The sequence below is a fragment of the Dinoponera quadriceps genome, unplaced genomic scaffold (assembly GCF_001313825.1).
Source record: "Dinoponera quadriceps isolate SergipeBrazil2010 unplaced genomic scaffold, ASM131382v1 scaffold566, whole genome shotgun sequence".
Taxonomy (NCBI): domain Eukaryota; kingdom Metazoa; phylum Arthropoda; class Insecta; order Hymenoptera; family Formicidae; genus Dinoponera; species Dinoponera quadriceps.
In genome coordinates this window covers 4,985,626-5,235,539 of record NW_014555972.1, presented here as the reverse complement: position 1 = coordinate 5,235,539, position 249,914 = coordinate 4,985,626, and the positions used below count along the sequence as shown (strand labels likewise).

Sequence of the window (249,914 nt, the reverse complement as noted above, 5' to 3'; positions counted from 1 at the left end):
TATGCAAATATGTAAATAGAATATATGTTTATTCTATTAACTTTACACTATTTCTTAATTGTTAGTTCCGGTAAGTACATAGATACGATATTTAATAATATGCTTATTAGAGCCTATAGCCATATGCTTATTAGAGCTTATAACAAATTTGAAACAGCGAATACTATTTTTCTCAAATATATTTCTGAATATGTAGAAAATATATTTCTTTTCTTAGTATATATATGATATCTGAAAATATTACTCAACTCTCTCAGGTTAAAAATAACATGTAATCTAGTTGATCTACAAATTGTGACGTATGTTTACTTCTTAAGCTGATAAAATTTGCAATTTGATCGATTAAAATTCAACAATAAGAATAGAAATAGTAGCTAATTCCCCAACTATCTTTCTCCTGTATATTTTGGTGTCTCCAATACGTTGTAACGAATAACGAGCCTGAAATCAATAATTATCAATATGTTTTTGATAATATGTTTCCGCAATAAGCTCATGTGAAAATATCAAGAAAATTTTTACCAATACCTGCTAAAATTTTTTTATCTACATGTATCCCAGTAAGCAAAATGTTAACAATACGCCAACAGACTCGATCAGAATATTGTGGCAAATCCGACATCAATTGCGTCCGCATTAAGTTCGTGTTCTATCCGCAGAACCTGCCAACATAACCGAACAGCAGATTGACGACAGAAACCGAGCAGAGTCTACTATATATTTGTAATTTAAATACATTTAAATCAAACGGCAGATTCTGTTTGGTTTCTGCCATCAATCTGTCGTTCCATACTCTGTTAACAGATTCTGTTATATTTCTGCTGGAAAACTACCAACAAACTACTAACAAAATTTGTAGCAGACACTTTGCAAAATCTGTTTCCGATGAAATGAAATTGGGCTGTCGGCATACAATCACTAATAAAGTGTAAGATACCACTCATCGTGTATTTATATTTTTCTCAGTAAATTTCTCAGCGCTCAGTATTTTTCTCAGCGCTAATTATATCGACGTCATATATCAGTGTACCACAAACATATTTTGAATATTTTTTATATAACTAATAATGTAATATATCACAAAATACATTTTGCAATTATCATCAGAGAAGATAAAAGAGAAAAAGAAAGAAAATATGCAATGAATAAACTTAACGAATTGCGAAATATATTAATATTGAATCAATTAAAAGTAATAAAGTTATAAAAGTATAATTTTCATTTGTTATTATAACGAAAACAGAAATATACATAACTTATACTAGATAAGTATAAATAAGTGGTAAGTGTCCTCTAAATATATTAATACACTAAAAAAAAACATAAATAAAGATAAAAATAAAACGTAGTCCATTTTCAAGATTACATTTATTTATATCATATTTGCCGTATTAAGTAACTAATGATCACTGTGCACATATATCTGTATTTATCAATATTACGCATTGTGATACAATATCTTTATTAAACAAACTTGTTACTCAGATACGAAAGATGTGAAACAATTACTAGTGTAAATAAACTTATAATTTAAATAATATCATGTGTATAAACATCTCATTCAATAACAAGAATTTATATCACATAAATTGTTGGTCTTACTGCGATATTATTGTAACTATTGAATGCAGCTTTTTCATAGGCACGTTATAAGGCAAATAGTTTAATAAGAATGTCTCAGGCAATCTAGATTTTTCAAGAACTAATTTTATATATTTGGAGTTAAACATATTTCCTTTAATTCGAGACATAAGCACTAAAATTCCATATCGGTAAGTTGAACGAGAATGTATGAAAATTATTACTTGTTGAAAAATCACACAAAGTATCATACGTGGGTCTTTATATTTCTATTTAAAACTTGCTACATGTAAAAGCTGCATAAATGTAGTTCTGTTGATAAAGATATCAAAGATATATAAAGTTCTATATGATGATTTTCTCAGCTTTCAGTTTTATTGAGCTTTAGCTATTATAGTTTATGCTAATTTGACTTTATAGATTGCATGTACATAAAATAGTTTTCAAGGTGTACAGTCCCAGTTGTATATATTCCATTCTTTGTTCTTAACTGACATTAATAAATAGTTAGAAATATTCTCCTCATCAGAATATTTGCATGACAAATACTTGATCAGTAAATAAATAAATTAGGCGGTGCGTTATACTGCTCAATTTTCTCTATATTAAACAAAACGCGTTGTAAGTGTAAAGTTACTTCGAGTAACGTTTGTACCGTTCTAACTAAAGGTGTGCTAAGAAGAATATGTATATAATTATATAAATATCGATGTACAAATATATTCCATTAAAAATTATGTATTAAATGCAACAATCAAGAATGAATTGAAATTATTGTATCTTAAAAAAATATTGATATGAGGACCTTGGATTAACTTTTCTTTCATTTTATTACATATGTATAGTATTTTCCCCAGAAATGTGTGGTTATGCATAAATATAATTAATAAATTATAAATATTATATACGTTCGAAACTGTTATAATACGTTCTAAACTACACTTCGTATTATGACTATGTAGACACAGTAATTTCTCACATATAAATTATGCCTGTAAAATACATATACTACAAAAAATATGTAGACATCATTAACTGTACGCACCTGTAAAATGCCCAATTATTATGCATGTATTGTTAGAAATTCGACAATATATTTCATTACGTGACTTGAGATTCATTAATGGGTCTCGATTTTGTTATATGGAATTTATACGTTAATATTATGTATATTAATATAACGAAACGACAAGTCAGATCTGAATATAAAAAGATAAAAAGAAGAAAGTGATGTTATGAATAATTTGAAAATATTATGTATAATGTTCATTAAGCACATGCTGTAACTGATATAATCTTCCCACTATATATTTATATACAGATATAATACACATGCATATATACTGTGCATATGGAAAACCTGACATTACGTATGCACCATGATATTTAGAAGTATTTAGAGATTTAATGTCAGTTAAGATCCTTACACTTTTCAATAACATTTTCAACGATAAAATCTAATGAAATCATAAAATAAAAAAACAATTTTGAAAACGATTGTAATGTCAAGCTTTTAGATGTCGTTTATCTACCGAATTCTTCACTTTTCATTGGGACGGTGATTCCTATACGTATTTACGAGATGTGTGTATGTATATGTATTCAATGCCAGAATTGGTAGCCATTACCGCATTTGCTACTTTGCTTATCTTAGTTATATTTTATGCAAATACTTGATGTATCACACAGAATTCATTAATATATCTATAGTATCTATTGTAAACACAAGAAAATAATTAGCAAAATTTAGTGAAAAATTGTTGTTTACCAAATGATGCTATTGTGTAAAAATATCAATTATTTTGTCGATATTCCATCAGTTCTATATATAAGTACGATTAAAACAAATATATTACTTACAGTCTTATTATACACAGAGATAATCAAGAGAATGTTTACAGTTGGTAGTTTTAATAATTCAAGACAAATTCATAACTGAAGATTTTTATAGTTTAATTTATAAGAAAATATAAATCAAATCACTATAACAATATCTATAAATTCATTAAATTTACTTATATTACTACTTTATGTGTTTATTTATCGTCTATTATATAATATTTAAAAAATATTATGAAATATAATTAAGTACTTGAACGATTAAATACTTAAATAATTAGATTTCATATAATGAAATCTCTTTGAATATCTCTATCATATAAATAATTAAGATTCTATTGTTTTGTATTCATTGATTTCTTTTGTTAAATATAATAACTTTAAATATAAAACTTGCTTATATAATAATTTTTTGTAGCATGTAATCATTCTCTTCATTGATTTTCTCTTTATTTATTATGTTTTGCGTCTTAGAATATTATGCAGTAATGAAATATGATTAATAATAGATATATAATTAATCCGTACCAAAGTATTTCTGTCCAAAATGATTCGGTGCGACGGTATGGATCTCTGACGTTAAGATCTTCATCTGTAAAAAAAAAAAGGAGAACATTAAATATATTTAAATGTTAGAAATAATACACATTGTTAAATATCTTAAACGTAATATTTGATATCACACGTATATAAATACATGGCAAAAGTTACCTTAGGAAAGGCAGTGACTAGAGATTTGGCTGCAATTGGCGTACAAAACAAATTTGATAGGATAATATTTTCTTCGAGCACGTTATGTTCTTTTAATACAGCTATAGCTTTGATGACAGTGTTTCCAGTGCCTATGTGTATATATGATAAATATATATTTTTATCCTCTTATCTTCAATGTATAAACAGATAAAATTTACTTATTAGGATATATTTATCAATACTTACTCATTATTGGATACATCAACAAAACTTTCCTCTCCGATATATCATCAGGGAATTTAGCGTAAACTACTCTAGCCTCATGTGTATCTGCATTACTTTCAACTAAGATCTTACCAATTCTGATACTACGACAGCAGTCTCTAAGACCCTACAAAAATATTAATTACACATATATTTATATAAATAAATATTTTATATGAGTTTGGTATATTTAGCCTTAAAAAAAATTATCTCATACCTGTTCCATAGCTTCTCCGCTTCTAACTATGGATACACCACAATTTCCCTTCTGATACTTTAAACCTTTGTATTGAGCACCAGTTGGAGTTGTTACTACGCATTTTGAAAAAGGTAGTTGGTTCAAACTTTCTTCAATAACCAACCTGATCTAAAATATTTTAAAAAAAGAAATCCATGTATCACAGCTCTTATTCTTATATTTCATAGACAGTTAATAATTGTTGCACACACATGTGTGACAATTACTTGGATTCTTTTCAGACATCTGTCTAGATATCTTTATTCAAACAAATAATTTTATTACAATATATTCATACATATCATGATGTTAAACGTGTCTTACCAGACGATCAGCATAGAACTTGAAATCACTCCTTGTGGTATTCCTATAAAATATGGGTACATTGTGTCTATTAACAAATAATACATGCCAATCCTTTTGCTATCAATCTCTAGTACCTCATGATTTATACATGCTTGTATATAATTATTTCGATACATACATGCATGTAAATATGAATTAAACACGATGAGTATCTAGAACTTTTTCTTGCTAACGAGCAATTATGTGTAATTCAAGTGAAACCATGTGTGTGAAACGCATTTACTTCTGGCTACGAATTAACACTAACGTAGAAAATATTCCGTTCATTGAGGCAGACATTGTACTACTTACTTGTCTCTTAAAATGGTTTGTAACTCTTTCACTTGGTTGTTACAAGGCAGGATCTTGAGATTTGCTCCGTATTCGTCAACGAAGTCCTGGTTGTCGTTTAGCATGTTCTTCGTCGCGTTGTCCGTGCTTCCCATGATGGATGCACGGCACCACGTGTTTGGTAATTAGGAAACACCGGGAACGACTAGATACGACCGAGGGGAGAAATTGATTCAGGTTACTTTATCATTGTCCGCAAATCACTTGCACGCGACAGCAAGCGGTCGTACAGCACAGTCACGTGACAGTCTCAACCGCGGTGAATTTTTGAACGAGATCATCCGAATAATTTCAATACAATAATCAACACACGCGATTATCGGCCACCACTCGATGACATTTGTTCGTTCTGACATTGGGGCTATCTCGAACATTTTATGCGCTTTGAATTGCAAAGTTTTCTTGATAAATAAACTTGATTAATAAGCCACCGTCAAAGCGGCGAATCAGAGCGCAGGCGCGTCTCCCGTGCGCATCGATACATCGAACATCTCAGTCGCAGTGAATTCGGTCATTTATGAAGCGCAACACGACGTCGTATTCGAAATCCGTCTCGTATCTTCCGACTACCTAGACTTGTCCGTGATCTCACGCGCGATCTCCCTGTCGCTGGGAGTCTCGCGCGTGTGCTGCGAGAAAATATCGCCGGGCGACCGGTCGAAAGCGAGTATCTCGCGCTCGTCGGGAGCGTCGACCGTTAACCGCGTTACGACGACCGGTGGCTTGAGTCGTTCCAACCCACCGGGAGTCTCCGGAGCATCGTCGTCGGGAATGTCGCGTGTCCCGCGCGTTTCTCGCGGCGAAATATCACGAAATAGCCGTCGATAATGTCTAACACACACCTTCGCAAAGTGGGGTGGTCGGGAACGCCGACTGCATAATGGCGGTTAAAATCGCGAGATTCAAATCGCAGCCGCTTGCGTTGCCGAGTCGCCGCGAAGATGCGCGCGTGAAATTTCGCCGAGAGTGAGCTTAACGTGTGTTTCGCGGCGATATGTCGCCGGGGTAACGCGGAAAATGGATATCAGTGAAAGGAAAACAAAGCATCACGGGCATCGTGGCGATTAGGAGTACAAATGGCCGCGTAGTACGCCCTTCATACTGCCGGAAGGAAAATCTCCGAGTGAGTGACGGTAATATGTATATTGCATGTGCAACACCTGCGCGAATTCTGAGAGAAAAAGAAATGGAAAGCAAAATGAAAGTCGTTTGGGAGGACGATATATTACAAGGAATATATCGTTTCTTTTTGTAAAAAGTTTTTTTTTTCTTTTATTTCGTAATGATAATTCGTGTTGTATGTATAAAACTACTTTCTAATTGTGTTCGTGTGAATAGCTATCCTCCTCTACATCGGGAACGAAATATTCTCAGCAGTAACGTGTCACGGGCTTGTCTTTTTCTGTCGCGATTCAACTAGATCAGTAGTGTTCGAAGTAGCTTGATGCCGAATGCGTTTCTCACTGTTCACACATGTTCACAAGCAAAATCGTCTCTCGTCTGGCATGTGACGAATTATTCGTTCGTTACGTGAAGCGTAAATTATCATACGCCGAGCGAGAGCACGTTTATTCTAACAATATCGAGTCGTGCGATTTTCGCGGGACTGCCGAGCTAGTTGACGAGTAAGAACTCCGACGGTATCCTCTTTCGTTTCCCCCTGATAAAATTTCTCGCTCTGTATATTCAATAATATATCGATAAGAAATACTATACGTTGAGTATCCACAATATTATCTCTAGGATACGGTCTGTTTAATATTACACTGCTGTTTGGCCCTTACGTCCGGTGTTACCCTTGCCGTTTATACTTACAACCTTCTTTCTTACAACGTGTACATCTCTGTATATATATATATTTATATATATATATATATATATATATATATATTTATTTATATAATATAATTGTCATTGCAGTCTGTCGTATTTAAGCTCTTCGTATATCGTATATATTATCCGATTCGTTTTCGCACAGCTTCCTCCGAATATTGTCATGATTGGCAAAAAGATTTCTCGTCGAATCTTCGTAATTGTTATATAACAAACGCGGAGTATCGTCACTCGCGACGACATCGTGTTACACCGTAAACGGAAGACTATATCCATTGAGTAGTATCCTTTCTTGATGATAGTTGTTGGGAAAAAAAAAAACTGAATCGTCGCGATTAGAGTAGGAGTGTCTCTCTACGGGCTAGCTTTTCTCGCACACAACAAAATCAAGCAGGTTCTTTTATCGCGTGTCACCACACACAAATGAGGACAATTATATCACTGAGCTACAGCAGAAGTGTCTCGTTAAAAAGTATATAGAAATAGCTTTTGTCAAACATAAACATAGAATAGTCACTTTGTTTTTAACAGGCAAATATTTATCTTCTTGTAATTCTACTTCGCTTAAGTCGACTTTTATATGCTTTATTACAAGTGTATCATCATTCATCGCACGCTCTCGCTTTCTCTCGCTCTTTCTTTCCTCCGCTCTCGTTTCTGCCTCACACGCATTCCGCACACGCACTCGTCACAACAAAATATGATTCTTTCTCTTTATATTTACAGCGTTACTTTCGTTGCATCTATAAGTAAATATAATCAAACTAAGCATCTGCTTTGAAACATTTTAATACCAATCCGATAATGAGTCATCCAAAATACTGGCTAACGTTTTGTTTTTGTTACATTATCGCTATTATTGTGTATGATGAGATGTACAGGCTATTATCGGCGACCTCAGTATTTTACAAATGTTTCTAATGAGTTTTTGGAAAGGAAATTATATTCTTGGTAGTTTCGCGAATGATATGTGTGCGCATATACATCGAGGGGATGATAAGTTATTTTCTAATAAAATAGGTAGAAATTGTGGGAAGACGGTGTTCTTATAAGTTATCTTTATATTAAGTATTGCGAATCAGCAAGTATTTTTAAGTGCCTCAGGATATCCCTTAGATATTTTCCACAGGTCATTGTCAACAAACAAAAAGATACTAAGCGACTGTAGTAAAAAGAACAATGTGCTAATATATGACAGTCTCATTAAAGTACCAACGACAGAGATCAATGTGTTCGTTTCACGCGCAAGCTTATAGCTGCATCTTTCAAGTTACATTTATAATGCATTTCTTTCAAAATAAGCATTCTCATTTTCGTAATTGCAAATGTCTCATGATATATTCTCCACGCATACGATAAAAAAGAATCAATATTATATCGCGTATGCGAATTTAACAAAAATTCTATAGACAAATCGAGCTTTTTAAAATCACATTTTCTCTAATAACAGTATGTATTAATGGTCCATATTGTGTCCGAGAGAGATGTTTGAAAATAAAATAATAATTAACAGTAAAATTATAATTAAGGCTTTCGACTATTCGACTATTCGCGATTGTCTTTGTTTGATGACGTCAGAAGCGAGAAAACGCATACCGAGAATTTTTGCATCACACAAACAAATTATTGAAATAAAAAAGATATATCAATAAAATATCAACAATCAATAAATAGTCGTAAAATTAACATTGACGAAATCGTCGTAAAATTAACATTGACAAAATCATAAGAAAAGAGGTTAGCAAGAGAAGTTCCATATCAAGTTAATTTTACAACTATTTATTGATTGTATGAGTCAAAAATGTCATTTTGCGGCTATATTCTTTTCTTTGAACATATAAACGCAAGAATTTTGGACATACGTTTCTTCGCTTCTGACATTATCAAACAAAAACAGTTGTAGCGAATAGTCATGAGCTTTAATAGTTCATATTGTTCCAGAAAATGTCCGAAAATAAAATAATAATTAACAATAAAATTATAATTAATATTGACAAACTGGCTAATTTTAATAGCTTTAAGGTCATTACAGATAATAAATATGTTCTTATCGATATTAGCATAAAATTTAACAAAGTATAAAATTTAATAAAAGTTTCCCAGCAAATATATTGAAAGAAACGCAAACCAATATCTTCTCAAAATTATACTTTGATCGTATATAATATGCAAAAAATATATATTTTTAATATATTTATAAATGCGTAAACAATATATCCTCCTTAGTCCCTTTGTGCAGCCAGCTGAACAAAGTTTCGAGTTGCCATAATAGAAAAAATATCTACTTTGGTATTTATTTGTATCTCATGATTTTTTATAGTCAATTTTTGTTTCTTTTTTTTTTTATACAGTACAATACAAAATGCATCTGGAGATAGTACATTTTTCCCTCGAGACTGAGGAGGGTATAGGTCGATTTATTATTTAAAAATTTGCATATTCCTTCCTAAGAATAAAAATATATAAAATAATTTCTATTAAAAAAAAAAAACGGAAGAGCAATATCAGCCGATTCTTTCCTCTAGAAGACATATTTACAGAAAAGATAGCAGCTATACGTATTGCTGACATCACCTAGGAAATTTCTGCGATGTTCGTGCCAATTGAAACTTATAAAATTTTCGTTTCCATTGGCGAGCTGTTAAAACATATAAAGAGAATAAAAAATGTATTTTGTGTGATCGATAGAAACCACGTATTCTATGGACGATATTCTAACTAAGCATATTAACTAATTATTCCATGATTAACTGCTCTATAAGTAGATAATTGGTCGACTGATGTTTTAAGTTTTAAGTACACTTTCATAACCGGGATTATAAGGCATGGCTATGCTCTGTTCTTAAGTAAGCGCAGAACGATACGAAATACTGGTTGTTCTATTATAATCGTTATTAGAGGTCAACTCTGTCTAGATAGAATCGCGCCTGCTACTGTAAAGCTCGCGCTCGAATAGATTACATTCGCCTACTATTATAGAATTTTAGCATTTTGATACCGTTTGATACCATCTCCGTATTATACATCGCTTATCATTGTAAAAGTAAATGCTCTCGTGTCTCCGTCAATTATACTTTCAGTCTCATTTGCATTTACATGTACACTGAATTTACGGTTTCAGCATACCATACCGTATATAGGCCGCTTCGAAATTCGTTTGTTTAAAAAAAAAAAGAAAAAAAACAAAGAACAGGAATGCGACACGCACGACCTGTATGGAAGCGTATTCCGGTGTAAAAGGAAAGTTCTTTTTATTATTACCGGGCTGATACGCCCTAATTATGGCTGCGATCCGAAAGTGCTGACAGTATTGACAATGTTGATGGTGCCACTTACGTTCATAACTATAGCCTAGCCTACATATAGTAGTTATATAACATACATATGTAGTTAATGAACGTTTGCGATACATGTTCCGTCGGCAGAAGCAGTTGAAAGTACTGTCAGCACAGTCAATTTCGAAATACAGCCTACGAAGAATGCAGTCCCCTCACCAAGTGCTAATGTCATTATGGACCTTACATCTGCCGTTTTCTCTTCTCTAATCAGTTTACTCTGCGATTATCTATTATATCCGATTCCCTAAGCTTATGGACCCTATAAGCGTGGAATCTGGAAAGAGACAAGTCTAATTTCAATCTAATCCGTTTGTATACTCATATAGCATTTTTCACAACGGTTGTCTTGAAACTTTGACGGTCGTTGTCGCGTCATAACTTCATTTTGCTGGCGATTATAGCCTTATCAGAAAATATTTACTCATAATAACAGTCTATAATTGTAATAATGTAAAGGTTATATATAAAAATAGATTTATACATTTTTATACATATATAAGTAAGAAAGCTGTTTATGAAATTTGCTGACGACAAGCAGAAAATTGTACTCGATAAAGCCACATCATTTTGACATAATAACATGTTACTTAGCTTATTTGTTACTAAACTTACGGCATTGTTCATTTCGTTGATAATTTAGTGATCTCCCCTCAACAACTCCATTAGAAGGTTAAACGAGCTGCCTTCGCCCTCGGCGCGTTTTTCACTGAGCAATTCTTTCCCCACTTGGCATGTTCTTTGTAGATCTGGAATTCTCAATAGTAATTCGCCAAACTTAGCGGGCATCTCCGGATACCTCGCGATTGTATACTGCTGCAGTGCTTGAAGGGCTTTCTCCTGAGAAGCTCTGACCTTCTCAGGCTCTTTTAGCTCGCTTGTGTCGGAGGTTAACAGCACGATCACCTGTTAATTTGAGAGAAGAAGCATTAGATTAAGATACATTCGCCATCGATGATACTGTGATTATCACGAGACTCGCCTTCATTGCGACGTATTCGTACTGGTCTACTCTCAGCCTTCGCAGATTGTTGGTGAAAGCGAGCATCCTCTCGATGCAGGTCGCTAAACCAAGCTGCCTCGCTTGTTCTAGAGTAATCGACTTGCCGAGAGACACTCTTATCTCACCGGGAGTGCTCATGCTGCGAAAGCAGCATGAGAAAAGTAGCAATTCGCACCAGGAGTTGATCAACAGGCAAATTTGATCGTCGATCGAGATATTCTTGAAGAGCGGCAGACTCTTGCACCACTTGACTATCTTGTAGAGCCGATGATCCGCGATGTTGCACAGATTGGACACTTGCGAGTCCGAGTGTTGCGTCGAATTGCTGCTGCAGTTACTGCCGAGCTGAGGATTGCTATTGTTCGCGGTATTACTGTTCGTGGAGCGTTGATCGGGCGCCCCGGCGGAGGGCGAGACGCCGGTAGGACACGTAGTCGCCGAGTCTCCCCTTCTGTTGTTAGCGTCGACGTTGCCGAAATCGTTCGACGAGCATTCCACCGCGCCTCCGGCGCCGATACCAGTGGCGGCAGTGCCGGTCGACCCACTTCCAGGCCCACCGAGTAACATACCGTCACTACCAGCGGAGTTTCTCACGATGTTTCCAGCGGACACACCGCCACCGCTTATCCGGTCGTTGTCGTTGTAATGCCAGAGGTGCTCCACGTCCATGATATCTTGCAAGAGCTGCGGCACCACCTGCATCTTGTGAGAATGATTCGAATGATGTCGAACGGGATAATGGTGTTCGCTGCCAGCCGGCGCCGGACTGCAATTGCCGGCCGTAGTGAGCTTCTCGCCGGTCATACCGCCGGCAGGACTGCCAACGAGATTCGCCGGTAAGGTGTACGTGCATTGATAAGTGCTCCTACCACCTCTGGTACGATCCTCCCTGATCGCCTCGAGCTTCATACCCATGTTGAGGCACTTGTCGAAGCGGCAGGCTGGGCACTTCTTCCTTGTGGCCACGGTGACCGGGCAACCTGCGCCTCTAAGGCACACATAGTTCTTGCGATTCTGGACGGTGCGCTTGAAGAAGCCCTTACACGACTCGCACGAGAAGATGCCGTAGTGAAAACCGCTTATCTTGTCGCCGCAGATCGGGCAGGGGCTGTTGATCAGTTGCTGCCTGGTGGAGATGCCAGACGGCGCAGACGGTATCCTACAGTCCTCCTGATCCTCCGTGGCCGCATGTCCATCCGAGGACAGCTCGGACCCTGGTACAGAGGAGGACGAGTAATGATGACCCGTGACTGCGGATGACGCCGGCAGATGAAGCGGGCTACCTTGCGCCACCTGATGCTGATGATGCTGCGAGTGCGAGTGCGGATGTCGCGGCTGCTGGACGGGTGAATGAGTGGGCGGGCTGAGCGAGCCGTAGCTGTAGCAGCTGCTGGACGCGTCCGAGTTGTTTCTCGAGAGCGAGTGCGACAGCGAGAGGGACAGCGAGGAGGTCGAATTGTTGAAGCTGTGCCGGGAGAGCGACAACGACGAGGAGGGTATCGGGCTGCCCGCGCCTAAGGCGGAATGTCGCGCCGCGTGAGGACTCTGTGTCGGCGAGCTGAAGACGCTATAAGCGGAATGAATGGCGGAATCCGGCGACGGCACCTACCGACATTTTGGCAAGTTAGAACGTGCGAAACGTGATGAAATATCCCGACGAACTGGACGGATGAAATATCCCGACGGGCTTCGTACGGTCGACGTGTCGGCTTACCTGCGATCTGGTGTGACTGTGTTTCGTCAGATGATGCCGCGGATTCAGAACGGGACTGTGATTAGGCGTCGAACTGTTGTATCCGCCGAGGAGTTTACCTACGAGAAGTGGTAGATCGTTTTGCTGAGTCTGTTCGAGAGTCTCAATAGCCCGCTGTTGTTGCTGTTGTTGCTGCAATTGTTGATTGTGTGTCATGGGCAGCCCGGCGTCGTGAAAGGATCCTATTGTGAAACCCGTGCTGGATCGAAAATCCGGCTCCGATTTGATCTGAAACTTCTGCTCCATAGGCTCGGGACTCGTGCTGCACACTTGTACCCCTTCCATGGAGATTTCTTTATGATCGTCCTGAAATTGAATAGCAGTATCGATCAAGGCTCGAAAATACACGTAACGCCGTTATCTTTTTTTCACTAACAATTCGGCATTGTTGTTCTTTCATTAATAACGATAATGGTAACGCAATTATATTTCGTTGGATAATGAGTTATTCGACTTTTTTTTCTCAATGAGTAACGATGACGAGTTATTTTTACAAGAGTAAGCTTCGTAAGCTCAGTGTCATTAACTTTTTCCAATTCCGGTATCGATGCGACCGAAGATAAATCCTCCGCTTTCTAAGCGAGAATCCCTCGTCAGAGCACGCTCTCGTTTTCTCGAAATTTGTGTTTGTTCTCTCACAAGGCAGAAATCCTACCTGATCGGTAATCGTATTGGAAGACATTTCTTGGTCCGACAGTTCCCCCTCCCACGACATGGGTCTCTCAGGTTGCTGTTGTGAGTTGTCATTGCCGTCGCAGCATCCACCACCGTCACCGTTCACGTCCCCGTCACCAATCTTGTCGCCGTTCTGGTTACCGGACACGTCACGTTTCTTCTTTGAACGTAGATTGACGCCTCGGAAGTCGATTTTGCTGATCTCGCCGTCGCTATCCTCGGGATCGTCGATGTCCGCCGTGTTCGCGGCCAGAATGCCGATCCCGATGTTGTGCGGCCCAGCGTTCGCGCATAACCCGGATGTCGGGACGGCGTTTGTGTTTCCACATCCCAATACGGAAGTCGATACTACCGACACCGTCACACCATTCTGTCCTCCCAGATATTTACATACTCCTTTATCTGAAATTATAGGCGGATAAGTCATTTATTCTTCATCTCCTGGATTATGCGTGTGATTTATCAATATAAATAATAGGAATCAAATGGATAGCAAAATTATCATCTCTGATCAATTTCAAGTAGAAAGTAGATTTTACTTAAACAAAATTATAATTTAAGGCATAGCTCCAAAGATGTGTTATGTTAAAAATTAAAAAGTCTCTAAATAATAACCTTCCTCGACACTTTCGTTAAGGAAAAAATTACTTCTAGTATGAAGAATCTCCCTATACACTCTATATTTTAGGTTACTCCGTATATCATATCAGGGATTATCCGAAGAGAAATAAAGTGACGTTCGCCATGTTAAAGGAATCTCTCGCGGCCTCGGGGTCGGAATAATTACCATCGTGCATCTCTTGACTGGGGGGTACGTTAATAGTCGTGATGGATACGTTTTTCTCCGTCTCCGTCGAACGGGTCGGGCTCATCGTGCAGGATACACCGATGCAAGACGAGGGGCAACAGGTCGCGGACGAGATGGTCGAGGTGGAGGAGCTCGTCGCGGACGAGCTGGCGCAGGAAACAGAGACGGACGAGGAACCTGCCGCCGGAGTGGAGGTCGACGAGTTCGACGAAACGGCCGCCGTTGACTTCCAGGTCTGCGTGGACGGCCACCAGCCGCCGTCCGATCCGGGCCCTGGTCCTGGGCCCTCGCTGGGCCCGTTTTGCTCCGACATTCTCAGCTGGTCGCGCTGCTGCGCACTGCTCGTGATAGGACTCGCGGCCTCTTGATCTCCGCGAAAGCGTACAGCATCCTTACGGCGGACCCCTCCTGTTCACACGCCGCCGCGGATTATCGGGAACTGCGTGTTGTGCACGACCGATACCGATCTCTTCACGTTTCCCCCGAGTCGCTGAAAAATAAAGAAGAAGGAGACTCGTAGCATCTTCATTCCGTTTTCCCTTCATTATGTTGACGCGAAAAAAAGTATCGAGAAAAGCCAATGAAACGTATGACGGCCTCAATAAAGTAACATTCGGTGGTGAACAAACGCGAGCCAAAACTTATATGAATTCACGCGTTGTTCTTCGTTTCCGAAACGTCCCTCTCGAATTTCAGCGGAATGGTGAATTTGAACTTAGGAATGTAATAGTGCAATCAGAGTAAACTCAACGACACTGAAGATGTATCATTAAGATTTATTCATACGTTTCGCGGCCTTCATTTGGACTTTCCTCAAGGGAACTAAACATCGTATCAGGTATCAGAGTCGGGACGCAAAAGCAAAGTGACCACAAATAGAAGTCATCAGCATAAACAAGCAAAAACAAATCGACTGTCCAGGCACATCTGACGAGCTTAATAGAATATATATGATTCGATGGTCCCGCAACGACAACATTGTGCTAAATTAAAATTAAATTGCAGTCTATAATCAATGTCGATAAATGAGCGCTTTAGTTTGATTATCTGCTGTAAGGTGTTATTTCTCTTTTATAAATACATGCAAATAAGTACAAAATGCACACACCAAGCATGATAAAAATTCGAGCGTGCGCGCGAAGCAAACTCTGTCGGCGCAAAAAACCCGCGGGGCGCAAAGGGTTAGCTCGTGTATCGAGGAGCTTCTCGTGCGATCGTTCACCGAAAATCCAGCCGTGCGTTTAGACAGGCACGATCTCGCGAACGCTGACACACAGTCGAGTCTTTCCCGCAAGGTTACGCCGATGGTCGTGCCGCAAGGCCGGCCCACTTCCGGTCCCGCGGAACCGCCGAACGACCTTCGCGCGGAAACGCACACGTTCACTCACGCCCGCACATGGTGCGAACGCGTGCGAGACGAGTGCTCGGCAGTGGTTCGCGATTCCGCTTGGATTTTTCAGAATCAGTTCTATTTCTTGCTTCTCCTCTTCCTCTTCTTCCTTTTGCGGCCCCAATTACTCGATTCCAGGCTCAGCTTCTTCTTCCCGTATTGCGCGGAAGTTGAATTTTTGCAAGAGACAACATTTTCATACGATTGTCTCGACACCCTATTCTTCGAGGAATCGATGCTCTTTCGAGGAAAATCGGTACAATGGGTCTCAGTAAGCTTTTATTTGCGGAGTTTTGTGAAAATGAGGAGCAAATCTATGAAATCTCTTCCGTTTTATTTAGCGGAAATTGATTATAATATATTCTGTAAAGAAGTCTATGGTAATATGTGCCGTAAAATGTGCGAGAAAGATTACACCTCGAAATAAACCCAACTTTAACCGAGTGTATCGCGTACTTAATATTCAGTGATATATTCCAAGATATAATTATATCATGATAATCATATATAATAGAAACAGCAAAGCATCGGATAGAAAATAGTAGCGAGTGCAGCCGCTCGATTTCCGTTGCTGGATTTTCATATCGTGGAATCTCTGGTAGCTCACACTGTGCGCGCGCGAGCGCGTGCGTTCTCGCAACGGTAAAATAGCGGCCGGTATTTCATACTTTTTGGACATGTCGTTGCGGAAACTACGGGGATTTATCACTCCGATCTGCCGTACGCGCGAGTCTTTGCTAGCCGAGCGTGTTGCAAAATATGCGTTCATCTAGGTCACACGCTCTGAAGCGTAAACTGCTCGGATAATTAAAATCATTTACGTGCGGCGTACGGATAAGCCGGAGGCGCGTTATTCGCGAGAACCGCGGGCTCCATTAATGATTAACACCTCCCAGTTCCCGCGTCATGCTCGCGGAAGCAGGCAGGTAACGCTAAAAATAAACGAGAGAGCCGCTCTCTCTCTCTCGTCCGCTCGATATACATATATATATATTAATACGCCGACTTATTCACCAAAGGTAAATAATCGTGAGAGATCACGAGCTGCGCAAGACTGCACGGGGAATATACCGTAGCGTCGCTCGGCGTTATTTCACGCATCATAACGCAGCCGCTATCTCGCGGCCGGACGGCGCTCACGGACGTGCACCTCGTTCGCGGTGTGCACGGGAATGCACGTCTGTCAGCTCGTGCGCTCTCTGAGAATCCACCCGTCTCCGCTCCCAGACTCTCTCACTGGACTAGTTTACCGCCGGGCAACGAAATGCAGCCGCTCGCACGGTGCGCGTCTCGGTGCGAAGAGCGGCGTAACGACAGCGTTTTAGTTACGAGCGGAACGCGGAGCTCCGAGAGGGGTCGAGAGCATATCGGGACCGGTGTGTACGGTCTCGTCGCGGCGCGATACCGCGCGGAGTGTCGTCCTCTGGCACCCGTCTCGCCTCACCCACCTACCTGCGTACGTACGGCAGGTAGGTAGCTCTCCTCGCATACCGGCCCCGCTGCGGTCTACGTTTTCGAAAACGAGCGTACACACCGGGGGGAGAGCCCGGAACGACGCTCTCCTCTCCTTCCTGTCTCGCCCTCTCGGTGCCTCCCGGTGCGGAAGGTGAAGAGCGATTTGGGCAGGATAAAGGCCCGATGGTCTGCGGTCGCACACGTGACGAGCAGTCACGACGCTACGTCCCTCTCTCTCTCTCTTTCCGCTCGTTTCTCCGTCTCCCTCGCGCTCGGAGCAACTCTCGCGTGGAGACGAGCCGAGAACGCGAGCGCGATAGTTACGACGCCGGCGACGACGTCGGCGGTAAGTTCAAGGCCCTCCGCGACCGCCCTACCCGGCTCCTATGCACCTTCGGGGTCACGTGACGCGGCTCAAGGTCTTCTCTCCCCACCACGGGAGTGTCGAGTTGAGTCGGGCCAGACCGGGCCGGGGCAAGCCGGGCCACGCCATGGTTGCACCGGTGCAACGCTATCGCGCTCCTCTCCGACCGCCGCCGTTGCCGACGCGATCGCAACCGTCGTTTCACGTCGTCGGCACGGCGACCAGGCGGCTAGCCGTGGGTGACGACAAACGATGACTACGACGATGGAATCTCGGTGCCGTCTCCTCCTCCTCCTTCCCTCTTCTCTTTCTTCTTCTCCTTCTGCTCCCCTACCTCTCTCTCCCTCTGCTCCTCCTTATTCTTGTGCATCGAGATACGGACTCGGGTCAGTGACATCGCGTAAGGACGGTCGGAGGAAGCGTCGGCTCGCGGAGAGTCGAGAAAAACGCCGCGACGGGCTCCCTTGGCCCATCGCCGCCGCCACTTCGACAGGTAGGCGCACGAACGATCGCAGTGCGGAGGAGCCGCTTTGACGTCTTTTGTGCCCTTTACACGTTGCTTTGTTGCGGCGGGCTCGTTTGTAGCCGGCGGCCTCGACGAGGGGGGAGACGAGCGGTGCCATTAGCGAATCTCTTTAAATACGCGACATATAGCGGTACGCGATATCGCAGATGAAGCCGCGCTGCTTTCTTTTTGTTCCCACTTGTTCCCGTCGCTTTCCGCGAAGCCGAGTTCCTCACGCGAGCAGGTAACTGCGATAAGAGCGAGATTCGGATTTCCTCCTCACGGTCAGTCTCGTTAATGTCGCAAGAGAACAGAAAAGTGAGTCACAATGCGGGAGGAACAACACGGCCCGCAAAATGTAGGTAGTGAAATCCGGGCTTGGTCAACTCCCACACGCGCGCGTTCTTCCGTAAGCGGATTTTCTGCCCCGCGTGCTCTCTCTTGCACTTCGCGTCTTTTCTTTCTCTCTCTTTTTCACGGCGAATCAGCAGCAGACTCGTTATAAAACGTGCAAGTTGTCTGTGGGATCCCCTCGACTCGTACGATATCCGTTCCGTCTGACATAGCAGACGAACGCGGACAAAGCATCGTCCTCTGCGTCACGATAACGCGATCGGGCTTTATCAAACACAAAGTGATAGTCCACGTGTCATACCATCGAAGAATGTTGACGGGAACGTGCTGTTTCTAACCCTTCAATAATATCAAATAGAAGACAAAAAATATTAATTGGTTTAATATTTATAGCATAAATAACGTAGGGTGTAATTTATACCCTAAGCGTCCGTAAATGTTTCAAATTTTTACGCGCCACTGAAGGGTTAAAAACGGAGCACTTAACAACGAGATAATTTCTCCAATTTCCCAAACGTTACGTCGTATCAAGTATCCACAATCATCGAAACATATAGTTGTTGATAATAATTAATCATCAAATGCTGACACAAAGGAAGGAATTATATTTTTATAGTCTAAGGTTAATAATTTCTAAACAAGAAGCTTGTATAATAATTGTACATAATAATTCTTGTAAAATATCAGCCACGAATTAAATATGAGGAACGAACCGAGTTACAAATTTACGTATGAGGTGTTAACGAAAACACGTTTCTCCTATACAGAAAAAAATCGTCTTAAATCAATGATGGATATTACAGCAAGACTATTACAATACTCTTAGAAAATTTTTAGTCTTGGTTTGAGTGCAAGTAATATTTGCATCGATACAAATTCAATAAAATCAACATAAAAAATCTTCTGATATTCTTGCTCATATATGAGAATATCTATCATTGATTTAAGACAAATCTTTTTTTTCGTGTACATACGAGCAACAAGTAACACAGAGAGACCGCTTGGCGGATGTAAAAAAAAAATGGTGAAAAACGAGCTGCGACAGGCGGATCAGCGCATCTGAAACGTGTACAAAAGCGCGACGAGCCTTATTCGCATTTTATCGCGATGCAACGCGAACCTTCGGCAGCGCCGCGAGCCGTCGTTAACCCCTTTCCGCCGTGAAGTCTAACGACAGCCGTTTTCTTTTAGAACTCGCGAGACTCTCAAGCGCGTAAGGTTATTTACCGTCGAAAGCCTTTAGTCAATGACCGTTCGATCGGTGCCGTTTCTTGACATCGGCGCGACAGTGGTTGCACGCGCAGCCGCTGGGCTTCCTCGTATCTTGACACGAGCTGCAGGCAGGCGGCATGGCAGGTGACGCGGAAGAGGGATCGACGACCTACGGAGTATACGGCGGCTCTATTTTAAGCGGGTCGCGAACAGAGTCCCCGATCGGCAGCCCCGCGGAATGACCGTGAAAGACGCGACGCTCCGCGCCGCCGTTTGTCTCTCCCACCGGAGAACTCTGTTACGTTATAGACCGCTCCTCGTGGCCGTCGACGAGGAAACGCGCCGGCCAAGTGTAACATTCGCGTGCAACGAGCTGGCATGCCAGAATCGTGATTGCTCACGCGCCATAGTCCCTCGGACTATCGAGCAATTTTTGCGGCTGGTCATCGTACGGGTCTCGGATGTTACGAGCCTACCGCTCGTTTCACGCGATATTAACTCGAAGTTATTATTGATCTTAAAACCGGGAAATTCTCAATGAACATTAGGCAACGGTGGGAAATTTAGAGGAGAAACCCGACGAAATCCGCGTGTGTGCGAAGTGCTGGCGTCTCACTTCGTGGAAAGTCACGAAATGTTCCGGCTTCCTTTTTAATAGTTATAGAGTTCCTGATAGGTTAAACGAATAGTTTCTGCTCGTTAAAACAGAAAAAATGCGCCCGAACTGAGATGTCAGGTTCATGTCAAATATAAGGAATTCTAGCGATGTCGTATGATTTTTAAATAGATTAATAATACCCGAACGTCGGATATGGAATGCATCGACGAGACTTGGGACCTTCGTTCTCTTTTTCGTGTTTTGCAACGAAGTTGTTACATAAGAAGGGGGAGAAGACGATTAAAAAAGATGCAGCAATATATTAGGTCGATGCAAAAGTTTGTTCTGTTATTTAATTAAAATATGCATACATTTATTTATTTTAAAATACGATCAATCGATTAAGTGTGCGTCGATTTATTCGATCCCCCATTTCTCCGGTAGCTGTGTAATCCCGCGTTTGTAAATTCTGGAATTTTTGAGCGAAGAACCGATTAAAAGACGGAACGAACTTTCGCATCAACGTCCAATAATTCGGGCGAGTTTTAATAATCGTGTAGACGCAGATATGGACGTTTTTAAAAGAAGAAGCAATACGTCCGGATAAACTTTGATGCGGCGCGTTCAAGCGGTGATATCAAACCCCGAAGGTTCAGCATTATGAAAGTGGGCGTCAACCATATTTCACTGTCATCGTAAATGCGCGCGTATGTGCCACGTATACTATCGTCGACATTCTTAATGCATATTCCATTAGTGTATAGTTGCTTTTGAAAGTGCATTCGCGACTTTGCGGTTTATACGGAAACTGGAAATGTGTCACTTAAAAATATGTGCTGTCCCAATTCTTACAGTATTTTCCAACTACTTTCGAGTAGTTATCAGAGTAGAGTTCATTATTTTCAGAGAGAGAGAGAGAGAGAGAGAGAGAGAGAGACTCCATTGAAATATAAAGGAATTCGATAAACACTTGATTTATACGATTGAAATCACACAGATTTTTTATATGAATACATTTCGTGCATACAAGGCGATATCCTTCGCACCTTTAGGCAACGTTATTTCGCGACATTGACCGAACGGAAAACCCCCGAAGAGTTCATTCGATAAGGAACGCGGGGGACAGTCGATCGTGCGAACTCAGCACCAGTGCGTTGCGCACTAAATAAAACGGTATCTCGAACTGGAGTGGTTTTCCTCAGCAGTATACTCGCGTAGCGTTCCCGCGATCGTTCCATTTCTCGTAACCTTAACGCGATAGTCGACGTCTATATCGCGAGTGCGATTAATTCGTCGGTGATCCGCGCCTTCCGCGGATATTCCGTGATGTCGCATAAATCGCGAAATAAATCACTTCGAGCAAGCGTTACGTCGAAAACCGGATCTTCTGCATTTTTTTACATCGTCGGCTTCGAATGTATCAGGTTATTGCAAATGATCATTTTTCTATCAAATCTTCGTAGGAAGTTTGAGCGTTGAAAGCTGAAAAGGCACTCCCCGTTGGATGTCCATAAAGAATCGCGAGTAAATGTCGCTCATTAAAAATGATTAATCCTTCGAAATCGGATGATTTTAAAAATACTTGTGTTATTTCCCACTATTTGTCTATCTGCGAAATCACATTTTCCACAATATCAAAGCGCTATCTCGTTGACAAAAATTATTATTATTCTCCATTCGATAAACATGATAAACTTTCACACTAACCCGGAATAATATCGGGGATTTGTCAATTCTTAATTGAACACTGCTATAAAAACAATCCTTCTCGTATCTTGATTTCAATTTTACATAAATTCCAAGGAAGCCCGCACGCGATCGAGTCCCCCCTCCCCCCTCAAGCACACGATTTCGGCATTATCGCCGCAATTACTTGTCGCGAAAGTAACGACCTGACCCGACATGACCTTTCCGCCGGAGAGTAGGCCCACGGGTCGGAACGCTACTCGATCACTTTACATCATCGTTATTACATCGCTACCCGACTCTCCCTCGTCTGCGCTCGCTCGCTGGCGCGATGGATTCCGCGGAAAAAGCCCGCGTGTCTCTCTCGCGGTCGTGTACACCCGAGAGCGGCCGCAACGAACCGGGGGGCCCTCTCGTTCGCCGCGGAATCCTTCGCCTTCTGTCTCCGAGAAGCCGAAGGTAGTAGGCGCACATTCGCGTTTTCCTTTCACCCGGAGTGTGCGCCTTGTCAAGCGGGGCCCGGCCGCATATCTTCGACATCTCGCGAATGCACGCGCGAGCGTGAGAGCGTGGTACGCGAGAGGGACAGCGCGGAGCGGTCTGGCCTGGGTGTCGATTAAAATTATTATTGCCGGCGGAGGGGCATTTTTGAGCGGCGTCGGGAACCGGTTCAGTCGCGCGCGCGGCTACCGCCTCGTGCACGCGTTTCCTTTTCGCGTACAGCAGCAGCAACAACGGCATGGCGTTGCAACGCGACATCGACCGGCACACGCTCGCCGGAACCGCTGGTAATCGATCCGCCGGGTATCCGGGTGTTTGAGGGAAACTCCGGGGTCTCGCGAGGTCGAACGAGCGATTCGCGGGAAAAGCGTTCTCGAGATAGTCTAATTACATGAGGTACATACTGGGTTGGCCGGAAAATTCCAATAGGTGGAAAGAACCATGGTAAATTCTACTTATTACCGTCCCGGACTTTATCTATTGAAATAAACTCGTAAAAAATTATAACAAAGGATTAAATATAATATTAAAATATATATATTTATATAACTTTATACAGAAAGGTACTTTTGCTTTAATCGTGAAATACATTTTTAAAACAAAAACTTGGGAGACGTAAATGTGTTTAAATTTTATGTTAGTTTTCAATTTAATAAGAAAAACAATAGTAACAGAATTTAAATCGTTTTCACCAATACAAATCTGGTTCGCGTTTTATACTTTTAAAATGTTGTTTCAGTCACGAGGCTTTTGCGCCTACTAATGTTCCACAAGTAACACATTTTTGCTTAATGACGTTATCAATAAAACAGGATACAAAGTAAGCCCACACGGCGTTTTTGTATCTTCTTTATATATAATGTATTTCTCAAATTATTCGAAATCTCTCGAGATTCGTAGTGGCGGATTAAATATAACAGTGAAACGATGACGGCAGGATATAAACTCGCGGACCGATACACCGATATCGGGCTGAGTGATTCACGATACTGATTAATGTCGACACAATTCGAACGATACGTGGCAGATAAGAGATACCGAAAAAGACTGATTTAATAATAACAATAATTTGGGTAGTGCTCAGGCATCCGTGATTTGGCAATACGCCGAATTCCCACTGGGCCCCGGCGAGTGTAGCGTAATTAATCTCCGTTTAACGCGCGACGCAACGCTCGACCGTGCATACCGGTGTCGTTTTGAGAACGCATATTGCGGCAACGTGCGAGACCGCGAGGAATTGCCACGTCGCGTTAGACAGATCGAAGCGATGCAATTCCAAAACCGGTATTCGTCACTGCGCGACCGGCGGAGATACAGTTTCTCCCTTTTTCCTCGTGCAACGCGGAGGCGGAAAAATCCTACGGATTCTCGTGTCATGTCCCGTCGTTGCGTTCCACGACGTCTCGTCTCGCGCGTTTTGTAACCGGCGACCTTTGGAGAACAAGAAAAGCGTGTACCAAAAGAGAGAGAGAGAGAGAGACGTCGGTCTGTACACGGCCGCTAAGACGATTCCGGACGAGAGCCTTGGCTCCAAGTATTTTCCAGCGAGGTGTGAGCACGCGTGGGAAGACGTTCATTTCAGACGAGCGCGATTTACCAGCGGATTTGTCTCTCTTTCGCTTGAATACTGCCTCACTCGGACGACGTGAATAAGGTCGCTCGCGTTATTAACGCCACTGGTGGTGAGACGTAAATTCATTAAAACGTGAGACCACTGCGAGAGCTTGATTACATTGTACGAAACTTGGCGGGTCCCAGAGGTGATCGTACGCGGTGACGGAGCTCGAGACGACGTTCCAAGCCGCGAGCGAGAGAGCGATCCTATGCTTTATTCGGGATCCAAGAATGAGACAGCGGAATCTAATAAAGCCATTTCCTGCATAAACTACTCCTCCCGATATATTCTCACCTCTGAATAGTCAAACGGAGATAACTTCGACGTGACGTTTCTCTCCGCTTGGCATTTCGAAACTAGTATCGCGTGTCTACGCGAAAGAGTGAGAAAAAAGAGGAAAGAAAGAAACAAGTCAAACCGCAATATTGAAAAGAGGACAAATTTTAACTTGTTTTTGAATAACACCACGTCCAATTAAAGGACCGAATTCCCGGCGATCCGAAAAAGCCGGCAACCGGGGCGCGGTGACACGTGAGATGGGGGGCAAAAATTCAGCCGAAAATCGCGAGTAGTCACCGACGCTAGTGGTTCGGCGGATGAACGGGAGAAAGATGAAATCGTTCTCAAGCAGGAACAAACGAACGAATGAACGAACCAGCGAAGGAATGAACGAACGAATGAACGATCGAACGATCGAGGTGCGGTCCGACGGCCGGTGCGTCGAGAAAGGTTCATCAATATTCATAAGTTGCGCTAGACCTATCCGCGTTGTTTCAAGGATCCAGGTAGTTTCCAGCACATACTTCGTTCCTCTTCCCCTCACCGTCGCCCTTCACATATCCAAGAGGTTCTTTTTTTCTTCTCGCACGTGTACGTACCATACATGCGCGCACATGAACACATACGAACGCGTCGAGCACTCTCTTCTCCTCCCTTTCTCTCTCTCTCTCTCTCTCATGCTTGTACGTGTCTCTGGTACGCGTCGGTTACACCGGCTTCAGAAACGTGAACGTGTACGTGACGATTGTATGAATGCGTGCACGTACGTGCACGTGCAGTGTACACTGCCGCCGACACGATAAGATCGTGGCGAAGGAGCTTGCGCAATCTGGAGTAGCGATTACCCGGAGGGACACGCTCGCGAACGGATAGACCCGTTGTCGCCGTCGTCACCATCGTAAACTTTTGCTCGCGCGTCGGACGTTGAACGGAGGTGCGCGCTGAAACAGACGGTGCCACGGGCTGCACCGTCCAGGCCATCTCCGTGACTCTTGGGGTCAATAGGTAGCCAATGCCCGCGGTTATGAATTATCGAGTCATCATTCTTGATGAACGTAGTCAATCGGACTCTCAGGACTGGTTGTGTCAATGTGAATTCCAACGCTATTTCAAAATTAACATGCTCGCCAGAGTTATTCGGAGGGGAGGGGATTTTCTCTCTCTCTCTCTCTCTTTCTCTCTACATAGAACATCTCGTTTTTCTTACATAATTGTGTAAAATAGCTGGTTCTATAATGCGAATAATTATGCAGACGTTTAGAATTTGAGTGAAGATTACGTTTCTCTCCGTTTCACTTTCTACCATTCTTTCCTGCAAAATCCAATCTTCGTTTCGTTCGTGTACAATGGAGTTGTTCTTCTCTCCATGCACGTTAGTAATGTCTGTAAGGAGATCCTCGATCGTAAGTTTGCTTAATTTATACGTCAACGTCACGCTTAGCCGAGATCGCCGGTGAAATCGGCTTCGTTGTTGGAGAACAATGTTTCAGGAATTTTATCTGTTAAAAATAACGCCGGTCGGGGATACAGCTTAGATACGCGCTCACATTTACTGTACTAATGCTCGCACGCGGATAACATCGGGTATCTCCTGAAACAATGCCGCACAAAGTACCGAGGTGTTCCTAGCGGACGCGCAGTCACTTCCCGATTTATTAAGCTGGTAACGCGCGCGCGTGATTTTTCGTTACACGGACGCGAGCGTGCAGTTATGCGGGAGTATCCCCGATTTCTTTTCACGTCAGCTGTAACGAGTGATGTTGTTCCTTATGTAAGCCGGCTAGAGTTACAGCGCGACCGCCGCGCAAGCCACGTTTAAGTTTACTCACAAGAATACAACATCGCGGTATTGATGTGTTGGTTAACGATCGCAACGATTACCGATGCCGCGATGAGTCAACGCCTATTGGATTGACTTCCAATTTTTCCGAGAAACACGCCGCCAAAGTAATAATAGAGATCTCTCCAGGATATCGCCAAGTCATATCTCGTTGAAAGAAAGGGAAAAAAAGTTTTATCTTAGAGCGGATAAGCGAGCGAGTCGTATCGATTTTACGTGTGAATCGTATTTCGAAAAAAAAAAAGAGAGAAAAAAGAGAGAGAGAGAGGGGAGGGAGGGAGAACGCATTTTGCACGGCGTGTCGGCAAGGTAATTTTACTTGGCACGCGCGCGCGCGCGCGTACCAGTCTAACGACCACCAAACGCAGAGAAAGTTCTTCTAAGCGTTCCGTGACCTTTCGTATCATTCCGGCGGCACGGAAAAAACAGCGGTCAAACGAGGGTGCAACGCGGACTTTCGCCGTTTCACTCGCACCGGCGCGACGCTCGTTGTTTCGGAGCGGCGCGCAAATCCAACGTGGTACGCACTTACGTATTAACGCACGTACCGCACGTTAATACGTAGGACGCGCAATGATACGCACGTTGCAGCGGCTCTCTTAATCTAATCGACCGCGACGATATTTTTTCTTTTCGCTGAAGGACGTCGGCGATTCATCCTGTCGTCGTGCTATGCGAACGCTTCGTCGTCAACGACGTACGCGATAACCGAGAGAGTCGGCTCGCCTAGTCGTGGAAAAACCGGATCGAGGAGGATCGACGAGACGGATTAACTAAAGGTCGACGATATCCGATCCACCTATTACAGTAGAACGGTTGACATCTTCAGCGGTATCACAACAATGACGCATCGTCAAGTGCATCGTCGACGAACGTTCCGACGATCGTTTCACCGCGGAAAAAGCATCCCCGACGCGAATTAACATCGAGCGTTACCACCCGCCCTGGGCACCCTTCGGGTAACAATTCTGAGACACCCTGTATACCAGGATACGGCGAAGCGAAAGGCGCGAGTATGCCGAAGTACTTTGCCGCGCGCGCGCAACGTAGGTGGAGCCGTCAAGGTAGAGCGCTCGATCTCGGTCCATCCAAGAGACGAGAGGACGACGCTCGTCTCATTCGTCGTGGCCGTTGTACATCAGCCACGGTGGTACCGATACCATTGTCGCGATCACCGTGCGCGTTTGTATACCGCTACGGGCTAACGCCCCGCGTCCATTCGTTCGCGCGTTTCATTTTCTCCGTCGAGGAGCGAGCGAGCGAGCGAGCGATTTTCTCGACCGCCCTCCGCGCCTCATCTTCCTGCCTCTTGTCCTCCCTCTCCTTCCCTGCCCCTTCTTCTTCCGTGGCTCCTTCAATTGCCGCCGGACCCTAACGCGCTCACGATCTCTCGGTCACTTACTCTCCTACCTTGAGAAACGCCCGCTCGACGCGATTCGGCGGCGATTTCGCGTCCGCGCGCGCGGCCTGCGAGAGAAAGGAGAGGAGGGCCCCGAGAACGCTCCGAACGAGACGCGTCGCGATGAGACGAGATCGGGATCGGGAACCTGCGGGAAAGAGAGAGAGAGAGAACGAGAGGGAAAAGAGCGGGACTCGCGGCTCTTAAGAAGCAGCGGTGCTCCCGGCGAGGTCTCCGCGAGGTGAGACGCGTCTTCTCCAGCGGTGAATCGTGCTAGTATGCGCATCGCACTCGAAATTCAAGTAGCAAACACGCGTCCCGAATTCGACCGACAGGTTTGCCTTCGTTTTCCTTCGGAGATGGCTTCTCCTCGGCGAGGAAGGTTTCCAATGACGTCACTTTTTGCCGCAGCTTTACGAATCTTATCGTGTCTCGTATCAGGACAATCGGATCGGCAGTCTCTCCGCATTGTCTCGCCGCATACCGCAGTTGTCAAGACACGTACGTTCGTACACCGACCGTTCGGAATTTGAGTTTTACTCTCTTGTCGTCTATAAAAATTGTATTTCACGGGATAAATATAATCGTACGTCGGTATGACTTACAAAAATACATAACAGCTATAATCGTTCAGTGTAGAATTAATAATAACACGATTGAACGCAAATTATTGCTACATAGGTACACGGAAAAAAACCTTCGCCGAGCCAAAACTCAGACGTAGAGGAAAAACAATTCACGCAGTCGTGCACGCAAAAAGATATCGTACGTAAAGAAATCGTGCAAACTATCCTGCGAGTCGGACAGAGCGAGGAGTGCCGCCGCTTGTTGAGCGACACTGGTCCATAGAGTATCGTGCAGTGCGCTTGTAGTAGGGATACGGAGGAAGAGCGCGCGCGCAGAGGGAGGCGACACGTGGAAGGGGGGGCTCAAGGCCGGTCGCGCTGTCATGCCAGAAAGCCTGCGCGCCGAAATATCAACAAGCCTTTTCTACTTAGGAAAGCTAGCGTCGCCGATCGCCGTTCCTACGGCTCGAACACGCGCCTTTCTCGAAGGGAAATCATGCGTTAGCCTGATCCCCAACGCGAGAAGCTGTGAACGCTCACGGAGTCGCGCGGTTTAATGCCCGAGAGTCGCGTATGGGTAATAGAGAAAGGAACGGAGAAGCCGAGAGAGAGAGAGAGAGAGAGAGGGGAAAGATAGAGGAGGAACGAACGAAAGAGCGAGACAGAGAGAGGGAGGAAGAGAGAAAGAGCATGCACGCACGCGCACGCATTTGAGTTTTGGACAGGTGGCACGGCTATGGCGGCTGACAGCTGACAGTTCGTGAAACCCGGTATCGAGAGATTACGAAACCGACTGTGGCGAGAAAGGGCAGGACGCGCGAAAGAAATACGAGACGTGTACGTATGGACATGTGGAAGCGAGTTAGAAGTACGTCTCCGCCGAGTCGCGGACTCCGCGCGTTGCACACACTCTCGTGCGGCGCGATGGAGAAAAACGATGGGCGCGGAGGTAGGGAGAGAGAGAGAGAGAAAGAAAGAGAACGTAACCGAACGTCCAAGCAGTCGGAAGAAAATCGCTGCCAGGTGCGCGATTCGCGGGATACATACGGAACACCTCGGCCGGGAATCTCGAAACTCCGCGTTCGCGACGCGGTTTTCCTTCGACGTCCGCGAACGAAAAAGAACGCGAGAGAGAGAGAGAAAGAGAGGGGGAGGGAGGGAGCAAGAGGGAACGAGGTACGCGAGAGAGGAGAGCAGTGGCGAGGAGAGAAGGGAAGACAACGAGAAGGACGCCGAGAGAAAGACAGAGAGGAAGGAAGGGGGGACAAGTGGCGGGGAAACAGGAGAGGGTGAACGTGGGAAGGGGTAGAGAGGAGCAAGGAGGAGGCGCGAGGGGGGAGTCGCGGGGTCATCGGGAAACATAACCTCCGTACGTCCGTGCTCTCGTACTCGCACGGCGAACGGGATTTAATATATGTGATATCCTCGCTTTCGGGAGACGCGGGAAGCGGTGGGTGACCTTACCTCGTCGTCGTCGTCCAGTGCGCCGCGGCGCTCTTTCTCTCCTCTCCTCCGTCTCGGGATCCCGCCGTGACGGCGAATGTAATCGCGTCGTGCCTCGTACGAGCCAACCCGAGGAATCAAGTAGTATAAGGCACTCCTGACAGTCTTTTAACGATGACTCGCTCCGTAGTAGCGAGGCATCTACTATCCTATCGCGCGAGCATGGCGAAGGACGATCCGCGAGCGAGAACGTATCACGTCGCACTGGTCGCACTGTACCGATCACACTCGCGTGCACGAGAGGGAGAGAGACAGCGCGAGAAAAGGAACGAGAGAAAGAGAGGGTGGGAAAGAGAGAATAGGAGGAGAGGAGCGAGGAAGAGAGACGGCGGCGGCAGAGTACCTCGCGCGGCGCGCTGCTATGCTCCCGGTGGACGCGCGGTGTCGGCCGTGCTCTCGACAGAGAGGTAACGGGCGAACGAACCCCGGGACCCACACGCACCTCCGCGTCACGTTATAAGAGACGAGTAGTTACAGCGAGCCACGGGCGGTCACGGGTAGCCACAGGCACGGGCCACCTCCGACTCTCCGTCTCCGCTGGCTCTCCGGCTGGTGGGCACCTCTCCACACACCACGAGTTCGCGCTCGACTGTCTCTCTCTCTTCTCTCTCTCGCCCTCCTTCCCGCTCTCACCGTCCCACGGCCCCTCGATCGTTCCGTCTCTCTCTCTCTCTCCGCAAGCCTTCCGTGTGTGTGGCCATCATACCTGCGTCTCTGTGTGTCTCTCTCTCTCTTGCTCCCCTCTTATCGTCTTGCGCGGTGACCGTACGCCGCGGAGCCGATAGTACAGTACACCGTCGCACGATGCCGACACCGCCGACGCTCGCCTTTGACACGACACAGCGCGACGCAACGCTATATGTACACACACGCGTGCACTCGCTCACGTATTCACGCATGCACGTACGACGCACGCAGGCAGCGCGCGACGCGTGACGTCGCCTTCGCCGCTCTCACCGGCCGACATGGCGACCGGCTGATCGCTGCTCGGTTGGTCGAGGCGTCGTTACGTTGACACATACGTCGGAATGTCCGGTCACGAATCTCTGTGTGACAACGTCGGCGCACGAAAATGAAGATTTTTTCACGCCGTAACGCGTACCGTGCACGATAAACGGCGACGCGTTTGAAGGGAAATCATCGGACATCGTCGCGTGTTCTGGTCGCGTTCAACTTGAAGCGGATATTCCCTTCGGCGTTTACCGTGTTTTGAAATATCGCGTCGTGAATTTTTCATGTGTATACCTCGAAGAGATTTTCTCGACGTTCGCGGGAGAAGGAAGTTAATCGAATGTATTTCACACTCCAGTTAATCGAGAGATTATCTCGCCGCCGCGGTTTTTCCGGCTAAAAGAGCGAATCTCTGGTTGGATTTAATTGTATTTCACGGTGTAGCTGCAATTTGAGCTCCGACGGAACGTGCATCCGTCGCTGGCAATCTCGCAAAACGCATGTCGGACAAACGAAAATCGTCACGGTTCAATGCTCCAGTCTGACCGCGGTTGTCTGAAGCGGCTTGCTCCCCTCACGGTCGCGATTCACGTTGACCGACTGCGCGTTGAATTTGTCGATCGAGATACGAAAACTTTATCCGTCGCGTCGTAAAGTGCTTGACGCGATACGACGGAAATAAAAGCTCGGCGTGTGTTCGAGAGGATCTTTTGTGCGCGTTCCGTTTTCCGCGCGCGTTCTTTGTGAATTTTCATTATCGCGGGCTTCGATAACGTGTAAACGTAACGGAAAAATTTGCAATATAGAATACTCGACAGAGGTACAACGAGCTGATATATATTTTCCCGGTAATCTGTTGTATTTTATCGTTATCGAGACCGAGCGCATAACAACGAACTATTCTGGGAAAGTTATTTTCAGAGAAAAAGAGAGGGGCAGAGAGGTGTGAGATGATTCAGTCAACTGATATATACTATATTACACAGTAGCAACATACATCTGTAAAATATACATGAAAGAATCGAATGTGGAATCTGTCGCATGTGACTATTTCAAAATTACAGGTCGGGGTGCACGGTCGAAGATGGAAGAGAAGAAGGCGCGAGAAACGTCGAAGAAGAATACTGCCTTGTGTCGTCTTATTTCGGTGGAAATACAACGGTAACATATATTTTATTCGTTATTTTATATTATATATACATGACACATCGACACTCGAACAGGTCGGACGGTCCCGACACTCCCTCCCCCACTCTGCTCGCTCTGCCCTCTCACCCCACTCCGGCGCTGTGTTACAACATTCTTATTAAATAAAAATATATAAGTCCGGATGCGCGGCGCAGCCTGACTATCCTGATCCTCGGGATTCGATCGGCTCCGACAACATTCTCCGCGCGCCTCCGCTACGTTCGAAGAAACGCGTGATTCATCGAGCGAACGCGCATCTCGAAAATGCCCTTCCCGTGTATGTGTGTGTATGTGTTAAGGTACACGTGTTAAGTTTGATTCGCGATGCCGAATCGTGCGTCATAAATGTTTCTCGGCGTCGGCCATTACGGTCGCTCGCCCGGGTCCTACTTGCTCAAAGTCGGTCTCGAAACAATGAGGAACTGTGTGTGGACAATATACAGTATCACTTAGAAAAATCCAAAAGCGAAAACAGCTTAAAGTCGTGATCGCATTGTTAACCCCTTAATTACGGGTGACGCGAGATAAAATCGATCCAGACCGGTGGAGAGAGTCGACACCTCGCGGCATGTTTTCCCTAACTTTGAAGCTTACCATGTTGTATCGCGTCGGAAGAAAAAACTAATCACAGTTAAGAAGGGGAACGCAGAGCGTAATTTTTACGATCGAGACTATTCGTCTTCCTTCGAAATTTTAATTTCGACGCAGCCTTTTCGCGCACAAATTCGAATTTCTGGCCGGGGATTAGGAACAATGGGGGATTGAAATTAAAATTGATTAGAAAACAAATGTAATGTGCGGTGTCGTGATAAACAATTCACGGAATAAAACAATGATAACGAAATATCGAGACGAAAATGTCTCGAGGGGAGGGGGAAGGAACAGGAAGGAAAAATCACCAATCGCAGCACAGAGCTCCGTAATTAAGGCGTTGATGCGCCGTCTCAGTCGGAATCTATCCGAACAATAAGTTGCGTGCGATCGCACTTATATCGTATAACAGTGAGGTTTCTCGTATGTTCTCTCGTACGGGAACGAGTAATCAGGTACGTGCGGTCGGTTTTACTCGCGATCGATCTCGCGACGATCGAACACCTCTCGGAGGACTGTTCACGGTGGTCAGCCTGTCGGTAAATGATCGGCTCGTCCGCCTTGTAGAGGAGCGAGATGCGCGCCGTCTATTTCCTAGGCGACGGCATATTCGTGGTCGGTGTGGGCGTCGGGCTGCTGCTGCAGGATCTGCTCAGTATACGCTGAGGCTCGACGTTCAAGAAAGTCCTGTCGGTGGTGGGTGGTGCGGAGACGATTTCCGGCTCGACGGGACTCGGACACCTCTGACTGCAGTTGGACGCTGGGCTTCTCGACAGCGTCTGCAACGGTATCCGGTAAATCCTGATCGGCTTCCAATCGATTTGGCCGCCTGTGAATGAGACATTCATTCCGTTTGAAGAGGTCCTAACTCGCTGCGTTCTACACTTCTAAAGTTTCGGAAAAGAACTGTTTTTTCCCCAATTTTCTCACGGATTTTTTTCGTTTTTTATTTCTTACGGAAACATGTAAATGTTTGACAGGTTTTAACCAGACATAAGTGAATTTTTTTGAACGAATTTTTGTACCCTTAAGGATAAAAACCGCAGAAAATCCACATAAAAATGGAGAAAATGGCAGGTTTCTTTCCGAAACTTTAAACTATACTGCGTTCGTTAGATATTCTTGGAGGTGGCGATCGGATCTTCGGTCTTAGCGTGGGCAAGAAGAAGTGAAAGTACTTTGAACGGACGATCGTGAGGACGACGAAGACTGTCCAGAGGGCGGCGGGCTGCAAGGCATCTCGTCCTTCTCGGAAGGTTTCGAGTCCAAGCGAATCCGCTCGCACTTCCCCGGGAGGAACTCCGGCGCGGTGGTCGCGAAGAAAATGTCCCGCTTGGAGGTGATCAGGTTGAGGCTCGGCATGGCGATCGTGTGCACCAGGTTGCCGTTTATTATCAGACGGATCTCCATCGTGTCATCGGTGAAGGCGATCACGTATGGAAAGGCACAGGCTGCGGTGAATAGACAAATTATTCATCAACGAGAGCGTCGTAGTGACGTGTGTCGTTCAAGTAACGAATCAAATCGGCATGGTTTTATTTTCGTACAGTAAATTCTAGAATTTTAATCGTCGCACCTACGGCTGTCGGCACGGAATTCCAGTTGAAGTCAAACTCGGTCGGCGCAGCGTTCTCTTCCGCCAGTTTTTGGAAGTGACACGTATCTAAGGAAAAGAACGTTAGACATCGAGACATCCACGGAGCGTCGTCGTTAATTCTTAACCCGAAACATCCACATCACCCGAATCTGGATGACGTGTGTACTGGCAAGGGTCCTACCACCCGTTTGTGGATTTTGTGGCTGACAGTTTTACTCGCCTGATTAGAAGTGATTTTATTAAGCATTTAGGAGAATATCAAATAGAAAACCACGAAATAATATCGTTAACAAAACATCGATAATTTGAGTTTGTTGAACGTGACATTCAACATGTCAAAAATGCATCGTTTCTGAAACTCACGGAGTAAATTCGAGTTGTTGAAATAGCACGTTACGAGTTAATTTGAAACGCGGATGAATAAACGTCTCGTTTGTCACAAAAGTCGTGAAGAGATTTGTAGATTACAATTACAGTATCGGAGATCGATGTCTCGGATTGTGGATCGCGACTTACTGTTGTAACAGAGTAAGAGTTCCGGCTCTTCGTCCTCGCGTAGGTCCAACGCCGCCACCAGGTGCGGCTTGGCCGTCGAGTCCATGTGGACTATTTTCGAAGCTCCGGTGGCGGAGATCAGCTCGAAGTGATGGCGGGCGCCGCAGCACAGTGTCCACTCGTTCGAAGGATCGGTGCTCTCGATCATCGTCACCAACGAAGGTGTCTCGCTGGCCGTGAACTCCTTGATGAGCTGGAAGCCGTCGACGGTGTCGGTGTCCGCTGCCGAGCACCAGATGGTCCAGGCTGCGTTGTGCTTCCACTGAAGGACCGTCAGTCGGCGACCGACGACCACGCACTGTTTCACGCATCGTCACGATTATGCGTCGTTGCGCGTATTTCGCGTCGATGATAATTATCGAAAGAAAATTCGAGGGTGACGTATGGAGGAGGAAAAGAATTTTAACATGTCCACCACCACGCTGATTTCCATTGATTACTTCAATGCCAGATTAAAGCCTGAATTTGATATTTTAGGCATTCGTACGGAAAAGTACTTAACTTTGGCTTCCGAGTTAACGTCGTGTTCTTCATGGATTTGTTTCCAGAAAATAAATTCATGAAGTATGCGACGCTAACTCGGAAACCAAAATAAAGTCTGAATTAACCAAGATACGGTTTGCGATGCATATATTTGTTGGTTCGCTTCACTGGCTATGTATTTAATTTGTTAATTAGAAGCAGTGGGTTGTGTTTTATCTGTAAATTAATGAGACGCGGCAATATTACGGCACCGGGCACCTTCATGGCGGTGCACGTGTTAAATAATCGGCATTTCAGACCATCGATGCGCACGTAAAAATATTAATATTAATATAATATTATCACTAATATATGTTAATATATTTTTTTATACGTGACACGATAAATCGGACAGATTACGGGCACATTGTCCACGTGAATTATGATTTCTACCGCGTGCTATTTTAATTAGCGCAATAATCTCTTGACGTATCATATGGCGCGATATTTATGACAGTCGCAGATGAATGAGTCAAAAAGACGAGTCGAGTTTTTCGCTGAGGACTTGCCCGTCATTTCACACCGGGAAAGCGACCACTCTCGCTGCGGAGAAAACGGCGCGTCTTCGTCTCAAAACTCGCATCTGTCCCGAAGATGGAAGATCGCCGGTTAGGGATTAGAATTTGACGAGCCAATTAATTTCGATACCGCCTTGCCTTACTCCAAACAATTTGGCCAAGTTCCAATCTTCAACCCACAATTTCCAATACTTAATCCGATACCGTCTTAATGCCTGTCCGATTCATCCTCCAGCCTCAAGAAACGCAGAACTTTATTTTCAAGACGGTACGTTACCATGCGTAGATGCGAGCCTCCGGGCCGCGTGATGCTGTACAAGTGGCATCCCCGTGTGCGCCGTAGCTTCCTCTCCTTGATATGCGCTCGACTGCGAACAGCCGGAGCGCGGATGCGCAAACGTGCGCGCGGACGTCCCACCGGCTGGAATTTGGCGGTGGCGCGCGTGAAATTGTCGCACTCGTCGGCGTCGTCCTCGTCGCATTCGTCGTCGTTACGATCGTCCTCGTCGTCGGCGATGATGGTGTCCTCGTCGTCGTCCTCCTCCTCTTTCTCCCGATCGTCGTTCTCGCGATCGTGATTGAACAGCTCGGCGCATCGCGCGGACGCGTCGCTCTCGAATTCACGCAGCCGGAACACGTAGACGCTGCTCTCCTTGCCCTTGTCGCCGGCGCGAAACAGGAGTATACCGTGCTGTTCAACCACGTCCAGCTGCTTGATCTGCACCGACTCGTCGAAGATCAGTCTGTGCGAGACACCGTCTGGAGGCAGGGGAAACGATCGGCCGATCACGCCGTGTGTCATTCTCTCGAACATTTATTATCGTTAACTCGTTGACTGAGCGCGCTGAGTTCCACTGAGTATCTCAATGCTCAGCTTGAGCTGGAATCACTTAATGCACGGTGTATAGGCAAGGTGAATCCCAGGTAGAAATTAATCGGGGCGTGCCCCAAGTCTGTGGCCTTAGGTAGGCATGTCCCAAAATAAGCCTGCCTTCGTTGGGTCTAAATATGGCCTAGAAAGGTAAATCCTGAATGGAATTTCGTCAATAGGCTCTGAATGGGCACTGACGTGAACGCCTCTGAGAAGTCTGTGGCTCATAGAGCCCAGTTAAACGGACTTAGAGAACTGGCCCTAAATTGTACGAGCGTTATATTTTTGTGTTAGGGCTTAGATATGGGGAAATATCGTACAGGGTCTTTCCAGTCCCCGCTTCCAATTTCCACCCAGGATATATTCGTTAGCTCGTGTTTCATTTCGGCTCTCTATCGGCTGTACGTAGTTGAATATGTATTATACGTGAAACGCGACACTATCGTAGTTTCTCGAACAAACCGCAGCGAATGTGGTAACTCGCGACGTCGTATTCGATAATACAGATCCGCAATTCCGAAAACAATGGGCTTCGGCGAATTCGCGGCGGTGCGAAGTCGACGAGCAGCGCGGGCTCTTCGATCGCTAATCGCGATGTTTTTTTCATTTGCCACGTGTGTCTGCGCGCACAGATTCGTACGAACGACACCGTCGAAGCGCTTCAATTATTCGTCGCAGGTAGATGGTCGACGGTTACGTTACGATTACCTTCGATGAGGAACGTGCCGCTCTCGGTGGCGAGGATCAGCCTGTTCTCCAGCCAGACATCGCCGCAGACGACCTCGTGGGGAAAATCGGGATAGATGCATCTCGGCTCCCACGGCCGGGGCTTCAGAGGACCGACCGTGGCGAGGGAGGTGGGCGCGAGACCACGCATGATAGCTTCCAGCTTCAAGGCTTGTCCGACCCGCACCATCTCCACGGCGCGCGTCTCCTCGCGCCGTCGTCCCGGCGCCTCGACGACGTCCGAGAGCGCCCGGCGATTTAGCATGCTCTATCACGAAATTAGCTGCTTAAGCCGCGCCTGTGTTGATCTTTCAATTATATAGCGCGACTCTCGCGCGATCTCTTTCTTTCTATCTATCTATCTATTAATTTATCTATCCACCTATCTATCAGACTCTTTCTCGACGACTATATATCTGGCGAATGTTATCACGCTTTAGTATCGCGAACGAGTTTCGCAAGCTATCAGATTTTCTCGACACGTTCGCCATTCTCATGTCAACGTCATCACACACGTGAAAGACATTATGTAAAATTCTCGGTTTGCCTATTTAATACATTGTATGTATGTGCATAAATACAAACATGCGCGCTATATTAGGTGTGTAGCTACTAAAAATACAACGTGAGGCTATAGTGAGCGACTTTTTTCACTTAAGCGCGGTGGCAAAACGCGTTGGGGAATTTTTTCCCCTTTTATCTCGACGTCGTCGTTTCTGTGTTTCGTTTTTACACGAAGGGGTTGTAATTACGGCCGCCGTGGACGCTCGAGAGCGATAACCGAGTTATTTCGTTGTTTCCGCCGAGTGTTATGAATGAGGGAGATTGATCGAACGCGTAGGAAGGGGGAAACTACATGCGAGCAAATGGAAGGCCCGAAGGTCGCAAAGTAACTTACGTTGCTCTTGCTCTCCTGCGAGTGTTCCTGGTACATATCTCGCAACAGGGCGTCGAGAGTCCTCTCTCGTTTCCTGGAGAATGTCGGAGTGTCGAAGGTGGCTTTCTCGCCATTGATCAGTTTAACGAGGAGAAACTCTCGGAGATTATACGGGTCCTCGAAAATTGGCGGGCAGGGTAGGCTCGGCCCGAACAGGGGTACGGTCTCGTCGCAATAAATAGCAACCCGCCATCCTTTGCCGTCCGCCTCGGTCGTTATCACGGCGAACACGTCTAAGCAGGAGATAAATCGACGTTCAACTAATGATATCTCTGCGCTTTATTTCAGGCGATCTCTTTCTCTCTCTCTCTCTCTCTTTCTCTCACATTGAATTCCGCCCGATTAATGTTCAGCCGTTGATCACGCGGAAGATGATAAACGTTACGGATAAAGCACTTCTGATGTAAATAGTAATAATAATGATTTTATTGGTCGCTACACAAGAAAGAAAAGAAGCAACAATATAAAAAAATAATTGATAGAAACGCAGACTAGAAGGTGAGGCGATAGAGGGAAAAGCTGATATAACTGTTTAGCTCGAGCGGTAAAATCGTCAAAAAATATATCATTTCGAAAATCGGCCGTGAGAAGCTGTGAAAATTATGCTGTCGATCGTTTAGATTTACATAAATAGACATAGGTCAAGTGCGCGTGAGGTAACACATCGATTGAAGCTTACGAGAATACAAAGACGATCTGCAAGCGTAGGCAGAGGAAGGGAAAAAAACACACAAGAGAAATGAGGATCACTGCGCTATGTGATATTTCAGCGTCGATTGTGCGGCTCGTGTGATCTTTATGTAAACAACTATGGATAAGGTTCGCGACCTTATCCCACGTTATCGAGTGGTGTATTTTCCGATTGCCGTATACGCGCGATTTCAATCTGTGCAACTGATATTGCCGTGTCGACTCACGGGTAAATTGGCTTCTTATGCAGTTCGGATTGAATGTATCCACTGCCGCCGGGTCGTCCGTGTATATAATATTGACGATATCGTTGCCGATGTGTCTTTTCCTCTCCAGCTGCTGTGGATTGTCCTTCGAATACGGCAGCATTGTGCTAACGTGATACATAACTTCGTGGCCCGCGTAAACTGTGTAGTAACTCTCCTTACCCGTCATGTCTCCTGAAAAATGGCAAAACGCCCGGAGTAGAAGCGTGAAAATGTGAGAATACGTTCCTCCAAGGTCGCCGGAAATCTAAAATTCCGCATGTGTATCGTGGGAAATCAGGGGAAACTGGAAAAAAACTAAATTGCCGTAAATCTCCGTTAAATTTTATGTTTTTAACAAGCAAAGTCAAGCAATTTTTTTTCTTGATAGAAAATGCTTATGTTCTTATCTTTTAGAGTATGCTTATATTCTTATCTTTTTATCGTTCTTAGTGTCCGCTATTTTGCAGCGTCGTTGTTATAAGCAAAAGTTTGAAAGTTCACGGATATTCGGGTAAAGAAGAAAAATCTGTCGGTCGGAGTCGGGAAAAGACGGGTGATATTCGAACTCGTTTCGCGCAACCATCCTTCCGCCGCCTCTTCTGATTGTGGGCTTCAAGTTTGCGCCACCAATATCCATATTATTAACGTACCCTTCACGTCCAAACCACCCCTGTATTTGTCCCAACCTTTGAGCCGTATCCTCTCACCCAGGATCTCCAGAAAGCTCTCGAAGCCAGGGCTGCCCCTTTCTACGAGAGAAAACGAGGAGTGACCTCAGTGATCGATAGCGTTATCCGTTATCACTTAATTTCCCATTCCCCCGTTCCGATTATCTTTTGTTACCCTCGTGATACTCGTGATATCGTCTTACCGTTCGACAACATCTCGTCATCGGTGATCTGACCTTCTTTCGCGTAGATGACACCGAACTTGAAGTTCACCGAGCCCTCTTGCTCCTCGAGCAGTAACAAGTCCTGCGGAAAGGATCATCGAGTTAGTCCACTAAGCGCATCACAGTGACGTCATTCTCCCCAGTGTGAAATTGAACGGGAGGATGCATTTATGAACTCACCTTTTGCAGTTCAGGCGAGAAAACTTCGCGCGGCACCTTGTCGAGTTTCTCGAGACCGAAGAAGTTGCTGAAAAGTATAAATCTTTTATTCAATTCGAGCGTATTTTCTCCGACTCGGCGCGAAAGGGGGGACAATTACCTGAGGATCTGCCGGATGGTCATAGTTTTGTTCGCCGAGTACGGCAATGATATCTTCTGCGCACCCTGTGTAAAATAAGACATTTCTCGATTTATCGTGATTGATTTTGCATCCTCGTGACGGTCGAAGGTATTGTTTCTCGCGACATAATTTCAACCGCGAAATCGATATTAGATATCACGGTAAAGACGGAAAGATTGCAATATAAAATATCATATCCTGTATCCGCGTGACGCGGATACAAAGCAAATTGGATTGGGAGCGATACAGAGGATATCAGTTTATCTTAGCAAGGTAGTACCTTGGGACAGATCGATACATGTATATATATGTACATTAATCTTGTACGAAAAGAGAACTAAAGCCATGTTAAAGGTTTACGCTCAAATCGAAATTTTGCTTTTATATTAACTTTGCAAATTTCGTCTTATTTGAAAAACTGATGGAAAGTCTTGATATATAACACTATATAAACTATTGAATTATTTAATATTCGATTATCTCGATATCTTACATGCATTTAATCTTTATCTTCAATTCCGATGAGTAACATATTAATTAAATTAAATAAAAATGTAACTTACTTAACTACAGATATAAAATATGAAAGTAACTACAGATATAAAATATGAGTAAATATGAAATAATTAATACGTGTAAGAGATTAATAAGCAAACGAAACAACAAACTTTCCTTATAATATGTTTATCATTTTTTATTAACGCACGATAGAAATTTCGAGATTCAAAAAGAACGGAGAGAACGAAGTTATCAGGATAAACAGATAGCGATTGCATGTATACACAATATAACAATGCTGTGCATCGATAGAGACATTTAACCTAGATTCGATAGAAAAACAACGATGAATCTTCAAACAGAAACGAGAGAAGAAAGCGTTAGCAAATTCAAGTTCGGACTTGCAGTATATTTTTCGGGAATGTTTGTTGTTTTAATCTCGCGAAAGATCTCCGTAATCGACAAAGTTCAAGCGCGCGCAATCAACCATAGAAATAAAAAAATCTGCAGACGAACTCAGCATTCTGTGCAAATAAAGGATAGTACTTTTATATTTTACAGAATATCCCAGATTAGAAAAAAAATAGTTGGTTAATCATTAGAGCGGAAGCTCACCGTTCACTGCAAAACTGCGCGCGCTTGAAATTTGTCGATTATGGAGATCTTCTTCCATGCACTCGTTTTTAACAAACTTTTTTTTTCTAACATGTATCGTTCACGGAGTGTAAAACAACCGCCATTTGTTTGCACAAGCCGCGGGGTTTTCCGCAGGAATTTTAATTTGCGCGAATGTTTGCGTATGCGCAATTTCTTCCGTTTTTATTGTTTATTTAATATTGAGATATTATTTCATAATTTTATTTTTTTGCATATTTTTGTTTTTTTACTGAAGTTAAATTTGAAGAAAAGTTTTTTTAATTCTCGCTCGAAGATCGCTCCAAATTTTAACAACATTCTTTGTTTTTGTATTCTCGCTCGTCACGTGTTTTCACGCTCGGTTATTTCGTTTCGGGCCGTCGGGCGATGCGTAACGTAGCGCGACGCAGAGCACGCGTATCGACGAGTTAGTTTATCATTTCCGTCGGCCTTTAAAATATTCAATCAAATTTTCGTCGGCATTGTGTTTATGAACATGTGTTTTTTCGATCGATTCGTGTCTACGCATGTTTTAGTACTATGATGGGGTGTTTGGAGCAGCCGAAAGCAGATCGAGGTACGAACAAACGATGCATCATATATTTCCATGTGCGTCAAATTATTGTTACGCAAGATATTTCCGATTTTAATAGGCATTTGACGATCTCGCCGAGAATAAAGACACATACTTAGTCGAAATTTAGACCAGCGTTCGTAGTTGTTGAATAAATAATTATATTTTGGTGAACTTCCGATTGTTCGTCAACCCGTATTCGTCTGTTTACTTTATATAACAAGAAATATCTGCCGGAACAGCCAAACAACGCTCTTTGCAATTAATATAAATTTGTAATTAATTATATTCTCAAACAAAGATCGTAAATCACTTAGAACTGTGAATACCGACCCGTTAGAATTTAACACATGTCTGTTCTTTGCGTTTAACAACGTTCGTTGGTCACAAATTTGGTCTCGTTGACATCTGCCAGCCGTCTTCTTTTCGCTCCCGTTTATTATCATTATGAACCGAGCTTTTTTCCGTGTAAGAATAAAAATGACCTCATAAGTTCATCCCGAGAGGGGTCTGCTAAGTAATATGACAAGTACTCACAGTCCGTCTCCACAAAATCACTCGGTAATGTGGCACGCATTGATCACCGACCTCGCTCGTGACTACCGAGAGAAAGACGGGATTTCTCTCTTGATCGGAGGCGATGTAATTTTGATGCACTGCGCACAGATAATTAACAACTCAGTATTCGCGCGTTACCGGTCAATTACACTTATACACCGTCCATAAAAACATTAAAAAATTGCAATCATTGAAACAGTTGAATCGTCGGACGCGAGGTAATTTCCACCGAGGTGTGGTAAAGCGCGTCGATGCGTTAATTGCCGCGAGAGCGGGAGAGGGAAGGGTGTTACTTTATTTCGGGAAAAGCGGCGCTTTGTGCATAAATCTTCCCGTTGAATGGCACAGTGATTAATTCGGTCGAGCGGCTGAAGAACGTAAATCGATTTGCATAAATCATAATCGGATTTCTCATCCTGTTTCCGTGATATTACACAATTATACGATGGGAGAGAAGAAATCCGATTTGAATCGAGGAATAACTAACCGGGTGGAAACGCTTCGGATGAAAATCGAAAAATATGCTCAACTTACACTTGCCCAGGAAGTATTTGAAGTACCAACGCGTCTGGTACTCCGGGTTCTCTAGTATCGGCGTACTCGGCGAGCCGAACATCTGTTGACGTAAAATTCGTTCCTCGTTACCAACAAACGTCATTCGTGCGGTCGTCGCGGCGAAAAGGAAAAGCGGGGCGCGAGACGAAGTGGACTAAAGCGGCGAGCAATTAAGCTCGTCGCGAAACGAGACGGATCTTGGCAGGTGAAAGAAAGAAATCCCCGTGGACTCCGATCGTTTGATTGTTAGACGACGCTTGCTTACCTCCTCTTTTTCACCCAGCGAGTCGCCGTTCTCCACCCGAAATCTCCTGCCGTTGTCGACGCCATCCTGCTCGATCTGCGGCAACTGGAAGTACATTTTCGGGAGCCGCGATTAGCAAACTGGCACGTTGCAAGTCAACATGCTCCACTTTCGAGTTTGCGAATCGTGATTCCAAGGACTCTCGAAACGCGCGCGATTGAAAACGAAAGCGGAGAATCGGGGCCCTGAGGCTCTTTTTTCCATAAGTTTTCAGAAATAACCTCTGACACCGAAAATTTGAATTTCGGTATTCGCGTCCTTTCAAGGAAAAATTTATCCAATTTCTCGTTAAAATCTTTCTTATGAATATATTCTTGAACATGCGCAAGATTTTCTCTGTCCATTATTGCTTCGATGGATAAAGTAAGAAATTTATGAACTCGGACAACGAGAGAACGAAGAACGATTTTAATATAGAATAATTAGAAAATTAAATTAATTAAATTTTCGTCAATAAAAGATCCCGTAGAAAGGAGGCTGAGGGGAGGGGAAAGCAAAAACGAGTTCGATCGAAACAATCCTAATAATTCAAGGTATTCAAAGAAGTTGTCTCTTTCCTGCTTTCTGGCGAATATCGACCGCTACCGAATATATTGTAACGCCGTAGTTGGAGCATGAGTCAAGAACTACCTGAGTGCAACCTCGGCGAACTATGATAAGCAAATCAATAGATAAACAGAAAGGTGGTGGGAAACAATATAATCGGCTTACCGGATGCGCCGCGGATTATCGCTCGCGGTTCTTGTTCGGCGTTTTATCGCGGCGATTAACATTTATCGTGCACGAGTATGCTGTACATATGGCTCAGAGAGGCCCGTTGTGCGACAAACGCAGTAGAGCGGGACACTTTTTCCTCGTTTCCTTACCATTTCCACGCTGCCGTAGCATCGTCTCGATAGGACTCCTCGCCTCGATATCGCGTCCGCGGTGGATCTGAAACAGCGATTTTCCGCATTTGAGATATAACGTCAGTCACCGGAAAAATAAAGTATAATTCCCTCTTTCTACAGGGATTTTTCACAGGGCATTTGACATGTTGACCGCCACGTTGATTTTCATTGATCACTTTAATGCTCAAATACATAGTAGAAAAATATTTTCTTCTTAAAATCGACTATTAGTTCATTTCACTGACTCCTTATTGGCCATATATTTATTTATAAATTATATATCACATTTATCGACTGTATAGTTAGGTTTATTAATTTAATTCCGTTTGTTATATGTACAATTGGTTACGTTTTATACCTAAATTTATGAGGCGCGGCAATATTATAGCGCCGGCCACTGGTGACCCCCGTGGCAGTCAACGTGTTAAATGGACGTCCGTTCGCGTCGCCGTCAATGTCGCCGGTCGCCGTTCACGGACGCGTTTGATTCTCTCCTACGAGAATAATTCACGCTATTTGGAACGTGAACGACCTCGCCTTTGCGTGAACGCCTCGTGTCTTTTTTTTCGTTGGCGTGTGCGTTCTTATGGAATCGTTCACACTAGGAGAGACGGCGGCGCGCCTCGCTCGTCCGCCACGGTGAACGGCATTCTTGACCGGAGCACGTACCTTCTCTACCTTCCGCCGTGCCTTCCGCTGGCACTTCTAACATTCGAAAGCAAAACAGCGCGGTGGATTTGAAAAAGCCGCCGGCGAGCCGTCTGCGCCGCTCTGCGATCAAACCCGTCGGCGTTGCGGATTACCGGGATCTGCCAACGCCAGTTTTTGATTTCGGTGAATGTCCGTGAATCTTAATCAATCTTTTTCGCCAATTTCGACCCCATTTCCAGTTCTCAAATGAGATGTCAAAAGATTAATAGCTTTTGGACTAGAAGCGACCGGAAAGGCAGGATACCTCGCGAAAATTGAGCTTCCAGGATACAAGCGGGATAGAACGTTCTCGCTGTTCATAACCCGAAGAGGGGAGATTTTATTTTACCCTTTTAGCTCTCTTGATATCTATAACTTACGATCGAGTGGTCAAGATATCCGATAAATCTGTCACTGAAACTCTCAGACTGGCAGTTAAATAATAGGCCGTTGTCAAGACTTTCGACATTCTCCCTCGCGCGGAAGATTGAGCGGTAGAACGCTATCGGCGGGATAATTATTATTGACTCACTAAATGTACTCGGTGATCAAATACGATCATCTTCAACGAGCGAGCCGGGGGGGCACCCTCGTAGTGTGAACGTAGCGTGATACGACGGCACCCTCGGTTCGCCGACTCAACCCCTCTCGTGTCTCATTTTTCACGATGTGAATATCTGGGTTAACGAGAAGCTACGGGAAGGTCGAATTGGCCGGGTGGTAACCGGGGAGAGGTCGTTACACGAAAGACGCAAAGAGAAACGGTCACTTGTTCAAGTTTCGACGTTCCTATTGCTCGTGGTTTTCGCATTTAAACCGCCGATTTCGCGATCGAGTCATGTCGGGTTTGCACAGAAAAACAGAGAGAAAAAAAATATCAAGTAATAACGAGTCCGCACAAGTATCAAATGCGTCAGGCAGCGAGTTACTCGCACAACTGTTTCGATCAACGATGAGGAATGAGAAAACATTTTTTGTAGTTTCGCGGCGAATATGCGCAGCTAATAGCTCATCTAAATTTACCTCGCTCAATAACCTTGAGGAAAAAAGTGTTTAATGTTTGTGACTTTAATTGCACAGTAACATAATTACAGCAAACCATTTTCCTCGCGTGTGAGCGCATTATAAAGATAACGATAATATAAACGATAACGATAATAATAATGTACGTATTGCTATAATAACAGCAATATTATATCGCATAGCATATTTTATCGTTATCTGTACAGAAAATACCACTTGTACTGTAAAGAAAAGGGATCGCTCAATTTATTTTTCTTTTTTTAAGCAATGGTTGTCCCGAAGGAAGAATATTTTCTTGATAATCGTAAGTTTAGTTTTTAGTTTCCTTCAATAGATGATGTTAAATTAAAATACAAAAACTGAAAAACTTCGCTTTACTTATTCCAGTTAGCCGAATTTAATTTTCCCCCGATGAAGTTTATAATGACTCTTGAAAAAGGAACATACTCATCTTTCGAGTAAATAATGATGATCTTTTCTAATATTTGTGATGAGTATATTTGAATATCATTACCAAGGAAATATTCTTCGTTCGAGACAACCGTTGCTTAAAAGAAGAATAATAAACTGAATACTTGCTCTTAATTGCAGTACAAGTAATATCACAAGTATTTTTCTCTGTTCATAATATATCTTTAGCGCCAGCTACATTCTTTTTGTGTTGTCCTAACTCTTGTTAGGAGAACAAAAAGGAAACAATCCTGACGCCGAAGGAGGCTATATTTTTCCTCCGATTAATCATATCATCAGCCAATGGCCGATTGTTAACCACTTTTTTCTCCCGACGGAAGAGGCAACTGAACAAAAACAAGTGACTCGCCGCTTGATTCGCAATTTGCTCCGCGTAACCTCGCGGTGGCGACATACACATGATGACTGGCGCGCCGGTGCAATTGCCTGAGTTGCGAGGACGGCAAGATCGCCGCGACGCACACCGATCTGGATCGGTTCCTGCGGATCATCTCCTGGACGCTCGAATTGGGCCGCAACAGCTCCTCCTCGCTGTCGCTGGTCGTCGTTGAACCGACGTTCTCGCCGCTCTCGCGTCTCGCTTTGCGGGACTTGCTCGTGCTCGTCGTCGAGCCTGCGGTCGTCGTCGTCAGCGCCGGCGACGCGGACGACGAGGTGCTCCCGGAGGAGACGCCTCGCAGTCGCGCGACCAGCTTGATGTCCAAGCACAGCATTCTCGTTTTCTCTCCGTTTTCCTTAACGCGCGTGTCGACGTACACAACCGATGAATAGTTACAGTTCGCGGACGCGGTACGTAACTACGAAACTGTGCGACGCAGTTCTACTGCCACGTAGGACGCGTGTCACTAGTAAGCTTCTCTCTTGATGGCATCATCGTTACAATGTCGTCTAACAGCTCGGCTAACATCGGCGCCCGCATCATCGCGTAGAACAACTCGTGGGAACCAGGAGAGCAAGCTGCACGCTCGTCGCTCTCGCGACGCCGAGACCAGCTCGCCCGGCTAGAACGACGTACCACCACAGGTGTGAGATTGTTTGCTGAATCGCGGATTTACGCTGAGCCTCGCCGAGGGTCTCCCGAGTCCGTTATGCGCGTTATATCCGGCACGAGATGAAAGACGGACAAAGAGATAGAGAGAGAGAGAGAGAGAGAACATCAATTATAGCGAGCGCCTCATGCGCAGCGTATGGTAATCCGAATTCTCTTGACCCGGGTCGATCGACGAGAGACCTGGGTGTTGGGCGATGTCGAACGGGCGATCGCTGATATACGCGCGGAGAGACGATGACATATATATATATATATATATATATACACGTTTATACATAGAGAAGGGAACAAAGTGCGCGAAGCGCGCGCGTGGCCCGCGTTCGTTTGTTCGCGCCACTCCTAGCGCGATCCTTTTTTCGCGTATTATCGCTTCGCGATAACGCCGTGTGCACCTGTGCTTGGTGTCTCGCGGTCGGCCAACGTACGTCGCAACTTACAGTTCCGCTTTATGTCACACTTGTGGTATCGTTGCAGATAATTATATGTCATGTCGGATAATTTGTGTATCATGCTCGCCGCCACGAGATACCCGAGTCGGCCACGAGTCACCGGTGACAAATGGCAGGTATCATTTCATTCTTTTTTTCCTACGAAGAAGAACTACGGCAAACACACCTTGCATTACTGCCAACACCAGGCTCGCGTTGTTGGCAATTGCCGGCGATATAACGATCATTCTTAATTATCATCTCCCTCCCGTTACGTGTTTTCGTTACTTCTTCTCGCGACGCGACTTACGTGCTCGCGTATGCAGCGTCTTTCTTTTCGTCGCGTTTAAATCTAACTAGGACAACGGCATATTGGCGGAAGAGCGGCTACGTGTGCGCGATTGTACGGACACGTTTCCCCTCGCAAAGAGACTGGCCGATGGCAATGTAAACGCCTCGTTCGCGGCAGCGCGAATCCGGATGCCAAGAAACGAACGCGCGTATACGGAATATCCCGGATACGGTCAAGAATATTGATTCTCAAGAGACAATGATATTCTTACGGGCTATTCCTGGTTCGGAAATTCTCTAATGCAGACGCAGCGGAAAGTCTCTCTATGCCGTGTGAGCGACCGTTGCGACAGAATTCACGAGGCGAGGTTGAATCGCACCGTTTCGGATCTAATTGCGAGTCCGATTAAAAACCACGCCGCGACGGAGTCACGAGTAATAACATCAGCGCGCCCGGCGGTTTTTCAATAGAAAGAGGGAGGGGGGAGGAGCGGATGTCGTGTAATAAAACGATACAATCAAGCGAGCAAGAGGGGCTTTCGTTAAAGACGACGTAATTAGATAAAGTGAGCGCGGCCGGGAATATACCGCAAATAAATGGATTCGGAGAATGTATAAATAATTGAGCGGAATTCATGTATGGACAATCCGACGGGGTCATTCGTCTCGACGGTTTATTTTATCGAACAGGGCGAAGACATCGATACCAGCGGGTGGCGAGCGAGCGAGCGAGCGAACGAGCGAGCTTTCACCTTGCCGGAGCTTCCAATATCCGAGGAAGCAGAAGCCCTCGCGATAAGTGATGCGTCAAAGATACTGTCGGACGTATTCACGGGTCTTATGTTCTACCTTCGGCAAACAACAGGCATCGATCTCCCTTTTTGTCGGTCGCTCGTCCGTTCGTTCGTCCGTCCGTCCGGCCGGCCGTCCCTATATCCATCGAGTGGATAGCCCGTAACCGACATCTGACATTTGTGTCCGGGTGATTGGAAGCACCGATGCGATCGGTGATAATGACGGAAGAATGGCCATCGATGTCGTTGATTTTGCTTGCTCCGTCGATCCCGATTCTCGACGGAGAAACTCGGCCCGAAGGACAACGGATATGCCGGCGGACGGATACGGCGACTCGATAACCGAACGTGCGAAATATCTTCCGTTGTGAGTGTATAAGAACATATATATATATATATATATATATGTGTGTGTGCGTATGCGTGTAGAAATTACGTGATATGCGAGGGTCCTCGTAAATTCTACGGGCGTACGCGGGATCGTAGAATATTCGTCCGCAGAACGAAGATCCGAGATGTCGATACGCGTCGTTCCCACCCTCGAGTCGCGCGAATTTTTCACCGAGGATTCGCAAAACGGGGCGTTTTCCGCGCGGGAGAATCGACGACTCCGGACCGGAATCGCCGGTGAGGAAAATTAATTTCTCCCGGGGAAATATACGAGGGCAATATCTCGTCCCTTCGCCGTACGCAAAACCAATTCCCAATTCAATTTCAAATTTTACGAGACGAGCGGTAGCGGCCGCGTCGTTTCTGCGTCGCGGCGCGAAGGTGAAATACGCCAAGTTCGCCGCGTTGCGTTTGGACGGTACCGACCGGGACCGATTCGATCCGAGCGAGATACGAGGGAGGATCAAGTGGAGCGTTTCGCGAGTTCCAAAACAAATCAGAACTTTCCTCGAGAACAACCGCGCCATTCAGCCTTCGAGAGCTCCCCCGCTAACATCAGCCTCCTTTGATCGAATCCAACTTCCCTCCCCTTCATCAGACCAGCCACGCGGGTCGGTACTTCTCAAAACACTTATCTTAATTCTAACTTGATCTTCCCCGGGATGTCGCATCGGCGCAACGGACTCGCGTCGTTTCTAGCCTCGCTGCTAAAACGAGTTACTTTGAATATCTCGAGTTTCGCATTCTTTTCGCTCAAGTTCGCCCGATCGAATTTGCCGTGTAACGCATTTCTCAGCGAAAAAACTCGAGCACGAGACAGAAAGCTCCCGAGAATTCCTTTACTCCGCGAGCATCGATATATATATATATATATCGTCGAGAGATGTTCTCTTCCTGTATCAATCCCTTCGTTCACCCTCTCTGCTCAGAGTCCCTTCTTAAAAACACAACGAGCAATTAAATTGACCGGAACCATGCACGTCTAATCATCCGAGAGCTCCATCGTGAGCCCAAGAAAGACGAACCCAACGCGAGATCGCGACTATTCGCGGTCCGCACGAGACCCACGTGAGAATAGCGTCGCGCTCCGTCGAGTTACCGTCATACAGGTGAGACAAGGTGTGACACGTGTCTATCCGCTCGCAAATCGAATCCGGTCGATCAGAGAGAGCTCTCAGTCCCGTCACACATCTCGGACGATCTTCCTTGCAGGTGCTCGGGACCGGCCGGAATCTAAGCAGTTGCCGGGCCGCTCGAAGAACACCGCACGCGGAACTCGACTCGGCACTGACCGCGCTCCCTCGCGTCTTGGGTCCGCAACCCCTACTGGCCGGAGTCGCGACCTGCGGCGAACCTTCACGACCCGACGCGTACCCGACGGCGACGACGACGCAGCGCAGCAGCAGCCCCCGCGAGACGGAGGCAGGTTGCTCGCGGTGACATGGCGACTCGACGACTGGCGCCGCGTCGCCGAGTTCGTCGGTCCCCGCGTCCTCTCCTCCGTCTCTCGCCCTCTTCCTCCCTTTCAGCCGCTCTCTTTCTGTTTGTCGTTCTCCTCCACCTCCACCGCCTCCACCTCCTCTTCCTCCTCCTCCTCCACATTCTCCTCCTTCTCCTCTTTCTCCGTCGCCTCTCCTCCGCCGTTCATTTATCTATTTGTTCTTCCACGTACGGACGCACGTACGCGGGGTCCGGGCGCCCCGTCCGCGACCCACCGTGACGCGTGTCATCGTCGTCGTCGTGTCGCCGAGCGACACTCGCTCGTCCGCCTTATATAGAACCGTATCGACACCGCTTCGGTACACGATTCGGCGACGGACGTCGGTACGGTGACCCGTATTCCCCGCCGGCACCGGCACGGCGCGACGCGACGCTCCTTCAATCTCCGTCACTGTCTCGGCGGCACGCATACACACGCATCGGTGTATGTGCATATTTCACCCCCGTCGAATTTCCACCGTCCGTACGAGGGATTAGGGCGCGTATCAGACCGACGAATTAGCGCGGCGGCCGTTAATCAGACCCTCTTACAAGCGTCGGCGACGAGCAGCGCGTACACGAAAACGAAACGCGAATAGCGAGGGAATTAACCTGGATTTTAGCGTCGGATAACGCGCGTCGGACTTGCATGGGGTATTTTTTTTTTTTTCTCGCGGAAGGGATGGTACGCGATTCGCGGAAATCGACGTTGAACAGGAACAGCGCGCGGGAAGGAGGGAGAGGGGAAGAGGGGGGGGATAAACAGCGAGACTCTTTGTATTCTCGACTGATCTTGCCTTTTTTTTTTTAACACTTCGAGTCCTGGAGTGTCCTTAAAAATACGGCGTGTATCTCTAATATTGTTTGAACTGTTTTTATTGATCTGTCTATGTCATTTTATGCAGCACTTTTGGAATTATTTACTTATTTGAAATAAGTACTATTCGTCAAGAAAGCGTAAATAATAAACAACAACTTTATTCTAAAATCAATGTAAATGTTGCCATGATATGTAACAGAAATGCAAGAAAAAATTATATCCTTTAGAATAATAAATAATATTTACTGTGTCTACGTTGTTAATCGTGTATCGCGTAGTATCTTGAAATTCGGAGTACTAATTTCTAAATGGAATTCGGAGTACTAATTTCTAAATGGAAACGACAGTTCGAGTTACTCGTTGGTAGCAGATACTTTATATTATCACGATGTATGGGATACATGAGGTAAAAAGAAAAAAACACACGAAGCGATTGGAAGTGTTGTCTTTATGAACTCACTTTCTAGCCCTATTACTTATAATTATAATTTACTTATCTTAAAGAAAGAGCAACTGAATTTCCATTAATCTTCTAATTTTACATAACAAAATATTTTAATCTTTCCCAGTTGGAACCACTTTTCGAACAAAACCTTTAAAATGCTATTTACATCTATCTGATATTCCTTTATTAAAATAACACTACATTCCCAAGGTAAAAAACCGGGACTCGAAAGGTTAATTAGATACGGACGTCGCGCACGATTTTTGTGCGTCCGCGCATTGGAAGTTTTATTTAACGAAGCAGCGACCGTAAACCGCGGTCTTTAAGCTGCGAATATCCCGTGTAACTTTTATAGCACGGAGGGAGGGGTCGTGAAAATCCTCGTATAAATTCTCCTCCGGAGACCCTTTTCCATTGACAGCGTTAGCGACGGGCTCCCTCTGTGCGTGCAAGAACGTCCCCGAAATCTTGTATATAATTAATAATTCTGATTAATGCTCACCCTGAAGAAGTGGAGAGACTATTATCCGGCAACTAATTGCCAATTAAGACGTTGCGCAGGTCTCGAAGCTTGAAGGGAAATGCAGTTGACGGAAATAATAACACCAGAATGCACCTTCTCGGGCTCTTTTCTTCCTTTCTGCGCCACGGCGAAATCGCGTAGTCATACGTAATGGAATTACGTTGCCGCGATTGTCCGCCTCCGCGATTTGCGCTCGTCGTGATTTATTAACCGCGGTTTAGAACGGTCGAGAGAAAACCGAACCGGGTCGCAGCTTACAGAGACGGAGAGCGTTTTCACGATTCGTTGTGGGGAAACTCTCGAATCGCGAAACCACGCAGAACCGAATCGGCGACTAATGTGGACTAATTATCTGAATCCCCGGCGGACGACAGGCGTATCGGCGCACTTCGCATCTGGTCTCTCTCCAACGTAACTGCCGGACTAACTGTCAGCGTAATTTATTAGCGGAAACGCATGAAACTTTTCTCATGTACGTCTCTTTTTTTTTACAATTTTAGCGATCGTATAAATTTTCGCGCGCGACTCTCCTCATTCATCACGTTTACGTTCTTGAGGAAGAGAGTTACACGATCGCTATCGAGGACGGGAGTTTTCGGGGACGATGTGAGCGCATGCACGGAGCCTCCCGGTTCTGTTGGCGGTTTATCGACTCCCGATAAGCCGCCGGGTCGGTCCTCCGTCCGTCCAGCCGGCGGTTTCTTATCGACCACCGAAGGCGGTCAATCTCATCCCGGGCGACGGCGCGATAGCCGTCCACACACGCAAGATCCGCGACGAGGGCCACTTGCCGATGATGCGTCTGATGAAAGCGCGTATTAGCGACAGATGCGTACGCTCGGCGTATCTTAGCGCGGGAGGATTAAGAGCGGTAGATAAGCGGTATTATGGCTATCGCCTGGTGTCGCGTCGACAGACTGTCGACATCAAATGGAACGCACTGTTAACCCTTTACGCCCGTCTGCTTTCAGTTCGATTTATTTTCAGATCGTGTAATTAGAAGACGCATGGAAAAATCGCGACGATACGTCGTTGCGAAAGTTATGTCCCACTTCTCTCTTGTATTCCGCACATCGGGCTCGAAAAATTGATAACGAGCTGGTTACACCGGTTTCAAATAGTTACGAGTGCAAAGGATTAAAGTCGCGAAATCCAGACTGCGAACGGTAGAAACGGATATAGAACTCGCTCCCGTCGATCACGTGGATCAAGTACGTTCCAACGTGCGCGCATCATCCGCGAATGAGCAGTTGCTCGAACGAGAGGCCGATCCGCAGGTACACAAGGTGCTCGAGAAGTCGACATATTTATATATTGCATATGTAATTTTATGTCTATAGTTTATCTCAGAGTGAGACGGGGACACTAAGAGAAAGGGTTAATAAATCGATACAATCTTAATGGAAATATATACTAAAATCTCTTTTCAAATCAATATTAATGAAACTTGGATATTATGTAATCAAATTGAGACCAAGAAATGAAAATGAAAAAAAACTTTTTTTCCAAAAAACTTTCGCTTCATCTTACTCCGTAACTCGGGGTAAAATGGGATAGCGTTGAGGATAAGATGAAATAGTTGAAGACAAGATGATGTATCATCATTGACATATAAATTACAAATAAATGTTACGATTTTTTTTCCTCTTGTGTTAAATCCTGCACAAGATTCGCGTGCCTGATGAGTTTAACGAACCATTCGGTCTTCCACGGGCTATGAATACAGGTCTACGTAATGCATGCATTAAATGACTGTTAAAACGATAGCAAAAAAAAAGGTTTGGACACGAACAGGTATCCGCTCGCTCGTGCAAAAGCTTCGCTTCGGTTATAAATAGCCCTTTTGTACTTCGGACAATTCCAGCGGGAAGGGTGGACGCTCGATAGAAATTGCATTGCGACTGTGCGCGGCCTATTTTCGGAAGGTGTTTTTAAAAACTGCGACACGATCGTCAAAAACGCAAATCTCTTCTGGATCAAAGGCGAGGAAGCAAGGGCATTTTGCTCGTTACAGTGGAATGACCGTCGCTCATTAAAATAGCGGGAGTCGCGCTAAATCACGGCGTATCCTATTGCATGCAATTTTGACCTCGGAACGACGCTTTCTCACTTTTCCAGCGTGAGTTTCGAGAGAACGAAAGAGCCCGTGACTCGAAACGGTATAACTTTACATTTTAATTTAACAAGTTCCGGAAGTGGAATCGTTGTATCGTTTTCCCACGCGAACGAAAGAGAAAGTCGTGAAAAACTTGGAAAAACCTCGTCTCTGGCCGCGACTCCGCGATTTTTCCGCGACAGAATTCCTCCAACGTGTTCCGCAATACGTAACTCTGCTCCGTTATCGGCTTTATTCCGAGGCGCTTTTATCTTAATAGCGGACAGGGCAGCGTTTCGTAAACATGCGAAGGTGTACACGATAGGTTTTATCGTGCCCGACGTTCGCGAGGCACACATCCGGGTGGTAATCCGAAGAAACATTGATAGAATGAATAATTTTCTAACTCACCCACACGGTTGTTTGCTCGCGCGCGCTATGCTCGGGCCGCGCGTGGATATACGTGTGCCCTAAATTTCGATGTACATCTATCCCTCAGTCAAACTCGAAAAGTTCCCGGGGAATATCGTGTATCTTATCCAGATACGACGCGAATACTCGTAGAACTGGCGTTACCCGCCATGGCAAACGCGCGATCGAACGACCGACATTGAAGTTTCCCCTCAAATTTGCCGCAGCTATCGTGAAAGGTATACACGCACACACGCGTACGCATATACACCCTGGCATGTCAATGGATTTTCGCTCTACGAGGATGTTTCCATGAAAATGCCGATACCGCCAATAATCCCGAATGATTTCCAGGAAAATACTAACACGGCAGATAGATTTAAACGGTTTCCGTGAAAAAACGCTGGAGAGACATCACGCCCGTTTACGTATTGCGTAATCGTACATAAAAGGGTGTGACGCGCGCTATTAAATGATACACGAAATTTCATTAATATGAATGCAAGATACCGCGATATTCTTTTTGACGATAATAAAATTGGTACGTATAGTCAGTAGAGAGAAGATTGCAATATTTTTCCCTTGATCAGCTTCAAAACGCGCATCCGGCGACCAAAATAATAAAATTAATCCCGTGAGAATTATCGAACCACAAAAATTTCTTATTAGATACGATTGCAAAATTCGTCAAAAGAAAAATTTCTGCCACTGTACATATATATATATATACAATTTATAATCAATATAATTCTATAATATTGGTATAATTAGTATAATTAATATTAATATAATTTTTGAGTTTCGGAGAAAACTACTTTTCCAAATTTTTCCGTGGAAAATTTCTTGATATTCTATTTTCTTTACGGAAAAAATTAAATATCGTAGGTTTTAATCGAAGGTGCGTGAATCTTTTTACACGAATTTTTGTATCTTTAGGATCAAGAAATCAAAGTAATCCGCGAAAAATTGAGGAAAAACAGGTTTTTCCTAATTTAATAATCATAAGTATTAATATAATTTATAATATTTTATTACAGTAATTTATTAGTGTAATTGGTATTACTTACAAATTTTTAACCGATACAATCAGAATATATTAGATGCGCTACGTCAGAAAATGTGTACATCTCTCTCTCATTTTTTTCTATCGAGTCCGATGCTTATTCACCTGCTCTCCGCAGGAGTGAGTCAAGCATCAGGCCAACTACCTGCTTACGCACCTACGCACCTACGCGGACTCCACACGGCCGTGCCCGAGAGTGGGTCGTCGATTACGTAAATTGAAAACCGCGTATAATTACGAAGGATACGCGAAAAGAGGACGCGCCCGCGCGCGCGGTCGACTCACGGTGCGATAACGGCGTTGACCAATGTAGTCGCGCGGATAACGCGCGCAAAAATAGACGCGCGGCGAGGAGAGGCGAGCGCGACTACGAAACTTACTAGTCCTTCGCGTCGCGGTTCTTTTCTTCCCGGCGACGCAACGTCACCACCACAACCTCCTCCGTCACTCACTCGCTGAATATCGCGGCTGCTTTTGTGCGCCCGTCGTCGCTCGAAAGTCGTTTATCCCTTGCCAAATCATACGAAAGCCGGTATTTCATTCGTTCGGCCGAGACGGAGGAAAAACTCCGACGAACGTTAACGTTCAGAGCGACATCGCGACGGGAAGACCAAGCGGCGACAAAAGTATCCTCCCTTCCTATACACGTCTGTTTTAATCACGCTGACAAATGAAAAACATACGCAGCGAACTGTTGTCCTCCTTCTTCTCTTCCTTCCTAAAGAAGATGCGGCGCTGAGACCTTTGTACGTACCATCGCAGTTTGGTAGCTTTGTGCATACACACACGTGTACGCGTGCACGCCGTGGCGCGTTTTATTAGTATTTCCATGTTTTTCCTTTTCGCCGCAAAATCGAGGTAAAAACGCGCGCAGTATAGGTGGAAAAGTGCACCTTCCGACGGCAGCGGTGTAAGATAACACGACTGCGGTCGCGTTTTCTTTTTGCTCGCGAGGGTGATTAGCGATGCGCGCACGCATATATGTATGTATTACTCTGAATCCGCGGGAGCAGCGCAGGTGCACTGTGTATTACTGTATGTGTGTGCAGACACACACACATATACACACGTACACCCACGAAACACGTACGGATATTACGTATTACGCACGTATTCGCATCTCCGCTGCCGCCTCGGCCTTCACCGTTATCGCGAAAATGGAAATTTTTCATCCCATCGGCGACCGACGGCGTTGGAGAGGAGGGAGAGAAAGAGGAAAAACAGAAAAGGATGGGAATTACCGTGTCATCGGGAATTAACATTTTTATCGCGAGGATTAACCTTGATCTTCTTTCTGCCCGAAAGTTGACGTCAATGTAACGAAAATAAGCGAAAAGAGAACGCGTGGTATACTTGCGACCGGGATTCAATGCTGCGATGAAATATCGAGAAGCTGAACTTCTTGAATTGTCGACCACGAGCATCCGCCCGAGTCGAAATTTTGGCTTTATGTTAAACCTTTAATTCCACAACATAGTAAGAGCTAAAATAACAAAACAGGCTCAATTTCAATTCTACCGATATAACCTCTACTTTAATCTCAATGATGTCTTAAATTTCCGTTTTTGCTGCTATAGCGTCAGAATAGGTTGTTGAAGATAGTATAAAAATTCAATCTGTAAAATTAAAGATTCAGGAGAGAAGTTAAAAAATGTCAGTATCATCAAAGTGGATTTTTATTATTTTACAGGCTGTCTGTATTAAAAAAAGGATTTGGTAACAATTACTAAGATTTGGTTAAATAGTGTCAACTAAATTGTTTGATTGCTGCAAATCGTTTGATACCGAAAAACCCATTTAGTTAACTCAAACAAAGTTCTTATTTGGATATGGCCAAATAAATGTTTTGATTATGAAAAACAAAATTTGCTTCTCTGAATCAAGAATAACCAAACAATTTAGTTGAAACTATTTAATGCAATCTTGACAATAATTACCAAATTCCCTTTTTCAGTCTAAATAGACGCAAAATATACTTCAAAACGTCCAAGTATCATCGAAATTTCGGACCGGCGGACTCTTCTTAGCAAAATTTTACATTCATTCGTCGTCGTAAAAAAAAAAAAAAAAACAAAAGGGAAAGAAAAATCGACCGAGTTTCTCCCCTTTATTCGCGAAACCCGCTAAACACCCGGAACGTTTAGCGGAAGCGTGTGAAGTACTCTCACGTGAAACCTGTTCACGCTCCCGATTCTAACGTGTATAAATATTTCCTTCCTCCGCCGGACATCTGTCGGGGTGGTACGAGGTCGGCGACCCGTCGAAGCTACTGAAGCAGGTACTATCGAGGGTAGCGCGTTAACAACACGTTGCGCCCAGTATACACGTTCCGAGAGATACCGGTTGGTATCGCGCGCGCAGTCACAACGGCGCATCATCTCTGTGTATCTACAAAAGTCTCGTTATGCATCGACAAAATCGATATACGCCGCATCCGCGCGTGCTTTCGAATGCGGGCCACCGGTGACGCAACTCGACGATATACTCGCGGGACCAAGTCATCGAAAAAGTTTGCCTTCTTGCACAACCATCATACCGGCTAATCCTCTGACTCTTCTCTCTTTCTCTCTCTCTCTCCCCCTAATCTCTCTTTCCCTTTCTCTCTCTCTCTCTCTCTCTTTGTCTTACTCACTACACCTGGCTGACCGTGCAACATCGTTTTTCCTCGCGGATCTTTCCCCGTTCTTCTTTTCCTAGCCTCCTCGTCTCCTCCTCCTCCTCCTCCCTCTTCCCTCCGTCGTTCTCTGCTGCCCCTCATACGCTCTATATTTCTCCTTCGTCCCGGGTACCCCTCGGCTCGCCATCGACATGCCGCGGTCGAGCTTCCACTCGGCCGAGCGTGATCGAGATTGATCGGCTTGACACAAAAGAGAGCGGCAGCGGACGACACTCGGCCCAGTCCAATAGCAAAAGGGTTAATTATAAAGAGCGAGGCACCAAAATCCGATATCGCGGAGCCACTCACCGGCGGCGAGTATATTGTTGTTGTTATTGCAGCAACCCCTCTCGCATTAATATCGAGCAGCGCGGCGAATCCCACTTCTCTAGCGACGTTCCTTCTTAACCCGTAAGTGGGCGCGTGACTTTTTTTTTTACAAAACAACCGCTGTTTTATAGAGTGAGATTCTCGAGTGTTATCGACGCTATTTCGTTAAATGCAAAAGTAAGTGACGGAAGTAAGTTACTGAAAGTGCCAATGTCGCAGGCAGAAACGAAACAGAGAAACGTTCGTTTCATGCGTCCGTGGGTCGGTTTGACTCCCACGCGTCCATTTACGGATTAAAACGCGCGTGAAAAACACGCGTATGATTTTTCAGAAATAAATCAAAGAGAGAGAGAGAGAGAGAGAGACGGATATTTATATATATCTCTCTCTCTTTCTCTCTGATTTTCTAATCGTTCGAATTCTCAAGTCGCTTCCCGACGAATTCCGGTTGCGCTTCTCGAGATAACGCCATTCGGAAAATAAACACGCGCGTGTGTATGTTGATTGACCGCCCACCCGCGATATTTTTACCATGCCGAAGTATTCCGGCTCCCGCGGAAAGGTCGGAAAACATTCGTCCGCGTAAGAACCCGATGACGTCTCCGGGGGACGTTTCCGAAGATGTCGAAAGTATCGATCGAGGAGCGCCGGCGGGACTCCGGCTGTCCTCGAGATTCGTTTTCGACGCGTTACGATACTCGGATTATCAGAAACTCACGATTAACGAGCACGGGAGCGCGAGCTCTGGCAAGGGGACGGAAGCTTTCCGCTGGAATTATTACGGCGTTAGGAGGGGGCGCGTTTCACGGCGAAATGTATATGCTTTCGGTAGTAGTTTACGCGTCTTTGCGGGGTGGGCTTAATCTCATTATCCCGCAGGGGAACGAAGTGGATCGTAAAGAAGGCGGTGTTTTGCCTGAACGCTTCGTTGCCGGATAAAGCGATGAAATTTTGAACGATTCAAGTGAACGTTGCGATCGTGTGTCGTGCGAGCGTGTGTGCGCGCACACGTGCGTGTGACAGAATAGTCGAATGATAATAGAATCCGCAGCGCCGTATCACTCGCCGGAATAATATTGAATTATAATAACATATCCGCACGGCCGTGCTGCGCAATAAGCATGAGTCATAATTGCAAGTTATAACTAATTATCAACGATACCGTGATAACATCGAATTACGTGTCGCAGTTCAGCCTGTACGTCGGCATTTAATCAACGAAACTCGGTTACGATATTTCATTTCATGCGCTATTTCCGCGAATATGTTACTTTGTTACGCAAGGCGCGCGCACCCACGGCGGAGCCCTGCCGTTTTCGCAAATTGCCGTTTAATAGCCGCGTATTTACCTCCCCGGGAAAGTATGAAGCGCTCCTCGTTGTTCTCCTTCATTATTACTCTTCTTCGCTGTTTTTCTTTTCTCTCTCCCTCTCTGTCTCTCTTTTATCTTCTACGGCAAATATCTTCCGGCGACAATCGACGGATCGAGAATTAGCAGCGAGCTGTACACAGATTACGCGGCGCATTAAACAGCCAAAAGCGCCGCGCCGTTCGATTACATCACGGAAATGTTCCGACGCGGAATTAATTCTGACATGCTCCGGTCGTTAAGAAAAGCTAATTAATGCGCTGGTAGCTCGCGTATGAAAAATCGATCGTCTGCAATGCAAACGGAAGAGATAGTAAGAGAGAGAGTTAGAGAGAGAGAGAGAGAGAGAGAAAGCGAGAAGGGGGATAGAGGGAGAGCAAGAGAACGAGCGGGCGGGCGCGTTTGTGTCGGACGATAATGCGGCAGTCCTGCGTGTTAACTTTGCAAATTGATCAGAAATAATGGGGTGGATCCCGAGGGAAGGGATCGTCTGTCATTTCGGCATATCTTTACGATACCACCGTATCTGACACGTGCCCGCATGCGGCCACGTACGATACGCCGAGAATATCCGTGCGGCGCGTCGCGCATCGTTTTGCGCGCTCTGAAACGTAACTCCTTCAAATTACTTTCAACAGACCGCTCGTAAATCACGACTCGCGTTATAACGCGAGTGCTCGTTTAATACGGCTGTAATACGGACGGTCGAGCGGACAGAGAGCCACGCATACGTCCGAGATTGGAGGGTCCGGGTTTCGCGATTGTGCAATTCGCCCGCCGCATGTCGTTTATTTCGCTCTCGTCTTTTTACGATCGGCAACTTTATCGACAGCGGCATTTGCGAAGATCGGTTAACTCAGGTTCAATTAAAGCGAGAGGGGGAGAGAGAGAGAGAGAGAGAGAGAGTGCCGTTCGCGAGACGCCGGTGCACATCAATAGAGATTACGAAACTAATTGAGCCTTAAGTCACCGCACGCTCGAATGTCCGCCAATTAAAAGTTCCGCCAGTTCGCCGAGTCCGGGTTCTCCGCCGAGAATATTGTTTGTCGATCGTCGTTATTGTCGCCGGAGGTAGCAATCGGAGGTCTTTTTTCGGCGGATGCGATCGGTCGTAAGCCGCTCGTAAAAGTGCGAGAACGCGGCACAGCACGCTGCACGTCGTTGCTTAATAAGACCGGCGATTACGTAAAATTGCGCTCTGGTATCATTGTCGATCACAGAAAACTTTCGACGTGCATAACGCACGCCCATGTTATCGAAGGAAAAAGTCCGCAGAGAGGCACGTAGAATATTTGATCCAAGGTAATAGCTGTAAAGTCGAAACACTCCTAAACGCAGCGCACATCATTCGCGATAGACTGGAAGCTTTCGCTCGACATCGACGATTTAAGCGATTTAGTATAATTCTTACGGGGAGATTTGATAAAATTGACGAAAACGCCTTGTGGAATAGTTTAACTCTTTCGGTCCCATTTTCTGAATTTCCAATGTGTATATTGTTGTTTGGAAGGAAAGTACTCTCTAAAGTGCAATCAGTGTATTATCACTGAGCAGCGGTCGATACTCATTGGTGGTCATAGTTGTAAGTGTAGCATTGCAAATCAGTGAAATTCCACTGAGGAAGTGATTCAATCAGTAATATTTTCATTGATTCGACTTAAGAGAGTAAGTTAATCAATGTTAACATAAAATAAATTTTTGAATCTTTCTGTGCGGGACGCATATAATCCGACGGAATCGAAAGAGTCAAACGAGAATTTCACTTGGGAATAATTGCAAAGGTCGCGAGATTAATATTATCTTTTTAAGAGAAAGAGAGAGAGAGAGAGAGAGAGAGAGAGAGAGAGAGAGAGAGAGAGAGAGAGAGATAGTATCGTCATGAAGTTAAAAGGACGCACGCAACGTTTTGCGATTTTAGATATTCTTGAGAGAAAGTTTCGCGAGAGTTCGTAACTTCTCAAATCAAATAATGAATAAAGCGGCATTGAGAGCTCATTGCAACAGCCCCGAGCGCGAGATCGAAACCTCGTTTTTCATCAATCAATATCAGCAGCCGACAGCGTCAATCGCCGTAAACCAATTGCGAGGACCACGATGGTGTGGCTTTACATTCGATTGATCGGTCCCGCGGCTGCTGCCTCTAATGCCCTAATCTCGGAATCATTAAATTCCCGGGTCATGGCGGTATCTCTCGTTCGAGTGGAAGGAGGAACTCGATGTAGCACATACAAAATTGATTTCACCGCGGAGACTATTGCGCGATATACGGTTGGTACGGTGTCGAGTGTGTCGAGCGAATCATTTCTCGAGAAATCAAGACGGAAAATTGCAAGTTTCCGTCCGTCGTGATTTTCACGATGGAGGTTCTCCTTTAGTAAGAACATCCTCTCCTCCAAATACAACTCTGTGAATTCTCAATCTTTACGTACTCTTCTACAACAACTTTATAATTTTTTAACAATTTTATATAATATTTAATCACTGCGAAATTAGTATATCACTATTATTAATAAGTTCCTATTTTAATGATCAACTCATATAAATTATTAACATGTCTCTTCTCCGACTATGAATATTATTATCTACCGGGATAGAAATCAGAGCGTGTGCCAAGTCTGTACTAGCCCTAAACAGACACGCCCCAAAATAGGCCTGCCTTCGTTGGGCCTGGATGTGGCCTATAAAGGAATTCTAAGTGGAATTTCGTAAGTAGGCTCTGAACAGGCGCTGACGTGGATGCCCCTAACAAGACCTGTGACTCACCGAGCCCAGTCGGCCTAGTTAGACAGATTTACAAAACTGGCCCTAAGTTACATCTCTATACAGCATCCAGACAGAAACGGAGACAAATTACACAAGGCCTATTTTCAATTCCTACCCGGGTACTGTTCGATAGAAAACACTCCGCTTTTAACGGCAATTTGCAAACGCGATGAAGCACTAGCGGAGAAAATTAGCAGCTTCTTCGCGACATTCGCAGAGCCGCTAAGTGGAGACGGAAATTACGCTAATGGCACACAACGACCCTCACTGACGGAGCATGTCTCTATTAAGCGCGCGCGAAAAGAGGAAACCGCTCTCTCTTTCTCCTTTATCCCCGAGACAAAAAATCCGCTTACCTGGTGGTCCATGGTAGCACCTTGTTGCCCTCCAAACTGATGCTCCGCAGCTCGTACTTGGAGCGGTGTCGCAGCGGCGAGACCGGCGCCGCGTTCGCGTGCATCACGTTCTTCACGCTCTTCGTGGTGGGCCCCGAGAGCGCGTGTCGCCTCATGGACGTGCCCTCCCGCGCCGACTGATTGATCGTCCTCCGCAGGGAACTCATTTTCGCCTGTCACTCGACGTGTCCCACCGAGCCCGTCCTTTTACGACACGATCGCGCGAACGTTCCCCATAGCCCACGTGGACGCAGCGAGCGCCGACGGCGTTTTATTATGATAATTCGCGACGCGACCCTCGTCTCGCCGCGACTCCAGACACCGGCCGCCGTGTTTCAGCGTTGTTCCGCCGAGGAGGAGGAGCAACGAGCCTTTTCGCTACGCGACTCCCTATTCAGACCGGCGTAATCTCTTTCCGTCTGTCTCCCCGCGCGAGGAAGTTTATCCTCGTCAGACCCAGTTTCCCGCCGCGAGGGTCCTCGGCGCGCCACTCGGGGGCGGCGGTGGTGGCGGCGACGGCAGCATCCCGTGCTGCTCCAACTTCCCGAACGAACGTTTATGGGATAAACACGGATCCCACTCAATTACGAGCGTCTCGAGTTCCTCTCTCTCTCTCCTCTTTCTCCACGTTCTTCCGCCGTAACGGCCGGCCTTCCTCTCTCTCTCTCTCTCTCTCTCTTTTCCTCTCTTCCTCCCGCTTCCACTTCTCTTCCCGCTCTCCGCCTCTCGGAAGTAGTTACTCCGGAACTCGTCGAAAGACGACCGGTTCGTTAATCGAGTTCCCGCCTTCGTCCGTCGCGGAGGAAGCCTCGATTCGCCTCGGCTGCTCGTGTCCACGCAGCGTCGAACGTAGCTCCGCTTGTCGACCGGATCCTCGGGAGTGTCATCGTCATCATTATCATTATCCCGGGGGGCTTCTCCGCTCCTCCGGAACGACCGTGACGGTGGCCTCTTGCTCGCGTCGTAGTCGTCGTCGTCTTCGCGATCGTCTCCGTCGGCGACCACGCCGGTCTCGTCGCAGCTTCTTTCCGCGGCCTGCCGACTGGTCGCAGATGCACGAGCTTATCCCATACGAGCGTAAATGGCCGCGCCACCTTTCAACCCCACCATCCGGCGTCGTTCGCCACCATAACTCGCGCCGTCCGCCGCTTTGCTCGCCACCATCTAGCCCCACCATCGCTCGTCGTCACCCCACGTAGCCGTCGTCATCCCTCGTCGTGGAAACGCTCTTTCTCTATTCCCTCGGACACCCTCTCCTCTTTTATTCCCCCTTCTCGTCCCTCTCTCTCTCTCTCTCTCTTCTCGTTTCTTCTCGTCTCTTCTCGATATCGGCTGTTCGCGCGCGAGCGAGCGGCTGTTAAACCATCGTCCGCGCCTCGCCGAGCTTATCAACGGTCGCCGTTGCCGCCGCGATCGCCGGGGATGAACGCGTTGCGGATGTAGTCACCCCGTGTTGTGGTTACTGCGACTGCCAGGGAGAATCCCCGCTGCATCCCGTGTGTTGCTCTTTCCTTTTTTCTTTCCTTCCTTACTGACGTTGGACGGGTTGCTCCGTTCTCGTCGAGGCTGCTAAGGCCGCCAGAGTCACCCCGTCGCCGCACACTTCTTTTCTTTGACGATGGATATTAATAAGATTAAGTGAAGAATCAGTCTATGCGGATTACCGGCTCTCAAAGGGAGTAGCTCGCGGCGTGCGTTTCTCCGACGACGAAGACGCGGCGTCGCGTGATTCCTTTTGGAATTTGTTCGGCTCGTGTAAATGTCTTTGTCGCAGTGCCACGTTGAACAGGTAGTCAATCTATCGAGATTAAGTCTCCTTCGTATCGCGCTCGCAGGGCGAATATTAACGCAGGCTCGTGTGAAAACGAATCGAATTGGAGACTGACGAAGATCGAACGGTAAAATACTCTTCGAGTCTTTTCCGCGATCGAGCAAATCCTCTCTCTCTCTCTCTCCCTCTCTCTACATCGGGTAATTTCGGCAAATCGACTTCGCAATTCGCAATCACTCCGAGACCGATATCGGATTCGCGTAATCGGGTCGAGCGCGCGACGTGAATTCGCGAAACGTGTAACTGGGAGAATTATTCGCAAGCCCTTCCGTATTTCGACGCGAGCACGTAGTGCCTATGCGTCGCGGGCTTACCCGTGCGTGAACGATCGCCTTTAAACGCGTAATCGTGCACGACACCCTTACTGCGCATCGGCCATGCACGAGCTCTCGCGTCTAAGAATTCTCCCCGAGAGTTTTCACGCAGGTCTGTGTCTAGAAGCGTCTTTTATTTTTCATTACTTAGTCTCCCGTGGAAAGATAGGCTAATGCGCTCACGCATATTAGAGCGCCGGAGGAGGGCACGAGATGTCTCCGGGGTTCGCGAGTTCTTAACTTCTTCGCGACGACGAGGTCCGTGTTCCTTTATCACGTTAAGTTTCGCAAATTATCGTCGCGATATCAAGTATCGCGGCGATAAAAGCTCGAAATGAATTTTACACGTGAGTTTTAATCGCGTTACACCGGAGGGCAAACTGACTATTCGTAATAACTTCTGCGCACCGGTAGCCGGCAAATTGAAATTTTTTTAATTCAAATATGCATATTCATCAGAAAGTTTGCTCTCTATTACACTTCCCCCCCCCCCCACCCCCACCTCCGCGCCGTATCCTCGGCAGCGTGTGTTTGGCCGCTATTGATCGTGAAACTTAATTTTCGCACGCTTCGTGTGCGCTCCATAAAAATAATCATTAGCTTCATTGCGCGCTGCCCGACGCCCTTCGCTCTAGCCGCTCCTCTCCGTTGTAATCGCGCGGAAACAAATCCTAACGCAAAGAAATTTGTTCCGTCAAATTTCACAAGAGAGGTCGCGAGCCGTTTGGATGTCGCGTATTATATCAGACGACGTCGCGGGAATTGTTTCACGCACTCCGCGGAAATTTCAGTCGTTAATCACGAGGGAACTTCAAATGCAATTACACGTCGCTACGGAATTCCGTTGTTGAGATAAACAGAGAGAAAAAAGAGAGAGAGAGAGAGAGAGAGTTCCCACGTATGGAAGCTTAGGAGAATTCGCAATTAATACGCACACGCTTCAGGCGGCCATTTCATCCTTTTATTAAATAGTCGCAGAAGCGAGTGTCGGCGATGTCGCGCGTGTAACAATACTTCGCAACAATCACGCGTCTCAAACGAGACGTAACTAGTTTGCAACACTGTAAAACACGACGACTCTCGTGGACGAGCGAGGAGGAAGAGGAGGATGAGGCAATCTCAATCGTCGGACGTTAACAATTAATTTAGATACGAACGAGGCGAAGCGCGAAAATTTCGTGTAATCGGAGCGCACGTATACACACACACACGTACACACGCGTGTCTCGCGAAGAGGCGCTCGAATTTTTGACCGACTGCACCGGTATATCTACCCCGTTAATGTGCCGAAGCTCACTGCAACTTGCGAAGGGAAATGACGTTTAACCGCGCGTGCCTCACGTACGTCACAATTCTCGCTCACAGCCCCGAGCGGCACGTGTCCCCCACGCGTGCACCGCGCGCGCCAACCCCCTTGTTCCCGTATATACGTATTCGCAGCACACCACCACCACCACCGAGAATACACCACCGTGCGCGTCGTCGTCGGTATGAGCGCAGTCGTCGCGTGTCACCGCGCGCGTACGCGTATATATTGCGTAATCGCGTTCACCGTAAAGTAGAGGCGACTCATACAACGTGTAGCAAGTGAGTAATAATCATAAGATAGCGCCGTGCGAATTCGCCGGTCGCGTGCGCTCTCTCTCTCTCTGTCCTTCTTTCTTTCTCTCTCGCCTCTCTGCCGCTCGTCGAGCCGCCGGGCCGAGCAGCGGAGCAGCACCCCCGCAGGACCGCGAGCAAGCTCGGGAACGACCGTGGAAGACTGCTCGATTCACGGCCAAGATAATTCCGCGAAGGGTACGCGGGTGCGCGGGAAAAACGCATGCGTCGATCCGCCCCGCATGGTCGAAGAAGCGAGGCACGTAGCACATACGCGCGCGACACCCCGTCGGCCGCGACTTGTTTTCGGGGAAAACAAAAGCATATATCTATTCGCGAGCGAGGGGGAGGGGGGCGTCAGCCAACGCGCCTCGGCGCGTCTTTTTCCACTCGAGGGATCGATCTAGGAGGACTTCGCGAAGCAATTATACGAAGCTACCTCGCACGTCCCATCCTCCGCCCCTCCCCCCCCTCTCACTACCTCTCTCTCTCTCTCTCATTCTCGCTCGCTCACTCGCTTTGTCTTACCTCTATCTCGAGCTCCGATGCGACCTCGAGAGACCTCACTTCTCGTAATCTCGCTCGAGGCTGGCCGTCGATTTCAATGGATCAGCCGCGTGCGCTGTACGCTCTGCGGAATTCTTTCCCTCGCCGTAATTAATTTAGACGGCTTCGCCGATTGTTCCCATCGAGGAGCCGCGCCCGGATGAACTTGCCGGCTCCGACGATGCAATCTGGTTACCATCCGCGAGGAGGTAACCTTGGTATCTCGCCCTCTCTCTCTCTCTCTCTCTCTTTCCTTGCGAACGCTGTTCCGCGTTACCTCTTTTACTTCTTTCACACCCTACTTACCAACCTACTTACCCACCTCTCTCCCTCCGATACGAGCAGATAAATTGTTCGGCAGTATCAGGCTACTCGGGGGATCATGGCGGATTTTAACAGACTTCGCTTTAATCCCCATAATCCATACGTTCTATGCTGTTATATTATACTCGATATTATATTACATTCCCTTCCCGCCCATTCGTCCCCCGCACTCGGTGTGTTATTCGTGAAATCATGAATTATGACTCCCATAGAGAGATCCGGGGGTCTTGAAGTTGCTCCGTCATTTTCCGAACAGCATAGTTGCTCGAAATATTCGCATGTGATAAATAATGTCGTTGAATACCAGACGAGGGTATCCCTTCCCGGTATTCTTCCGAAATTTCGGCGATCTCTTTTTCCTCCTCCTCTTCTCTCTCTCTCTCTCTCTCTCTCTCTCTCTCTCTCTCTCATTCCTTTTATACCCCTTTTGGTCTGAAAAATTTATTATAAATATATTCTACATCCATATTTCTGTACTTGGCTCTTTTCATTTCCATGTAAACGTTTTTAGAGGGCTCGCTGTAGAATCTAAATAAAAACGTCGCTATCTCTCTCCACCTCGCGCACAAAGGGTGGGTCGGGTACGCCAGAATAAGATGTTTCCTAGTGCAGGCATCATCAAGTTTATTCGGCAATAAGTGAATAACAATACAAGCCGCATTGGATAACCAATTTTATTAATAGCCATATTCACCGAACTCGCGCCAAAGCTCGAAGTGTTACACATCCCCGTTTATTCGTATATCGTAATCACCGTCGAGCCGGGTTACCTCGTCGATGTTTCGACAACGCGAAGTCGGGCCGCGCCGTTTTCTGTTAATCTCTTGCAGAATAATACGAAGCGACGTGGGTTACGTGATTTGCAACGCGCTCGGACGCGCGGCTCGCTGCGGCTGCCGGCGCTTATTAGGAGTTACAATGTTTAGTTCCGAACTTAGGTGTCCGCCGCATTTCTCTCCAAGTAACAATCGCGAGGAGAACGAACGTTCTAACATTACCACCCAATTATTTTACTAGAGACGGTTATTTCTTTCTCTCTCTCTCTCTCTCTCTCTCTCTGTGTTTTCCTTTAATTTGATTCTTCCTTTTGTTATTTACATCCCCGATAGCACCCATTCGTAGCGCTCACGCCCGGATGAATAATATTGTTGTTGCGCGGGCACGCGTACGACTCTCAAAAGGGACAGTCGATTCAAACGCAATTCGCAATTTTTTCGTCGGAAAATTCGATATAAAAAATATATGTATACATAAGCATATATATATATATATATATATATATATCATATCTAAAGGTTATTCGTTACGTTAATTTCTAACGATATACAGCGCGGCTATTGCACCTGATATAAGTGGCGATCGCGTCTTCCCGTTGCTGTCTTGGTTCGTTCAATCGCGTCTCCGTGAGTTAAATACAGGCGTCTAATTAGTTTTTCTTCCTCTTATCGTAAGCGATATTTTCCCTCTCTTCGAATTTTCACTTCGCAATTTCGCAGCGATTTTTTCTCCTTTTCTTCTTCTTCTTCGCGTTCTTTTTTCTTCTTTCCGACCGGAGACACGTCCCGAGAGGTCGATGTAATTTATTGGCGAAAACTCGGACGTTGATAAGACTTGTTAAGTAATTTCTCAGTATGATTTATTACCTCGTTAATCGCGCTTGATATTCCTTTCATGCATCGCGCACTTTATGTTTTATTCATCGATCTGCGTGTGGGCTTAACGCCGATCGCGATATTCGTTTCGACGGTTAAAATATGCGTAACTTTATTGCGCTGATTTTGATTTACATTGTCGCATACGGGGAGAGAGTCAAATGGTCGTTCTCTCTCTCTCTCTCTCTCTCCCTCCCTTTCCCTCCCTCCCTCCCTTTCTCTCTCTCTCCCTTTCTCTGCATCGCGTCCTACAGAATTCGCAGAAAATCACGCGCTTAATACGATATCGTGTAACATTAATTCCAAATCCTTGGACGGATTTATCTCGCAAACAAACATTCAACTCGGAATCGGGCTATCGATCGTAACTCGTACATGCTCTATACTCGCGCATACTCGATTGCATTGTGAATTGCATATGAATAACGAGAAGGACAGTTGTTCCGTCATCGGTAGTATCGTTAAATATTATAATCAAACGTCACGGCGTATAAATTATGATACAACGCGCACTGACCGTCAATATAAATAGCAATTGCGCAGGAATAATTAAGATGGCGAACGTTCCGCAATTAGTCATAGTTATGCAAGAAGGGTCCATTCTACAATTATCATTTTTGAGATTTTGCTACCAACAGGTAGCCTATACGCGCATTCCATGTGGATTGGATCCTTGCGTTTATCCTTCTTGCATAATTTGGAATAACTCCAGGGACTAACAGCGATTTTATTTCGATACGATATCGTATATTACATTCCATCGCTCTTGCGACATTTCGCGTTATCGCGATGAAAACTCGCGCGAATTACATCAAGTTATTTCGTTCATTATCGTGTCCATTAATGTTAAAACGGTACGCGCACATAAAGGCGCCATCGTCGCTTAAATCCGCGGAATGCCGAGATTGCTGAAGAGACGCGAGATGGAGAGAAACTCCGTCGATTACGCGCGCGCAATCGCGAGGAATCACACGTCGTTAACGTGTCGTTGATCAACATGCGTCGACCGGGACTTCGCGAGCTCCGCATTGCCGTCTCGCGGTTCAAGATTCAAAGGAAGACTTCGTAAGCCTTAATAATTGCGCGTAAAGAGAGAGAGAGAAAGAGAGAGACAGATAGAGGGAGTTACGCAAAGATTCAACGCGCGTGAGAATATACATTAGCCCTAAATACGTAATTACACAAATACACCTATCTACGCGGGTACGTACCGTGTCGGTCGATAGACCGGCTATTTCTCGGTCGAGTCCGGGTACTCCGACGATAATACATTGTAAATCGGGGAAAGGGACCCGTGGACGGAGAGAGTGGGCACGGGAGGGGACAAGGGGGCCAGGGTGATTGATTGGGTATGTTTGTTCTTGAAGAGGGAGATTCTAGCTAACGTTTGAAGCGTATAACCCAGCACCAGTGTGTTTCGTTACCTACTTAAGTAAGACTATTATCGCAGTTGCACCGCCGACGAGGGGGCTTGGTAGGGCCACAGAGGGGGGAGGGGCGGAAAGGGTGGTTTCTCTCGAGTCGCATGTTGCTCACCCCCGCGCGAATCACCCCGGTGGGAGATCGCGGCGATCTATCGAACGTTAGGAAGCTGAGAGCTGCGCGTAGCGCGCTCGATCCCTCGGCGCGATTATTATATTCTATTACTATTATTATTTTTATCATCGTTATTATTATTATCGTTATTATTATTATTATTGTTGTCGTTTGTTGTTTCCCATCCTGCGATTGTCTACCTCTCGCATTGTCCCCGTGGATCGTGAAAAAGGGGTGTGAGTGGAGTTGGACGGATTTGCCGATTAATCCATCGAAGCCCGCGCGGGTGGCTGGGAAATTTTTCAAGGAACCTTCGTTTCTCTCCCTCTCTCTCTCTCTCTCTGTATCGATTCGCGAATTTTCCCCGGATTCGACGCGGCTGTCGTTTTTTACGAGAGCACACGAGTCGTCGAAGTGATCGTCCGCGGGGCGGGCTCTGCGATGGATTAATTCGCGCGATCGGGAATCGACCTCGGTGGTGGAAATCTCGCCAGAATCTGCAGACCCACTCGCGCCTGAGACCGCGTTGTAAAAACTCGCGTCTCACGAGTGACGGTGTGAAGAGAGTGGCGTTGGTCTCGGGACATCGGGAGAGATCTTGACGGAATCGCCCCGGAAAATTGGGGCGTGGGTGCGCGGGAGTCCTCGGGCAGTGAGCGGCCGTGAGGGTGGCCGGACGGAAAGTAGGACAGCGTGTATAATCGACGTAAGGACGAAAGGAAGAAACGGCTGACCACTCGGCGCGAATAAGTGGATTTTACGGCGAACGCCGTCGTTCTTGGCAAGATATCGATCATACATAGGAAAGTATTTCCTTGGGAGTGAGACAAACGCCGTATCCGCTCGTGTGTACAGCCGCGTAAATATATCGGGGGGAGGGGCGAAGACGGCCGTGGAGGGGGAAGGAGAAGAGAAAACGGATATACGAGTGGTGCTCGCGATACATCGCATCGCGATCCGTCGCGTCGTTGTAGTTGCATGCGAGCTCGACTTTCACGAACTTCTTTCGCGATATCCTTTAATCCCTCGAGCGGCGCGTACATACCTCACCTCGCTCCCGAGCGAAATACTTCGAATCCGCAAAGTGGCCCGCGCAACCTTCCGACGGTATCTTGAAGTTTCAATCTCGACTCATACTTACGACACCCTGCATCGTTCGATCTCTCTCTCCCTACCTCGGAAGATGACTTTTACGTCCATTACGACGGAGCTCTCCTCCCTTTTGAAAGAGCGGAAATCAATTCTCGTCCGAGGTGCAACGAAATCGGGAAATTTGGCCGAATACGCGAGCGATTGAAAAAAAATACACCGCCGTTTCGTTCGCCTCTTGACGAATGAAAACACGACGGCGAGGAGATTCGGTCGAGAGATCGCTTCTCGAGATCAAGGAGCGTCGCCGTCGCGCGTAAAAGAGGAGCTCGAGGTAAAACAGCGAGAATGTAGGAATCTCCGGTCCGCTCAGATCTGCATCTCCGGCTCGGAATTGTTGTCGTGGAACCAATCCGAGGCCCTCTGACTCTCGGACACGCGCACGTTGAGCTCCCTCTCGCTGTACCGGCTGGATCTGACGATGGACGGGCCGAGGCCGGCGCGTCCTCTGTGCTCGTCGAAGGAGGTGAGCACCTCCAGGCGATCGCCCCGTCGGATGACGCGCGGCGTCGTCTCCACCGAGCTGGCGCCGTCGTGCTCGGCCGCCCACTGCGGCAGATCCATGATCCCGGAGGGCATACCCCAGTGCTCGGTGAACTCGGAGCCCGACCTCGCCAGACTCGGCTGGCTGAGCGATCTGACCAGAGAGTCCGCGCCTTCGAAGGAGCTCAGGCTGGTCAGGTCGTCCCTGTCCACCCTGGCGAAGTCGCGCACCGTCATCTCGGACATCGATCTCAGGTCGGCCTCGCTGCCGGCACCTCCGGCACCGCGGGAGTGAATCGAGCCGGCGAATCGGCGCGAACGGCTCTGCGCGGCCACGGTCGTCGCGGACTGCGAGGTCTGCAGGTGGTGGCTCTGGTTGGTGCGAGCCGAGCTACCACCGTCGCTCTCGTACTCGTACAAGGTCGGCAGGGAGGACCGGCGGGACCTGGTGTCCCATTCGGACGACTTGGAGCGCTTGTACCGTTGCCCGTGATTCTTGCCGTGGCTGGAGGACGAGCCGTTGTGGCCCGACGGCGGGCCCAAGATCCGTATGATCACGTCCCACTTGGCCGGCGGGAACAGATTCACGTATCTCGCGTCCTTTCGTATCAGCTCGTAGTCTTCCTTGACCACCGCCTCGGTCAGCAAGGTCCTCAGCGTGCTCTCCGTCGTGATGATCTCGCGCCACTTGCCGCGCTCCTCCTCCGTCAGCTCGGAGGCGTAACGCGGCTCCAGCACGCGCGCCAACCTGGTGTACCAGTCGGCGTCGGAGTCGTCCAGGGAACGACGCGTCGCCGAGGGTGGCGGTCTGCAGGGTATCTCGGCGCGCGTCGTGTACGTCGGCTCGATGTTCACGTCCGGCTCGTCGTCCGTCAGGTGGTGATGCGTCGGTTCGTTCGTGATCGTCAGGTTGGAGGTCGAGCTCACGTCGGAGAAGTTCTCCCATTCGGGCGGCGGCGGCGGCAGGTCCTCCGTCGGGTAGTTCCTGATGGTGACGTCCCACTTGAGATCCGGCGGCGGCTGGGCTCGGGCGCGATACTCGGTCACCTGCCGGCAATGCCGCTCCACGTCCTCGATCGTCTTCTTCTCCGTGACGGTCCTCAGGAACACGTCGTCCACCTCGTGGGTCGTGATCTCCGGACGGCGGGGCGCGACCACCTGCGGCTCGACCAGCGGCTCGGTCATCTCGTCGCGCAGCAGACGGTGCTCGCGATGTTGAATGGCGGTGTGGGTCGCGGTGGTGGATGTGGTGGGCGCGATTGGCGGCGGCGGCGGCGGAGTGGGCGCGAGGATACTCGCCACCCTGTACTTAGCGTGGGAGGCGTCCGTCACCTCGGTGAGCGAGCGGCTCTCCGTGAGTTCGGTGTTCAGGGAGGTCAGGGATCTCGGCCGGCGAATCTCGTGATGCTGCAACGCCGGTTGCTCGGCCACAGGCGAAGATAGCTTGTCTTGGCTGGTCACGGTGGTCTCCCTCTCGGCCTGTTTACGCAGGATCCTCGAGTAGACCGGCGGCGTCTGCTGCCGGGAGATGGTGGAGACGGACGACGCGCCTCCCGGCGGTCCGTGGAGCTCGGGAACGTAGGAGAAGGTCGTCATACGGTAGGGCGAAGACTCGAGCGAACGAGTGATGCTGGACTCCTCTCTCTCCAGGATGGTCGTGAGGTTCCTCTCGAGGGCGACGCTCGCCACGTCCGATTCCGATGGCAGCGGACTCGGCGGCGGCGGCGGGGCTCTCTTCACTCGCATCTGCACGTCGAACTTGGGCTCGATCGGCACCGCCACCGGGTGTCGCGGCACCATCACCCGGGACGCGTTCGCAGCGGTCGTCGACGAGGTCTCCACCTCGGCGGCGACTGTCTCGGAGTATAGGGAGCTCGAGGTGCGCATCTCCACCTGTCGTTGCACCTCGTGGTGGTCCACGAACGCCTTGTTGTCGTAGGATCCGGCGGAGGACACGGGCAATGAGCGCTCTTCGTCGACCTGTACAACCCAGGGGCGATCGGTGCGATCAGTGCGCGGAATTATCCTTCCTTTCGAGAAGTTGGGGAAAATATTCTCGGAATTCTGAAGGAACTTCCGGTTGTAAGAACGAAATTTGATTCGTGAGAACTGAAAACTTTGTCAACCTTCGAACGAATCTGGTTGCTCATTGTCAGGTATATTGAGAAAATATTGTAGTAAAATTTACGACCAAAAAGTTCGTAACGCTGGATTATATCGGAATTATTATCGATATTGTTATGTAGGTTGTAATCTTTAATGATGTATACACGCGATATAAATCACTAAAGATTACGACGCGTATCATAATCTCAGTCATAATTCCAGCATTGTTAAATTTGGTGGTAATTTTCGCTACAATATTTTCTCCGTGTGGATCCAACCAGATTCATATTTTCACATAAACTTTGCTCTCAATATTTTTACGTAGAAGTTGATCGATATGCCGAGTTATCTTATTTTCTATCTAATGTCTCTGTAATTAAAAGAAGATGATGGAAAAGTATCCTCCCTCGGCAAGTAATTATCCGCTTAGTGTTTACCTTGAATATTTTCACGTACAAGTAAATCGTCTCGCTAAATTACTTTTCTCCGACGTCTCTCCGATTAAATGAAACATTGGAAAAATATTTTCGACAAATGCTAGTTGCTAGTTTCGCGTAAAGTCCGCTGTTGACACTTTCACAGAGAAATCGGATCAATACGTTCGGAACGCGGAGTTTCGTTACTTGAACGAGCTCGCGTAGACGATGATGACGCGGCGCGATTGAAAATCCCTCCTCTCCCGGGGGCTCCTTGCGACGCGTTACAATTTATTACGATTATCTGTAGACTAAATGAATTAAGATCCACGACGGAAGAGCTCTCTCGCGCGGCTCCTCACGCTAAAAGGATTAACGACTATGCGCGCGAGCGAGCGAGCGAGCGACGCTCTCTCCTTTCGCATGCGCCTCCGCGCAATCATCCGTCTTCCCGGGCAATTATCGGGACTCACCTCGGAGTGGCTTTCGCTCGGGTAGTCGCTCGGCAGCGTGTCCGAATGATCGATCACGAGATTCACCTCGCTACCGGAAGTGGACGCCGCGGCCGCGTGGAGGAGGGCGTGCGCGCGGGGTATCTTCAGGCCCTCGAACATGGTGATGTTGCTGAGGGACGAGCCCGAGAGTTTCGTTATCTCGGAGCCGGTGCCGCTCTCGAACGGGTGGCGGTGCACCACGCGAACGTTCCGCCGCTTCAGGCACATGTAGGAGCAGCCGAGGCCCAACAGCAGCAGCGACAGGAACAGGATCGCGCAGATAATCAGCAGGATCTGGAAACCCTTGAGCGGCGGTTCGGTCACCGGCGCGGGCGCCAACGTGGCCGATCTGGGCAGGTCGGGCGGAGTCAAATTAGAACGAGAGGAAGAGAAATCACGGGGACCACGTGGGACGTCTTCGTTCATAGGGAGCGCGGAGGGGATGAGGGAGGGTTGTTTTCTTTCTGACAGTTGTTGCTGCATTTTTCATCGTGACACAGCTGATGTGTCTCTTTGTGACGTCTATGGGAACTTATTTTACCAAGTTGTAAAGATTATAATTTTAAGTTAATTATCAAGTGAAAACCACGTCTGACCATCAAAAATGATTATTTCCTTACTATATTTGTGAAATTTTTTTAACAGTTGCATTTTATAAGAGAAAAAAAATCTTACTCGATATATTCTAATATGTGATTTTTCTTTCTAATGCATAGTTCTTGAGTTCTACGATACAAGTGTACTCTAACTTCGATGTTTAACCTAAAAGTTTTGGATAACCGTTTTAACGTAAGGAAGCGAGTTGGGACGTCCTAATCTTCCCTTGAGATATCTTTACGCTTCCATATATTTTTAATCTACTATATCAGTCTTAATATTATTGTCATTTTCCTACAATACACCTGTTTTCTGCCTTCTTTATAACAGCTTTAATAAATCATTTTTATTTAATACTTTAATAGATGTTACTTTAATAAATAATCTTACTAAATGTTACAATAAAAACTAAATACGTTAATAATTATAGTTACTTCCGTTTACTTTGCCACAATTCTCCTTAGTACGGAGAAGAGTCGGGACAAATATTCGACTTTACAATTTATCTAATTACGTTCTTAATTCTTAAAATGATTAAATTTAAATGACATTAAAACTTTGCATTAACTCCCTCGGTAAAGTAAAACAGATCAGTCTCAATGTTTGTTGTTGCGAAATCTTGAAAGACAAAAGGCTGGGAAAAACAACGTGTTAAGATGATTCCAACTCTCCTTCATCTCCCCCACAGTCTCGCGGGAGAAGCGCCGGGAAGTGCGCGATGTTAGGCGAGACGCGTTACAGTTACAGCGGTAAGTTCGCGATATCTCGCAGCTATCCCCGCGAGCGTAACTGGATTGCGGGAAACAAAGGCGTGTATCGTTGCGGGTACGTCGAGCACCGCACGGTTAGCCCTCATTCGCGATCCCTCCGACGCGATTACGGACGAAGGCGAGAAGGCGAGAGAGACGCCGATATTAGGCGCAACCTTCGTCCCGGAGAGTTGACGGTTTGCCGAGTAATGGAGACATGCGCGCGCTCCAGCTCCCCTCGTTTCCGTAAATTGTATTAATGGCATGCATTAGGTAGTGGATTTGGTTTCCCTCGATGACAGACGGACGGTAGTTTGCTGCGTTAACCTCGTGTAATTTACGCGACGCAACGACACCGTAATCGCCGGTTCTCGCAGAAACGGGGACGGTGTGTCCGCGAGAGCACGCGCAAGAACGGCGCGTCTTCGGGTTGTAACGGGTACTTTATCGAGTCGTGTCATTCGAGTCTACGATGAGACGCGAAAGGATAATTATCGTCGAGGTGATCACATTGAAGAAAGCACCGTCGGTCTTTGGAGAAGGAATATTGTTATGGGATTCACGGCGTATCGTACGAGGCTACTTAGCGAGAAATCGACGCTAACGTACTTTCGCGTAAGACTATACCCGACAATAGACTTTCCGCGGTGAGGATTTCAACAAAGGATTCTTACATGCTGGCCGGCGGCGCGGGAGGTGCCGGCGCCACGGGTGGAGGGTATCTGCAGACTATAGTGATAACCTCGTCTCCGTCCATCTCTAATCCGGGGTGGAAGCGAACGACCACATTGTTGGTGAACACGCGCAGCGGATCCTGCCTGGTGCCGCATCCTGAGGAATAGAGATTATTTTGCGCGTACAAAAATGAAAATTTCCTCCGGTCCCGTTGGAATTGCACGGCGCGCTTGAATATTTCAATCCTCCCACCTCCTCCTGGCGATCGTGGCTGAACCGAAGATAACGAAATCGCGGAATGAAGCGTCGATGAAATCATCGGTGATTTTTGCGTATCTATCCTGTATTTTTCAACTTACGCTTCGCTATACTTATACAGAGCGTCCCAGACTTCGCGATTTGAATTTTACCGAGAGTTTCTCTGAGCAATTTGGAAATAATTATCCCTCTTCGAAATAATAATAATAATAATAACAATCATAACAATCACTTTATTGGACGTGATAATTACGAAATTATACATGAAACAATGAATTATTAATGAAAATGTCGAAGCAGGTCATGTACTCATGTACGACTTTTCAACGTTCAACAAATAACATATCTTTGTAGCTAAATTCCAAAATAAAAATCTGCTAAACAAAGTCCGCTTAAAATCGGGAGAAAGAAACAATAATTTCGTTGTTGATTTGGTCGAAATTTAGCTTGCGAAAAGCCCCGCTTTTTCGATCGCTCGTACTTCGAGAACTATCGACGCCTCGACGTTTTTCACTGAGGAGAAGGTCACGCTCTCGGTAAAATGAAAGACGCGGGGCATCCTGCGTGTTACATTTCCCCAAGAGCGAATTTGAATTGAATATAAGGACGTGTGATATACCCTTGAGAGGTAGCTCCAATTTGGCGGTGGTCGCGCCCCGTCCTTTGAATATGCAGGCGCTGTTGCGATCAAAGTCGGCGTAAGCCACCCCGTAGAACGGCTCCTTGAACTTGAGCTCGACCTGCATGCTGCCCTGTCCGCAATTGAGAACGGCTTTCGTTCGATTCAGAAATATAATCGGCGAGATGTCGTCCAGCTTGGTGACTTTGCCGTCGAGGACGGTGCTCGGCGGCAGTCCCGGCTGATACTCGATGCTGTTGCCCTGCGACGCATAGTTGCTCTGGGACAGCGCAATCGGAATTGCCGCCCAGAGCAGCAGCGCGAGCAACTTCGGCAGCATCTGCGGCAAGAAGGGTCGACGATGATTCTTCGGGCGCAGGCGAAAGAGAAAGCCGAGCGAGGACGGATAACATGAAAAAGATCGTTATGAGATGTTAACGTTCTCTCGGAGAATAATGACGGCGGTGTAATTAGTCGCGGGTGCTCGTCCGATAAAAGATGGGGTCTCGTGCGTTGGAAAAATTCGTCGTGGAATTAATGAATTTGCGCTCGCGCACGGCCCCATTGTCGAGTATTCTCGTTAAAAGGCGGTGATATTTTCACGACGTGAAAAACTAGGGAAAGGGAAACGAGAATTTATTTCATAAAATATACATGTGCGGTTAATGCGTCGCGATTGTGACGGACAACGGTTACGCTATCGCGACATTATACGGTCGCAATTAGCGTAATGAACTTTAATAACAAATGCCCATGCGCAATACGAGACATCAAGATCGGAATCACTGTTTCCTCAGGTATCATCCACAAGGAAGCGACTTGGACACCCACATTCCCACGAGCGACTTTCAGAATGTGAGTTTTCCTTTGTATATTTCACAGCTACGTCATTGTTTGTACGCGTCCACCGGCACACGCGTGTACGCACTGTGCGTCATCGTGTTTCCTCCGCTGTACCAGAAATCGCTCGCGTTTCTTCCTCGAAATTCGAAACACGGGAGGCAAAATCCGACACATTTTGAGAACAGAGAAGTTGGGAAAAGTAGCGTTGGTAATCGGACGACCGGGTTAATATCGAGCTGATCGGAGAATCCGCGCGCTTGAGGAAAAGATCGCCAACGACTTTCAACATCTCGAGTAGACAGCGAGCCCTTCCCGTGCGGATCCCCTCTTCTATTCAACCGGAGCGGAGAAAGCCGTTATCCATCGTGATATTTCCTTTCCGAGACGTCAAACACGGGATAAGCGCGGATTGTAATCTCCAATCTCCCTCCCCTCTCGGCGCGCCGATATAATCTCGATCGCATTGGAATCCCGCTACTACACGATAAGATTAATCGTCCGAGGAGTTAGAGAGACGAGTAATTGCGCCGAACGGTAACTCTCGTAATAATTTGCATATTACACGAGACCGCATACTCTCTCTTTCTCCCGTGAATTACGAAAATAAAAACGACACGTCGTAATTATAATGATACACGAAATGATTATGTCCGGACGAGCCGCGACCTCCGGGGCTCGCTTAGATATACTGTTACGTTTACCGCCGGTAATTGCGCTAAGCAAACGTACAAATTATAGACCTTACTATTCGCTCATGAAAATATCACGTTGTGCCGCGCGTTGCGTTTCGTTCTTTCGTTTCTTCCTTCGTGCGCACGCTCACGTTTCGCATCCAACACGGGTCGCGCGCGCGCGCTCAGGACGGACGGCGCTACGTTGTCGTAAACACCAGACGACGATATTCCCGACGATAATGCGGAAACGCGTGAATCATTTCGCCGAGCGATGCCTTCGTCGTCGGCCGGGGGGATTCGCGGAGGAATCGCGCCGCGTATTACCGTACGCCGCGGAACTGGACGCGCGGCGAACTGTTCTCGCCGTTCGTTGCTCGCTGCTGTTTAGTAGCGCGTGAGAATAGTTTAACGTCCGGCAACTCCGTCCACCGACGCCCGATTTCGTCGAGAGAGCGCGGGAAAAGTGTCGGAAAAATCACCGCCGAAAATATTCACATTTTCTCCACCCTCGGATTCAATCTCCCCGCCCGTAAGAATTCGATTCGTCGTGAAAGATTCCAAGTTCAGTCTGCATATCTTGCTTGATGATAATTCTATCGTGTGAAAAAAAAAAACAACGATAATATTTTGCCCGTCGATGCCGGTTTCGTCGAGAGCGCAAGAGATATTTGAAAAATCACTGCCAAGAATATTCGCATTTTTGCATTCTCGGATCCGTCTTTCCGTAAGAATTCAAATTGCATATCACACGAGGCTGCATACTCTTTCTCTCCCCTTTACCTTCCCCTTCTCTCTCTTTCTCTTTCTCTCGTGAATTATGAAGATAAAAACGACACGTCGTAATTATAATGATACGAGAAACGATTACATACGGACGAGCCGCGACTTCCGGAGGCTCGCTTAGAAATACTGTTACGTTTACCGTCGGTAATTGCGCCGAGCAAACGTACAAATTATAAAAGATTTCAGGTGTAGCTCGGAACCTCTTGGTTGTTGGTTACTGCTAACAAATCTGTTACGCGAAAAGAAAGTGAGAGTCAGGTCGAGCGACTAAATTAATCGTCGAGAATGGCTAATCGATAATTTTGCGTGATTGGCGTTAAAAGCGCGCAAATAAAAGACGCAAAGTCCGGTTATGCACGTATGCGTATCGTGTTCAAACGAACGTTATCATTCTCCGCGATTACACGCGGACAACTTAAACGCGCCAGGAGACGGGCTATCAACCGTTAAAAGTAAAAATAGAGTCGGTCAACGGTCATTTACATAGCCGATGGCCGTGCCTAATTCGAAAAAATTGCCGCGCGCAATTTAGCGGCGCACGGTGGCTGCATTATTCACCGGTAATCGACTGGATTGACGGATAGGATGAGGTCGTTTGTTAGCGCCAAATATCGCACGTCGGGGATAGAAATAGTTATATTATCCAGTTAACTGCGCGTCGGGCTATATATAAGCCACGTCGGCGGCGATTAACAAAATTCCTCGGGACACGCGATGAGTGTTATAAATTATGGTAGAACAACNGATTCGCCCCCCCCCCCCCCCCCTCTCAACTTCTTCCTCCGCCGCTATTAAAGACGGACGAAGTGATTTATCGTTCGCGAAAATTTGGCGGTTTTCAATTACCCGATGCAAAATATAGAAAAAGGGAAGAGCAAGAAGTGATCCTCCTTTACGAGTGCACCCTCAACGCGTTCGCGTGAAAGGAATACTTTCCCGAGTCGAAACTTGGTTTCTACGTTAATCCTACAAATTTCGCTGACTTTGGAGGATCAATGAAAAATCTTGATACATAGTATCGTGCAAACCATCGTCCTACATTGATATCGCGAGCGGTTGTTTACTACAGTTTTCTCCACGCTGAGTCTGAAAAATTTTCACTTCGGAATTTTTCGATATTCAATTACGTCGATATTCTAGCAAGATTGAATCTTTATTTAAATCTCTAATGATTTGCATAAGGACTCCCCTTTTATTCAATCTTTCGAATAAAGATTGAACGTAGGTGGAGGCTGGTCGCGCACTCGCCCGAAAAAAACGCGGAACGCGCGAGAGTTACGAAACAATGAGCTACGCCGTTCAAGCAAAGGGCTACGTCATCCCCACCGTCAATCGCCAAGCGTCGTCGCCTACTGGTGGCAAAAAATTGACATCAATACACCCAAAACATACCGAAACTTCAAGGTGATTGAACTTACATGACGTGCGTTACGAGCTTTTTCATTGTGTTCGGAACGTCGAGCAACACGTACACTGTAGTGTCCGTGTGTCGGTACGGTTATTTATCGTTCCCGTCGGGCGATTAAAATATTTCGCCGTGAGTCGAGACATTTAATCGGGCTCTCGTCAACATCGCGTTAATTAACACGCGTTTCTTTGATCGAAACGTCGTATTCCCGGGAATGTCAGTGCCGCGAACGAGTATTCGGAAGGACAGGAGGTCGCCAGAAGCCAGGATGCTGGATCGAGTAGCCAAGACATCGAAGTGGAAGTGATTAACGATACGTCGTATACTTTCAAATATACAAAATCAATTGTTTATCATATAGGAAATTCCGATATATCGTTTGACAAGCTCGAGAAAGAAGGATATCCCGAGTCGAAATTTAAGTCCATATTTATAGTTGAATTTATTATTATTTGATGAATTATAACTTGACAATCGTACCTCAGCGAATCTTTCTTCACTCGTTAACTTGGATTTATTTTTTCATACGATAAGAAATATCGAACTAAATAGACGAAGAACGAATCGCGAATACGAGCCTGAAATGATGTTCTCGATCAAAGATGAAATTGAATGACGTTGCGAGATACTCCGTTTTGAATCTGTTAAAGCCGCATTTTCACTTTCCTTTCGCCTTAAACGTACCGAATTCGAGTGTTAATCTCTATCAGTACACAGCATTATCGGACGAGTGATAGTTACTTTTACTTTTCTCAATAATCCTCTTTAGGATCGACGTAGGGGCAAAATTTCGATTCGGGCTGATTTTTGCCGATATATTTAGCATCGAGGATTCAATCGACTTGACCGGCGAGTAACAACCGCCTCCTTCGCCGTCGATATTTTATCGTCCACGTGTACGAAAGCGCGACACTTTGTACGAAAGATCGCGCATCATCGCGTGAAATCGCGAACGGGCAGGCCGTCAGTAAGCGAGACGGGCGGTTCGTTAGAGCTCATTAAAGATTTTACAGCCTCTACCTCTTCAGCCTTCGGAGAGGAGGAGGGGAGGAGCCGAGCATCGCGTCCTCGATTGTGAGCGCGGAAAGTAACGCGCGAGAAATCACAGGAGAATCTCATGGCCAATTGTAGCGTTTCCTGCTTCCTGCGTTTCCTTTCTCCTCCCCCCTCATGCCGCTGCACGGTTACTTGCTTAATTATTTAATTGATGCACCGTGCACTGTGCACGGAGGAAAAAGGAAAGAACAGTTAATAGGAAATAACGAAGTACGATTTAATTGGCGATACTCCGTGCCGTGCGGAGGGGAGATATTACCCGGTCGTATCATCTTACCGTCGCATTAACATATCGCGCACGTGGAGTTAAAGTCGAAATAAAAATCCCCCTTCTCCCCCAAGCCCTCGCTCACCGCCCCCCTGACGCGACACCGCAGGCAGCACGGCAACGTGGCGCTAAATCATATTACGGTCCCTTCGGTAATATTACACTTCCCAGCCTCCCGCGGCTGCTGAGAAACGAGGTACTCGCGCGGTACTTTAAGACACCTATTACGCAAATCATTTTACGATCCTTAATTATTCTCGTCCCTCCCCTGCGTACGTACGTCCCGCCGTACGTTTGTCTTTCCGCCGGAGAGTCTCCGAAATTGAAAATAACAGCCCTATTACCGAAGTTTCGATAACGTCGTTAATTCTGCCGCGGCGGGGGATTGGGGAAGATCGAGAGGCGAGACGCGCGAATTTCTGCCGGACCTTCGCATCCTTCGGCAATGCGTAAGTAAAAAACTCACCTGCGCAAAGTAAAAACGCCTTTCGTCATCCGCGAAATGAGGGTTCGATTTATTTCGAGCGAGTGATGCTCGAGATTTCAAGGCCGGGCGGTTACGACTTTAACGCCGGTGCTTGGCCTTTCGTTTCATTACTTTAATCAATACTATCACTACGATAACATTTGTTGTTTCGTCAACGAAAGAGATTATTATTGATGATATAAATATATAAATATTAATATAATGATTTTAATTTTAATATGAATATTAATTAACATGTTAGTGTATTAAATGTTAATTAATTAATGTAATATAAATTGTATTAGTTATTGTTATCGTGAAAATTAAAGAAGTAAAACGAGGAGCGCGTTCAGCGCCTTCAGCGAGGAAAAGAGAAATAATTAACAACGGCTCCCGACGTAGGCGCGCCTTGTCTTAAGACAAGAGCGACTCGCAGCCTTTCCGGTCGTGGATCGCCGAGGCTACCCTAACGGTACAGTTCCCCTGATAGAACTTATTTTCGTAGAAAAGTCGAGTCATGCCCTTCCTCATCACACAGACGACCGACTCGCTTGCATTCAGACGCAACGGACTTTATTACGAAACTCTATTGTGCTTCCATCGTCCATCTCTCTCTCTCTCTCTTTCTTTTTCCTTTCCTTCTCTTTCTCCCAGCCCTCGCAATCGCTCGAAGATGTTGCGGAGATAGTTTTACTATAGCCATTATATCCGCGCACCGGCGAGACCATTAAAAAAGATGCGATTGATATCCGGTCTTCCGGCCTGGCGTAATCTTCGACTTCCTCGTGCGACCGACTACCGTGTCCAGCGAGAAGAGAGAAAAAAGAGGGCCGTAAGAAGCTTCCCGTCTTACCGGCGACTTCCGCGCGCGCGCGAGATATGCGAAATCCCCGGCTCAGCGGAACACGCGTGGAAATGATCGTCGTCCTTGTTCACAAGTCGTCGATTATCCGTAATTAAGCACACACTCTCCAATAAAGAAACGTGATAATAATCAGAAAAAAAAGGAAAAAATACCCAAGAGGAAAATTAATGACTCGACGGACCGATAATCACACTTATTCGCTTCTTCATCCTTTCGACAGCACTTTTTTATAAGGGATCTCAAATAAAAAATTTAATGAATAAAACAATGAAAAAGAAAATAAATTTTTCGAACTTATTACAGGGGATATTATTACACCTGGAATACGGAGAAAAATTATTTGCCGGCGTAGCAAATTTTATGTTGTCGCAGCAAAATCTGTCAGTCACTATGTGGATAGTAAAACGACTTGTTGAAGAGTATCGCCATTCGTTGAATTATTTTGTTGAATCTACAAATTATTTTGCTGTAAGAACAGTTTACAAGAACAAGTTAATAAATATGGGCAAACACTATTTGATTCTTACAGCAAATTAACATGCCCCAAAGATCAATTCACTCGCAAGTAGAAGTTTTCTATCCCGGCAACAAAACTGTTCCTGCTCTAATTACGAATAATTCGCTAATTTGATTATGCCAACTAAATTTTATCGCCGTCATAACGAATATTTCAAGTAGCAACCATGTGGTTCTGCTGCAATGACAAATTAATTTTTCTCCACGTACAACTCACACACACACACACACACACAATACGGATGGAAGATCGGCGATTTGAGTAGAATTCCCGAACGAGGTCTCTTCTCGCGGTAGAAATTACGTTCGCACGATTCGTCCGCGCGCGAATCAAGCCAATTCCTTCGACAAATTAGAGAAAGACGGATCGCGCCCGGTCAGCTCGGCGGTCATTTCGCGCAGCGTGCGTCCGCGGTGGAAACGAGCGAGGAAAACGCGGCGAGAAATCGTCGGGGAAACGTCCTCAGCGTCATCATCGTCTTTGTCGTTGTTCTCATCGGTGCCTTCTCTCGCTGCGTCTAACGATGACTCCTCGGCGAACCGTGATGCGGGACCGCGAACGAAGGAGAGTTCTCGTCGGCACGCTTCGATGCACTCGCGCCGGACCGGCTGCACCGTTAGACACCGCGGTAATACGCGCTCGCTCGCGGTAGTGCACGGTAACAAAATACCTGGTTATACTGACCGTTGCCGCCGAGGAGGTGTTGTTGATGCTCCGCGGCCGGGCGATCGCGATTTTTCCGCGCCGATTGAGAGATTGACGGTATTCCGTCAAACCCGGGAAAACGACGTCGATTGTTATTACAGATGCTCTTATTATTGATCGCAGCTTATCTTTTCGGGGATACTAACACAGATGTGCACGTTTAGATATGCTCGATTTTTTTTAATTCAACAAACATTTTGTCGACGATGATACAATGAACGTTATTGTGAAAAAAATATTCACCGGGAAATTCTACGACGAGAAGAAGAGAAAAATGTACGATGGGCAGATATTATGTTCGTGTCTCTGTGAGATAAGATTAATTTTTTCTGGCTTTAATAAATTCATTCCCCTGAAGAGAGGTTGACACGTTGACCGTCATGGGATCATTAGTGACCGGAGTTGTAAAGTCGCCCCGTTTCTCTTATTTACGCGTGAAATGGAGTCAATTGTACGCGGCGAATTAAATATACAGCAAACAGAGAGCCAACGAAACGGACCGACGAATATCGATGCATCGCGAATGGCGTTTATTTACCGTATCTTTGATGATTCGAGCTTCAGTTGAGCGTTAAAATAATCAATGAAAATCAGCGTGGCAGCCCACTGAATATTTCGCGTTCGTTCATATTGTAACACGTCCTTCCGAACGTACGCTATAGCGGGCGACGTCGTAATATAGCGGCGATAATGCGACTGAATTTATAAGAGCGACAATCCGCTCGTGGAAGTGAACGTCAGTGGAAAATCGCTCTTCGTTCCGCTTCCACCGAGAAATGTTGCTCTCTCGATCGGGAATTTGCTTTCGAGATTGGAGGTTATTTTCAGAGTGCAAAGTCCTCGAGATTGATTTTAATTGCTCCGAGGATCACTGGAGTGTGTCGGTCTCCGAGAGAAAGAGAGAAAGGGTGAAAGAGAGAAGGAGAGTGAAATTCTTGAATTACGAGCGTAGAAACTTTCATACGTCAATCATGTTGTTAGATACAGTCGGGAACACGGACGGAAAAACGGACAGTCGCCGGACAAGGTTTTTAATCAGGACCGTCGTTTCGACGTACCTTCGACGTTTTAGCCGCTTATTGATCGCAGATCCCGTCCCGCTCCTCGCCCCCGCGTGTCCCTAAGACTGTCGCATGGCGCGCTCTGTCCTGAAATACCAAAGTAACATGGCAGAGATTATTTAGTGAAAGTCATCTCGGCGGAGCGTGAAACATGCGGATATCTCGCGACAAGACGTGTGCGATCGACGGCCGAGGAAATACGGCTGAGAAACCCATTCGGTCGATTCGAATGAAGTTCTTGTTTGGATAGGTAGACGAATCAATGTTTTGGTTCTCATATTATCGAAATATTTGCTTTCCCATGTCCGAACAAGAATTCAGTTTGAATGAATGAGTTTTCAAATGAGTTCCTCAGCGTACAGCGCGTTGATAAATTTGCATCTCGTTGCCAACTTGCGAGATCGCGCGAATCTGTGGTGTTTCATATCGTTGGGGGGGGGGGGGGNGGGGGGGGGGGGGGACAAAATTTGGTGTCCCGTTAAGTACCACGGACGCGGTGCAGCGATCTGTTTGTTCCTTCAGTTCGCTTTCGGAGCGGTAACTCCGGCTTCACCGGTAACTCAGCCCGAATACCGTTAGTCTTGGTTGCGATTAGCCTCGCGTGGAGACGGTAGAAAATTCTATTATTTAATTGCAACGTGAATTGTTCGATCCAAGTGCGTTCTGCAACGTAGCGCGCAGGTAGATAGCGTGTGTGATTCGGTGGCTTTCTCACCGGGGGCAATTAAAGAAAGGCGCTCTTTCTCAGCCGAAACGTGTTATCATCGGAAACGCGTGGTTACCGGCCCGATCATTTTGTTGGATTCTGCGTTTCCAACGCATGCAGTCTTGCATTCTTCACGACCCCGGCGGAGTTACATTAGACTGCGCCTTGTAATTGCGTGTGAGAACGCGCTCGGCGATACGCGCAAATGCAAAGAGAGCTGGACGACTCGATAAACGCGTTAGAGAAGTGCGAGATCTGATAAAAGGATTTAGACACGGAGGAATCGCCGAGGATTTACGGGGATGTCTTTGCGAGAGCCCCGGCCGTTTTCCAATTTCACTTTCTTCCTCTCGTTCCGCTCGTTCTCTTTTCTCTCATTTTCCTCGGATTTATCCGGCTCCTCCGGGGATTTTCCCGAAAACCCGCGACTGTTCTCGCCATTCTCACGTGCATGAATTCTCAAAACGGCGCGAGAGAAAGGAAGAATGTAGGAATGAACGAATTCCTCCTCTTTTCCTTTCTTTCTCTTTTTTCCCTTTTTTAATATACATCATCATTACGTGTCATTTTTTCTTCTTTTTTTTCTTTTCTTTCAATTCTTGTATCTTCCGTTTTTCCTTGCCTCCTTTTGTTTTCTGCCCATCCTTCTTTGGAAACTGTTCCAAATGTAAACATTCTTAAAAGACCAGAATGTTCAATAAATGTCTTTATCTCTCTCCCTCTCTCTCTTTCTCGCTATTTTCGCGAGCATGAACTTTTAACATTTTGACGGCTGCTGTCACGTATACGTTCATTCTGCAAGCGGCTATTGTCTTCTAAAGAAACATATCTCGAGTTTACAATTATTACATTTCGCAGCTATATCAAGTTAGATGTAGGAATTTATGTACAAGGAGGATGTTTGTCTCTTTAGATACTACTTAAGCGAACTGTCGAAATCTATCGGCGGTGGTGAACAATTTTTCCGAGACACACGCGGCCGTTTAAAGTGTTAAAACAGTTCTGGAAGAAGGAAAGGAAAAAAAGAATCCTTTCCCTCTCCCTTCCTTTCTCTTCCTTCCATCCTCTCGCGCCCCGAGATCCCGAGGAATTGGCGAAAGTAGTCGCGGACTTTCGGTAAATCGTAGAAGCCGACGGAAAAAATTCGATAAAACTCCGCTCGCGCTGTGCGGCACACTTTCCTCCGACGAGGAGGTTACACACACTTTGATGTAATCGATTCCATGACACAGTACGATGATGTGCTGCCAACCTTGGCCGCTTCCTGTCGCACATACACACGCATAATACACACATATGCGCATCCATAAGCAAACACACGGGCGTACGCTGACAATCCTCGAGCAATTTTCTTAGACTGCATCGGGTGACTCTTTCTCGCACACCGACATTCTTTTGGGCGATGGCACGTGATCGTCGTGCCGATCACGACTTCGTCGCCGTGGATATGCGACCGGAATACGTTCGCTTACACGTGTATGTCCCGTGTAAGCCGCACGTACGTGTCGGTACTCCGCGACGTAATGAGGATCATCAGTGAGAGAGCTCACGGAGAAGGCCCTCGATGATGGTCAGGTCGGAAGATGTCCCACGCGATAATCCACCGACGCCAACGCGAGTCTGCATCGCGTCGTCGCGACGGTTAAAGGACGACAAAGCGCGACGCGAAGAGAACAGTATGCGCTACAAGCAGCGGCTTTCGCGAATCTTCCATGCCGGGGAACAGCAGCGATTTAGATATCTCGGAGAGACGGGGAATCTCGCGGTTGCAAATTACGCGCGATTTTGCAGAATTGAATTTCCCGCCGCGAATAGACGACGAGGAATTCATTCCTCGCTTGATTCCGGGTGAACCGGCCTCTCGCTCTCTCGCGTTTCACCTCTTCAGGAATGAATTATTAGAATCGTGAGAAGATCGATAATTTTTAAGTAAATATAAATATGTGACGAGATTTCCCCTTTTCTTGTGGAAATGCCGTAGTGAATGTTTATTCATCGCAACATTTGGCTCAGGTTGTTCTCGTTAGCTGAACTAGCGCCGCACTGGAAAGACTTCGTTCTTTTTCCCCCGCAACGTTGCGTTATTGTGCTTGTTTCGCTCCAACGGCAAAAAGTGCAACCTAGTTCAATTAAAAAGAACAGACCTTGTATCTTTCTCGACGATGTTTGAATTAAACGGGGGAAATTCAGCGTATCTAAACGTGTGGTCAGTCACGAAAAGCCGCACATTTTTTTTTTTTTTTAATAAATTTCGAAACGCACGTCAAGCAGGAGAATTTATTTTTAGTTATTCTCATGGGAGACGTTTTCTTACCGGGTACAAGATGCGTTGCGAAACTCGAATGAAAAAAGTGTTACAACTTTCTTGTGACTGACCATGCACGCATGTGTGTCAGTCATCTTGAAGAGACGCAGAGATTAATCGAATACGTGGAGTTAGCGGGAAAAACTGGAGTCTAATTAAGCTCCGTGATACCGAGGCGAGGGATTTTGAATTTCTCGTGATCTGTTATCGGAAGAAAGCGGGTCGCTCCGCGGACATTTAGTATCCGTCATCGGAAACTTTTGGCCGTCTTAAATTTAATTCGCCGCGACAGCAGCCGACGACGCGAGGAAAATAATGGATGACGTATGAGCCATAAATGTCGGGCGGTATTTACTCAAGGATAGAGATTGATTCGAGCAATCTTTCCGCAAGGGAGCAGAATTACTCTCATCGAGCGACTTTTATCGAGAGAAAATTTCCGGGGAAGATCGCTTCTCTCTGTGTAATCCACGCATACGCAAATCGAAGATAGAGAGACGAGGAAACCCGACGGCGGAATACACTCTGTCACGAAAATAGTTGATATTGTTGCAGAAGGAAAACACGTTTGTAGAGTATCGAGTTCGCCGTGTCGAGAATTTTCCAACGAGACAAAGACGGTCCCTCGCCATTTTATCGTTCAAATATAAAACGGTTATCCAGACGGAAAGTTCGAGCGAAGATAAAGCTTGAGAAACCGGGCTGCCGGGGCTGTACCGCGTAACAACTTAATAAACATTCGCTATGCATATTTTGCCTAGACAGACTTTCTCTATAGATGCGCGCGCATGTGTGCGTCTGTATGCGTGTACGTAGACGCGGAGAAACTTTCGCGGACCCCACCGGTCGGACGCACAAAGTGTCGTTATTAGAAAGAAACATGGCGCATCTTCGGGGGAAGAGAAACGAGAGACAAATTTCGTGACTTTTTCCACGAGAGAAGAACACGGGAGAATGTTTAATTAGAGACACGTATACCACACACACACACACATAAGCGCGACGGCAGCCCGAACCCCGCGACACGGCGAGAAAACGAAGACGCAACGTCATCCGATTGAAAGACGAAACGATTGAAACGCGAAACTGTCGGAGAGAGCGGATCGCGCGACCCGGCGATTCACAAGGCGCTAAATCACACGCTTGCGCGCGTTAATCATCGCGCGTTTCCCGCTGAAAATAATTCCCCCCCGGAGTCGTTTCGAATAATCGAAGCCTGACGTGTCGCCGAAGTTTATTTCTGCCGGGAAGCGATGACAATACTTTTCTCCGTGAGATGCTTGTAAACACGTCGCCGACGAGATTACTCACCGATGTCGTGACTACGGAGTGACTTATATTTTCCGCGGAACGCTATTACATAAAAGTATCACCGGCGGCGATAATTCCCCGTGCGAGCGCGCGAACGGGGAAAGGAGAGCCGCTGCTGTTTTCTCGCGGTTCACGCACATCGCCTCGGAAAACGGCAGCGCGTAAGAGGCGAGAGAGACGAGAGGACGATGACGGATTTATTGTTTTTTTTGGATAGGGCGGTTCATATATTACGCCAGACAAAGGATATAACAGAGGGGAAATATCGAGAGAGAGAGAGAGAGAGAGACGAGCGACGAATTTATCGTTTACGCCCTCCCGACGTGTACTCGCGATCTATTTTATAGAAACCGCCGACGTATTTCGAAAGATCTCGCCGTTCTGTCGTGCCACGATAACGCCGTCGATGACAACGGCCGACTACTAGTGGAGAATGCATGAAATTAAGAAAACGAATGGCTGTCACCGGGCGACCAACTCGAGGCCTGTAACAGCCCGGTAAATGTCTGTTCGCGTTTTACAAGTGGCTAGGGAGATCATAAATTTTGCATGCCGTTAGCCCGACGCGGCCGTATTCAAATGTACGGGAAGGTGAGACGGAAAATCGAAATAGAAAGAAAAAGGTTAACATTATAAGTCAAGGACGGTCCACTGAAATTTTTGCGCTGCTTCAACAAGGTGAATATGTTAATTCAACATAAATTTGTATAGTTTTTAAAGTTAAATAAAAATATTTCAGCGGACCATTTTTAACGCAAAATTTTGTTACTTTGGTCTAAGGAGGAAAATAATATAAATTCTGACATACTTAATTTGGCTTTCAAATTAGCACTGTGCCCTTCATAGATTAATATAAATTCTGTTCTTATAAAGTATAATATGAATTTATAACAATTCTAATATATATCAGTATTCTTTAGGCAAACGTAATTTTAAGCAGTAAACAAATGAAAGAATCCGAGTTGAAATGAAAGAATACCTCTCTGTAGAAATGTACATGAAAACACAACCTTAACCCCTTTTTCTCGAAACTACTTTCCAAGTTTCTTTTAGTCTCTAATCCTGCGAATTTTCTCTTCCATCAACCGCGTTTGCTTCGTTGTGTCACGCTCCTAAAAGATGATCACGTGAACGTCCAATGTGTCACGTCGAAAATGAAAAAAGCTAAAATAAGAAGAGAGAAAAATAATATAAATTCTGTTCTCTTTCTTCAAAAGACATGTTTTCCGTGATTACTTTTATCAATATCGATGCGAGTTTCGTTGTTTAATTCAATAGTTACCGCGAGAGGGTGTCTCGCGGGGGGTTGCGTATCTTGAAGGTTTGAATGTCACGGTGGGGATGAGTATTATAAAATAATATGAATAATGTTAATATCACAATATGGGGAATGTGGAATTATTGATTGATTAATCCTAACGGTTCTCTCGAGCATGTTTCGCCAATCGAGGTCACACGACCTCGGGATAAACAACATACGTATGTACGAAACTACCGAGCGGTCAAAACTCGTCCTTGACGAGTCGGTATTGGGAAACCGGATTGGGAAACGTCGTACGTGATTTCCGAGTTTTCCGGATCGGTCGAATCGCTCATAGCACGCGATACCTTACTTTGCATGCGTGACTATCATGCTAAGATTACTTTGAGCAATAACAGCATCTTAGAATTCCAAGGTAACTACCACCTTTTATCTTCGTTGTTCCAAAAGAAAAATATACACTTTCCAGCCTCTGTTCTTTATATATATTTATATTTTTTTATATGATTAACTTATTGCCTCTTGCTTCAGATCTTGCGATCTTTACGTCAACATGCTGAATGCAGTTTCGGTGAATGCTGTACCGGAGGATCCGGTTTCAGCCAAGCAGGATCGAAGATAGTTTTATAATTTCTTGTAGTATCGTATATTAATCTCTTTGCAATGGAAAACTGGGACATAATTCTTCAAGAAAAAATTCGTCGAGTCATAACGATTGCCGAGAGTTAACATGCTCGTATCTATTTCTATTTTTCTCGCGTATTTTTCTCCTCAATCTATTGATCATCGTATCTGATCGACTCGGTGCTATATTTTATGTTGCAGAACTGCAGCAGAACGTGGCCGATCCTGAGTTCCCGGTATTTCGGTGAGTCTAAAGCAAAGATTTTAAATGGTGGTGATTCTTCCGGCGGTTGGCTTTTTACGAAATCAATGCGATTTACCTAAATTTTTGCATGTACACTGAGACAAAAAAATGTTGGTATCTCTCTAGAAATTATAATCATTTCCGTCATCAGTCATATTTCTTTGTTATTTTAACCAAAAGTAATAAAAGCACTTTTTCGTTATAGTTAATCACTGTGCAATTACAGTCATAAATGCCGAACTTTTTTTCTCTCGGTGTAGAGTTTCTGTACGTATATGTGTTTGTTCGGTATATTTTAAAATACACTGCTCGAAACACAATCGGAGGATTACTTCTTTAGATAAACAAAAATACATAAACATGAAACATGCGTTTCAGAAAAGCGCTTCAAATTTGAATTTGAGAGGGCAAAATAATCGCGAATTCCGCGTGTGATAGCGGAATTCGCGATTATTTTGCCCTCTATAAATTTAATTAATCGTCGCGAAGTTCCAGAGAGAAAAAGCGCGAAACTTGCATATTTTCATATATCTCAGAAATAGTCGCGGAAATATTTGAAATTTTTCACGTGTAACGCGTTACAATATTTTGCTCGAAACGCAAAATCCAACGTGTACATTTATTGCTATCAATTAATAATAACAAGAGTTAAAATTCTCGTGAAATAAGAAGTTCGGTTTTCGCGAAGGTGCTTGAAATCGTCTATGAAACGTTATATTTTCGATTTATTTCTCAAATTTGTCGAACGGCGCGACACGGTTCTCGGTTCGCAGCTTCTCTACACGCGATTCGCAAAAATCTTTTCCAAAGTGTTGGAATAAATCGTACTTCCCGTCGAACGACTAAATATAATTAATAAAGCGATCATGGTCGCAAAGTGCAATCAACGTGGGACGACGAGTGGAACGCTACAGAGGTCAAATACTGAGGACCTGATGGACAGCTGGACGCCGTGGGACGTCGCGAAATGGTGAGCGTACAATCATGAACGCTTACACAGCGTGTATTATTATGCCCAGTATCACAATAGCGATTACCGATTGCGTCCACGCCTGTCTGCCCGAGTCTACGACTGTCTCTTGACCAATCGAAAGAAGCTGCTGGCAATTTCATTGGCCAATAAACGCACGTGCAATCGATAATCGCTAGTGTAAAACGAGTTTATTACGTGGTGCATGTTATAAATCGCATTGATTAGCTATTATCAATTCTCACATTATGAGTGCTCACAGAGAAAAGAAAAAATACTCGTCCACATATAGTTGTAAATATCTCGATTTCCAAACGGTCAATCTATTTATCGCTCCAATAATTGGGTCGCGTTTAAATCTACATACGGTGCAAGTTTCAACGAACTCTTGAACAATTTATTTCGCTGCAACTACTTGAATTTCAAGTAGGACACGCGCATAAAGACGCCGAGAAATACGGTATCCCGATCGCGCGGATTTTCCCTTCGATCTCGCGAGGCGTTCGCGCGCTTCCCTCGTTATGTCGCGCTCCTGGAAGGTATGACGTGAACGCCCAGTCACGCCGAATGTCCCGATGCCTTTCTGCGATCGAGCCTTTAAAGTCGAACCAGTATCCGAAGGAGACAACGGCGATCTCGTTGCGCAAAGGCGCGCGCGCGCAAAGCCGCGACTTTCACTGGCCGCGCACAGCGCGCGAGCGCGTGGGTACGATCGCACGTGCGTGTGCCCTTGCGCGGCATTCACACGCACACACAGAGGTAGACGCACCTATGTACGCGGGCGGTTGCAATGGTCGTGCATCGTTGGACGCACGAACAGCGGGAGATAAACGTAACCGGCGGATTAAAGGATCGAAAGGAAAAACGAGGATTACCGCAGCGTCCTATTTGCCGCGTGCGTGTACGGTGCGTGCGCGCGCGGATCCCCTTTGATTAGTCGCTCGGTATGACGCGGGCTTTCCTTTACGCGACTTTTTAGCCGAGCTGTTTGGTTAGAACGTCAGTGGAATGATTAGCGCGAAATGAAAACTTATTATTCCGACAGTGGGAAGCCGGATCCCGCGGGAGGATTGATATTACGCCCGTGACGCGTTGGATCTCGGAGAGTAAAAGGTGAGAGGGGGAGGGGGGAGATGTGACGAACGATTAATCTCTCTTTCTCCTGGTTGAAAAATCCGCGAGAGGCGAGAGAGTGTGCGCGGTGGTTTCATAATTAGACGGGCGGTGTTTTGTTGTGCGCCGCGTCGCGTCTACTTCGCGCACGATGAAACACAGGAGGGCGCGTCTGCGGGATGAAAATTATTGCCTGCTATTATTAAATGCGATTTGCATAAATCTCGATCGATTTTTGCGCTCGGGGAAAAAAGGTTTCGGGAACCGGTCGCAGGGCCGGAAGGATAAAAGTTCGAGACGCATAAATCAACCGAACGAGATATAATGCGGCCCCGACAGAGGGTCCGTGGCGCGGCGGAGAAAATTATGAAACATCATCGTCGAGGAGAGAGAGAGAGAGAGAGAGAGAGATTCGTTGTCCGAACGAAAAACAAAAAAGGCCGGGATGTCAGACCGGTTAAGAGGACACGGAAGGAAAAACGCGAATGTCACGAGGATTATTCTGAGTGAGCGAATCGCGCTTCTCTTTTTTCCCCCCGGATCGTCGCAAAAGCGCAGCTGCGACTTCTGTTTGCGGCACGAGAAAGAGGGGCGGAGGTGGGAGGGAGAAAAAAGGAAAGAGAAAAATGAGAAACACGCGAAAAGAGAGTGACGGACAGTCCGCGTCGCGTAACAATGCGTTGCTTCTTGCGTGTGTGCATTTTTAACACACACGCGCGAGAATACACCCTGTACCTACAGCAGAGACATTTTGCATAAGTATGCACGGAGGAAATGCAGATGTGTACGAGATATCGCGCCTCGGTGCTGAAGCATCAAGTAGAGAGACAGTCGCAAAAATTCCAACGACGACGATGATGCGAGAACGGTGACGCGAGACGCGGTAAACATCTGCTAATTATTACATCTCCGTTCTTTATTGCGTCATAATCGCTTATGGTAAATTAAGAGATAATATCCCACCGTACATACGCGCATAATCGCCGCTTTCGTGTCCGTGAAAGAATCGCTTTTGCCATACCATGTATTATATCCTGCCGTGTATCGTGAGAGGCATGTAGATTACGCGAATGTAAACGGATATTAAAAGCGAATCGGATCGAGTGAATTCTGATTAACGATCGCGATAAAACAGATATTGAGGAGATCATTGTGCACCTGCGGCAGCGTTCCCGAGAGAAATAATAACAATAAAACCGAGGGATTGCCGTTATTGTTCCGCGGAGTGGTAATAATTGATAACGATTGATAATGAAAATACAACGGACGCGCTGTCTCGATCGAAACATTTTTCACGAAGCTCCTGGAGTTAAGAAACAACACCATATCAGGGGAGCAATTTTAGCTTTTTCGAGTTCTCCCTCGAGCAGTTTCGGCTGTTCGTGAGGATCGATGTCTCAGGACTTTTATTCTTCGTTTTAAAGATAATTCTTCGTCTAGAGAGAATTCTTTACTCTTCTTCTGAGAAAATGATGAAACAACAATATTTTCATTCAAACAAAATTAAGTTTGACACTAAATAATTGCATGATTTATATTAAACCAAACTGAATCAAACAAACGGGTACAGCAAATCCAAAGAAATCATTTTCTCTGTGCACGAGTATACCGAGAATCAAAGGTAGGAAATAACGTCGACGTTGCAGCGTTAACAATGATAATGTAATAACCGCTGTTAATAACGGTTCGTGCAGAGCAGATACAGCGGCTCGTCGTCGGAAAGACTCGTCTCGCGACGAGTAAAAACCGAGAGCAGGACATCGCTATTATCGAGCCTTTTCTAACCGCGCGCCAACGAGATCCGGCCGTGTATCGCGTCGATCAGCCGAGGATCTTGTCTCGCGCCTTGTCGTGCACGCTAAAGAAACGGATATACAAACGGGATCAGCTGGCGGGGAAAAAACGCGAAATATCAGAGTGCAGGGACAGCTGTGGGGCCGCCGCTGTCTCTCTCTCTCTCTCTCTCTTGCCGTGCAATGGAGCCGCGCGTATTCTAGCAATTGGACTTTTGCTATTGCGAAAGAGCGCGCTTACCGGCGCGAAGTGAATGGCGCGAAGCAACGCGTAGAGTCCAGGGACGTAGGACGCGAGAAGAAAACGGCGGCACTGTTTCACGATCGGCATTCGTGCCGGTTTATTATCGCGGCCGAAAGGCAGGCCCGACGATAGGGATCGCGAGAGGAGAACGTTCCACCGACGATTTTCATTTTCGGCCGACCGACATAAGAAAGGGGAGCGCGAAATCGGACGACTCGCGCCGCCTCCCGAAAATCAGTCCGACGCGAGAAAGCGTTGCCGAGAGTTTCGTAAGTTCCATATTAATAGGCCCGGGGTAAGAATACTCGGAGGGGAAAACTAACGAACGACAGGCTCAGGCTTTCGGCGTAATTGCCGAGTACGAGCGAGCTCGCGGAGGTGGACGCAAGACTGACGTATAGAATTTGACGATTTCCGCCTCGAATCGCACGTGACGACCGAACAGGTTGGGAACGCGCGACGGTATCGCGAAACAGAGCCCTTCTCCGTAAGCCCTTCGCCCGTACCTACCACGCCGAAGGGAAAAATGTCTATCACGACGCGGGACGCGTGTGTAAAGCATGCGTGCGGTGGCAATTTTCCGTGCAATTTCTTTAATTCATGTTAATAGTATGCTATTAAGATCCTTTACGGTGCTTGCGCGTGCGAAAAGTCGCTATTACCGGTGCGAATCGCAACGGTCGCACGCGCCTCCGTGCTTTGATAATTTCACCGGGGATACCTCACCCATGAGCATCTACATTGCGCATCTGCATTTCATGGGAATCCGCTATCGAGCCCGCGGATCTCCCTCGCGACGAAGTCGCACATGCGCGCGCCCTTCCCTATTTATCCGTTCACCACGTTTACGGTAACTCGCGTACGAAAACCTGAAAAAATGATTCCCCCTCCCCCCTCCCTTCCTTCTGTTCTCTCCAGTCAGTAATCAATACGCTTTGTGGGCCGAGAGAATTAGCGGATCGCTAATCTAGAGTTCCTTAATCCCGACAGCCGATTCACGCAGCTGTGAACGTGTAAAGCCGGCCTCATAGACTATATGTATTAGAGATCGAGGATTGTGGATTAGGGACTAGAATTCATCAATCAAATCAATTGATTAATTAAACCGATTCATTCGTTGAAAAATGAAAAGAACCAATAGGAGCCCATGCGGGACGACGGTTGCGAATAATGACTTCCGCGGGACGATAACAATATCGACGGCGTGTGTACACGGAAAAGAAATCTCAGTTCGGAGGAACGAAATCCCCGCGTTACCGAAAACGGTCGTCTGAATATTCAGCTTTATTATAATTAACGATCGCTTGAGATAACCGGGAACAATTGACCGAGCAGAAACCACCTACAGGGGATTCTTCTTTAATTGTGAAAGAGAACGATAAGAGCCGGCGCTGTGGTAAGTAGTCGCGAGGTTAAAAGTGATTAGACTTCGAAAGTAGATAAAGAAAGTAGATAAAGGCGGATAAAAGTAGATAAAAGTAGATCAAGCCAAATGTGTCGGTTCTTAGGTTCCGACCTTTGCACAGTGGAAAATTTCGTTTTACAAACGGCTCACCTAAATTTTTATGTTACTTTAACAAGGTGAATATGTTAAAAAGTAATATGTAGTCAAGGTGAATATATGTTAATTCAACGTGTACTCGTGTACTTTTTAACATATTTCCCACGTTAAAGTGACACGAAAATTTTAGCCGACCGTTTTTAACATAACATTTTTTACCGTGCAGTGACGAAGACTGACTACAACTGATTGGCTGCAAAAGAGAGTCAGAATCTACCGACCGGAACATTTGGATTCATCGATTTTTCAAATCTAGTAATTTGCAATCTCGCAGCTGTACTTATCAACGCCCTCTCTTACTGGCCCGTTTCAATTAAGGATTTCACATCCCGAGAAGCTGATTCATATATTCCTTACGAGGGAATATCTTTCTGTTCTTACAATCAAGTTTTCCACCTGGTCTCTGTTCTCCCCAGCTAACGGAAAAGTCATCCACACTAACGGGCTCTCGTGTTTTCCGCGTGGGTGCGCGAAAGTATCGCCGAGTCAAATTAATATACACCACGGCGAGTACGTTCCCGTCGAATCACCAGGTATCATCGGCGAAAGCACCAGGGATTCCGCGCGATCACGTGCAACGGGAAATTTTCCCGATTTTCCCGAGAGACGAGGAGAGAGATACGCGCGTGTACATCCGCGCACACCTATGTGAAACGCGTAAAGCGGCAGTGAATAAAGCGAGACCGTGCCCCGTACCAGTGACGTCATCCTCGCCGGATCCAAGATGGCGATCGCGTGTTCACCAGGCGAAATCGACAGGGCGCAGCGGCTGCGGCAGGACCGGTTCTCGGAGAGGCGGTACCACCGCCGCCGCGTCGGTGTGGTACCATACACGGCGGCGTGCAATTTTCGTCGTTTTGTGGGCCGAAAAGCCGAAGCTGCGAAACCGCACGTCGGCTACCATACCTACGCGACTGCCACACCACGCCGAGGAACATTGAATGCCGATCGCTGCACTTGTACGCGATGAGACCTCGCGAGGCTTGTGTTAAAAGTATCTCTCTCCGGGTATTCCCGCGTTCCCTTTCGGTGCGACGGGTTCGTTGGACCGAGGCCGATTTCGACGGTCACTTCAGTGTGACGATCGATCCCCGAAGACTCGACGCCTTCGAAACGTCAGACTAGCTGTCGCAGGTTGAACACCCAGAATTGAAGATTGGGGCTTGACTAATCGGGACAAAACGAGATTGGTCGGCCCGTTGAATCGGAATCTCTGATCAATCTTCTACTCTGCACAATTTTAAGATTAAACTTAAATTTGAAGTTAGATTTAATTTCTAAAAGCTGTCTTTGAATCGTCTAGTCTGATGCGAGCTTTAATGATACGCGAGAGGCGAAAATGTCCCTCCAATGTTGTGGAAATTTAACTCTTCGGTCCTCCTTTTTCCCGAGGAATTTCAAATATGTACTGCCGTGTTGTTACTTGCAGAAAAATAAGCCGAACTCACCAGGGATGCTGATACGTACGTGTACGCTTAGGTACATTCAGTTTTTTTTTTTCTTTTTTTCTCCCTTCTAATTCAAACAAACGTCGACAGAAGTACAGCGGTCAGTGCTGTGAATAAACGTTCGCCGCGAAATTCTATTAGGAAGAAAGAAATCTAATCGCATAATTGGCATATTTGCGTAACTTAATCCTTATCGGACGCTAGCTTTTTATGCGTGATTCTCACTAGGTTGTAGCTGGTTTCGGTAAATATGCGACTTGTCACCTCCTACGTGACGTACGACCGCAGCGACGAAGTACTGTTGTTACATGAGAGGTGACTTACGACCGATATAAGTTAAAGTTCGAAAATTAAATCATTCTCTTGTGATTTTAACGGATTCGTCTCTAAAGAAGCTAAACATTGCCAATACGAAATCGCAGCTTTAAATATTTATTCGTTATATTTGAATTGGCAAGACTATTTGAATTCTGATCCTGTGCCTCGGTCCTTTCGACCAGAATGAATCGCCTAGGGACCGACCCGGGAATCTGTGCGCGAAAAGAAACACTCAGGGGGAGGGGAATCCTGCGTACGATCAGAAGCAGGATCTCGCTCGGGCTCGCCGCACGACACGACGACGGCGATCGTATACGTCGGCGGCGATTGTAAAGTAGCGAAAAACAGTGACGTAGCCGCGCAGTAAAAAGCCCGAAGGAAAGGGGGGGAGCGCACCGGTGGAAAAGGCCTCGAGACGTGAGAGACTCCCGCCATCAGCGGCGGCGATAAAAACGATTTTCGCGTGCCGATCTACGCGCGTTCGCGCGCGGTTTTGCGTCACCGGCTGTAAAACACGCGCGCGTCACGTAAATCCGCGCGTCGCGGATCGACTGAAATAGATAGCAAGCAAGCGCGCGCGCGCGCGAATCGGAAATGTGGGAGCGAAATTCCAACTAAGGCGTGAACGACCTGTCAAATGACCCGCGGGGGCGGCTCGCGTGAGCGTATCACTTCCGATTAACGCGGTAGAAATTTTCTCATGTGCGACTAACTCGAAAATCGATACGGCGCCGCGGGTGACGCGCGGGTGTTTTCCCGGATGCGTGGCCGTGCGTCCTGTTCCGCGTAAAAGGCGAGACACGCACTCTCTCGTCCTCTCGCGTGGCAGCGAAGAATACCAATGGCGTAGCACGGTGCTTCTCATATTTTTCCTGCCGGGCTTCCTTTCCACCGTCTATCGCCGGCGTATCTCGGTGAGGATCCGCGAACGATATCGCTCCGGTGAAACCGAAAGAGACGATTGCGATGCGATATTTTATCAGAAACGGCCGAAAGGGGCTGTCAAGGTTGAAAATTACGGGAGGAAGAATAACAGCCGGGAAGCCGATGCAAAGGTAAGCGGTTTAACATTAAGACGGATATTAATAGCTAAGAGTGCACGCCGCAAATTTACGCGCGAATTACACAATTTTCTTTATAATGCGAACACTTTTCTTGATAAACGCATTCAAACTCGATCTTCGTCCCGATTTATGACGATTGCCAGCCGATCTCATTAACATGCGTGTTATTCTTTTCTCCACGTAATAAGCGCAATTTTTGAAACTTGATCATTTGCACTGAAGCTGGTACAAAAATAATGGGAACTGAAACGTTCGCATAAACCGCACTGATGGAAAATTACATAGTTGTTTTCGGCAGCAAACCTACCTTTTTGGGGGTTTTAACCGCTAAAATAGCAGCAATTAAACGTTATTTATTACAGTGGCAATAATCTTACGTGCATATTGCCGCTACTCTCATGTTTGGCGCCGAAAATAACTATGATTTTCCATCAGTACGGTGGTGTTTACTTTCAGCAGTCTGCCAACGTCCGCCGTAATATTAAATTACTTGACCTTTATATCGGCTTTCCGGCTCTTATTTGCCTTCTCCGTTCGATATTTGATCAATTATGTCTCCCTGCTTTACTCTCTCCTTCTTTCTCTTTCGCCGAAAAATAACGACGACAGCCGGAGCCGCGACTTTTCATACCGAAAAAACGCTTCCGCCATCTGCTCAACAACGATAACTAATGAAAATCAAGTCGAGATAACAAAGGACACAGTATTCGCTGGGAACTAGCTTCGTAAGCGACCATATATCGAGCGTGTTGCGCGGAGGCTCCGCGGATTCCGAAACCCTTTCAACCGAGCTCTCGAACGTCGATCGAAGCGTCCTTTTGCTCCTTCGTAGATCTCGCTCTCGGATCGTCCGGGTCTTTGAGCAGCATCGAACGAATCCATCAGGCGAACTACGCCTTAGCGCGCGTTTGAAAGTGCAAACGTCGATCTCCGGCTGGTCGATCGATTATATCATACTGACGGCGCGCTGATTGGAACGGGAGCCGGTGAATCCTCGAAAAGGAACGATCGCGATCCTCGATCGAGCCCCCCCCTCCCCGCTCTTACCTGCGACCTCGCGAAGCGCCGTGCTATCGCGCGTGGCGAGCTTATTGACTTGAAAATAAAAGAAAGCTATCTCGTTTCGTCAAGTGGTCGGCGAATTACTCAGCGTTGAAGCGCGCTAGAAATATGCCCGCGTCGAATGCTCGGCATTCGCGCATTACGCGCGAATCCGACACCTCACGCGATACCGCGTGACTCCTCGCCGTCCGGATCGAACTCTGACCGGAGGAATTAATATCTCACGCGAGACCGTTAGAGCAGTAACCCGCGAAAGGGTCGACATACGTGCCACGGAAATTCGAGATCTTCCGCGGAGGAGCGGAGGAGAGACACGCGGGGCGAAATCAAACGTACTATTTCGCGGATTACCCTCGCCTCGTCCACGTTCCGCGTCGCATTCGTACTCCAAACGCGACGCACAGGCGTGAGTGAATAAAATGAAAAGAATTATGTGCAAATCGCAACATCGCTCCTATGGGATTTGTAGATGAATTTCTCGGAAAAAAAGAGGAAAGAATGCCGAAATCGTGCGTCAGCGCACGACTTTGACCCGTATTATCAACCGTTACTTGGAACTTGTCTCAAATGAGGTACGTCTGAATTTAGAATTAGATGTTTTTTTTTTCATAGAATCACAACAGAAATAACATCGAATTAGGTAGAAACACGAATGCTTCGAAACGTATCTAACTGTGGACATTCTTGTTGTTTTGGTCTTTAAATATATATATTTAATCATTAAAGATGATATATGCGCAATATATATATATATATGTATTCTATGTTGAAAGTTTGAATATATTCGTATTTAAAAGCCGAAATAACGAGAATGTGCAGAATTTAATTTATTACCTTGTATCTGTTTTTGTTTAATATTCTGAGAGGCCTGGTTGAACGCCCAGAGTTACTGGAATTACTTTCATTTAATATTCCCGTTAGACTCCTTAGAAAGTGCTCACCTTTCCATACTGAGATACATCATATTCTTTATGATAGATTTAATCCAATTAATCTTCTTATGCTTGATTGCAAATTAGTCCATTTGTATAATCGACTTTTGTTACATGTCATTGTCCTCATTTATAGAGCGACTATTATGAAAAACGTTTAATACGCATTCATTTCATTTTAAATCGTAGACTTTACAACGTAATATCCTTCTTTCTCCCGTCTCTCTTCTTATTATGTTCTAAATTACTGCTTTATCAAAGGGATTCTTCCCGTGTAAATAAACATAAATAAAATAGGTAATAATAATGCCATAATGAATGTAAAATAATAAAAATAAAATATAAAATAAGCAAAAATACCGTGATAAATATAAATAACAATAATAATATCATACGTATGATTCAGCCGAAAAGCTCCGATCTAACTATAAATTCAAATCCGAACATCTCACAGGAGGCAAGCTTCAAGTAAGGGCTTTCAACACGAGCTTAGACTATCACGCGATAACATACGTGACATTATATTCGCAACGACGATTCCATCGGAAAGACTAACAGCAAACTCTGACCTCCGAGCGAAGTACCTCAGGCAATAGTCTCAAGACTATTCACAGAGTTCTCTGACGAGGCTTTCGGAGGAACGAGCTCTTTGTTCGAGACTTCTGCTCTATCCGTACGACCCCCGGTCGATTACCGAAATCGAGCGCGACTTTCGAGCGGGGAGACTTTCGTACGCCTGCAACGTCGGCAGGCGCGAAGGTCAACGAGTTTCCTACGTGGGCAAGGAACGCCTATGGCGCGCCGGCCGCAGCGGCGGCGCGCGCGCGCTTACTCACGCTCTCAAAATTGCTACCGGGGCCGTCCTGCGGTAACGCGCGCTCTTCCTCCCCCGTCCGCGCGGTTAATGAGCGCGTCTTTCTCGCTGACAGTCGTCGACCTCGTCGCCGTATTCACCTCGGCGAGCCGCCGAGCGGAGCGGCTCCACGCACCGTGTCGGCAACTCTCGCCCGACCTCGATTCCGTGCCCCGACGCGGCGTTGAGATCATCGCACCGTTTAGACGTGACAACGGGAAGATCAAAGCACCTTCGCGAGAAGAGATCCCCGAGGAAGCGGTGTTAGAGCCAGGTAGCCCGACCGCGCTCGGCTCGTCGGATCGCGCGTCGAATCGCGAAACGAATCGATCGGTCCCTTCCTGCATCCCGTCGTGGAAGCGGTGCGTGCGCGAAGCGAATCTCCTGCCCTCTTAGCGGTACCCGATACCACCGCGTACGGAGTTCACCGGTCACACCTGGAGGAAGCCCTTCTCCCTATCCCTCTCTCGATCGATGTATCCAGGGTCATGGTACAGTTCCCCGCGACGTTCGTTCGTGATTACACAACGTTGATACTCGCCTCGTCCAGCCGTGTCCGGTGAGGTCCGTTTCATCCGGAGAACGGTAATAACACGCGGCTTTTCCCGCTGTCTTTCTCGCCTACCTCGTCCTCCGGGTCGCCGTTGCGTGCGTGCGTGCCTGCGTGCAAGGCCTGCGGGGCCCGAGGGGGGTGCGCGAGCGAGGGCGGATACGCTCCTGCCGGGACTTCGCGCGCGCAGGTAAATATCGTCTAGCGCGATCGCGCGGCTACGACTGAGTCCGTTCTCCTGAGAGAGCGTTTCACCTGCGACGACGGAGCCCCCCTCGGCGGCCTCGGCGCGACGCGCGAACTAAACCCGCCGTTCCTCCGCGTCCTCCTCGTCCTCCGTCGCCTCCTCCTGTTCGCTGCTCTCCTCCGCGCGGCTTTTTCCTCTCCCACTCGCGAGAGCGCGGAGCCTTCGCGCGTCCTTACCTGTGTCCTGCGCCTATTCGGCCACCCACCTATACGCGCGGATCTCGCGAATCGGTCCATTCGCCCGCTTCACGGATCGTAGCAGGCGGACCAGACGATTATGGGATGGATCGCACCGTCAGGTAGCTGACCGAACCCTCGCTTCCTTGTCATTTTTTTACTTATTCTTCTGGTACCAGCTGGCTCGTCACTCGGAGAGACGTTCTTCGCGATCGATTCTCGCAACTTGTGCGGACGATCCGAAAATAACACGAGTTTTCTCTTTCTTTATTCAACGTCCGTTCGCAACACCTGAATTAGCAGATCGGCTGAGTTAACCCCTTCGATCTCGTTGAGTCGCGTGTGTTCTACAGTAAGTTCCGAACTTTATTTCGTGTTAGCGTTGTCAACATATATATGAAATTTCTCTGAAATAAACCAAAAGGAAAGGAATAAATATGATAAATAATCGAAGCCGAAAGAAGTAAACGTCAGGAGTAAACTTTGTTAGTCGCGCTTCTCTCTCTCTCTCTCTCTATTTTTTAATTTTTCATTAGAATCTTAATTTTTCCTCATATGCTTAGTTTCTAATATGTAGCATTTAATTTTAATTTCTTCACCATTTATTATCATAATGTTTTCTCTGCGTCTCTGTTACATCACACTACTTTTAATTCATACGGATTTCTTCAGACTTCTGCTTTCTCATTTGCCTCGTTTTTATTCGTCGCTAAAATCAAAATACTGCGGCTTAATATTTGTTTGTAATTCAATTCCTTTCCTTGCGTAATTACGAAATATATTTAAATAACCATATATAACTATGTATAATCGCGCGGGCGGAAGACTCAGACATCCGGCAACCAATTATTATGTATTATTGCTGTATACTCTAAGGGGTCTTAGAAACCCCAGGGTTAAATATACAAGGTGCATCTAAACTCTATCGACAAGCTTACAAGACAGATTCTATGTTGGAAAATAAATAAAAAGGTCTTAATAAAAATATAAGCTTGGTTTTTGAGATACAGCTTTTTCGCGATTAATTCTCACAACTTCTCGCAACCTTCAGAACATGACGACGATGAAAGGAAATGTGTCGCAATAAATAGGTTAAGAATGCTAATATGATACTTTTTTTATCTGTTTTGAAAGTAAACACCTATGGACTGACATTTCTGAATATTAATCGAAAAATCATTCATTATAACGTTGTTATATTATTACTGTTTATCGCGAGTGAAATTACAAATGATTTCCCCGCGACACCGTGGACGCTTGTAAATGTCAGTTTTGCATTGATAAGTGAGGTAAACATTTTGAACAATTCTTCTAACAGTCTGTTATTTTTCTAGACAGTGTCTAATTGTTGCTTATTTGTAAAACACGATTTAAAGAATAAAATATATTTCTTTCAGCTAAGATTACGGCAGTTATATCTCAGAAACTAAGCATCTGAGGACATATTTACCAAGACCTTTTACTTATTTTTTCATGTAAAATGTATCCTGTAACTTTGTTGGCAGAGTTCAAATACAACTTGTATACTCCACCCCATATCTCTCTCTCTCTCTCTCTTTCCTTATTTCTCCATAGTAAAGAACCGGGGTATCTATTTAATGCCATTCAGCAAAACGACCGGATCGGCCGTCGATCCAGGTGAACGGATCAACCCTCAGAGCGGCACACCTGTGCCCAAGAGCCGCGGGCTCGATGGGGGACGCGAAGGGTGGGGAGCGATTTCTCAAAGGGGATCGAGCGTGGCACGATAAAGCGCGATAGGCATTTAACGAGTACTTTTGACACACCGACGGCTTCCCGCGACTGACGTCCGTTACTCTTCGCGAGGTGGGCCTCGATGTCCTCGGGCGACGCCCGTCTCCCAACTCCCACAACGCGCCCGGCTAGAACCGCTATTCGTTTTCGCCGAACGATTATTTCTCTCACGGAGGAGAGAGAGAGAGAGGGAGAAATCTCCTCTCTCTTCCCATTACTCTCTATTCGCGGCCATACGATTACTCTTCTCCGGCCATCTCCGAAGGACGCGAGAGCTCTTTCACGGCTCACGCAAACGCGTTTCACCGCCGCTCGCAAATTCACGCTCGGCTCGGACGCGACTCGAGCCCGTGACGAGAGAGAGAGAGAGAGAGAGAGAGAGATTCCCGCCCCCGCGTTTCCAAGTTAATTATTAACACGCGACTCTCTCGGCCGATGGCGTTGCCTTGAAGAGCGAACACGCGGTTGCGTTCCCGCATTTCCCGTTATAACGAATATTTGAGATAATTAAGAAAAATCCAACGCGACGATTTGCAGAAATCGAAGAGAGTTGAGCACAATCGTGAGTCGAAAAATGAATCTGGTGAAAGAAAAAGCCGCGGTTTCAGCGACTCAGCGTTCTTTTCCCGATTATTACAATTACTCTTTCAGAGTTTTTCCTCTAGAACGTCGCGATCAAGCCAAGGTTGGGGGAGGGGGAGAAAGGAGGCTCTCTTTATCGTTTGATTGCGTCTGTCCCTTTGATCATCTCTCCTGCCTCGCCCCTCGTCGAAAAGACAGGACGATCCGCGGCGGATCGGTGAACCGGAGGAGCGAGAGACAGACGACGAGCGGAGATTTCGCGGTGTCGGAGATAAGGGAGCGCGAGTGATCCGGCGGGTGAGGAGAGAGAAGGAGAACGCGAGAAGGAGACGAGATGGAGAAAGAGAGAGCGGGGGCGTGGGCGCCCAAGGCCTTCTGCTCGCCATTTACGGCCCGGCCGTAGCCGGACACGGAAGACTCGCGGGGCGAGGGAGAGCGTGACGAGGAGTCCGCGATGCAGAGTGAGAGAAGACAATGACGACGACGAGAAGGAGAGGCGAGGAGGGAGAAGGAGAAAGATCAAAGGGGGCGAGAGAGAAATGTATACCGTCGGGCCATTTTGGTCGCGTTGCAAACTGGAAAGACCGCTCGAAACTCCATCAGCGAAACGCGTCCACCATTGGCGGGGACGGGCTTCGTCGGCGTCTTACGCCGCCCTGGCTCGTTGACGGCCGCGAGAGTCATCGGTTGATCGTGCGATGTCCCATCCGACAAGTTTCTCCAGCGCCCGGCGAAGTCCTCTCGGCGAACGACGAGCCACCGGCACGGTCGGATGACACGCGGGAATAATTGAATTTCGCGGTGATCCCGCACGCGAAACAGCTCCGTCGGCATTTCGCCGATTCTGTCCGGCCGGGTAGCGAATGAGAAGGTGTCGTCGCGCTCGTGATTTCGCATGGGATTTCGTAATGGATCGTCGTAGTTTTATAACCGAGATGATCGATCGAGGGAACCGAGATAACGTTGACTGCCACGTTGATTCCCATCGGTTATTTCATCGCCCGACTAAAATCTAAGTGGCCAGAGATAATAATATCAGTAATAATACAAAGATGATAGAGATAATAATAGGATAATAATATAGATATGATGAATAAATGCAATTTGTGCGATGTACAGGGTTGTTCTATAAGTTCGTGCAGATTTTTACGAAAAACTCTAAGCTGATGCTCTTAGTCGGGCACAAATTTATTCTTTATTTATTTGTTTTCTTTTTTCGAAACAGTCGATACATTATTGAATAAAGTTAGAAGCAATTATGAAAGTGTCGGCTTTAGAACCTACGCAAAAATCGTACGAACTTATCGAACAACCCAATATATATATATATATATATATATATATAGACGTTAACTCATTTCATTTCCTTAATTCTCTGCAACGAGATAATAATAATAATAATTTTATTGAGCTATACTATCAGCGATGTATTCAATTTATTGCACGCATCAAGGAAGGAGGAAGCGATATTACATTATAACATTAACGAGATGCGATAATTAGTTTGTTTTTTAACTGAACTGGCTATACTAGTTCGAGAAATTTACACACTGAAGAAAATGAAATGGGAATCTCGTACGTACGCTTCGTACGCTTCCAATGTATATCGATTTCTTGAACTAGCGCAGCCAGTTCAGCTAAAAGGAATAGATCGACGTTACAACGCCGGTCATTGGTAACCATAACTGCAGTTAACGTATCAATAATCAAAGTAATGCATGTGATCAGCCGTTTATCACCGTTCGAGAGACTTTCAGCAATTCCGATAACCCGACGTGTACGTCACGTAGCGACGCATCGTTCCGCACGGTCATCCTTACGTAACGGAAACAATGATTATGCAGCGTGACTCGCCGCGATCCTCTCCGAAATGCGACCCCGATAATGACGGCCGCCACGCTCGAAACGTTACTCTATCCGTGTGTCGAATATTGACGGAAGGTACGAACGATGCGACGCGATACGATGCGGTAATCGCTGAATCGCCGTTTTCCTTTTCCTTCCTTCCCTTTCTTTTTCTCTCTCTTTCTCTCCCCGTCGTAATTCGTCGCTACTTTCCAATCCCACGAGAAATCCCGCGAAGCGACTTTCACGATTCCGCTACCGCGAGCGAAACACGATCCGCGGACACCTGGCGTGTTCTCTTACACGCGCCTTTTCCGAGCGCGTTCGTCACGGTGTACCGGCTCGTACGGTTGTTTTCGCACCGCCGCCGCCGCCGCATTTTCCGCCCAAAGTCGCTTTTACGCCGCGATTCGAATCGCCGAGTCGACGGCATTACGTAACCCTCCGTCGCTCCGAACGTCGAGTCGCGTAATGACCTTTCACTTTCGTACACGACGTCCTTGGGCCAATTAACGGCCCAATATTCGGAGCGCAGTCGCACAATTACGCCGAATATTCGGTGCGATCGGACGTAACGTCGAGTATCGATCTCGAGCTTCGGCGTTTGTCGTAACTAACGACGTGCGCATCGCATAAAGTACGATGCACCGTCCAATACCGGCCGAATACTTATGTTAAATAATTTCATGCGCGAGTTGGGAATTTTCAAAATCTGTCAGACCGTCGAACTTTCTCTCTCGATATNGGGGGGGGGGGGGAGCAAGAGACAGTATCCGATATTTCGATTAATAAGGGGATCACAGAAAGATTTGTACTTGCGCGAAAAGTCGGTAAAATTTAACTCGTTACAAGCGTAAGAATTAATTGAGTATAAAATCTTATTTTGGGCTGTTTGTGCTATGAATTAATTATACAAATATGCTCGTGAAATTAAAAAATATTAACATACAAAGATGCTGCAGTTTAATCCATTCCGCTACGTCGCGCGGAGCTGTGGTTTTGCAATGATTGCGAGTGATCTAATTAAAATTTTCAATTTTCGACAAACAGCATTGTGTTTCTAAAGTTTTCCTCTATAGAATTAATTGGAAGAAAAAAAATTCAGTAAATATTAACAAAATAGCAATAAAAACGAAAACTTGCTAAACAAATTCTTTTTACTGCAATAATTTTGAAATAAATAACATTTCTTGACCGGAGTTTAGTTAATTCTGTAGAAAATTTAATGCTCTTTAAATTAAAAAGAAAAAGCATCTTGATATCTTCGTTCGTTCTTGAGTTGTCGCTGTAAAATCGTGAAAAAAACCTAGTTTTAAGTAAAATGCGTTTAAACTTTTGTTTCTATTTTTAGAGTGATGTATGTTTATTGCAGCACTTAACAATTACCTGGGCTATAAAATTAAGTTTCACGTTTAACTTTTCGCTGTCAGCTATAGCAGCTGCTTGCCTTTTCTGACCTTTTTCGTCGCGGAGTACGCCGATCTCCGCTCTCTTGAGGTGGTTCTCGTCGATCGTTTTGCACATTTCAATGACACGAAGTCCACCTTGTATTGATAAGCCGCTCATTAAATTAAGATATCGCGTTTTTCCATCGTTAAATATTGCCACATCGACATATATAGCGAACTCTCATTAGCATTTTGACTGTAATAAGCGGAACATTTAAATAACAAGCCATCCTCGGACAGGGGGACAAAAATCTTGATGAAAAACATAGTGAAGTGCCGTATTTATGCTAACATGACTGCAACCTAAACTAATGCCATCCTTTCTTGATTTATTTCCTATTAATTACGCGTCGCGGGCTTCAGATCGTCCGTACGCCCGTTCACATTTTTGCACAATCTTGCGAATTGTTCGATTTAGCAAGCGAGAAAGCATCCCCGAAGAATCACGTTTTCCGAAAATGCGGGAAACTAAAAATCGACTTTTTCCGAAATTGCAAACCTGCCTATCCTCCTTGATTTCTCTTTAACAAACAGGCGAGTTTACTTGGTTGCGTGTTTGAAGAAAGAAAACGCGTTGGAGCGTCGAAATACCTCGAGCTTGCGAGCGGAATTCGACGGAGCGGGGAAAAAGTGTACTTCGGAGGTTCGGCGAGACGGAGGAAGACAGTGCGCGCGCGCTGGACTTCTCGCCTGGTATCGCCCGCGGCCGTACACCGTTTTGCGATGTCCGGAGCGAACTCTTTGGCAGAGAAGGGCAACGGACCGGTTGGTCCTCTCCTGGCCGTCGTATCTCCGAATATGGCAACACGCACCGGCGCATCCCGTACAGGCGGGAGACGGGCGCGTGCTCCCTCCTTCGAGCGTACGACGCGCGCTCGAATATTCAAAGTCGTTCCGAAATCGCAAAAAGTATAGAAAACCGAATGCACGCGAACCTGATCACGTAGGAAATGGACGAAGGAAACGTGCTTTCTCCGCTGATAAACGAACGTGCAAACGAAACGACTTACTTACCTGAAATCTCGATCGCACGCGCAGCGAGAGACACGACGACGGTGATCTTACGTTATAAAAGCAACATTCTCCCCTCTTGACACTCTAATTTTTTAGTCTTTTTTTTTTCCAACAAGGTAAAAAAGGTAAAGGCAAAAAGGTAAAGAAGGACTTCTTGCTTCAGTGTACGGTAAATCGACTTACCTTAACAGGAGTAGGGAATGAAATTACGCAAGCCATAACTTGGCGCATCGATAATCGGTATCGATAATATTGCGAGGAAGAACGACTCTCTCGGGTCTCGAGGTAACGCACCTTTATTCTTGACTCTATCTCCGTGCTATCTCGAGCAGGATACAGCAAAATCGATCGTGTCGATCGGTGGCAGTGTGTCCGTCGTCGGACCGACGGATTCAGATTCGCGATTCGACAAATAACGGCGGAGACGTAAAGAAGTATAATGTGACTAGGGACGTTACCGTTACGTTCTCTCGCTCGGATGAATCTTCGCGAATGCGAATCGTGTAGGAGAATCCCTCCGCTAAGGGCGGAGATCCGAAGCTCTCGTCAAAAAGGACGACTCTCCTAATAGATATACCGATATTACCGGCTTTGAATACACCTATCGCCGGTACATAATGATCTCTTTATGCGATTATTTCCACCCTTCGTGGCTCGCTTACCTAGTACTTACGTTTACGTAACACGGCACGATCAAAGTGTTAAAATAGACCGAAACAATAATAGGCAGCAGCATCCGTCCAGCATCTACGGACGCTCCTGACGGGCGCTAAACGCTAAACTTACAAAGACCTGAGAGAGCGCATCGGGGCGCGGGATCACTTCTCGCCGCCTCGGCGACACCTTCGTCGTTGGAATAACAAGAGAGGGAAGAAAAATATCTCAAGGTCGGTTGCGTAATTCACGTCACGCGAAGAAAAAGAGAGAAATTCGCGAGCCGTCCGGCGGACAAACGTGTCCGCGTTCGGGAAGAAATCGGTCATCCCGCTCGATCCGCTTCGGTCGGCCGGTGACTCTCAAGCGGGTCTTTTAGTCCACGTTCGGCTGGCACACTGAAGCCCGGCTCTTCATTTTCTATTTAACTCGCGGTCCGAACCTCAACTGAGAATGCAAGAATCGTTTTACTATTCGCGGTTAATCGTTAAACTGACGATTTTGCAGTGGTGACTTTTCAAGTTTGACGATTAACCAGGAATGAGGAAAACAATTTTTGCATTATCGTGAGATTGAGCCTAAACTACAAGTCAACCGGAAAATGAGAAATCGGGCCTGAGAGAAAAAATATCTAGGAAATAAAAATTACTTATTTAATACTAATAACATATTTATTTGTATCATGAGATACATATTTTTACACTGAGATAAATTTCTTTTCGAAGGAAAGAATTTCGCTTATTTTGTACTTAAAGGAATTCAGATTTAAATAAATATGTTGTTAGCACCGAGTAAATATTGTTTATTCTTTAGATAATTTTTCTTCCAGTGCACACCGTTCGTTCCGGGCCACTTTTCCCACATAGACCATCTTGTATCTCTTTTTATATATAATTGTGTAAAACAGACTCAGTGTACGGATAAAAATGATCGCTGCGACACACATCGATGTCTAAGAAGTGGCGCCTCGTACACACAAAATCAGGAATTTTCCGGAGGAGCGAGAAACTGCTTTGAAAATCCGCTTCGCTCGAAACGATCGAATCGTCCTTGCATCCTTCAGCTTTCTATGATTTCGAGTAAAAACATAAGAATTCAGCTTCGCTGAAAATATCAATTGTCAACAAATGGGGAAAGAGAAGTCTGAGTTTACTGAACTGAGGAATCCGAAAATAGTTGTTTTTGCAGCTACAAGGTCTCTCACTTCGTAGCTATCGATATGTGGGGCTCTTCGTGAGGGATCGGGCTCCGTCACACACACACGCGCGCGCGCATGTCCGCTAGTAGCGGACGTGTTTGCCGCGAAGTCACCGGGACGACGAGAACGAAGTGGAACCCGCGCGACGATACCCTCGACGTCTGATACTTTCGCTATCTGTTCGCGAAGCTGTCTTTTGGCGACGCGAGAGCAACACGAAGGCGCGTAACGATCGGCCGGTGTGCGATATTCGTTCGACGACCCGCGCCGCCGTTTCTGAAGTGTCTTTTAACGAGTCTCGCTATCTTAGGGGGGTAACGCGTCCGCTGCCTCGCGCCCGGAGAGCGTAACAACGCCAACGGGATGATAGTCTCTTCTTGGTCCCTCGCGTCGTCGTGAACGTCGCCGTAGCTCTCGCTCGTTCGCTCGAACGTCTCTGTCTTTTCGTTCGCGGCTTCTTCGCGGCCGCCCGAGAGAGCGATCGGGGATCGAAACCGGTATCATTTCGACGAGTTCAGCCGGCCGCGCTTGCCGCTTCACGCTTTCGGTCGTCGCGTTCTCATTGTCAACGAGAGTCGCACGCGCCGGAGATGCAAAATACCGTGATTTTCCCTCGGGAACACGCGAGATTCGTGGACGCGCGACGGTCCTCCTATTCGACCGATGAGAGCCTGCCTTCCGCAAATGCCGTTGTCTACAAAACCGAGAAATTTCACCGAAATTTTATCGAAATTTTACATAAATCTATACGTAAAATTGACATAAGCTTCACGGTGAAACTTGTATAAAATTGACATTTCGCGAAGTCAAGAACGCATCGACGGGTGTCTCATGTGTCGTCCGCTCCGGGCTCGCGCGTGCGCGTCGTCAAAGTTACATCGGCAAATTCGTTCACTCGTACGGGAAAGAGAGAACGCCAATCTCGGAGGATCCCGAATGACCAGCGCGTTTCTCCCTCCCCCCCCCCTCTTTCACTCTTTCTTTGACATCTCACCGCGAAGACGGGGGGTGGGGGACGCGTCTCCGATATCTCCGGGCGCTATCGTCGCATCGCTGCGAGCTCGATAAGCAACAGCCGGCGGAAAGGAGGATAGACGCGTCTCTTCGCGAGACCGGATCCGCGGATCCTTGAAGAAGACCCGTCGGCCCTTCCGCCGCCGCTTCTTCTTCTCCGGCCGCGATCGCACGTCCCGCGTCTCCGGATGCGTCGACGACCGCGGGACGACGGGCAGGACCGCGGCAGCGAATCGAACGTGCCGACCCTCCGAGGCAACCTGCAACAATAATAATCGTCCGACTCATGGCGCGCGGTGAAGCGATTGCGTAGATCGCATCGGACACGCTCAATTGATCTATGGACGTCGCACGGCGGGACACGCGTCTCCGGGCTGCTTAGTTATGGCAGGTGAAATAGTACGAGCGCGCGTGCACTAAGCACGTGCCCGGCGCGCATCTCGTTCTCCCGCGGCCCCGCGTAAATCGCTGCGAAATGCCTGCCATTATCATTACTCGCTGATACTCGTCGGACGCGCGCCGTTTGTCGGACGCACGCCGCCTCCCGTAGAATTTATTCGCGGGGAAATCGCGACCGCGTGAAATCGCACCTTTCGGCCGCAGGAGAGGCCGAGGTAGGTGCGCACGGAATTATCAGAATTTCGGTACCGCGCTTTTCCCGACGATTACACCCGGCTAGACCCACGCCAATTTCGCAGCATATCTGTGGGTTGTGCTGCGTCACGTACCGTGTTGGATTCCTTACGAATCATTCATATTTGTCACCTATAATATAATGTCGAAATAGAAGTACGAAAGAATGATTACGATGCATTTGAAATTGAAAAATTTAATTTAATTATTAATTCAATTGAAAGGAAATTCAATTAAAATTGGATTTTAAACGTTTGAAATGATAAAAGTTAATTAAATTAAAATTAAGCGGTTGCAATTCATCAATTAAACGCTTAATTATAAACAACTGATTGATTACAATTAAAGTTCATTTGTTACAATTTATTCCAAACAATATATCGTGTAAAATGTAATACGAGAATCTAGGAATAATTTTTTGTAAAATTTGCTGCCGCGCCAGTATGACAAAAAATAATCGATTGTCTCACACCGTGACGATCGTAAATGTCTATCTGGGTTGCGAATTGTTACGATTAACTGTGCAGAAATAGTCGAGACAACCTTCCCCTATTTTCTTATGCAAGAAACGATTCTGTCAACTGTATATATTTTTTTTTTGCTGTATATTTTTCTGTTTATTTTTTTCCGCAACAATCACGAGCCTCGATTCGCATCGTCTTGACGCGATCACAGCTGCTCGCGTGATCGGAGTGAATTTCTTACTCGTGTAACTTCGAGATAATTAACGTTTCACGCGCTGCATTCGCGACTCGATCGGAACCGTTTACATTATCACGCTCGCCTTGGAATCAATCGATCGCTGCTCGCGGATACCTTTCTTTCCTCACGGCGACCTTACGCGACTTTGCGCACCGAGCCGTGCGAAATTTGCATTTCTGCGAGGCGGAGCGCGCCGTGCAAGTCGCGCCGTAAGTGATCTCGCGATTTAGCGTTTAGCGTCTCGCGGCTCAGCGTCGGCGGTATCGGTGTAAATCGGCTTAAAGGTCGATGGATGCGCGCGTTATCCGGCGCGCGCGCATACATCTCGTGGGCGATCGACGATCCTTTAAGAATTCAATGCGCCTCCGAATACCAGTGTCATAAAGAGCGAGTTATTCAACGATCACCACAACGCAAACACACACACAGACACATTTACGCTCACATACGAACCAACACACGCCACCCACGCGAACGAAAGAGGCTGAGGAAAGACGCTCACCTCGATCAGGCTTCTTGAAGCTCGCCCTTCACTCCTGGTACGCCGTGGTGATGCCTTGAGGCGAGCTTGTTCGCCAATTCGTGCATCACGTCCCTGTAGATGACGGTGTCCAAATTTTCGCCCAGCATGTACAAGAGAAACCAATCACCCACCTTGCTGCGACGCACTATCGTCTCGACGGCGTCCCGCCGCACCAGACGGAATCGCATTCGCAGCAGGTAGACCCTCGTGCGCGGTGAGAAGATTATCAGTATCTGCGGGCAGACGGATATAGGCTCGCACGTGTACACTCGGGGAAGCCGCCTGCCGATCGTTATTGTTCATTACACTCTCACGAGACGCGTTTTAAATTTATATTAAATGAATCAACCGAATGGCACACAATCAAGAACGTTTCAGGCATAGCCGTTTTAAGAACGCGACTGAAAAAAGTGACAATTGTTTAAGCTTGAAAATAGCATTTGTCACATTTGACATTATAAATGTGCCAGTTTAATTAATATCGAATGTGACTATTGCGAAAATTAAAAACAACATTTATGTAAAAGTAATTAAGATCATATGTTGGAATAAATTTATTGGTCTCGATTCATTGACATTTTCAATTTGTGAGCAAATAACACACGACGAATGAGTTATTTCGACGTAAAATTTCGGATGGACTTTCTGGGAATGTGTAAAAAGTGTTAAAATTAACATTTTATTTTTCACTGTGTATATAGTCCTTCTCTACGGTAGAATTTTATCCGCATTTCCCAACAACGACTTGGCTCGTATTCGAGCTCTTTTGTTCATTTCTCGGTTCTTCGATTAGAAGCGTGCGGAGATCGTTGTTAAATTTTTTGGTCTTCTCTCAGAAACTGCTCTCACTCACACGGAGCGAAAATATCGCTTTATCGACCGAAAAATCGAAAAGTCCCGTGAAGCATGCCTCGTTGAGTTAAGATGCTGATTACGCGAGGGAAATTCTTCTATTCTCTCATCCGTCTTTTTCTCCGTGTTTTTCTCCTTACGATATTCTCAATATTTATGAGACTCTCACATCGCACGGGATTACTAACCCTATACAAAACCGTAAAGAAACTGAGCACGCCGAGGAAGAGGAACCAGAACCAGAGGAAAACATAGATCTTCTCGTTCACGACGTTCAGAGGCAATATACAGACGGCGTCGTGCCTCTCGACCTCCCCGCTGACGCCGTACTTGTAGAAAGTGCACTTGGTCATTCGTGGGAAGACGTAAATCATCGGGTCCACTCGGTCCTCCTGATCGGATTCGAGGAACCTGAGCACGTCGATGCCGAAGGTCAAGAAGGCGCCGTCGAAGAAGCGGTTCATCAGAAACATCTGACCTGCGACAATGTATGCGTCGCTTTACAATCCTCCCTTTCTCTCTCATCTTCTCTCTTCCACAAAGCTATTATTTCATTCGTCCGTTTCGCTTTAACGCGCCGCAATTATCTTTTCATGATATATTAGCCGTGTAAATTAATTCGGCGCCTTTGTTACCAAACATCAAGATTTATTTATCAATGGAAGGTGTACAATTTTAATTATCGAAATCGTTTTCGTTATTATATCTGATGACTTTATGTTATCTATCGGCCTGCTGTCGAATTCCATCGCGATTGAAACTTGGTGATTTTTCGGTGGCAGCTCTTTAAATCGATAATCGAGCTGAAAAATATTTCGATTTAAAACGCTCATTATATAGAAATGAATCAAACCAACGGCACCGAGTTAATTTATAATATGTACGAACTTACCTAATATGTGCGAACATATAAAACGAAATAAAGAATTCTTATTGAATGATTTTATTAAGCATTTACAATCAAAATAAATGCGATAGATTTCTTTCACCAGCATGATCGAAAAGCTCGAAATATCAAAAATCTCCGGAGAGATAACGCCCGTATCTTTTTATTTACTTTCTAGCATATAGCAAACGCCAAGGGCGGATATCGCAATTATTCTTCAGGACATTGTTCGGAGAAAATATTGAATTGTATCCTCGCGTTCAATTAAGCCACGGGTTTCCCCGCCCCATAATATTTTATTTGTTCTCGTGCCGCGTCTGAACGATCGCGCCTCTTTGGTGCTACTCGCCTGCGCGTGAATAGTCGCGGCGCCCGTGTGATTCGGGCACAATAGGCATCGCGTAAAATTGACGAGCCATCGCATAGCCAATCAAGCAGTCGAGCTCGCGAGCGGTGATGGCCAGCTGTATCGCTGCCAACTTTTACCGTGAATCGTTCATTCACTCGGATGCTCATTATACCGGCGTCTTCCTTTTCTCGCGATGCGTGTAAGAGCGCTTACACTCGCGAACGCGAACGAGCCGTCATGCTGTACTTCCAAACCAATTCATTCGAGCCACACGCGAATACGACGGCCCAACGACTCGTTCACGGCTTTTATTTCAGAAACCCGACACACACGTAAATCCTCACCGAAGATTCGGTTTCACCACAGTTTTATCACGGTTTGAACATTTTTCCTCGATGCAGCGTGGAACGCATGGTGGATGAGAAAACTTGTTTTTTTCATTAATTCCCAGAAACGTACGACTTTCGCGATACGTTTTAACGACACGCTAAACTCGTTTTTCACTTTTATATTGTTTAATAACTTCTTTCGACAATATATTTGTTCACGTGTGCACGGAGAAAAAATTAGTTTTAAATTATAGATAGATATTCATACAAGTAAGAATATTATAATCTTCTTAGAAGATTTTTAGCCTTGATTTGATTGAATTTATATTGTTGCAAATATTACACTCAATTCAAGGCTAAAAATCTTCTAAGAATATTATATTCTTATTTATATATGAGAATATCTATCGTTGATTTATATAAGACTATTTTTTTCTATGTGGACATCAGACTCTCACTTGACTGTTTCTTGACATTTTGTATTCGTGACTGTACATCACTAGAGTCTTAATTTTTATTTAATTCCCAGAAGTTAAATTATCTCATTGGATCATCAGCTGCATACCAAACTACGTCGAGAAAAGTGTTCAAAATATTAAAATTATCAAATATATTTACCGGTTTAAAGTTTCGAAAAAAAAGAAACTTTTTTTCCTCATTTTTCCGCGAATTTACAGTTTCTCTCCCAAAGGTACAAAAATTCGTTTAGAAAAACTCACGTGTGTTCGGTTGAAATCCGCCACATTCGCTTTTTTTTCCATAGAGAGAAATTAAGAAACTAAAAAATCCGCGAGAAATTCGAATAAAACAGGTTCTTCCGAAACTTTAAAACTATAAAAATATTGAAGACAGATGTACGCATTACCGGACGTCGACTCGCTTTCTCGACTTGGCCGACCGAGACAAACGCATTCACCCTCGTAATTTATTATCATAATCCGAAGAGCGACGTGACGTATCTCGTAATCGCAAGTCGGCGACAAGAAGCCGGCCCGTGACCGATCGTTTCAGCCGTGATTACCGTAAATTTCTCAGTTTCAAGCGCAATATAAACACGGCACACGTGCTCGACTGCGTGTCGAGGGGCAAAACACCTTAAAAATATGTTCCCCGTACGCGTAACTGGCTTGTGTTTATCGATCGTAAACGAAGGGAACGCGTGGAAATGTTTGCCGGCTAACGGGTCCCGGCGAATTCCGGAATTCGTCCGGGTCGGTTATGGCACCGCGAAACTCGATGCCGTAACGTGCGATCGAGAAAGTCAAACATTGACTAAGGACTTCGCGCGCGCGCGTTGCCGGCCCCCGAAAGGAAGAGTGGACTACTCACCGACCACATTCAGCAGCGCGAGCACTTCGCATAGGTAGTACCTGTAAGCCCACCAATTGTGAAAGCGAAGGTTCTCCCAGAGGTAGTCGAGCAGCATCTTCTTCTTTTGCTTTTTCTCCACCTCGGAGCACAGCCCGATGTCGAGATCCATCATGAGGGCATGAATCTTGCCACCCTCCCAGCCTTTCCACAGCCATCTCGGCGTGTAAAAAAGGATCGCCTGCGAGCAGACAGAGAGAGAAAGAGAGAGAGAGACAAAGAGAAAGAAAGAAAAGGAGAGGGAGGAGGAGAAATAGAGAGAGCCTCGAGTGAATAAATAGCGACGAATCAGCCAATAGCTGATATATTACGGAGAGTTCTGGTAGGCGGACCTACTTACGTGTAATACATAACCGACGCGCCGATAGTACGAAACGAGTTATCATTATTGGATACCCCGCGCCCGATAACTGCTGATTAAGACAATGCGGCCGCCGGCCGGCGCTCACGCGTACTCGCGTGCGCGCGCGTTCACGTTGCGGAGCGAGTTCTACTTTATGAATTTTTAATGGAAAAATTACCGGCTACGCCTCCTCTCGTTCGTCGAAGGAGAAGAGGGAGGGATGCCGAGCGTTTAATGCGCGCGGCTTTAATTATTTCGAATCGCTGCTCCTTTATCGCGGCGCGCGGCGTTGCGCAAAATTGCGCTCCGTTATTTTGTGTAATTGTTAAAGTGGATGGGCGGTTTCTTGAATTATCGCTATCCTATTTCGCGTTGGGACCCTCGCCGCGTAATCCGGATTGCTTGAATAAGCTCGAAGCGGAGCTTCGTGATTCCCTCCTTGCTGATGGGGCGGCAACCGCCTGTAATTGGGTTATACTTATGTATCCGCAACGTTTCCCTCTCTTCCTATTGCCTTGTGCAAATATCACGTGCTTTATTTTCGTTATTACGTTATTTGCGTGCCTTACATACCGTTAACTGTTACCTCAACCTCTTCAGGGATGTTGGTTCAGTTCCAGTTTTTCTTCTCAATTCGAACACATCGTCGACACGATCATAACGAACATTACTCGAGTCGAAATTTTGATGCTACTCTGACGCTCTTAGATAGTTTGCGCGTACTTAGATTAAGTCTATAGACTAATAAAAGCTTACTTTGAAGATAATGACACTTTTTAACTTCCCCATTGAATCTTTAATTCTACAGATTGAATTGTAATGCCACCTTCGACGACATATTTTGACGCTAAAACAGCGAGCCCCGAAATTTAAGGCACTATCAAGTAAGTAGGGATAATAATATGTCATCAGAATTAAAATTGAATATTATTTAATTATCTTAGCTTCTATTATATTGTAGAATTAAAGGTTTAATATACGACCAAAATTTCAATTCGGGTGTGAGGAAACATTCATCGCAGAGTTTCACGAGAGAAAAAGAAATCCTGCGACACGATTGAAGGATGTCGTATTAATGGCACTTTAAAATGAAATTATTTCCCACCGATTTTAATAGATGCACCCCCCTGCGGGGGTTAACTGCGCCCAGGGGAGCGTATTCCGCGGGCAATCGACGGTCGAATCTTAATGTCATAATTTGAATATCATAACCCCGTCGCGGGTTTTATGTGTCCCGGCTGTCATTAGAATTTCATTAGGCTACGTTAACCGTGATTACGCCGCTCCGCTTCTCGTTCTGGAGCGCGTTATAAGCACTCCAGCGCACGTCGCAACGTCGGCCGTCACGTCGTCGGCGAGAATAAACGTGCAGTTAATTGAATCGCGCGCGCGCGCGACATTATCCCATATTAGAATTTCCGATGCGATGTCAATGCACTTATCGGGAGCACGCGGATGCGGGAGTAAATCCTTTCTCACGGTATATAAAGCTTTCTGGCTTATCGCCAGGGACCTCGGGTCGTGCTTACCGTAGTACCGTAGATCGAATATAGATACGTGCCGCTCGTCGCTCCTCGACGACGACGATGACGACGAGTTGGCGGGCGTTCAGAAAATCCGAGCTAAATTGCAATTTACGGAAGGTGACAGAGACACGGATGATTGTTAACGAGAGCGAGCGGTACGTGCCGGCCGCGTAAAGTGTGTCGGGACATCGGCCGATTTTCCGGCGTGCATTCTGCCAACGAGTCGCATCATTTCCACGCGTCGGCAGACAATGTACTCCCGAAATTGCTCGGGATGAAATCTCACTCTCCGGAGGAGTGAACATTCACTCGGAACGATAAAAGTACCGTCATCCGGAGTCACGTGAATTGTTCGACTGACCGGGCGAATTGGTTTCATGCCCGTTTCTATCATCACTGTATTGAAGTCTGATCGACGATTAGCTCGGCAGAATTGTTTAGTCGCACTGATCAATTCGGCTAATTGGCCGACGCGATTCTTCAATTCCATTGAGTTAATCGCCGAGTAGATTTAAGCTATGATAAGAGGAACGAGCATCGGTAAGGGAGAGTCAGTGAGCGCATCAGTGCGCCGGAGCGCACAAACCAAAGTAACCATAATGCGTGTAATTATAATTGTAAGTTAAGGTGCGTTAAGATCATTATGCTAATTTATATAGATCAGATCAGGTCCATGCAAATTTCGAATTAAAAGTCAATTTACACGAGTGGAAAGTCGCTCGAAAGTGACTCGGCTGTCACTCGACTTTTCGAATGGACTTTTCACTGGGAACAATTTCGATAGAGCAGACATCGCACTATACAGTAAAAAATTTGGTGTTAAAATCTGCCTGCTGGAAATTTTTCTATTACTTCGACACGGGGAATACGTTAAGAAGCACACAAATATATGTTAAATTGCTCTGTGATATATTAAACATAATCATCTCGTTGAACATATTACTTTTTAACATATTCACCTTGCTAGAGTAACGCGAAAATTTCAGTGGTCCGTTTTTAACGCGAAACACTTTTTACTGCGTATCCTCGGGAGATACGGGCGCGCGGAATAATAAAAATTCACATTCACTACAAATTTACGTTGTATATTATTACGTCAGGAAACGATCAAACGAAGGGAAGGGCGGGAGAGAACGCAGGGAAAATTGCATCATTCGATAGCTTGAACGTACATGGTTTGCGTATCAACGATGGGATTCCTGGGAGCTTCGGCCCGACCTCGCTCTTGACGAGATCACGAAGAAACGTAAAACAAACGGGCGCTCGCTCGTCGAGTCGATCGTAAGACGATTCACAGCTTTTAGCATTATCGCGCGAGAAGTACGACGTCTGAGGCGCCTAAAGAGAAGAGGGAAAATGTGTGACCGAAAATAGATCTGTTTCTCGCCTCTCTTTCTCTCTCTTTCTATATCCTACGCTGCCACCTCCGGCTCCGAGGATCGAACGCGATCACATTCGCGCTGACCCCGCGGCTGGAGAAGCGTTTATATCATCTTTTCAATATTCAAGCTCGTTGATTTACATAAGTCCCTTTAGATATGCAAATACACTCGGACACTCGCAGCCGATCGTCCGTCCGTCCGTCTCTGCGATATTTGCTCCGCAAACAAAATACGTTAAAATAAAGCAACCTCGACGTCAATTAAACTCCACGCGTTCTACGCGGAGTGTCATCGGCGACGACGCAGCTGTGAGCTGCGTGTCATACAAGCGAGTTTGCCTGCCTTGTCTCGCGTATCCGCCTCTCAGACCGACGAGACGCAAAATCGAAGCTTCTCCGAAGCCACAGATCGTGCGTAAGCGGTCTCTTAACTGGAAATCAAAGTTCACACCGAAAGCAAACTTTAAGTGTGCATTTTATTTCTCCATTATTTAACACTCAGTCTTACGAATCGAGCACGAGTCTCCGTGCGAGTCGAGAAGTGAAGCGAGTTGAAGGTTTAAAAAGAAAAGCGAACATGAGATCGTGTTCCGCGGGAGATATGTCTTCGGTTTATCGCAATTGGTTCCCGCGGAGACGCGGAGGTTCGTTAAGGACCGTCTTTCCAAGCCGTCCTTCACGATTGCTGAAAACTTAATAACCTCGCCGTTCGCGCCGCTGCTGGCGGACAAGCGTAACAAGACGAAAGCGGTTTTCGACAAATTTACGAGACGCATACGGCGGCATTCAGCCGGACTCGCTTACACATAATTACGTGTAGCGCGAATAATAATAAGCCGTGTTCGAGAGAGAAGGATCGCGTATACAACGTTTCGCTCGTGACTTCCCCGGCTGTGTGACGCGCAGTATCTATATGTCACGTTAGCCCTGAGTAAATTTAGCTAAACAAGGCGAAAGAGCTCTCTTTCTCTCTCTCTCTCTCTTTCGCAGCCCTCCGACGCGACATCGTAAGGACGTGGACGAGGCGGACAAAGACGCGTACTAGTAAGCTACTTTTAACGCGTATAAAAATAAACTCTGATACAAAGCGGCTGATTTCGACGTGATTAAACACTCGGATTCGCGCTCGCGTCAACGATTTCGCGGGTCTCGCGCGAAACATCGATGAAAATCACTCACTCTCTTTCTTTTTCTCAGATCACACGGGGAAAAATAATTTGACAGCTGTTGCAACGAAACCATCGTCGTTACTGCACGTTCGTTGCGACAGTGACAAAATTTAGTTGGCATAATCAAATTAGCGAATTAGTCGTAATTGGAGCGGAAACAGTTTTATCGCCGGGATAGATAGGAGAATTCGGCCGAGTGAATTTGTCCTGAGGACACGTTCTTTTGCCATTAGTACAACATAGTGCTCCTCTACATTTATTAAATTTCTCCTTGTTACAGCAAAGTAATTTGTAGATGGAGCAAAATAATTCAGCGAATGGCGATTGATTTGATTTTTAACAAATGATTTCCCTTTGTACATAGCAACTGACAGATTTCGCTGCGACAGCATAAAATTTGATGTGCCAGTAAATTCATTTATTATTTAAATTATTTTATTATCTTATTATTTAAATTATTTTTCTTCGTGTAGAAGAAAATAATAAACGCTGCTCACGCTCTCTTTCTCTCTCTCTCTCTCTCTCTCTCCTCCCTTCCCTTTCTCCTTCCTCCCTATCTCTCTCTCTCTTTCTCTTCCTCACGATAAAAAATTCTCCCCGCGGGGAAACATGTTTCTTTCTACCTGGAAATCTCGCATCGTCCGTTTCATGAAAAACGTACTAATCGTATTACCGTCGAGAGATAATTGCATTATCAATTTATTAGCGACGCGGCGTTATAGATGCCCCGCGTCAGGCCGTATCTGGCGAACGCATCCAGATACGCGAGTAATCAATTGCGAAAATAAAAGGCGGATGCGCGATTAATCAGGGAACGAGAGAGTTGTAGGGACCTCGTGCGCACGCGCGCGCGCGCGCAAATAGAGGATAGCGAGCGAGGCAAAAAGGGCGATATTGTACGAGCGCGAAGACGAGTAATGCTTGAGGTATGGGAGGCGGTGGTACGATCGAAGATAGCATCGAAGGTACATATGCATTTTAAAGGAAGAACTATCTATAACCTGTATTTATGAATTGACGTTATGAACAAGGATTATCAATCACGGACAAACGAATGCGCGCATTCGCCGCCGATCGTACACCTCTCTTTCTCTTTCTCCCTCTCTCTCTCTCTCTCTCTCCTCGTCGCTGATCTCTCGAATTTCTCGACTATCTCAATTTAGATGCGAAATTATCCGTCGCGCCGTAATTTCTCGTTGTTCGTTCCTTCGAAAAATCCCCATCTCGATTGATATCTCGAAGATATCCGGAAGACGATCGATAACGGAGGCAATTTTTCCCGTATAAAAATAACTCCGTCCCTCTCTTTCTCTCTCTCTCCCTCTCTCTCTCTCTCTCTTCCTCCTCCTCCACGACGATGAGACGACGGAATACAATTAAATAACGTGATTCCAAAGAAACGACGGGAAGAAACAGCGGAATGTGAAACAAAAAAAAAAGCGCCGAAGGAGACGTGCGAGAACAAAGAGAGGCGGTCGCTTCTTACTTGCAGCAGCAAGAGGAAGATCACCCACTGATAGTACTTGTGCTGCTTGAGCAACGGGCTCGATGCGTTGCCGTGCACACCCTCACCCTTGCTGTTCGACACACCGGGATACGGCACGGCCAGGCCGAGGCTCATGTTGAAGGCTTGCACCATGCTGTACGTGGTGTGAAGCCAGCAGAAGGTCTCCAGCACGACCTTGTCGACGGAGCCAGCGGCTTCGCAGTGTATGGGCGAGCCGGAGATGCTCTTGCAGGCGAGGATGAGGCAGCCGGCCAGCAACACCGCCACGGTGGCGCGATAATGCAACCGAAATATCATGCAGTCCTCGACGATCCGATGCACCTTGAAGAGCGAGCGAATCGAGCCGAACAGGTCGATCATCTTGATCATCAACGGCATGTTACGCTCGGACGCGAATTTCGATTTCGACCGTCGGAGAGAAGCTAACTCGAGATTGTCGTTCCAGAGCGTCTGGAATAGGCTAGGAAACAAATCGTGAGAGCGCAATCGTGGAGGTGGACTGCCCGTGCGACTCCTCTCTTCGTAGTTCCCGCGAGTGTTGAGGTCGACTCGCCCAGGCAGAGTGTGGTACCGCGTGCATTTTGTGGGCGCTTAAACCGTCGTAAAAATCACTCGACGCATTGTTTGCTTTCCCGACGGAGGTGTCTTTTACCTCCCCTCACCTCGTCGCCCTCCTCCTTCTCAGTTCCCGCCGCGCTTTGCGTGTGATATGATATTATATCCTCCCTCGAGTGCGCGTACCAACGCCGTCCCTCCGTCTACCTCGCCCGGGACGTCGTTTTCGCAGATTCAGCGGCGTCGCCTCTGCAATTTTATCGCGCATTTTGCATCTTGATCAGTCGCTCACGGCGGGGAAAATCGCGGTCCAACTCGGTGTAATTTGTCGCGCGCGACCACATTTCTCCCACATTTTCACGGCATTCGTCCGTAAAGATGCTTTATGTTTTGCAATAATTGCAGTAGTCCTCCGTTCTCAAAGACACGCGTTCCGCACGACGAGAATCGCGAGAACATGTTTATCGTTCTTCGTCCGACCGTTTTTTCGCCGCGAGATCTGTAATTTACATATTTCCCCTCACGCATCCGCGGCTATCCTCCCGTTTCCCTTATCACCGGCCTCGATTAGCACGAATCTCTCGCTACATATTCCTCTTATGTACAAAATCTGGGAATCCATGACGGAGAAAGAGAGAGATTTCGTAAATCCACGGACAGATTCCGGAGGCCCGAATGGAAAAGCGCGATCCGAGGGGTGAAATTAAAGACGGATAACCGGAGTCGGGTGAGAAACACGCGCGCACACGTGAGCCTCGGATGCGAACTGTCAGAAGACTGGCCGGACTTGAGGGGCATCCCTTGACCTCGATGCTGAGCACACAATTTATATTATCTAGCAGGCGGTCTGCGCTACGCTCGGGTCAGCGTGTTCGTTCGGGAAACACGTTGCCGATTGACAGTTTGTCAAAGTTTATCATCCGCAGCTCGATAGAGCGTTCGGGCCGGAAAACGGAACCTCCCGTGTGTACGCGGCGATAAATAACGTTCGACGCCCGCGGCCCTCGTTACGCCAGAAGCTCGAAGGATAACTGCGGCTTAACGTCGCCGTAAAATCCCGCGCGTTTCTGCTCGTTGGGAACGGCTGAATTATGCGAACCGCGAGGTTAACGTAGTTAACGCCACCGCGACGATGCGCCGTGCGCATGTCGTGTCGACGACGCGCCGACGTATCAGGGTCAAGGAGGAAGAAGCGAATCTTCTTCGGCCGAACTGCATAGCTTTACGCGCGATTCTACGTGTCGAGTGAACACTCGCGCGTTGTTAATTACAAAGTGGCCAGAGCCAAGTTGCGCTGAAATTTTAATGACGCGAGCGCGTCGTTAAATTCGCGCGTTCGAAAAGCGATCCGTCCTCGTCGATCGAAGGGAGGGCGAGTACACTTCCTCCGGCAAAATTGCGCTCGAAAAGTGGAAAAACTTTAACAAACAACTCGCTGTTCTAGCGATATTTTTTTCTTCGTTGTGAGCGACACGGTATTTTCGACTGTCCGAGTAAATTTTCACAACGTTTGCGACGAGCTTCCGCTACGAAAACTCTCGGTCCCCCGATGTTCTCTTTCTCTTTTTCTTCAACCCTTCCTCGTTACGTTACATGACGCGACGGTTGCATTATCGCGAGCAAGATGAGCTCATCGGCCTAATTGCGCTCGCGGGGAGTGGTTCGACGATCGTTCGTCGTCGAAAATATACTTAATCGAGCGTGTTACGAGCGCGGCGCGTATTCCACAACGAAATTAAGCGCGCCATTATCACGTGTAAAAGCACACCGCGGCCGGCCGGGACGGCGCACTCACGAAGCTGTACTCTTGTCGTCACCACCCGTTCCCCGGCCCTCCCGGTGAGAAAATAGAAGGCGATAAAAAGACGGCCTGGAATGAGATATTCGCGCTCTAATTAGGAGCCGAGATTGACCCGCCGATGGGATGCTCATTAAGTCACCCTCGCCGTCGGCTTCTTTGATCGAGAGACGCTTTTGAAAATAATCCCGCGATTCTCGCTCGCGAGATCGTCGGAGGAAGAACGGTGGAAAACTCGTCCCGTGTTGCGCAATGATAATTATTCGTCGTGCAGTCGTGCGAGTAGCGACTCCGGGAAATTCACGGTTTCTTTCCCGCTTCACACGTCGACCGTACCACGCTGACTTCCGCTGATTATTTTCACGCTGAACTCTCAAGTTCGAAACCACCAAGTATGCGGTAAATAAATGCAATTCGCGACGAATGTGTGTGCATTAGCCCGTTCCATCTGCTCTCTATCCGTTGTATATTTAATTTGTCGCACGTGCAGTGTCGGTCACGTTTGTGTATAAGCTTTGCTGCCCTCGTCATTTAAAAGGCTATTGCTGGCATCATTTAAATCAGCTTGTTAAAATCATGATTTAAAACTGCAAAGTGCAGATGCTTCATCCTCGCGGCTATCCTCCTTTCATTGTTCATTCTTATTCTTGTACCTTTCTCTTTTTTTTTTTTCTGGCTTTCCATATCTTTATCATGTATTACTTTTAATCGTCGTCTCTCACGCTCTCATTTATCCTAAAGCATAGTAAAATTGAGACCGTTTTATTCTATAAACGCGTATTCTATAAACGCAAGATGCGATGATATTACGAAGCCGGTCGCAGTCGACGTGACAACAAGCGCAGGCGACGGCGCGAAGACAGGACGAAATCTGTTGTCCGGTAAACGACGAACGAAATTAGCTCAACGTTAATTATAGAAGAGATTATACGTCGCGCGGAGAAAGGATATACACCGGCGAGGGGTTCACGGCGCGCGCACGACTACTCGCTTGCGGGCGCGCGGTAAACTGTACCGTTTGCTTTGAGATGCCGGACGAAAAAACACACGTTAACTGCGAAGGGAGAGAAGGAAATAGAGGGAGAACCTACGGTTCAAGGGGATATGCGCGGGCGGGGCCTGTCGACGCCGGCCGGTTTATTTTGAGACATCAATGCGAGTAGCATGAAAGAAACGCGCGGGAGCACAAGGAAAATACTATGGATCGCTATTTCAGGTGCGCGGTCGCGCCATTAACCCGCTTCGTCCAAACTTCCTATTAACGATCCCGCACGTCCCGCCCGTGTGTATCGTCGACGTCGGCATCGGAGGAAGAAAGGCACCTCCCGGTGGAGGATCCGTTCTCAACCCCCTTCCGCACGAACCGCTTGATATTAGCGCCGCGTCGTAAATTTGGTTTGGTCGGGAAGCACATGACATCATCGGTGACGAGCATTACGGAAGCCTCCGAAACCCATAAGTGAGCGCTTCGAATTATTTCGTTGTGTAATATGTGATTTACGATTCTTCAGCCGCAATGAGACGATTATACGAGCATTTGTACACGTTTCCTTACAACGTAGTTTTTCCGCGAAAGCAACTGCCTGTTCTATTTAAAGAGAAGGATTTAGATTCAAGCAAGCTTAACGGCATATAAATACAATCGTTTCATTTTAGCTGAGATATTCGTAACTACTTATTATATAACCTAATATATGTGTATATATATGCATATGTCTAAAGGTACCTTAATCGTGACTGTGAAGTACCAACTGTGAAATACAATATTGTTCGACACCAACAGCGGAATCTGCGTAGAAATTAAATTAACGCCACAATGACGTTCTATCAGTTTCCCCACGTATCGCGACGCGTTTTCTGAATGACCGGAAATTGCTCCGGCTGTCGAAGATCCAAAAGTTTCCAGTCTTTCGGAGCTGAAAGCGTCGAGAAAGCGGCGCCAGCGCGAGCATCTTTGATCGAAGGCACGTGCCGTCAGCTTTCAATGACGAACCTTAGTGCATTGTTACCGCTTAGGGTTTCTCTCTTGGCAATGGACTAGATGCATAGGTCTTTGCGACTGGTGTGTAGGTAAGTTGCCCGAGTGAAACGCGGCATACGAAACGATTAGGAACGTCGAGTAGGAGACGCTTATGAGCACTGCTAAAAGCATCGCTGTACATTTTACGACTCGCACGGAAACCGCACGTTAAACGGACCAGAAGGGGAGGTGTTTTATTCGTCTAATCAACGGATGCGAGGCTCGAAACGCATGTGAACAGCCGAGGGGTATAATTCGCCGTTCGAGTGCCTCGAACATACATCAAACGTATAACGAATTCGTCGAACGGGAGGAGAACGTTTTTCGCGGACGTTGATGGGGAGGGAGGGAAAGAAAAGCGGATAAAAATAGCTTGAAAACGATAAAAGCCCCCCGCATAGAAACTTTCACATTTTCTCCCACATACAGCATAGATAAAGGGTATATAATTTCAATTAAAATTAATTTTTATTTCATCATTTGAAATTAAACTAATTAGGAAAACTTAACGAGCAAATAGGTTCCGTTTACGTTTCCTACTTAGAGCCGTATATTTGAAACATTATATTTCCAAGCGAAATCCTTCGTGGATTTTCCAACCGGAATGCGCCATTATTTTGGGAAATCAACGCGGACTGGAACCCAAAGAAATTTTCTATGCAGGGGCGAAGAAATGAAACGTCGATCGATTACCTGCAGAAACAGCATGAAGCAGACCCACTGATAGTATCTGTACTCTTTTCTCTCGCTGTCGGGATACGCCTTGGAGTTATCGACGCCGGGGAACGGCACCTCTGAGCCCTCCCGCTTCCGGTAGGCCGCGGTGATCGTGTAGGTGCTGTGTATCCAGCAGTACGTGTTCAGCACGTCCTCCGGCAGGTCCTTGCTGTGTATGCAGTCGATGGGGTTGCCGACGTATTGGCGGGTAGTGACGATTAAGGAGAACGCTATCAGTAAGATCACCGTGAGACTGTAGTGCAGACGGAAGACGGCGCTGTCGGTGTGGATGTGCGAGATCTTAATGAGGCTCTTGAGGCCGCGGAATATGTCCAGCATTTTGGTGCCGAACGGCACCAAGGGCGCGAGCGAGACCGGGCCGCAGCACCGGATGAGGCCGATTCCTCGGGTTGGCGCTGCCGGGATCCGCGCTTTCCTCCTCACCGGATCTTACATCTTCCGCCGTTTCCGCGCGACGAGCATCCGCCCGGGTCACGTTACAGCCCGCGTCGTCGTCCACCCTCTCGCTCTCGGCGCAAATCCGGAACTCGGCACGACGTCTCCAGGAACACCCATGAATCTCGGCCGCACCTCTCGTCCGTTTCGCGCGACTTTTCCGTGCGATGCGGAATAAGTGGAGAAATCCGCCTCACTCCGCGTATCACTCACACTTCCTCTTCGTCGTCGTGCTCGCCGGTAGAGAGAGAGAGAGAGGGAGAGAGAAAGAGCGGGTTCCTTTGATCAGCCGAGAAAATATACGTCGTGACAGCGGTTTCGTTTTTCGATTCCGATTATTGTATTTTGGCACTTCCTTGGCAAACTGCTTCGCCGAATTTCCCGATACCGCGAACTACTAGCGCGAACCGTTATCTGCACGGAAAAAATTAATGTCACAATTCAAGGCTCATATGTTCTCATATGTAAGCAAGAATAATCTTATACGGAGGTAAACTTTGCCTTTAACATGCTCTTACATGAAGAAATTCTATGTAATTCCATTAAAAATATCGCATTTTTGTTACTCGAGAATAATTTTCATGAATCAAGAGGATAAAATATAGAGTAAATGATATCCTCAAACTGATACAATTCTTAATTTGAAGATATCGTTTTATCATTTTTTCCTCACTATTCATGAAAATTATTCTTGAATAACAAAAATACGATATTTTTCAGTGGAAGTATATAGAATTTCTCCATGTGTAAGCAAGTTTTATCTTCACACAACATTATATATTCTTGCTTATACAAGTTATCTGACACAAGTCATACTAGCTGTCATAATGCGATTGAAGTTTAGAGCGATTTCGGGGAGAAGATGAAAAAAAAACTGTTTTTTTTTCAAGTTTAACCTCTTCAATTAAAAAAAACAAAAATACGTAAAAAACGATAAAATTGTGCAAAATGTGTCAATATTAACATAAATGCACAAGAAAATCGGAAGAAACCTTGACACCCTGTTTATGAGAATTTGAGTCTCGAATTGATAGTAATTTTTGTTTTCGCCTACAACTTTTGGCGTTTTGTCTTTATCTTACCGTGCCGCTAGGAAGAACGTTCTTCTCAAGCGGCGACTCCTGCTTGTCTTTGGCATTCGAATTCCCGCGCACAGCTTCAGCCCCAACTTCCTCGCACTCTTTATCTTTCCTGAGCAAAATGAGAGAGATAAAACTTGGACGCGTTCTCTCTCACTTCGAGTCTTTGTCCCGCCTAATCGACAACAGTTTCCCCTCGTGAAAGTTCGCCGTATATACGCGGCTGATCGTTCAATCGCGTGCGATCGATGAGATCCTTCGGGCAATCCTTCGCCGTATCTTCCCGCACATTCTCCTCTCACTCGTTAGCACTCGTTTCGCGATTTTCGTAAGAATCCACGTCGTTGTTCGAGTGACGCATAATAATGATCGCGTGACATTACCGTTTTCGACGACGCGGGCGGATTCGTTGAATTCGCACATCCCCGTCGGTTGTCGATGCGACGAACAATCTAACGAGAAACATCAACTTTCAGAAAACCACGACCAACGTTCTGCGCTTGGATACTCTAAAAAGGGAGGATTCCTTCGCAATTCGTTGCTGCTTACCTCTCTCGCGTCTTCTACGTAAATTACGAAACATCGCAGCCGCGAGATTCGACGCGCATTCGAACGTTTACGAGAGTCCTTCGCGGCTTTCCAAATTTCACGGCGGGATATTCTCGGAAACCGTTCGTCAAAGAGCGAAAAATCTTTACGACGCGCCTCGTTCTCGGGGCTTTCGCATATTTTGCTTCTCGTCTTACGTTTGATACCCCAATAAAGTCATCGTAAATTCCTCGCCGTTGCCTTTCGCTCTTTTTTCCCCCATCGCCACTGTTTGTCCTCTTTTCCTTTAGAGTACCGAGTAAAGAGAGCGTGGAAGTGATTAGTCTTACCGACGGCCCGACGTCGTGTCCGTCCGCGACTCGGAAGCATCGTCTTTCGTGAGACGGACGAAAAATGGACACGTCGCTCGGGAAATTTCGGGGAAAGCGCACGAAAATATCCGCGAGCGGGGCGCGTCGACACGCGTCTACTTCGGCCGGAAATCTAATTAAATTGATCGCGACGAAACAAGCGTGCGTTGTCGAGCGGGGAATTCAGACGAAAAGAAGCAACGGAAAAACACCCCCGCCATCTCGTTTATCACGAGATTATCTTGCCGCTCGCGAGAGTTTTTGCGATTCACCCGCCAACATAGCCCAGATAAATATTCATGATTATCACGTCGTATAATCGATAGTGAAAAATTTACGATTTGGATAATTACAGTGGAATTAAACTCTTAGATGTTCAGTCGAAAGAGAAGTAACAAGAATAGAAACACCGTTAAATCGGTCGTTAAATTTACATCACACAATAATATAAATTTTTTGTCATATCGATGCGAAAAATATGCTAGAAATTGCACTCAGATTTTCATGTTACATTTTACACGACGTGTATTTCGACTAATTTTTTATATTTTTTTCTCTCATGCTTCCATCTCGTCATTCTATGAGATAAATATGAATGTAATATTCATGTCGTGTGATGTCATTCTATGTGATAAATATAAGCTATATGAAGCACTCATAAAAGATGCCTTTACAAATCGACCAGTGAAATTGCTACCAAATTTACACACCCCTGTCTATCCGAAAACGGAAAAATAGGACAAATTCGCACCACGGTTTATCGACGAGATATCTCTCCGTTCACGAAAATTTCGGCAGTTCGCCCGGCAACGTGGGTCATCGCGAATAAACTCGTTCGGCAACGAGAGTACGATTTGTTCGAGTCGCGAAGAAAATCCGATTACCCGGCCCGGTGTTAATTCCGGCCGACAAATCCGCGGGCCGTCGCGCGTTGCAGCACCCGAAGCGACTCGGAAACGCCGCGTCGCTCGCGGTTTGCTTTCGATTAATTTCAAGATCAAGTGCGAGAGCCGTGTTCTCCGATCGCTGACCAATTCTCGCGGTGAAACATCCGCCCGTGTCCCGTGCGAATCCGCCTCCTCTCGCTTCGTTCGCTCGCTCGCTCGTGAATCCGGCAAAATTATCGCTCGTCGCTAAACTTGGAAACTGCACTTCGCGCCCGTGGAATTTAAGTAATTCGCCCGTCGGAGAGAGATATTGTTATGTGCACTCGAGAGAGACGCTCGTTCGAATGCTTCTTTGTCAGGGGGGGTTGCGAAAGTACAAGGGTCCCTTTTGACTCAGCGAAGTTGCGTGCTGTTGGGCCCGTGCCAAGATGTGCTCGCTGGTAACCATTTTCGAGTTGAAATGTTTTTGGGAAAATAAAACATTTTACACTTGTTTCCGCGCACGTCTATCCGTCCGACCCATTCGCTCGCTCACATGGACATCTCCCGATGATGTTTTAACGCGGCAGCTGCGCCATGGAGATGAGAAACGTCGGACGTGCCAAAATTATCAAATACTTCAAAACATTGGAAAACTACCTACGTCAGAAGACGTTAATGAAGCTCTTCGAGAAGCGAAATGTGGATTCTAAATATTCCTCGACCATATCTCTCTCTCTCTCTCTATCTCTCTGTATCAGCTAGAAAAACAGCGACGAAAGCAATAGTTTCTCATGCAGAGTCCTGCGTATGGGCCGCGCACGTCCGGTCGTGAATTATACTTTACGCATAATACTTTATGTTTATCTTGCAAAAACATTACGTTTTCATGATTAACACTGAAAAGATATTTCTTGCTTCAGCGCTCTTAGAGGGCAAAGCCCCAGAATGGAAATAAAAGCAATTACATCTATCCACTTACATATACAGGGTGGTCCTTAAGTCATCTTTTGGGGCTGCACATTATTCTTTTGTTCAATCTGATTTTTTCAAGCTTGGCATTTTTAATGATAAATAGGGTAATTCAGTGTAAAAAAAAGTGTCTTTATTATTTTCGATAGAATAAACCATTTTTTTTTAAATAATTGCAAATCAATAAATTCGTTTTATTTGATTATCAAATACAAAAAATGAAAAGATGAGTCTCTTTATGTGCTTGGAACATGGTTTCATCCAAATCATCCGAATGGTTTTGGAAAAGACGAAATTTATTTCCTTCAAATTTGACACTTTATATCTTCGAAACTACATCATTTGGGACATATGGTTACATGAAGTTTTTTCGTCTTGAATTAATGTGATAAAGAATCACTCCTTAAAATCTTTTGGAACACTTGAGGATCACCTAGTATATATATATATATTTCTCCCTCCCTCATCATCGACTAGCAAATTGCAATTATAATTATTTCTCGCTGGCGACTCTCTCTTTGAACAAACTTTTTTAGAAGTAACGTTCTTAGAAAGTTAAACTCCAGAGCGATAATTAAAACATTTACCTATCTCTTTCCCGCCGCGGGAGACTGTGCGGAGATTTACGAAAATTGGAGTGTGTCGCTTTATTAATTTTTACGTAAAAATCTTCCCGTTCCGACATTTACTAACCCATTAGGCGCCCGTTGACGCGCGAACGAGAGCCATCGACGCGGAACCGCCGACGGAAACGGGACGTTAATCGCTTCCAAGGGTGTAATAATCCGCGCGTAACTTTAATTCGCATGCGTAATGATCTCGCGCTTTTTCCGCGCAACTCCACACGGGCGCGCATGAAACTCAACGGCAGCCTAATCAATTCGCGCGACTCGCCGTCCCACCAATTAGCTGCCAATTTCCTGCCGATCCGGATCGCGCAAATAAAGGCTAAAACTCGAGCGTTAGTGTCGTTCCCAAAGCGGAAATCCACGCTGTCGCGCTTCTCTTATTCGGCCTCGCGGAGATGAGCATCGAACGCGCCGCCACCGTCGCGGTGTAAATACGACGCGCAACGTCGGGACGAAACTTTTTCCAGATGCGGCTGAGCGATAGGGGGAGCATCGCGGGATGATAAGTGAGACAAGTGGTAACCGGGCGGTTACAGGCGAGGCGCACCGGATCGCGAAGTCTCGGCCGCGAAATGCTCGGGGGGAGGCTTGCTTTATTTATAACCGACGTGCGCGCGCGCAAAGGGTCTCGTCCGCGCGTATAATTTTTTCCGAGTGCCATTAATGCCGTCGCCGTCGCCGGCGGCGGAGGGGCCCGGGAAGCGAAACGGATCGAAAGTTCCGCGGCAATTAACGCGCAGGGTAGCGCGCGGCCACTTCAAAGACCGCGTTTCGCTTTGATAGCCCTCGGTGTACATGTCGTTACACACGTTACTACGCGCGCCGCCGATCGGTTACGTTGCCGAAAAACAAGCCCCGACGGTTGGGAGGCCCGTAATTTCATTTGACTTACGTGCGAGCGAGCGAGCGCTATTCTATTTTAGCGTTTACGCGTGCGACTGCACTTCGCCGCGAGGCGAAGAAGGAGCAGCGGGCGGGGAGGAGGCGACGGAAAAACCCGGCCGGGGCGATGGGAGCCGCATGGGAATACCTAAGGGCAAAATGAAGAAAAGGGCGAGCCGCCGCGCTTCGGACTTCATCTTCTTTACCCCGCTTTTTCTCTCAGCGTTGCTCTACCGCTTTTAGGGTGGATCCACACGGGAAAAGCAGTCCCCTCGGTGTGACTGTGAGTCTTCCTTTGCCCGAGGAAAACTAGGTTGTACGGACAGAAAGATCCCTGTAAGAGGTTTCACACTCACGGCGAATTCGCTCACTCGCGCTGCACCGGTGCCGAAAGCTGTTATGCGTGAAGCAATTATGGCAATATTTCCGCGTTGTTTAGCAAAATATATATATTAATTATATTTCATCGTCTAAGTGTGTCATGTTATGCTATTATATTCCTCAGACAACACGCAATATTTAGAAAATTTTATTTTATGGAAGATTTTCCATAATTTTTCATAGAAACACGATTTCACTTAAGTGAAACCATGTTTTAATTATTTAGAAAAAATAATCTTCACAAATATTTCTGAATATTTACCATAATCTTTCTCATATATGACTTTCCCGGATATTTGAATATTTATGAAATATTTAATATCTATATTTTTTAAATATTTTGATAAATACTATGTGTTGTCTGGGCTGTGTAGCGGCCTTTGGCCCTCCGTTAGTCGCAATATTTTTCACCCATGAATGATCGCAATGTATCTCACAGACACAATAATTCTCCCATTATTTTCCTCCGCTTTTTGAAACGATTTTTTTCATTAGCACCTGGCTAATAGGTACTAAAATGTATGAAAAAACAGTGAAGAACAAATTGACAAATATTAGAACTGTATTTATTGGATGTTACGACTAACAGAGAATTATATGCACTGATCCGGTGTAGTGCGGATGATCGAATTCGCCACGAGTCAATCGCTCTCGGTTGTCTGAAGCCGAGCTTTAGCGCGGATTCATGTTCATATAAATACTCTGCAACGGTGATATAATTTCTTGTCACCGAGTTTTCATATGGTCTCTGTTCACTCGCGGGAACCGGATTCTGTTTCCCAGTGCACGCTACAAAGCCGGGTGGGCACCTCGGATCGCGGGAAGCAACTAGATGCTAGATGAGCTTCGAGCCGTGTCTTATTACCGAAAAGCTCTCCGAGCTCTCGAGCCGCAGAAAATTTCCCAGATGACTAAACAACGGTATTCTTGAGCCGTTGACTCATTTCTGTTAAACCACGTGTGCGATACTCAAATGAAAGAGAGAGAGAGAGAGAGAGAGCGTCGCGCTTTGTCGTCGCGAGCGCGATTTCGCGCAGAAACGGTAGACTCGCTTGCGAGGGATCGTTCATTACGCCAAATCATACCGCGGCTCCGGTAAGAAGATCGTCCGTGAGTGAATATTCAGAGTATTCAGCGCGGAATGCGATCGTTTCTTGCAGTGCATGAGTCGAATAATCGTTTCGCTATGCGAACCAGCTCCGTGCGGCTTATTCTCGCTGCGGTTGCGATGTGGCACGCGTGCGTGCAGTATCTTCGCTCGCGATATGTCTCCGAGAATATTTCAGCGGATTGCAACTGGAACGCGTACGGGACGCGCACGCGATCGCCTCTCGCGAGTGTGAATCGAGCCTTAATGCGCCCCGCTCCTTTCTCGCTCCCTGCGAGCCCACTCAGAATGTTTATCATCGTCCGTACTTTATATGGAATTAAGTATGGACTATGCCATTCCGGCTTTTTCATCCGTGTACCTTTAAGATGCCATCGCGGGAATACCGCGGGATGCGCCGATGGTATCGCGCGAATCGCCGGTACCTTCCGACGGAGTTGCTCGATTCCCAAGGCGGTCCCGCGGAAAAGCCTGGGATACGATTTTTCGGGGAGCATTTTGGTGACGGGAAGCTCGTCGGATACGATCCAACGCGGCAGCGAAATTACACGGCAGAGAAGGCGGTATTGCGGACTTTTTACAGAGAAAAATATATTTTACAGAGAAAAATATAGTCACTTCTGGGGACAACGATGTCCTTTCAGTCACTATTTCATTGCGGTTCTTTTCAAGAGTTTGTTTTGAATGAATATATGAATCTGTAACAAAACATTGTGTTTTTTAAACGAAATTGTATCTAATTTATTTCAATGCGAAGCGACATTATCACCATCCATGTTTTTTCTCGACCCATTATGCAGTATCGCTGTATTTTTATAAATAAATAACGTCCTAAGTAATAAATATTTAATATCACCATAATACCACCTTCTCCTCTACGCAATTATCGCAGACGCGTTGTAATTAAACAGCAGTAGCGATCGGAAGTGACGTTTTCTTAAGTGTTTTATTCGCGAATATTCGATTTGTGTCCCTTTCTTGCCTTGTAAATCTTATTTTTCCTTAACTCTTTCGACTGCTGCGCGGTCCAACCAAAAGTGCACGCTGTATACGGCATAATATTCAATCGTGTGGCACTGAGACGGAATAATGTAATAAAGAAAATTCTAACCGACAGATTCAAACCAAGTGCAGTACAAATATAACGTCCGCAAATGGCGGGCGATTTTTCACGACGTGCATACATGCTGTATGCAATTGAGAAGCTACTTATTAACGACGGTCATATCTATCGTAATTAGCAGAGGGTAGAAAGAGTTAAATCACTGAAGAAGGTCTGCAATATTGCGAGACGTTTGCAATCGTTTAAATCAAAAATCAAAATCCTCTTGCAGATCAGAGTTTTTACTACTTAATTTATTTGCAAAGTCGAGATATGAAAGTTTCTATTACCTTCGTAATTTGTCAGAGAAAAGCTAGATGATGATGGTGTATTTAAGTTGGGAACGAATTGCTGAAGTAATTAAAGTTTAAAAAGAAAAATTGGCGCTCGAAGGAGGAAGAGAGAGAGAGAGAGAGAGGAGGGGCTTGTTTGAGATCGAAGGGAAAGTTACGATGATTCTTATCTCGCAGAAGTCATTAAGTGTACACGTGTAGCCCGTGCGGCTAAATCAATCCGAGATAATTTGTACACGTCCACTTCTGTCCGTATACAAAAATACGTGCTCGATATGTATCGATGCTGCCGCACAAGGTGGCGGCCTAAGTGTATCTGTACTCGAAATTCTCAGTGCTTCGAAACGAGCAACAGCCGTAACAGCACTCCGATGGATATTTATTAATGAAGAAAGCGCGAGGGGGACGAGCGACGGACGAGAGGAAGTGATACATCACCGTTAGCGGGCGACGGACAATCGCCGCGGACGGAGAGCAACGACGGCGATACGTGTTGACGCACGATCTCTCCTCGTAGCCGGGACTTGTGAATTAGCCGGCGCTTGTAGTAAACGCATTAGGCCGTACGCTTGAAATAAAGCATGGGCACGGGCGTCATTCGATTGGGATTAGATCGGCACGCCACGTCTGCCTTCCTCACCCACGTGCGCGAATCGAGATCCGCGATTACGCGCGGACGATGATGGAACTCACGGCGCGTCCTTCTCTTCTCGTCGTTTTTTCTCTCCTTCCTTCTTTTCTTTTCTGTTTTTTTAGAATCATTTGAATTATAGCACGAAGGTCGTGAGAGAGATTTCGTTAACGACTTGATAAAAGTGGAACACAATGTGTCGAAATTATTGTCTTTCTCTCTCTCTCTCTCTCTTTCTCGCGTGTAACCAAGCCGTTTCGCCATGGATTTCGCGGGGGTCTCACGCGTGACCTCGCGATATCGAAATATTTTTAAACGACGTGTAAAGATCACGAGGCGCAGCGAACGAAATGTCGAGAGAGGGGGGGAGGGACCGTCATTGACATATCGCACGGGAATGGAAACTCCGCCGACGACAGGAAATAATAATAAACCACCGTAAACAATACAGGCTCCATAATGCACGGCGGCGGCTAAAGATATTTTGAGATCCCAGGCGCGATGTAATCGCCGTGGGCTTTAATATACCCACCGATATTTCATACATAAAGATATTATTCATCGGTAAGAAAGCAAATGAAGGCTTGATCGCCACGAGAAAGAGAGAAAGAGAGGGAGATCATGCAAACTGCGAATGTCGTTTCACTCGCGTGGTGGATGTCGCACTCGCGGCGGGCAACGGGTCAACGAGATTTCTCGTCGGGAAAATAAATGACTCGTGCGTCGATCGTCTAATTAAAAGATTCAATTAACGAATGATTCTCAACCAAGACGTCTGACGTCTCTAACGCAAGACCCGTGCGCTACGAAAGATCGCGGCGGACTCTTCGCGCTTCGGACTCCCCGCGTTCTTCCTCCATTCGTACGGAACTGATCTTCTTGTTCCTCGGGAATCTTCTTCGGCGGACGCGATGTGCGTACGACGGTTGCGATGATACAAAAACAAATTATAGATTCAAACGGTTAGAAGCGTAGCGAGAGAATACAGAGCGTCCTGAGGGACGCCACTATCCTCGTACTCACCCTTCGCCTTCTCTTTCTCTTTTTCTCTTTCTAGCCTTATGAAAACAACGTCGGATCGGACGTAAACAGTGACAACCGCGTATCTATTCACCCGCTTCCCTCCTGCGCGTATAACTTCGCCGTAAACGTAAAAAGAGCGTAAAAAGAGCGAAGCTCGCTGGAGATTCAGCGCAAACTCCTAAATGATCGCACAGAAATAGAAAAACCGAGCACTTTCGTGCTTTCTGTCTCTCTCTCTTTCTCCATCTATGTCTTACTCTCTCCATCTTTCTCTGCCTCCCAGTATTTTCGCGACTTCTTGTGAAAAGGTAGACCAACGCTATTGCCGTAATCTCAGGCTAAACGAGAAGCCTCTTCGCGCTTCTCGAGTCACGCTCTTTCAGCACGCGCGCCTCGTTTGCGGGTAAATACATCGTCTCTCTCTCTTTCTCCCTCAGACAAGGGTCCGAAAATATCCGAAGCGATAATGAACAATCGGAACACCATTGTGATTTCGCGGCGAGGGTAATTCCCGTTGTGCCATTGTGAAAATTTGCATCCACTTTCCGTGGTCTCCTGTAAAAACGGCTGAACTTTTACGCGAGAGGGAAAGAAAGCTGCGAGCTGCGTTTTTCAAAGGCCTGGAGCACAATGTGTCGTATGTCGCTGTGGGTCCAATGAAGAGAGCTCGTTTTCGCGAAAAGAGTTTGAAATCCTCTCATTGGACCATCGGTTGCGTTCCGACATCCGAAAGCGACATACGACGTATGTATTGTGTTCTAGGCCGAAGAGCGGATAGAAAGACAGAGAGACAGAAACAGAGAGAGAGAGAGAGAGAGAGATATCGACGTCTCACACGAGACTGTGAGTCTCTCTCGCGCAGCACTCCTCCTGACCTCTCGTCGCGCTCGTCACTCCCGCGTCACCTCCGCCGACCTGAGATCGGCCCCGCAGAGCTCCAAGTCAAGAGTCAAGATCTGCGAACTTCTTCCGGAGGAGAATCTTCGCGGCGCCGAGGGGTAGCCCGCCGACCGGACATTCCGCGGTGGTCACGCGATCCCGGGGAGCGATGGAGGTCAATCGCGAGGGAGAACCGCGGCGCGATCGCTCGCCGACCGACGACGACGACGATGACGATGATCCGGCATTCCGCCGCACCGAGAGCGACGGACGAGAGAGAGAGAGAGAAAGAGCGGCGGCGGTGGACGAGATCCGATCTCGCGCGGATCGATCACGCGGCTGTGCGTCGGCCTCCTGCGCCCCGTCGGCGAGCGGCGTCGGCGTCGTCCTGTCGTCCACGCTGATTTCGTCGCACGCGCACGCACATTTCGCAAACTACTTCCGCACGCCGCGCTCTTCCGCACACACTCGCTCGACTCCGCGCGGCCAGACTACGGCTCACTGCTCGCACGTCGCTCTCGTAGCCGGGGCATGGCACCTCCGGTTAGGAGCCGGACGAGGAGTCGGCCCGCTCCAGGAATAGAAACGCCGAACCCGAACGGAGCGTGCGAATGTACGCCGGGAGCGCGTGCATCTTGCCGGAGAGAGAGAAAGAGAGGAAGAGAGAGAGAAGGAGAGAGAGAGATCCGTGGCCGCGTCACGCCGCGCCGCACCGCGTCCACGAGTTGTCCGTCCCTAATTTAGGACCGATTCCTCCGACGTCGATTAACTTAAACTATGCTTCGATAGGGGTCATTTTTATCCGCGCCTATCTATCGCGTCGAGCGAGACTGCGAATGCGCCGAAAATGCCGCGGCCGATCTCGCAACGGCATGTCGCAATGAGACGCGATTGTTATCAGCTTTCGTGTTGCAATTATTCCTCAACGGGGTTGCCGGAGTGATCGGTGATTACCGATATTACAGGTTCCACCATTCCACGAGAGATGACTTGACAAAATTTAAAACTCTTTCACACAGGTGAAGTGTACACATCTACCTGAGTGAACGGTAAACTTAAGGATGAAAAAAAGATTCGAAAAATCTACGTAGAATGTGTGCACTGTTCGGTGCGTGTAGCTGTCACGACTTACAGAAAAATTTGCTTAATATAAAAGTTCTATAGTTTGTATGTGCAAAATGACTGTACTCCGCACTTTGAACTATACTAATAGACAATGGTGTGTCAATAAAATGAAGATTAAAAGCCTAACAAGATAGTAGTCGAACAGGTTTTATATGTCTGTTCATGCGTAGTGTAGATGCGGGATAATAAGTAGTAGTAGTAGTGTATAACTCTCTCTCTCTCTCTTGTGTTATTCACTCGTTCCATCGCAATTTCCCATATACCTTCACATACAGCACATTTTATCCGAGAGACGTCCTTAGGATGTAGGACGTCCTTTGGAAGTTTGTGCTGCATAGATCTGTATTCCAATCTTGCTCCTAAATCATATTTAAATTGTCGATGATTTCTCGACATTTTTAGTTCCGTTTAGGTGAGGGTGCTTTACCTTCGAAGACCGATCGTCGTTCCAGCATCCTCTTACTCAATCACGACCCGAGCGTTTCTTTCTCGGACAGTCTTCGCTGCGAATCCCTCGAATTCGCGCTATGAAAAATATGCTGTGATGAACAGGCGACGAGTTCGCTTCCCTCTCATTGTTACGGTGTAACTTTACAGTGTAAGACAGGTTCTGATGAAGTGGTTTTGGATGAACGCGATTACTCACCTCGTGAGTGATTAATCGTGAACGCCAGGACCATCCGATCTCTAAGTACACAGAGACAGTAAATAATCACGATGAGTGCGGATTCGCAGGCGTACCGCATCTTGAAACGATCGATTTCTCGCTGCCATTTTTCGAAGACAATGAAAACTTCGGCCGAATCTCAAGAATGGCGCGAGAATGTCGCGAAGTTGTCCACGACGGAAGTCACGTGACGCGAGGGTGAAAGCGCTCGACAGATGTCTCGACCGTCATACCCGCCATTTCGTCCATTCGAATGGCGGTCAACTCCGCGCGTCTCGCGTCGTTCGCTCGCAAAAGCGCGAATCCTGCGTGCGAACAGGAGCGTCAGATTGAACACGAGGGAATCGCCCGTTACAGGTAGGATCGGGATTGAGCATAGGCCGGGGCTAAATCGCTGCGATTTCGGTGAATACAGACTGTAAATTTTAGGCAGAAAAAGTTCCTTGAACCAATCACGGTTGACACTTGATCGATCAAGTTAATCAGAGATCGACTCTTAGAGGCTGTAGCGTGTTTAGAATCAATTATTCTTTCATTTTTCTTGTGACATTCGTCGCTTCAAACGCGTATCTTGTACTCGAACCACGATCGATCGGTCGGTAATTTACGGTTGAACGTTCGTACCGACCCGCACGGCGAGCGCTCGATAGGTATTGCGCCAGAGGGCGCCTCTGACAGCGTCGTTGAATTGTTGGTTCAGTTGCATCTTGTCTCCCGCCGGCAAGAATCTGTTTAATTTATCTTAGAGGCTGTAAAAAAATGTGAAACTGCGACGAGATAACGACGTACCCTCCGTGAGTACCGCTATGAATTTGAGAAAATGAGACTCGTATAAATACGATTGACTTCGCTCTTTATTCAGTTTCGTTGGATTTCGTCTGATTTATGGCGCTTAATTGTGCGCCGCTTCACGGCCGATTCACCATGTCTATTGATTATTTAATCCGCGAAATCCACAGAACAGGATTAATTGAGTTCTTTGTATACATTAATCACGCGATCTCGTTTCCCACGATACACACGCGCGTATATATATCGCCCACGATCTCATGAAGAAGCTCAGTGTCATCGCGATCGTCACCAGCTTATTGGGGCTTTCGATCATCATTTTTTTACCGTAACACATATGGACCATATGTGTCGAGACACGCGAAAAATAATACGTCAATCGACTTGGTGCGTGCGAACATCATCGCTTCCCGTTCACGCGAATTATCGCTGATACGTGAATTATTGGGTCAGATGCGCCGGAATTACGGCGAAGCGAGTAACAAAGAGTCAGATGAATTATATCATTGCCGGAAGTGATTAAATTTTTACCGGCGCCTCTCTTCCGCGGAAAAACAATCCATTTCTCGATCTTGATTAACAGACTTCCGTATACGAAACGACGTAACGTAAAAGACATTAGAACCTTGTTGCAGCAGTCAATCGTATATATTTATATAAATCAATCGTATATATTTATATTTTAACAAATTTTTCGCAATTTTTCGCGCATTAACAACGATGGAAATATTTTAACGAAAATTTGCTGAAATGTATTTTAAAATCTCTCAATTGACCCCATTTCATTATCATTTCACCAATGTTTCAGTAAAAAATTAATTGTTTAAAAAAGACACGCAACTTTCAGTTGTATTCAATAAATTTAGATATCTGATATTTCAAAATTTCTTTATTACTTCTCAACAGTATACTTTAAACTTTCCTTGTATTTCAGTATTAAATTGCATTNTATATATATATATATATATATATATACATGATATACTGAATATATATATATGATATACTGAATATATATATGATATACTGAATATATATATATATATATATATTCAGTAATTTTTCTATAACTTTCATTTCACTTTGCATCGATTTCATAATATCTTCAGCAAAATATTTCCGTTAGAGTGGATACAATAAAAGGCCGTTTTTATGCGATTGACACCTGTAAAAAGGCTGTATAACATCCTGTATATTATGTCATTTTATAAATCGAAGAGTCCTTAAAATACACTTTGAGACTTCGATATCTCCGCACACTCTTAATTAGATTATACATTAATAATCAGTCATATTCACGACTTGTGAGACTCGACAGATCGATCCGTCTGACATACGCGTTTAACTTACCCCTTGTCATGCTTTAAGACATCGTAAGCTGTAAGCAAATTAATCAACCACAAGCAATTATTCTTCTAATAAACGACCATGGTTGGTCAATTTGATTACTGTTTACGTCTTAAAGCAAGATTGTGAATAAGGGGTTACACTTATAAATCAATTATTGATTAAATACATGAAAATTTCATGAGAAACATTCCAGGATAATACATGCTAGATCATTGTTTGCCATAAGTTTTTTTGCAAAAAACCACAGTACTTTTTCTTACAAATACGCTGGCCATGGTTACAATATGTCTGTAAGGTATTGTGACTTATCGGCTCTTTGGAGCGTAATTTATTCGCAGACCGACTTGGAAAGTGCGTCATCAAATCGCACGAATGCGGTTCCGTGATGCTTATCTTAATCGCAAATGCTGGAAGCGTTAAGGCCCCCTGTATCTGAAACGGGTATCATGTAAATGATACTTGGGGAAAATACATCCGCACAGTACCGTCGGTTTCAACAAAATATTCTTACAATATAACGCTTCTTCTTCTTCCTCTTTTTCTGTAAACACGCGTATACATCATTACAAATTGCTGTTTACTTTTCCATTGATTTACGCCGATCTCGTGCAAATTTCGAAACATGCCTTTATTTCCTCCATTATTATAATGCATAGCCTATCTATTACATGCCACACAATTTAGCACATTTCACAATAGGATGAAATGGCGGATTCGCAACTCGCGGATGTCAAATTTTGTTGCGACGAATCATACTTCGCTGATATATGCTCTGCGCAGAATCGTGACAACGCAGAAAATCGCTTGTTAATTGTTTGAACAGCCGTCGCGCACGATGAAGTGAACGTGAAGCATCGGCCAAAGGTAGTCTCGCGCGTGTAGGTGTGCAGGCAGCTTTACGGAGAGCCGCATATCGATGCGCGTCGCATTGAAGTCTCCGCGTTGTTCCACGCGCGTTCAAAACGAGAGAGAGAAAGAGAGAGAGAGAGAGAGGGAGAGAGGGAAATCAGAAACAGAGACTCCGCTGTCCGATTATTTAATTTTCATACATCCTCTCACCTGTACAATGAAAACTCACTGCAACGAGAATAGTAACGGTAATAGTAGTAATAATAGTAAAATGGTCTCTTATATACTAAACGAAGATATGAGCGAACGCGAATCCACGATTCTGAGTGGGAAGTCTTGTCCGACAACGACTTTTGTTGTCCGTGGAACACAAGTGGGTAAAAAGAGAGAAAAATAACGCGACGACGTCCGAATGTGAGCAATAAAGTGGCGACGAAGTTTCTCGGTTTCCTTTTCGTTCGTTCGTTCGCTTCTTCTTCTCGAGACGGTTTCTCCTGTTTCCAATCCCGCGCGAGTGCTACGCTACTTATCACATCTTACATAAGGCAATGCAGAGAACATACACGTGAATGCGACCGATAGATGAAGTCCGCGAGAGGCGGCGATCGGTTGCCGAGAAACCTTAAGAGAACCCGAACACTCTTCGTGATCTCCGTGCGTGCGTGCGTGCGTGCGATCGACCGTTCTGCGAGTCTCCGCGCACAGGTCGCGATGCCGCAAGCAACGCGGAATTCTTGCGGTTCGCGATGACGCAAGCGCGCAGCGGCGAAAGTATTCGAACGCGCGTGCACGTGAGCGAGCGGGCGAGCGGGCTTCGCCATAACACGAAAGAGTCCATTTTTTTCTCTCTGCACACTCTAGACAAATATTTATTTAAACTAAGGACATATACGTAATACGCGACTATCGGCTTGGAGTCCCACCGGGAGAGACTGGCCGAGAAAAAAGGATCCAAAGTCCCCGAAGGCCCCTCGGAGAAAATCTCTCGCTAAGAAGTCTCTCTCTCGTCGTTTGTTGCGCAATCCGCTTAATATCTTATATTAAGTATCTCTTCATCTTGTTACCGTTTATCTAAGAATGTACCTGTAAAAACGAACGACTGCGAGGAACCCCAGTCGAAGAGATTCTGTGGTTGAAATTGAAATTAAGAATTCTCAGCACAATACATCTCTCTTTGTTTCCGATCGACACGCAGCGAACGGTAACGATCTTTCGGCCCTTTAACCCTTGGACAACGTACTCTTTGAAATGCAATCAGGCTCTTTTTTTACTGAAATGTCCTAACTGATAGCTTAGTTGGAAGTATAATGTTGCAGTCAGTAAAGTCTCGCTGAAAAAGGCAGTTAATAGTCGATTGAGTAGACAACTGTTTCCGTTATTGATGCAGAATTCGCGGATGTAGACAAAAAATTATGTGAAATTACGTCTCACCGCACGTGCACGCAAGACACATGAAACATTGGAAGACGTTAATTCCATCGTCACGAACACGGAAAGTTGAACTGGGTATATAAATATGCGACGAGTTCGTGCACTAAAAGCTCCAATAAAATCTTACTTCCGGTAACGAGAGTGCTCCTACTGAAAATCAACCAACAAAGGGCGAAAAATTGCCAAAATCGTACACTTGAGATATTTTTAAGATCTTTATATCACACAGAAAATACAAGTCTTTTAAGTTTTGACTTGTTTTTCATCTCTCATTTATTTTATATATTTATCACTGGATCGCGCTTGCATCCAATAATTACAGAAAAAAATAATAAGGCACAATTTAGGTAACTGGTACGAGTCAGGAAACTCTTCCGTACTCATTGATTATCAGTCGGTAAAATACTCCTTTTGCTGATTCACAGCGGGAACATTGTCGCTAATTCACTTTAAGAGAATAGAAATAGATGCGATTAAACAACACCGTCAATTATGTTTCTCGCATCGCTACATCCTCGGCAATTCGATTCCGGCAAAATCGCACGTGTTTCAAGGAAGGATCTTTTGAGTCGCGTCGCATATAATTAACCTTTCCCAAGCCATTACTTCTAATCACGTTAGATAGCCACATTTCATTTCCGCCGGAAAATCACATTGCGCACGTTCGTCCGTATTTCGCACAAACGGATAACTCAATCGGCGTTATATGTGCGATCGGGAAAGCTCAATACGACGAGATTACATTGAATCTCGCATTGTACGAACGAGATTTTCCGCGAAGTAGTTTTACCGTTTAGTCAGCGAAACGAAATTCGGAACTCTCGAGAAATGGCAACACGTTTCTTGAGGAAAAAGAAATAAATAAAAAATATCGGCATGCAAGTCCAACGATTATGTTGCGCGAATCAAATAATGTCAAGTCAAACGACGCCAAGGAATTTTCTCCGTTAGTTCGATAACGCACGCGTGTAATGACGTGTGACGAATGTTTCACCCGAATTAGTGTCGTGTTTGTCTTCCGGATATACTTCGGCTTGCTTTATTTCTGTCACTCCTTCGCGTCTTCATTGACTCGCGCTTCCCATAGTCGCGTCCGCGAATTCGATTCGTCACTCGCACCGACGGCCTCGACGAAAAAGCGCAGCGTGTAATCTAACTGTTAACATCGGATTAAGCGATTTCCGTTGGCTGCTCGCGCGACGAGAAGTCACCGATGAATTTACATCGCAACGTGAACGCGTGAATTTGTTTTCCCGACACGTTTCCAGCGGACGTTTCCACTTGCTTATGCGCGTCTCGAGCGGCGCTTGTCTGAAAAGAGACGCCCGTCTGAAAAATACGGCGTCGTCCAAGGTTGGAGGGCCGAGTCGGATCGCTCCTGAATTACAGAGGCCGGCTCGAATCTCAGCCGCTTTGCGCGGCGGAATGCTCTGCAATGCGATACCACGTCTGCATTACGACGATATACAAAAATCTGTATATCCATGAGAGTCCTATCGCGACGGAACTGTTTGCAGGGGACGCGTGGGGAAGAGGGAGCTTCTGTCGCGAGGTGCGAGTGTCTCAGTCCGCGTCGGCATATAAAACTATGCAATTCCCTACTGTACATACACACGCGCGAGTTACACGCTCATTTTGGTGTGGCTGGAGTTGCTCATCTTCTTCGTGAACTCCGTGAGGAATTCCCGGTAGATGGCCGGGTCCATGTTATGCGCGAGGTTGTAGAGTATCCACCAGTCACCGAGGTTCACCTTCTTGTTTACGCTCTCGCAGATCTCGATCGGCAGCCTCTTCGCCGTCATGTGCAGCAGCCTCGACCGCAGACCGGGCGCGAAGATGATCATTAGCCTGTACATCACCAGGCCCACTAGCAAAACGGCCATCAGCAAGTACCAGAACCAGAAGAAGATGTAGGCTTTCTCGTTGAACACGTTGAGCGGTAGTAGGCAGAGGGAGTCGTGGGTCTGAATCGAGCCCGACGGACCGTACTTGTGAAAGATACATTTGGTCATGCGGGGAAACACATAGACCATAGGATCCACTCGTTTCTCTTGGTCCATGTTGGAGAACTGTATCACCCGCGTGCCGTAACTGAAGAACTCGCCGCCCAAAAAGTAGTTCATCAGGTAGATCTGGCCGAACATATTGACGAGGCATAGGAATTCGCAGGCGAAGTACTCATACACGTACGTCGTGTGACGCTGAAAGCAAGCACAATTCGTCGTTGAATTAAGGCAAATTGGACTCAATGAGGACGAATTGGACTTAACGCGGCCATCTCCCTCTCTCGTCGCGCAAGGTTCGCTCGTTCTTTTCCCTTTCTCTCTCTCTCTCTCTCTCTACGTGTGTCTTTCCCTTCGCCAGCAATTCGTCCTCTGACATACCGTCTTAAGCGACCGCAGCGCGACATGTCGCACTAATCTATTTATAAATAAATGCAGCGCGCCCGCGTGGGTTGTACACACGAGTGCATCGGTTCGGATTGCACGATCCGTTCGATTGTCCGACGCATCAGTTCGTGAGTTGGGATATTCGGCTATTTCTTTTTGGAAGCTCCTATTTCACTCACGAGTCATCTTGTTTTGTCACGTCAGAAGAGATAAGATCCATACCCAGGATTCTTGTGGTACACGTTCAAGTGAAAAGATGTAGCCACGAAGTGACATTTGTGGTCTATCCAGCAAATTCAATTTTTTAATATTCCTAATACCTTCCTTTTACTCGGACAATCAATAAATTGCTGTAAAATTAACGACACGAAAGCATGGGAAAAGACTGATTAAAAAGGAAGGTTGCATGTCGTGTTAAGTTTACGTTTATTTATTGATTTTTAGAGCAAAGTTAATTTACAACGAATGTGTCGAATCGATCATAAATGTCGTTCTATGTGAATATACTTTTTTATTTGAACATACATTGCAAGAATTCTGAGTTTTTCTCGCTTCTTCGTAAAATGAGATGGTTGCGGTGAGGAACCAGAAGCCTTAATAGGTCAAAACCGCCGCTTGTTCACATCATCGTTGCTCAATAACTGATAATTCTATTGGCAGTCAACCGGTATTACCTAAATCTTATCTTCGAAATTATTTTTAGAATAATATAATATAGGAAGAGACACGCGATAACAACGGTAGTAGCAACGTTTCCATTGTTGCGTGCTCCATGAATTACAAGATAAATTTCGTTGAAAGATAAACGATTACCAGCGATCAGATAAACAATACTTATCGGATGGAGCAGTTGCCCTTCTGCCCTCTTACAGAGAGATAAAATGCTAGAAATGTCTACTTTGTCTACTTTGTCAAAGGAGAAATTCGCTCGTCACACAATTACGGACCGAACTAGACCCGTATTCTTACCTTCATATACAGTGTCAAATATTCCATGAGACAGTTTTTCTTCTTCTCTATATTCTCTTTAGTGTCCATGCTTTGATCCAAGCCCATGGTGATCGTCTCCATCAAGCCGCCTTCCCAGAAATTCCACAGCCATTGCGGAATCCAGCATAAAAGTGCCTGTTAATAGGGAGATAATTCAATAAATAAACACTCGCGTGCTGGGAAAAATGTCCGCAGCTAATAACGCGAATGACGCCAACGACGGTTCGATGAAAAACGCATCATGGGTATACCATAAACCGCGGGCACTTCTTCGCGCGATTTCACGCTAAATTTAACGTGAATACTTTTTAACGACTTTAGATTACACCCTGAGTCTAAATTCTAGTTCTACAAGTTAAACCTTCAAGTGGAGAAAACGGCAATAATTTCCCCACTTGTAGCATCCAAAGAGCGCGATAAAAGACCTTTGACCGATTTAATGTAGAACTAAATTAGACTTCAAGTAGGACTAAAATTTGGATTCGAGATCTTCATGATTCTTCGGTCTTTATCGTATATGGCATTGTTGAGATATGAAGATTCTATTATATCTATTCTTACCAACGTCGATTAAACGTTGACTTTAAACTTCCTTCAGACAAACACTTAAACTTAGGTTAAGGTGTAATCGACATTGGTAGGAACGGACATTAGAGATCGCCTCGAAGCGACCCCGAAGAGCAAACGCCAGAAACCCATTGACTTTGTTAAACTTTAACATTCTACTAGCAATATGTGACGCATCGATCTCTCACTTCAAGTTGCGCGTAACTGAGATACCAAGGCTGCGTTTCAGAACCCTACTCGACGTAAAAGAATTTATTAAAATAATTTAGTTTGATTAACCAATGTTATAAATATCATTATAAGGAGATATTTGCTCTTTTAGTTATGAATAGCCAATTAAATGCGCATTAAACTTTATTCGTCGAGAAGGGTTGGTCAATTAAATGCATATTATAGAAACGCTACCGGTCGAGCAGGGTTTTAGAACGCAGGCTCACGGGGGGAGAGCAGGCCGAACAAACCGCGGTAGCGAGCGTGTCAGCGTTCAAAAACCGCCGACACGACGGTATCAGTATTCGCAACGTGCGCGAATGCGCGAAGCGACCACGCGACCTCCCACGTGTGTGCCTCCACGTGTGCGCCGCGGACAGCCGACAGATACAAAAGATAAGCTCGGATCAGCGGAAAGGCAGACAGAGGAATGGACACAAAGAGCGGACGCCAAGAGCGCGCGCGCTCTCTCTTTCTCTTTTTTCTTTCTCCTCTCCTTTTTTGTGAGCGATCACGGCGCGACGTCGCGCGTCGCACGTGTGGTAGATCGCTGATAACGGTAGACCGCCTACCTGGAAGAACAACATGAAGCAGACCCACTGGTAGTACGTGTAGTATTTCCTCCCGGTGAAGTCTCCAAAGTCGTTGGCCACTCCCGGATGGGCAACCTCCTTGCCGGTCTGAAGACATACGATACTTGAACGAGCGGATAACAATGAGAATGCACGCGCATCGCGCTCGCCCTGTTAGTGTGCACCCATCGCGCGCTAACGCAAGGCGCAACCATGTCACCCGATTCTCTCCGTGGCGTATCAGGCTTGGATATTGATAAGGAGAAAAATGTTCCACTCTACGACGGTTTCCTCGAGACTCCTCGGATAGCCGATAGCTCGCCAGCTCAAGAGGAAGCGCCGAGAGCACCGAGGCTCTTCTCTTTCTCGCGGTCGTGAATTATTATTCCCGAGGAAGAAATTCTTTCTTTTTTTCTTTCTTTCTTTCTTTCTCCCTCTCTCTCTCTCTCTCTTTGTGTTTTAATTTCGCTTGCGTTTGGCATCTCGCGAGTAGGAATTGCGGACAATCGTAAATCCGCGCGGGCTCTGTGATTATTTGCCAGACGGATCGCGAGCACCGCTCTTGGCCGTAAAAATTCATGCGTGAAAGGCATGTGTGTACACATGTATGAAAGAGAATGAGAGAACGAGAGAGAGACAGAGAGACAGACATATACGGCTATCGCGTATGGAAATCAGATGCTGGTTATGTTACCGGCTACTGACCTATCGGATCAAAGCCGTAAACGCGACGGACAAATCTCTATTAATACCGTGGTGTCGCGTATCAATATCATATACAGGGTGATGCAATCTGAAAATGGAGGAAGTACGGTGTGTGAACCATGGACATGGTCGGAGCACGCCATGAATTAATTAATACCGAGCGGCGGAAATTTGGAAGGCGGTAAATATAATTGCAATTTACTATATACAGCCGCCAGGAAGATTTACCGGCTGCATATTGTGTCTACCGCTCTAATCCGATATGATCGTATCGAATCTAGTAGCGCGTAATTGTCATTTAATTAGCATACGCGATAGCTTCGATACACAGCTTCGCGAGTTAGCTTTCAGTGTAGCGCGAACGCGTCGACGGACGTCTGTAAGAACTATATTCACAGTCCACTCGTGAGACATAAATTTTCCAGTCACGTCTCGCGATCGGAGGAATACGTTTTGAAGCTGCGATTAGAATCCTGTTTGACGAAAAAACGTGATAATGTATGAAAATTGTGACTAGTTTTTCAAGTGTAATGCAACAAGGCATGACTAATTAATGCGATTATAGAATTAATTGATCGGCTCGATCGTCGGACGCTGCATGCTCTCTATTCGACAGAGAGAGAGGGAGAGAAAGAGACAGAAAGAGAAACGCGGAAATAAATGCTCGGCAGAATAAGCTGACTGTATTCGCGACAGCACGCGACTGATGAACGGACGGCGTTTGCCGGGATTTTATTTTTCCGTCATTCAAGTCGTAAAACATTTTTCACACTAAACCCGCGGTCTCCCGGCGAACGTTCTTAGCTTACGGAGCGACGTGCAACGCAGCAACCCGGGTAGATTTTATTTCAACTTGGATACACGACACGGTGTTGCGACAGCGCCAACGTTAGCGCTATCTGCGCGGAATTCGACCTTTAGTTAATGTAATCTGTTTATATATATATATAATATATATATATATTTTTTTTATATCCTTGTTGACCTTGACCTATAGAGAGTTTCTTTCCGATGAAAATGTAAGTTTTCGGATTATCATAAAAATCTTGTCTTTTCGAAGCTGCATAGACTTCCGCTCTCCGTACCGACGGAGTCTTACGACGGGCGGTGATTCGTGCCACAAAGTCCGCTAATTTAGTCAAGAATATCGCCAATTTCTTCGCATTCGTTCTTTACCGTCGAATTTTTCTCCCGATTTAATCAACTCGCACATGAATTAGATAAATTTTTTCTCGTCCAGTAAGTAATGTTACAACCGATCGCCTTCATTGACAAACCACGAGGAGAGAGCCGTATGATACACAGTCAGCAGCATTCAGGATTCACACCGGCGATGTTTACATAATCGTGCCGATGTACGCTCGTCGGTGTCTCGTACACCTGTTCTCACGACTCGCGTTAGTCTGTCGAACAGCCGGGCGAGAAACCGGGACGGTAACGATCGGCAGGAATCGGGAAGTCGGGAATCACATACCTCTCGAAAGTACGCGTCCGGCATGGTGAAGGTGGACATTATCCAGCAATAAGTATTGACAACATGCTCGGGCACACCTTTGACTATGCAGGAGATCGGGCTACCGACGTACTGGGTGGCCGTGAGTATCGCCGAGGCCGCCAACAGCAGCACCGGAGTGAGCTTGTTGTGCATCCTGAACACCGTGGACTCGGTCTTGATCGCCGAGGTCTTCAGGTACTGACCTAGGTTCCCCAGTAGCTTCAGCATGATTGCGTCGGTGTCTGCTTGACCGTGAGACGAAAACGAGGCCCGCCTGGCCGACTTCCACGCCCGATCCTAAGCCGAGGACCACCACTCGCGATCGACAGATATTTCTCCCGGGACACAAGGTCTCTCCTCTCCTCCTCTTCTTCTTCTTCTCTCACCGTGCAAATTTCTAACGGCTCGCTGTATCACGATCGCCGAAGACGTGTACCATCAACCGGCACTAACGAGTGTGCTCATCCAACGCGCCGCTCGCGCGAACGAAAGCAGTAAAACGAAACGAGAGACACGAGCGTGCACGGTTGTCCACGCGGGCTGCCTCTACTTCCCTCCCTCCTTTTTTCTCCCTCGTCTTCCGTCCCGTCTTCACCAATGCCTTGCCCCTTCACCTTCCTTCTCTGTTGCCCCCTCCCTCTTCGTCGCTCTTTCTCTCTCTTTCTCTCTCGCTCCCGGTTTCTTTCTCTCCCTCCTTCTGCGCCCTTTTTTCACCGTTTCTCTCTTTCTCTCTCTCGATCTTTCCAGATCTATCTCTCTTTCTCTCTCCCCCTTCTTCCCTCTCTCTCTCGCTCTCTTCGTACCCTCTATCTCCTCGGACGTCCTTCCTTCGCTGGACTCTCCACGCGAGCTCGGTCACCGAACCACGCTGGACGAGTTCCCGACGAGTCCTCGACGTGTTCCAGTTCCTCTCTCGCGAGAGATCTCGGCGCGGGTTATCTCTTTCTCTCTCTCACGCGCTTTCCCACAGCTCACGCGTTAGCGTGAATCAGTTAGCGGACGAGTAATAAAGCGTCGTGCACGGTCGGCAATGGCGGGAAGGAGGAGGTAGGGTCGCGTCTTTGTCCTATCGCCGCTTCCGGCTGTGCCTCGTCGTCCCTCGAGATAATTTCTCGGGTTATTCGTTCCCTTTCGAACAGAACTCGTTCTTTTTCGACGGTCGGCCGAAGAATTCCCCGGGTTGTTCCTTATCCTCCTCCGAGAGCCTCCGGTTTCTCTCTCTAGCCGGTTAATTCCCTCGATAATTATTCACGAGATTCCTCCGCGTCCCGCTGGCACGCGGTTTCAAACTGCAGAGGGAGAACTCAGGTGTAAACACAGCGACACGAGGATCTCTCTCTCTCTCTCTGTGTCCGACGTTCTTCTCCCTCTTCTTCCTCTCCTCTTCGTTCAAAGGAGCCAGAATCCTAACCGACCTCAACCCTCGATGTCTCGAGCGATCCTTCCCTCTTTCGCGACCGCGGGGCGCGCGTTAAGGTAAACAGCTGAAGCCGATGCGCCTCGCCGCGGATATCCCCTTCTCGAAGACGTAATTCTCTCTCTTTATTTCTCCCTTCCTCTCCCTCCTATTCCTCTTCTTTCCCCTCTCTCCTCCTTTCCGTGGCAGAAGCGTACCAGAAGAGCGGAGACGCTCCGAACGATCGCAACGCGACTACAGACCGTCGCGTATCGAGGAAGCGACACTAACTACCAACTGTCAATCGGTACCGACCCCTCTTCTCTCCTCTCTTTCTCTCTCTTCCCCTATCCCCCTTCTTGTCGAGAACCCCCCTCCGCTTCTGCTGCTCTAAGCGCATATGATGCGGGACAAAACCGCGTAGCGATGAAACTCGCCGCTATAGGTGCCCCTGTCTTCCGTTCCTCTCTCGCGGAGGAATAAATTACACCTGCCCCTCTCGTCCTCCTTCTCCACTCGCTACCACTGTCGCCGCCGTCTACTCTTTCTCACAGAAGGATATCGTGAGACGGACGCGCGACTGCACAAAGTTGCTCGCGCGTGATGGAGTGCGTATATGCGTACGTGCGCACGCACGCACGCAGCAGCAATACGTCGAGAGGCGACTGACGAGAAGTCGCGGTCGTTTGTTATGTGCCGTCGAGGAGGGCAACGGCGGAGGGCGACGGCGAGAGGGGTCCCGACCAGGGTACTAAGGGACCGGCGGACGCCTATGCGGAATGGAGGGGAATACGGGGCCCGAGAATGGGGAAGGATACCGTCGAAGGGGGAGAGAGACCAGACGTACCGCCAACGTGAGCTCTATAATGCGCGCGCGATCTATAGTCGCTGCTACGCGCTCGTCTATCCGACGTTATTACCGTTACTACTACCACGACGATCGTCCTTTTTTCCGGCGGCGTTCGTTTCGGGGGGGCCCCCGCCCTCGCGGGAGTACGCGCACATATGTGGGGTTGCTCGTCCCCCCCCCCGCTCCCCGATTTCCGAGGGGGAGCTCGAGGGGCGCGCGATGCGCCGGAGTCGTTCGGACGTCGCGTGCGTTTCGAAGCGCGTTGAATTATTCCCTGGTCTATCGATATCCGCTGACAATTTTGCGGGCGATGCGACGGTATATGAAGGTGCACGCTCGTAAATTGTGGGAAATATTGTCGCAACGAACGCGCGAACGAGCGACTTCCCGAGGCGGTGAAATCGATTGGAAAACGATCGTATCTCACGGCGAATTAAAATGTATCTTACACATTGTTGCGCGCGGTTTCGTCAGGCTCTCCTCCGGCTCTCCTCCGGCCGCCTCTATCTTGGCCGGAATCGTTACCGCACTCGCGGTTACATAATTATTTCGTGGAAGTAAATCATTTCGTATGTTTGCGGCTTTCAATCGCCGCGCGGCGCCTTTTGTATTTGTTAGCGGGGCGTGAAAAACATTAACGAAGTTGATTTTGCGCGATGGGACGCCGTTAGAAGAGGACAGGTAGCTGTGAAAAAGAACGCGTTCTTCGTACCGTCGTGGAATATTCGAGTCGTTCTCCAGTGTTCCGAAATTTTCGGAGACGTGGCAGGCTTATTCTCACGTGTTTACATCAATCTTTTTATACATATGCTTTGTATTATGGTAGAATTGCTCGAAAATCGTGAGAATATAGTTTGTCTCTTTCTCCACACCCGTTGCTCCGTACTGTACTGAGAAAGTACTTCGAAATTTATTTGCGGGATAAAGATTTATCTTACAGAAACAAAGTTTACTTCAGAGGAATACACCTTATTTCTATAAAATAAATCTTATTTCACAGAAGTAAACTTTATTTCTGTGAAGTAAATCTTATATTACACAAATAAAAAAAAATATAAAAATATTTTTAATGTTTTTTTCCCTTTTTTTCCATTTATATATAGTCTCTATTACTTCAATACTACTTAGCAAAGATTTACTTGAATGCAGCATTTTTTCTTTCAATGTAATTCTAATGAAATACTACTCGTAGTATTGGATATAGTATTTATTTATTTTTATTTTGTTTGCATATTTCTTATTATTTCATTTTAATTTCACTTTTTTCCACTTTTACTCTCATTTTCATCCCAATGGCTTTTAGCTTAATGTGACTTGACTTTCTCTTCCACACCCAAGTAATAGTAGCAAGCCAGGCGAGTTCTCGGACGGGAAATATTCGAAAACCTTGGTCGCTCTCGTGACATTCATTGTTCCTTGAACCTTCCAAGGGAGAGACGGCTTTCCATAACTCGTCCTTGCATTTTTTGTACCTGCAACCGTGCATTTTTGCAGACTGACACGCTTCGGAAGCCTACATTCCTTAAAAGCCGACGGTTCTCATTCTCCTGCTGTGTCCTCTTGTGAAAATACGTTTTCTCGCGGCGCTTCTCTCACGCCCACCATCGTCTCGCCTCGTCACTCTATATATCAGTGCGATGAGTAACATACTCGTTTGTATGAAAATTTAGCATGCCAGCTGCGAGCCTCAACGGTGATTCATTGCGCGTAAAGCGCGTCGGAAGCGCGAGTATCACTACTACCGGAGATTCGATTCCATTCATGCGGATTCGCGATACACCCGTGGCCACTTGTGACAGTCTAACCTCCGCGTCCGAGGACTCCCAGTGTACATATGTGCACATATGTGCAGCAGCCGCTGTTGCATTTTTCGTCTCCGTTGACAGCTCGTGCTCGCGCGCGCGCGTGCGCGGTGAACCAGATGGACGAGGTGACGCAACAAGAAAAACGGCTCGTATGTGTGTCTTATGCAACGGAAAAATCGCACGAGCTCTTCGCATCTTCTCGGGTCAAAATTTTAATGCCATTTCCTACTTCGAGATGGTCTATAGATTAAGGAAAATCTATTTTGACGATATCAACACTTGTTAACATTTTTGCCTTGAAACTTTACCTCTACAGATTTAATTTTAATGCTACCTTGAACGTTTGTGGTTAAAAGCAAAAAATCGAAGACGTTATCAGGTCGAAGTAGGAATAAATTATACAATTACAATTGAAATTGTATGGGAATCTTATTTTAGCTCCTACTGTGTTGCAGAATTAAAAATTAACAAAGGGTCAACAATTCGGGCCAAAATTTCGGGTTCCTTTCGGAAATTCTGATCTCGCATCGATTGAAACTAATTAACGTTGAATTTTTGACAAGGAGGAACGTGAATAAATTTGCGAAGAAAGATACATTCCCACCACGTGGATTTACCGCGATTACCTCGAGTGATTACTCAGATGCCCGCCTATAATCGCATCCAACGTTTGCCTCTCTTTACGTAACCAATTTTATAATTAACCAAATCGATCGGTCGTGTACGTTGTAACTTTGAAGCCAAACGAGCGCAGTAAAAATCCCGTGATGTCTCGTTTCGCGTTAATTCTTTCCGGCCGTTCACGTAATTACGCCATGTGCGAAAATCTCTCGGAGTCATGTCGCGTATGATTTCGTCCCGATACTTTAAATATCTTTAAATATAATTATCTTAATTAGCGTCTGTGCTCGCGCACGACAATGCGTTGTTTGTAGCAACATAGGCCGAAAAATCGCTTTCAATCCTTTCGCCGGATTCCTCCCAAACTGGATCCAGCTATTGTTGCGGCGCACACAATGGGATACGTTTGTTCCCTGTGACGCCTAAACGCTTGTGAAAAATTACAACTCGCAGCTGATTGATTCTCATCGTGGGCCCGCCGTGCTTTGTGCCCACCAGTTGTCCCCGTTAATCGCTCGTGTTGACCATTTATGCGTATACGTATATTGCGAATGTATAGCATACCTATGCGCTGTTCATTTCGATAACAAGCCATAACGTATTGAGAGCAAGAGAGCAACCGCGATAACAGAGATGAAACTTGTGTAATATTTCATGTTTATATTCTGCGCCTACGTCTCATTCGTGCTGTGCGATATGCGTTAAACTCGGCCAACTTCGTTTTTTGCACTTTGAACAGTTTACGTTCTAATTTCAAGGTAGCTTTTTTTAAATCTGACAGTAGCTTAAAAAGTTAAACTTAAACAAAAATTATGAATGCTTCACTTATACACATATAGACTTTTAGTCACTTTGTACACATGTATCACAGATATCATAATAAATTATAAATTTCCTAGGATTATATTTTTAAAACAAACTAGTCAATAATTCTAAAATGTTTGTATAACATATTTATATCAGTCCTTAATATCACGATAGTTTTTTCATTAAAATTCTAAGTGCGGTTTAAAAGAAATTAAAAATAGAAGTTAAAAAAATGAACATTAACTTCAAGGAATACGGTGTAAAAAATGATCTTTAAAAGCGATCTTTAATTATAAATACCTCAGCTATCGAATGGTTAATTTGTGGTTAATCTGCTTACTAATTTTACAGATGTGTAGATAGTATGTCTATCAATATGCAGTTAAAATTCAAAAGAATTTCTAAGAAAATGGATAATCCAATTATCTTAAGATTTAATCAACATTAGTAGAAACAGACGGTAGACATTTAAAGATAAGCATCGCCTCCGCAACATTGCGTTTCTTAATAGCTTCGATCGCCAACGCGAGTATATTTATGAACGAATCGATTTTCCAAACGAAGATACGACGAAGACCGTTTTCCAGATGTCCAGACGTCCGCGGATCAACGTCCGATGTTGACACGTCCGTTACAAGCGTCACACATGTGTGCATCACGTTAAGCGCTCAATTTGCCTAATTAACATATTTTATGCGCGCATAAGTGCAAACACACGCTGTGTCGAGCACATATATTAGAAGTACAGCGTGAATCACAGTGAGCGACTTTCAATTTGAACGCAGTAGCGCACGTGTTAAAATACGCCAGCGAACGTAACAAACGCTCGAGATCGATCGTTATCGATCACCGGGGTTTCGCAATGAGCAAAACCAATCGAGATTCCTCCTTCTTCCGAGGCCGGGCCAAGAGTTTCTCGGCCTCGACGTGAGCTTTCACTTCTATTCTCCTGTTGCTTGCTCTCCGGTGCTCGTTGTTCGACGAGGTAATGCGCTTCGATCAGTTCGCGATTCGTTTCGCGCACGTGGAAACACGCGAGTCCCAGCGTGTTGTTGAGACGCGCTGATCGCGAAAGCCCGTCCGACCGGTTTGCGGACGAGGCACTGAGAACCGCTGTGATTCAATCGTGTCAATTGTGACGAATGCGCGCCGGCTGCGTAATGACCGACCCTTCGTAATCTGAAAGAGCGAGAGAGCGAGAGAGAGAGAGAGAGAGAAACCAGTTCGAATTCCAAAAGCAGACGAATAACGCAGAAGAGATTCCTTCATATCTCTTCGTCCACGTATCTTTGAATTCCAACCCTCCGATATTTTCTTTCTCTGTTACATGTATATACTTTTTTTATAGCTCGCTATCTTTTCGAGCGACATATCGGCGTCTCCGTTCCATTTTGCCTTCTTCTGCGATACAATGGTCAACCGTGAATCACGTTACGTCGTAAAGCGAAGGAGCGGTACGTCTAAATATCCAGAGGAAAACACAAACGCCGTGCATCTGGCGTCCTAGATAGATTAAGAGCAACCTGTTGCTCATGTATGTGCAGCTACGTTCACACTCGTCGAGCCGTACGCCCAACGTGTACGGTAAAGGAAGAATGAATGTGTGTCGCCGCGCGAGATTGAATGCTACCAATTAAGAGACGTCCGCGGCTCTAAATACGCTCCTCGAGCCTCGTTTACGTTTGAAACTCGTCTCGAATGTCAACGTTTTTAGATAACTTTTCCCGGACAAGCGCGAATTTTCACGGTGATCGGAGTAAAAATCGAAAGAGTTAGGAATTAGGGGAACGACGACGGGGGTTTTTTTTTTTCGCGAACGCGGAGACCAACGAGCGATCCATTGTTCGTGAGCGAAATCCATCTCCCGTGTATTTTCATACGTACGCGCTCGGGACAGGCAAAAGCGTCGTCTAGACGTACGGCGCGTCGGGAATGCGAGACATATTTTACGCATCGTACTTCGTTCCTAAACCGACATTCGTCAAAAATCTTCGATTTTATCTTCCCTACGCGAAGACGACTCGGAACGCCTGCTCCGCGGCCTGCAAGTGTCGTCGTTCGCGATGCATCGCGCGGCACATTTGAATTTCCTCGCGGAAGATTCAGAGATGAGGCGCGTGTGCCTTTAATCGATACTATTGATGAATTTCAACGAGGAAAATCCTTCGTCCCCTTCGTCGCGGGAACTGAAACAGCGACTTTTCGCGATGAAGTTAAAAGAATTCGAAATGAGAAGAGTCGGAAGTGAGAAAAGAATTGAGATCGAACATTGCGGCGAATTTCACGTGAAGGGAAGAATTGGATTGGAAGTTGGAAAAATTTGAAATTAGAATTAGAAAGGAGAGAAGATATTTCTCTTTCGAGATCATTCCCTCGACACGACGCGACGGGAAACAGAAAGAAAAAAAGAGATGCATCATTTTACTCGACCCGCCACGAAGTGAGGCCCAAGTGTGCAGCACATGGGCGCAAGCCTCTTCTGTTTTTCTTTCCTTTTTTTTCTGTCAGTCGCCCTTGTCATTTCCCGAGCGCTGGAATATAATGAACAAAGTGCCGACCGTGACGAGTCTCCGGCGCGCTCTCGACTTTCTCTGTCTGCATCCGAGACTTAACAGCAGCCAGGGATCTCGTTGAAAACCTGCCTAGCATAGGATTTCGGGTTTTACGACCCGCATTAGCTGGATTGTTCCGCAGGGATGGTTAATCCCTGGACATCTCTTCTCATACCTGCTCGCATACCAGCCGACGAATATTTTCCGGGCGAAGCAGCATCTCCGCGCGTCCCATAGGTTCTCCAACATGGTTATATAATCTGGAATATATAACTGCTTTGCGCAAGATATTCTTTATGAATACGACGCGACCTATGATAATCGATTCGCAATCGGTTACGCAACTTCAAATATTTCTCCAAAAAATGTGTTTATTTCAACTCAACGACATACACACACACGCACACACACACACACACACACCGAACCTGACTTTTCGTACACTCGTGTGAATCACAACGGAGAATATGTGCATATTAACAACGTGAGGCGAAAATGTCTTAATTAACAAGTCGGCTCTTCGGACGTCTCGTAAAAAATTGACACGGTACCGAGCGGCAACAACGGTAACGGTAACGGCGATAGGTAACTCCGGCGAGCCGTGCTAGACCAGTCTAAATAAATTTCCATCGATCGCTGGTTCGATAGTAGGCCACGACACAGTTTCAATCGGGGAGGTTGTAACGACTTAACGATCCGAACGATTGTCGAGTCGTTTATCGATTCGGTGCAACGTACGGACGTATTTATGTGTACACTATCTGCACGCACATGTGATTTCTCTCTCTCTCTCTCTCTTTGTTAACATCGACGATCGTATGTGCGCATGCAACGTAGTAGCAACGCGTCACATGTACACGCGAGTCCTCCGTACGAGGTAGTTAAAAGACGATCGGGTGCGACGGTTATGCAGTTATGTCATACATGGCGCGCACATGGCCGCGCGAATGCAGGCCCGCGATGCACGCGAGACGCATTATGTTACAATCGCGATAAATCGCGCTGAAACACGCTCGTGTATCACCGCTCGGGTGATTTTCGGGCGATTTCGTAACGCGCGCGCGCGCGCTAACTTATTTCCAACGTGGTAATGATGTGACATACACACACGCGCGCACACACATACACACATATACGCAGACACGTAGATAGATGAAATCACATTCGCGTGCATGAACCTCTCGGAAATTGAGCTAACGGACATCGCTCTTGAAATTTCCCAATTTATAACAACGTTTAAAATCAAATAAATCGCTCTGGATTTATAGTAAAATAAAGTAAATTTCTTGAATTTGAAAAGTACAGGACGGTACATACGCTTTGATGTTAAAATCGAAAAATTTACGCAAAGTGGATTTGATCAGTCTGACTTTTGAGAGGGCTTATGCGAAGCTTTTTGCCAGTTCAATTGCGGTTTGCATTTTTGTCGACAGCCGTAGCGCGAAAAATCATCGATTTGATTTAGAATCGCGTCTTCAGCTTGTCCATCGGTTGTCTCGCGTTACGACACGGGCGAGAGAAATCTAGCGGAGAAATGACGGTGGATCCAGCGCACGATGTTTTCGTGTTTTCGAGTTCAGTTATGAACGATGATCCGCAGTTCTTCCGCACGAAATTCGTCATTTCGCGTGCCTTATTCCTTTTTCAGCAAGTCATCCTCTACGTCCAAGGGCAGGAGGTTGTAACGGAGCCGTCGACTCTCAAGGTCCTCCGCCAATTGTTGCAGCAGCTCTTTGAACACGTAATTGTCCAAATTCTTGGCGATGTAAAAGAGGAATAGCCAGTCGCCGAAATAATACTCGTGCGTCACGCTGAGCACGTTCCATGGATTAAACCTTCCGGGACAGGCCATGGAAAATACAAGCTTGTTGAATGACGTGCTCCTGCAAGGGAAAAAACCGCGAATGAGTATCGCGTCACGACGAAATCTGCTTGTGCTCTCTTATCACGCGTCCGCGTCTATAATTTGCGTTATTCATACGCTATTTTTAAATGTACCGTATGCATGGTTAGATTTGCGATTTTTTATCAGCGAGGCTCGCAGACGTGTCGTTACGAGACACAGTTGCATTCATTACGCACATTATGATACGTGCGGCAACGTTACATTATTATATAATAATAACGTAATAGAGACAAAGCGCGTTGCGACGAATTAGTCATCTCAAGTGATTTTCACCGGATTCGAACGCATCGAGAAAAATCGGATAAACCGATTAAATAATGTATCTTATTGTTATCTTTATTATATCTGGTCAAGTGTGCGGATATCTTTATCCGATAAAATATCCGATGAAGTTACCGGTGAAGTTACCGATGAAACCTAATCGGAAAATTAGTTTTGTTACTTTTTAACTGGATTATCCGATCAGATATGACCGGACCTTTTTTCTCACTGCACCGTTATCATCGAATTTTCGTCGAAGAGGACGGAATCTCGAATTTGCTATTGACGCATAACACAAGAGCCAAAATAAATTTCTTCACGCCGGATCTACGATTCTACGCAAACAAACCGGGACGATCGTGACGAAACGCTCGAGATGAAGGAAACGGTGTTTCCTGGACAGAATAAACGGGCGCGATATACCGGGCTCGTCGAACAGGTATTCCAAGAGAAAGGAAGGCGAAGGGTCTCTGTGTGAATTTACAAAGCCGTAAAACGCCGTAAGAAGTTAAGTCTCGGGTTCTCTAACAGTGGAAAAATATGTAGGGTTTAGTAACCTCGCGTGAAGGATCATGGTCAGCATTCTCCAAACCAATCCCAAACCGGTTACCACTGCCAGCGAGATAAACCAGAACCAGAGGACTGTATAGATCTTCTCGTTAACGATGTTCAGTGCCATCACGCACAGCGCGTCGTGCTTTTGTATGGTGCCGGTAGGGCCGTACTTGTAGAAGATACACTTGGTCACCTGGAAACCACGGTTACGTATTCGTCGATACAATACGTCGGGAATATTATGCGGCGGCTGTGGTCCTCGGTAGTTTGGGTCAAGGGGACTATTATTAGCGATGAAAAAGAGACGCTTGGAAATTTAAATTGAGGACTAAAGTTGGCGAAATCCGGCTGAACGTTAAAAAGACGACGGACAGTTTCTGAGGGTGTAACGCTGTTAATTTGACGAATTTACAATAAAGTTAAGTAGATCCAATCGTTATTTCATATTTTGTTAATATTGTTCTTATGTTATCTCACTTTAGGCGGTGCCCTGTTGGCCCAAAATAGCTTATTTTATCTGGTTTTTATCGCATATTATCGTTAATCCGCTCACAATAGATTTGATTGATAATTTGACAGATTGATTGCATCATCAATGTGATTTTTACATGGACTCATTTTAACGGTTTGACTGTTACATTATTCCAAATCTTTTAGATCTTATTGTTTCTGCCGTTGCTTGCCGAAGATGGTCCAAAGTAGGATCTAAACGTCGTCTTGGTATTCATAGCAGTTACCAATAATCTGTTTTCTTCATTCAACTTTATTTGTCCGTTTTGACGTTAACGTTTGTCGTCAGAGCCTCATATTTATTCTACTTCAGATTATTAGATAGAATCTACGCAGGAAATACTCAAGTTTTTCGAGGTTGAAGAAAAAAAATTGAGATTCCGAGATATGACGTGATAAATAATTATGATAATAAGTGAGTAATAATTAGCACCGATTGCGGACGTTACAGCGTCGTCAGCGATCTTAATCTCACGCCGAGAAATCGGAATCATGGTCAAAGTAACCTGCGAATCGAAGGGGTTTGAAGATTCCGGCCTTATAACGCGCGTGGAATATGAGAGTAGCGACATAAACGAGGCTGTACCTTCGGGAACACGATATCGAGCGGATTCGCCAGATCCTCAGGTACCGGCTCGACGAGTGACTGACCGAGTCCGAGGAAAGCACCGCCGAGGAACCAGTCGGTCAAGTAAATTTGCATGATCACGTTCGTGAAATTCATGACCTCGCAAAAAGTCAGACCGTATGCCCACGGTCGATTCAGGTGCAGGCGGTTCAGGAAACCGATACGGATCTGCTGTATCCTCTCGTCGCGCTCTTGCTTCGACGGCACCGTGACTTTCTCCGATATCTTAAGCTCCGTGTCGTTCAACGCTAAGGCCGCCATGTGCAGGCCCGAGACCAGCATCTTCAAGCGGCCGCCTGAAATGAAGCGATCATGGCAATTCACGATTCCCGGACTTGATTAACAGGGCGTGCCGGGAATCGTAGTACGACCGAAAAGGAGATGATTCCTCATGCGACGATAAATCGGAGATATAGATTGAATTTGTCTTGAGAAGACTTCATTCCAAATAGCAACGCTCAAGCCGAGTGATATATTTAACGAAAATTCAATTTTCTTGACGGGGCCTCGTACGAAACAATATTTCAATCTACATTTTCATCTCCTCCTCGGTTCTACGAGTATTTTCGGCACACCTTGTATTAATTATACAATTTGAAAGAGTAAATAATAAAAACTCTCGTTTAACGTTGTTTTAACTCCGGCAACTGAGAAGAGACGTGCGAGTACGAATGGTTAAAAGCCCCGCAGGATCGCCAGCTCCTTCGGAATGTGTCCCGCGAATTCTCTGAACAGTTATTGTCTCCCGAGCGCGAGCGTGGTATGATAAACAGCGCACTAGTGTACTATGTTATAGAGGCCCGGGTTCGCTCCCCGACAAAAACAGAAAATTTTTCATACGCTCGTAGCTCCTCTTCGGTGGCCCGGCAAACCACCAAAAATAATTTCTTGCCAAGAAAAAAACTTCTCTCCACTCTGCCGTTCGGAAACGGCGTTAAATTGTAGGTCGCGTGTGTACGATCTATGTGCGCACCACATGGCATATGTAAGGTAGAGAAGTAAGTAGGCCTAGTCTCAGACATGAAATGTTGTGCCATAGCTGATGATTGGTTATTATCGCCCGCTGATGTTACAATATCAATTTTTGTCAATAGTGTTTGTAACACAACACGCCGCATACATACGTGCGTTGGAAATATTATACGATTAGATTACGAGTGGCGGTCGAAAGATTGATGGTGATTAGCTTGTCGTTCGAGATAATAAACTAGTCGGACGCGAAGAGAGACGACACACATATATACGTGGAAAAATCTCAACTCGTGCAACAGAACGAAGGCCAGATGAAAACTCGGTGACGAGGAACGATGTTCCTGTTATCGCGACCGAAGACATTCGTTCGAACGTTCGGTTGCGTTAAACACTCGATTCAGGTAATTGAAAAAATAATTTAACAATTATATTTATCTAAAACAATTAACTGTTAATATATATCTCCCAAGGATAAAAATTCCCTACGAAGGAATCTTCCTGAAACATCTGGAGTTGCATAATTTTTTTCTGACTATATTAACAGGAAGACTTTTGGTTTATTTTGTTATTGTATTATCAAATTCGGTCACAGACTCTAAGTGGCTCTTTCGCATACAGAGAAAAAAAAAAGGTGCTAGATTCAAATAAAGAATTACTCCAATGCTCCTCAGCAAATATTTATTTTAATTTAAGTAAATTTTACTTGGATCAAATAAATATATATTTTACTTGGATAATTTACTTGGAAAATATTTTACTTAGATCAAGTAATACTTACTTGATCCAAGTATAAAAATTTGCTAAGGAGTACTGAAGTGATTATTTACTTGAATCTAACGTATTTTTTCCTGTCTATTATTGATTGAGAATTCCTTTCTCTTCCTACAGTCGGGTTTTTGTCCAATTGCCGGGAGAACGGAAAATTAGTTGCACGAGTTTCTTTTCCTTGTAAATACAACTATTCGACCTTCTATTCTTCGCCACAGATAGTGAGGCACGTAGAAAAGTAGCGCTTGGAAGAACAGGACGAACGGCACCCATTGATAATAAGCGTGATGTATGATGGGATCTTCGTTGTTGACCGGACCAACACCAGGATGTGGCATTTCACCTCTCTCTATCGCGGTAGCATTCAGATGCTTCACCTGAGAAGAGCAAATTAATTGAGAATGATCGCGAGAAGCAGTTGCTCCTTCCTCCTCTCTCTTTCTCTCTTTCTTTCTCTCTCTGACTTTTCTACCGGAAAGAACACTTTTGCAGTTCCAGTCATTTCTAATTGGATAACAACTTTATCTAATATCTTTCCGCGCGGTAAATTGGCTCGTCGCGAAAAATAACGCGGGCGACAGATAATACAGATGTTTATCGAGAAAGAAGGTCGCTACGATAGAAACGCATGTTTGAAAAACAATGAACAACGTGAATTCAAGTAGAAAATCATACCTCGACTACGATTCTCATCGAATATCGCAACTTTCGACTTACCACGGTGTAGGTGGACGTGAAGAAGCAAAAGGTCTCGATGACTTTTTCCGGTAAATCTTTGTCGGCGATACATCTTTTTGCAGTAACATAAAAGCCATCATTGCTTTTCTAATTCACTTTAATTACATCGATATAGGCAACTTCACGATATGATATATACCTGATATGCTCTCCGATAAATTGCTTCGACGACACCAAAATCGACGCGCCGAGGAGCAACAGGAAGGTAACTCTGTAGTGCAGCCTGAAAACTAAGCAGCCATGCGTTTCTTTTTATTACCTAACATCGAACGCATAATTCTTACGAGATAAGGGCGCGCGTGTTAACTCCGTGAAAAACGGTAAATCGATCAGTAAGATATTTTTCAGTCACGATCGCTCCGTTGGCGATGACTGAACGGACGACGTCGCGACATGGGAAGGGACGCGCGGAAAGAGCAGAAGATTGGGAGATTCATTACCGATGTTGTCAATGGATACCGAATCCTGACTGACTTTGAATTTAACATGGTCCTTGAGAACCGAGAAAGCGGCGAAAACCGTGGCGGGGGCGGACATGCCGGCTGGCTACTCGCGAGTCCGCCGGGAGTGAAATGTTTCTCTTCAATTAACCCGTTCGCGCGACAACTCGCGCGAGTCACGATTTAACGAGCGGCGCCGCTGGTGAACGCCACTCCTGCTATTCGTACATCGGCGAACTTCGCGGTCGCGAGAAAATTTCGCTTGCCCGGCCTCGATCGCACGGCGGCGCGATGTTCCACGCGAGCGGCAAGTGCCGCAATCCAGACGCAGTACCGATCGAGCATACACTGAAAACTTGGCAGCGACGAATCTCGCGTTTGTTATCACAAACGACGATTGCGCTACGTGCGCCCCACAAAACATAGAGTGTATTATCGAAAAAAACGCTTATTATTGTCAAGACGTTCCATTTGCTCTGATAACGGTTAGATAAGAGCCGCGGAATTAGATGGCGTGAAACGCGCGAACTGTGCGATACGTAAGCAATCGTTCCCGTAGCGCACTGATTCACGATTTTGATTCGATATATCTTGGAAAATTGATCGTTGACCCGTGACTTAGCTTTTACGACTCGTTATTACAGAGAAACTCCCTCTTCCTCCCCCGCCCCTCTCTCACTCTCTCTTTCTCTTTCTCTCCCTCAAAATCGTGATGTAATCAAAGAAGTTTCAATAAAGGAATTATTCGCGGAGAGGGAAGGAACGTTTTCTCACGGTAGCATCTTCTTCGGCAAAATTGAAAATAAATCAAGCGAACCATTGATAGGCTTTCTGATGTACGGTCGAAAAAAAGAGAATAAAGAGACGGGCAAATAGAACCCATCCAAGAAGACAGATTGCAAATTTAGCACAAATTTATTTGCCTTGAATCAAGTGACGTTTTAAGGTTCCATCTGTTATGAGTGTGTTTTGCATAGCCTTCATATTTATCACCTAGAATGATGAAGTGGAAATACGGAGGAAATAATCAGAACTTACTCAAAACAACACATTATATAAAGTATAATATGAAAATCTATGAGCAACTTGTGGCGTCGTCACTGCGTCAATATAACCAAAAACTTACACATATCGTATTGCATAAATTTAACGATTAATTCAATATAGAGATTGTATATCACGTCTCCCTCGTGACAGCCATGAAAATTCATTCGGGCGAGCTATATTTTCCCGAGTTAATATCTTCGAATGAAAAAATAGATAAATCAACTACGGGGCGAGGTAAACTGAGAACGATGAGAAGTATTCGTAAGAAGATCTCGAAGAAAGTACGAAAGAGAGTCTGTTCACGTTCGTTTCGCGCGTGTAATGTCGTCCGCCCGCCGCGATGGCAGACCGATGCGTCATTCTGTTCGCGAATTTATGTATCAATTATACGGCTCGACGTTTTATACGCGTCTCCTGCGCGGTGCGCGCTCATTCAAAGAGCATTCACACACTGCGTCCAATAAATTAGAAAGCTGCGTCACAGTAACGCGCTCGTTACACGCAGTGTGACTCCACGCGTGCCAGCCTCTATTTATCCCGAAGGAGGAACGATTCGTCTATGACGAGCACCACCACCATGTCGGCTCGCGTACCAAAATGAACGGGCCAGTAATCTGATGTAAACGCCTAGATCGGAACGATGAGGTGACAGGGCTCGCGTTACGTTTCGCAACACACGTATTAACCTGACCGACTGGTTAAGTGAGTGACATTTTCGAGATGAGATTGCAGCCACGCAGGTTCGCTCATCTTTAAGGATGAGATGATGCAACGATGGACGTGATGACAGAAGAAGAAAGAAATGTAAAGCTCCGAGCGAGACGACCGGTGGAAGCGAAACGTTGCTGTTCGATGAGTGGAACAGAGCGTGGAGTTTATCGCAGATCACTGCGGTTTTACAGCCACTCACCTAATCTTCGAACTCTCAGTGAAAGAGTTCGGCTCGATTTTTGAGTGAAGTTTGGCTTTATTATATCAAACGAAAATAAGCTGTTCAATCGATCAATTAATCACCATCGTCGTATTGTAGGAAGTTTATAATCGGACACGAATGAAAACAAAAGCCGAATTTTTGGACCGGACTCGATAACTATGTGAAAAAAAAAAACAGTAATAGCTTCCACTGCCGAGACTAGGTCTGGTAATTAAATTTTAGTTATATTATATGGACAGCTAATCACTCTTTTCCGTCTGTGATTTAATTAAAGGACCTTTCTGGATTTTTGGATAGAATCTGTAGAAATTTGGTCACAAGCATTCGAAACTCGGTAGAGTTGGCGCCTCGAGTAAATCGTCCGTCACTGCGGGACGAATTAACATACTCTCATATACGGCGGTGAAACGTGACGCGAGTAAACAACGATGGTCTAAATTTAGAGAGACAAAGAGAAATAGCGGCCGGAGGATAGTGGAAAATTAATCTCGAAGGCTCTCTTACACCCGCTCGCGCTCTCGGCGTGTTTACTCATTCGATACTGATTGAAGTATTAGTTAAAGCGGCAAATAGATATAAGACGTTCTCGCGGAAATTATGCTGTCCTTGCGAATAAATAATTATCTTTTAATTATTCGCCGAGAGAGAGAGACAGAGAGAGAGAGAGAGAGAGACGAATAATCCGCATGATAATGACAATGACATCATGTCGCTTGGAATCCCCTTCGTCAATTGAAACGTTAAAAAGGCGATCACTTCGCCCAGTTCTTAGTAGAGCCGCCAGCCGGCTCCAGTTGCAAATCCAGCTGTTAGTCGGCGAATCATAGGAACGATATGATACGATGAGTAGAATATGGTGCACGTGATAGTACAAAAGCGCCGGCAACTCGAGTCGTGTACGCTCTCGCGTGTTATAACGTGTTGTCCGCGTGGTGTCGGTTACTAATCCCGCAGCTCGCTCTCGGAAACGCCAACTTGAAAGTTCTGTCCTGTTCCCAGAGCTACGATGATTTGCAGCACGGTGAGAGCCCCGGCTCGCTAATCGTTTCGAGAATTCCAGTGTGGACTTTGAGTCACGCGAACGCGAGAAATCTTCGGTGGGTTTTCATCACGTCGCGTCTTATCATGACACCGCAATATGACGTACGTGATCTGTCATCTTTTGTGCTGGAGCACCTCACAATTGAGTCAATTTTAACGTTCGATCGTGCGATCGTAATCACGGGACGCGAATCAAAGTCGTTTTCGTCACCCGGACGCATGTAACTCTGCATGTAACGGTAAACGCGCGTACGGAACAGGTGCGACCGGTGGATTTTACAACGAATGGAGAGAGATCGTCTTATTGGAAAAAAGGAAGGAAATAAAAGAAAACAGTATTGGACCGCTGTCCCACGATTGCCGAGAGCAGAAATTAAATCGACGCGTTGAATATCGTGACGGTCGTTGGTTACTACCCGCCGCGTCTCATTAATGTAGAATTAATTAAGTTTTAGTTTTTTCTATATCCTTCGCACCTACCTGAATAGTTTAAGACGTGTGAATATTGTAATGTTATAAAAATAACAGTAGCGATATATCGATAAATTTCGGCGGAGATCGAGAAAAAAACAAGTGCGCACAAACAGTGTGAAGAACGTGAGCGGCGTGAAAATGAGAAATCAACAGATTGAAACGAGACACGACGAGGCTCGGAAGTGTGTACAATACATTAAACGCTTTTCTTTGATTTTTCTTCGATTGAGTCAGTTTTCTGTTGAAACCTCTCCTATCCCATTAACATATCCACTACATTAATGCGTTCGCTACGGTGATTTATTCGAGGAACTCTTCCCACATAAAGCACACTGTATTAATTTTCTTGCGATCGAGTGAAACGAACTTTATTCATTTATGCGGTTGTAGGAATAAAATGATCGCATATGTGACATTGGTAGCGGACATATTAAATTGAATTGAACAGTTAATTGAACGAGAAAAATCGATTGTACAGCCAATAGAGAGCCAACGAAGTAAAAGAGACATACGTGTCTCGGATTACGATTTACCGTGTCTTTGTCAACTTGCTCATCAATTAAGTACACGGAAAAAAAAGCTCTGGTTGTATTAACCAGAAAGAGGGAACAATCAGATGCATTTTGATTGAAGGCAACCGAATTTCTCGTTGTAAGAGCCACATCTGGCTCGTACAGAGTTAGAAATTCTGTTACCTTCAACCGAAACGCATCCGGTTGTCCCATTTTCCGTTAATGAGATCAAATTTGTTCCCGTGTATTTTCGCGCGATCGATGCGGCGATCAAGATGTTAAATTCCTTCTCTTACTCCTCCTTTAGAGATTTCTTATTACTTCTTCCGAGAAATCTCTTCTCCTTCTCTTCGTGTGGCGATGATAAATTCCGATTGACCAACACGGGTTTACTCCGAGCCGGCGCTCAGAACCGGAGTTCGAGATGTTCGCGCGATAGGCCGCGCCGGTGAGCGCACCACCGTCTCCGGCGCGTTTTGACGGTCCCTCACGGGCCGTCGCTTGGCGCAAGAAGAAGTTCGGACATCGCAGCACACTGTGGAAGACGGCGAAGCTGTAAGAGGAAGACGCCAAGGGTGACCGCTGCAACCCGCCGCGAAGAGTACGCGGCGGCCTCACGTTCGCGGGGGCGACGGGGGCACGAGGGGGGGCAGAACTGGCGGACGTCGAGGTGGGACTTTGACCGGGCATTGCCCCGGCGAGTCGAGCCGCCGGCAGAACGAACGAGTCCTCGAAAGAAAGGGTCTGTCCTCGCCCGTTCAACGTCCACGCTCAGCGTCTGCGTAGCGCAGCGCACGTACGCGAGAGAGAGCCGATCCACCTTGCCGGTCTCTCCCTGATACTCGGCCGGTACTTCATCTAGACGCGGCCCCGCGATTCGGGATTCCGTCCAGGGTCGGATCTGACCGCTGAGACTCGGGTTGAGCCCGTCTGTGCGCTCGCTCGGGTAACTCGACACGTGCCCTACTAGCGTTGCACACGTGTGTCACGCACGCGCTTTTGTTTTTAAAGGACGAATTATACAAACACTGTTCTCCGATATGTCGCTGAAGAGAGACAAGGCCGGTAAGATTCGATCCTGCGGTTACGAATAAAAATATTGAAACTAGGGGAATATTTAAAGGAGGATAACGATATTTGGTAGTGTGGTAGCGATAACGCATGCTCCGGATATTTTTCCGGACTTATCGCGCTGTTAAACATTAACGTCCTCCTACGGCAAAAAATTGATATCACACACACATATATACAATTGAAGATAGATACTTTCATGCATTGAAAGGAAACAGTGCTACCGTTCAAAACAATATTTACTAGAATTTGATCCAAGTAAAGTGGTTATTCCGATACTCCTTGATAAATATTCATTAGGAATAGAAATATAACTGATTATAAACAATATGTTTCTTTCGTACAAGTATTTATTTATATGTTAAAATAATTCCGACAAGTATTAGATTCATAATATGAGGATATCAGAATTTATATTTTTTTTAATATTTAAAAATTAAAGTATTACTGCGTTCAAGTTAGTATTTAGCTATTAAAATATACTTAAACTGATAAAAATATTACTTGACTAAAGAAGCTGAGAAACAAGTAGTTACGTTTAATTGATTCTAGCACTTTCTTCTGCATATATGTAAGCGAGAATATTTAATTTTATATGAAGATGTGAAAACTTATTAAGAAATTCCATATAGTTCCATTAAAAATATCATATTTTAGCTATTGAAGAGTAATTTTCATGAATTGAGAGGAAGAAATATTTAAATATTATATAGAACAAATGATATCCCCAAATTAAGAATTGTATCAATTTGAAAATCGTTTATATCCAATATTTTTCCTTCCCAATTTATGGAAATTATTCTTGAATAACAGACATATAATATTTTTAATGGAACCATATAGAATTTCTTCATGTAAGCAAATTTGACCTTCATATAAGATTATATATTCTTGTTTATATATGAAAATGAGTCTTGAATTGATACAAACCTGTTTATTCCTCAAATTTTCTCGGTCCGTAATTTAAACGCAAATTTTCTCTGTCCGTAATTTAAATATACGCGCTAATAGCCGTGATTAGTTTTTCTTGGCCTTGTCCCTTTTTCTTGAATCTATTTTACGTAATTATATACAAAATACAGGATGGGTTACGGAGAGAGTTACCCGAATGAACCGTGATAAAGCGAACGTATTAATCTGAAGGAGAGGAGGCGCTCCATGTTAATTAACGGCGTCGATTACATACTGCCACGATGTATTTATTTTTTACTTTTTATAAGAGGAACAGAATGCATAATTGTTCGCTGCATCGAGGGTATCACGTTTTATTGAGAGCTGTTGTTATGATGTGGAAACGTGAGACGTTTATACTCGTTTCTGCGCGTGCAATTTCGTAACCGCTTCGATTAACAACTCGGTAGTCGAGAGACTGTCGTGGTGAGACGGATCTGCGGGAAGTCGATCGAATCGAATTACTTCGGAGCGAACGCGTCTCCTCGGCCGTCCGACGGAGCATCGGCCGCATCGAGTCCTCAGACGCCACGGTTCGTCCCTGTCGGCGCTTACCTGTAATTTGCGAGCGATTCGCTGTCTCGCGGGAACTCATTAGGCGGAGTCGAGTGGATATTACCGACGATGTACTTTGCATCTTACGTATTTATGGGAGCTCTTAGAATAACCATCATATAAAGAACGCGTTTTCGATAAATCCCGATACACAGAGAGCGCTTTGTGCGTCCGAACGCGGTGGTGGAGCCCGCTTGCGCGAAAGAGACACCTGTAATAAATATTCCATCTTGTCTCGCCGTGAAAAAAATTTCACCGGACAGGGATTTAACCGCGCGATATTACGTAAATATCGCGAAACATAAGACGGATTGACGCGCGTTGAATGGCGGTTTGACCGGTGACTGGTATCGTGATATCGCCAGGTACCACATTAACTTTCACCAAATCCTGATTCCAATCTCAATCTAATCGACGGTTTAAAATTGCCGTCAGTCAGATGTCTCACCTGCTCTATTTAGCTGACGCTAGACGGATAGAAATTATTATCTCTTGGATTATCACTAAACGACAAATTGCGGAATTGGAAATCGGTAGTTGGCAATTATCGTTATTATTTATAGATTAGCTTAATTATCGGGCTCGTTTGTGGCGAATTTGGTAAAGATCACTCTAAGTCATACGTAAAGTATAATTAAGTGCGTCTAAAGTGAGAGAAAAAAAAGTGCTACGTTCAAGTAAATATTTGCCAAAGAGTATTGGAGTAGCCGAAAAGTATTTCTATATAATACAGTAATTCAGGGCACCTATTATGTAACTATTCGGAAGAATTTCCAATGGGTTCAGTTATTCTCTCGAAGGCACGATAAAAATGTAAAGAATAATTTAGCGATCCCGATCGGGAACCTTGCCGAGCGTAATGAGTCTTTGGCGAAGCTTCGGCGGAAAACGGCGGTGAAACGTGTCCCCTCCGCGAGCCCTCCGAAATTTCTCGGCGATCTATCTCGGGAACGATCCCAGCGATTTCGACCCCGCGCGGGAAAATTCAGCACCGTTAATGGGCGTTCAAGTGCAATATCGCGTCCGTCAGACAGCGGCCGACAGGGGATCGCAATTGTGCCGAGACCTCGGCTTAACGCGACGTAACGCGCGCGGGTCCGTCGGTTCGTTAATCACGAGGGGCACACGCGCTCTCGGAGAGGGAGGAGGAGCAACCCTCGTTACGCGCAGCATATACGCACCTACGCGTTCGCGTAATGAAATCGGCTTGATGCGTAGGTAGGTTAGAGGTAGAGAGCGAGGTAGGAATCGCGCGCGGCTGAGGTCGCGGCACGTCGCTTCTAATATTAGGGCCGGCCAATCGGCGGCTTTCAGCGCGACCCGTGCAACATCTCCGGCGATCTTTACGACTGCCTTATCATTTGCATCTTGATTACTGTTATTGCCGCCGTCGCCCGTTAATAGCCACTCTCGTTAATCGCCGGATCGTGCTTCATCTCTTTCCTTCTCTCTCTCTCTCTCTTTCTCTTTTCCTTTATCTCTCGAACAGCACGCCATTCATATCGAATTTGAGGAAGGCAGCGGCGAGTTATTATTTGGAAATCTCCCAATGAGAGAGATATGAGCGGACGGAACAATTTAATCAGCCGGAGCGCTCGAGCGAGTCAACCGGCTGATGCGACGTGTTCGTATTTCGATTGTTACGAAAAAGATATAGCCGTTGTCCACAACCTTGCTTTAAGACACAAGCCGTATGTAAATTGACTAATCACGGATGATTATTCTTCTAATAAACGACTGTGATTGGCCAATTTGTTTACTGCCTGCGTCTTAAAACAAGGTTGTAGGCAAAGGAATGCAGCCGTGAAAAGAAAAGTTGTCCCGTTCCCTTAGGTGACATCGGAAATTTCGAATTAGGCGCGTCATTTTTCAATATTCGCGCACCATGACTGCTGCTTTGGAGCGTCCTTTTACCTTGCAAAATTCTATATCGAATTTCTACTTGTAATCGAAGTACCAGAGAAAATCCTCCTGTAAATGAACAGATAATAATAATAACAATAATAATGAAAATAATAGCAGATAATAATAATGATAATAAAGATGAAAGAATCTCGATGTACCGATTCCGGAAATCCAACTGTCGAGATGTTCGGTGTTAAAATTGAGCGGAACTCCTCCGGAAGACAGGTGACTTCGCCGGAGAAAGAAGGAATTTCCGCGCGACTCTAACGACCGTAATACTTTCGTAATACGGTCAACGCGTATCGTATCGTCTTGCTCTAATCAATCAAACGATGGGGGGATTTTACAAACAAGTTTTCCTTCCACACCCACGTCTCTTACCATTGACCTACAAAACTACATGCGCGCGTACGTCGCGCGAATTATCGAGCAAGAGGAGGAGGGAGAGGAGGAAGTGGGTTATCGAAGAATCTCGAAACACATTCGCGCCTTGCTTATGATCGTTGATATTTATTTGTTTACTTATTCGTTTGTTAACTCTTCACAGGGGAAAAACATCTCGTATTAAAATATATGTATATGTATACATATATATATATTTATATATAACATTCGATCCTCAGCAGGGCAGTGTTTTCCCTGGCCGCACATTCGCGAATCACGCGCGGTCGAAGGGCACGGCAGAAGAGCGGTGAGTAGGTCGAAGAAGAGATACACGTACGGGAGGATAATTTCGTGGAATGATAAAAGTAGCATAATAATCAATTGGCCTGCCTACGCGATTGAAACCTGCCACGATATTTGATCGTTCGTTCTTCCGTGCCGGCGGGCACGGTGGGTTATCTCTCTTCGGCCTCTCTTATCGTTTCGCGTTACCCCTTAAAATACGCGACGATCGAAATCGGCGCAGCTTCCGCCGGGGGATCGAATGCGCGTCGTCCGATTGGCACGCACGTACGCGAGCGATTCGCGTGCTCGCGTAATTCGCGAGACGCACGCGGGCTGTCGAAGCGAAGCAGAGCTCACCGAAACTCGAACGCCGATTTCAGTCGCTCGATCGCGTCGTGGACGACGAAACGGCGCACGGCTACGTTTACTGTCTCTTAATCTCTATAATCGTCATATCGCAGATAGTATATCGTCTCTACTCGTAGCTATTTCCTTATAAATATATATCGTCGATGAGAGAGAGAAGAAGGGAAAGTCCTGAAGGCATGAAGAGAAGGCAACAATATATCGTCCGTACCCGTCAGAATTATTTCGCTCGCGTTTATCTCTCTCGACATTCTTCGAAAAATACATACTATATACTAGTCGCACATATACCTCGCGTATCTCTCTCTCTCTCTCTCTCTCTCTCTCTCTTCATAAAGATACTACATATATTTATATGCTACATATGTATACTATATATATACGAGATACTATTTTTTATATTTATATATATATCTCTCTTTTTTTCAACTTATCACTGTTGCAGTAGGCGCGAGAACACGTGTCTAAGTGTGACCTTCTCCCTTTCTCTCTCTCTCTCTCTTTCTTTTTTTCCGGGTAAATGGAAAAAATCGCGGGCAGAGAGTGATAAAACAGATATATTCATATATACGTTTTTTTCGAGAGAAGATGCATTTCTGTCTGTCGCGATGCACCTACCGGTTATCGGAAGCGTGGTATCGTAAAATCACGAGCGAAAGGAAACGAGAGTTCTTATCTTCTCTCGGCAGGATGCAGGCACTTTCAGTCACATGCACGGCATATAATTCTGATACGCCGATGTGCAACTGTATCCCCGGTATTCAAATACGCGCGATGTCGGCGGCGCGTCCCTTTCGGGTGGAAGAACTGGAAGACCCCCCCTCCCCTACCCCAAATCAATCGACACCATGCGTTTGTTCATCCGTTTTATTTCGATTCCAATTGCAACCGAGATCCTCGACAAAGACGTTCGAGAGATTGACGAGATGCCGATGTATATCTCGCGTGGAAACTGCGCGCACGCGCTCCTTTCTATCTCCTTTCTAAGATCCGCGTGTTTTCAAATGTACGAAGATTTCGATGCATGAAATCGTGGTCGGGAAAAATTGTCAACGTCAAAAAAAAAAAACTCTGATGCAAGAAGTTTGCGAGCGAGTCTCGCAAGAATAGAGAAAGTGACGTGTGCGACGGGAATCGCTTGGTTCTTCGCTCGGGAACAAGCGCAGTCTTGTCTCNTAATTCGTCTTGCATGCCTTGCTTCCTTCGGTAGTGTAACTACACCCTAACTCTGCGGAAGTGCGCTAGCGCGGTGCGTTTTGCGCACGCGGCGACGCATACCACAGTAATACGTGCATGGTGGTGGTAGTTGAAGGTGGACATTGTGATATACTTCTCAATATAGACTATATATATATATATATATATCTATATATATATATATATATACATATATATATATATGTATATCTAAAAGTGCGTATACTGGCGAATGAACAACGAATGCGAACTTTCGTCTTACATCTTACATCTTGGAAAATAACGTACATTATGAGAAATACGGACGGAACGTTTCGGGCCGACTTGATCATAAGGTGGTTTGTCAGGTGATTTTAAAAAAAGTTCACGCACGTTTAGACGCGATTACATCACACGTTCGCTGTTCGTTCGCTACGTGTACACGCTACGTGTTCAACGCTCTAACCAGGCACTTATTATTAGACGTAATAACGCATATCGCTACTGTCGCGGTCGATTTTCTAAATAATGCTGAAGCAAAAGAGAAATCGATTGACTAAGAAAAATCCTTATCGCCATGGAAGGAACGGAAATCAAGCGAGGCAAGTGAGAAAACGCTTACCGACGACAGGCAGAAAAATATTAGTAAGAATATTATGCGACTTCTGTGTGTTCTCCGAGTGTGAGAAGGTTAACGGAACGGAAAGCTCCTCCGAGGGAAATAAAGCGAAATGTAAATATCGGACAACAGCGTTGCGTTCGTGTTTCTCCTATTTTTTTTCTTTGTTTCTCTTTTTATTATATCTCGCGTGTATATCTAAAAGTGACGCCAAGTCATGGCGACGTACAGCGTTTTCGATTACCTGGCAGTCTTACTTTGAGCATAAATATCTCGTGGAATCACGTTCCTGGCGTGAAGAAGCGAACAGTGACAAGATCGCGTTGCGTTGTTCTTCTCCCGCCTCTTCCTCGACAATTCCTTGCCGCTATACGTTTGTCCCTATGCATCGCGTATTCACCGCCAAAGGTGGGCGTCTTAACACGTCCGAAGCGGAACCGACGCGATCCTTTATGCAGGAATATCCGCGTTACGCACCGCGAAATCGTCGGAGACGCACTCCAATCAGATCGACCGTTAGCCACGAGTAGAACACAAGTCCGAGAAATTATCTTCGCTCGCAATCTTCGTTGAATTATTTTGTGTGTGTAAACATTATATATATATATATATATTAACATAATATATAATATTATTAATAATATTATATTATAAGTAATATATATAATATGTATACATGTATTTTTTTCTTTTTTTATACCTTTATGAAATTTCTTGTATATGAATATAAAATATAAAACTAACGATATGTCCATATTTCCGCATAAGGATTCGTCGATACGTGGGATTAAGATAGGAAGGCACGAGGAGAGTTATCGAAAGATTACAGTCCGATTGATATTAGTTTTCTTCTGAAGACAGGAGGAAAAACCACGCGTTGTCTCAGATATCGCGTAAGTCGAGCACTAGTATCGCACACACACTCACATCCACTCACACACACACATACACATCAGAGATCCGCAGCGTTAATTCATCAAGTGCGATTGTACAATTTATATCTCGCGTACTGTTATCTCAATAAAATTCGAAACGTGACCAACGACCACCTTTAGCGTGAAATCGAGGAGGATATTACGGTCTCGTGGTATTACAGACGGACGATTTCTCACCTAATCTCCCCCCCCCCCTCTTTCTCTCTCTCACTTACTCGCGCAGATCTTACGAAGCGGGCGGTTGTCACAACGGCGAATAACGCGGTGTAGCGCAAGCCGTTTCTATCGGCGTGATAGCGTGAGCGAGCCAGGCGCGTCCGTTGTCTCGGAGATAGTAATACGACACCCGACGTGGAACACGTCGGCGAGATGTCGGAACCTTGTCGAAGGTGTGCGCGTGTCCACGTGTGAGATACGCGTGTCACCGTGCCCTAAACGCGGGAGAAAGCACACGGCGACGCTTTTCCCTTCGCTGTTCCTCACCTCTGCGATGAACACCTTCGCATCTCGCTCGGAGGCTGCGTATTCGGACTATACGCGATTCGTCGCGTTGACGAACGGGAGGACGAAACGCAGGCGAGCGGTACTCGCATACTCGCTTATCGCACGCCGAGATTACGCGACTGCGAGCGATTTCGATGTGATAATGTGACGGTGCGTTCCACGCATGGATATGTACGTCGCTTTGCGAAGCGGTAACGCAACGCTGATCGGTAGCACGCGCAGTCCCGTGTATACATCATCGTAAACAATGTCGCGAACGTGATCGGTGACTGTGTGCTCTTTTTCTCTCGCGTGTGCGGTAGCGTCGGCAGCTTGGTCCCTCGAAACACCAGCATGTTTCTCTAGTCGTTATACATTTATTATATTGTAAAGATGAAATTGAGAGAGTGCGTACTCGTGCGAACGACGTTACGCAACATGGTCCCCTTCTTGTTTTACATTAATTTCATAGTATAAAAAATACCGAGTCTCTCTTTCTACCCCTCGATAACATACAAATATCGCAACATCATGTTAGAACCTGATGATATCCCTCATCCCCCCCTCCCCCCCGGATTATTACGTACAAAATTGTGCGCTTGTCTTTTGTGCCTGGAATGATGAAATACGAGAGAAGACGGACACGCGTCAACAATCTACACGCGTACGTACGCGCGCACACACACTCACGCATACACATACACACACACACGGCTTACCCCTCCCCCCCTCTCTCTCTTTCTCTCGCTCTGTATATCTCCATGCGTGTATGCTCATTACATGTACAAAGAAATTTGTTCTCTCTCTCTCTCTCTCTCTCTCTAACATAGCGCAATCTAACGATATACATACAGTCCTACGGAGTATATTGCTCGCATAACATAGCAGTGGAAAATCAAGACGCAATTAACGATTAGCGTGAAGGAAGAAGAAGAAGACGGGAAGAAAAAAAAAGATAAGTTAGGTGTAAGAATTCGTAGGGGGGCGGCGCGTGCGAGACAGCGAAAGAGAGAGAGAGAGAGAGTGATCAAGGGAACTAAATAAAAATTATGGCGCGAGCTGAGAAATACGACGCGTACACACGGGCCCACGATGTAACAGCAGATACGTGCCGCCCCGAATCCTTCGTGGTAATCATTCTATGCGCGATCGCGCGATTACACCACGTGGACAAGACGAATCCGTCCACGTCGGATTTTCCCGAGAGGCGCGTGCATACGCGCACTCAGCTCGATGGAGAACGCGAAAGTTAAAACAAAAAGANAAAAAAAAAAAAAAAAAAGGGGAAAAGGGGGGGGGGGGGGGGGAAAGGAAGAAAGAAAAGAACAAAGGGAAACGAAGCGAGAAGGTTTAGCATTAAGACTGAACACCGAACGCCGTCCCCCGCTTTATCACACGGTCGAAGTCCACGGGTACGAAGGTCCGGCGATGCCGGGAGTGGGCTTCGCGGCTCCTTAAGCTCTTTCACAGGTGTACCACTCCCCTCGTCTTCGGGTTGAGCAACGCGTCGGATCCGAACGGTAAAACTCGAAAATATACAGCGTCAGCGTTCTCGGCGTTCCTACACGGCGGACGACGATGAAATTGTTCCTGCCGGCGTACGCGCTTTTTTTCCCCCCTTATGCACGCGTTTTCCTTTTCTCCCTTTCTCTCTCTCTCTTTCTCTCTCTTTCTCTTTATCTATCTCCATCCCTTTCTCGTACTCAAGTATTCTTACGAGGCAGGTCGTTCCACCGGGTGTGTAACGAACAAACGAACGCGCGCCGGGACTCGTCAGGAATGCCGCACGCGCGCTCGCCGAGAGCAGCGCGCTTCGTGGAATAGCGAATTTTATGTTCCTTCGCGAGCGCACGAATGTCCCGCAGGACACGTTTGCCGTGACGCTGGAACAGAGCTAATTGCCGCCGGCTCCATCTCCAATTGGTCATTATAATCGGCCGACGAATAGTAACGGATAATCGCGCTCAATTGTGCGTAATTGCCTCAGCGCGTTCGAAAGAAAAAAAAGAAATCGCCACGGCCGAGCATTGTTTGGTGAACGCGAGGAAAAATCCCTTAAGCGTATCTCGGCTCGAAGTCACGATAAGAACGAGAAACAAAGATTACTCCCCCGAGGTTCTCTCTCCGTGAGGGCCCCGGAGCCACTTTTCTGCGTGAGAAAATCCGGAATCTTATAAAACGATCTCCGTCCGGGTGAGAGTACGCGATACGCCAAGCAATATTTCTCGATTAAGGTGGTGCTGAGAGAAACACTGTGCGCAAATAAATAATTTTTATTATTAAATAACGCAATTAAATAACGAAAAGCGGAATACACTCGTCGCCGTGAACCGGAGGAGTCCACGAGAGACGTGAGATTTGCTCGAAGGAAACGAAAAAAATGAAAAGAGAAAAGAAAAAGACCGAAGGACAATAGGACATCGACAATGGCGTCAAGGGAATGTCAGCGGGCTCGTCGGAAAAGGCCCAGAATGCGTCGCAGACGCGGATGGTAGTGAGACGACCCCGATGGGGGGGGGGGNGGGGGGGGGGGGGGGAGCAAATGCAGAAAACTGGCGGAACAGGCGATCGCAAAATCGATGGGAAACTCACCGTGGGTGAAAGGATCCGAAGACGAGGAGAGTTCGATGCGAAAGACGAGGAGAGACCAGAGAGAACGGGCAGCGGAACGGCGCGCTTTGTCTCGACCGCAGACCCGACGCCGGAATGGAAGCGTGTGAGAGGGACGGCGAGAGAGACACGTAAGATTCCTGGCCTAGCTAAACCTGCGAGAGACCCGGTTGCAGCGACTGAGTCCATCGAGTCGATATGATGATCAATTTGAAGAGTCGCCTTGCGTACAATTAAATCTACATAATTACCTAGCTACAATCTAAAGAGACAGGCGAGGATTCCCGCTTAATCCGCCTCCTCCGTCCGTCGTCGAGTCGCTAAACTCGACTGAATCCCCCCCTCCCCCCTCTCTAACTCGCCGACTTGTTCGTTCTAGCGAGCGGTTGATCGCTCAATACACCGAACGAACGAATGCGAAATCGATTGATCACGACGCGCCCGGTGCTCCTTGACGTGAGTCTTAAAAGGATCCTTAAACTACTCGACTACACGAGGACCCCCCGCCCGGATTCTGCGCGATTCTTCTTCCCTTGCCTGTGGTCGTACAGTAAGATTACTAGAGTATAGAAAGAGAAGACGGTGAATTACTAATTTCAAGTCGGCTCTAAGATCAGTGGACTGTCGGTGCAACCCGGTCTGATTAAGGACGCCGATACCTCGCCCCCCCCCTCCCCCGGTATCCATCCACCCGGTGGTTCATCGATGGCGTGTCTCTTTTCTTATTCTCGGCTCGTCAGTCTCTTACCGTTGTCTTTCATTCTCTCATTCTCCCTCTCACTCGATCGGTAGTCTCGTCTCAACGGAGAGACGAGGAGCTTCCGAGAGAACCTCCACGAGTTTCTCAGGGAGTGCTCGCTGATGTCTTTTGGCTCCGTTCGACACGAGCTACACGTTCTCCTTGCCCTGCACCTTGCTCGCGAGGTCGGCGATGAGCTGCTTGTAGACCAGCGGGTCCATGTTCTTGCCGAGCTGATAGAGGACGAACCAGTCGCCGATCTGGCACTTGTCCGAGATGATCTTGACCTGCTCCTGCGGCGAGAGGCGCGAGCGTGCGCGCAGCAGCACGTAGCGCAGCTTCGGGCTGAGGATCACCGCCAGGCGATACGCCAGGCTGAGGGCGCTCAGGATCGCCAGAATGATGAACCAGAACCAGAGGAAGACGTAGATCTTCTCGTTGACGATGTTGAGCGGCAGCACGCAGAGCCCGTCGAACTTCTGCACCGAGCCAGACGGACCGTATTTGTGGAATGTGCACTTGGTGACTTTCGGGAACACCTTGGACATCGGGTCGATGCGCTCCTCGGGCTCCATCTCGGTGAACCGGACCACGTCGGAGCCGTAGGTGGTGAACTCGCCGTCTAAGAAGAAATCCATGAAGTAGATCTGGCCGAACACGTTGATGAAGTTGAGCACCTCGCAGAGGAAGAAACGGTAGGCGTAGAAGTTCTGCATGTGCAGGTTCGACGTGATGTAGTCGACCAGCAGCTTCCGCCGGTCGCTCTTGCAGTCCTCGCTGACCACCGGGCAGTTGAGGTCGAGCACCAGCATCTTGATGCGGCCGCCCTCCCAGTTCTTCCAGAGGTAACGCGGTATGTAGAAGAGGATCGCTTGGAAGAAGAGCGTGAAGCAGACCCACTGATAGTACTTGTGGTACTTCACCTCGTCTTTGCCTTCTATGTGCCCCGACACCCCCGGCTGCACCATGTCCTTGCCGACCAGGCCGCTTCGATCCGGGATCGTGAAGGTCGAGTAGATCCAGCAGTAGGTGTCCATCACGTGCAGCGGTATTTCATCGACGATGCAGTCGATCGGGTCGCCGATGTACTGCCGTGAGGTCACCAGCAAGGAGAACGCCACCAGCGTGATCACGGTGGCCTTGTAGTGCAGCCGGAACACATTGTTGTCGATGCACACCGAGTCGAGCTTCAGCAGCCCCTTCACGGAGCCGAACACGTCAAACATGGCTGTCGCGCGTTTTTAGCTTCTTCCTTTCTTCACCAAAACAACAAAACTCCCCTCGACTGTCCACGCGTACGTTCGTTCGTTCGATCGTTCGTTTACCGGTGGCCGATCGCGAAACCGTCCGAGTACTCTCCTACGATCACCGTCGTCGCGCGCTCGGCAGCTTCCGCGCGCGTTCTCACGCCAACCCCTCGGTGACGGAGGCGGCAACGACGACGACGACGACGGCGACAACAAACAGGGATACGCTACGGTCGCCGATCGGCGGCGACACGGTTAACTCACTCAGTCCGTTCGTTCGTTCTCTCTCTTTCTCGTTCGTCCGGTTCTCTCGTGTGCGTGTATACACGTGCGTTGCGAGAGCCCGTGTATTCTGGCCGCACCGGCCGACGAGACGACGTATACGTTGTCGCGCGCACCACTGGAGTAGCACACTATATCGTATCCGCGTTCGCGTCGCTACACGTCGCGTTACTCGGCGTTACGAGCGTCACCGAGCGACTCTGTCGTAATGGCTGCGCTCGAGACGCGACACAAGCACGCGAGGACACGGCGTTCCACGAGCTGCTCCCTTTTCCTTGCTTCTCTCTCGTTCCTCTTTCTCTCTGTTTCTCGCCCTCTTCTTGAGCCTCCCTCTCTCCTTCTCTCTCTCTCTCTGTCTGTCACTCACTATATATCGTTCTCTCCGTCTCGCTCGCGCGCTATACTCTATCTACGCTCTTCTGTCTCTCTCTCGTGGCACACAGGCCGGTCGGGGACCGAGAACTGTTCGTTACTTCTGCCGCGCAGCAGGGAGGCTTCGACCCCCACCTACGATACCGACTCTCTACTCTCCTGCGCGCACCCTTGCAACGTCGCCGTGTCCTCCTCTCTCTCTTGCGCACCAGCTAGTTCCGTCTGCGCGCCGCACTTTATCCCGTCGACGAGATCGTGCCGGCTCGGCCGCTCTCGGCAGGCCTCGGCGAGCCTCGGGCGCAGTCGTTCGCGCGCGCCGCGACACGACTCCTCGCATGGTTGTTACCATGGCGACTGGGACTACCGATGCCGCGTTCTTGGGAGCGTGGGACTCCGCAGACGAAAGGAGCGGATCCTTTTCGCGAACCACGGCCGATCACGGCGTTAATCATGATTAACCTCATCCTTCTCTCCTATGACGGACAGGTCCGTGTAACTTGGAATGCAAAAAAGGTGAGTCGCCCGCAGGTACTTCCCAGATAGCACGAAGTGTCGAAAGTGCGTCTCAGACCGGTATTCACGGTCACATCGTATATTTCAGTCTGTTTCACACTTACAGCGCTGCAAGCGTCATTCCATCTTCCTTGTTCATTATATGAGAAAGAAAGATAGAATGGCTCTTACAGTGCTGTAAGTGTGAATCGGACCGCAGCCTAAAGCGGGATCTGCAATGAGAGTAAGACGCGAGATTTAAGAAATGGACCAATCACCGTCCAATTATAGGAGAAAGGTCAATTACGACTGGTCAGTTTCTTAAATCTTACATCTTAAATTCTCATTGTAGACCCCGCTTAAGATCGTCTTAAGTTCATCTTCGGATGCTTCGTAGTCAATGAAACGGACCGTACAGCATCTGAAGGTGAACTTAAGACTTATCTTAGAGATAAGATCTGACTATGCCTGCGGTCCGATTGATGTTTATAGCGCTGCAAGCGTCATTCTATCTTTATTGTTCATTACATGCCAAAGGAAGATAGAATGACACTTGCAGTGCTACAAACATGAATCGGATTTATGAGTACTGCTCTTAGAGACGTTTCAAAGGCGTCTGAAACAAGTGGGATATCTTCTAGACGTCTCTAAAGCTGGTAATACACTGAGCGAACCGAATGCGAACTTTCGTTGTTATAATTTGAAAAAATATACATGCGATAAAGGATCCGAAAAGAACGTTTCGAGCAGATTTCTTCGTAAAGTGGTTTATCGAAGAAAGTTTTTGCGCGTTTAAACGCGAATGTACATTCACGTTACACATTCGCTGTTCGTTATTCATTCGCTCAGTGTATATCTACTTTATGATGTTCTTTGGATATTTGTGCCGCGTTCTTTCCTTACCTGTGCAATTCGGAAGTTGCATCGATATGTATCAATTAACTCATTTTTTTCATTATATTTATGTTACACTGCATTGAAATCACACGGAGGAAAATATTATTCCACTGTTAAGAAAAGCGATTACTCAGTTTAATTTTTTTCTTTTAAATAGTAAATGACCGCATCAACTTCGTCATCTTGTGTTGCATTGCGCGCAAGGAAAATGACACGTTGCTTTTGCGTTTCCTTCTCTCGGTCAGTGACACAGGATCGTCGCGTCCTGTCTGCGATCTGACATAACGTAGCCGCGACGTGAAAACGGGCGAAAAACAGCGCGCTAACTTGACACGCGCTCTTTTTCCGCGCGCGTAACGTAGCGTGACAAAACGTGAGTGCGCGCTCGATGATAATATCTTCACCAAAACGTAGCTTGCAACAAGTCCTCTCTCACGCCGTTTGACATTTACCCCGAAACAGGAGGAGGACGCACGGCGAACTTGCGAAGCGGCAGGACCGTAGCTACTGTGCGGCAGAAATTGACGAAGCGGGCAAGCTGGCGAAATTCCAGCTCGTCTCCCGTTTCTCCGATCTATATTTCCGCACGAATCGTAGTGTACAGTCGGCGACATATATATGTTGTAGCATTCCCGAGATGAAGATTCACACAATTTTCAACCTTATACGTGACACGTAAAATTAAAAATCGCAGAAGTAACGCTACACGAGAATAAGTATTAGCTGTCCATGTAATACGACGGAAATTTAGTCATCAGACTTCGTTTTTTAGCCGTGGAAGCTAAAAATCAAGTACAGGGATAAAAAGAATTAGCTAAATTAACTAAATTTCAGTTGTATTATATGGACAGCCAATTTTTACCCGTGAGAGCTAGTTTTTTTATTCCCGTTCTATCATTTTATTTATTATTTTTTTAAATTATTTTTCTCCATACATAAATTTTCTATCTGTAGGGAATGATACAGCATACATGATACTGACTTTACAATTAACTTTACTTTTACAATTAAAACCAGAGATACGTGCAGCTTTTGACATGCGATGACGTATCGAGAATTTGCTAAAACGCCAAATAACGGCCGATTTCAGTCAGGTGCATTTCGCAGACGTTCCTTTGTCGAATTTCTACCGGAATTGAAAAAAAGACCGGAAGATTTCGATCGTCGTCGCACAAACAGCTGTTATGTCAATGCCATTCGTTCTACGTATCGTGAGAGATACTGTCAATGATATCTGTGTCATAGGGCGCGCGTTCTAAATATAGAACCATAGTAATGAATCCTGCGCTTCTCCTGCTGATTAACCGTTCTCGCGAAATCTATATATATACATATATATAGAGAGAGAGAGAGAGAGAGAAGGGGAAACAGAGAGAGAACGAATTACGGTTTAAGTCATTGGAGATCCACGGGTGCGGGTAGCTTTCGAAAGACACTGTTGTTGTTGTATCGTCATTTTCGAACAACGTCAGCAACGTGATAACGCTATCACGGTCGATCATATTTCTGACTCTCCGTCGACAAAACACGGTATACGCTTATTGCGCAGCCAGCTGTTTCGATCGTCTCATGGAACGGCACAGCGTGCCGGGTCGTCTCGTTATCTTCTGTCCAGGCAGCAGCGGGACTATACCTGACTTCTTCTCGGAGGAAGAGAGAGGTTTCGGATGAATCAGACAATCGCCGCTTGGAAAAGGATCTTTAACCCTACCGACACAAAGGAACGTCTACGACGATGCAGCGACCGAAACCGGTTGCTTTTCGGTCCCGCGCGAATTTCCGAAGCTTCGAGAGAACATGTGAAAAAGCATGAAGTTGCATTGCGCCGAGTGGAAAAAACCACACGTTTCCCATAATTTGTCTTTAATTATCACAGTTCCTGCAATATTATCTAATCCCCCGACCGTCCACGATAATTCGTTAATGATCACCGTTATCCATTGATTCCGGATCGCTTTATCGCTTTATTAATTATACGAATTACACAGAGAAAAATAACTGGTGTTTGTATCACAATCAAAGAATTATAATCAGGAAAACTAGTTTTTAATTATTTCTAAATATTTCTATAATGTCAGTGATAACCTTACATACATGTTGCTGTTACTATTTTTGTAATCAAAATTATAAAAAAGGTATAATTCAGACCGAAAATAACTATAATTTTAGAACAGGAGGTATCTAGTCATTTGATTATATTTTTAGCATAATCATGAAAATGGTATTCGCAGAATTTCAATAATTAAATGCAACACTAATAATGCATGCACTATTATATATGTATATATACCTTCCATTGTATTTGTTATATTTAATGTGATTGATTCGCCGATTCATTTCAAAACTACAACAGTCGTGATACAAAAATATGTAAATAAACGATGCGCCCGCGCCAAAATACTCTAACCGGAAATGAAAGGTATTATTGGAGTTTTATGTGAGTTTATTAAAAAACGCGATAAAGCATTCGATGATAGAGAATGATAGGAGATAACTCAGGTGTCCTTACGCAGTCTAATACTACGTTGAGATAATCTTTGATTTTTGTCTCGGGGATTTTTATCTGTTCGATTACTGATACCGCAGACAAGGCTATGATAATCGTGAAAATCTCAGATAAAGTAAATCACATTCTGCGTCGAATGATCCAAATAATTATGTCTCACATAGTGTATAGGATCTTACGAAAGAGATAAACGAACACCATCTTATTATGATTATTATCACGTTAAGAGATTATATGATCTTATTATATTACGAGATTTGGCAGTTCGCTCAATTTACATTGCGCACAGCCTTACTCGCTACGTGCGATTTCGCACGTAATTGCGGCTCGGATATGACACTCATGGGGTATCCGCTTACGTTTTTTCGCAGAATAAAATGATTAAGAGCATTAGAATGTGTACTAAATTAGGTTCTGTCGTAAGATATTTTACATGTAGATTTTATATAATTGTGTAAAACATATTTGATTTTTTATGTAAATTCAGGAAGAAAGATTTTATATAATTGTGTAAAACGTATTTGATTTTTTATATAGATTCAGGAAGAAAGATCATCGTTTACTTTAGTAACGAACGCTTTAAGTGGAGTTAAAAACTTTGAGTTAAGAGTTTCAAATTCGCTTCTTAAGAGCCAGAAATTTGGTTCCCTTCAACCAAAACGTTTAGTTGTGTCACGTTAATTCAACAAATCTTTTTTCTTCATGCGTGACGTTGGTAACGAACGTATTGACGTAGATTTAAAGGGAAGAAAGAAAGGGAGAGAGAAAGAGAGTGCGGAAGTTACATATGAGTCAATCTTATCATAAAGTAGTTATTATCAACGTTATTATGGCCGCAAGTAATTGACGTTAATTTAGATACTTTTTCTTCGTTTAAAAAGCTAATACTTCGTGGAAATTGCCATTGACCGTTGCTTGTTGGTCAGTCTTAGCTTACATACATAGAAGGATACATCATTGGAAAAGGTCGAATCATGATTAAAGCATTTCATTGTGAAGAGTACATTTGCGATTTTCCGACGAAGTGTGTCTCAGATAGACCAAGGTTGCTAGATTTTGTTATAATTGACAGAATGACGACAATTGACTTGTATTCAGAAATTAAAAAATGTTGCGTGCATACTATATTTGTATGTCTTACAGAAAGTAGTTAGCCAAGGACGGTCCTGTGGCGCAACGGATAACGCGTCTGACTACGGATCAGAAGATTCCAGGTTCGAATCCTGGCAGGATCGAATGTCTGCTTTTTTTTCTTTTACTCTTTCCGCAATTCACATTTTTTTTAACATAGTGAAAGAATTATTAATCACTTTAATAGAAATTAATAATTTTAAAATTTCAACAAGATTTTGATTATCAAGTAAGTAAAATGAAACATGTTATACCAAATGTAACTAACGTTTTCGAAGAAATGATTCACGAATATTTTGTATGAGTTATTTATTGTTCAAAGAATTCTAGAACTGGAACGAAATTTTATAGAGAATTTATGCATATATATATATATATATAATTTTTTTTTCATTTTTGCTCGTGTAACATTAAAACGTTTTCTCTCTCTCTACCTCTTATCTCTTTATTTCCATTTCTAATAACATTTCGACTGTTCGAGCATTCCTCATGTATCTTACTTTATATACATTCACGTTATTTCCTTCTATTTCGCAACTCTTTTGTTCACATGAGGGAACTACAGGTTAAATCAACGTTTATTCACGTTTCTCACGTATTCACCATATCGGCATGCGCACCATTAGTTGTCCCGTTATTCGATAGATCCAAAAGCCAATTGGTAGCTCATAAAAAGAATAACATATTTATAGTTAATATCTTTTACATATAATGTAGTCATTATATATAATGTAGTTATATATAATATAGTTAGTTTCCATTCGCCACCTATAATTATCTTTAATATGAAATTCAAGACAAATTTTACAACTGCTTGAAATCTGGAGATTTCCAAATCTTTTATGTTTTACTTATATTTTAACATCTTCCATTCGTTTGATATATATATATATTTCAGATTTTTTCAAAAATTTCTCTTTCGAATATCTTTTTAACGTAAGATCTTTCATTTGGAATACAATTTTGACTCAAGCGGAAGTACGTTGCTGTCCATCAAACAATCTTCGTGAATTCATCATTCTTCCTTGATTTATTTATTTATACGATTCTTCTAACTGTTATCTTTCGTCATACATTCACATATAGATCGGGTTAAAAAGGATCCTGCCTGCTTTTGTTTTATATATGTAACGTAGTGTCACGGCCGCGCGCATACTTCAGCCGCTATCGTGGACGCAGTGCATGTAAAAGGATACCCATTCAACGTCGCGCTCAGCACTAATTGCAACGAGCACACTCTGGTGGGTCAAATAAATTAACCCATCGCCGTTGATTCCTCGCTGCACGCGAGGGCCTGATAGTAAGGCGCGTGTAAGCCGAGAAGGGCCATCAAGGCGAACCGCAAGAATCTGCCGGCTATTTCAATGTGTAATACGCCTTCATGTCCTTCACGTTAACGAAGGAAAGCCCTTTTGGTACGTAATCAACGTCCGTTTCTTGATTGAGAAGTAGGAAACGATAGAGAACCAAAGAAACCGTGTTCTATGCTGGATAATGTTAGGAGGCAGTTAACCTTCTCGACAATATCTATGCAAACCTGAAGAATCTTCTCGACGTTTTACACTCCCGACGGGCGCGCGCACTCGTCGAAATAAATATTTCGTCTTATCGATAACTCGTTGTCATTTTCGAAATTATGTGAACCGAGAGGAAAAATATCTGAAGGATCGTATTTATTCGATTGATATCAGTAACATATGTTTATATCTCTAAGCTCTCTTATTTAAATATGTAGGATGAACGATTGCTTTTGCATGAAAATGTATATTTTCTTATTTGAAAAGAACATTTTTTTTCAATGTAAAAATATATACATATATATTGTTACGAATAAATATGTCATTAGTATTTGTGGATAAGTTATTTTTCATTGTTAAGATATTTTTCCTGGTTGCGGCTACTCGACTCGGAGGCAAATTCGTGCTTTTCAAGTGTGACACTTGTATTTGGTATTTTCCAGTTTCGCTTTCATTTTCCAAAAGTACATATTTTTCGAGGGAAGCTGTAGAAGCTCCAGTCCGCGACATCTGTGGTGTTAATCTAATCAGAATTTACGATATAACTGCCACGACCGTCGTCCCCTCTCAAAATTCGAGGTCGGTGATCTTGTCGGTATTCCCGACGAACCGAAGAAGAACCGCCGAGAGTTACCTTCGTCCTGAGAATAAAGTCGTCGCCGTAGTGGCGAAGCCGGACGACGATTAGGATATTCTGGTTGATTACGTTATTGTTGCTTGAGATTTATACCGGAGTTTGGTTGTTGTTATACGTCTGTTTATCTCTTGTTTTTATTTTCCGCTTGTCTCGGCATACACATATTATAGATGTTGTATAAGATATTATTTTTAATCTCGTGTAATTTTCGAAACGCGTGTCGTCACAAACACAATATATATATTTAATCTTCACAAAATTTTAATTCATGACCGAAGATATATATATATACACAAATAATGGAAGAAAGATTGCAACTTCTTTTCAATAAGTTTTGCAACGCGTCTTTATGAAACAGAAAAATTTGTTTATTTTTACTAATAAACAAGAGTCGTTAATAATTTATAATTAGCATCGGTTCTTACTGGTTATTTATTTATTTATTAGTTAAATATATCTGAGAGGACCTGACATATTTTAATTCATTATAAATTTTCCTATACGGAAGAAAATAAGTCTTAAATCAAGAATGGATATTCTCATATATAAGCAAGAATATCAAAATCTTCTCCCGAAACTTTCAATCTTGATTTAATCGAATTTATATTGACGCAAATATTACTTTAACTCAACTTCTAAGAATATAATTATAATATTCTTGCTTATATATAAAAATATCTATTCTTGATTTAAGACTAATTTTTTTCCCATGTATTAAATTAGACACTAAACGTGTTCCGAGGTGAAAACGAACCGAAAACATCATGACCTTTCCTCCGTCGATTGCGAAAATCCGCCGATCAAATTTCACCGTGGACTCGTCCTTGTTCTTCGCGCCCGTTAACATTACGTATTCTCGCGCCGTCAGCGACGACGATGTCGACGGTGTTGCCCCGACATACGAAACGTACTTTGGAAGAATTTCTTTTGCGACGTTATCGCGACGCTGCCGACAAGACGCTGCATCTGGTTATTCTATCGTCCTCGTGGAATCCTGAAATGTCCTCGAACGGAAGACGGATCGTTTGCAGGCGACAGAAATTCGAGTAGATTTTCGGCGACGCGACGACGGCCCGTCGAGCATTCCTATGAATCAGCTCAAGAATTTTTCACCACCATGGGTTTCTCTTACCTGCGGTCTACGGGTAGGCGTCGACGCGGCACGATTCTCGATACATCAGCTGGTGCGGGTACCTGTAGTATAACTTCTCTCTCTCTCTCTCTCTTTCTACCTGCCTGCCTGCCCCCTTCTCTTTCTCCTTCTTTCTCTCTCGTTCTCTTCTTCCTCCCATCGGCCGAGGGGAGGAACGACGACGTGCGTGAAGGTCGGACGGAGAGAAAGGTATGAGAGAAAGAAAGGAGAGGGCCGGTTTTTCTGGTTTTCCACCTCCGCAACCTCGCGATCTCTCCCCGTGGTCTTCTCTCGTTACCTCCGTACAATGAGACGCGTACGCTTCGTGCGAGACCATCCCGATAAAACGAATAACGCGCTGGTATATATACGTATACGCGCCGAGGAAAATTGTATTAGCATTTTGGTATGCAATAAAATACGTCACTCCCTTATTCGTTACGTTCGCCGCACATTGTATCGCCGCAGCGGTTCTCAATGCGCGACTCGCGCGCCATTGGCGTCTCTCGTCGAGACACGCACGTTGTTGCGCGCGTTGTAAAATCCTTCGGCGATTTGATCGTGAATCTACATGACGTACGTTTTACGGGACTATCGGATCTTCACGAGACGCGTGCATTGTGTGCGGCCTAATCATCCGCTCCATTCGCGTTTTGTTGCATCGTGCGACCTCTCTCTCTCTCTCTTTCTCAATGAGAAAGATTTAATTAAATAGCTGATGTTTCATCTCGGATACACTTCGGATTTAGAGTTTGTGTTCGATTATATTCATATCCTCGTGATGCTAAGTTTCCCGTCTAACCAGCAGTAAAATCGAGGACGAGCGTTGGCGGATAACAAAGCGAGGCTGCGATACATACACATGACGCAGAATGAGATTCGATGCTGCACTCTGTAAATTTCTTGGAGTGTGATCTTCAAATGTGAATGTAGTTCACTCGAAGTGGCGAAAATACCGCCACTCGAATTCGCAAGAGCGTGAATGTTTAACTCATATCGTAGAATGAATTATTCTCATTCGTACGAGTGAACGAGCTTCGGTCGGTTGAGGTGAATTCGTTTTACCGGCAGAATTGTCAGTGGCAATTTTTAACTACGTAGTTCGTCGTCCAACAATGTCGAAAAAATTAATAATTTTACATACGGTAGAGCAAGAGAAAACAAGTAACACTTGACCGACAGTGATGAAAATATAATTTTGATTCCCATTTTGAGCCGGGCTGCAAAAATATTGAGATTTATAAAATCCAAGTACTGTTCTAGAGTAATTAGGATTCAAGGAATTCACAAAACCTAAAATTCGAATTTTCCGACCAGCCATTTTTCCCGGAAAATAGTCGGAATATCCACTTTGAGTGACACCTGGCGTACACCTAGTGAATCATATCATAACGGGAATCGTCATTTTCGACGATTTGAACTTCGGGCAACAATACCTTATCATTGTTTCTTCAATTTTTTATTTGTTACTATTTTTAAATTTGCTGTTCCTATATAGGAACAGAAAATTAAAAAATTCCTATATAGAAATGAAATTGATTAAATACAGTTTTAAATATAAATTACAAAGAGAGAAAAGAATTTTCTTACTCGTTTTAATAACAAACAATATTTTATTTTGCACGTTAACAACTCTTGAGTAATCGTCGATTAACTTAGGCTAATTTTCAACAAGCTTCGATTAAACAAGTCGATGATTCACCGGCAGAATTACCGACAGCAATGTCTAATTAGTTATGTAATCTGTCGTCCAACAATAAATAAGAAAATAATTCTATATATATTGGCAAAATAAAAAGGTTAATACTTAATTGATAGTAATTTTAAATACAAGTTTATAAAAATAGAATGAGAGAATTTTCTCTTACTTGTTCTAATAATAATTTGTACTGCATTTTCTACGTTAACGACTTTTCCGGCTGAGTCAATCGTCAATCAATTGGTTTAATTAAAATTGATTTTAATTTAAATAAAATTTAATGGAAGTCAATCGAAATTACCTTCAATGAGATTTTGACCGGATTCATTCTTCAATTTCGAACGAAAACTTCGAGCGAATTCACTCGATGGTTTATTGTGGAGGAATTTACTGTGCACGAGTGAAAAGTCACTCGACTTCGAGCGACTCAGTTGTTATCCGGCTCTTCGAGTGGAATGTCACCCGAGGAAATTTAGAGAGTACAGCAAAATTTCGGCAAGGTTATGAGAAAATAGTCCTGGGTAAGTCCGATGATATAACTGAGGTTTTCGCGTTCGACGAGGCGCGCGGACGGATGCCCTCGAACATTGAATCACTAGGCACGGCGACTGCTCGTAAAATCACATAACAATTAGTTCCGTTGCGTTAACGAGGTATGTTTGTACGTACTGATCGTGACTCGGCAATTAGTGTAACTGAAATACCATTTTTAACCTACATGTAAGAATAAGGTCAAAAAAATTCAGGGTGTCTACTCAAATTCGAAAAAAGTCGACAGCTAGCAGAAATATAACAGGTTTTGCTGGCAATCTGTCGACGAAATTTATAACAGATATTGTGCAAAATCTGCCTCTAGATTTTACTGTCTGGCTGGCTTTATATTGGACAACATTCGTTCAACGTATCACCAATGAATGCCAAAATAACTAATATTAGACCAATATATGGTCAATGAATTGTATTTACACCGAATATTTACTTGCGTATATAAATGTCGAATATATATACAGGCATTAACCCCTTAACCTACGATTTAGATTCGAAAATTTCGGGCCTTGCATCTACCACAATTATTACATCCCTTACCAAATATTCTACAAATCCCGATCATCTACTACGGGCTATGCCCGTAATATTTACGTTTGGGCCGATCATCTATTACTTGCTATGCCCGTAATATTCACGTTTGGCCCGATCATCTACTACGGGCTATGCCGTGGAAGGAAATTGTAGGTTAAGGGGTTAAAACAATTAAAAATCTTATAAAATAAAATTGATCAAAAATGTCAATAGAACTGCAAATAAGATAAATCAAAAAATTATCGTTATTGAGACTGAAAGACACATGACGAGATAACGCTAGCTTTTTCCACAGCGATATGTAATTTTCGATATACATTAATGCATATATAAGAAATTTCTTATCGATTCATTGTAAGCGCATTTATTTTTTACTCGCTTTAAAGAATATCATGTAAATGATGCATAACTAACATATTATCAGTCTCGATAGAACTGCTATCGATGTGTTATTATGCAACGTTAAGACTTCTGGGTCACTGCAATTGCCCTTGTTTGATAATTATCGAAAACGATAATTCTTCGCACAAACACTTGCGAATTTAGGAATAATAATAAATATTCAGGAATAATATATATATAATATATTTATAAAGGTAAACGCCACATCGAGAATATCCTTATCATGAATCTCTTATCATGAATCAATAAGAAATTACATATGTATACATAAATTTGTATTACTTATCGAAGCAACGTTTATATACGTGTCGTTCAATTTAGGCTTCTTCGTTGGTCTCAAACGACAGCGGAACTATTAACAGAACGCTATGCTGTTGCAAAAAAAGAACTACACGATTAGATAGCTTGTGTACACATATTAACCAATAGCACCGCCTTCTTTTCGAATTGGCGTATGTGAGAAGCGTATGTGAGAGGCTGTGACGTTTTCACACGCGACTATAGAAAGTGCATGCAACGCATTCCCAACGCACACTCAAACCTCGAGAACAGTTGTTAACGAGCCTCGTAACGAGCGACACGACGCAACCATCTTTCGCAGACGGCGATACGCTTCTTAAGGGAGACTCGCAGAAGAAGACCGAAAGCCGAAAATGGGAACGATCTCTCGCGTAAGTATAAATAATAATTCTCCTCTCAAACTCTTGACATTTCTCCGAATGAAATCCCATTCAAAACGTGAGTTTGAAGATTCAGTCAAAGCGACGGTAAGAAATACCGCCGTCCGGAATCGCAAGAGTGAAATGGCTGATTCGAATCGCAAGATGGATTCTTAACGAGCGAACGTTTCATCGAATAGAAAGAACGAATTCGTTCCAGCGAGAGTAAAAATTCGCTCCGAGATTTAAAATGAAGATATTCACTCGATTTAGAATGGAGAATTCTCACTCAATTTCGATGAATGAGAAGTGTCACTCGAATTCAAGTGAGTGTTTCAGTTGATCAGAGTGAATTCATTTCAATCAGATTCGTTCGGTGATTTCGAGTGAAGAAATCAGCTGCGTTCAGTGGAAAAAACAATTTAATCAGCACTTTGCACTTTACCGCCGGTAGCAGCGCAGCGGAAATATTTGTTGCTCATCAGCTGCTTCTTCTGCTGAACACAATCATTCACTCGACGACGATTCAGCAGGGAGAATCTCTCGCTTACTCAATTCGTACGAATGAGTAGTCGCTTGAATTCGAGTGACTATTCAGCTGTCACTTTGTTTCTCGGGTGGAATCTCACTCGAGGAAGTTTCAAGGGGAGAGAATAATTCATTAATTATCGCACTTCTTGCTGTGCGATGTCAGAATGATAGAAAAATGCGATAACGCTGCTGGTTATTCGTTTGATGCAGGAGGAAAAAGAGCGACTGTATAGCCCGAGCGAGTGGAGCAAGCGGTATAAAGCTGAGGAGCTGGTAGAGCGATTCTGGAAATTCTGCAAGGAAGGTGACAAGTGTTTTCTTTTTCCGCGAGAACTTACGAAAAAGACCCCGCGTAAATTTTCTCGCGGGTTTTCGAAGCAATCGTCGCGACGAGTCTCACTTAAGAAAAAAGAAAGGAAATTTTCTCGCAGTCTGCGAGATATTGAGTTTCATAAGATTTGCACGATCGATTTGACGGAAGAATGCGCCCGGTGTGATTCAATCGCTGAATGTCATCGTCCCCCTTTGCTGTTACAGTTACGGAAAAGGCTAGGAAAACCACCAAGTGCGAACTTAATGTGCCATATGGCGCGACGGAACGTACGAAGTACGACGTTTACGGCACCGATTTGCCTAAAGGTATGCATGAGAATCTCAGTTAACGGGAGAATGATGTTAATTTTGCAAGAAGAAAAAGAATGAAAAAGAAAAAAAGGAGAAGACAGACAAGGAACGAGAAATGCACGCGCAAGATTCACTCAGGGCATCGGTCGTACAATTTACTCGCATCGTGGGGGAAAAATCGAATTGTTAACTCTTTGCACTCGAAGTTTTTTTTTCATTCATATTACCAGCAACTCGAAGCAATTTCAGTGGAAAGATCATATTCACATATAAGTAAATGATATGCGCATTAAAAGAAAAGTCATTGTTGTATGTTATTGTTTTTTAATTTTGTTAATTTGTTAATAGTTGTTAATAGTTTGTTTTAAGTTTGAAGACAAATTTTAAATGGCTCCGCTCCGGAGCCCTCGAGTGCAAAGGGTTAATAAACAAGACTCCGCATCCGCTCGCAAGATCGGAACGATCGCTTTCATTCGCGAGATCCAGGATCTGCGTGTGTTCGATTTACAACTTCTCTCTTTCGAGAATTATCCGTTTACAACTTGCAAATTTATGCACATCCAAAGGTCTTCATTCCGAAGACAATAGAATGCGCAAAAAGTGCGTACGCGATAAAAATTTGCATATGCACCGTTATGCAAAACTAGCAATAATTTAGACAAATTTATGTAAATTTATACACATTTAGACAAATTTATGTAAATTTATACTTTGTGCGGGAGAGATAAACTATTGTTACAGATAACGCTGATATATACATTCGATTGTTATCATTTATTTTTTCCAATGAGCTATTGAATCGCGTTTAGACCTCCCGACATTATTCTTGTTGATTTAAGGCGCGCTGCGTATTCTCCGTATTGAAACCTTATCGTGTATTTCAGACGCGCCGATACTCGTCTTCGTCCATGGTGGATACTGGCAGGAATTCAGCAAAGACCTCGCCGGATTCGTGGTGCCACTGTTCGTTAAAAACAGGATTAAAGTGATAACAGTTGGATACGACTTGTGTCCGGACGGTGAGGGGGCGAGAAAGCGTTATATGTTACCGCCACATTTCTCGAAGTACTCCGCGAGTACTCGACTAACTGCGAATTAAAGAAAATAGTAAATTAAAAAACAATCTTTCAGAGCGATGTAGTTTTTCCTCTTCTTTTGTTTCAGTCAAAATAGGGGATATCGTGGCGGAGATCAAGTCGGCGGTCGCGCAAATACTGAAATATGCAGCTGATTCCGGTTGCAAGTACGTAAGCTCGACAGAAGGCTATGCCGGTTGTACAATACGAAGCATTCATTATCCTTCCATACGCTCGCTAACGCGCTTGAATTTCAAGTCTTTCACCGTAGTTCACGTCACGTTTTTAGCAGTCATTAATATGTAATACACAGCACATTTGCGTTTATACATATTACGCGGACAAAATGCACCGAATAGGCAAGTCGAATACTTAATGTACAAAGATATGACGTGTGAGTAGCGAACGTGTTAAGGTACCAAGACAGTACGTCTAACGATACGAATCGCACACGTAGGTCCGTCTGTGTCAGCGGACACAGCGCCGGGGCGCACTTGGTAGCATGCCTTTTGCACGACGACGACTGGATCCAACGCATGACGCAACAAGGGTACTTCCCGCTGCTGAAGAGGCTCGTCCTGATATCCGGACTTTACGACATAAAACCTCTCGTCGGTGTCAGCCATGCGGCCGCCCTCGATCTTACCGAGTAAGCACTGGTCCTCCGTACTTTGAAAATGAGCTTTACTTTCCACTCAGCGATACTAGTCGACACAAGCATCGTCCTATCTTCGTTTCTCACTGGAACACGGAAGCGAGACACGATGATACTTGTTGCGTCGGCCTGTGTTACTAAACGGAAAACATCCAATTTGTCAATTAGATGCAGGCATACATATACACTTTCTTTTTCTCTCTTTGTTTTCACGCATCGTGCTTCAGCGAGGTGGTCGAGAAGTTAAGCATGTGCTGCTTCGATGAGCCGAAGGAGCGCCGCATTCGCGGCTTGAAAGTTATCGTGACCGTGGGGGATTGTGATTCACCGGCATTCATGGATCAATCGCGCCAATACGCTCAGGTAAGGACAGCCAGATATCGAACGTCGACATGTTATCGACGGTCCAAAAAAAAAGTAATAATAATAACGAAAATCGTCGCATATCGTTACTTCAGAAAATCATCTCACTAGTGGACAACGTGGAGTATCTCCTGCTTCCGGATATCGATCACTTCGATATCGTGGAGAATCTCCTGGATCCCAACTACGCTCTGGCCAAGTTGTTACTGAACTGTTCGCAGCCGGACGCTCGTTCGTCGAATGCGACGAAGTGAATACGAGGGAAACCGTTCGTCGCTCCTGCGTCGCGCCAACGTCTCTTTTAGACAATACGCATGTGCTTGTATTCTTCTTTTTGAAAAAAGTTTATTATAAGGATTGTGTTACATATATACATATATATATTTATTATACGTACGTACATACATACATATAGAAATATATATATATGTATATACACGCGTACATAGATCTTGAAGAGAAAAGTATCACTTAACATCATGATTAATCAGCTAGGTTTTGTGGCGGCGTAACAATGATCTAGAAAGATAACACGCGATGTCTCGTATGTATGTCATTTGGGTATTATCAACGGTAACGCGCGCACTTGCTGCTGCTTCGGGATCACCTTCCGGTCGGGCTGCTTCATGACAATCGTCTTGGGGAGGATCCTTATGATATCGTTGCGCTTCACGGTCTCGGGCCGCTTAGCGGGCCCCTCGCTCGTCGTCGTGGTGACGCTTGCGTTCTGCAGCTGACCCTGTCGAACAGTACTGGCAGTTTGTGTAGACGGTACTCGGATTAGCTTGGACGGCTGAACCTCGCGCACGGGCGCGATAATCTCGCCGGTTCGCATGTCTACCTTCAGGTAATTGTTCGTGATGTTCTGCACGCTGATGATGTTGCTGCCCGTCGGCAGTATCAATGTCTGATGCTTGCTTCTTAGAGGAACGATCTTGTTACCGAGCTGTATCGTGAATTTAGTAGCACCAGCTGACGCCGGCGCTGGCTCGCTGGACTCGTCCGTTAGATCGATAACGTCCTTATTTTGGCTGCTTGTCTTTGGTGTGTTTTCTTGACCGGAACCTGACTTGCTCGTTTTACCTTGTCGGCCATCGTCCCAGGTTGTGGGGGGTTTCGCGAATGAGCGCACCCGCAGTAAAGGCTGCCTCTGCGCATCGTCCGCAAGCTTGTCGCCTGACACCTCCGTATTCAACACCTCGGTTACTGTTTCCTCCGTCGCTTCCGTCACCTCTTCTTCTACGACTGCCGTTGTTACTTTTACCTTCGCGATGTCTCCCGTTATTATCTCCGGCGCGCTCTTCCTTAGCACCTTCGTACCGTCCTTGGATATCACCTCCGCCGCGGAATCTGTTATCACTTTAGACACATCCTCTATCATCATTTCGGCTACGTGCTCTACAACATACACGCAAAATAGAAGTATATACGATCTTAATTTGGGCCAGACTTCTACCATTGATCCTTCTATCTTTGGGAAAATTTAAGCGTTCACGAACCTTCAGTTTCACCAGTGGTATCGGCGCAATTTGTCGTGGAAGTCGGTAACGAGTCCTCCGGCGTTTTCGCAACCGTTCCGATAGCGTTCCGTGATACTACAATTGCTCTGCTCACCTTCTCTTCTATGATAACAGTCTTACTCTGACTTTTATTAGATACGTCACTCTCTCTTGCTGAAGTCTTCGTTTCTGCTCTCTTGATGCATCTTTCTTGCGGGACACTCGTCTCGATTTTACCCGGGGCAATTCTGGACGTATCTCGACTCACGTTCGCAGGACTCTTGCTTCTCTCTGCGGGCAACACGTCGTTCGGTATTATTTCGTCTATGTTTTCGTCACTAGTGTCAACTTCAGTACTTAAGGTATATATCGATTGAGTATCGTTGTCTTTGTATTCATCCTTATCATCGTCATCCTTATCGTAGTCATCCATATCACTCTCGTCTTCCGTAGTTGTTCCGCTATCGGCAGCTTGATCCTTGAGTTCTTCTTGTTTCTTCGTATACTGTTCGAATACCGCGGCTAGTCTTTTGTCACCCTCGATACGATTGTGAGCTAGTTTTTGCGCTAATACTTTATCTTTTATAGCTGGGTCTTCTTCCTGGTTCTCAAGATATAACGAAAAAGTGTCCCAATAATCATTTCGTCTTGCGCGTTGTAGGAGTTCTCCTATTTCGACAAAAGCCTTTTTCGCTGCAATACATACAAATGTAAAATATAATTTCATATGTAAATGACACGAGATTTGTGAAAAAAAAAAATATATATATATATATATATATGTACCTTACATCATAGCTTAATATAATAATCATCATCAAAATTGTTAAAATAAATTCGAAATTGTGATTACAAATGTCTTACCTAAGCTTTTCTGTTTCTTTTTATTTAAACTCAAGTTTCTCCTATCATTACACCTACTAACACATTCTAATATGTCCCTGTAATCGGGGAATATCAAATTGTTTGTAAATGATCCCAGTTTCTTCCCATTCTTCAGCTGATTTCGTTTAGAAATCTTCGAGTTAATAAAATTTGTTATTGCATGGTCCACAGCAACAATTTGAGTTGTACTTATATTTTTCGGGCGTAAATATGAACGTCCGGCATCAACATCGCATCCGGTTAATTCGCAATATTTGGAATACAATTCCACCATTTTCTGTTTATACCTTTCCATTTTTATATAATTGCTATCGGCTTCATCGTCAAAGTCAACTTCCGCCTCTTCAAATTTCTTTATTTTTATCTCACATTTCTTCATGGCCGTCCTTATAATTTGAATCTTCTTCCTTGTTTCACTTTTCATATACGTATCATCATCCTCATTATCCTCTGATTCCGCTGTATTATTGACTTTGTTCGCGGCGTAAGAAGTAGAGGGTATTGCATCATAGGCGATACTGTTATTAGTTGGCTTTCTTCTTGACTGTTCTTTAATCATCTTCCTCATCTCAATCAGAACTTCCTCTATGCACACATATAATAATCCCGAATTACTATTTACAATGGCCTCACGCTTGTCATTTAGAAATAAGGCAAAACTTTTTGATCCGGCATAAACCGCGTCTAGTTTCTCATAGTTCCTTTTCAATCTGTCAACTATCTTGACCATATCGCCTTCGTGACTTTTCGACAAGCACAGGCTTATAAATTGAGGAAAGATGTCGTGTGCGACGTATGATATCTTTTTTCGCTCTTTCACAACCAACTTTGGCATTTCAACTGTTACTTCTTGCTTCTTGTTTGATTGTAAGATACAATTAGGCTTAGCAAGGCTGTTGTCGTCTACTTCCGATGTCTTACTTAATTTCCTCCTCTTTTCTGCATTACTGCAAGACAGAGATCTTACCGCTTCACTTATCTGTGATATCTTCCTCTTGAAATGATTTTCCTCCACTTTCTCATCATTGCTGGGTGAAATGTCTGCCTTTGTTTGCAAACTATTCCCATTCTCTGCAGATTTAAGAAGGGATGATTTCTTTTTGTTTTCCTGCAACAGAATACATACATATGTGTGAATCAGTCAACTTTGTGAGTGAAACATCGATGTTCGTATCGATTCTAGGGCAGTCTCATTGCCAAAGAATTTAGTTCGGCCTTTCCTCCAAATTGAACACGATAAAATCGTAGTTGTACGAAAGTACTCGGTAAGTGGAACAATCAACGCGCCATTCGCTCACCTTTTGCGAGTCCGACTCATCGGAAGAGATACAGATGACTTCCATTTCCATTATCTCGCCCGTGTGTACGATAATCCGTTAAATGCTCTCATAAGCGTAACCTAAATGTTACACGCGCGAACAATCCTCTGTCAAACGAAAACACAGCAACGATCATTTACCGTTCTTTCTTACTGGCCGCGCCTCCGACCACATATTGGCGGTTCGCGACTCGCGCAGTAGTGTAGTAATTCGACACCTCGCTCGGAGGAAAGATATTTAACAATTCTACCACGAGCCAATACAGCTCGCAGCTACAAAAATGCAACACAAATGCGGGTACACACCTTCTCTTTTGTAGTAACTTAAAGGGGTTCCAGACGTCCAAATCTCTTTCTCGAGAAAGGAGGGGGACAGAGTTCCGCTACTCGTCTCGTACGCAGTTATATCGCGCTATCTTCGTGAATGATTCGTCGAGATATATCGGCGAGAAATTTGGTGAACCCGTACTTCAGCAACAGATTAGTGCGAGGCCAACGAGGTGATTATCGCAGATTAAACAATACGTAGCGCNTATATATATATATATATATATATATATATATATATATATATATATTGAAATGTTCCTAACTTGTGAGAAAGATTATTGGTCGATCGATAGGGAAATTCGATTCTACAAACCGCGGCCCATATGCAATTAGACTGTTAAGGCTGATATCGTGGAGGATTCATACTAGATCTATTCATGTTGCTTGCACTTTTGACACTTTTACACCTAACGCCCGTTGCTCATTGGCCTCTCTTTAAAAAGAAGAGCTGTCATTGGATATCGCTCATTAGGTGTGTAACGGGCATTAGACGCAAAAGTGTCAAAAATGCAAGCAACGCAAACCTTTTATGTTACTAACTAGGGACCCTAAAAAGTGCAATTTCCTATTGGATATCAGATCGTCGGACAACGGAGGCAAACAGATTACGATTGCATTGCAACTTAACCAATCAGAGCAAGATTCACTAAACTCAAGTTTAGTGAATCTTGCTTTAATTGGCCGAACTTTGCTGCGCGATGAAATTAAGACGCGTATTGCAAAACGTACCTAACGATCTGTGTTACATATATCGAAAACAGAGATTCACTCAAGAGAAATTTAAGTACAACACATTTTTGCGCATTTATTTCATAATTTTATCATTGTTCTTCGGAAGGTGCATATTTTTCCTTTAAATCCTTCTTGTATTTTTTCATCTCGCGAATAACATAACACGTGACAACTGTGGAAATATCTTTGTAGAAATTCAATTATCTCTGTTTTCATCAGATACGTATAAATTTTGTAACGCTTCTATGGGTGCTTCTTGGAGAGAGACGTCATCTTGCTCTTGATCCTGTCGCGTTGCTCTCGCCTCTGCACTTATCTCGGCTTGACACTCCTGCAAAGCTTCCCTCTTAAAGGCAGAAATTTCGTTCTCGATTATCACGCTAACGTCGGCCATGTGGAAGTTTCTGTTCCTCGACAGGGACATCACTTCCTCGTAGGGTGGTGCTAAAGGAAGCTGCACTGGCTCGCGATACTTGTACTCCTCTCCTTTGTGCTGAAAGCATTACCAAGCGACACAAGGATTGAAAAGAGGCGATAAAATATAAAGATAATAGAAATACGAAAGCCGAGGAAACTCACGTCCAGTGGATAACTCGTGTCGGAATCGACCTGATTGAAGTCCCCGCACACGACAAATGGGACTATAATCCTGTTGACTCCCGTGAGCTTGTGGAAGTCGCATGGCTCGTATGTCAGCAGAGGATTCATCATGTGCGGCTCATAACCCTCTGGCGGCGAGTATTTCTTGCACACCATAAAAGCCTCGATACTCGAATTGCGGGAACTGCTAGGTTTCGCGCAATACACGTAAGGGAAGAACAGCCTCAGTTGAGCGAATAAAAACGACATATCTTTGGCACGGAAGATTTTCGCAACAAATGCACCGCCAGGTTTCAGGATGTGTGTGGTTATATTCAAAGCAGCTAGCAGCAACTGCGATTGGATGAATATGTCCATATCGTGTAGACCAGTCACTGTGAGAGTTTACAATAAATTTGTTAATCACATATATATGAGGATAAATATATATTCTATTAAGGGTTCGGAGAAAAAGAATAGCACAGTTTTGTACCATCAGGTGCTCCATCGCATACGACCAGATCTGCTTGGGTGTTATTAAAGTGCGCTATGATCTGTTTTGCTGTATTGGTGTTGGTAATGTCGCCTTGTAGTTGAATAACTCCTTCCAAAGGTGCCATTGCTTGTAGATCAACTGCTATAATTTTGGGAGGAGATATATCTGATTCTCTTTCTAAGGCTTTCTTATAGTTCTCACTATAAAAAAGAAATATACAATATGTAACACAAAATAAGGGAGAATATTATGAACTTAATTTCTCACCATTGGACAAATTTATATTACAATGGAGCTTACTTCAACTTGCGAGCCAAGACCTGACTCCAGCTTCCAGGCGCAGCACATAGATCCACTGCTTTGGATACGCCTTTGGAGAAGCAGCATAAGAATTAAACAAAAAAAAATGACAAGGAAAGAGGAGCAAGTTTATTGATTGCTGTTGTACACACCTTCAAAGATTTGGCATTCCTCATCAATTTGGAGTAATTTAAAAGCACTTCGTGCTCGCCATCCTTCTTCCTTAGCTTTTCTGTAATATATGTCACGTTTGTCTTTTGACGTTTTCCCCATCTCTGTGATGACACTTTCCAGAAATCAAGTTTTTGTTGTGGAAATGTGGTTGCCACGGTATGGCTTTACTTTATCGACCTCTATATGTTGTCTTCTGAACGTAGAGTCTGGAAAGATCCTAGATGATTTTAACAATATAAGAATAAACAAAAATAAAATGACTGTATGTCAATGTGGCTTTTGTAAGTTCCAATTCAAGTGAGAATGATGATGAACATATACAATTTTTCTTGATGAGGAAAATATTGAAGGAAACTAAGAGTAAAGAATTTTACTTGAAATTGTGATTTACGCCTATATAGTAGTGAAGAATATTGTTTAAATTCTTTGATTTCTTAGTCGTAGATCACGTTTCAATAAAACTTTTGCTCCCGGTTTTCTTCGATATTTATTCATCTCGCCGAGAAAAAGTTCTATATCTTCATTACTCTCACTCGAAACGGAACTTAAAAAAGCCATATTGAACACTGTCATTTTATTTTTATTCTTTTTTGTACTGTTATTTGGATTACAAATACTGCCTGTCAGCTGCAAGCTGTCGATTTTTGCTGATTATGATGGCTTTGGAATATTCTCTCTCTCTCTCTCTCTCTTTCTTTTGGTTACGGGAAGCTCGGTGGCATTCCTCCCACACCATTTTCACGCTCCGGAACACCTTTCGGTTTAGTTTAGTGGCTGCCAACATCCAGAAACAAAAACAAGTCGAGCTGGCTCCGTTCGGAATACACCCTCGGAATACGCGGTTTAAAGCCCGTATCAGACTATGGATTGGGGATTGTGATCGAATTGAATTTGGCCAATCAGTGCAAAGTTAACTAAACTCAAGTTTAGTGAATTTGAGTGAATTCTACACTGATTGGTCCAATCTCAATTCAATCTCTATCTTCAACCCATAGTCTGATACGGGCTTTATAGGAGTTTGCACTCTATCTCCAATTCTCTTCATATGGTGTGTGACATATCGCGTTCGAGCCACTGTTGAAGTTCACGCTCTTTCCTTTCCTCGAGGTTCCTGAAGCGGTCCGAGCAATATGGGTATGTTATAACATCAAACTATTTTGCGTTTGTTGAAAAAGATTTCTGATAAAAATCACCATTTTTCGGGAAAGATTTTTCGGTATATTTCGTGCAAATCTATGAATATGTGCGTGAGAGTTGTCTCTTTTTTTCGCTGTAACGTTCGTTACGCGTGCCGCAAAGCTCGCATTTTCTCACCATAGCTATCTCGATTAATAACGATAATAAATCAAGAAAAGTACAGGTTCAAAATTCTTGATAGATGATCAATATGAATAGCTGTAATATATTAAATAGACAAGAGATAATTACGATTTACTATTTAAAGATGGACCACGTGTCGTTTGTGTACTTGTAGGTTATGATTACGATTCGAGACTATTGGTTATCAGAGCGAGAGGATAATCCGAAATATTTTACAAATCTATTCGATCGATTGTGTTATTTTACAGTCATCTTTTTATTCCAATGCATTTTGCAAGAATTTTGAGTGTATTCTCTCATTCCTATGTCATTCATCAAGATGGCTGCAATCGGGTACCTTGCCGTATCTCTAACCAACGCAAATACACTCATGCATAACCTAATTTTCTCTTTTTACATTGTAAGGTAAACCCAGAGGTCTTCGTACGGCGCGTAAACACGTCAATCACAGACGTGAACAACGATGGAATGATAAAGACTATAAGAAAGCACATTTAGGAACCAGATGGAAGGCTAATCCGTTTGGTGGTGCCTCTCACGCCAAAGGCATTGTCCTGGAAAAAGTGTATGCAATGATATGTTCATATTATAGTTCATAGAAATTGAATCTGATTTCACAGTCATATCGATTCACTAATGAATTTCCTTTTGTTCTCCAATGAATAAATTAATAAATTAGTAAATTAATTTAATATCTGAGATAAATTTAAGTTTTTTAATCAAGAGAAATTTATTTTTATTAAATACAACAGTATACCGTTTACCTTTTTGAATTTAAACTTTAATTGTGTTTTACATTTTACATTGACCTCTAAACATGTTCTGCAGTATATCATTTGTTACTCGAATGTCTCTGAGATGATGGTGTGTTGTGGTTCATTTAACTTGCTTTCTGACATGTGAATATTTACTTACGACTGTTGTGTTCTTGAAATTTTATTATGATTTATTGCGATACCACTGAAGAAGATCCAACTGATCAAAACATTTTGTAAATTTGAAATATTATATATTAAATTGTTCCAGCTAATATCTTTTTCACTGCATTTAATTTTTTATCATCACACTACATACCTGTACGTAGGTTCTTGTAGATCTTTTAATAGAAAAGAAACTTCTCTTGATTGTGAATCATTACAGCTGCTGAACTTTTTTAATTCCTTGTCTTAAATTTCGCAAATTGTACTACATACATTTCTGATCAATGTTCTTTTGTTTTGCTCATACAGAGGAGTGGAAGCTAAGCAACCGAATTCAGCAATCCGTAAGTGCGTGAGGGTACAGCTCATTAAGAATGGTAAGAAAATTACTGCATTTGTACCAAGGGACGGCTGCCTCAATAATATCGAAGAGAACGACGAAGTTTTGGTGGCAGGTTTCGGCCGTAAGGGTCATGCCGTCGGTGACATACCCGGAGTACGGTTTAAGGTCGTAAAAGTCGCAAATGTATCATTACTCGCACTTTATAAAGAGAAGAAGGAGAGACCCAGGTCTTAAATAAAAAAAATAATAAATCGTCGATTCCCGATATATTTATATTCCTGTATTATTATTCCTGTATGCATCAAATTTACTTACAACTATTAGTATAAAAACTAATTAGAAACATATATAATAATTTAATTCTTTTCTATTATCAAGGTGTGCATCATTTTGAGCAATTCCTAAGGAAACTTCCTGCGATGCTCATCATAAAAATTCGAAAACTTGCAATTATACTTTTTATATATTACAAATGTCTGAAATATCGTAGGTTACGAGTGACAATTATACCTACATATACACTGGATTGTACAAAATATAAATACAAAATTAATCGACATTGTCGGTCAGATTCTGGTTTTCAAGCTCCTCGTTATAAATAATTATGTCTTCGATTGTCGCGTTTAATGGTGTAATCGTCTTGGGTAATCTTTTTGTCAAATCCATGTTCGATATCTCATCTTTCGCCCGCAGTATCTGCAAATGCGATTATGTTATGAAATATATATGTATATACAGAAAACGACATAGCGAAATTATAAATAAAAATATACGAGATTCGTACCTTCTTTAAAGTGAAAAAATTGGAGCATATTTTCTTAATGTCTGAACTAATAGAGTCAACAACGGTTTGGTCCAAGTTCCTGGATTGAAACGGCCATGATGAAACAGTCTGAAACGCTTCTATGAATTTTTCTTCCTCTTTATTAAACAGTGCATCTTCTTCCTCTCTGCTAACCAATCTATCGTTAACCTAGAATAATATTTACATAAAATACACGTCAATTTATAGAATGTTTACATAGGGGTGTTTATGTAAATGCACATGCAAACAACTGACATAGCATCTTTCAAATATCATTAATATGATACTTTGTTGTACCTCCATATATGTGTCATTGGACATATTAGATTTTGTATCTGCACAGTTACTGTCGGACAATTCCTTCTCACTTTCTTCAAAATATTTACTCGCTTCGGCATAGTTCAGTTTTGACTTAAGGATTGACCGACAAGGTGTCTGGTCAACGCCATCCGTATACATCTGAAAGCATTATGGCTTTATGCATTTTATTAATATACTGACATTAGATAAAGTGCTGCATTTCCTCGATATTTTCATACTTTAACAATATCCATGATTGACTCTTCTTCTTCATTTGCGTTAACAGGAAATTCCATGTGTACTTTCCTCGTGAAATCCAATAATAATCTTAAAGTTGGGAGCTGCTCCTTCATCGAACATTTACCCTGTAAATGTAAAGTAAATGATGCAAAGTAAATTATTGTTAATATATGTTCTTAACCCTCCAGTCGCAATATTTTTCATCGAGGAATGGTCACAATGTATCTCGCAGATATATTACTTTCCATATTATTTTTCTTTGCTGCTTCTTGAAACAATGTTTCTTTTATTAATACTTTGTTAATAGACCAGGCACTAAAATATATAAACAACAGTGAAGAACAAAAAGAACAAATACTGATAAGGACGAAATCGACCTTGAAGCTGTAGCAACAGTGATATGTTGCAGTCTGAACATGTATCTATTGGATATTGTGACTGACAGAGGATTAATGCATGTGATTTCTTTAAATTAAATTAAAAATTGCTCAATTCTTGCAAACTATATATTTTAACGAAACATTATTTCGACATACCAACAATACATCCTTGTTATTGCAGATCCCAATTTGAGTATAGTATTCGAACAACTGATCTGAAAGGATATTTACTTGTCAGAAGAAGAAAGAAAGAATGTTTACTTGTCAGATTGCTTCAGCAAATGCTGTTACTTTCTCACACTTTACACATAAATCCATCGTGAATTAATAAATAAGAAATACAACTTTAAATACAGATATCGAATGAATGCAACAAATCACAATAATCGGGAGGAAGCAGAAATACCTTCCAGAGCAGCATCCTTTAATTTTCTCAGTCGATCGGCGATGAGTGACGACTTCTCCGTCAGAAGCCACGAGAGAAGGCACACGCGATTTTCGCCACTGAGTACCGTCGCTCCTACATCCTTCGATTCTACATTACTGATATGTGGATATCGTAATTGCGACAAAACGTCGTATATACTTGCCATAACATCGTGCACGTTACTCATAGTGGTAAGTTATATATCCGTACTGTAAAAAAAAACCTAAATATTCGATCTGCAGAAATTGTATATGGACTTTAATTGTCTCAATTTAGATATTCATGTTTCGCCATTCCGCAGAAACATTATCAAGTATAAAACGGTACTGTAATCTGTCAAAGAAATTGTTTTGAAGTTTCAAACAGAAGACACGAACGACAAAGTTCGAAGACAATACTCTCAATTGTCCGGATGAGATAAATCAGAAGGTCATATACGCAACGTAAGTGTCGGTCCACAATAGATATTTTAAGCCTTGAGAAATTGACCAATCACAGTCGATTATTCTCTTCACGTTCGACTGTAGCTGGTCAATTTCTTAAAGCTTAAAACACTTGTGTAGATCGGGACTTAACCTCTCCTTTCAAAAGTGTTTATACCGTATTGACCAAAGTGAATATTCGTTTATCATGCAAAAATTAATGCGAGTGTGCAAACGTTTCGTAAATACCGAAGAGAAATTTCGAGATAGATCGCAATGGATTAAACCAATTGGCCATGAAACCGAGGTGACTGTGTACAACCCGATAACGAGGTGCAAGGTACCTTTGATTTTGACAACAAGGAATACCTTGAAATGGTATATGTGCGGTCCTACGGTGTACGACTCGGCGCACATTGGACACGCAACGTAATAAAAAAATGCATTTAATATAATTTTAAAATGTTCAAGAAGACAACTCGAAAGAATATTTCGGATACTACTTGTAATAAATACATACGTTATCCTTCTTTTAACAGTCCGGATAACGAATCACGAATAACAATCTTATGCGTAATTGTTATTATTTCTTTTAGCACATACATAAAGTCAGATATCATCCGTCGAATACTGACGGATCACTTCAACATAGACGTGTTGTTAGTAATGGGCATAACAGACATCGATGACAAAATAATCAAACGTTCCATTGAGAACAAACAGAATTTCAAGACTTTGTCGAGGCATTTTGAGATGGAATTTTTGGAGGACATGAATAAGTTAAATGTTCGTAAGCCGTACATGTGCTGCAGAGTTACGGACTATGTGCCACAAATTATCCATTTTGTTGAGAAACTTATAGCGACTGGTTATGGTTATGTCGCAGAAAATGGTATGTTATTTATCAACGGATGTCTTGGTTCTTGGTAGCCATAGAAGAAAGATGGTTTTTAGTTAATTTTTATCCGTCATGTCTTACAGGATCTGTCTATTTTGATACAAACAAGTACAATAGATACGGTAAACTATCGATTCCCCTTCCTGACACTGGACACCCGTATAAAAAGTCTGCTTTGGACTTTGCTCTGTGGAAAGTGGCGAAAGATAATGAACCCTCCTGGAAGTGTCCATGGGGTCATGGTAGGCCAGGATGGCACGTGGAATGCAGTGTAATTGCAAGGTAATCTTGAAAATTAATTATCTTAGTACTTGAATACCTGCGTAACGCATTGCAGGGTTGTGATTACATTTTTGAAGGCGAATCTTCTTGAGAACAAAGAATAACCAAGTAAATGTGGATATTTAGATTTCTTGGAGGGCATGTATGATCCTTTGTGTATGAAAACACTGATCTATATAGAAGCTTGTGTTTTTATTAGCGCGGTCTTTGGGAATTCTATAGATATGCACAGTGGTGGGATAGACCTGATTTTGCCACATCATGAGAACGAAGAGGCACAATCTTGCTGTTACCACGGTGTCGAGCAGTGGGTGAATTATTGGCTCCACTGCGGCCACCTGCATCTGAAAGGCGATGTGAAGATGTCGAAGAGTCTGGGGAACACAGTAAGCATACGTGATTATCTCGAGAAGTATTCGGCGAATCATCTCAGAATGGTCTGTCTACTTTCCCACTATCGAAATGGTACATATATAAATCTCAGTCTTGATTTAAATCTCTTTGATCAGCGTGTAATCGACCGAATTTTATTGCAGGACTTGAATTCACGGAGAAAATTAATCAGAACGCGGTGATCGTAATGAAGAAGATTGAGAACTTTATAAGTGATTGCAGCACTTATGCCGCGGGCAAATTGCAAACTGGCGAGATTGACGAAAATCTCCTGCTCACTGTAAGTTAGTATATCATTCTTGACTCGAAATACTGTCGCATTTTTTGTGTGACGTTTCTGAAAAATGTTGAATAATTAATTTCCTACTTTTTCTGGAAAAAAAAATTATTCTGGAAGTCTCTGATTTTTTTTAACGAATATGAAATCGTGTGACAAATTCCGTTATATGTGAAGAAAATTTCGAAGTTTGTTGGAAATTTTCATTATTTTAGTACAGGCAAAGGAGAAAATTTGATTAATGCAGAAAAAAGTTCCTGACAAATTCGAAAAGATATTTTAATTTCTCTGAGAAAATCCATTTTTAGAAAAAGTCTAAAACTTAGAAAACAAATTTTCAAAATACACTCGCTCATTTTCTCATTTCACTGATAAACAGTCTGCGACAATAATTCGAACACTGTTTAGACTTGGCAAAATACGAGAGATAAAGTAGATTCAGCCCTGGCAGATGATTTTGACACCGCGCAGGCAATGCATGCAATTTTGGATCTTGTGAAAACAGGGAACAAAATGCTTCATCAGGGTGACGTGAGTTAATCGCATGAAAAATTTATGTTGTCAATAGTGAATATTATATTGAATATCAAGATATACAGATATATTATTAAATACAAAAATATTTAGCAATATTTGAACGCAATAGTACAACAGAGTGTCTGTACAACGTCGCATCTTTTCTGGTTTTATTTTTGAATCTTAGATACCGTCAACTGGTAAAATTAATGGTAACCATGTAAGCATCATTGCCGCAGTTTCGAATTACGTTTCAAGTACTCTTTCGAAATTTGGCTTATCACAATCCACATCAGCGAGCGACCGACGAGTTGAAGACGTCGTTGATCACTTTCTCAAATTCAGAACGGCCGTCAGAACTAGAGCACTCGAGAACCCGAAGAACAACGTTTTACTGAAAGAATGTGACAATGTGCGGGAGGAACTGTCCGCCTGTGGAATTCTAGTGAAGGTGCAAACTTTAGGCACACACATATCCGTCATAACCAATCCAACTTAAATATGTCGATAATCTCTTCTGTATGGTCATTTTATTACAGGATCTCAAAGACGGTTTCACGTGGAGATGGAAGTAGCATATAAAAACAATTGATTAACTCTACATTAAAAAAAAATATATATATATATATATATATATAAACGATTCTCTACTTATTGTAGATATGCAGCATCAAGAAGAGCAGTTGACAGTTTTACCGTATCGACTGTACTTATATAAAAATAAAAAGACTCTACACTACAAGATATGTCTTACGCAGGAAAATTAATTAAATAACATTTTTCTAGCAATTTATAAACTTTCAATACAAGTTAAAACAATCCCTTTTAGTTAGTTGGATCTGTAACAGTTTTGGGTTTCTTCGCGTCGTCTGTACTATTAGCGATTTTTCTCTTCCGACTACTCTTTGCCGACGATGTTTTCTTCAGGCCCTTCATCTTCCTCGTTTGGATGCTGTTGATATTTTGCGTCCCAACATGTATGCGGCCGTACGTAGTGCCAAGTGTATCTGTGCTAATGTTCTTCTTCTTCTTCACCTGCAATCATGATTGTAGTGTTAAACCAAATGTCTGTCTCCTGTACTTCTAACATTGACTTGTAGAAGCATTACTTTGAGTGCTTTAGGCTTCTTGCAGGCTTGCTTGAATAAATCCTCGGACGCGAACTTGTTACGTCTGCATACCAGGTCCGCGCGTGGTCCTATTTCCTCGAGTTCTATCCGAGGTATCCTTGTGTCAGATTTCTTCAGAGATATTCTAAAATTGATACATAAACTAACTACTGTTCAAGTTGACAAATCCGACATGTTCGATATATTTGAAATTAAATTTCTCCGAGACTCTTCGGCATTTTTAAGTGAAAATTTCGACACGATAAATCCAGTTTTATCCACTGCATTTTACCTGTAACTACGTAGAAGTATCTTGTTCTCGAGAGCCGTGAAACTTAAAACATGCTCCAAACCTTGCAGTCTGATTTTCTCAGCCACTTCACGTTGAAACATATCGACAATCAAATTCTTGATTCTGCCATACTCGTGGTTGCTCTCAAAGAGTTCACCATTGAAGACCAACAGCGGCTTTATTCCAGATGAGATCTTTTCGACCTTAAATTCTTTTAATCTCTTATAATTTTCGACTCCGAACTCCATCATATCTAACAATGTGTGTTCATACATTCGACCCATCACAAAATTGTGCGGACGTTTTTTGTTGTGCAATGCCATCATGAAAAGAGGTGCATTATATTTGGAGGCAAATTTTTCAATGGGTACGATATCCTCGAATGGTAATATGTCATTTTTCCTTTGCATCATCTGTATAGTGGGTTTCTTCAAATCGTACTGAGAGACAACAGTTCATATTCATTTATACTGACGACAAAAACTTTGGAATTTATAGCAAATGCTGAAATGACATGCATCAGTAACAATCATATGCGCTTACCAGATCCTTCACAAAGTCAGTGACTATCTGTGAGGTATGTTTACCTTTGAAGCACAAGGTTTCCTTCGCATTTTCCACCAATTTGGATTCCCTCCTCAATATAGCTTTTTTACCCTTATGCGTAGTTGGTTTCCTATTGCAACAAATTGTACAATGCACGTGCATATATTTCTAACGAAGACCAATATCACTTACATTTAGCTCTACGTGACACGATTGTCTATAAAATAAATGAATTTATATTTTAAATTACTTACACGACTCTTCTCACGACCCCCATAGCGACAGATTAGTCACGCTGAATTAATATCGTAAGTTCGTAATACTTGTTATAAAACTTGTCACCAGAAGAACCTCCTGTACTCCCGCAGCACTGAGTTAGATCTGTAATGTCTGGACTTATTTTGAAACATTAATAATATATTAGTATAGATCGGAGGCCGACTTATCTGATTTCAGATATCACTAGGTTAGGTATTCACCAGGTATAGATATTTTATCCCTATGTTACTAGATGTAAGTACGTGCGCATATGTATATTCGCGCATGTTAAATATTATAATTAAAATTATAACGCCGAAGAAACGACGTGTCGTTAGAGAGTCTTAAAATCGATGGATCAACTATAGACAAAAGAAACCGTAATCTCTCAATGCAATAAGGCATCCCGTCGCTAACATAAACAGGAGCATGAAACCTGAATCCAAACACCACTCAGGACCGACGTGATGACTCCATCAGCCAACCAGAAAACGACTCTTAGCGACAAAGCAACGTATAAAAACGCGCGCATTCGTTGAGAAGGCGATTCTTTTCTCGTAATTAGCTTTTGGTACTTGTGTACTTATATACTTTGGAATATATTAGTCGTAAAATCCGACTGTGTAGCAATTATTTTTGTCTACCCTTCATTTCTCGAATGTTGCGAAATCGAAATTGGAATCGCGGACCGCATCATCCCGCGCAGCGTCGGAACATCCGAGACCGAGCCAGGAGAACGAGCGGCTCTGATTTCTCACCAGATTCATCGATCGTTTCGCCAGACTCCGAAGACCCAGGGTAAACTCGGTGAAAAGCAGAGTGACCTAAAAGCGGAGTCATCACTCTGTTGACCGTCCACGTAAGTCACTGATTTTACTACTTTCAAATTTCCCTATATAGTTATCTATCGTGGACGTAACAGATCAATAATTGAATAAGCTGGACGCGCGTGCGCGACGATCTCTATTTTTTTTGAAACACCTATTCGCTCATTGAGGATGATATTACATTTAGGGAAAATGTTAGGGAATCCCAAGAAATTCTCTATCCGGCAGCCAATCGGCACACCCGACAAATTCGTACGACACATCCTCACAGAAAAGCAATAACCAATCAGAACTCGCGCTGGTAATCGATAGTTTCTGCTTTATCTACTGCTTACTACCAACATAAGTTCGCTGATTGGCTATTGCTCCTCTGCTTTTTGCTTTTTTATCGATGATACACAGCCAATGAAACGAACTTGCCATCCTTCTTGAAATCCAAATATTGATTGGCTACTGTTTCTTTTGTGAAGGTTTAAGGGATAGCCCGGGAAGAATCTAGGCCTGCGCCCACTGAGTACTCGGCACAGAGAATAAGAAAGACTCTTTTATTTCGTAGAGAAACACTAGAAGGATGCAGCTCTAACGGCGGGCTAATCTCCACTGTTCTTCTGCCGTACAGCGACAAAAGACTAGCCGTGCAGTGACAAAAGACTAGCTCGCCGGCGTGTGGTGGGGGGCGAGCTCGTATGCAAGCGAGATAGAGTATGGCCGCCACACTTTCAGTATCACTGTAGCTAAAAAGAACAAACTGATGAAAGCAAGCTAATGTTGTGCGTTAAACTTCTTGAAAAGAAGGTAGTCAAATATAGCAGTGCGTGGAACACAAGTATAAATGATTCGAATTGAATTGTTAAAAAATTTTACTTAAAGAATTGAAAAATCCTTCGTATTTTGTAAGAATGTGGCATCGACAGTATCTTTCTAGAGGGAGGTCCGCCGGTCAACGAGCTATTAGGGAAGGTAAAATATATTTCTTACCGCGAATATCTACTGCACCAATGTTGATGTCTTTTACTTGTTTACAAATTTCTAACGATTCTCAAGCATACACAATAAGTTGATCGGTGTAGATGGTTTCAACTGGATATTTTATACATCATGTACAAATATCATTTTATTAATTATATATTTTACCTTATATATAAAATTGTTGCAATGTTACATTTATTTCATAACTCAATTTTTTTCAATTTTAACTTTTATGTATTTATATATTTCTATATATTTTGCCTTGAATTGATTCAACTTTTTAATACCTGTCATTGTTCTTGTCTTTTTTAAGTCAGTATATATATAGTTAAACATATATGTATTATATATTTTATAGAAGAACGCACGCAATCATCTTATTCTGGACAAGAAAGGACTCCAATACGTGGCAAAAAACGTGGACATCCTCCTGGACTCAGAGGAAAAGAAATAGGACTGTATTATAGAGATAGAAATAGGGAGAAAGCAAAACATGCAAATGAAAATAGCCCAGTTCTCAAGTTATCCTCTTATTTGAGTGACAGAATTAAAACCATTTTAAATATTTCAAAACTTTCCTGTGAATCTCCCTCAGATGCCGATGAAAAGCCGGAGTCTCAAAACAATTATCGTCACATCTCTGATTCTCAATTCAAGAGGAAATTTTTAGAAATCGTAAATGGTAATATTCAGTCCAATATCGCCATGGCTTTGAATATGGAATCCAAATTGCAGAGGACTTGCTACTTAGATAAAGCATTACAAGCCGAATATGATGATAAGCAAGATCAAACTGAGTATAAAAACATGTTGAAATTTCGATCGAAGTTACCAGCTTACCAGAAAAGATCGGAAATATTACAGTTAATTCAAGATAATCAAGTTGTTGTTATTAGTGGAGAAACTGGTAAGTCGCGAAAGAAGTATTTGTTGATAGTGATAGGAGAGAAAATATTTCTGAAGTTTATTATATCGTACGATTGTAGACTACATGATCTTAATGAGTTTTACTTGACAATTGCTTGAATTTCTCGGCCTGATTGATAAATGCATTGAATGCAATGATTATTCTGTGAAAAATAATTTTAGGATGTGGTAAAACAACACAGGTTGCACAGTTTATACTGGACGATCAGTTAAAAGCTGGAAATGGTAGCGTTACTCGAATAGTTTGCACACAACCTAGGAGGATTTCTGCTATTTCTGTTGCTGAACGTGTCGCCGCGGAAAGAGCAGAGAGACTTGGGAAATCCGTCGGCTATCAGATACGACTTGAAAAGTATAGTATTAGAAAAAAATTTTCATATTGTGTATTATTTTTAAAATAATTAACACGATTTCCAACTCATCGGTTTCTCTCATAGAGTCGCAGCGCGAGAGCAAGGCAGCATATTATTTTGCACCACCGGTGTATTATTACAATTCATGAAAACCGATCCAGCGTTGAGAAATTTTTCTCACGTGATATTGGACGAGATTCATGAACGTTCCACGGAAAGTGATTTCGTCATCACATTATTGAAACAAGTTATCCCGAAAGTAAGTCTCTCAGTGTCCTTGCGTCATTAATGTGCAACTTAAACTTTCCCCCGGAAGTCTTAGAAATGAGAGAAATTTGTTTCTTCAGAGATCAGACTTGAAACTTCTCCTGATGAGCGCGACATTGAATTCTGAAAGATTTTCAACATATTATAATAGATGTCCAATGATACACATACCAGGATTCACTTATCCAGTAGAAGAATTTTATTTAGAAGATATTTTATCGTTCATTGAGTAGGTATTGATACAGTATTATCGAAATTGATACGTTTAACAATTATTTCTGGTAATTTCTTATATAATAAATTTTCTAATATATTTCGAAACATACACACGTGTATGTGTGCATACATACATATATGTGTATGTTTATATATTTAAATCATATCTAATACATTTTTTTTCTATAGCTTTAAATTTAAAGAGCCAAAACCAGAACCTGTAGGTTATAAGAGACATTTGAAAAGATATAAAGAATTGCAAAATAAAAAGGATGAATTTATGGATATGATACAGCCTTACACCAGGCAACTTATAACTGAGGTAAATATGAAGTAAAACAAAGATATTCGTATATGTACGAGTGATTATATTTTCAAGAGAGATTACACTAGTTTCTACGATAACATTGGTTGTGTTAATTTCTGTATTAATGTATTTTATAATCACATAGAAAAAATACTCAAGACAAGTTATTGATCAAATACGGAATTCGAGTAGTGAGGAACTTTCGTTGGAACTTATAGAAAGATTAGTTCGACACATCTGTTATACAAAAGGTCCGGGAGCTATTCTTATTTTTCTACCTGGTATGATGGATATAATAACGTTAAATAGAATGATGGTAGGATCCAGGCACTATCCCGATCGTGAGTTCTTCATATCGTGATTAGCAAATTACACACAGTACACAATAGTAGCAATAGATGAATTTTCTATTCTCGACAGGCAACTACATCATCTATCCGCTTCACTCGCGCATGCCAACGGTCGATCAGAAACTTATATTTCAAGAACCGCCTAATGGCATTCGTAAAATAATTATTGCCACGTCGATCGCCGAGACGTCGATAACCATAGAGGACGTGGTGTACGTGATCGATTGCGGGAAAATGAAACTCGGCAGATTCGACGTGGATAAAAATATTCAGACCTTAGAACCCGAGTGGGTGTCTTTAGCTAATGCCAAACAAAGGCGCGGCAGGGCGGGCAGGTATGCTATTATACCTCGCATTTTCTGTCACGGTTTCGAACCGATTCCCGCGAGAATGATGCCTTTCATCGAATTTTCCCATTTCGACTTGATTGACACCACGTTCGCACGCTTTGCAGGGTTAAGAGCGGGGAGTGTTATCATATGTATACGAGAGCGCGGGAAATGTTGCTCGATCATTATCCACTGCCGGAAATGTTGAGAACTCGTTTGGAAGAGGTAATCTTGCAAATAAAAATCCTGCAGTTAGGAAAAGCCAAAGAGTTCCTAGCTGACGTTATGGATCCGCCGGATCTGAAAGCTATTGATCTGTCTCTCGAATTGCTCAGGACGCTCAATGCCCTCGACCAATACGAGCATTTGACACCTTTGGGTTATCACTTAGCGCATCTGCCGCTTGATCCTCGAACAGGTAATTCCACTTCATCTCCTCGCAAGGTCGCAAGTTCGCGATTAACGATTCGATCGATTGCCTGTCTGATTTAGGAAAGATGATTCTCTGGGCGGCGCTGTTTTCCTGCGCCGAGCCGATATTCGCCATCGCGGCCAGTCTCACGTTTAAAGACGCTTTCTACTGTCCAATGGGAAAAGAGGAGGAAGCCAATATGAAGAAATTGGAGCTTAGCATGGAGCAATATAGCGACCACATGGCGCTCGCCGAAGCTCTACGGAGATTCGAGCTGGCGTACCAGCGAGGAGACGCCGGTCGATTTTGCCGGGAGTACTTTCTCTCTTACAATACTTTGAAGCTCCTCTCCGAGATGAAAACCGACTTCGCCCGATACTTGTACGAGATGAAGTTTCTGGACAGTAAAAATCCGAACGATATGAACGCTAACAGAAATTCGAATAACATGGCCTTGATAAAGGCCATCGTCTGCGCCGGATTGTATCCTAATATCGCCGTCGTCAGGTATGGTGAACCGCTGGAAGCACGATTTGAATTCACTTTACTCCATCACGGGAAAAATATCATTTAGGGGGACAGCAAGTTTTATGTCGTCGTAACTAATAAATAAACACACAGGGTGTTTTTATATGAAGTTTTCTTCATAAAAGTCACCTCATCAACTCTTAAAATACAATACACTCAAACACCATAATCAACTCTTAAAATACCAGACAATATTTACGAGACACTATATATTTATTTTTTTTATTACAATAGCATAAAACATTTGCTGTTCCTCAAAAGTACTTTTCGCCGCGATACCGATCACAAGCGCGTCCATCGAGATTGTTTTCCGACTCGGAAGATATTAGCTCGGGCTTGGATACGCCAGTGGTCGGTGTGTCTCTACCAGACCGAATTGTACTTTTTTTTATTTATTTATTTAGACGAGCTACGAAACAGGGAGTTATCGGCTGGACGCCGGAGGACGGCACTGTACGTACGCATCCGTCGAGCGTAAACAACAGGAACGCCAATTTTCCCAGCCGTTATTTCACGTATTTCACGAAGCAACGCTCCACCGCCATATTCTTGCACGACACCACGTGCGTGAGCATACCGATTTTGTTGTTCGCCAGGCCGAATATGTTGATAAGTACGTCTCATTGATAAAAGTTAATTCTGCCCCGCGCATCGCGCACGCTTAACGACATCCTGTTTTATATTTCAGAACGAGAAAAGGGGAAGTGCATGATAAGTTTCATCTTTTCCGATAATATTGCTTGCGAACCAGATACGGCGGAAGTGATACAGGTATGAGGACCGACACACTCATTGTCGACACATTCCTATGAGGAAGCAAATTGTGTTTCCAAGTGATAGATCTTTAGAGATCTAATACGTGCGATATCTGATATATATGACAATAACGTATTTCTGATGTCTGAAACGCGTAGGATCTTCACGAAGCTCTGAATACTTTACTGGAGTACAAGGTGATGCATCCGGCAACGGTGTCCTGGTCGTCGGCCGAAGGACAATTGCTCAAGTGAGTGCGCGTATCTCTTACACGATTTAAAAACGTGCCGTCTACTTTTGCGCGAGCACGCGATAAATTCACACTGTATCTGTCGTTACAGAGCGATCATTGAGCTGGTGTCCCAAAAGGACGAAGAGATAGGCTTTGGCGATGATACGGCTAGCAAAAGCTTTGATAATTACGATGAGCCCGATACCCATTGACAATAGCTCTGGTTAATGTTATGTTGTGATCGAAAACTGTCGATTAATTTATTTCTTATATCTTATGAATTATGACTTCATTTTTCTTTTTGCATTCATTGTATTATATCAATTGTCGTTTAGGGAGTTGCGCGATTTTCTCGTGATTTTCTGCCCGGAGGTGTATAAAATAATGCACGAATCGTTAAAAAATTCACATCAGCCTAACAACACCTCTCCCCACCGGTGTTAAATCTTCGCGGCATACGCTTGTTCGTTATTATCGAGTAAACGTACTGTTTAACATATAATGAAAAAAAGTAACTCCAATATAAATGCCGGGCGTAAATACACGCAATGTCACAAGATAATGACGTGTTAACGTTAAAATACTTATTTATGTGTACATGTGTCGCAATCCACTGTAGAACACTATTGCCTCGTGATACATTTAGAGTAACCGTTGAACTGAGTACAAATAAAATACAGTTCTCTTTCTATACATACATAGATTCATGATTTATGCAAAAATTGCGGTATGTCGGATCATGAAATCGAACAGTTAACATTTAACAATTATGATAAGCAGCTACGTGATCATTGTTTATCTCAAGTAGTCGAAAATATTATTAATTGTCCAATAAGCAAGAAATCATCATAACACAACGTTATTACAATAATATTTTATGACATGTAACGTTTTCAAACATATAGTTCTTAATGTTGTATACAACGTCATTGTTAACAATATTTGACCCAGACATTAAAAATAGTATTTCTACGGTATAATTTTAATATTTAAGAATATTATATTATCAAGTAACAGTTTAAAAAACATTTTATAAGATATGTCGAAATGCCTGTAAAATCCGCACGTCATTGTTTGAAAAGATTGATTTGGTGTTTCTTGCTTACTGGCTGCACATTTTTCTAAAGTAATCTAAAATTTTAATAACAAACAGCAGCAGCTTCTGCTGCTATCGCTACTGCCGCTGATCTTCCATTGTTTGTTTATTTGGATACGTAAAGCGACTTAGATTTAGACTGGATTCAACGAGGATCGTTTAGTAGGGGAGAAGCTGACAACAATGTAAAACGACGTACATACGATTCTCCATTGCGCCGTTGTGCAACGGGACGCGAACTTTTGACCCTCCCATACTTCACGCGATCGTCAATAAAATACTATATCCAGTCTCTCTCTCTCTCACTCTCACTCTGCTTTGTGCCCGCTTTGTCATTCATGAACGTGAAACGCCGCGTACCGCCGTTTCTCGCTGGTGCTCAGCGAAAGAACTAGCAATGCGTATACATCACACACACACACACGTTTACTTTCCGCTCTATCGCACGCGCGATAATCTCCACCGGTAATTAGTATCTCAGGCACAATGTGCGCTTTTAATGGTCGCAGCGTTGATATAGCTGCATTGTATTTCTCTTCTGCTTGATCCTCCTCGATTTACAACTCGGATATTTTCAATCGCCGCTCGCGATAATCCAAGGAAATTTCGGTGAGGAAATATCCACATGTTTTCAATTTCTAACGAGTTTCCTTTTGACAGTGCCTGGTGTATAAGACGTCAATATACAAAGTGTTAGAAGATAGATCGACAAACTTTGAAGGTAAATAGAGGACTTCTGAATAAACATTTTTTTGCTAATATTACTTTTCCCCACGACGTTTTAATATTGGGAAAAATAAAACGTTTTAATATTGGGAAAACTTAATTACATTTTAATCTTGAACAAGAAAACGGAATAAATATGTAAAATTTATTGCTAACATAGTAACGATACATAGTTACGAGAAATTCCTATTTTATATCAGTATTAAAGCAAAGTGTCGTAGAGAAAATTAATATTGACAAAAAAAACGTTTATTTCGAAGTTCTCTGTATCCCTTCCAAATCGTCGGTCTAATTTTTCAACGTCCTGTAAATTTCTCAAACCGTCCTTTTTTTTTTCTAAAAACAAAACAAGCGTTTCTAGCGCTTTGGATTTTGGCGCCCTTTACACCTCCTCTAAGAACCCGATTAAAAAACACCGCACACACACAAGAAACGCTTCTAGCACGCGTGTCTCGAAACCGTGCGTTTTCTCTCTCGCGTGTGCGATGCGCGCCACTTCTGCGGATATTTTTTCCCTCCTTTCGGCGCTCGGCCGTAAGATTTTTCCTGCAAATTCCGCGATATCGAGAGAAAGAGAGAGAGAGATCGTGTTCGGTCAGTAAAAACGAGCCTGAGGTCTGGCACGAGCTGATAGCCGCGCGACGCGCGAGAGTGGTAAAAGAGAAGTGAGAGAAAGAGCGGCGGCGCGGGAGGGAGTAGGGTCGACGGAGGGAGGAGACTCGCGGATACGTTCAGGCCGATACATGAGTACGGCGCGTAGCGACCGATTCAGTCTACATCCGACCGCCGCGCCGCGAACGTTGTCGTGTGGTCGAGCGCGAGCACGGGATCGAAAAAAAGAAACGAAAACGTAAAGGAACGATATATATATCGGTGAACACGGCCCGGTGTGTACATGTATACATGTATGTATACATAATACATATATTTACGTACGATTTCTGCGCGACCGGTCGGCGACGTGAATCGCGATCTTATCGGACTCGTTAACGGGGGCGCCTCGAGAGAAGCGAGGATGTGAGAGATACGGAGAGCGGAGAAGTTACCAGAGTCAGGGTGTCCGGGAGAAGAGTGGCTACGCCGACGACGGATCGGGAGATGCGCGAGAGGTCGATCTTCGTGGCCGAGAAGCCGAAGAGGGACACCGGTGATATCAGAGAGCTCGCCGGCTATGAGCACCGTCACGAGAATCGGAACTAGAAGGTAAAAATCTTAGCGAACGATCGAACGACGTGAACTTGACGCGGTCGGTTCGCGTCGAGAGAGAATATCGTGGCGTGTAACGTCGGAAGTAACGCGAGCTAATTTGCGAGAAAATGGGAAAGCAGAGGGGCGGTATCGAGCGACGGAACCGTGAGAATAATTAATAGAGAGTAATCTGTGCAAGAAGGAAGGAAGGAAGGAAAAGCGGCGGCGATAAACTCAGCGAATTCGCAAGTGGAACGCGCGACGTCGGTTTGCGCGTCGGTTGGGTGGCCGTTTTTTCACATTAATTTTCACATTAACCTCACTCAGAGGGGGAGGGAGGGGGGGTAGATAAATAATACGACGAAGCTGGAGCAGTCTCGTGAAGCGTGATCCCGCGGGCAGGTACTAATGTGCCATTAGGCGACGGGCGGAACGCGGGCATGTTTATGAAAGAGGAGAGGAGGGGAAGGCAGCCGAGAGCGAAGGAAGCCTAGGCCGCGGACGACTTCACGCGGCGACAACTTCACGCTCTTGCGACAGGTGCAGGTTATTACAGCGCCGATGTCGCTGCCTCTTGTACCGCGCGCGCGGCGATAATAACGTACGCGCGATTGTCATTATCGTCGTCTTGTTGTCGTCCGGAAACGTCTCTCCCCGTGTGTCGTCGCCGCGTACCAAAAGACAGTTTCGCACACCCATGTGAATTCCCCTACCGTTGGCGACCGTTCCGAAAACAGTACCGCGAGTACACGGGAGGGAGGAGGAGGAGCAGAGAAGGTGATGCACGAGGAAGAAGAGGGATTACATTCGTAATCGACAAGACAGAGACGCACCACCGCTTCGTTTCTCGTTCGTTCGAAACGGAAGCGTATCCCGCCGTTCTCGAGAACGGAGCGGGAGCGCAGAGAGAGAGAGAGAGAGCATCTCTCGACGGCGCGACGAGAAACCGAGTGCACACGCCTCCCGAGCCTGGCCGCTCTCGTTTCTGCCGACGGGAAAAATTGCATCGGAAAATCGAATCGGTGCGTGGCTGTGTGCGCGCGCGCGCGCATACGTGCGCTGCGCCGCGAGAACTCGTGTCGGTGAGAGCGGGTCAGTGAACGATTGCGCGCCGCCGTCGTCGTTGTGAGAGCAACGAGGAGGGAGAACGTAGTTCTCTCCTCTCTCTCTCTCTCCCTCCCTCCCTCTTTCTCGGCTGCAACGTACGTATATGCACGTGCGAAAGCGAGGAGAAACGTGAAACGCGCGCGTGCGCCGGTCGGTGTATACTCGGCGCCTCACATACATACATACATACGTATACATAGGTACAACACACACACGCGTGCGCGCGTCGAGGGACGTCGCGTATGCGCGCTCGCGCGCATACAGAGCCTTGCAGGTGCGCGAGTATGCGCAGACACACGCGCGCGCGATAGAGACGACAGCGCGCAGAAAAGAGAGAGAAAGAGAACAGGGGGAGGAGAAAAGGGGAGTTGGAGGAAAAGAAGGAGCGGAAGGTGGAGGAAGAAGAAGAAGAAGAAGCCAGTGACACCGGGAGAGGGTCGGCTGTGTTCCTGGTGTATAAAGCGGCCACCGGGATACACCTTATATATCCGTGTGAGCGTGTGTGAGCAGCGCGAAGGATCCGCGTGCGCCGGGAGATCCGCGGATATATAAGCGATACGGTTCGCGACGCGAGGTTCTCTTTCTCTCTCTTTTTTCGTCTCCTTTCCCTCTCGCGCGCGCGCGCGCGCGCGCACGCCTCTCTCGAGCAGGAGAAAGAGAGGAAAAAAAGGGGAAAACAAAAGTTGAGGCCGAAAAGAAATGCGGGTTCGTTGACTGCGCGACGGCCGCATGCTCGTGCCCGGTGGTGGTGCATAGTAGAGTGCGCGTGACAGGAGCAACGACGAGGTGGAGGACGACGACGGTCAGGAAGATACCGAGTGCGACGACGACGAGAATGACGACGGAGGTGCCGCCGCTACCGGCTGCTGCGCGTTGGCCGCCGCTCGACGAAAGCGAAGCCGGGAGGCAGTGAGTCGAGTCACGTTCCGCTCGGGATACAGCGGGTCGTCCCGCCGTATATCGCGCTACTGGCATCGACGACTGCCATGACACCGGGGGCCAACGGCCGCCGGTAAATCCGTCGACGCGAGTACACCAGGTACGTATTCATCGGCGATCCGTTAGATCCGTGGTGATTAACGCTCCCCGTTGCCGGAGGAGCGCGTAGCAGTTCTCGTCGTCGTCACGAAAACGGGTCGGATCGTTTTCTCACCGTCGTGAGAAACCGTCGACGGTAGCGGACTGGGTCGGGCGCTCGGTGATCGATAAAAATTCAATTCACCGGTTATCTCCTTTCCCTCCCCCGCCTCCGTAGGAGTTATTACGCCGATATACCAAAATTGTGCACGAGCGTGAGAAAAACGCGGCGAGTCGTCGAGTATCCGAAAGAAAGCCGATTCGATACTGTCGTGTAGAGAATGAGAGAGAGAGAGAGAGAGAGAGAGAGAAATTCGCCGCTGCTTTACGCGAAATATCTGCGAATTTACTTACGGCTAGGGAAACGTCAGTTTCATCTTCGAGATATTTCTGTCGTAGCTGCGCCGTGCATCGAAGAGAGCGAGGGGTCTCGTAATGAAAATTTATCGTGTACGCGTGACGGACGAGTTGCAACTCGGTGAAATAAACGTCGCCTGGGTCGCCCCGCGCTTTCGAGCGAGTTAACTCGCCGGCGCTCGCGCGACTCGCACAACTCTCGTACCGTTAATATCTCTGGAATTATCATTTCCTCGCGCAACGTGCAACGCGTAAAATCTATTACGCGACATTCAACGAGGCGGTCAAGGCCGCCGCCGTCGTCCGCTGTTCTCTCATGATACAGCGACCTTCATCGTAAACGGAATCGTTAGAATTAAACTCGTCTCGCGATAATAATCGGAGATTGATTAATGTAGGTCGCGCGTGTCCGTTGCCCGCGCCCGAAGACGCGAGCGAGCGAACGCGCGCGATATCTTTCGCGATTTCCCAACCGCACAAAATTTACATTGATATCGCTCGCGACGGTCAATTGCTCCACGAAGCCTGAATATCATAAATAGGTAATGTGACCTTTTGCAATTCAGACGCCGAACCACCGCCGGTGGGGGAACGGAGGGGAGGGTCGGTGCATTTCGTAATTTGTTTATCCGATATATTGTGTGCGCGTGTGGAAAATTCACCGTCCCCCCTGCCTCCTCCTCCGCTCACCGTCGAAACGCGACGGGGGGGACGATTCTCGCGGAAAATATCATCGCCACGGCGACGTTCGTCGGTTGGATCGATCCCGACGAACCTTGATCTTATCGCGCCCCCTAATGATCGCGCTCGGCATAAGTTTCGAGTTACGCGAACAATTAGACGCGCCGACTTTAGCGTCGAAAGGAACAAATTGACTTTGGAACGATTCCAATCGCGCGAGTCGTGCATTCTAGTCGGGCCGGTTGAGACGAGCTCTCGCTACGCGATTTTTTCTCTCTTTCTCCCCTACTCCTCCCGCCCCTCCCTGTCCCCCCTTCTTCTCTTTTCTTCCTTTTCTTTTTTACGTCCTCGCGCTCAAGTCCAAGGGAATTGTACAATAGCGTCCCGTGAGATTCACGAGGATATTGCGAGATCTTTTCGATCGCGGAACGATAGATAACGAGATAACGCGGCGAGAGAGAATGAGCGGAATAATTGTCAAATAATTATCAACGATACAATCGTGTCAGAATCGCGTCATATCGCCGTGTAAAACAATCGGCTGATGAAACGTACACTGTGGCACGTGTACACTGGAGAGTCGGTTTTTCATTTTTCTGGTTGGCTTGTAGCTTAGATTTAAATCGATGATAATGCAAAAGTTGTGTTTTCCTATTCATGGTTAATCTTCAGACTGACGGTTTTAGCGGTAACTTTTGAAACCTAATGAGATCAGCCATGAATGGAAAAGCATAATTTTTACGTTATCATCGGGGTTAAGCCTGAACCATAAGTTGACCGGAAAATATAGAATCGGATCTGGAAGAAAATTATTTGATATTTGTAACACTTTAATCATCATAATGAAAGGATTATAGTCAGAAGAATCATTTTCTGGTAAATTTTTACTATAATGTTAGTAATAATAACTTGACACGTATATTGCTTCTACCATTTTCGTAGTTAAAGTCAAAATGGTATCGTAACCATAGTATGGTTGAAATTGAAAATAATGATAATTTCTCTCAGTATAGGATGCGACTTCTAAAGAACGGGGTGCAACGAACCCGGGTCGATAGTGTCCCGACTAAAATCGCAAGTTCTATCGGTTACGTCGCGATTACGCGACGATGTAATCGCGGCTGCGCCGCCGGTGCAATATTTGGCCAGATGTTCAGTAGAAAAGAGAGAGAAAGAGAGAAAGAAAGATAATTGTTCGATAACGTCCGCGCTCATCTTCCTCGCTTTGGACCCGAGAACAATGCTGCACAATAGTTGCACGTATCACGCTGAAAATTACGGCACGCCTGGGTTCGTTGCATAATTTACCGTTGTACAAACGTCATAATTTCGCGCTATCGTAAATACCACGCAGTTACACCTAGATACGCGTGACTCACCTTGAGGAAATAATTTTCTCTTCTCTCCGAAGTCCACCTACGCGTATGCGTTACGTGACAGATGATTAGGCCGGATTGCGTAACGGGTTGAAGAGCAATTAAATCGCAGACCTTTAGAGGTAGGGAGGAAGGAAGGGACAACGAGAGAGAAAGAGAGATACATGCTGAGAATTTTTCTCGACGATGTAAACATTCAAAACAAAATCGAAAAATCCGAAAAAATAACATACTAGTCTTGCCCGGTTACGCAGTACAAAATTTTGTGTTATTAACGGTCCACCGAAATTTTTACGTTTAACATGGGGAATATGTTAAAAACAAATACACGTTAAATTAACATACTTTTAATATATCATTTAACATATTATGTATAGTTAATATATTTTTTTTAAACATATTCACTTCTTTAAAATAACATAAATATTTGGATGGACTATGCGTTATGTGATTCATAACACAACATTTTTTACTGTGTATGGTATATTTACTTAACGTTGAAACAGTTTTAAAGCAGTAAAGGAAATTTAGGAACGCGAACGATACGATTATAACTGCACATCGTTGCCCGAAAACAATGGTCTACGCAACAGATATAACGAATATCTCGTCTTTCTGCTATTTGCATAAACTCTCATACGCAGTAGCGCTGTACGTTACACAATAGTTACTACCCAAGATAAATTTTTTTTCTGTACTGGCATTAAGAAATAACACGCAATCTATGCCGCAATGTCGAAAATATATAAATCAGTACGCGACGTTTTTCTTTACCTTTCTGATTTCTTCTCACGTAAGTTTATATAAAATCAGTTTAAAAGATATATCTGATCGGACAATTTGTTTATTGCTGTCATATGTAAATTTTGACTCCGACATGGGTATATCCTAGTCGCGCGATACAAATCTGGTAAATGATGCTATTAATATGCCAGATTATTCGAGAAAAATGTTCTGGCATGTAGAAGGAGAGCGAAATGCGTTTTCATTGGATCGAAAATTGGCAACTGCGACGTTTCTTAATTACCGAACAAGGAATTAACAGATTAAGTAACAGATTAGAAACACTTGTTAAAATGTTGGTCGTGAACGTAGCCGGGAGTCGCGGAACTCGCTCACCCGTGACTAATACTTCACAGTTGGCGTGCGAAATTGGCGCGATGTAAATACGAGGACGAGCGGTGTACGGGGGCGGGCGTCGTAGTACATGCGCGAAACGGCGTAAAGTTCAGTGACAGCGCGTGTTCTATTTTCAAGATGATCTCCGGTAGACCTTCAATTAGCGCGAGCATCGCGCAAAGACATAAATGAATATGTTATACATCCGACGCGCGCGCGAGATACAGCGCGAGACCGCGTATAAAATACGTGTGACAGCGTTTTTCTCTTCTATCATACAATCATTTTGAATGGAGATGCGCGAAACGAAACGTGTGTTAGTTTTTCATTTTTCTCTCACGACATCCTCGGCACCGGGAGAATCAGCCGGACGGAGATGTCCGTCCGTATACGAGATCAATGTTCGTATAGAGAAAAATGTCATTCCACTACTGAGAATAGCGATTACTCTCCTCCTTTTAAGTAATTAGTTATCTTCAACGAGAAATATTTTCTTCATGGTAGTCTTCAATTATACTCATCAGAAACTTTAGAAAAGCTCATTATCATGCACTCAAAGGAAGAATTTATTCCCCTTCCGAGAATATTATAAACTTTATCGGAGAAAAGTTAAATTCGGTTAATTTAAATAAGTAAGTGAACCGAAGTTTTAGTTTTAGCTTTTTCATTTAATATTCTTTATCGAAGTACCAAACTCACACTAGGATTCAGAATATATTTGGCATAAATTTGATGCCTACGATGTACTTATGATGTATTCGGGATATATAAATTTTTGTGAAACCCTTGAAACAAGTAATATTTATTTGAATGCCGTGTGTATTTTTCTCTTCGTTTTCCGGATCGATTTTGACCTGGCTGTGCATTCCCCGGGAGCACCAGATCGCGTTTCCAAACGGAATGGAACACGCACATTTAAAATGCATCGAATAATGATTTTCTATTTCGTCACTGACGAAAGGTGTTGGTTATTATGCAAATGAATAAATGTACCTTTGAAGGTGCACAACGTGCATTTTTATCTCCAATGTGGCGAATATTTTCAACGCTATTTCTGTTCGCGACTGTAACAAAAGCCGCCTGCGATGGTGTGAAGTTTCATTATTTTTCACGGCGAAATTGCGCAGCAATCACGCCGCCGATTTTTCTATACAGTCCGTCGAGTATCGACGGAAACGTCTCGTTTTCGTTGTTATCAAACTTGTGTTCTTTTTTTTGTTTACACGTCCTCATGATCAAGGACGATAAATAAACGTTCTCGCGGACGAACGTCGACGTTTTGAACGAGAAAATTCGATAATAGCGATGTAAACCTGGATCCCCTACTTGAACAAGAGAAAATTTCGGACGCAATTTATTTTTACTCCATTGTACCTCCTTTTTCGAACACCGTCGGCCATCATGAGATATCCCAAAAAATCACAAACGTATCCCTTTGACGACTTTAAAAAACATTGTAGTTCCGATCCCTTTAAGGTATAAATGATTTACAAACGATAGGAGGATTACATAGGAGGATTTACAAACTCCCTCGAGGATTTTTCAAGATTCGTTTGTTTTTTCTCTCGAATATCGTTTGTACCTCGATTGCTTCTAAACTGGCACTTTTAAAACTCATCAAAGGAGTGCTTTGTCACTTTATTTTCCTTCTTTTTTGAGATATTTCGAAAAAATACAGACAACGGCATTTAAGAGAAGGAAAACATGAACGCGTTATACACTAATCTTATTGGAAACTTTTTCACTGTTCAAGTTAAACAGTTCTCATCGGCGTCGATAAGAACGGCGTATAAATCGTCGTGATTGCAAAAGCGCATAATGCTAATTCCACTTTAATGTTATAATTTTAATAGAATGACTGACTTATCGGTTCAACACAATATTTTATGCCTTAAGTCTTTTTTCTCGAATACACAATAAAAAAATGTTATGTCAGATTTAACATTTTACATTGTCCACACAAATTTTTCTATTGATGTAATCACGTGTATGTTGAACATTTAACACGAAAATTTTAAGAAAAATTTAACCGAAGCACATTTTTTTTTCTGCGCAACGCAAATGGCTGTGTTATGTCTGAGGTCTTAAGATAAAAAGTCGTTCTGCTTATGATTCACGATAAACCGCTTATAACAATTAAAAAAAAAAAGTAGAAATAGTGATTTTTGCAAAGATTTAGGGCATGAAACATTGCCTTGAGATTACAAGTTAGTCATTCCGGCAAGGCCTTTAGGAATCACTACGACGGGAGCGTGAGCTCTAATGCGGGGAAAATTCACAGCGCGCCTGCTTAATTTCATGTTGCAGAAGAGACCAACGTCCATCCACCACCACCGCATCGGACAGAGAGACGTGCCGGTTCGCGAGAGACGGAATCGCTTCTCGATACCCACGGAAAATCCTGCTAGCCGTATTTTCTCGCGCGCGTCATCATCTCGCTCGTCGGATACTCGCTCGAGGAGCAGCGCAACGTCGAGCGACCGTCGCATCGCCACTCTCCTCATCATCATCATCACCGTCACCATCAACCGCACTAACAACGCCGACACCTTCTTCCACGTACCCGCGGAATCCAGCTGCAGCACGCCGCGCGATAAGAGGACGACGGGCTCTGAAGTTCCGATCACCGAAGACCGATCGGCTTTGTCGGAGCCGAGATCTCGAGGGCTCTCTCCGGCGTGCGTCGACATCCGACCGAGAAAAGACCCCTCTCGAGGACTATCACGACTATCTCCGGCGAGCCGAGAGATCGCCCCCCGCGTTCGCGCCAGCCGCCAGTGTCCGGGAATCTCGCGCGATCCGCTCTCCTCGATCAGACTCGATCGATCCTTGCGCTTAGATCGATCGTCTCATCGCGCTCTCCGCCGGGGAAGAAACGCCGCGAGGAGTCACACCTCATCGTCCTGCTGCTTCGTCTCTCCTCCTCGTGGTGGACATTAAGATCGAGTCGCGCGATAGACGGCTTCGAGATCCCATCGGCAGTGCGAGGGCCGCTCTCTGTGGATGATCATCCACCTCTGCCGCGATCGGATTCCGCTCTCGGTATCGACGTTCGTTCTCTCTCTCTTCCGACAAGAGACGAGAGACCAGACGTGAGTTTTGCGATCGTGAGAGATTCCCATCGGCGCGAGTTTCCGTCAAATCGCGACCCTCGTCATCGATCGCGAGCCGCGTTCTCGAGGATGCTAACGTCGTCATCGTCGTCGTGTCGGAGTGCGCGTTCGCGTCGTGCCGGCCGTTTCTGAAGGTCGATGAGCGTGATTCGGTGCCGGGCAAGTGAAGGCTCTCCAATTAAACTCGTGCGCGGCGGCGTCGTCTACGTTGCGTTGCCTAGGCGGCGGATCGCCCAGTAAGGAGACCCGAACGAGAGAGGCGGCCAGCTGTAATCGGCAGCCACGCGGTGGACATGATTATTTCAAAGGATCTGTTCCTCCTTGGCGACCAGGATTATCTGCGCCTTGCCGTCGAGAAGCGCCAGCAACGGGCAATGGGCCGGTCGATCATCAATGCTCCCAGGTAAGGCGAACAATTTCGATTGAAGTGTCCTCAAAGGAGTCGCGTCGTGCATATTTTTCGGAACGTCAGCGTTGGGACGAGATACTTTCTATATTTCTTCAAATGAAATCTCACTTAAAAAGAGTGAAATTGCATTCGAAGAGATAGTGACCGAAGAGAGTGTCACTCGGAAAATTGTTTCACTCAGGCTCGGAATGGACTCTGATCCCGCACGAGTGACGGCGGAATATATTAGATTCGCTTTTCAATTTCGAGTGAAAATATTCACTCTTTATAAGTAAACGATCACTCGAATTCGAATGACTCAGCCGACATTCTTTTTGAGTGAAATCCCACTCTAAGAAATTTACAGTATCCCCGGGGTAGATTTTATCGTTCGTATTTTTAGAAACATTAGCATCCGACGCGAGATACTGTGAGGAACGAATGGCAACGTTTTTTGTTTTTTACGGGATTACGAGCATCGATAATAATATTCGAGCACCATCGAAGTAGCCATGTCCAGAATACGCGGCGAAGTGTGTGACGAATTTCCTAACGTCGAACTTGCTGCGAAGGAGAGGTCGGTGTCGAGCTTATCGAACGAGATCTGTGCCCGAATAGACGCGTGGGGAATCTGGGACGCCCGGTGTGCGTGTTGCACGTGTAAGAAAGATACAGTAAGCTCCGAATTTACGTGACACAGCTCGACGTGAATTTAAATATAGGCCGGGCGATAAGTATTGTCTCCCCCCTACCTCCTCCTTCGCGCAAACGGCAAGACGTCTTTGGTAAATCGCAGTAAATCAGCCGCACCACCTCTTTCGGCAGCGCCGAACGTGCGGTGTTTCCTCACTCTCGGATTTTTACTCGTTCATATGAAATCCCCAGCTGGTTTATTCGATAAATTTGTCTATTAACATCGGGACACATTAATTGTACGGTATTATCGCGCAACCGATTAGTAGAGCGTAAAATATCCGTTTTCAGGCAGAATCGAAAGGAGTTACCCAGCAGGGCTTGAAAATTCACGTTGCCTCGGCGGCTAAGCCGTGGGCCGATGTGCCAATTAAATCGCAATTAAGTGGCCCGATAACGTGTAATTACGCACGGTAAGAATGTCCGAGTCGGTTTGTCGCGAGAACTTTTCTCTCGAGAGCTCCGCACTTGCGGTACACGTGTGTACACGCGCCTTTAATACCTACCTGTGCCGGATTTCCGGGGGAACGCGCGTGCAAATCGCGTGAATTCGGGGGACAAAACGCGAACGTTTGAATTCACGCGCTGCCAATTTAGCGCTATAAATAGCGTGCCGCTTAACGACACCCGGCAGAATAAATACGAGCGCGTCCGAGGCGCGCGTGTTGCATTAATTAATGTTTCGCGTAGGCGAAATTTTTTATCCCGCCGCGTTCTCGCCGTGTAATTTGCAATTTATATCCGTTTCTCTTTTTCTCCTGGTAAGTTCGAACGAGTTGTTTATCCGTTTGATCCGCCTTGTCTCGGACCTGATTGCTTCTTGTGCGTTTCGGTGACAAAAGAGAAAAAACCTCCTCTCGGTATTGAATGTGCGAAACCGAGCGACGAGTCGTAACCATACGTAGAACCGATGAAATTTTAGCGAAATGAAACCGCATTACGGAGTGTTGTTCCGCTAAGTGACACACTAAAATTAACTTGAAGCTCAATACCTTGATATGCCGTGTTCATTTTAATTGCAAGAGGCACCCATTTTATTTTAGCTGCTCTCTTGATTCCGAACTTCGAAAATACGTACGTGATATTCGTGATTCGGAGATATTATTCATAGCCGGGATTTATTTTTCAACACCCGTATCCAAAATATTGCATCGTCTATCTGTCTTCTTACTTAAAATTGATGGCTTTGTACAACGGTGGGGCGAATATTTAAAAAATGTAAATGTAATACATTGAAACTATTGTTTTTGCGCGTTGGTTCGTCCAAAACTCGAATATTGCTCTATTACACGATCTTCACATCACGTACTTGTGACACATACAATCGCTGTAATTAAAGCATAGTCACTGAATGAGCATGAATAGTCACCGAGAACGGTGTACAGTGAGCTGTCGTAATTCAATCGGCGAAAGAAGAGGTTTTCGAAAAAAAACCCCGAGAAGCAATGGGCCCAGCTGAATGAGATCTCGCTTATTACCGTCGCTTACTATCATCGATGGTACACTGCGTAAAAAAATACGAGTCGCGTGCGCGTCTCATTCGCGATACTCCGTGTCCCCTCGAAACGACGAGGCGAGAGAAAAACAACGTCGTCCCCGGCACAATTAAAAGCGCCGCTTGGAAAAGCAGGTTTATCACCCGGTTACATAGGATAACCCTACACTGCACTCTCGGCGCGCGGTTATTGATTCCCGGAATAATCATCGGTCGGCGTTTCTTTCGGCGAATTCATTCGCGCGCGCTCGGATAGGTGTTGCGCGAGCGGGCGCGATGGTTAAAAACCGCCGGTTTGTGGTGTGCGCGCGTGATCCCGGGAGATTTATGCCGGAACTAATCGATTCGCGTCGCTGTTATGAGCTTCGCCGATTTTTACGCGAAAAGTGTGCTGGCCGTCGCGCTCGTCGTTAGTAGGTAGCTCTCGTCGTTTCCTCCTTCTCGCAGGGATCGCGCGATACGATCTCTCGATTGCTGATAAACGGCGACGGCGCGCGCTTATCGCGGATATATCCCGCCTCGCGGATCGCCCGCGCGCGATCTTTAGTACAAATAATGCGCGATTTTTATCGGCGAGCCAAATCCGATCGCATCGGCCGCGTCGCGAATCCACACGTGTTTACGTACCGCGACGTCCAGACCACGGGAGCGGGTGCGACGCAACAGTAACGCGGATTGTTCGCGATATCACGCGTTAGGGGCTGTGCCTTCTTTACCTTAAAAGTGTATTTATTCATAGCGTTTTTTTTTTCCCTATTAACTCCCAGGGAAAAGGTTTCTTTGGATTTAGCGTTTCTATTTATTTGACTGAAATCTGTTTCATAGAAACAACATGTACGAAATATTACTTGCCTGAGTAAAAATTTTACTGTCTCATTCGAGAAAACTCGATTACTTGACAGGAAGAACGCTATTATTTGAGATAACGTCTTTTAACCGAATAAAATATTATTTGGTTACAATAAGTATATGTAAAATGAAACAAATAATTTCTTCATAAGGAAATTATCTTTCGTTTCAAATTTTTTTTACTTAAGATAAAGATACATATTTGTTGAAGAGTCTGGCGATCGTACTTATTAATTGAAACATTAGTTTCTTTGGAGCATGCTAATGATGAAATTTGTTTGGATGCAATAAAATTGATTAAATTCGAAGAAATCTTTTTCTCACTGTGCGCTCTGCTCTGAGTTCATAATGTACTTGTAAGAGCCTTTGCATTTCATATCGTAGTTCATTTAATTTTCATCATGTTTGCCGCACTGGTTCAGAGATTCAGGGATCATCTTTTTGACTGGGAGTAAAAGAATTCAAAAGACTCGGAGTAAGACAGCTCTAGTTAGGCTTTAGCATTCATGAGTTGCTCTCTCGAGCGTCAAGCGCCGCATTTTCGCGCGGCACGACGATGATTGTCGCGATCGTGCTTAATTATTCGCAGAACGCGTGTCTTCCTACGATTGGTGATAGAAAGAGAGAGAGAGAGAAAAGGAGAGGGAAAGAAACCGTCGGCTGCTGTTCCGTTTCGCCTCTTGGCGTCGTGAAATTCGGGTGACGTCGCGAAACCGGTGACCGCGGACTTCAGGGCGGGCTGCTTTTTTACGTGCGGATAAATAGACAGAGAGAGAGAGAGAGAGAAGACGAGGAGAAGAGAGTACGCGAGAATTCGCACACACGAGGCATTCTGACTCGCGCCGACGGAAATTATGTCGCGGAGCGAAAATAGGGGGGCCATTCCTCGCGACGACGCGGTGCGCGCGCTCTTATTTACTTGTAACCTAGAAACGAACGCGATCGTGAAAGAAAGAAAAATCGGTAGTTTCTCCGGCGGTGAAAAATCGAGTCTTCCGCCTGGAGATGAAACCGTTCCAGTTTTCCATGCATGACCCACTGGGCATCGCTGGAGAGCGCGCGCTCTCTTCTCTATGCAATCTGAATTCGCGTTCGCCGCCTCTCGCAACCGCGGGACTGATCTTCTCCCGTTCAGAAAGAGAGAGAGAGAGAGAGGCACGGGCGTTTTCTTATTCCGCTCGTGCCGATTTTCTAATCTCGACACTCTGATTAGCCGCGCGGATAGCTCTCGAGCGTTTCTTTTTTTACGGCCGGCGCGCGCGATTCCCTCCTGTGTTCTGGGTCGCGGCGCGGCCGCGCTCGATAATACACGATCGGCACTGAATCATATTTATCGCTATCGTAAACCGCGCGGCCACGATAGTAAGTAAATTGAAAAGCGATCGGAAGCGCGCTCGACGCTCTTTATCGTGGCTTTCCGTTCGATTTCGGAGCGGCTTCTCAAGTAGAGAGATCTTTGGGTGTTGTACGGATCGTTTCACTGGCTAAGCATTATGAAAATATTTTGTACTTGTGTTAACCTTCTAATGGCTATTTTTTTTTTTCAACGTGTCCAGGAAAGTGAGGTCGGATCGTTTTGTTCATTTTTCATGTAATCAATCATTTACAAAATGGGTAAAAGAAGTAAATAATAGCATGAGACTTTCCCTAAGAAGAAGGGGAAGAACATGTTTGCTCGAAAAAGAGATTAGACTAATCAGTGAGAGAACCGAGATATCCAGGCTCTAACCTGAGGGACTCTGCTGAGCGGTAAGGGTGTCGAGTACGGTCGAGGAGAAATCGAAGATTCTATTTCGCCTTCCTCTTTCGTTCTCACCTATGCGATCGATCTCTCTCGAGCCTCGTGTTCGTGCGAGGTGTGCACCCAATGAGAACTATTCAAAATAGAGATATTTTCTTAAAGCAGACACGTATAAGAGAGAATCTCGTTCCCCGTGGCGGGAGTGAAAAATCGAACTCTCTTTCTCACGCGCGCGGTTTGCGCGACGAGAGATCCTCGCTAGAGCGCGTAGCTACTTCGAAATCTACGGCGTTTCGCTACGCGGGCAGGCAGGCAGGCAACATCGCCATAAAAATCACCCCGATAAGTGGATTTCTCCCGATGTTACTCTTACAGAGTTGCATTTAAAGCGCGTGATCTCCTTTCTTTTTATCCGAGAGAGAGAGAGAGAGAGAGATGATGATGATGATGATGATGATGATGATGATGATGATCGTTAACCTACCTGCTCTCGCTTCTCCATTCGCGAGAAGAAGAGGCCTCGCCGGTCGCGACAAAAATATTTAACTGGCTCAAATGATTTTCTGCCGTATACGATCGAGGTGTTTTCATTTTCTCGGAGTAAGAGGCAGGCGAGGATGCGAGTCGGCCTATCGGGGGAACGCGTTCTCTCTCGCGTTCGGGCGCGCCGAGAAGACGGGGTTCACCGCTGCGTGAAGAACAATGAGAGTATTTTGCTTAGGTGCAGAAGTGGAACGAGAAAAAAGGGAGAGAAAAACGCGCGAGAAGGAGGAGGAGGAGGCAAAGGAAACGGCCGACGGTATCTCACCGTCACCCGTGCCGCGGCGATGAGATGAAATCGAGGACGGTGCGCAGGCCGTGTTGCCATTAAGTAGATTGAATATTACCCTATATTCGGATGCAATCAATAGCCTAGAAAAAATGCGCTATTCGCCTTCTCGCTGGCTCTCTCGTGGTGCCACGTGTCCTTGAATAACCTATCAGCTTTGCGCGCAATTTGCCACGGTGCTGCGATGACGCATACACGTGCTCTGTCGCTTCTCGTCGAGAATCTCTCTCTCTCTCTCTCGTGTGGGTGCACTGCATATCGAGAACAGGTCGCGGTTTCCCGGAATGATAAAAAATGATTGCGAGTACTCGGTTACGCGGCGGCTCGATACTCTCGGTATCATCGGTGAGAGAGCGGTATCATTCCAGCGTCTCCTCTGCTCCCGTCGGAGGTCGATTTCTCGTCGCCCACCGCATCTCGTTACCCGGCTCGTCCGTTCATTCGGACCCGCGCGAAATCGTCGCGCGTGAACACGAAGGACGCGCGCGCGAGGCAGAGCGGCCGAGGCGAACGCATGAACTACGAGGAATGCGAATGGCTTGATCAAGCCCGTTTAAAACGAAGCGCTCCCCTCGCGAGCCGACGTCGCTGACCTGCCTCACGCGACTCGCTCTACTGTCTCGTTCTGGGTATACTCGTTCTTCCGTAGAAAGGCAGCGGGCAAGGCGAAGTGGCGCGTTCCCTTCCTAAATCGGCCGCCCGCAACGGGAGAGAGAGAGAGAGAGAGAGAAGCATCAAGGCCGGCTTTTGGATAAAGTGGCGACCGCGGTGCATTAGACGAGACGAGAAGACACATTATTTACAATCGTGTTGCATATATGGAAGAACGAATTAGCTCTCACAAATAAAAATTATCTGTCTATATAATACAACTGAAATTTCGTTGGCTTAGCTCACTTTCCGTCCCTGTATCTCCTTTCCACAGGTAAAAACTAGGTCCGGTAACTAAGTTTCAAGTTTGTATTGTATGGATCGCTGATTCCCTTTTTTCGTACATCAGTCCGGACTTACAATAGATGTAGCAAGCCTTTAGCCTTTTGCTCTATAAGCATTGCACACACAAAAATTTCACGCGTGTTCGCGTGAATTTCATACCCCTCGACGACGTATAAAAAGAAGCGCGAACGTAGTACTACGATGGTTCCCACCTTTCTCTTTCTTTCGCGCTGTTATCGAGGACTATCTGCGATAGGGAGCGCGATAGGGAAGACAGCCGTTTTGACCTTGCCTCGGAGCGCACGAATGTCTGAGGTCGACTCCGAGAGGAATGCAAATGCCTCGGTTTAAGACAAGCCACGACCCCGCGACGCGACGAGCACACCGTGCGAGGCCGGAGGTTGCCTTTTGCCGGCGTACTTCTTATTCGGAGGGAGAGACAGAGAAAGAAAGGGAGAGGGGGGGAAGAGAGACGACCGCCCGCGCGAGTAAGCGCGGTCGTGGCACGAATTTATGGTTAATAACTCGTCCGGCCGAGACACGCCATAGGGTGTACCTATATAGTACCTACCTACCTAGCTTACCTACCTACCTACCTACCCACCTATCTACGATGCGGCCGCAACGATGCGGCCCGCGCGGAATTACACGGCAACGTGAGAAATTCCGGCGAAACTCATCGTGCCGCCCCGGCGGTATTCGGACGCATACGTCACCCTGACGTGCGCAGCGGGAAACGCGTGTATGTTTACGTGTGCGCGTGTCGGGTGGATGCGTGCGCACGTGTGTGCATGGCGGGAAGTTTCCTCTCCGTTCTCTTTTTTCTTTTCCCTAGAGGTAGCGAGAGAACGGGTTGGGTCGCGTAGAGAGATAGTTGCAACGGTGAGCCGTATACTTTCTAATAGGCTGTCTTCCGTCTGTTACCTTCTCCGAGCGAAGTTCGAAATTGCGCACCGGAGAGAGAGAGATTCGGGTCGGGTTCGCTCAATGGGCGATTATTCCGCAGCGGCGTCGTCGTCGTTGAAATTACGCGATCATACGGCACGACGAGTGCGGAGAAGTGGAAATCGCTGGTCGTCGTCGTCGGAAGATGCGCGCGCTGAACATCGTGTGGAGATAAAAAGCGAATAGTTTAATTACAATTGGCTCTCTCCGCGGATATTACGGAGGCGCGCGCGAAAAGGTTGATCAAATAATTTCTCGCATCATCTCGTTCTGAGAAATCACGACGGCACCTCGGGATATATCGGCGTCAATTGAAAACGCACACTCTTTCTATTTCTCTCTCTCTCTCTCTCTTTCCCTCCCTCGTTCTCGAGGTCAGAATTCACGTTCCGCGGGAACTCTCCTCCCGCGTGGATGACATTGAAATCGATCCCTCCGCTTCGGGAGAACTCGCAGAAACGCGTAGAAAAGTCGGCTGATCACGTGCGCACGTGCAGTAAACGAGGAACGCGGTATCCTTCGCGTCTGAGGCGCACGTGGGATCGATTTGTCCACGCGTGCGTGCGTGCGCGTTACACGCGGCTGTGCAAATTTGTCAGGATCTCGAGCCACGGATAACGCGAAAGCAACGTCGACCTACCTCAACATACACACACATACGCACGAGAGGAGCGGCTCTCGGAGGCGTGCGCTTATTATCTATCGCGCTGTTACACGAGCGGCCGGCGTGTGCCTCCTTCCGTTTGGTCAAGGAGCGAGAGCAGGCCCGAGGACGCGTGCACACGACCGGCGTCGTGTGAGCCGTGTACGACGTCGACGTCGTCGTCAGCCGGAAGTCACGTTCGTGACTGTTAAACGGGAGAAGAGCGCGCGCGCGCGCTTCGGAGTCCCGGCGAATCGAGAGGAGCATCGCCGTCTTAGATTTAGCGGTCAATTTTATCGGGCGCACTCATTACCGAGCATATGCCGCGATGACGTTGGTACCGCACTCTCGAGAATGGCTTCTCAAGGGAGCGTGTGTATGCGCCTGTTCATGACGATTCGGCGCCGATTTCATTCGATTATTAATCCTCCTCCTCCCCCTTTCTTTATGGATGCCGATGCATGTGTATATGTTTAGATACGTTTATCTTTTCTTTCTTACATCGATCGTTGCCCACAAAATGTAACGACGAATGAGTGATTCATGAGAAACTTCATGAGAGGAGAGAAACTCTCGTCGCACGACTAACAGATGTCATATTAAATAACGCTTAAAAAGGAATCGAATTATTTTTCTCTGACTTGAATAAATTCATCACTGAAGAAGTTAGTTTTTATTCAATTATTGTTCGACGAAAATTTTGCGCAGTCGCGTGTGGGATCGCACGTTTTCTCAACGTAGAGTTCAATTCTACGACGCGAGTCTGGTTAAAGCCGATGCGCGAAGTTTAAGGAAAAAACCGAGATAACGTGCAGCCATTCGCCTGTATGTCTACACGCGAAGTCACACTGTAAATAAGTACGAATATTTTGTGTACAAGGTGCTGTAGAAATATCCGTTTCTCGCGATACGGATTCTTCGGCCAAGCTGCGGTGGATATTTTTTACCCTTGTGGGAAATGCATCGGACATCGTTCCACTTTTTCTCGAAGTTCCGTTGACACTTATTAACGTCTCTCTCGAACTTTCAATGCTACAGATTTCATTTTAATGCCGTCTTGAACAGCCTATTTCGACGGTAAAGCAAAAAATGGATATTTAAGGCATCGATCAAAATAGGGGTAAATTATGTTATTGAAATTGAAATCTCGAACCTATTTTGCCATTTTAACTCTTACCGTATTGTAGAAAGGAAATTTAAGGGGATGCTAAGCCGATGACAAACTTGATAATCGATAACGTAGAGACGATCCTCAAAATATGTTTATAAATATTGCACGATCACTCCAGTTTTTCTGCATTTCTCGTACGTGTAGTTCTTACTTAATGGAAGTGCGATATAAATATGAATTGAATTGGTGTGTGCTTCTCTGTTTTACCAATATCTAATGGAAAATCTATAATCAAAATGTATAAACGTTGTTCTGGAAACTTCATATCTTTTTTG

At 45.2% G+C, this 249,914-nt stretch overlaps 17 protein-coding genes and 1 non-coding gene across 29 annotated transcripts in view; 6 read left to right on the top strand and 12 right to left on the bottom strand.

The window, feature by feature from the left end:
• Nucleotides 1–13: 13 nt before the first annotated feature.
• Nucleotides 14–5,535, bottom strand: LOC106746417 (uracil phosphoribosyltransferase homolog). Of its 2 annotated transcripts, XR_001374599.1 has the most exons (8): nt 5,273–5,535; nt 4,940–4,982; nt 4,595–4,744; nt 4,360–4,504; nt 4,132–4,262; nt 3,949–4,012; nt 529–662; nt 15–441 (listed from the first exon to the last, which is right to left on the bottom strand). XR_001374599.1 is itself a non-coding variant. In XM_014623010.1 (7 exons), the coding sequence occupies exons 1-7, from the start codon at nt 5,404–5,406 to the stop codon at nt 637–639; spliced, it is 693 nt and encodes a 230-aa protein (XP_014478496.1). In that variant the 5' UTR covers nt 5,407–5,535; the 3' UTR covers nt 14–636. The 2 variants fall into 2 exon arrangements, 1 of the variants encoding a protein (XP_014478496.1); XM_014623010.1 differs by having other exon boundaries at nt 14–662.
• Nucleotides 5,536–6,581: 1,046 nt separating this feature from the next.
• Nucleotides 6,582–30,554, bottom strand: LOC106746392 (nuclear hormone receptor FTZ-F1 beta). The gene is made up of 7 exons (XM_014622969.1): nt 29,947–30,554; nt 14,698–15,208; nt 13,891–14,312; nt 13,197–13,541; nt 11,462–13,087; nt 11,095–11,385; nt 6,582–10,756 (listed from the first exon to the last, which is right to left on the bottom strand). The coding sequence occupies exons 2-6, from the start codon at nt 15,029–15,031 to the stop codon at nt 11,119–11,121; spliced, it is 2,994 nt and encodes a 997-aa protein (XP_014478455.1). The 5' UTR covers nt 15,032–15,208; nt 29,947–30,554; the 3' UTR covers nt 6,582–10,756; nt 11,095–11,118.
• A 1,336-nt stretch (nt 30,555–31,890) lies between these two features.
• On the bottom strand, nt 31,891–65,388 carry LOC106746288 (GTPase-activating Rap/Ran-GAP domain-like protein 3). Of its 3 annotated transcripts, none has more exons than XM_014622707.1 (18): nt 50,872–50,951; nt 47,207–47,811; nt 44,603–44,669; nt 43,698–43,781; nt 43,412–43,493; nt 42,857–42,975; nt 40,591–40,655; nt 40,452–40,518; nt 40,251–40,353; nt 40,030–40,128; nt 39,359–39,571; nt 38,403–38,674; nt 37,487–37,772; nt 36,185–36,666; nt 34,829–35,165; nt 34,292–34,378; nt 33,894–34,166; nt 31,891–33,544 (listed from the first exon to the last, which is right to left on the bottom strand). In XM_014622707.1, exons 2-18 carry the CDS (start codon nt 47,521–47,523, stop codon nt 33,303–33,305), a joined length of 3,195 nt encoding a protein of 1,064 aa, XP_014478193.1. In that variant the 5' UTR covers nt 47,524–47,811; nt 50,872–50,951; the 3' UTR covers nt 31,891–33,302. The 3 variants fall into 3 exon arrangements, with proteins under 3 accessions (XP_014478193.1, XP_014478192.1, XP_014478194.1); XM_014622706.1 differs by having other exon boundaries at nt 50,864–50,947; XM_014622708.1 differs by lacking the exons at nt 47,207–47,811; nt 50,872–50,951 and adding an exon at nt 64,075–65,388.
• A 3,946-nt stretch (nt 65,389–69,334) lies between these two features.
• On the bottom strand, nt 69,335–106,676 carry LOC106746289. 2 transcript variants are annotated; one of them, XM_014622710.1, is made up of 6 exons: nt 106,542–106,676; nt 88,105–88,194; nt 79,462–79,801; nt 78,584–78,740; nt 76,543–76,912; nt 69,335–75,527 (listed from the first exon to the last, which is right to left on the bottom strand). In XM_014622710.1, the coding sequence occupies exons 3-6, from the start codon at nt 79,799–79,801 to the stop codon at nt 73,374–73,376; spliced, it is 3,021 nt and encodes a 1,006-aa protein (XP_014478196.1). In that variant the 5' UTR covers nt 88,105–88,194; nt 106,542–106,676; the 3' UTR covers nt 69,335–73,373. The 2 variants fall into 2 exon arrangements, with proteins under 2 accessions (XP_014478196.1, XP_014478197.1); XM_014622711.1 differs by lacking the exon at nt 106,542–106,676 and adding an exon at nt 100,936–100,956.
• Nucleotides 106,677–113,811: 7,135 nt separating this feature from the next.
• On the bottom strand, nt 113,812–144,745 carry LOC106746290 (innexin shaking-B). 5 transcript variants are annotated; one of them, XM_014622714.1, is made up of 7 exons: nt 144,214–144,745; nt 134,596–135,044; nt 133,034–133,927; nt 122,003–122,222; nt 119,298–119,587; nt 118,237–118,490; nt 113,812–116,659 (listed from the first exon to the last, which is right to left on the bottom strand). In XM_014622714.1, exons 3-6 carry the CDS (start codon nt 133,394–133,396, stop codon nt 118,242–118,244), a joined length of 1,122 nt encoding a protein of 373 aa, XP_014478200.1. In that variant the 5' UTR covers nt 133,397–133,927; nt 134,596–135,044; nt 144,214–144,745; the 3' UTR covers nt 113,812–116,659; nt 118,237–118,241. The 5 variants fall into 5 exon arrangements, with proteins under 5 accessions (XP_014478200.1, XP_014478198.1, XP_014478202.1 ...); XM_014622712.1 differs by having other exon boundaries at nt 144,254–144,745; XM_014622716.1 differs by having other exon boundaries at nt 133,034–133,792; nt 144,254–144,745.
• Nucleotides 144,746–148,339: 3,594 nt separating this feature from the next.
• On the bottom strand, nt 148,340–158,075 carry LOC106746396 (innexin inx1). The gene is made up of 4 exons (XM_014622974.1): nt 157,377–158,075; nt 155,198–155,305; nt 153,828–153,983; nt 148,340–152,669 (listed from the first exon to the last, which is right to left on the bottom strand). The coding sequence occupies exons 1-4, from the start codon at nt 157,623–157,625 to the stop codon at nt 152,091–152,093; spliced, it is 1,092 nt and encodes a 363-aa protein (XP_014478460.1). The 5' UTR covers nt 157,626–158,075; the 3' UTR covers nt 148,340–152,090.
• An 8,849-nt stretch (nt 158,076–166,924) lies between these two features.
• Nucleotides 166,925–172,303, bottom strand: LOC106746219 (innexin inx7-like). Its single transcript, XM_014622529.1, has 7 exons — nt 172,207–172,303; nt 171,906–171,996; nt 171,746–171,818; nt 171,228–171,405; nt 169,247–169,584; nt 168,153–168,343; nt 166,925–167,311 (listed from the first exon to the last, which is right to left on the bottom strand). Exons 1-7 carry the CDS (start codon nt 172,301–172,303, stop codon nt 167,062–167,064), a joined length of 1,218 nt encoding a protein of 405 aa, XP_014478015.1. The 3' UTR covers nt 166,925–167,061.
• A 15,179-nt stretch (nt 172,304–187,482) lies between these two features.
• Nucleotides 187,483–190,163, bottom strand: LOC106746201 (innexin inx2-like). The gene has a single exon (XM_014622507.1). The coding sequence runs from the start codon at nt 189,517–189,519 to the stop codon at nt 188,443–188,445; it is 1,077 nt and encodes a 358-aa protein (XP_014477993.1). The 5' UTR covers nt 189,520–190,163; the 3' UTR covers nt 187,483–188,442.
• Nucleotides 190,164–195,251: 5,088 nt separating this feature from the next.
• Trnar-acg lies at nt 195,252–195,324 on the top strand. The gene has a single exon. It is a non-coding gene; the product is annotated as a tRNA-Arg (tRNA).
• A 6,866-nt stretch (nt 195,325–202,190) lies between these two features.
• On the top strand, nt 202,191–206,070 carry LOC106746338 (kynurenine formamidase). The gene is made up of 8 exons (XM_014622872.1): nt 202,191–202,358; nt 203,088–203,181; nt 203,415–203,516; nt 204,386–204,520; nt 204,666–204,744; nt 205,035–205,226; nt 205,460–205,595; nt 205,691–206,070. The coding sequence occupies exons 1-8, from the start codon at nt 202,341–202,343 to the stop codon at nt 205,847–205,849; spliced, it is 915 nt and encodes a 304-aa protein (XP_014478358.1). The 5' UTR covers nt 202,191–202,340; the 3' UTR covers nt 205,850–206,070.
• A 53-nt stretch (nt 206,071–206,123) lies between these two features.
• Nucleotides 206,124–209,804, bottom strand: LOC106746336. The gene is made up of 5 exons (XM_014622868.1): nt 209,604–209,804; nt 209,278–209,405; nt 207,959–209,087; nt 207,095–207,787; nt 206,124–206,993 (listed from the first exon to the last, which is right to left on the bottom strand). Exons 2-5 carry the CDS (start codon nt 209,326–209,328, stop codon nt 206,149–206,151), a joined length of 2,718 nt encoding a protein of 905 aa, XP_014478354.1. The 5' UTR covers nt 209,329–209,405; nt 209,604–209,804; the 3' UTR covers nt 206,124–206,148.
• A 728-nt stretch (nt 209,805–210,532) lies between these two features.
• Nucleotides 210,533–212,693, bottom strand: LOC106746337 (putative tRNA (cytidine(32)/guanosine(34)-2'-O)-methyltransferase). Of its 3 annotated transcripts, none has more exons than XM_014622871.1 (6): nt 212,505–212,693; nt 211,887–212,125; nt 211,735–211,804; nt 211,432–211,634; nt 210,939–211,333; nt 210,533–210,852 (listed from the first exon to the last, which is right to left on the bottom strand). In XM_014622871.1, exons 2-6 carry the CDS (start codon nt 212,005–212,007, stop codon nt 210,556–210,558), a joined length of 1,086 nt encoding a protein of 361 aa, XP_014478357.1. In that variant the 5' UTR covers nt 212,008–212,125; nt 212,505–212,693; the 3' UTR covers nt 210,533–210,555. The 3 variants fall into 3 exon arrangements, with proteins under 3 accessions (XP_014478357.1, XP_014478355.1, XP_014478356.1); XM_014622869.1 differs by having other exon boundaries at nt 211,887–212,114; nt 212,520–212,693; XM_014622870.1 differs by having other exon boundaries at nt 212,526–212,693.
• A 244-nt stretch (nt 212,694–212,937) lies between these two features.
• LOC106746341 (40S ribosomal protein S23) lies at nt 212,938–214,760 on the top strand. The gene is made up of 3 exons (XM_014622874.1): nt 212,938–213,042; nt 213,634–213,793; nt 214,458–214,760. The coding sequence occupies exons 1-3, from the start codon at nt 213,039–213,041 to the stop codon at nt 214,723–214,725; spliced, it is 432 nt and encodes a 143-aa protein (XP_014478360.1). The 5' UTR covers nt 212,938–213,038; the 3' UTR covers nt 214,726–214,760.
• A 105-nt stretch (nt 214,761–214,865) lies between these two features.
• On the bottom strand, nt 214,866–217,014 carry LOC106746340. The gene is made up of 6 exons (XM_014622873.1): nt 216,623–217,014; nt 216,373–216,431; nt 215,836–215,961; nt 215,594–215,755; nt 215,276–215,464; nt 214,866–215,187 (listed from the first exon to the last, which is right to left on the bottom strand). The coding sequence occupies exons 1-6, from the start codon at nt 216,828–216,830 to the stop codon at nt 215,041–215,043; spliced, it is 891 nt and encodes a 296-aa protein (XP_014478359.1). The 5' UTR covers nt 216,831–217,014; the 3' UTR covers nt 214,866–215,040.
• A 184-nt stretch (nt 217,015–217,198) lies between these two features.
• On the top strand, nt 217,199–220,170 carry LOC106746383 (probable cysteine--tRNA ligase, mitochondrial). 2 transcript variants are annotated; one of them, XM_014622953.1, is made up of 8 exons: nt 217,199–217,494; nt 217,662–217,957; nt 218,047–218,245; nt 218,445–218,710; nt 218,782–218,918; nt 219,324–219,446; nt 219,619–219,882; nt 219,971–220,170. In XM_014622953.1, exons 1-8 carry the CDS (start codon nt 217,274–217,276, stop codon nt 220,004–220,006), a joined length of 1,542 nt encoding a protein of 513 aa, XP_014478439.1. In that variant the 5' UTR covers nt 217,199–217,273; the 3' UTR covers nt 220,007–220,170. The 2 variants fall into 2 exon arrangements, with proteins under 2 accessions (XP_014478439.1, XP_014478438.1); XM_014622952.1 differs by having other exon boundaries at nt 219,619–220,045.
• Nucleotides 220,074–221,766, bottom strand: LOC106746384 (ribosome production factor 2 homolog). The gene is made up of 5 exons (XM_014622954.1): nt 221,633–221,766; nt 221,376–221,508; nt 220,833–221,272; nt 220,541–220,685; nt 220,074–220,466 (listed from the first exon to the last, which is right to left on the bottom strand). Exons 1-5 carry the CDS (start codon nt 221,653–221,655, stop codon nt 220,257–220,259), a joined length of 951 nt encoding a protein of 316 aa, XP_014478440.1. The 5' UTR covers nt 221,656–221,766; the 3' UTR covers nt 220,074–220,256.
• A 1,413-nt stretch (nt 221,767–223,179) lies between these two features.
• LOC106746382 (ATP-dependent RNA helicase DHX36) lies at nt 223,180–228,804 on the top strand. Its single transcript, XM_014622951.1, has 14 exons — nt 223,180–223,423; nt 223,791–224,339; nt 224,522–224,711; nt 224,797–224,971; nt 225,060–225,208; nt 225,385–225,517; nt 225,648–225,843; nt 225,923–226,187; nt 226,307–226,599; nt 226,674–227,100; nt 227,526–227,734; nt 227,810–227,892; nt 228,036–228,127; nt 228,219–228,804. Exons 1-14 carry the CDS (start codon nt 223,363–223,365, stop codon nt 228,319–228,321), a joined length of 2,925 nt encoding a protein of 974 aa, XP_014478437.1. The 5' UTR covers nt 223,180–223,362; the 3' UTR covers nt 228,322–228,804.
• An 11,298-nt stretch (nt 228,805–240,102) lies between these two features.
• Nucleotides 240,103–249,914, top strand: part of LOC106746214 (ABC transporter G family member 9) — a 132,741-nt gene continuing 122,929 nt past the window's right edge. The window contains exon 1 of the mRNA XM_014622525.1: nt 240,103–240,352. Coding sequence (XP_014478011.1) covers nt 240,243–240,352 — 110 coding nt within the window. The 5' untranslated portion in view covers nt 240,103–240,242. The remainder of the gene's footprint in view (nt 240,353–249,914) is intronic.

What these genes read in the sequence shown, in the direction of transcription:
- LOC106746417 (XM_014623010.1), bottom strand. Translation starts at nt 5,406, where the DNA reads ATGGGAAGCACGGACAACGCGACGAAGAACATGCTAAACGACAACCAG. An exon ending in GTTGATGTATCCAATAATGA is followed by an intron (nt 4,263 to 4,359) that starts GTAAGTATTGAT and finishes ATATACACATAG; the next exon opens with GCACTGGAAACACTGTCATC. An exon ending in TTTTGGACAGAAATACTTTG is followed by an intron (nt 663 to 3,948) that starts GTACGGATTAAT and finishes TTATGTTGGCAG; the next exon opens with GTTCTGCGGATAGAACACGA.
- LOC106746392 (XM_014622969.1), bottom strand. Translation starts at nt 15,031, where the DNA reads ATGTCGGAGCAAAACGGGCCCAGCGAGGGCCCAGGACCAGGGCCCGGA. An exon ending in CCAATACGATTACCGATCAG is followed by an intron (nt 13,542 to 13,890) that starts GTAGGATTTCTG and finishes ATTCAATTTCAG; the next exon opens with GACGATCATAAAGAAATCTC. An exon ending in ACAGTCACACCAGATCGCAG is followed by an intron (nt 13,088 to 13,196) that starts GTAAGCCGACAC and finishes AAATGTCGGTAG; the next exon opens with GTGCCGTCGCCGGATTCCGC.
- LOC106746288 (XM_014622707.1), bottom strand. Translation starts at nt 47,523, where the DNA reads ATGCTGTGCTTGGACATCAAGCTGGTCGCGCGACTGCGAGGCGTCTCC. An exon ending in GGGTGGTTTGGACGTGAAGG is followed by an intron (nt 39,572 to 40,029) that starts GTACGTTAATAA and finishes GCCATTTTTCAG; the next exon opens with GAGACATGACGGGTAAGGAG. An exon ending in TTCCGTGCCGACAGCCGTAG is followed by an intron (nt 34,167 to 34,291) that starts GTGCGACGATTA and finishes TATTCACCGCAG; the next exon opens with CCTGTGCCTTTCCATACGTG.
- LOC106746289 (XM_014622710.1), bottom strand. Translation starts at nt 79,801, where the DNA reads ATGCTGCCGAAGTTGCTCGCGCTGCTGCTCTGGGCGGCAATTCCGATT. An exon ending in CCCGCGCCGCCGGCCAGCAT is followed by an intron (nt 76,913 to 78,583) that starts GTAAGAATCCTT and finishes CGACCTGCCCAG; the next exon opens with ATCGGCCACGTTGGCGCCCG. An exon ending in CGAGCGAAAGCCACTCCGAG is followed by an intron (nt 75,528 to 76,542) that starts GTGAGTCCCGAT and finishes TGGGTTGTACAG; the next exon opens with GTCGACGAAGAGCGCTCATT.
- LOC106746290 (XM_014622714.1), bottom strand. Translation starts at nt 133,396, where the DNA reads ATGCTGGACATATTCCGCGGCCTCAAGAGCCTCATTAAGATCTCGCAC. An exon ending in CGCGCTGCTGAATGTGGTCG is followed by an intron (nt 119,588 to 122,002) that starts GTGAGTAGTCCA and finishes ACATTGTCGCAG; the next exon opens with GTCAGATGTTTCTGATGAAC. An exon ending in TCTTTACGGTTTTGTATAGG is followed by an intron (nt 118,491 to 119,297) that starts GTTAGTAATCCC and finishes GTCTGCCCGCAG; the next exon opens with ATACTGATAATCTTCTCACC.
- LOC106746396 (XM_014622974.1), bottom strand. Translation starts at nt 157,625, where the DNA reads ATGCTGAAGCTACTGGGGAACCTAGGTCAGTACCTGAAGACCTCGGCG. An exon ending in CGGACGCGTACTTTCGAGAG is followed by an intron (nt 155,306 to 157,376) that starts GTATGTGATTCC and finishes GTATGTCTTCAG; the next exon opens with ACCGGCAAGGAGGTTGCCCA. An exon ending in GCTTCATGTTGTTCTTCCAG is followed by an intron (nt 153,984 to 155,197) that starts GTAGGCGGTCTA and finishes CCCTATTAACAG; the next exon opens with GCACTTTTATGCTGGATTCC.
- LOC106746219 (XM_014622529.1), bottom strand. Translation starts at nt 172,303, where the DNA reads ATGTCCGCCCCCGCCACGGTTTTCGCCGCTTTCTCGGTTCTCAAGGAC. An exon ending in TCGATATCGTGTTCCCGAAG is followed by an intron (nt 168,344 to 169,246) that starts GTACAGCCTCGT and finishes CGTGGTTTCCAG; the next exon opens with GTGACCAAGTGTATCTTCTA. An exon ending in ACCATGATCCTTCACGCGAG is followed by an intron (nt 167,312 to 168,152) that starts GTTACTAAACCC and finishes TTTCCCTTGCAG; the next exon opens with GAGCACGTCATTCAACAAGC.
- LOC106746201 (XM_014622507.1), bottom strand. Translation starts at nt 189,519, where the DNA reads ATGTTTGACGTGTTCGGCTCCGTGAAGGGGCTGCTGAAGCTCGACTCG.
- LOC106746338 (XM_014622872.1), top strand. An exon ending in CGGCACCGATTTGCCTAAAG is followed by an intron (nt 203,517 to 204,385) that starts GTATGCATGAGA and finishes CGTGTATTTCAG; the next exon opens with ACGCGCCGATACTCGTCTTC. An exon ending in ATACGACTTGTGTCCGGACG is followed by an intron (nt 204,521 to 204,665) that starts GTGAGGGGGCGA and finishes CTTTTGTTTCAG; the next exon opens with TCAAAATAGGGGATATCGTG.
- LOC106746336 (XM_014622868.1), bottom strand. Translation starts at nt 209,328, where the DNA reads ATGGAAATGGAAGTCATCTGTATCTCTTCCGATGAGTCGGACTCGCAA. An exon ending in ATGAGTCGGACTCGCAAAAG is followed by an intron (nt 209,088 to 209,277) that starts GTGAGCGAATGG and finishes ATTCTGTTGCAG; the next exon opens with GAAAACAAAAAGAAATCATC. An exon ending in AAAGAAACAGAAAAGCTTAG is followed by an intron (nt 207,788 to 207,958) that starts GTAAGACATTTG and finishes TATGTATTGCAG; the next exon opens with CGAAAAAGGCTTTTGTCGAA.
- LOC106746337 (XM_014622871.1), bottom strand. Translation starts at nt 212,007, where the DNA reads ATGGGGAAAACGTCAAAAGACAAACGTGACATATATTACAGAAAAGCT. An exon ending in GGAATGCCAAATCTTTGAAG is followed by an intron (nt 211,805 to 211,886) that starts GTGTGTACAACA and finishes GCTTCTCCAAAG; the next exon opens with GCGTATCCAAAGCAGTGGAT. An exon ending in ATGCGATGGAGCACCTGATG is followed by an intron (nt 211,334 to 211,431) that starts GTACAAAACTGT and finishes AAACTCTCACAG; the next exon opens with TGACTGGTCTACACGATATG.
- LOC106746341 (XM_014622874.1), top strand. An exon ending in GGCATTGTCCTGGAAAAAGT is followed by an intron (nt 213,794 to 214,457) that starts GTATGCAATGAT and finishes TTGCTCATACAG; the next exon opens with AGGAGTGGAAGCTAAGCAAC.
- LOC106746340 (XM_014622873.1), bottom strand. Translation starts at nt 216,830, where the DNA reads ATGAGTAACGTGCACGATGTTATGGCAAGTATATACGACGTTTTGTCG. An exon ending in CCAATGACACATATATGGAG is followed by an intron (nt 215,465 to 215,593) that starts GTACAACAAAGT and finishes ATATTATTCTAG; the next exon opens with GTTAACGATAGATTGGTTAG. An exon ending in ATTTTTTCACTTTAAAGAAG is followed by an intron (nt 215,188 to 215,275) that starts GTACGAATCTCG and finishes TCGCATTTGCAG; the next exon opens with ATACTGCGGGCGAAAGATGA.
- LOC106746383 (XM_014622952.1), top strand. Translation starts at nt 217,274, where the DNA reads ATGCAAAAATTAATGCGAGTGTGCAAACGTTTCGTAAATACCGAAGAG. An exon ending in GCGCACATTGGACACGCAAC is followed by an intron (nt 217,495 to 217,661) that starts GTAATAAAAAAA and finishes TATTTCTTTTAG; the next exon opens with CACATACATAAAGTCAGATA. An exon ending in ACGAAAATCTCCTGCTCACT is followed by an intron (nt 218,919 to 219,323) that starts GTAAGTTAGTAT and finishes AACACTGTTTAG; the next exon opens with ACTTGGCAAAATACGAGAGA.
- LOC106746384 (XM_014622954.1), bottom strand. Translation starts at nt 221,655, where the DNA reads ATGGGGGTCGTGAGAAGAGTCGT. An exon ending in GGGGTCGTGAGAAGAGTCGT is followed by an intron (nt 221,509 to 221,632) that starts GTAAGTAATTTA and finishes TTGTTGCAATAG; the next exon opens with GAAACCAACTACGCATAAGG. An exon ending in ATACTTCTACGTAGTTACAG is followed by an intron (nt 220,686 to 220,832) that starts GTAAAATGCAGT and finishes TATCAATTTTAG; the next exon opens with AATATCTCTGAAGAAATCTG.
- LOC106746382 (XM_014622951.1), top strand. Translation starts at nt 223,363, where the DNA reads ATGTGGCATCGACAGTATCTTTCTAGAGGGAGGTCCGCCGGTCAACGA. An exon ending in AGGCGCGGCAGGGCGGGCAG is followed by an intron (nt 226,188 to 226,306) that starts GTATGCTATTAT and finishes CACGCTTTGCAG; the next exon opens with GGTTAAGAGCGGGGAGTGTT. An exon ending in GCCGCTTGATCCTCGAACAG is followed by an intron (nt 226,600 to 226,673) that starts GTAATTCCACTT and finishes TGTCTGATTTAG; the next exon opens with GAAAGATGATTCTCTGGGCG.